Genomic DNA, 276,615 nt, shown 5'->3' on the forward strand with positions numbered 1-276,615 from the left:
CAAGATTTTTAGGATATAAGATATATATATAAAGGCAGGTTGGCTGGTGGATGGGAAGGAGAAAGGGAAGCAGGAAAGGGGAAGAAGCTATGGGGACTTTCAGGGAAGGGCATGAGGAAATAGTGGGGGGCAGGGAAATAAGATTTCCTCTGCAGGTTTTTACAGGTCTCCTGCTTATCAATATATCTGTTTCTCAACAGAGGAACTTCTGTGGCTACTTAATCCAGATTGGAGCCATAAAGAGAGAAGACAGATTTTTCTCCAAACCTGAGAAAAATATCCACGTTTGCAGTAAAATATGAAATCTAGTAATAAATACATTAAGAAGGCTAAAAACCTCTGTAAAGGCTAGAAGTGGTTTAAAACCTCTCAAATTATAGAAACAGCACCTGGAACTTAAGAAATGAATGCTTTCTACAGGGGTCATTGCAGGGGTTGCTATGCAACTACAACAGTATTGCCGCCTTCAAACCTTGGTTTATGTCAGTAAAAGCAGGGGGAGAGGGCAGGGCATTTTCAAGCCTGTTTTGGCCTTTGAAAGGGGACTTATTGGGAACTGGCCTGATAGCAACTACTGGACAACTTGCATGAAGACCTGTGGTGTGTACTGTACACACCAGTGTGGTGTGATTAGAATTTCAGTCTAAGATCTAGGACACCTGGGTTTGAATTCCCACTCTGCCATAGAAGCTCACTGGGTGATCCCAGTAACCTTGGGCCAGTCACGCAGTCTCAGCCTAACATACCTCTCAGGACTGTTGAAAGGACAAAGTGGAGTGTAGAATGATGTAAGTTGCTTTAAGTTCCCAATGCAGAGAAGGAGGAGGTATACATGATGTAAATAATACCTACAGGGTATGGACAAATTACAGGCTAGTGGGTGAGGAGGAGAGACTGAAGCAGGGAAGGTTGAGGGTATGGGGGCTGCCAGGATGAGGGGAAAATAAGAGGAAATAGTGTGGGGAGAGTACAATACAGGGGAGAGTCAGGTGCTGTTTCTAAGTCCTTGTGGCTGCCCTACCACACAACTGGGCCTAGCTCAGTAGCCCATACCCTGCAACTGGGCCATAGTTTTCCCTGGTAGTGGCTGCTAAGGAGGGAAAGCTGAAGTCAGGGGAACAGATGAATGTAGGTTATCTGGTTGGTGGGAAAGATAGAAGGAAATAGGAAAAGGGAGGGTCTACAAGGGCTTTCAGAAAAGGCAAATAGAAAATACTGTGGAAGGGGGGATATGAGATCCCCCCAGCAAATCCCTAGGGATCCCCTGCTTGTAAATAACTAAAATGAAGCTAAAATAGGCCACTGCTTCTCTTGTGTGTGGTCGGGAGAAGCTTATAACAGATGAATCCCTAGGCAAATGCCCAAACTGCCTGCCTGCTAATTTCAACAGGTCAGTGTGACTCTTATAGACAGGTTCCTGCATCATTACTGGTGCTGGTTAGCTCAGACCTCCTACAGACACTAGTTCCAAATGCTTCAATAACATTCCAATAAGCTATTTACAGCATCTTTCCATATTCAAAAATAACAAACCAGAAAATTTGTTTCCCTTCTGTTCTTTTAATAAATCTCTTGCATTAAGACAGTACTAGCAAGGTATTTACAAATTGTCTTTAAAAAAAAAGCAAAAAAAATATGAAGATGAGTATTGGTTGCAGTTCCATCAGCTACCTAAAGGAAAAACAGCAGGTTGAGTTCATCAAAGTCCAAACCATGCAGGAACTCCTGATCGCTTGGGGTCATCTTTCTGCCTCTGTAACTCATTCTCCATGAATTTCTTCTGGATTTCCTCAAAAGAACCAGGCTCAGTGGTTTGTGCTTTCTCCGGAAACAAGTCGGGAAACTGAAAAGTTTGTCCTGAGCCCTAAAGACAGAAAGCAAATGTTTGATTATATGTCCTATCAGTAGCTGCAACACTCTTCAGATAAGCCACAGTATGTTTCAGCTAGTGCATAACTGCCAAATTCTAACAGACTGCAAGCGGTGTCTGTACCTAACTTCTCATATGCTATGTATTACTCAGAAGGTAGGCCCATGCAGAAAACACTATCACTTGTGAAATATGGCACAATGCTCTGGTGTGCAATGAATACACGGTTCAACAGGTAATCCAGTTATCAGGTAAACCAAATCAACTTGACAGGTGTTCCCAAGTACTCTGATCGATTCCACATAGAGAAGATACATTTACAAAAATATATATTTCAATGTATTTCTCATGGATTGCTGCCTTGACGTGGTGAGACTGCTTGAGCGGTTCAGTGAGGCTGCAGACTATGCCATGCAGGGCCACCCAAGATGGACAGGCCACAGCTGAGAACCCAGACAAAATGCGATCCACTGGAGAAGGAAATGGCAAACCACTCCAGCATCCTTGCCAAGAAAACCCCATGGACAGTAACAAAAGGCTAAAAGATATGGCGCTGGAAGATGAGCCCGTCATGTTAGAAGGTGCCCAATATACTACTGGGGAAGAGTGGAGGGCATGTCCAAGTAACCAAAGAAAGAGTGAAGCAGCTGGGCCAAAGTCGAAAGGACGCTCAGCTGTGGATGTGTCTGATGGTGCAAAGAACAGTCCGATGCTGCAAAGAACAATACTGCATTGGAACGTGGAATGTAAGATCTATGAATCAAGGTAAGCTGGATGTAGTCAAACAAGAGATGGCAAGACTGAACATCGATATCTTGGGAATCAGCGAACTAAAATGGACGGGAATGGGTGAATTTAACTCAGAAGATCACTACATCTATTATTGTGGGTAAGAATCTCGTAGAAGAAATTATGTGGCCTTTATAGTTAACAAGAGAGTGAGGAAGGCAGTAATGGGTACAATCTCAAAAATAACAGAATGATCTCGGTCCGTATCCAAGGCAAACCATTCAATATCACAGTAATCCAAGTCTATGCCCCAACCACTGATGCAGAAGAGGCTGAAGTGGACCAGTTCTAGGAAGATCTACAACACCTTCTAGAACTAACATCAAAAAAAGATGTCTTCCTCATCACAGGGGACTGGAATACCAAAATGGGAAGTCAAAAGGTAACCTGAACAACTGACAAGTTTGGCCTTGGAGAACAAAATGAAGCCGGGGAAAAGGCTAACAGAGTTTTGTCAAGAGAACAAGCTGGTCATAGCGAACACCCTCTTCCAACAACCTAAAAGGCGATTCTACACATGGACATCACCTGATGGGCAACACAGAAATCAGATTGATTATATACTCTGCAGTCAAAGATAGAGAAGCTCCTTACAGTCAGCAAAAACAAGACCTGGAGCTGACTGCGGCTCAGATCATGAGCTACACATTGCAAAATTCAGGCTTAAACTGAAGAAAACTGGGGAAGCCATTAGGCCTTTCAGGTTTGACCTTGATCACATCCCTTATGAATATACAGTGGAGGTGAAGAATAGATTTAAGGGACTAGAGTTGATAGACAGAGTGCCTGAAGAACTATGGACGGAGGTTCGTGACATTGTACAGAAGGCAGCAATCAGCACCATCCCAAAGAAAAAGAAATGCAAGGAAGCAAAGTGGCTGTCTGATGAGGCTTTACAAATAGCTGAAGAAAGAAGAAAATCGAAAGGCAAAAGTGAAAACAACTGAATGCAGATTTCCAGAAAACAGCAAGGAGAGATAAGGAGGCCTTCCTGAAGGAACAATGCAAAGCAATAGAGGAAAATAATAGAATGGGAAGGACAAGCGATCTCTTCAAGAAAATTGGAGAAATCAAGGGAACGTTTCATGCAAAGATGGCCATGATAAAGGACAAAACCAGTAGGGACCTAACAGAAGCAGAAGAGATCAGGAAGAGGTGGCAAGAATACACAGAAGAATTATACAAGAAGGATCTCAATGTCCTTGACAACTAAGACAGTGAAATTGCTGATCCTGAGCCAGACATCCTGGAGTGTGAAGTCAAATGGGCCTCAGAAAGCATTACCAACAACAAAGTGAGTGGAGATGATGTTATCCCAATTTAGTTATTCAAAGTCCTAAAAGATGATGCTGTTAAAGTGATGCACACATTATGTCAACAAATTTGGAAAACGCAACAGTGCCCACAGGATTGGAAAAGGTCAGTTTATATTCCATTCCCAAAGAAGGGTAATGACAAGGAATGTTCAAACTATCGCACCATTGCACTCATTTCACAAGCCAGCAGGGACATGTTAAAGATCCTACAAGCTACGCTTCAGCAGTACGTAGATTGGGAACTACCAGAAGTTCAAGCTGGGTTTTGGAGAGGTAAAGGAACTAGAGATCAAATTGCCAACATTCGCTGGATTATGGAGAAAGCACGGGAGTACCAGAAAAATGTCTATTTCTGCTTCATTGACTATGCTAAAGTCTTTGATTGTGTGGATCACAACAAACTGTGGCAAGTCCTTAAAGAGATGGGAGTACCAGACCACCTCACATGTCCCCTAAGAAACCTATATAAGGGTCAAGAAGCAACTGTCAGAACGGGATATAGAACAACTGATTAGTTTAGAATAGGAAAAGGAGTTCAACAAGGATGTATATTGTCACCCTGCTTATTTAATTTATATGCAGAGTACATCATGCGGAATGCTGGCCTGGATGAAGCACAAACTGGAATTAAGATTGCCGGGAAAAACATCCAGAACTTCAGATATGCAGATGATACCACTCTAATGGCAGAAAGTGAGGAGGACCTAAAGAAACTCTTGTTGAGGGTGAAAGAGAGCACAAAAGTAGGCTTGAAACTCAACATCAAAAAAACTAAGATCATGGCATCCAGCCCCATCACACCTTGGCAAATACAAGGGGAAGACATGGAAGTAGTGACAGACTTCACATTTCTGGGGTCCAAGATCACTGCAGATGGTGATTGCAGCCATGAAATTGAAAGACGTTTGCTCCTTGGTAGGACAGCTATGGCGAACCTAGGCAGTATAATAAAAAGTAGAGACATCACCCTGCCAACAAAAGTCCGTATAGTCAAAACGATGGTATTCCCAGTAGTAATGTATGGCTGTGAGAGGTGGGCCGTAAGGAAGGCCGAGCGCAGAAGAATAGATGCTTTTGAGATGTGGTGCTGGAGAAGAATCTTGAGAGTCCCTTGGGCTGCAAGAAGATCCAGTCAGTCCTAAGGGAAATCAACCCAGACTGTTCCCTGGAAGGTCAGATGCTGAAGCTGAAGCTCAAATACTTTGGCCACCAAATGAGAAGGGAGCACTCACTGGAGAAGATCCTGATGCTGGGAAAGACAGAAGGCAAAAGAAGAAGGGGATGGCAAAAGATGAGATGGCTGGATAGCGTTACTGATGTAACAAACATGAATCTGAGCAGACTGCGGAAGACAGGAGGGCCTGGCATGACTTTGTCCATGGGGTCACGAAGTGTTGGACTCAACTGTGCAACTGAAGAAAACAAATGACTGCATGTATCCATCAGAAGGTCTTTGATAGCCTCATAATATTTAGCCCACTCTTTTTTCTTAGCCTAACTCACAAAGTCAAAGAAAATTTAAAGAGTACTGGGCTTCAGATTTACTACGTAGAGAAGACAGCTGGAAGGCAGAACCTGTACAAGTCTGGGATGGGGAGACATTTAGTAGCTTCATGAAGGATAAGGGAGGTGACACAGCAGATTGCAAGGACAAACTATGAGAAGAAACTGTGAGAGAAGGTATTGGCTGGAAAATGTATATGCAAATTTTCAACACCCTAATTAGTCCTCTTCTCCAAGGCAGTTATTAAAAAGCAGGAGAACCACCTTTGAAGTGAGTCAGCTAAAGCAGCCCTCAGTAATCTTAACTCTGTGCCTACCAGATTTAGATCCTGCAACAGTCAAAATAAAGACAGTATTAAATGAAACGCTAACAATGACTCTTCAGTGCCTCAATGTCTGCTGAATAACTGAATGAGGAAACAATATACTAGGCAAATTTGTATCATACAAGTCCAAGTGATCTATGAAATTCATGTCATTCCTGAAATACAGCATTAAATTTACATCAATCGTGTTCCATAATGAAGGCAGTCAGTGCCAACACAGACCACTGCCACAGACTCAACGTCTCCCATTTGGTAAACAATCACCAGATGACCTTTTAGCTTTTATTTAACAGCAGGAATCTATTATTCTAGGATAGCATTCTATTCCGCTGACATTATATCTCTATTTTTCCATATTGTTTGCAGTGTTGACAACCTCATTAAAATCAACCCTGTCTGCCTTCTATTCACTTCAAGTAGAATATAATAAAACTATCAGACAATAACATGGCATAGAAAGATGTTATAAAAATAATGTCTGGAGCTATTTTGAAACTGTTTTCCAAAATACCTTAACAGCTTTAGCCCACCCCTAAAAAGCTTGGCATATTAAAAACAATATAAAACTCCAAAGACATAAGCATCTTTGCTGCTATTCTACAAATCAAATTTTGCTTTACAAGCTAACCTGTGTTTTCCCAGTAACATAAATGCCTGCACCCATGGCACACTGCATTTGACAGTGATCCCATGTGATTGTTTCCAGAGTGTATTATTTATGCAGAATATATCTATGCTGCCTTTTCAGAGTACTGTTTGAGGAAGCTTACAGTTAAAAATCACAGCAAAGAAAACAAGCCATTGGACTTAAGTAGCATAAAAACTGTCCATAAAACAGAGCAGACCATAAAAACATGATAAGAAGGTAAAACCCTTAATTAAAGCTTGGATAAAAAGATATTTAAAAAAAAAAAAAAGAAACAAGTGCCAGGTTAGTCTCAAGGGGGAGGGCATTCCAGAGGTGAGGTACCACCACAGAAAACACCTTGTCTCTAGTCACCACTTGCCTTACCTCACCTGTAGAGGGACACAGAGAGTAGGGACTGAGAGGCAGATCTTATCTGGAAGGCTGGATAATATGGAAGGAGACAGTCCTTCAGACACCCAGACCCCAAGCCATTCATGGCCTTAAAAGTAAGAACCAGCATTTTGAATTCTGTCAGGAAACAGATGGGTGCAGAACTTTCAGCATAGCGGTGACATTATTTATTTATTTATTTATTTATTTTAGTAGATTTATAGTTCGCCCTTCCCTGCAATGGGCTCAGGGCGGATCACAAACACAATAAAACAATATAAAACAGAAACATGTAACAGTAACCAACCCAACAGTAATATGGCCATCAGATTTTGGACCAAATGAAGTTTCCGAATCACCAAAGGTAGCCCCAGGGCTTTTTTTTTTTTTTAAAGCAGGAACGCAGGAATGTGTAACAATGGTGATGGCAGGAGGTGTAGCTTAATATGCAAATAAGTTCCTCCACCAAAGCAGGCTCAGGGCGACTCACAGGCCCAACGGCAAGTTAAAACAATAGAACATGATAAAAACAATAAAACATAGTATGTAAAAACTGTAAAAACTACACCACATGATTAGTATATTAGGGTAACTAGGCAAATTTTCTTGGTCTTCTTCATCGCCACAAGTTGCATCCAAGTAGTCCAGGTGGCATTAGAGTGCAGGTTCATGTCTGCACTCTACATGCTACAAAGGAAACCTGAACAGCCAACTGTAGGCCAAGATCTCGTAGTGCTCCCGAGCTATTAATCTGCCTCTTCATAGGGAGCACAACTTCATCCAGGAAATATTGGCTTTGAAATTCCCAAGCAGTTTCTCCACTGACCAACACCACCTCAGTCTTGTCTGGATTAAGCCTCAGTTTATTGGCCCTCATCCATCCCATTACCCTTCTGGACACCTATTCAGAACTTTCACAGAACCACCTGGCTTCGCTGTCAAGGAGAAATAGGATGTCATCCAGTCTGTGACTGTTTTATGCTTTGTAATTACTGTTAACTTATATTTCTATTAGGTAGGCTTCTCATTTGTTTAGTATATTGCTTAGCGGTCTTGTGATATTTTATAGACATTCTACATTGGGGCTTCTCCGCATTGCTCCTACTGTGAATTAAAATGTCTTATTTACACTGAAGAAAAAGTCGGCATCTTCAAAATGAGTTGATGTCAACCTGGATACCTCATACTGGACCGAACTGTTAGAGATTCAGAGGATATATATCTATATAATTTTGGATCTTGAATTGTAGTTGTAGAGTAGATATTCTGAAACTTCTATTATTAGTAGAGACACACTGGATATTGGACTGAACATATTTTGTATTACTGCATGATCATTTTAGTCTACAGTATTGTTATTGTGATTTGATGCCTTTATGTATTCCTGATAGATTGTACTTTTCTGAAATATTTTGATACATTATTCTTAAGAAAAAATACACCTTTGAATTTGTTAAAACTTCTTTACTGCATATGATTCTTTTTGTGCACTATTTCAGTTGTTTTCCTCATCCACATATTGGGGCACCTTACTCCAAATCCTCAAATGAACTCACCCAGAAGTTTCATGTAGATGTTAAATAGCATGGGAGATACAATGGAACTCTGCAAGACCCCACAGCATAAATCCTATGGAGCTGGACAGCAGTCCCCCAGCACCACCTTCTGGAATGAGTTGGACAAGTAAGAGCAAAACTGGTTGGCAATGGCACCGCAGAGGAAGCTCTGATAGGAAGCTTCTGTCCTGAGAAATTTTCCACTCCAATTTAAATTGCATAATGACAGGATTTATTATAAACTAACCTTTAGAAGTCAGAAAAGCTAGAAAATTCAGAGACTTGATACAACACGAACCAACCTTTAAACACTGAATGTGGAACGCTGAACTAGCTGAACAACCAGAGGCACCAAATGCAATTTAATACTAAACCAATTACCATTGCTAACACCACCAATGGACCCACAAGAAACATTTGATTGTGAAATATGCACTGTGGGACTGGTCAGTCAGATGTGGCTTCAGTAGAAGGACAATGGGAAGGAGAACCTGGTCCAGAGCTCCCTCCATGTTCGTGACTCTTACGTTAAATAAGTTTGGCCACCCCGGTCTAAACTATCTGTCTCCTCTAGGCCCGCCTGTAGCTTTGTAGTTACAATCCACCCAAGTTGCCCAAGAATGGAGTATTAGCCACTGGGCTAATTGTTTTAGGTTATTTGGGTCTAGGGATGCCTTCTTCTCACAGCTGCCTCTTTCAAAGTTGTCAGAACTAACTCCCTCAGAATACTGATCCAGTGCAACAACCCAGCTTGGCAGGATACAATTACCCATGAGGGGCAAGGCTAGATGTAGTGGGCAACACATTTAAAAGCACCTTGTCTGCTTCATCAGGCCTTACAAACTGAAAGTCATCCATACAACCAAGACTAAACTGTGCTCCAACTACAGTTTCCAAGTCATAGTGGATACAAACAATTTTATCTGCAAAATGCACTGCAGAGGAATCACAGTGGGCTTATATTTCTGAGTCAACATCCTGTGGATCTTGAGATAAAAGCCCCTAAACAACCCAGAAATGGTGGCAAAAAAGGGTGGTAATTTGTGCAGCCATCACAGCCACCAAGTAGCCATAATAATGTGCTCTCACCTATGTTTGGTCACATTTGCTTCAAGCTTTTCTCCACTTGTGTTGTAACCATCTGTCCAACTGTTTCATCATCTGAAGCTCCTCAGTAAACCAAGGAGCATACCTGACTCAACAGAAGGAGAGTCAGAACTCAATGATGTCCACATCTATATCAGCTCAATGATGTCCATGGTCTGTCAGCTCAGTATTTCACATGTTAGGGTTGCAATTGAAGCGTCAGTCTTGCTGACTGGAAAATCCCCAAGAGACATCAGGAACCCCTTGAATCCATCAGCCTCCTAATTGTTCCCCCACACTTAAGGATGCTCCAAGTGTCCATGAATCTAAATTTAATTAGATAAGGATCAGTCCATGACAAGGACAAGGACAAAGTAGAAAATTCCTCCATTACCAAAACAAGTACCTTATGCCTACAGAAAGCCAATATGCATAAGTATCAGAATGTTCTGGGATAGCCCCATGGTTGTCCTAATCTACTCCTATTTGGGCAGCCTTGGCATGAATTCTGAAGATCCCAAGGACAACAAACCTCAAAGCCAGGTCCCAGCTGGGAGGGAGACAGGGAGACTGTTGGTCAGTGAGGTTATCAGTACATCAAGTCTATCTCTATTCTGTTCCAAATTTCAGCACCAGGAATCTGTTCCAAATTCAAGCACCACTCAAAATTGGGGCTCTGGCCACTAGCCTTGCATAATGTTTCAGTTATAACTCTCTTCTTTATTTCCTTACACCTATATGAAGAATCCTATGCCATTTTGACCTACTACCTTATGTCAGAGTTATTGGGCCCAATCTAAGAGTAGTACTGGTGTAATCATTCAAATTTCTATATAGTATTGCTTTCTTCACCGAAGGCTCCTTTAAGCAGGCTGCACCAGCAAGCCCTAGAAAGCTGGGTCACTGTGGAGAAGGCTCCCCACCAACCAGCTCTGCTGCATCTTTCTCTCTGATGTAGCCTCTTTAAATGGGCTGTGTCAGCGAGACCCAGATAGCTGGGCTGACATGGAGAAGGCTCTCCCTACTGGCTCAGCTGCCTTTGGCTCCCTGACATAACCCCTTTAAAAGAGCTGCACCAGTGAGCCCAAGACAGCTGGTACTTCATGAAGATCCACTCCCTCCCAGGGGATCCCACACACACTTTCTCCTGGCTGTGGCTCGCTGCAACCAGAAGAAAAGTGGAAGGGAGAGGAAGACAGTCCCGACCCAGGAGATCCCCCCTCCCTTTCCCCTGGCTGTAGCTCTCTGCATCCAGGAGAAAGGTGGAAGGGAGTCCCTTCTTGGAAGATTCCCTCTCCCACTTTCTTCCTCACCCCCACCTTGGGCTGCCTGGCAAAGCCCCTTTAATTAGGCTGCACAATGGAACTTGAGAGTGAAAGCTGAGCCAGCAGGGATAGACTTCTCTGTGCTGGCTAAGCTGTCTTGGCCTCACTTGCATGGCCTGTTTAAAGGAGCTGAGCCAGGCACCCCAAGGCAGCTGAGCTGGCATGGAGAAGTCTCTCCTTGCCAATGGTTGCTTCAGTGTGCCTGGCGCAGTCCCTTTAAATGGGCTGCACAAGGAGGCCCAAGACACCAAGAAGAGCAGAAAAGGGGTGAAGTGGCTTTTTGCTGGCCGCAACCTTTTTGCTGGCCGCAACTCACCACAGCCACCAGATGGGAAGGAATGAAATGCCTTCTAGGAAGCATTTCACCCCCTCCTTCCTGCTGATCGCAGAAGGAGGTGAACTGCCCCTGGGAAACATTTCACCCCATATTTAACCTGTTGGTTTTACTCCTCCCCTCTGCTTCAAAGTGACAGATGGCAGAATCAGAGGGTTTAAATGGTTTGGAGCCTTTAAACTCCTGCTTTCTGCTCCTCTCACTTTTGCAGAAAGCAAGGTTTTAAACTTTAAATGGCCACAAACCTATACAAATGGCTCAATTCAGGACTGGCTTATCAGTCATGAACCACAAACCAAACCAAACAGCAAAAATGTGGTTTGTGCCCATCCCTGATCATTGCCCATCTTCATTCCAAGGGCCAAGTCAGGGCAGAAATCTTTTTAAACCAAACAAGTTCACTAACACAACATACAGAGCTCTGGGATATACACCAAAGGCAGTACTAATCAAGCAACACTTGCAGAGTTGTCTTCTGTCCCTTATTCCTGCATGCACAATGCTGTCATTGAGTAACACTGCTAACATACTGGGACCATACTTACTCTAAGCTGAGAGCTGGAAGGTCTTGTTTATGACAGACAGGACCTTCTGTCCTCAAAGGGTAAGGGTATAGTCTATAGGTTGAGCCAAGGTGCTAGCCTTTACCCTACACGTCTGAGATTTATCACTACACTATTGAAGAAGAGGTTAATAGCTTAAAGAACGGTTGTTCCTACAAAATCCAATACATTTTGCCCCCAGGCCTTTCTAAGAAAAAAAATCCATGAAGGGGCACTAAGGAACACTCAGACAACAATGGAACAAGAGAGGTAGCCTCTCAGCTCTTTATGAAGGTGCTCCCAGTTCCCATTTCTAGGCTGGTCAAAATCAAATATTGAGCAGAAGTCAGGTTGGAACCTTTTAATAAATTTTAAAAAAATCACTGCAGACAAACTGGCTCTTTCCACCTCTTGTTTTGCTGAGAAATACTGATCTTGGCTGGTAGCCAAATAGGATTTGAAACAGCAAATGCATTACATTACACTCTCTGAACTGAAAGCCTTATAAATCCTCAACAACAATATTGTGCAGTAATTCTGCACCGGTCAAATTCTGAGGTGCTGAAAGCTTTATAAAGATGGTTACAGTGCATGTTTAGTAGCTACTAGGGATGGACACGAAATGGGAAAATGGTGGTTTGTAGTTCATTTGATTGCCCGAACTGCAGCTTCGTTTAGTGATTTCTCTGGTTCCACAAACTGGTTCATGGATTATTGGTTTGTTTGGTTCACGAGGTATAAAACTCACCAGAAGTCTTCAGCAGGCTCTCCTACACCCACCCTCCAATTTTGGTGAAGATTGGATTTGGACAGTCTGAGTTACAGCCCCCCCCCCAAAGGAAGTGCCCCCAGGAAAGCTCACCTTCGGCTCTCATGGCAACTCTTAACCACTTCCCATCGGTTATATGTAGCACTGCTCACTGTCTGACAAAGTGTGTTTGCACAAGAAAGCTTACATTCTGAATAAAACTTTGTTAGTCTTAAACATGGGTGGCCAAAACTGTGGCTTGGGAGCCACATGTGGCTCTTTCACACATACTGTGTGACTCTTGAAGCCCCCACCACCCCATTGGCTGGCTAGGAGAATGCATTTAATGTTAAAGTTACTTTCTTCCCACCTCCCCTCCTCCCTCCCTTCATCCATTTGCCTCCCTCCTTCCTTCCCTTTCAGCTCTCAAACATCTGATGTTCATGTCTTGAGGCTCTCAAGCATTTGAAGTTTATTCTATATGGCTCTTACGTTAAGCAGGTTTGGCCACCCCTGGTCTTAAAGGTGCTACTTAGCTCCAACTTTGTTCTTCTCTCTTCATGCTGCAAAGTGAAAGCAGCGGACTCAGGATGTATGCTTCAACAGAGCGGAATGGGAGCTCCATGATTGGCTCCCAGAGCTACCAACCAAGCTAGGGACAACTGGTCATGGGTTTTCTATAGCCCCCAGTGTTGCCTAGGAATTGACTGAACCAACGCCAAGCTGTCTGGAAAAATGTACTGCAAAACTGAACCAAACGAATCACCAAGGAAAAAAGGTGGTTTGTTTTTCAGTTAGGGCATGATGCAAGCAAACAAACCAGATCAAATTAACCACAAGTTGGTCCAATTAATGCACAAATTGTGATTCGTGGATCGGTTTGTGCCCATGTCTAGTAGTTACTTTTCAAAGGAATGTGTCTTCATCATTTTGTAACTTCAACTATACCCAAAGTGATAATTATACATAAAAAGCTAAAAATATCTATACAGGGATCTTGTACTTCTAGTCATCAAAGGTTATAGAGACTTTCCGTGCAGTGTAAGCCAGATGTAAATGACTGCCATACTTAGAACTCTTTAGTTAAAAAAAAGTTCACAAATAAATGCTGTCTCTCAATAATATACACGGACATTGCTACTGATTTCAGCTATGGTATTAGGCAGAGGTCGTTTTGTAGCAAAATAGGTGGTGGAGCTCATCCAGGGATTGTTATGCAGCTGCACATACTATTCAATGGACAAGGAAGTGGAACTCTCAGAAGAAGAAGGTGGAACTCTCAGAAAGGTTCAGGAGTTGTGCTCCTGTGAGCTCCCACTGAATCTGAGGCCTGGTATTAGGACTCATTACATATACTCGTAAGATTTTTTTCTTGACCAGACAAGTTCTGGTTTAATGTGGTCTCATGGACTTGCACTTGTCAGGAGGAGGACTGCTCTGTTCTGTGCCAGGAGATCCTTCTGAACAACCAGAGGCCCAGTACCATTTTGCTATAACCTAGCTTTAAGTTACAAAGGATTGAATGATGAGTATTAGAGGTCTGCGGAGGGGAGAGTCTTAGCCTTCTGACCAAGTGAAATTGTTGACTGGTACTTTTTTCCATCACATCTAGATGTTCAAGTTGAGACAGAAAGAGATAATTATGTTCATGCCTTGAGGGTCTTACAACTGCAAAAAAAATTAGCATAGATTCTTCATAAAATGTAATAGGTTCTACCCAACAACTTAATTCATAGCTGAGCTTTCCATTGGTGATATTTTCTTTCAGCAGGAACACCAAAGCTCCTTTCACCAATAGAGACCTCTGTTATCAAATAAATTGAGTAGTTGGATATAACCCACTGTTACTACAGTAAACTTTTCTTTCCTGATGAGCACAAAGCAGCATTTACTGTCCTGATTTAACTTGAGATTTGTCCTCTCACTTGTTTGACAGTGCAAGATAAGACTCTGTGCAAGAATCATGAGCTAAACTCTCACCCTAAATATAATGAACTTGCAAACGGATGAAAGTCCTTTTGTTTACTTGGAAAGCTGAGATGCTAACTGCTGTTTTTCAGAATTGGGGTTAGAGGGAATAGCTATAATGCCAACAGTAAAAAACAAACAATTGAACTGTTACTGCACAATCTCAGTCCAGTAATGATAAAAGTCAGATCAGTCTAATAACCTAGCAAATTTATCTGAGTGGCCTTCTTGTATTTTAGCCTTACTTAGAATTACCAAGATAAAGGTCACAAACAAGGGAAGCCCTTAAAGCAGGGGTCCCCAAACACTGGACCGTGGACCAGTACCGCTCCATGGCCAGCTAGCAACTGGTCCGCGGACTGAGGCAGAACCAGCCCCAGACTAAAGAAACAGCATGGCCTCGCTCCAAGACTGCCTCCCCTTGCAGAGTCCCGGACCAGTAGAAGGGGCAGCGCTGCTGTGACCTTAGCCTACCCCTAATTTATAGACTCTTTAAATGGGAAGGAGAGGCAGAAATAGCTCCAGTCTTCCACAAGAAAAACTGTCTTTCACAAAACCGGTCCCTGGTGCCAAAAAGGTTGGTGGCCACTGCCTTAAAGCATTGTCATAGCCTTTAGCACTTACTTTTTCAGACCTATGAAAATGTAACAGATGTGAAAAATCAGCATTAAAAAGATCACTGTGGGTTATTCTCAAATACTGCTGAAGTTGAAACAATACTTCACTGAGGGCTAACAAATAGATCTGCTTTTCATGTTAAGTTTGCTTACAGAAAGTCCAGTTAAAATGCAAATAAGATGACAGACACTATGTCATCAATGCTTAAGTCTACTGATTGCAAGAGTACCATCTAGGGATGGGCACAGAATGTGAAAATGGTGGCTCATTTCATTTTGTGGTTCATTGGGGTGCCCAATTTGGTGGTTTGGTTCAGTTAATGTTTTTTAAATTTCCCGAACAATTCGAGGTTTGTTGGTTTGTTCGGTTTGGTAAGGCACAGAATGGCCCCTGACTGGGCTAGAGATGCCAAACTTGCAGTAAATTCTTCAGCAAATTCTTCTTCCTCAACCTGCTCTCCAGGTTTTGTGCAAATTGAATTTTGAGAGGGCCGAGTCAGAGCCCCCCAAAGCAGGTAGCCCCAGTAAACTGCTTTCCTAGGTGTATGTCAAGCTGGGGGGGGGGAAGGGAAGCTGCCCTGTAGCTTCTGGTCCATTTCACCACCAGGAAGCTTGGAAACTGACTAGAAGCTGCAGGGGAAAATGGAGCTGCCACTTCTAGTCAGTTTCACTAGAAACTGACCAGAAGCACAGGGGGCTGGGAAATTATGCCAGCGGCAGGCCATCTGGAAAAATGAAGCAAACATGAACCAAGCAAATGCCAAGAAAAAAGGTCAGTTTGTTTCATGTTCAGCTGCATCAGATGAACCAGTTTGGAATGAACCATGAATCAAGCCATTTTTAGCACAAATTATATTTGTGGTTCCGTTCATGCCCATCCCTAGCACCATCACATAAAAACAGGTTTCCAGTTTCCAGGTTGCATTCAAGGTTCATCACACAAGTGCAATTATCTCAATGCCGACAAAGACAGATAGGCTTCTCCCAAGGGCCCAGTGCATGCTCAAAACCAGCTCAGAGAAAGGGCAATCAATTGTTCCTATGATTAAACAGTGCACAGCAACTTGCTCAGCCATTACTATCTCCAACAGAAAAGGCAAGCTGCAAAATCAGGAAGTGTATCAAGCTCCAGGCAGCATAGAGAACAAGTGTGGTGCAGTTGATTAGGATCTATGAGACCCTGGTTCGAATCCCCACTCTTCCATGGAAGCTTCCTGGGTGATCTTGGGCTAGTGACACAATCACAACCTAACCTACCTCTCAGGGTTTTTGAGAGGATAAAATGAAGGTGAGGAGAATGATGCAAGCAACTTTGGATCCCTCCACTGGGGAGAAAATAAATGAAGCGAATAATTTAAAAAATGCCACACACAGCTAGAACTAAGATGTGTAGGAGCAAGAGAGCTAAGAGATGTGAGGAATTTCCTCCACCCATCATATGATGCTAGCCACTGGGTAATCTTACACACACCATTCAAGTGAAGTGGCAACAGCACAACTGATAAATGCATCCACAGGTCCTTCACATCTGACCAGTGACAGGTGAAATTTTTCAAGGTAGAGAGCAGAAGGGGTTCTGAAAGCACAAAGGTTATTTTCCTATGGATATTCTGGTTCTAGCTTGTGAAGTATAAAAGGCAGGCAGCAGTTCTGTACAGAAAGCAATGTTACAATATGTTTTCTCTTTTTTGGCAGAAGGAGAGCTCACTAAGTACAGCCTGAAACTATGAAGGTGATATTGACCACAAGCATCAATTTGAGGTCACTTGCAATGGAAGACAAATACCACCTGCACTGAAAACGTCATCTGCCAAGTCTGGGCTGGAGAGAAAGACGTCCTCAGTCACTGAGAAGCAGGATATGTAAAGGGGAAAGAAAATATGGTCCTCATACATACAAGTCTATTCTCAGCCACAAAGTTCTGCATTATATGATGTCTAACAGCCTTTTCATCTTCCAACACTGGAATACAATGATTAATGTGTGCATATTAGATTGCATAAGTTGGCCTGGAAAATGGAAGCTGATGACTTCCAGAGTAGGGAAATGTAACTCCTGCTTTCAAGTCAAAACAATTTTTCTGAGATAGGTAAGGAAGCCAGCAAGTGAAGAAAATAATACAGCACAGAATAATGCTGCCACCTACTGACTCTTTAAGGGGGCTACCACAAGTGCCTTCCAAAACAGAGAGCTCTCTCACAGCATTACATGGAAACAAGCAAACTCGTTTAAGCCTTAAGTGTGTTTCAAAGGATGAACCAGAGGCTGCAACAAAGTAAAAGCAAGTAAAAGAACATCTGCCTAATTCAGGAGTTCTTTCTTGTCTATTTCACACTGAAATAATTTCCAGTACCAAAGATAATAGAAGGCAGAACTTTGTGCTAGAACTCCACCCTGTGCTCACCTATTGAAATCAGAATAATCACCTCCAATTCACCACTTCTGAAACTAGCACAGTAGCTTTTGTTATATAAAATCAGTTCAAGCAGCATTTTTCTTCCCACATCAATCATTCATAATTTTATGTAATATTGCATTAAAGATAATTCAGCTAGAAAACATCACAGGAACATTACAAGATTAGCAACTGATTAGCTTTTAAGCAGAAATGGTGTTTTTAATAATGCAGTTATTGATCCAAAGGCTTCCAGTTTGGAGTACTTATAGGTTATGTGTTGCTGAGTACACTAAAACTGCTAAGGTCAGGAGTGCAATCAAGAAACAAAACAGAGAATGCAACCTTGAAACAAACCAATTAAGAATGAATACGAAATTCTGCAGAAGTTTTTGAATCAGTATGTCAGTTATTTCAGAGGTCAGTAAATGATTAAAATGTAGTTCTCAGACACACAGGAATCAAAATGTGAATAACCAAAGTCAAAAGGACCTGCACTTCGTTCTGAGTTAAAAAATAAGTAGGTGAGAGTAATATATGAAGGTAATATAAGTACTAGAAAGCCCAAGATTATTAGGAAAAGTTTACTACTGCAGTAACTCTCAAAATTGGGCCACAGAAACTGAAATCAAATTCAGTGTGTACAAACACTGGCTAGAAAAAAAGCAACAAATAAACAAAAACCTCACTACATTTTTTTTTTCATTTTATGAGCACCCTCTCACCAAACTGCTTTACAAAAATCTTCATGTTATGTGCTCACTTCTGCATGACACAGTAGACATATTACCAAGTTACATCAACTACTCTGCTCCATAGGCAAAAATGCATGATTACAATGAACATATAATACCACAAAAATAAAATTAAGCAAATTGAAGCATCAGTAGAGAGCTCAGCATTTTTTAGCCTTTAAACAAATATATTTAAAGCTCTTCTCAAGCTTACAAAGCAACACCCAGCTGTTTCTGTAGAGGCACTCCTACCATCACTGTATTCTTCCCACAATACCCCCCCTACACAAAGTCCCCCCAAAACCTCACAACTAGTTGTCATGACCTATGACCATATCAATAGAATGATGCAGATACAGAAAAATGATTGCCTGATACAGAAAAATGGAAGATGGATGGGGAGGAAAGCCTAAAATGTGTCTGAAACCTGATATTTTTTTACCGATGTTAAGTCAGCAAATGCACTCACTAGCAACAAGCATAGCTAACCCAGTGAGTAAAAAGTGAGAAATGGGTGGGAAGTCATGTCTGACCTTTTAACCATTAATAGTGAATGGGATCTGGAGGCACATGGAAGTACCAAGACTTCCAAGTGTTTCCAAAGATGGAACATCAGAGGGGAGACCATGCCCTTGACTCATGCTGCATGTAGAGCCAAGACCAGCAGCATCACAACTTTCGGCTGACCACAACTGGCATTCTCATTAGAAAGAATTTTAAAAGGACAAAATAACTAAAGACACTATGAGTCCAATCAAATAATTTCAAGTTCTAGCTCCTGTTTAAAAGGCTTGTACTTCAGTTTTTGCTAAATAAGCAGGAACCCTGTGATGACACTGGGAGAAGCAGCTCACTTCTTGCAAAGCAGGTGAACATCTTAGGAGCTCTTTCACCAAGAGAAGAGCACAATGGAATGGATGTCAGGATATCAGTACCAATCTTGGTTTCTCTGCTGGCTCAGCAAATGCCACTGGCACTATTGTGCAAACTTTGCCTGTCAAAGCCTACATGGTCACTTGCTTGGCTGTTCAACTTCCAGTTCCTTTCAATAGTCCCCAGAACCACAAATACACTGGCAGTGTTTCTCTCTTCCCAAGTACATAAGAAAATATGCAAATCAACATATTCTCAATTTTTAAACAAAAATTTTTAAATCAAAGGATGTAATCCAATAAATCCTTGCAATAAAAATTAAAACAGGGGATCTAGAAAATCCAGGTTCAAATCCTCACTCTGCTATGGCAATTCACTGATTGGTCTGGGGTTGTCACTCTCTGACTAACAAATCTCACAAGGTTGTTGCTGTGAGAGTAAAACAGAGAGGGAGAGAATGGTATTTTAAATCATTTGGGGTCCCCCAGGGAGAAAAACAAGGTATATATACCTAAATAAATTAAACTATCCTCTAATTAGAGATGTACCTTCTAAATTGCATAAACCAAATTATTTATTCAGTTTTGAATCTCCAGTCCCACACATTTGAGTAAACAGAAAATATATCTTGACATTCCTATATAAAAGAGCATTTTAATTATTACAGCACTCCCTAAGAACTTCTGGTTTTGTGAACAGGTGGAAATCTTCCGTCACATGATCTCATGGCACTTTGAAGGGCAGTAAAAACAGCTCAGCTAAACTAGTTTAGCTTATGGGTCTGTCACGAAGCAGACTTCAGAACAGGTATACAACGTGTCCTGCATTGACTAACCCACCCCAGTCAAAACAGTAGCCTCATTCATAATCAAGTGTACTTCCGGGATACCTAACTTACTTTGCATACAAGTATTGGCTCTTACTAGCTTAAACTGGTTGGCCAACTGTGGCTGGTCCAGAAGAAAGATGGCCTGGGGCCACCATCTCACATACCTTGCTAATATTCAGGATGTACTATAACAACTTGTTCCATGTGCCTTTGAAAAAAGTTCAAAATTTCAACTGGTGCAAATACACTGAGACCAGGACAGTGTCTGGCACCAGATGCAAGGAATATATGACTTATGTTTTAGGACCTGAACTGGATCCCAGTTTGTTTTGTGACCAATTCACAGTGAGGTTTTAACCCTGAAAGACCTAAATGGCTTGACTTCAAAGAACCTGAAGGGGTTTTATCCATCTATATGAATCAGCTGAAGATCCAAGGTCAGCAGTTGAGGCCTTGGTGAAAGAACCCTGTAATTGTGAGGTTAGGTTAGCAAAGACCCATGAAAGATTTATCTTCTGTTGGCACCACCTTTATTGGCCTTCTGGAGACAACAGAATGCACATTTATTCCATAGAGACTTTGAATGCTGATTTTTATCTATTCTACTTTAGAAAATGACTGCCATTGCTTTACCCCCACATAATTATTACTAAAACTGAATGTAGGTCTTATTTTTACTATTGCTGGCTTTATGGGAGTTTAACTGCAGTTTTTAAAAAGTATAAATCCTGAGAATAAATGACTAAACAATTCTAGAACACTTCCCAATGAGCCCTCACACCCTGGAATTTGATACTGTAACTAGCAGTAAAGCCTGTTGTAGGAAGACATACAATGGGCCCTATAAAAATATTGGGAGGGTGATGAATGTGTAGGTGGCAGGAAGGAAGGTAGACAAACAGAATGAATGAAAGGAAAGGAAAGGAAAAGAAAAAGACAGAGAAAGAATGGTAGGAAAAAGATGGGGAGAAAAGAGTGAGGGAAAGAGAAATGGAAGGAAGGAAGGTAGACAGAGGCTACAATCACACATTAAATAATGCAGTTTCAATCCAGTTTCAAAGCACTTTCCATCTGGATTTTGCCAGTTCACACAGTAAAATCCAGTTGGAAAGTGCATTGGAAGTGGATTGAAAGTAGAGTTGCCAATCCCCAGTTGGGAGAGGTGTTGCTGTCACACACACACACACACACACACCCAACCACCCCAAATGGGCTTTGCTTTGGGCTTGATTGGAACTGGGCTTTTATTCCAGGAGGGGGAAGGAGAAGTGCGCAGAGCTGCCAACAACCTGGAGCAGAGGAGAGATGCTGCCCCAGGAAAGGACCCCCCCCCCCCACCCTGCTTGGAAGAGAAGAACATGGCCCACTCGGTTGTTCTTGCTTTCAAGGCGAGAGCAACCGGGTGGAGTGCGTTCTCCTCTGAACTCAGCTTCCCTTGCAAGGGAAACTGGGCTCTGTGGAGAACGCTGCTGACATGCCGTCCAGCCACTTTCAGTCGAGATTGGCAGGGAGGGGGCACCCCATAGGCAAGGGAGAAGCCCTGCTCAGAGGAGAGGACACACCAATGCGTCTCTGAGCAGTGCACACAGCAACTTCCTGAATCAGTGCTCTCGCAAGCCAACAATGAAATGTGGAACAGGGCTTTAGGGAGGCATTTGAAAACTTGAAGGGAAAGTTCTACAATTACAACCTTAGATCTGGATGTTCCGGACACCTCCTGTTAAAAAGTACTGTTGTAAAGGGAGGGGCAACTCTGGGTGAAACCATTTTCGATGCCCATTCAACACACTGAGTGTAGAGGACATTGGAAAATGCAAACAAGATAGAAGTGAAGATGATATGCAATGCAGATGATCACTTTAAAACGAACACAGAGAGAAGATCTTCTTCCAAGTGTAAAAACAGACAAAGACAGAGAAAAAATGAGAGGAATGAATAAAGTGAGAGTTATGTAAAAGTTTGGGAGAAAGGAATAAAATAAAGGGAAAGGAAGTAAGGCAGGAGACCCATGTTATGTAACTTCAGAGTAGGGTCTGTGAGACCCAAGTTCAGATCCCCATTTTACTGTGGAAGATCACTCAGTAATTTTTCACCAGTCACATACTTTCAGGCTAACCTACCTAACAGGGTGTTGTGTGGATAAAAAGGAGGAGAGGACAATAACGCAAGCTGCTTTAGTTCCCACTGTAGAAAAAGCTGGGGTAGAAATGAATAAATAATAACTATAGTTGAAAATGGCAGGCAGATAAAAACTGGTGAATGTCTGAGAAGCAAAGAATGAGGCAGGGAAAGGGAAGAGGATATGGGTGTTGCCAGGAGGCGAAAAGAGGAAATAGTATGAAGAGGGAGATACAGGGAAGTGAAACACCCTCACAAGTCCGTGTGGGTCCCTGCCACAGAAGTTGGCTGAGGGGTCAGCACCACACAATTGGGACAGTTTTCTTAAGTAAAGGCTGCTGGGAGGGGGCAGATAAAGGCAAGTTGGCTGTTAGGTGGAAAGGATATAAGGCTGCCAACTCCATGTTAGGAAACTCCTGGAGATTTGGGGGGGAGGAGCCTGGAGAGGGTGGGGTTTGAGGAGGGGAAGGACCTTCAGTGGGATATGCTACACCCTCTACAGCAGGGGTGTCAAATTCATTTGTTATGAGGGCCAGATCTGACATAAATGAGACCTTGCTGGGCCGACCATGTGTGTTATAAAATGTAATGCCAGGCAGCAGAGATATAAACTTTATAAAGGACACAAACACAAAAGATTTTTCAAAAATTTAAAACATGCTTAAAACATTAGCACTTGTTGGTCTTAAAGATGCTTTCTTTGTATCTCTCCTGTGCAATCCAGGCTTCCTCAGTTGCACAGTACAGCTACTGAGCTGAGCCTCTCTCCTATTGGCTGAGGCTCCTCCCACCTCCTGGTCCCCTGGGGAAGGAAGGAAAGAGCCAGAGCTTTCTTTAAAGCAAGCTATCCCTCCCCCTCCCCCTTCCCAAGGAAGGAGTCTCAGCCAATGGAGAAAACAGAGGCTTTCCTCTGCAGCCCCTGTGCAATTGAGCAAGCCTAGCAAAGCAAGCTGTGATGCAGAAGGAAGGAGGGAAGCAAGAAGGAGAAGGAAGCAGACAACAGCCAGTTGCTCAGGGGCCTGATAAGGAGCCCTCTAGGGGCCTCATTTGGTCCCCGGGCCGCATGTTTGACACCCCTGCCTAAAGCATCTATTTCCTTTGGAAGAACTAGGGCTACCAACCTCTTGGTCTCCCAGTAGGGCCTGAAGATCACCCAGAATTACAACTGTTCTCCAGATGACAGAGATCAATTCCCCTGGGAAACAGCTGCTTTAGGGGTGGACTCAGTGGCATTATGCCCTGTTGAGGTCATTTCCCTCTCCACACCTCACTCTCCCAAGAGAGCCTCCAGGAAATTCCCAACTTGGAGCTGGCAGCCCTAAGGGGAACTAATCTCTGTTGTTGGGAGATCCACTGTGATTCCAAGAGATCTCCATGTTGGCAACCCTGGAAGGCGAGAAGGAAGCAAGTGAAGAGCACAGGCTATAAGGGGCTTTCAGGAAAGGGAAAGAGGAAATTATGGGGAAGGGGAAAATTAGATGCCTCCCACAAGTCCCTCGTGTGAATATGCTAACACAGAAAAAGCATCTCCCTAAATAAAATGACACAAACAGAGAAGCAATAGTAGCTAGCCAATCATTTTGGTACATACAGTTACTGAAAATGTTTGTGTCCTGTTATTTCACCTGGCAAAATTGTAATATTTGGCTAAATAACTATCACTGGTTAAATAAATATCCACCATAATACCTTTCCATTCCCAGCATTAACCCAATACATTAACTTACCAACTGTACATATGCAACCTTGTAATCTGGCTTCTTGATACGTCTGTTTCTGTGGTCCCTCTGCTTCTGGGAACCTGTGAAGTAAACAAAGTTTTCCCATGAGCAAACAATTTCCCACTTTCAGTATATCATCTTTCAGAGATCTATAGACTTACATATGGTTTTTAATTAGTTTTGACGGGGAGGGGAAGAGGCCATTACAGAAGAAATATTTGCATGTTGCCTAAAAATAGCCTTATGACTACCCGCTCCACCCCTCACTGGATGTACTGCCAGACCTTTGCCTCAGAGCAAGGATAATTACAACTGGTACGTTAATCACATCATAATATTACTGCTGTTTTCCTCCAATATGTATTTTGCTGCACCAACCACAGGTGTATCAATGCAGATGTAAGAATTCTGTAAATTATCTGTACATACAAGGATTCTACTATAAAGATAAACTTTTACTAAACACTGAGAAACATGTTGTTCTGTTGGATTCACACCAGGTCTGATTCAGATATAGGTATGCACTTCGTTAACTTTCATATATACCAGATTATTTAATACTATTACAAAGTCTCAACTTCCATTTTATTGGATTCTTAATAGAAATAAATCCACAAAACATTATACCACCCATCTATCATTGTTACATAGATAACAAAAGGACAGCAATTACATGAGTCCATAAAAAATTCTTACACCAAAAGTGAGCAGGTCACAGGCCAGGAGCCTCTTCTGAGAAGATGCTCACGATCAGTGTTCCCTCTAAGCTGAGTTAGCATGAGCTAGTTTACAGATTTTTAGCCTCCAGCTCACACATTTTTGTTTTAGCTCAGGAAGGATGACCCCAGAGGACAATAATTTATGCAGTAGCTTACAACTTTCATGTCAGTAGCTCACAACTTTTAATACCAGTAGCTCGCAAAGTAGAATTTTTGCTCGCAAGACTCTGCAGCTTAGAGGGAACATTGCTCATGATCAGTACAACTTCCCATGTTTATAGGATTTTAAAGTCCTAACAACAACTAACTGTCCCACTTGATAAGGCTGCACATTCTTGCTAACTTGTTATTTTATTACTTTGAACACCATACAAAATTATCTATACTTAAAGTAACTTCTTAGGATATATAAAATGTTAGTTTACTCTCACCACTTTTTTATCTTAACAAAGTCTATTTAAAAATAATGACGGCAAGTTTCTTATACATATGAATATCTTCTGGCCCTCAACCAGTACTCCCATCATATATTCACTTCTGTGAAGGTGAACATTCTTGCAATTCTCAGACACTTCTGCACCGGGGCCTCAATGAACTGTATCTGTTGATAACGGGTTAGAATTTTTAGGTGTCAAACTCATTTAATCAAGGGCTGGATCTGACACAAATGTCACTGCCAGTTGGGCCATGTATTAAATAAATAATACTAGCACCAAAACTGTTTTAAATTATTTAATTGTTTTTATTAATTGTCGAAACGCCAATGTTTTTTCATTGTTTTATTGTTTAATCTTGACTGTTGTGAGTTGCCCTGAGCCTGCTTTGGCAGGGAGGGTGGGATATAAATTCAAGGAATAAATAAATTTTATATATATATATATATATATATATATATATATATATATATATATATATATATATATATATATATATATATATATATATAACACTAGGTATCAGAGATATCCCCACTGTAATAAAAGTGCTGTGGGGTGGCCAAATGTAGGTCTCCCACTGACTGAGGGATGTGTATCAACCATTGGCCCATCAACCAGCATTGAAGGTCTGTTGCATTCTATTGGCTGAAGAGAGAAAGAAAGAATTCCCTAGATTGGTTGATGGAGGGAGGAGGGAAATTGCCACAGAAAGCCTTCCCTAAATTAGCTAAGCGCTACTCCCCTTCCTCCTCTGGGGAACCAAATAGCCAGAGAGACGTAGACAAAAAATGGCATCCCTTCCCAGCAGAACAATGAAAGGGGAACAATGAACAATGAAAGTCTAGATACAGAGAAAGAGGGAAAGAGAGAGAGAATGTTTAAGATTGGGCCACTGGGGAAGCTGCCTTTCCTATCCCCCCAGTGCCAGTCATTAAACATTGGAATCCAATTGAAGTGTTATAATTCTAATCAGGGTCTTTTTGAAAGAAAATAAAACCCAAATAGGCAGAAAAAACTAATCTTTTTTTTAAAAAGCTCTTAAAAAAATTTTTTTTTCAGATTGAGCCAAAATAATTTCCTTTTAATTCCCCTTTCCACTTTTCCCAAGGCATCTCTTTTCCTTTCTTTTTTTTTAACCTAATTGCTTATCCCCAAAACATGCAGGTCACAGGCAAGGGGCCCCTCCTGAAAGGAAGCTCATGATCAATACAACTTCTGTATTTACAGGATTTTGAAGTCATCTCCTAATAATAGCTAACTGTCCCATTTGATAAGGGTGCACATTCTTGGCTAGTTCATTATTTTATTACTTCAAACACCATACAAGATTATCTATACTTAAAATAACTTTTTAGGATATATAAAAATGTTAAAGCACTTGGGGCTCTATAGCTTGGAGAAACGTCGACTGAGGGGTGACATGATAGAGGTTTACAATATTATGTATGGGATAGAGAAGGTTGAGAAAGAACTACTTTTCTCCCTTTCTCACAATAGAAAAACTCGTGGACACTCAATGAAATTGCTGGGCTGCTGGGTTAGAACTGCTAAAAGGAAGTACTTCTTCACCCAAAGGGTGATTAACACATGGAATTCAGTGCCACAGGAGGTGGTAGTGAGCTACATGCATAGATGGCTTCAAGAGGGGATTGGATAAACATATGGAGCAGAGGTCCATCAGTGGCTATTAGCCTCAGGGTATAGATGGAACTCTCTGTCTGGAGCAAGTGATGCTCTGTATTCTTGGTGCTGGGGTGGGGGGGCAACAGTGGGAGGGCTTCTAGTGTCCTGGACCCACTAGTGGACCTCCTGGTCTTTTTGGTCACTGTATGACAGAGTGTTGGACTGGATGGGCCATTAGCCTGATCCAATATGGTTCTCTTATGTTATAAATCACAAAGTTTAATGAAAAATCATAGCTGGTAGTAACTGTCCTAATGTATGGCTCTAGGGATGCATGAGGCAAAAGGATAACTAGAGCTAAACCTTTTCTTGCACATGTCTAAGCAACTGAAGAGTACAGCTGCCTGCCCGTTCTCTTAAATAGGCCCAAGAAGAGTTTCCAATAGGCTGTTCTCAAATCCAACTTCAGAGTACTTTGCACACATTGACAAAGTTCAGCTCAACATTTCTCATTTAATTAATGGAGGATGCTTTATCACTCCTTTCCTACTTGCAAATTCATTTACCTCTCTTCTTTTGAATAAATAATATCCTCTTATAGAAATCTAAAGGTTCCCATCTTCTTTAATTTATATAATTTTTAAAAGTCAATCATACTGTATTTAATCTGTATGGCTGACTTGCAAACATACCAGCAATATTTGTATTGGTCATACGCAACAGATTCAAGATTTCCTTGCAAGGAATCTGACTCCTTTTCAATAACATGACTTTGTAATGTTAAATGACAAAAGCTCATCTGGGAAAACTGAGCCAAATACAATTGGAGTCTGCCTTGAGATCTCAGGGCTTTAATACAAAACTAAAAGACAATGTCAAGTTTATATCAAGAAATTCTACAGATATCTATACGCAGATGATAATCCAAATCTAATCCTCCCATGAAGGATAAAGTGAGGAATTGATGGTACCATTAACATAGAAACTGATCGTAAGCATAATCTTTTATGTTAAAGATACAACACCCTCTGCTCAGTACCAAGCTACTGCCTCTTCAAAGATAAACTGAAGGAAAGTTTTGATGAAAAATAAAAGTTAAAAGTAGCTACCAGAAGGCAGCTCAGAATTCAGACTCACCATGCTGTATCCTGGTTCTTATAGCAGCCACAGGCACTTTGTAGATGTTTTCAAGGTAATCTTTTAATTCCAGTCGAGTCATTCTGTGTCACATATTTAGAAAAAAGATCAGAAATATATATCAACATTTCAATACCGTCCTACCAAAAGAATCAGTAGGTATATTCTAAAATGCATTTTGGAGGAAATATATTTTTTTCATTTGGTCAGGACTTTTTTATCAATATAATTGAGGCCCTTGATAGAGATGTAAATTAAACAAAATAAACAAGAGGCTTTTAAATTATTAAGGGGGGGGGGGCTGAGGTGTGTGGGGGGAGAATGGCTGAAATACCTGCAACCACAAGCTGGCTCTGCAGGGGTATCAAATTCATTTGTTATAAGGGCCAGATCTGACATAAATGAGACCTTGTTGGGCTGGGCCATGTGTTTCATAAAATGTAATGCCAGGTAACAGATGTATAAACTTTATAAAGGACAAAAACACAAAGATTTTTTTTTAAAATTAAAATTAAACATGCTTAAAACAGTAACACTCCTTAGTCTTAAAGGTGCTTTTTAAATCTATCTCTCCCATGCGATCCAGGGAACTGGGCAAAGGAAACTCTGGCTCTTTCCTTCCTTCCCCAGGGGACCAGGAGGGCAAGGAGCCTCAGCCAATAGCAGGAAGAGAGGCTTGACTCACTAGCTCAGCAGTGCAATTGAGAGAGCCTGGCAAAGCAAGCTCTCCCCCCCTCTTCCTCCCCAAGGGAGGAGCCTCACTCAATGGAGAAAACAGAGGCTTTGCTCTGGAGCTCGTGTGATTGAGCAAGCCTGGCAAAGCAAGCTATGATGCAGAAGGAAGCAAGAAAGAGGAAGAAGGAAGCAGACAACAGACAGTTGCTTGGGGGCCTGATAGGAGCTCTCCAGGGGTCTGATTTGGCCCCCAGGCCACATGTTTGACACCCCTGCTTTACAGCTTTATTGTGCAGGCAGTGAAGCACTGCTAACCTCTCACCTTGCCCTGATGGGGTTTGCCTCAGAACTTTTGCCATAAAAATTATATATGTATCAATAAGAGTCCACTTGCCAGTGTGAAGTTCTACTTCTGAGTAACATCAAAGGTGTGCCTTAAGGACTGCTGACAAGAAGCCTAGGTCCATTCCTCATTGCATATAATCTTCTTCAGAGTATATCCTCTTCAACAGCACAATCACAATTTGAACTGGAACCAATACTTATACAACAGTTTCTAAATCCCAGCCAATTATGAGCTTCACCAAAAATAACTTCTATCTTCTGTCTTGATGGAGGTGGCTCAAGGTTCTCAAGAGAATTTTTGTATCCCATGGTCACTGGTTTGTGCTGTTTTCTATTATATGTGTTTCATTAGCGTGATTATGAAATTGATTATATTGATGATGTTATTATGAATTATTAAATTGTTTGAAAGTCTACACACACTAAAAATCTTTTTAATAATAAGAATGTATTTGTAATTAATTGATATTGTTAGGAATGGACCCTGGTACCGGATATTGACAATATTTGCCAGAAAATGAGCTGGAGACGGGGCTTGTCCTATTCGTTTTTTTAATGCTTGTAATTTGTAGTCAATGTGTAGTTCTGTTTTTAAGTGCTCACTCAGTTCCTTCCAAATTTCAACAGCATCAGCAATAAAACAGCTATTTTTATGTATTTTGTTTAAAGCTTCAGAAATGGGTTTCAGGATGCTCAGCATATGTTCAACATTTCTCTTAAGCCCAATGTTGAGGATTTTGGCCGTGACAATGCCATCTATTTTATCTTGATTTTGTTCACAAATTGTCATCAGAATAGACCAGTTCTCGATATACTGCTCAAAACAGTCCACCACAGAGTTCCATCTAACATCTTGTGGGAGCGTTAGCTTGGTTCCACCCATTTCAGAGCTGCTGCAGCAAAATGACTGTTACGGAAGTATTCAGCAATATCAACAATCTTAGTCTTTATTTCTGGAACACTGAAGTCTTTGGCTAGGAGGTGCAGCAAATGAGCACTGAAACCATATGTTATTAGCTTTGTATTCCCTTCCTGCTCTTCTAAATTTCTTCTCATCTTGGATAATTTGCAGCATTATCTGTGACCAAACTGCACACTAGACATTTGAATTTTTGTTCACGTTATTATAGCTTTTGCTGCCACTTCTTCTAAGTATTCTGCTGTGTGTGCATTTCCTGACGTATCAATTGTTTGTGCAAGGAAGACTTGTACAAGACCTCCATTAAGTTCTGCGGAAAGGTTTTATTCACAAGGAAACTGGCAAGAATAGGAAGGTTTTTATTTTTTTTATGTTTATGCCTATTGGAGGCATAAACACAGACTCTGTCATTATAACACTGTTTGATCTCTGGATTGTAAATAAAACATGATGATGGTGAGGGGTCTGGAGACCAAGTCCTATGAGAAAAGGCTGAAGGAGTTTGATATGTGAAGTTTGGAGAGAAGATGACTGAGAGGCATCTTCAAGTATTTGATGGGCTGCCACAGCAAGGGTGGAGTGGAGGTGTTTTCTGTTGCTCCAGAAGGATGGATAAGAACCAACAGGTTGAAATTAAACCAAAAGAGTTTTCAGCTAAACATTAAGAAAAATTCCCTGACAGTAAGGCACTTTCAGTGGAACAGGATTCCTCAAGAGGTAGTAGGCCCTCCTTCTTTGGAGTTTTTAAAACAGAGGCTAGATGGCCATCTGACAGCAATACTGTGATACTCACTATGAATTTGGGCAGATCATGAGAGGGAGGGTAGGAAGAGATGAGCCAGTTCTTGGCTCCTGTGACCCTTTCTTATCCTCTCAGGGTACTGGCCATCACCAGTTTTATTTATTTATGGTCTGTCTTCCTCACAATGACTCAAGGCAGATTATATAGTGAACCAGAATAATCACAAAAATGGGACACTCAATAACCAATGCACTAGCATTTTAGAAGTCTGGAAGCATAGTGTAAGTATTCACAGGACGTAAGCAGTACAGACATTAAATAAACAGAATCTCACTTAGGATCCCAGTGTGAATGCCTCCCCCTTCCCTTAATTTTTTTACCGTCCACCTGTCTGTTTATTACTACCAGAAACCTAATCCCAATTGTTTTACAGTTTCTCATATTTTAATTAAAAACATAAAATATTGTTATAAATAAATTTCTCATAATTTCATTCCTGCTTTTAAAAGAGCCATTTAATTTGAGTACAACAGCCAGTGTAGAAAGCAAATGGTTAATGAACTCATGCATCTACTACCATTGAATGGCATTTTAAAAATGACATAAACTGCATGCACATCTGCTTGTCATACAATAAAACATTCTAATGTGAACTGATTTGTGCGTCTACTGAAGGCCACCAAGAAACACCACAATACAATCACTGCTGAAAATGCTACGTGCCTCAATGAAATGTCTATGTTCCAAGGCAACCTGGAATTTGTTAAGCCATGCTGTAACCTAAACTATCTTGACACATGCATCTTTAGCTTTATATGCAAACTCTCTGCTGTGAGGCTCTGCTACTACCAAGAATTGCAGTCTCTGTCTCCCCCATTTCCATCTACCTTTTTTATCCTGCAGCAAGGCAGCTGCTTGTTTCCCTATTGCAGACTCTCTGTACTACAGTCCTTTTTAAAGGTAAGGTGAAAATGTTGATCATAGGGAGGCAGGTGAGGAGGCAGCAGAGTACCACTGGCTTCTAGATCACTCTTACCACAGGAAAGTATGCAGCAACTCACAAGCAAAGGTGGCCCTGCATTTTCCTTTTATGAATACTGCAGTACCCTCTAGATGCAAAAATCTATCCTAAATCTGAATACTGTATGTCTATGCAGAAATCATCATCTCATCCTGTAGATTGTTCTACATAAGACTCTCCAAGGTGCATGATTCTTAGAACATACTTTGAGTTAACAAAAACTTATCTTAAACACATTTCACTCATTCCTAAAGAAAATATTTCAAAGCAGTTTCTTTTCCAATGTTCTTCCCCCAAAAGTTAAGCCTGTAGGGAACAGGGAATTTACCTCCAAGTTTTCTTAAGTTGTTCAGCTGTCTAGTCCCGCAGAGACCCTTCCCATAACAACATGTAATCAGTCAGTAATTACAGCACTAAGCTCCAGACATCTGATCAATATTCAGAGCAATAATTTGACTGCACTGTGATATACAGATTTGATGAGCACCCATGGGCAGAGAAATCATATTGATTAAAACAACACTGAAGGAAATTTACTTTAAATATACTATTCCGACCCACCAATAGCAGTAGGCACTCCAAGAACAGTACAAAAACCCACAACCCTGTATTTCACCATTCACTAAAGCTTACACACACAGCTTGTTTTGCCTGTTATGATAGCCTGTGGAATCTGATGATATTCTCTTTAACATGTTAATCTGATAAATAGATCCTTCCACTGTGTGTACTTACTCCATTGGGATGCGAAATTGTACTGTGTCTTCTGGCTGAGGAACACCAGGCCTCACCAATGTCAAAAAGTAATCGGTCCGGAAAATCCTTATTTGAGGATTACCAAGCTGGTACAGGGGATAACTGTAAACAAAGGAAATAATTATAAAAACCTTGAATTTCTAATAAAAGCTATTTTACATTTGTTTCTTCCTGCTGTGAAAAAAATCATAATCACTTGTATCTGATTCAAAAAGCAGAAATATGACAAGAGACATTCTTAAAAAGAAAATGTTTGTTGCCTGTTAAAATAAGGTACATTTAAAAAAGGTTCCCAGTTTTCCTGAATCATCTCAGAAATAACTGTAGAACCACGTATTCTATCTGAAACAACATATTTCATGGATAATTAGATTTTCCACTCTTTGACAGTGTGTCAAAATAATAAAGCAAAATGACAAAAGACTTTTTATTTGGGCACCAATTAAAGAAGAAAATTCTCTAGCAGTGAAGAAAGGGCATTGGCCTATTTAAACTATCCACAATATGCTTGATGAAGCCATGTGGGCAGGGCAGGGGGACTCTATTTCTTCCCTCTCTCCTTCGGCTAAAGTCACCATATTATAAGGAGTCTGTCCATTGTTCAGCTTTTTAAAAGTCTGCTGGTGAATTAATTTGGATCAGAGAAAAAGTGATTCCTCTGGTCATAATTAATCACACCTCAGCTTGAGACCCTGGAGAGCAGCTGCCAGTCTGAGAAGACAATACTGACTTTGATGGACCGAGGGTCTGATTCAGTATAAGGCAGCTTCATATGTTCATATATGTTCATATGTTCACACAAACCAAGGAGTCACTGAACTGTGATGGGGTATAACCCCTTAAAACGTATAGGTGTCCTGTTATTAGGCAATAAGTGGAGAGAAATTAAGGTTGGGAAATATAATGCTGTGAGGTTCTTACCCCCAGGCCCAACTTGCATGCACCATGAAGGAACGGTTAAAGAACCTATTCCGCCAAACTGTATTTTTTACCATTCAACGAATTTCCGGGCTAGATAAGCCACTACCCTGCTTCACTCTCCTCAGTCCTCGGCTTGCCAGGTCCCCCTTGGCCAGGGACAGGGAGTAGGGTTGCCAGCTCCAGGCAGGAAAACTTCTGGAGATCTGGGGGTGGAGCCTGGGGAGGTGAGGGAGCTCAGTAGGGTACAATGCCACAGAATCCGCCTTCCAAAACATCCATTTTCTCCAGGGGAACTGATCTCTGTAGTCTGGAGATGCTGTAACTCCGGGGGATCCCCAGGCCCCACCTGGAGGCTGGCATCCCTACCACATGGTGCTAGACGAATTTCAGAGCTCAGCCATGTTGCACTCTGAGATTGGACTCCTGGTCATTCCTTCTCCGTGGTTCATCCCAAAGCGTGCATCACTCAAAACGAAGGCGGAAGAGCTGTCCCTTATGCTCAGCAGCCCTTCTGAAATGCATACATTAAAAAGGCGTCTTGGTTTATTTCCCAAACCAGCGCGAGTGCATTCGTATTCAGTAACTCTCCCCTCCCCCTTCTTCTTGCCCGGGAAGCAGCAATGGAAGCCAATTCCACTCGGCTCTTAAAAGAGCAGGATGGAATTGGGGGTGGGGATGCTGTCGCGTGTGGCTTACGAGCTACTCACACTATCCGCCTAGCCATAGCTCCACTCTCGCTTCGTCGCGATCCTCACGGCCCACGGAAGGACACCCTTGCTGAAGGTGAAGAGCCGCTTCTCTATAGACACGCGCCGGAAAAACCCATCACGGTGCCACTACAGAGTTACACTTCAGGTTCCCTATTGAATGTGAGGGGCAGCAAATGCGAAGACCAAAGAGCTAGGGAATAAGGCGCTTCCGTTTGATGCTTATGCCCGGCAAATGGTGATTCAACTGGAAACCGGTAGTGAAGGCGATGTACAACACTTTTCTTTCCCTCTGTTTTAAGGCGCCGTCGCCCCCTGCAGTGCAGAAGGACTTACAGCCCTCACTTGGGACGTTTCCTGCATGCGAAATAGTTGTTCTAAAGCAGGGGTGTCTAATAAGTTCATAACAAATGTTATGAGGGCCGAATCTGACATAAATGACACCTTGTTGGGCCGGGCCCTGTTGAGCCAGGCTGTGTGTGTATCTATTTAAGATTAGGTAGCAAAGATATAAACTTTTTAAAGGACACAAACACAACTGAAGATTTTTTGGGGGAAAAACCCTTAAAATAGAACATGCTTAAAACATTAGCACTTGTTGGTCTTAAAGGTGCTTTCTTTGTATTTCTTCCATAGGATCCAGGGAACTGGGCAAAGGAAGCTCTGCCTCTTCCCCCCCCCCCTCCCCATGAGGGGGAGGAGCCTCAACCAATGAAGGAAATCGAGGTTTTGCTCTTTAGCTCCTGGGCAATTGAGCAAGCCTTGCAAAGCAACCTGAGAAGGAGAAGGAAGCAAGAGAGAGGGAGAAGGAAGCAGACAAGAGACAGTTGCTTGGGAGGCTGATAGGAGCCCTCCAGGGGCCTTATTCGGCCCCTGGGCTGCATGTTTGACACCCCTGTCTAAGCAGATACTTGTTACCCACCTTTTCTTAGCATTATGTGTGTATGTAATTCCTAAGGGCAACCCGTATTAGTCTGTTGCTACAAAATTAATCAGGAGTCCAATAGCACCTTGAAGAGTAACACTGCAATATTAAACAAAGTCCTTATGCCCATCAAAATCAATAGATGTAAAGCTGAAGCTCATTCTAGGATTGCAATGTAAAAGACTTGGCTTAGAGCTGAATTCACCAAGTGAAGTGTATGCTGAAATAAATGCTGCTACTCTTTAAAGTACTGCTGGACTCCTGTTTAATTATGTATGTGAGGACTCCACCAAAAGACTTTACCATCTGAAGTTCACCCTTTCCTAACATTACTTGCTTTACCTCCTACCCCACCCCAAGCTGACAGCACCTCTTGTTCTGCCTTCTTCCATGGCAGTGACTGAACTATTGTGAGGGGGTGCATAGAATTGTGTAAGGCTGCCAGTTCCAGGTTGGGAATTTCCTGGAGAATTTGGGGGTGGAGTCTGCCAAGGGCAAGGTTTGGGGGAGTGAGAGACTTCAGTGGAGTATGATGTCATATAGAGTCCATTTTCCAAAGCAGTAATTTTCAGGGAAGCTGATTTCTGTTATCTGGAAAGCAGTTCTAATCCCATTGCCAGGAGATCTCCAGCCACCACCTGGAGGTTGGCAAGCCCAACTGGAGAGCTTTTTATCCTCCCCCCCCCAAAAAAAAAATCTATTATGGAGACAACTCTCTCAAGCACATAAAGCTGCACAAGGGAGGCCTATGTATCTGGGGGTGGTAAAATTCTAGCACGTTCACAGACTTACTTAATCAGTGTATATGGAAAGTATCCTTTCACCATGCTCTAAAAGCATTCAGCCTGAGAGAGTTTTGAGAGCACTGTGACCCAAGGTCTCTCAGCAGACTTCATATTGAGCTAACCAAATTCCTATCCAGTTTGATTGTACATCTTTCAACTGTCTGGGGAGAGGGAGATTTGCAGTCTCATATGTTGGGGAGATGACACTGAAATGTAAATATAACACATCATCAGAATGGCCAATTCTGACATTTAAAATTGTCTGCCATGATGACAAGGGCATCAAAGAACATCAATAGAAGGTTAGCTGTGTACTCTTCAAGCTTGAACCAGTAGCATTGTACCCTAAATTTAGTACCACATGTGGGGGGAATATAACAAACAAACCGTGATGATAAATCTGACAGGAACAGCCTTCGTCAGCTGATCACACAAATCCAGTTTGGTGACTACGGCATGAAGCTTCATAGAGAGCTTTCATAGAGATCTTTACAATTTTCAGCGCTGGTAGTTGTTCTCCATACCACATAGGCTATTTAAAGTAGGTGCCAGGGGAAGGGAAGCTGTCAGTTGCTAAATAAGTATTTTCCCAAGAGTGCACAACTGTGGTGAGCAATCCCCGTGGTAAGCAGTCATGGGTTAGTGGAGCCACAGGAACAAACCAGAGCCTTAAGTGGCAACGGGGGAATGGAAATTTGGGAAGGTGGGGTGTACTGGCCCTCTTGGTGGGAAATTGCTAAATTGACTAGTTGGTGGCATCCTTCAGAGGGCTGAACAGAGAATCAGGACTGTCACTGGGCACCTAGACATCTTGGAAAACCAAATGGAGCAGTACTTATGTGTCGGGGGGGCCATTCTTCCACATCCCTTATATTAGCAATTTCCTGTATGTGGAAAACAAGCAATCTATATGAAGAACTAGGTTAGATCATATGAAATATTTTCAGACCTGCAGTTTGCGGTGTTTCAGCCCATTCCACCACACATCAGTGTATCATCTCACCCTACTGCATTTGTGGAGTGGGTCTTAGTTAAAACTTAGACATGCAGGAGCAGTGTGAGTGCTCCTCTCGGAACATGTGCAGCCCGTGTCTGTCGCAGGCATAGTCTGATTGCCATAGCACACCTCAACCTGGGGCAGCTTTTTCAAAACCAAGAGGCTGCTGCATCCCTATCTGGTTGCATCCAGTGTCATACTAATTTTCTAATTTCAAGAAGGTTCTTTCCCCCTGAATTTAGAAGGGAGCACTAAAAACATTGATTTCCCCTCACCCCCATTTGTTATGGTAGTTAATTTTACTACCTCAAGATCCTACCACCTCAGCTGCATCTAAGCCCAACACCAATTCCCCATCCTTTTTTACACTGACTAACATGATGTCCTTGGAAGGCTTACAAAGAGGGCATGGAGACCAAGGTCACCCTCCCGCTGCACTCCTATTCAGAGCTGTATTGCCTTTGAAGATGGAGATGTGATTGGGTCATCATCTTCCATGAATTGACCTCTCCTATGTAAACTGACCTCTATTTTTAAAATCATCTAAGTTAGAGGCCATTGTACATCCTGTGGCAGCAAATTTCACATTACTTACTTGATGACAGAAGTTTTTCCTTTAGTCTGTCCTGAAGCTACTGCCCTGTCCTGAGGCTACCGTCCTGAGGCTACTGCCCATCAGACAAAGTTACTATGTATCCATCCACAGAGTTGCTGTGAGGGTGAAATAGGATGTGTGCCGTTACCAACTTGGTGGTTTAGTAAGGACAACAGGCCAGGCAGAGTGGTAGGCTTCCCAAGCCTCCTGCCCTGGCGGGGGACCCCAGGATTTCCACTCTCTTCCCCCGCTCCCCCAAAAAATGGAAGCGGGGGGAGGGGGTGGAAACGGCGCCGGGGAGCAAGGCCAGCCGCCGCATCCCGGAGCCGGCGAGGCCGCCGCGCCGCACTGCTGCTGCCCCCTCCCCTCCCACCTCAGCTGCTCCTCCGAGATGAGCCCAGGCTGAGCCCATCTCAGAGGAGCAGCCAAGAGGCGGCAGCAGCGCAGGGGAGGGTGAGGCAGGCCAGGAGCATGGCGAGCCGCGAATCCGGGCCCTTCTAGGACCCGGACTCGCGGCTCGCCACGCCCCCGGCCCGCCTCCACCCCCTCTCCGCTTCCACCCCAGAGGCGGAGCGGGCGAGGCGGCAGCGGCGGCCTCTTCTCTGCTCGGCGTGGCTGCTCCTCCGAGATGGGCTCAGGCTGAGCCCATCTCGGAGGAGCAGCCACAGCGAGCGGAGAAGAGGCCGCCACGCCGCTGCCGCCTCTTCTCCGCTCGCCGTGGCTGCTCCTCTGAGATGGGCTCAGCCTGAGCCCATCTCGGAGGAGCAGCCACGCCGAGCAGAGAAGAGGCGTCAGCTGCGCAGCGGCGTCGCACGCTCCGAGACGGGGCGGCTTGCCGTTTCCCCCCCCTCCCCCCTAGCTCCACCCCAGTGTCTCCTGGCTCCACTCCCAAAGTCTCCTGGCTCCACCCCCAAAGTCCCCAGATATTTTGGGGGTTGGACTTGGGAACCCTACAGAGTGGTATTCTAGGAAATCTTCATCAGCCCTGTGACTCCATTGGCCACAGTTCAATGAGCACATTTTTGAAACATTGGATGCTTCTGGTGAGGGAGAAAATAATCAGATATCTATGACTCTGGCAAATTACTGCTCATGGGGATAGCAGCAGAAAGCAGATTTTCACACTACAGTTTGAGACTATTCACTGTAGAGGAGCAATTCTATTGTTGTAGAATTTCAACAACAGTCCCCTTAAAGATCCAAGTGGGCAGACATGTTGGTCTGAAGCAATAGAACAAAGTTAGAGTCCAGTGGTACCTTTAAAACCAACCAAGTTTTATTCAAGGTATGAACTTTTGTCTGCACACATACCTCCACAGATACATAGAAATGGAAGAAAACTATTCAAACTTATAGACGAAGCCTGAACAGCAAATTAGCATGGAACATGATAAAGATATTTTAAGATATGTGGAGACAAAATAACAATTTACAGGATCAACAGCTGTTTGGACTTAACTAAAGGAAAAATTGTTTTCTTCTATTTCTATGCGTCTAAGGAAGTGTGCGTGCAAACGAAAACTCATACCTTCAATAAAACTTTGTTGGTCTTAAACGTTCCACTGGACTCAAACTTTATTCTAGTACCCTTAAAGGTTCACAGCCATTCTTGGTTAAATTTAAAAAATAACAACAACAACCACTCTAAGGGTGAATTCTATTTAACTGTTTGACCTATTACCCTTACAGAAAGTGGGATGGTTGTTCTGAACTGGTGTTATGCTGGAACGGGGTGGGGAGCACGCAAAGAATTACTGAACTAGTTGTCATGAGCCCTGACGAGGAGGAGCTGGAAGGGTTAACAGACCTGGAAGAGTTGCCAGCCAGTTCCTCAGCTGAACAAACAGCAGCTGGCCCATCAATCACTCTCCAGGCACCAGTGCCAGCTGCTGACGATCATTCTCCTCCAAGCTCTCCTCCTCCCATCTCAAGAGTTCGAAGCAGGCTCCGGAAAGAACTTCCAGAGCGAGGACATGAGGCACGCCAATGCTTCAGCTCTCTCAGCCCTGAGTTCTAGCAGAGTCACTGCCAGGGACAGGCTGATTGAGACTCCCATATAGCTCCCACCCAGGACCTGATAACCTTGTGGAAGCAACAAGTCTATTCTCTAACTTGCATCCACGCTCTTTCCTGATCCTGACCTGCTTGATTTCCTTGGCACCCTGACCTTCTGGCTTTTGGACATTGACTTCTGATTCCAGTTTGTGATTCTGCATTGGTGACTTGGCTCCTGCTTGACTTCCTGGACTTTGGCCTTGGACTGGCTTTGGACTCCTGCCTGCCTGCACCCTGAGAATGTGACGCTAGGAGTGGAAATGACAAACATAGCTAAGGGATCCTATAGGTAAAATTCAATGTTGTATAACTCTTTTTTTAAAACTTTAACTATGTTGTATAATTCTTGGATTTTTCAAAGACAGAAATAGAGATTTCATGGGTTCACCTTTCTAAAGGGTCCAGTTACAGGTCTGAAGACTTCCTTTTTGTCTGCTCAAGTAGTCCTGGGGTGGGGACAACCAGATGATACTAATTTGTTTTAGGGGCCCAAGGAGAGGGCTTGAAAAGATTTTTCAGGACAGATAGCAGATAGGTGTTTTAGAGACCTACAGGTATCATCTTTCTTGACTCAATCATTTTTTCTGGCATAAGTGATTGTAAGGTTGCAATCATATGCATATGAACATGAACATATGAAGCTGCCTTATACTGAATCAGACCTTTGGTCCATCAAAGTCACTATTGTCTTCTCAGACTGGCAGCGGCTCGCCAGGGTCTCAAGCTGAGGTTTTTTCACACCTATTTGCCTGGACCCTTTTTTGGAGATGCTGGGGATTGAACCTAGGACCTTCTGCTTCCCAAGCAGATGCTCTACCACTGAGCCACCGTCCCTCCCCTCCCCCATAATGACCCTATGCACACTCAAGATGCTGAGACTGACTCATGAGTAAATGTGCATATTATTAGGCTGTGATATTTTAATATTGTGTTGTTTTGCCTAGGTGCGATACATGTATTTACTTGAGTGGTCTTTTGCAACTTTCTGTCAGGTATTTGGGGGCAACTATAAGTCAATTATAAAAGAAGAAGAACGATTAGTCATGAGCTGTATAGCTGAATTATTATATTATAGGTCACACTTTATTTACAAAACCAAGAGATGCATACACTGCAATCTACAGGGCAGCGTAGGGCTGGTATCAGGGAAATGAAGGACACACTCAGCAGGTGGTAAGAGGTATCAGCAAGGAGTCATCTCCATCCCAGAACAGCTGGCTCCCTTTTGATTCTGGAAGAAGTGGGAGCTCTTGAAATAAGCAATAGGCAATCCAGGCTGATGTTGAAGCTATGGTTTTGCTCAGGCAAGGGAACGGAATTCAATTTTTAGAGAAGGAAAGGGAGGCCAGCAATGTTTAGCCATGCCACCGCTGATGATTCTGCCTGCAGACGCCTTTGGGATCTCTATTTCCAGCGCCCTCCAACTTTGCCCTTGGCTCCAGCCTTCTTGCTGCTGTAATATGGAAAGGAGAAAAATGTCAGTGTGGACTGCTGCAGTTACAACTTTTTCCAATCCTTGCCCTCTTTTTGTGTGAGAGAGAACTTCTACATTGGAGGTGACAGTCACTAGAACAGGCAAAACTGTGTCCCTTTGACTGGGTGTATCATCATTAGAATGGATAAAACATAGTGCAAAGGAATATTTTTCAGTTACAGCTTTCATTTAAACTAGTGGCCAACTAACACTCTGTGGGTCAAATCTGGCCCTTGAAGCAATAGTATGTCACCCCAAGAGGCCCTACAAAATATGTGGCAGTCTCCTTGTGATAATATTTTTGCCCACAATTTCATTGTTCTATAAAATATATAGTTGTAAGAATTAAATATTCCATACTTTAATTTTATCTCTCTCTTTTAGGTAGATTCTTGGCCATCTCCGGGTACATGCACTCCACATCTGAAAAGCCCTTGTAGCTGGGTAGTGCCATTTTTTTTAAAAAAAAATACTGACATTTATTGTGCAACAAAACATTCCACTCTGTAGAGAGCTGAGTAGCCCCCAAGAATATAGAATCCATCCTTCATTTTAACCACAAAGGGCAACAATGCACAGAAATTCATCTAAATTTTCTGATGTTATGCTAGGTTCGTCTCTAATGAGCCATGGTTTTTCACAAAGCATTCTCAGAACTCCAAGTAACACATTTAATCTTAACTGGTCACAATCTCTGAGTTTTCTAAGGATGAGAGGAACAATTCCTCATATAGTCCTGCAGAAATCAATGATCTCAAACGATTTCCAAATAATTTAATTTTGCATGCATGAAGCAACACTCAAAATGTGCATGGTACGTACCTTCCTGCTGAGAACTAGGTGCACAGGTGAGTTCCAGGTAAGTAAGTTAGTCTGGTATTAGAGACTTTGAACTGTGGCAGTAAGAGATTCTTCCTGCAATGCCTGTGCATTGCTCATTCCTAACCTTTCCATTTCAAGCACGTCCTGATAAAACCTGTTCTTGACATAACTAAACTATTTACTCTCAGTTTAACCCTGGATGGTACTACAAGTAGCCCAATAAGCTAACCTGGAGTAATAGCCAGGGTTTTTATGGTTTGGGAGTTAGCATCTATGCTCCTTAGGAAGCTTCTGGAGAAATACAGATTCACTAAGGGAGATGTATGTATGCAACAGTACAAGAAATATCTTTATGCAACAGTACAAGAAATATCTTTAATGCTTACATGGTTGCCAGTGGATTTGTTCAGCAGTATGTGAGGATCTGCCATAGTGAAACTCTCACACACATACACACACACAGAACACATACTTTACCTGTTGGTTAACTCAAAAAGATATTCTGTTCTGAAAACAAACCTTATACATGAGAGACAAGCACTTCTAATCTCACCCCCCCCCCCCGTAACAGACTCCTAGTACCTCAATCAGAGATATCAGTGCTGCCAGGTGTCCATGCAGTGCCTACATAGCAAACACATTTTATTATGATAATGCAATGATGTAGAAGTCAAATTAGGATAGGTACCCTGCATGAGCACTTCTTTGCAAGCAAAGCAAAGACTAGGGCCAAGGCACTTTCCTGTGGATTGAAAGCCACAGTGTCACTGTAGCTGCCAGTGTAGTGCAGCAATGCAGGGCTTAAGGTGGCAGCTTTACCTCCATTTCCCCACCTCCAGTTCCTATGGTGGTCACTCCAGCCCCCACACAATGGGAAGGGGGAGTCCAAGATATAGCAAAACGCTGCAACACAGCTGGTTTGTGAAAGACAGCAGAAGTACTGGGTAATCACTGCAATGCTGTGGGAAAGCAGGGTGGGGGGACTTCCCAACAGCATTAAACCCAAGGCAAAGCACCCATACAGAAACAGCAAGGTGGCATGTTATTCATAGAATGTTCTATTGCAGGAAAAACAAAAGTATTATTTGCCCTTGCTTTTCAAGGTATAAATTCATAGATTCCCTACTCTAGAACCTCTGAATAAGTCAATATAGACTTGCACAGGAAGGACAATACAGCTCCTCCAAACTTCCATTCCTCCCACAAACCCACCAACTACATGTGCTTCTTATCTGACTACTTTGGCTTTTGTCTCTGATGTATAGAGTTTTCTTAATGAACACATGCGGACAGTAAAGACATACAACAAAACAAGCGGGAAAGAATTTGAATGAGATAGAGAGGGGGGATGGGAGTGAAATAAAAGGTCATATGGCCAGCTGAAAAGAACCCATTAGCCCTGACCACATGGGGTGCATGTGATAGTGGCAAACCTGGGTGTTAGTGTTAATACATCCTGTTCCTTAGAATCTCAGAAACTGCACAAAGGAAATTCTTGGATTCAAAAACACAAGCCAGGACAAAGAGCAGTACGGCCACAGGGTAGCCTTGCAGAGATTGTTGGAAGAGGAGTGGGTTCTTTTGCACTATAGTTATGGATTCACTTCAGTTTCATTAATGTTTTCTAAAAGGAAAGGAGTGGGGTGGAATTTGCCCTGCCTTTTGCCTCTTGTCTTTCCAAGAAGAAAACACTGATAACAACACTGAAGTGGCTGCTTCCATCACCTGAGCAGACTTTCCAGACTTATGGGCTGGGAAAAGGGTACAAGTACTCACTGTTTCTGGGCCTGATCAATCCGGTTCCTGAGAGTGGTGATCTGCAAACAACACACATGACTACAGTTTTTAAAGTGATCTAGTTTCCCATGATGGCGGGAAAGTTTTTACCTGGTAGGAGTGCTGCTTCATGCAGCTGAGAGAGAATCATAAAGTTGTCCTTGGGGGAAAAAATTAGAGACAAACACATTGCTAACTGGTAGGACACTTACCAGAAAATTTGTTCTTTTCATGAACAACACAATGAAAGAAATCAGGAAAATGCTGTCTACTGCCTTGTTAAAGTGTTTCTGTTGGATAGTTTCATGGGACTTTGTATATTAGAGGTATGCAGTTAAATTGTGGGCAGAATCAGGACTGGGAAATGTAAACTGACCTTTGTGATAACTCTAGCTCACTGCTTTATGATTTTAAACTGGATCTATTAACAGCCCTGTTCTTAGAATCAGCTGCCTATGCCCATGCCTTCATAATCTAATGATTTCCCATTCCTAATCTTTGCTAGAGATAGGGTTGCCAGCTCCGGTTTAGGAAACACCTGGCGATTTGGGGATGGAGCCTGGGAAGGACAGGGATCTCAGTGAGGTACAATGCCATAGAGTCCGCTCTCCAAAGCATCCATTTCCTCCAGGAGAACTGATCTCTGTAGTCTGAAGATGAGCTGTAATTCTTCCAATTACTCCATGGTGGTGCATGAAAACCAGAACCATGTGGATTAGGCAGTGGTATGTATCCTTCCTGCCTGATTGTCATCTGTTTGGGATGACTGGGTGGGAAGGAAGGACCAAAATGACAGGCCCTACCATTGTGGTGCCTTACAGCATGGGAAGAAACCACAGTGAAGCAAGTCCCTTAATCCTTTGGTCCCACCAGAATGTACAAAGAATTTGCTCTTTTGATCAGATGCACTACTTTTTGTTACCAGGGATAATCTTGGAGTCATCTTTCAATAAAGTATTTAACTAGTCAACGTTAAGAGTTCCCAAAGGGCAAATGAAGATAACATTACAAAATATACACCATATTGCAGCCATACAAGATTAGGCTGTCCTAATGGGAGTTTTTATATCATGACCTTTTATGTATTTTTATAATTATTGCTTTATTCATAATGTTCTTATTGTGTTTTTGTAATGGTTTTATCATATATGTCATAAGCCACCTTGCCTTCCTAATGTTTTAAATAAATAAATAGAGACATTACAGGAATTCCAAATCAGTTCTCCATTTTGCTCGATCATATACATGGATTTCTCATTTTTTTAATGAGGGAGTGCTAGGTTTTCAATTGTGGTAATGAAAAGTGAATCTCATGCTCATGGAAGTCAAGAATGACAGAACTTAAGTTATAGTTTTAATTATTTCATTGCTTAGAATACCTTTTCTAATTGTTCCAGTTTCTTAGGTCACCATACCAGTTATGCTTTCCAGGTCCTAAGAAATATATTTCTCTCCTGTAATACTGATCCGTTCACTTCAAATTGGTTCTTGGTGACCCTGTTGAATTTGAGTCTGTTTTTCCAGAACTGAACAGACTCCGCCCCTGCCTCAACACTGCCAAACAGTGTGATGAAAAGTCTTTTAAAATCCTGTTCACAGTATGGTTGCTTGTACTTTGAAATACAAAGAAAGTACCATTTGCACCATTTCAATCCTGTCTGCCCTCTTGAATTTGCAGGGCCTAGCTTCTTCCATGGCAAGCAAAAACAAAAGAGACTCTGATACTGGAGGCAACAGGACAACATGAAAAACAAACCTTAGCTACCTGATATACTTACTTGTGAAAATTTGAAATGTGCCTTGAAGAAGTGAGTACTGGCAAGTTTAATTTTGCTAATCAGCTTAAACTCAGTGACTGAAACTTACCTTCACTGCTAAACCTGCAGCGCGTTGCAAACAACAGGCATGGCACTCACTCTCCTGAGTCTCAAAGGTAGAGAAGAAAGAGGCAAGCACTGAAGAGCATCACCGCTTTCAAATTTGGTTTCATAACAATTATTTTAATTTTCTTAAAACAACTTCGTATGAATTTTGCCCTGCTGCCTTTCTCATTTCATTTTCATGATATACTTCCTTACCTGCATGGCCTTCATGTCAACAGCAATTTACATTTTTACCACTGTAACTCTATACAGATAACATAGATATGTAAGAATTGCTTTGCCTTTGCCTTTTGGAAATAGCGCTGTTGAAAGAAATATTATTTTTCTGTGTCAGTGCTGTCACTAATTCCAGGAAGCAGGTTCCCAAGAAAACAGCCTGTTGTATAGGCCACAATCAATTACTCTTATCTATGGATTATGGATTCCAGTCTATGTTTCCTGGCTTTGCTACTACCATCCAGCTAACCTGTATCAAAGATTCCCAACATTATGTCCAAGGGTTTCCTAGAGCCCATTTTGTGGTGGTGCCCATTTCCAAAATTTTAAACGTATCCGCTGGCAATACATCCAGAACTGGTCTAGAAACATAGCAGGTATATTCTTCAGTGAGTGCCTCAGACTGCTCTGAATGTATAGGAGATAGAAGGGGCACAAGTTCTTGCTCTTTGTGCCAGTAACTGAGTGCCAGCTTGCTGTACATCTGCTTGAACCTGAAGAACCTGGAGTCTCAGCATGCAAGAGGCCCATGCAGATAAACAGCCTTTGCAACTTTCGTCATTTGGGTGAAGCCTTTGTACTTACAACTTGGATATTGCCTCCACCCTGCAACGTAGGGATAAAATCTAAGAGAGATCGAGATAATTATATTGGCTTTGGGATATTTCTCCGCTGCAGATGTTTAGAATTTGTTGTCAGATAAACAGCCCCAAATATTTTAAATCAGTCAAGGCTCTAACCTATCTTGACTCATGAGTGAATTTCAGAGAATTATACTAACATTAATACATTAACCAGGCAAATACTGTAAGGCAGAGTTCATTTACATTTGCTGTATTGCCATGTCCCTTTAAAACACAAAGTCCATGGGCGGGCAGGATAATGGAATTTGCACATCCCCACTCTACTCTGCCCCCAGGTGTAGCTTACCTACATGCATGGTGTATAACATGTGTAGCACAAAAATGTGTGACGAGATTGTACATTTCAGACAGTATGCAGAGTGACTGCTCTCTTATCCTGTGGTAGAAGGGTAGGGGTAATGCTCTCTGTTTGAAGATAAATGTAGAATACTTTTCCCCTGAGATCAACTACACCATCTTTATCATAGCAGATATCACTTGGGATTAGGAGGATAGCCAAATAGATGCTGCTACCCTCTGTCTATATGAGTATAGCTGAGGGAGCGATCATGGAGGCAGGGGATATCACAATAGAATTTAGTGCTGGATCCCTAGTTATTTCATTCCAGTGCTGATCTTCTTGAATTCTGAGCTGGAAAATAAAACTGTGAAATTAGACATCTTGTGAGTGAAGGCACTCTATAATTAGACAGAAAATTAAATATCTGAATTTTTGTGTTCTCCCATCAGTCATATCATGAGGAAATAAATTTTCTTCTCTTGTTGGAAAGAACTGAATACTTAAATACTACTGATAAGTAGACCAAATGGTAATAGGGCTTCTGTGGTCCTGAGAACATTCCATCCACAGAAGGATGAAAAGCCATTTTACCTGGGGAATGCTGTTAAGAAGAATTGTAACTAAAATCTCATTTTCTACTCACATCATATTTTTGTCTTTTCATCTTCTCTAAATACTCATACTTCTCAGTTTCCAGATGACATAACCAGTCCCACATTTCCTTGGCCTTTTCCCTGTGTAATAGTGAAGAAGAAGAAGAAAGATGGGAGAATAATTGAAACACCACACAACATCCATTCTGTAGACATCGTAGCATTAGTAACTTTATTGCCGAGGCTGCATATAAGTTTCCACATATACCCAAAATACCTTTGAGGCCATCTAGAACATGTTGTTATTTAACAAGCAGTTTGTATAAACTAAGATATATAACCATGATAAGGGTCTGTTTGAGAAGCAATGTGAATATTGGAAGTTGTTGTTTGCAAGTGGGAGCTACAATACTCACCGTAGGGATCTCTTCTCCCCCTCATTTTCTCACAAAGCACAGTATGGCCCCAGTCTCCCTTGCAGCTGCTGGATCCACCACCTCCCCCACCCCTGTTCATAGTGGCTCATCTGGAGCTATTCCAGACAGGCTCACCAAGACTTCCCCCCTCCCCAGCTCTCAGCGGCTCACCTGCGGCTGTTCATTGTGGGTTTGACCTACAATCTCATGTCCGATTGGTCAAGGAGGTGCTAAAAACTTTGTATGAGCATAAACTTTTTAAAAAAAACCTGTCAAAATGTGAGTTTCACAAAACTGAACTTGAATTTCTGAGATATCAGGTGTCTGGAGAGGGGTTGACAATGGACCCTGATAAAATCCAGATGGTAATCGACTGGAAAGCCCCCTCCCCCCTCCGTACACAAAAACAACTGCAAAGCTTCTTGGGCTTCACCAATTTCTATGAGTCGTTCATAAAAGACTTTGCCCAAGTGGCCTTGCCCCTTGCCAAACTCTTAAAAATGAAAGAAAAGGGGCTGGAGGCACAAAAGCAAGGGGCATGCCTGGATTGGACTTCCAAGTGCCAGTTAGTCTGACAAATTGAAAAAGCTGTTAAATTCCAAGCCCATTCTCTAACACCCAAAAGAAGAAAAAAAAATCATAATCCAGTGTGATGCCAGTGACGTTGCTATGGGCTGGGAGGGGATGGGCTGCTCTGACCCTATGCTTATATTTTAAAAAAAAAATTAGCACAGCTGAGCGGAATTGATCTGTATGGGACAAGGAGGTGGCTGCCATCAAGTTTGCCTTAGCAGGTTGCATTTGAAATCTGGACTGATCACAAAAATTTAGAAGCATTAAAAACCCACCAATAGCTCATTACCAAACAGATCCGATAGGTAGAGTTTTTCCTCTAAATTCAACTTCACATTGCACCACCTCCCTGAGAAATGTAATTTTCTGGCCAACACCCTTTCCCGCCTACCACAGCATGAAAGAAAATGGGAGGAGGTCATTGAAACTATGTTCACACCCTCTCAGCTGGGAGGGGCAGTGATGATGTGAAGCCAAAAGTACCACCTTAATGACTTGACAGCACAAATACAGGGGGGGGGGGACTTTGGGCTGAAGCTGAGGCAAAAGGGGAGGGAGGTCGGCCACCAGAAGTGACATTGGGTGAACTGAACTTTTGGTACAAAGACAACAAACTGTATGTTTCCAAAAGCTTATGCAAGGATATTTTGCAGCACTGCCATGATAGCGAGTTGTTACACCTGATGCAAAGACAATTTTGGTGGCCACACATGAAAGAAGACATTTCTGAATAAGTGACCACTTATCCCATTTGCATCATAGCCAAGAAATGGGGAGGAAAGACCCCCAGCTGTTACAACCATTAGAGACCGCTTTTTGCCCCTGGTCTGTGGTTACCATGGATTTCATTACTGACCTTCCCATGAGAAAAGGAAAAACTGTAATCCTGGTGGTGGTTGACACATTTTCGAAACAAGCTCATTTTATACCGTTCACAACTGCCATCAGCAAAAAGTCTGGCACACCTTTTTTTTCAGCATGTGGTTAGGCTCCATTCATTCTCTGACAAGGTGATCACGGAGCAGGGCCTGCAATTTGTTGCAGCATTCTGTAGAGCTTTCTGCGTGCCAAGGAACCATCCCTGGGCAGGGAGAGACGGGGGGTCTTGGTAGTTGGTGATTCGATCCTTAGGCAAGTAGACAGTTGGGTGGCAAAACCGTGTACTGACCGTATGGTGATTTGCCTGCCTGGTGTAAAGGTAGTGGACATTACACATGTTGTACATAGGCTGATAGCCAATGCTGGGGAGGAGCCAGTGGTCGTGGTGCATGTTGGCACCAATGATATGCGGAAATGCAGTTGGGAGGTTCTAGAGGAAAAATTTAGGCTGCTAGGCAGGAGACTTAAGGCCAAGACCTCCAAGGTAGCCTTCTCAAAAGTGCTACCTATTCCACGTGCAGGGCTGGGGAGACAGGCACAAATTAGAAGCCTCAATGTGTGGATGAGACAATGGTGTAGGGAGGAAGGGTTTAAGTTTGTTAGGCACTGGGATGCTTTCTGGAACAAGCGGGAGCTGTACAAAAGAGACGGTCTCCACTTGTCCCCAGATGGAACCAGGCTGCTGGCGCTTAAAATCAAAAAGGTGGCAGAGCAGTTTTTAGATGAAGGGTTAGCTGTTACTTTTCTACTGGGTAATGGATTAGGGTTGTCCACTGAGATGGTGAAAAACAGTATGGAGTGCCTGCCAAAGTCTCAAGGCAACAGGAGGAAGGCTACGGGCCTAACTTGCCTGGGAAATTATAGATGTTTGTATACAAAAACTAGAAGTGTTCAAAGTAAAATTGGTAAATTGGATTGTTTAGTGTTGGGGGGAAACATAGACATTGTGGGAATTTCAGAAACTTGGTGGAATGAGGAGAATCAGTGGGACACAGTAATTCCTGGATATAAGTTATATCGGAAGGATAGGGAGGGAAGGGTTGGAGGTGGGATGGCTCTGTATGTCAGAGAGGGTATACAGTCCAGTAAGACAGTCCAGTAAGATTCCCTTCTAGCAATGCTTTGGGTCGAAATAGAGGGCCCAAAAGGAAATTTAACTATGGGAGTTTATCATCCACCAAATCAAAAGATAGAGGACGATTATAATATGATGGAAGGATTAACGATAGTGGCTAAACGTAAAAACTGTGTCATAATAGGTGATTTTAACTACTCGCAGATTGATTGGGTCAATATGTGTTCAGGTCGAGAGAAAGAGATTGAGTTTCTAGATGCTCTCAATGACTGTGCTATGGAGCAGATGGTCACAGAACCTACCAGGGGTGGAGCGATCCTGGATTTGGTCCTAAGTAATGCCCAAGACTTGGTAAGAGATGTAAAAGTGATTGCACCGCTTGGGAGCAGAGACCATAATGTTATTGATTTCACCATTTCTATAAATAGGGAGTTGTCCCAAAAGACCAGCACAACCACGTTTAACTTTAAAAGGGATAAATTCTCTGAGATGAGGAGGCATGTGAAGGGGCAACTGAAAGGAAAGGTAAATACAGTTGAAACCCTTGGGGAAGCTTGGAGTAGGCGTCAATGTGGCAGATGAGGTTCAATGTGGCCAAGTGCAAAGTAATGCACATTGGGGCCAAGAATCCCAGCTACAAATACAAGTTGATGGGTTGTGAACTGACAGAGACTGACCAAGAGAGAGATCTCTTGGTAGATAACTCACTAAAAATGTCAAGACAGTGTGCGATTGCAATAAAAAAGGCCAACGCCATGCTGGGAATTATTAGGAAGGGAACTGAAAACAAATCAGCCAGTATCATAATGCCCCTGTATAAATCGATGGTGCTGTCTCATTTGGAATACTGTGTGCAATTCTGGTCACTGCACCTCAAAAAGGATATTATAGCATTGAAAATAGTCCAGAAAAGGGCAACTAGAGTGATTAAAAGTTTGGAACACTTTCCTTATGAAGAAAAGTTAAAAAGCTTGGGGCTCTTTAACTTGGAGAAACATCGGCTGCGGGGTGACATGATAGAGGTTTACAAGATTATGCATGGGATGGAGAAAGTAGAGAAAGAAGTACTTTTCTCCCTTTCTCACAATACAAGAACTCGTGGGCATTCAATGAAATTGCTAAGCAGTCAGGTTAAAATGGATAAAAGGAAGTACTTCTTCACCCAAAGGGTGATTAACATGTGGAATTCACTGCCACAGGAGGTGGTGGCGGCTGCAGACCCTGGCTGGAGGTTCAGGAGCTGTGCTCCTGCTGAATTCAAGCCCTGGGGATCAGACTCATCATGAAGTTGAAGAAATTTTAGACTCTAGAATAAAAAGGGGGACTTTGCATTATTTTATTAAATGGCTCCATTTTCCTCCCTTGTATAATGAATGGGTTGACAACAAACATGTCCACACCCCACGCTTAATTTAAAAATTCCATACCAAATACCTGGACAAACCTGGGGGGGGCGTTAAGAGGGGCAGTAAGGACCCTTGCCATATTTCACTCATGTGTGCTGAATTGTTATATGGTGCATCTTTGCTTTGAGAATTTGGGGGGAGTGTGGATTGTACCTGCTTTGCTGTTTCTCTGCAACGTTCATAAGTATCCTGTTCTGCCCTGTGAAGGAGACTGGAGCCGGCATCTCAAGGCCACCTTATCACCTTCCAAAGCCAGCTTGAACTGCTCATTGTCTGGGAGCGGGGGAGAGTTTGGTGCGAACTAATGAGTATTGCTTTGTGCAGGCTTTTTACTGTTACATTTGGCAGACGCCCTATGAAGGTATAAAGATCTCATCACTCGCCAGGTGCACTAGATCTGGCACAGAATTGTCCTGCTACTGTTTCCTATCTATCAATAAAGTCAACCTTCCTTGAACCCTGAAGGTCTGCTTGAATGAAGATAGTCCCAGAGCTGACACAACCTTCTTAACTATTTTGCTTTGTATCTCTAATTCAAAATCTAATTTCTGCCTTTTATGAAGCTAATTTGGGGAAATTGGAAGGGCAAAGGTAGGAAAACCAAAAACCTAATACTTACGCTGTGGAACAAACACCTCGTCACTGCCATAATGAAACATCATTAGTTTCTAGATGGTAGTCAAAAAGCTGTCTCTCATGGGTGAGCATGCATACAACTCTAACAATTAAACACTATTATGTTCCACTGATCTCAACAAGAAAGAGTTGGTAGTGAAAAATGCCATCAAGTCACAGCTGACTTATGGCAACCCCATAGGGTTTTCAAGGCAAGAGGCTAACAGAGCCGCCTTACCATTGCCTGCCTCTGAATAGCAAGTCTGGACTTCCCTGGCAGTCTCCCATCCAAGTACTAACCAGGTCTGACCTTAACAAGATTGGGCTAACCTGGGCCATCCAACTCTGGGAAGGAGAGTTAAGCCACTGAAATGATCACAAGATAAAATGCTTTGGATAGACTGTGCCCCTAAATTTAAAACTGCCGAGCAAATCTATCTGTGTAGCCATAGACTGGAGATTCTTGGCCTGTCCACGTCAATCTTGCATTCTGCAGTATCCTGACTGTGCAGTGCAGTTAAAAGCGGATGTTTGGCACAGCACAATAAGCAACTAATGTCCTTCATCTGCACTGACCTGGATGGCCTAGGCTAGTCCAATCTCATTAGATCCCTGAAACTAAGGAAGTCCAGGATCACAAAGCAGAGGTAGGCAATGGCAAGCCACTTTGGAACATTTCTTACCTTAAAAACTATATGGGGTCACCATAAGTCATCTGTGACTTGACAGCAAAAGGAGGGGGGGGGAATCCTTCATCTCTGCATCTTAGCCAAAAGCAGAACATGATCTTTCCTAAATATGATCTTATAAGAAATCTCCCCTTAAGAAAGAACTCAAGGCAGGAAGAGTGAACTGCTTTTTCTGGGATTAGTGTTCAATTCTGGAGCCCAATTTTTTCTTCTCATATTACCTGAGCATATTAGGCCACTACCCTCTGATGTACCCAGTCCTCCTGGAGCTTACTGTAGGCCCTATACTAAGAGCCCTCTAAGCTCTTGGAGGATTAGCTACATCAGGGGGCATGGCCTAATATGCAGAGGAGCTCCTGCTAGAAAAAGAGCCTTGACTGAAACAAGTATCTGATTTCAAAATGGGAGAAATGGCATTTTACCTCAGTTTATCTTCACTAAGGTGGTCAACATTTAGGGGTTTGCGTCTTTCTGCCAGCACTTTCTTCTTCAACTCCCTAGCGGTTTGTTTCTTTCCTCTCTTCTGATCAGCCTGTAAAGAAAAAGTATTTTCAGAATATCACACCTCTGTATAAATGCATTGAAGAAAACATAACTGTCCCAAGGAAGAGAAAGCTGAAATTTGGTATGTCCCAAATTAACAGTTCTCATCCAGTGAGGGAGGCATTTTACCTCAGTTTAGGGAGAAGCAAGCAACAGGTAAGCAAAGCACCTGTTCTTTCTTGACATTTCCCATTGTATTTCTTGATTGACAACCCACTCACATTTCCCCCTTTGTACCTCATTGTAGGAAAGACTTTGCCTGTACTTTTAAAAATTATCTGTTATTACTGAAGCATTACTGAAGCAAGGTTTTGGGAGACTGTATCGGTATCTTGCTTCCATAGAATCTCTCCCAGTAGGACTGCTTGACCTGACTCCTTTCTTTTCCTGAACTTTTTCTTCCCAAGCGCAGTAGATGCTTCGTAATCAACAAGAATACAAAGTTACACTCTTGAAGTCAAAAGGCATAGAAGGGTGTAACTCTGTTTAGGAGGTTTTTGTCAATCAGGACGGCTAAACCATTTGCTTCCTTAAATGTTCACAATAGCACAACTGTCATAGCACATTATAAGAGGATATGTGACAGTATGTTGGAAAACTGTGGGTAATTGTCCGCAAAACTTAACCAACTTGCTGATGCCTATCCAAGAAAAAACCCAAACCCAATAAATGTTCTTTGAAACTAAAGTTTCTTCCTTGGCTGCTTCTTGAGAGCTGAAGACCCTTCTAGTTCTATGTGGTAATATGTTTCATAAACATTTAGGGAACTACAACTAAGGGGATTTTCATATGAGTTCACTGACCACATTCATGTTTCCTCATTCCACCTGTATGTTTATTTACCTTAGCCAAATAGCTGCTGTAGGAAGCACCCATGGAAGAGAGAGCCTTCTTCTTCTTCATGTCATCTTCAGCCTTTCTCTTGGCATCTTCTTCCTCCCTTCTTGCCTTCTCCTCCTGTGAAATGGACAAGAGAAATTGGCCAGCATTAGGTTTGGGAATAACCTGCATAGAATAAGAAAATCTCCAACCAGAATAGGGTTGCCAAGTGCAATTCAAGAAATATCTGGGGACTTTGGGGGGTGGAGCCAGGAGACATTGGGGCAGTGCCAGGAACAAGGGTGTGACAAGCATAATTGAACTCCAAGGGAGTTCAGGCCATCACATTTAAAGGGACAGCACACTTTTTAAATGTCTTCCTTCCATAGGAAATAATGAAGGATAGGGGCACCTTCTTTTGGGGCTCATAGAATTGGACCCCATGGTCCAATCGTTTTGAAACTTGGGGGGTACTTTGGGGAGAGGCACTAGATACTATACTGAAAGTTTGGTGCCTCTACCTCAAAAAACAGATCTCCCAGAGCCCCCGAAACCTCCAGATCAATTCCCCATTATACCCTATGAGAATCGATCTCCATATAGGGAATAATGAAGTGCTCAGCAGAGGTTTCCCCCCCCCGCCTCCCCATTTCTGGTGACTTTGAAGCGAGGGATTGGCCTCTCTACTCACGAGTTGCTGCCAACTTCTTCAAAGTAACACACATACACCATCCCAAGAGGAAACCTTTCAATCGGAGACTGAAGCCTCCTGAGGTGGAAAGGCACATGGTCCTCTGGGGGCGGGGCTTACCCCCGCCAGCCAACTAACTGGGGGCGGGAAGGAGCCTGGGAAAGCGGAAGAACCCCTGCTGAGGATTGGCAAGCCTAAACCAGAAAGAATTTTTTTTGGGGGGTGGGGTGGACTGTAGAGTAGGGGAAAGCATTAGAAAAATAGCCTAAAGCATTCTGCATAGCTGAATGATGCAACCTGCTCTTACATGGCATTGTGGTGTCATAATGTGGACAGACTTACAGCAAGTCTGGCCTGGCGCTCTTTTTCCTTCTCAGCACGGATTCTTTGCTGGTCAGCCCTTTCAGTTCTGCGCTTCTCCTATCCATTGAACATGGAGGGGGGAAAAGGTTCCTGTATTATGTCTTATTCAAGCTGATAGAACAAAAATGTTTTAAATAATCCCTGTCTGATCATCTGATAGAAGAAATTACCATTGACACAGCACAGTCCAATTCACAAATCAGTTAATGAGTCTGAACCAATGACCAATTTTTCATGAAGTGAGCTATCTTACCTGGGTTAGCTTGGTCATTTGTAGCATCTTGCAAGAGATAGGAAGATGCCACTTTTACCCTGCATTAGATGTGGGGTAATAAATTTTTTCGTATTTGTTCAGGAGCACTTGCAAAATTCATTTCTACTCAGCTGGGATGAAGACCATTACTTTAAAACTAATTCAAGAATCAAATCCCACCCCCACCCCCGGCTATCCAAAACAGCAGTGCTTGAAACACTGTTGCATGATATTCATTCAAAATTATGACAATAACCCACTCTTAAAAATTCTCTTTTCAACCTCTTTTTGTCAAAGAGAAGGGGTAATGCATTTAAATTTAGTTCTGAAATGACATATTATCCTTCTGGAGAAAACACTGCTGTGGAGATCACATTACTGAGACTTACGATTCTCTCTTTGAGGGCTAACAGCTCCTCCTCTTCTTTCTTCCTTCCTTCAAAGTGACTGTCAATCAAGGCTTGGAGCTCAATCAAGTCTTTGTTCTGCCTCTTCTTTTGAATGTCCTGGAGAAAGAAGAAAAATATGTTATGATGACAGCAATGATAACGATAATAACCACTTGGCTATATAGATCCTTTAATATAACCTTTTATTAAAAATCCCAAATGCTTATTTCCTTGTGCGATGCTTGATTAGGGAATGTGCAGAGGTGGGATTCTAGTATTTTAAACTGCTTAGCTGAAGTATTTTGAAAGTTTAGAGAAGTCTTGTAATCATATATATTTGATAGGAGCAAGTTATACTCACATCAAAGTCTACTTTCTCACCCTCTGGGATTTTAGGTGCAGTCAGCCTAAGTGTGTGAGAGAAAGAGAAATGCATAAAAACTCCAGTGTTAAGTGTTCTCAGAATTGCTGTTGATAAGAAAGCATAACTCGCATATCATCATGACAACAACAGGTATTTTACTTACGTTGGTACTCTGGGCTTCTTTTCTACATATGAGAATGCAGGAAGAAACAGAAGACAAGGAGAGAAGAGAAAGAAAATGTTTAGAAAACCAGAAAATAAATCTCAGTCTGGTTTGCTAAAACAGAAAATGAACACTAAGACCATTTGGTTATACCCCTGGACATCATAAAGGTACAGTCTGCCACAGACCAGTACTACTTCGCAGTTAAAATGAAATATGGAATGAGCTTTCATATATATTTCAACACAGCACCTGGAAGGTAGCAATGTCCTATTAGTTCTAATTTTCAAATCCTGGGGTCTTTGGTAACCAAATGCTAAGCATGAATTTAAAGGATTCTCTCATAAAATGTTTTCTTTCTCTGCTGGGGGAGGGGGAGGGTTGCAGTAAGATTTCAATAATAAAAAACACCCTAACCTGGATAGCCCAGGATAGCCTGATCTTGTCAGATCTCAGAAGCAGGGTCATCCCTAACTAGTAGTTGGATGGGCGACCTCTAAGAAATACCTGGTTAATTATGTGGAGGCAGGCAATGGAAAACCACCTCTGAAATGTCTCTTGCTTAAACAAGTTCAGCTTGGCACCTAGTGGTGTTAACTAAAAGAGCTAGAACTTCTGGCTGCCAGACAATCTTAGGATCTCCTGGCTATACTACACACACTGCCACACAATTATTATTAGTAGTAATAAAAATACTCATAGCCTATTGGACAGAGTATTGTGCGCCTTTTTCCATTTTAGGCCCTGTTGAATCTCCTGTTCCAAATTCACAAGGCAATTCACTAATTTGACAATCAGGTTGAAAAACTATGCCACTTTTTTCAATCCAGTACCATTTGTTTTTGCAGTGGTAATAATGTTCTGTGCAAGTGGTAGTTTTGTGGTGATTTTTCAGTAATAATAATGTTCTGGACAAGATTTTGCCTCTGCCCACCATAATCCTCAAAGGAAGATTTCAAATACAAAGCCTTAAAATAAAAAGATCTCTAGCCGTGCTCCCCCACCCCCTTTAAAAAAAAAGTCTAGTTCAGTGAAGTGTTTTAGAGAACCTAGTAAATTAATCTCTGTTTTATTATGTTTTTGGTTGGTCCTAAAAAAAAAAATCTTATGGGGCTTTTGCTTTTTAAGGCTATGCAACTGAATAGAAGTTGGCCTGAAAAGTTCTAAAGAAAAATAACAACTTTGAGAATGACTGAATTAGTGTGATCAACAGATTTATTCTGAGGTCAGCACTGGGGCTATCTAAAAGAATGCCACATTAGAGGGAAAGGAGAAAGATAGCAAAATAATGTCAAAATATGACAAGGGAAAAGGATGGGTTGATAGGTGATGTTAGATGCATGTATTTGCTCTTTTGACTCAGCTCTTTTGTGCTAGATGGCAACAACTGACATTCTTGCCTTTTCTCTTTATCCAGTCATCTCCCATGGTCTTTTTCTATTTCCCTCCATTTTAGCATTGTGTTAGAATGATTTCTTTGAATGATTTATATGATTTTTCTTTTTTTGCTTGCTTCAAGTCTACCTTAACCACACTTCTTTAAAATTATCTAAATCTGACAGGATTTTACTTGAGATTCTAGTACAAAATAGCAGTATCACTGCACTGTCTGTGGAACTCAGTTAGTGATTTGTGTTGCTACATTAATCTGAACAAGTGCTTATTCTCTATTAATTTAAATGTGTATCGTTATTTCCTTAATATATTGTGACAACAACAACAACAACAAAAATTCTCACTCATTAAGCCACAAGCTTTTTCACCAAATTACCTTGAGAAATACAGGGGATGAAAACACAACTCACACCAAGCATTATTTCATTTCAGATATACACAATGTTCTCTTCCTCTCAGTCCTTTACATCTAGGAATAATTTATTGCTATTTACCACAAATGTCAGATTAGTATAATATCAGTCCAGTCCCAAGGAGAATTACACCTATCTAAGACCACTGAGTCTAACTTCAATGGACTCAAAAAGATGTAGGTCTGTTTAGGACTGAACAGCAAAGCACTATAGAGAACATTTTTTAAAATAGTGTTTTTATTAGATTTACTATTTAGTTCACATTTGGTTCTACAATTTAACAAACATATACTGTTGGACAACATCAGGAATTCAGGTTTGTTTTTGTTTTTTTGTATTCATTTAATGTTACCCTGGAGTAAGAGAGCACAAAGTTAGGTTTCTGATCCTGGAATAAAAAGCTATAATTACATACTGGAAGGATTTGTTATGGGGATTTTTTTCATTAAAAAAAGATATTCAAGTGGATCACAACACAAGAAGTAGCTTATGAAGAGGGAAATATCCAAATTTAGGACTTATTTAAGTTGTTTCTATTACCAAGGAACTAAGAAAAAATAGGATCACCATAGCAAAATTATTTATTGTGATGCACCTTACTATATCTCATTCCACCACCACCGTTCTAGGTTTTATATAGCATTTCTGTAAAGCATAATCCCACAATGATATTGCCAAAAGAAGTAATCCTCCAGTGCTTTGTCTAAAATAAGAGGGGAAAGATGGAATTAAGGATAAGTTTTTAAAAGGAAAAGGTGTTGGCGATCTCATGTCCAGCAGTCTTAAAGTCTCCCTTTAGAATCTGAAATTTAGAGAACTTAAAAAGTCATCAGTAAGAAAAGCTGCTATTCTACCCAATAGTAGTCTCCACTGGAAAATCTCAGAGCTCTGAGAAGATTGATGATGTGAATGATTTTATTAATTTATATCTTCAAGGTGTTACTTCAGATATTTGAGCTGCTATGTGGGGGAGAAAGGTCTGGTAATTTGAAAACCTGTATGGCTGAAGCAAAGAAAAGAAGCTGTAGGCATGGTGGCACAACAGGGTTTCTCATTTGCAAACATGATTGTTTGGTCCAGTTTCCTAGCATTGCATTACATAAGAATTAGATGTGGGTGGGTGTTTGAACTGAGGATCTCTTCAAATGACACCAAAATCACAATATGCTCTTTCTCCAGCTGCAGGTGAAAATCAAAGGAAAGAAGCCCAGACAATGTGCTACCAATATTTGTCAACCATTTGACCCAGTGTCCTATTTCTCTTTTTCTCTCCCCAGCTTCCCCTCTTCTAGTAATTAAAATCATCCATTTCAATGCTGTAAAAACAAAGAATAATAACAGGGCAAAATGATTGGTCATACATAGGTTTCCAATGATCCCATCTGAAACAGGTTTGCAGGCTTTGTACCACAAGACAACTAAGACTGCTTGAATGGAGTAAAAACACCCCACCCCAAATTGTATAAATTTTCCCTCAGACATTATTCCATTGTGAGATGTGAGGGAATACTGGCTGGTAATTAAGATATTGGGAGTCTGAAGATCCTGGATAATTATTAGTTTTAATTAGTGAACTTATTACAGTGATGGTCACTTTAGGCTGCTTTATACTGTCAGCCTGTTGGCCTTTCAAGGTCATTGCAATCTACTCTGATTGGCAGTGGCTATCTAGAGTCTCAGGCAGCAGTCTTTTGCATTATGTACTACCTGCTTCTTTTAACTGGCAATGCCAGGAAATGAACCCTAAACTTCCTATATTTCAAAGCAGGTGCTTTATTATTCCAGCCACAAATATCTCCTGGTGGATAGATATGGATTGCTGAACTACCAGACTGAATAGAGGTTGAATGGATAGAAAACCACCAGGAGATCTGTAAATTTCTGTTCTTTGCCTGGGGCTAAAAATGGGGAAGGGGGTTATCCAATACTTGGCAGGCCATAGATGGTCTGCAGATGATCTGCTTTCATCCAATACTCACAAGTTTTAGAGACCTGTCTGAGGCAATATTTTGTTTTGCTGATTATTTTGCTATTGCTTGTGAACTGGATAGAGATAGCAAAGGGAATATCATGCTATTGGGGGGGGGGTGTTATAAAAGCAGAAAGGATTATAGAATCAGGGGTGTATGTTATCAGTCAGGATAATTCAGCATAGCTTGACTGATAGCAAGAAACAATATGCTTTTAAACCATATATGACAGACAGCAAAATAATGATGCTCAAAGAATGTTAAGTTGTCATTGTTTGCTCCCTCACATTTGCCAGTTTCACCTGAGACAATTCTATTAAAATTTGTTTATGGCTGGACACAGCTAGTATAATTCTTTTTTTTTAACTTTATTTCTATGTCAAGTCAGATAATCAGCTGATTTTGCCCTCAGTTTCAAAAACTGATTGCCACATGGCCTGGAAGGAAAGGGTATTGACTAAGAAATACAAGGTCAAAGAGGTTAGATGCATGGTTCTTTGTACTGTTTTAGCAGTGCAGTCCTATACATGATGGCTGATTCCACTCTCACCGGGACAGGCTTCGGTTTCTGTGCAAAATGCCACCATTTTGTGTGGGGGCAAACCTACAATTTGCCGTGTTGCAGTGTAAACCTAAAAAAACAGGTTTACAATGCGGTGTGGCAAATCATGGGTTTGCCCCACGCAAAATGGCAGCGTGGAGCAACTGGTGCAAAATCGTCAGCTTGCTCCACACAGAAATGGAAGCCTGCTCCAGAGCAAGGTGAGTGCAAAATCAGCCATAGTTATGCTAATTAAAACAAATGTTTTATACTTGAGTAGCCCTGCATAAGGTTGCACCGTAAATTACCTAACATGCCTTTGAGTATATCCAAACAGGTACCCTTCATGCCTAGAGTGAAAGTCAAAACCTTCTCACTTAGTTTGTGCCCTCTTTTGTTTTTTGTTTTTCTCTTTCCACTTCATAATCCTTTTAGCCCTCCTCGAAATTTTTACTGCTAACACAAAGCCTGAATAAATATGCCCTCTGGAAATAACAATGTATCTGAAAGCATTCAGCAGTCATATAAAAACAACAAAAATTCCTTTTCAAAAATCTGCAGCCACTTTCTTCAGTTTAAATTTCAATTGATCCTTTTTCATATTTGTTTTAGGCACACAGTCTTGACTTGTGTGCATCCATCCAGAACTATGCAAATAGAAACTCCTATTCTAAAGTTGCCTGATTCCTCAAATATTTTTCAGCATTATTTTTCCTGCTGTGGGAAAGAAAGGAAGGAAAAGGTTCTGCAGGCTCACAGCACATACCTTCTTCACGGGTTTCTTCCAGGAGTGACATAGAGGAGAGAATAAAAGAAAAAAAGAATATATGTGTAACCATTTTCAATCTAATGGGTAGACAAGGAATGAGTGAAGGAAAAATAATAGAGACACCAGTTTTAAAGAAAAGAACAAGTATACTGCAGCATAGGCCCCTGAAGAAACTGTAAGGATGTGAAAAAAATAGCATTGGGTTAAAGCAGCTGTGAGTATGAAACATTCAAAGAAAACAAGCTGTTAAGTTATAGTTTATTAATAGGAAATGTTTATCTTGTTTCTTCTCTTCCAACATCCAATTCATGCACTCATGTATTCTCTGCACACATGTCAGAGGTAATATGAGAATTTTGGAAGTTGTGTCACATACCTGGTTCAGGAGCTTCATCAGGTGAGAAGTATCATGGAACAAGATGTAGTGGACAGCAAGAGAATGAAAACAAGATGTAGTGGACAGCAAAAGAATGAAAACAAGAGGGACATGTTAATTACAAGTTCTTGAACACTTCTTTGTGAGCCTGGAAAGTGGGAGGAGAGGAAAGAGGGTAGTAGGGCATATCGGTAGCCAGTGGGAAAGAAAATAAAATTTTAAGGGACATGTACATGCAGCCAGATGGGAAGGATATGAATGGCTTTCACCAGGGTACATAGATGAATGGTGTATATGATATACCATCTTGGCAAAAACCAAGAGGATTAATGGCTATTATGATTTAAATATAGATCCTGAAAAAGATTAAACAGGATTTCATTCATCTAGAGTACAGCAATAGTAAAGGCAGTGCTCAGGAAAGGACCATCTTCAAGGAACCAAGAACTTCAGAAATGATTACATCTCTTTCTGTCTCTTTTTCCCTGTGTAGATGGTGTCACTAGTGCATTTTATGATCAGTGTGCAGTATGAAATGTAAAGCTAAATGTATTTATGCTGTTTTTCATGGGGTAGGGTTTAATGTTTTGAACAAAGAGAGGTAGAAATGTTCACAGATCTGCATGGTTAATTTCAGGGTATCTACTGCCCTAATTTTAATATTTTAGTATTCAGGCATGCAAATAAGCTAGTAAAAATGTCATAGTTATGCAGCAGGTTTTAATTTATTCTAATAACAAGAATAAATATGATTTGTTATATTGCAGTATTCTTTTCACATCAGTAGATCAAATTTCACCACAATTATGTCAATCATATTGGCTTGAAAGACTTGATCCTGAATCTATATATGCCAGAATAAAATGAGGATATAACTGTGGATAGTTTTTAACTTTTCTAAAAACCACCTTTTTAAAAATCACACTACTGCATTTTCATTTATGAATCTAGTAGCTGTTCCATAAAGTGGCTCCCAACCCTTTTGGCACCAGGGACTAGTTTTGTGGAAGACAATTTTTTCATAGACCGGTGTGTGGGGGGGTGTGCTGGGGTTTTTGTCACCCCAGGCTGCCCCCCACCCCTTTCCCCCATGGGTTTTTTTAAATGAGGGGTAGGTGAAGGTCGCTTTGGAGCGAGGCTGCATTGCCTCTTTTTTCCACCTGGATCCCAGGTGGGCAGAAGGGGTGGTGGGGCTGCTCTGCCTCGCTATGAGGCTGCTTCCCCTCCCTTGCCTCCCCCAGGCAGGCGGGCAAAAGGGGAGGTGCAGCACCTCTGCATCACTCCACGGCCCGGTTGTTAACAGGCCACGGACTGGTATTGATCCACGGCCCGGGGGTTGGGGACCCCTGCCATAAAGCACAAGTAAATTTATTTTATACATTGAAGCCATCTATCAGGATCTGCTTAGTCCAGATCTTTCCTGATTCTGCAAAACTCCTCCACTAGGACTCACTTAAGAAAACTGTGTTTTTCCTTCATCTGTACTGCAGACACCTCTGTACTATATATTTTATCCCACTCCCAATTCTTAAACATAAAGGATGTTAAATCACGTTATTTTCAAATAAGGAAGGTTATAGGACTACAATTAAAAATCAAGCAGGCGTTAAGAGTTATTGTTATCTCCTGTTTTCCTTGCTCCACCTTTGAATTCCTGCGCACACACCACCCCTTAAGAAAATTAGAGGAATTCAGAAGTCATGTCACATACCTGGTTCATGAACTTCATGAGGTGGGAAGTGTCAATAAGGGAAAAGGAAGACAAGACAATTAAAGAAATAGAGGATTGTTACAACCTTGAACTTTGTCAAGTTAAGGTTGAAATAGATAATTTATAAATAGGTTAAGAGGGAAAGTAAATTAATAAATGGTTTAAAATAAAAAGAAGGGGACTGAGAAGAGACAGCATGCATATATGAAGCAACAGAAGACTAAGGAACATGCAAACAAATACTGTATATGTTGAACAATATTGTACTAAGTATCACATTGTCACTTGTGATACTTTATCATTATTCATGCTTTTCTGAATTATATAGAGTCAGTGCACATATTACCTATCTCAGCAAGGACATAATAATAATATATTTAATAAATAATATAGTAAAGCTAAATCATCTTCTTATAGAGATATGAAAGCATAATCATAATCATTTAGCACTTCTAGAAGTGTAACTGGGCACTGAGAATGAAGTAACATAAAAGATTCCAGTCCATAAATTCACAGTCTAATGAGCTTGATATACATTTTGCATTATAAAAATATATCGGCGGTATCGGCCGGTATCAAACCTTCCCTTTTTGGGTAAGGTTATAGAGCAGGCGGTGGCAACTCAGCTACAGGGATTCCTGGATGACACTTCCGCACTGGATCCATTCCAGTCCAGCTTTCAACCAGGTCATGGGATGGAGACGGTTCTGGTCACCCTCATAGATGACCTCATGTGAAATCTGGATCAAGGTGGCTCAGCAGAACTGTTATTATTAGATCTGTCAGCCACATTTGATACGGTTGACCATCAGCTACTGACTAGCCGCCTTGTTGACGTGGGGATTCAGGGGTCTGCCTTACATTGGTTGTCCTCTTTTCTCCAAGGTCGGGGACAAAGGGTGGTGATAGGGGAGGAATCATCCCGAAGGCACCCATTTATATGTGGTGTGCCACAGGGTGCGGCTCTGTCCCCAATGTTATTCAACATCTATATGCGCCCCCTTGCCCAGATTGTCAGGAGGTATGGGCTGGGATGTCACCAATATGCAGACGACACCCAGCTATATACTTTACTTTACTTTATTCGATTTATCTATTGATGGGTGGTCAGTCCGACTGTACCCCGGAAAATCTAGACCTGGCTCTTCAAGCCGTAGCATCTTGGCTCGAGGCCCAAGTAGCACCCACTACTAGATCCGCCATTTTTCATCTTCGGTTGGTGTGGCAGTTGGCCCCTAGCCTGGAGCACGATGACTTAGCAATGGTGATCCATGCTACTGTCACCTCAAAAATAGATCACTGTAATGCTCTCTACATGGGGTTACCCTTAGCACTGACTCGGAAACTACAGCTAGTGCAGAATGCTGCGGCACGGCTGTTAATGGGGCTCCCCCGGTGGGAGCACATTCAACCAGTGCTGAGATTGCTGCACTGGCTACCTATTGTGTTCTGAGTCAATTTCAAGGTGTTGGTATTGACCTTTAAAGCCCTCTATGGTCAGGGGCCTTCTATCTGTGGGACTGCCTTTCTCCACATGTTCCCCAGAGAGCACTGCGTTCAGGGACAAAAAAATCTATTGTCCATCCCTGGACCAAAGGAAGCTAGGTTGCAGCTGATATGAGCTAGGGCCTTCTCGGTGGCAGCACCAGAATTGTGGAATGCTCTCCCGGAGACCATAAGGGCCCCGCGGGATCTCTCTACTTTCCACAGGGCCTGTAAGACTGAACTGTTTCGACAGGCCTTTGAGATCTAACCGGGGGGAGAGCTGCCACCCTACATCATTATAGAGTACTATGTGATCACCACTTATATTATATTGTAGTAATACAGCACCATGAAATGAAATGTTTTTAAAAAAATTTAAATTCGAATTATCTTTTATTGGTTTTAATCTGTAAAAATGAATGTTGTTAGCTGCCCTGAGTCCGCTTGCAGAGAGGGCGGGATAGAAATTTAAAGTAATAAATAAATAAGAAGAAGAAGAAGAAGATGAGCTATGAATATTGTATTCAAGGATCATATATAAATTTTATCAAGAAAGAGTACATGTTACATTAAATGCACAGGATAACTTACATTCATAAGAATCTGTTACTGTATACTAACTTTCTGTGAATGCCAAGGAGTGGTTATTCAGCAGAAAACTAGGCCTAATTCTGTTCTCATTATATCTTTCTGCAAATCTATCAACTACTGGCACCCTTTGACTGCAAGGGAAAAGGGAAAAGAAAGGATGGCTTCATGAGGGAAGGACCTTCAAGGGAAAAATACCTCATGGCAAAGGCAGCTGCAGTGAGGAAGATAAACTGGATAGAACTGCCCCCTCCATGTTGCATTAGCAGAGATTTGCTCCACTTAGATTCCTCAGCTAGTGCAAGAAAGTGTCCTTTTTGTTGGTGCTCCAGAGTAACTTGTTGGCATTATATAAAAGAGAGGATGCTGGACTAGATGTACCACTGATCTGATCCCGCAGGGCTCTTCTTATGTTCCTATGAGTGATTACCTCCTCCTTACTGCATCTCCTCAGGTCATGGGACATTTTGCATATAAGGTCCTGTAAACGTTGGCATCAGGTTTTTTTTTTTTTTCGGGGGGGGGTGTCACAGCATGTTGCTGGGAGAAGGGGAAGATGTTCCGGCTGTCCATAGGGTTGGCCCTGGTTAGTACTTGGATGGGAGACCATCAAGGAAGTCCAGGGTTGCCACACAGAAGCAATGGCAAATGAAAATCCTATGGAATTGTAAGGTGACTGAGACTTGACAGCAGTTTCCTCCCCCAGTAATATACAGCTGGTTTGCCTTGAGACCTAGGCATAGGGCAGACAATGTCTATATAAATAAAATTCTCCTGTATTTTTTTCAACAAAGATGTAGATACACAGATTAAAATATCCTTGCTGTTTAATCAAAAGGCCAATAAGTTTTAAGTTGGCATCAGCTGGTCTGTAATTCTGCATCTTTCTTCAGCAACTGAGTATGTATGTCAGGATTGAGCATATGAAAGAAACCAGTTTCCTCCAAAACACACACACAGACACACACAACGTTGATGACTATGTAATATTCTTAACAACCCCTTCTTCAGTCATGTGAACAACGGATATATTAATGTGGAAGAGGAATATATAGATTTTAACGTATGACCCAAAAGAAAATCAGAAAGGTAATGTAATTGGAGCAGGAATTTCTATGAATAAGTATGCTGAATTTACTGAGCTCAACAGAACATTGTCCACAGCAAATTCTCAGCTTGATAACATCTATAAAGACACTGAAGTCAATAAATAAGTTCTAGCTGACATATGCTAAGCATCTGACCTTATATAGGAGAAGGCTTTACTGTGTTCATGCATGATAATTATCACCCTTTGTTAATCCAAAAAACAAGCAAGCGAAAAGGGTATATCAATGAAAGCAAATCTAAGTGTTAAGGTAATGTGTTGCTCTCCTGTTCTTTTCCATCACCCTTGAATTGCTGCACATACTCATGAGATGGAAAAAGAAGAATCCAGAAGTCAAGTCACATACCTGGTTCATGAACTTCACCAGGTGGGAAGTATCATAGAACAAGATTAAGGCAATAGAAAACAATTATGTTAGAGGCAAAAGGGCAAGAAATCTACAACAATGTGAAATTAATTCAAGTCAGCATTGAGAAAAAAGTTAGTTCATTACAGAAAAGCCAATTAATGTATTTAAATAAAGGGCATGGAGTGATGAAATGTGTTCAGGCAAATACAGAACTTTGTATAGTAAAGAGATAGATGGGTGCAGAGCATGCAAACACAGAGAAGAAAATGTAAAGCTTTCAAAATGTGCAGATTATTTGAAAACTACAAACTGCTAAAGGCTTTGTTTGCAAAGCTGTTGCATTCTTTCTAGGGCATGTCTGTACATATTAGGATCCAGGAGCCCACTAAATATATCCAGTTCCCATAATACAGACATGCCAGAGATACAATACATCTTCCACCTAATCCTACAAATGGCACAAAGTGCCACACAACTTGGTACATGGATGTCCCGGGGAAAAACTGCTTCTTCAATAATTCCCCTTCCCCATTTTTTGGGGTGAATGCTACTATCCATATCCACATGAAAGGACATTAAATATATCCCTATGGGACCTAGATGAGCCCTTGAATTTCAGCAAATTTATTTGTACCATGTTTTTAATAACTGGCAGATAGTAGATGAGGTATGCACAGGTCTCTCTCATTCACTGATCAATATCAGTTCTCATTTGTTGTTCTGCTTCCAACTCTAACTTCTACTGAATTTCTACTTTTCATGAGTCTTCATGAGTTTACCTCACATCTGTGTCTGTTACATGGTAAAGTCCTCTTTCATGGTTGTCATACTGGTACAGAACATATATTTGTTGCAAGGTGAGAGAGTAATCTGGTAATGTATATGGCTTCACATTCATATGCTCAAAATATGGGTTCTGCTTTGCAAAAGCTTGTGCAGGTTCCCATAAAATAGCTAATCCTATATCCCATGTCACTCATCATGTAATTCATACATGAATGCATGTGGAAACTGTCACACTGAAAGGAAAAATAATTGTAGACTCTTCCTTCTGATGGGATGTTTTCAGTTTTTATCAGATTTTATCAGCTTCCTTTTTTTGTATGCACTGCTTATTAATGACTATTAATGACAGTGATGGTGGCCACACTTTCCCTTTCACGTCCTTAAGAGATGTAACATGCCATTAACTCTTCCAATTGAGCAATCAGAACTGAGAGGCCTTGAGAAACACATACCTTCTTCTTGAACTTCTTCAGGCAGGAAGCATTGCAGAAATGAGGAGGAGGGAAGAAGGAAACATTAACAAAAATTAAACAAGGAATATGAAGGCAGAAGCCTCAAATTGTTGGATGCGAGGTTGCAAGAAGAAAATTAGGAATTATGGGATTACAGTAAATTGGATAAAATTAATAACATATACATAGAATGGAAACTACACTGATTGACCAGAAATGTTAGGATGAGCATGACCAGATAAAAAGGCATGCATGTGCACTAACAGAGTTCGGTAAAGTTTCTTAAAATCTCATGCTTTGTTAGAATTAGGGATTGGATGCCATGGATCTCTTCCATTAGTGGCACCACTTTCCCTTGGAAGGTTCTTTGTGACAGAGGATAGTTCTACTGTTAGTGGAACAGAGCCACAGGATCTAATTCAGTATATTAGACTAGCTTTGAAATTTCAAGATAAGTGGACCCTGTAACAGAAATAGTTTTGTTTTAGAAATATCAATGTTCAGAAAACTTGAACAAGTTCTGTTATTTAACATTAATATTTCATGGGGTTTTTAAATATAAGATCAGTCTTTTAACACATCAACATATAGCAAATAAAAGGAGATTGGGGCAGGAGGAATGCACAAAGTATTTATAACTGAGATAGCAGCAACTCAATATCAGCAGTAGAAATGTTTTCTTTCATGTTAGTGCTATTGGATCAAGTCTTTGGAGTTAATATTTCATGTTCTCTTGTTCCTTTTCTTCTGACAGTTTAGGATTCCGTTATGCAAGGCACCTTCTGTGAAAAGGAAGAGAGAGAAATCCAAAGACATCACATACCTTCTTCTACTTCTTCTGGTCGGAAACATCATGGAACAAGAAGCAAAGACAAACAAGACAATAACATTGAGATACTTGTTAGAACCTTCAAAACTTTAAAAATTAAGGCTGGGAAGAAGAAGTGGTTAAAAAGAGCACGTAGAACAGAAATCAGCCACCTTGGAACAGATATGGGCCAGACAAACATGTGAATCCAGAAATCAGAAGGACATAAAACAAAACACACTCAGCTGACACAGAGCATGCAAATGTAAAAGATGAAGAAAAGCACCTAGCCTAGTTATTGGAATTACTGTTTTCCATTCAACAGAAATAAATAAATAAAGTTAGATAAGAAGTGAAGAAGGGGAATGAATATTTCTTTACTGGGATAGGTTGCCTGTATTAGGTTAGCACCCTTGGTTATCTCTTTGTAAGCTTGACAAGTGGCTGAAGATGGAGTTTGAAAAGTGTCTCTACTCACAGCAACCCTTTACAAGGCATTGGATTTTTCTTGACTGCTTTTCAGGGACAACACTGACTCAAAAACTGTTTAGAGGTCTAGGAAAGGCAGTTATTTAAAAAGGAAATTCAAATATATAAGCATTTAACTCTTATAGCATGTTATACTTGGCTATTTGCCCACAGTTTTCCATCAGTAGTATTCTTTAGTTCTCACAGTAGCTGTGTTAGGATATCCATATCTTCAAAGGCTGTGTGGCATTTTTAAATACCATGGCATTCCTGTCCCAATAATATCAGTCTTGCACTATTACTAGTAGTACTAACAAATGGGTTTGTTTGGCAACAGATAATAAAACACAACGCCTGTATGAGTGGCAGTATTTTTCACATAGCTTTGGAGGGCTAAAATCTTGATAAGCCAAAGCCTGTCAGGAAGTGGCAGTAGTGCTTGTAGCTTTCACTGTATGAGACAGTGATGCAGCCCATGACAAGACTGACTAACATCACTAACCTAAGGGAGTTCACCCCTGTCTTTCAGGAAGCTGGATGAAAATGATCTGTGAATAATTTGGTTTCCACATTGTCTAGTTAATACTGTCTTTTCTAGGAATTTTTCTGAGCACAACAAATCAAAGCTTAGAGGAAATTAACTTATTTTGCAGCATTCCATTACTTCAGAATACAGGCAACTAATATGTAATATAACATGAAATCTTGTTGGACATTCTGATTCTGTAAGTTTCACTGAAAATTCTACGTACAGCAAACGCATACAGATTTATGAATCTGTATGGAAGCGTATTTTCTAAACTCCATCTTTTTAATGCTCCTGTACTGATATTCAGCAGCTTGTCAAGTAGTTACTAGTCAGCTCAAGATGATACACATTTGACTATCTTGTAGTATCAATTTGTACATTTAACTTATGCCACTGACAGCTTGTTTAGTCCTGAGAAAAGTATTGGGAGTTTTTGCCATCACAAATCCAGGTCAAATGCTGTAATGATGAGGACTAAACAGTTAATTCAGCCAGCAATCAGGTGGTCATATGGCTTTAATATAAATTTAATCTTCAGCACCACATAGAAATCAGCTTTTTGATGCTAAACTGAGATGCTGAATTTTCATGTAGAATTTCATGGCATCTTTAGCAGACTGTAACAGAGAGATGGGTGAATGACAGGAAGTGATAGAGTTGAAGATCAGGGGATCAGAGAAAGAGAAGGTACATTCCAGGTGAGTTTTTGTTACCTTCTTCTTCATATTCTTCTGCAATGAGATAAAAAGCAGCATAATCAACATCAACAACACATAGCAAGTGTCATAGAAGGACCACAAGGACTGACACAAAAGATAAAAACTCACTGTCTCTATAAAAACAGTCATCCCATTGCCTTCTGAGAAATCTTATTTAAGAAAATGGATGCAACAAGTTAAAAAAAATTAACCTCTAACAGTGCAATCAGAATTATACCCTCTGAAATCAATAGGCTCAGAATGATATGATTCTGCTGAGGATTGCACCATAAAAAACATGTTTAGGCTGCAATCTATTAAGACATGACTATACATACAAGAGCAAACATCAAATTCTGCTAAAACTACGTTTATTTTCATATTTGGTGACAATGCAACACAGTCGATGACAAAAGCATGTTCGTTTGTAGCAATGGCTATGCTATGAACACAAAGAAACACAGAGAAAGCAAAAAATACAATGCTCAGTTCATATCCTTTTGAAACAACTGATGTGTTTATATCTATTCTGTAAAATGTAAATGTCCTTTCTCATATATATATATGAGAAAGGAAAAACACATTAGAATGAAAAGTTTGGAGGCATCTAAAAACCATAAAAAGGAAAAAAAGGATTACTTTAAGCCAACCTGGCTAATGAATGACAAGACTCAACAAGGCAACAAAAAAAAAAACAAGCAAAGCTTGAAATGTATAATACAAGGGGAAATTGACACATTTCTTGGTCTCCAGAACTGTAAAATGTATCACTAGCAGATGGCAGCATCCACAATAGTAAAACAGTACCAAGAAAGGAAAGCTGGAATACGGTTTTTGGATGGTCTGCAAACATAGATAAAATAAGGGTACAGAACCAACAGTGTGAAACAGTGGATGGGCTTCGTGGCAAGGTCAATATGAGTAAGGATTTTATAAGCAAAGGAAACTTCATAAAAATTCTTCTAAAAGTCTGTCACAGACTGTTGAAGATAGCATCAGGATTCCCAGTGCCTGGGTCTAAGAGAACCTCTGTGTCTCTAGCTCACAGTGTCCTTATGTAACACAGCAATGTGGTGTAAGATTCTTTTCAATATATGGAGTAGGTGGAGAAACAGCATTGGCCGTCTAAAGCTCACAGAGCAGGATCTCTGCTTCTAATATGTAGCATCATGCCACTGGGGATTTACAGTTCACATTTGAGACAGTTATCCATCTCCTCAGTCTCAGTGGGATCATCAAATGGAATATGAAGATACTCAGCATGAGAAAAATGGCCAAAACAAGATAAGCAAAATCCTTGTTTAACATGAATCATTAAAACTTAACAGAATAACAAAGATGGATATCACCTGAAGACGTTACCCTTGGAGTTGAGTAAATTCCGAAAAATAATATGCATCAGAAAAGTAAACAGAAAAAAATAGACTTTGAAACACTGGTATATAATTAGAAAGGGATGTTCATACTCACCCTCTACTTGCTCACTGTTGGAAGAAAAAACACAAAGGAGATAAAGGCATGCTCAGATTCATTAGATGTTACTTAACTTACATCAGTTGATGAATTGCTATGTGTAATTCTAACGCATACATGCTTCCTTGTGCCAGCTTTCACCCCTCCGCTCTTAGTTGTTGTCAGAATAAATGATGGGATTACTTCACAAATCAAGCCCAGAAGCTGCCCATTGCACGATACTCCTCATGCCAAAAAATGCAGTCCCCATTCCGTTAAAACACTGGTCTTCGTTTCAGATCTCCCCATGAGACCCAACATGTTAACATTTTAAGCAATCTTTCACTGTCAGTAACATTTTAACACCCATTATTCTTCCACTGCCACCTGATTCTTCAGTTCTATCTTGGGGCCATTAAAAAAAAAAAGTCAACCTTGTTGTCATCAGTATAGCATTCAATCTCCCATAATATTTCTATGGTACCTGTTCTCACAGATAAATCTGTGTCTGGGCTGGACTGCTAAATACAGGATAACAAAAATGGCTTATCACCTGAAGACTTCACATTTGGAGCTGAGTAAATTTCGAAAATTAATAGGCGTCAGAAAAGTAAACAAAAAATAGACTTTGAAACAGGAAGGAACTCACAACAGAATGCTCAACAAAGCATTCTTTCCACATAGAGGAGGAGGCTTCTAGGTTAGCCTTCCTGCTGACATCTAGTCTTCTGTGTGGAGGAAATGTTTTGTATGGGGGAGCACTGAAAGCAATGAGTCCCATCTGTAATCTGAAGCAATACAGGCCAGCAGATAGAGATTTATCAACTAGACCTATATTGCTGACTACCTTTGAAACTACTGCAAGAATGCAAAACAGATATAGCAGCATGTATATGAAACTCCATTCTAAAGAAACTGCCCTTTCTCTAGTAAGACTCTATATTTAGATGACAGGCAGAGCCATCCTAAGCAGAGTTAACACCCTTGATTCAGGAGTGTACTGTAACAACAGCATCCTAAATGAGTAGGAGCCCCAGTGAGTAGACTTGCTGGAGATTGTTGAAGGGTTTGTTTGACCATGAACTTCAATGTTTAATGTTTTCTTCAATTTTTAATGTTTTCTTTGAGCTACATCAAACTGCATTTTCTATGATTTACCAGCTGAAGCAATTGCTTCACAGTTGGCAGCTACAGGAAACTGAGTGTGATCAGCTGGCCAGCAGGAACAGGAGGAAGGCAATGTGGCAATGTCACTTCTGGCATCTACTCGAAGAAATGGCATCATCATGCCAGCGATGTTGTGGCGATGCTCTGGTATTTGGGCAAAAACTGTATGGTAAAAGCCATTTTTAGAATTTTTTGCCCCCAAACCAAAGCATTGCCACAACACCACTGGCATGATGATGTCCCTTCAGGTACACACCAGAAGTGACATCACCACATCACCAGCAATGTAGACTGGGCTTCCCTCCCACTCCAGGCAAGTCCTCCATCTCCCAGCAGTTGCCAGGAGGGACCTGGCAATCCTAGATATGAGTGGGGCTTTGTCATCACTGGCTGTAGGGAGGGGTGTCAACTAATTTGACATTACCTAGACAGCCTACAGAAATTATCAATCACACAGATCTGTTTCAACTTACACTTCCTCGGTGTCAGACATGTTGGCAGTAGGTTTCTAGACAAAAGAACAAAATGAAGGACAGGAGTAAGTGTCATAGAATCATAGAGTTGGAAGGGACCTCCAGAGGCCACTAATCCAATCCTCTGGACAGTGAAGGAAATTTACAAATACCATTTCCCCCACACACACACACACCCCCAGTGACCCCTGCTCCTTGCCCAGAAGATAGCAAAAAAAAAAAAAAAAAACCTTCCAGGATCCTTTGCCAAACTTGTCTGGAAAAAAAACCTGCTGATGAACCCCAAAGTGGTGATCAGCATTTCCCTGGGTGTGTAAGAAGGGGACACGAGAACTAAGCACTGATGCAACCCTTCCTGCCCTCCCTATCATGATCTGCCTAATTCACAGAATCAGCATTGCTATCAGATCTGTTTAGAAACCTCCAAAGAAGGAGCATCTTACACATGCTCATGTGCATATCAGCAACAGTTGGACTGAGTTTCAATCCTGAAAAAAAATGACATCTGATCCTTTTTGTAGAAGTGCAAAACCCCCCACAACACTTCTACTTGCAGAGAAATGGCAAGAAAATCATTTTAACAGTATGATTCATATATTCTTTTTTTTAAAAAAACAATATTTTAATAGGATACTAGTTTATCATTTGTCAGTGACTTTCAATAGAGATTAGATACCTGAGGCTGTGGTCCTCAGGGCCACCAAGGTACACTTGTAGAGCAAACCTGAAGCCGCGTTGAAGACTGTGGACTTAGAAGGGTGTCACTCCACTTGGGATTGTGCTGTTACACAACCAATATCTGCCCTAGATGGAATCAAATCAGGGCTACATCATGACATAAGCGTATTTGAGCAATGAGGTCCCCTAAACCACTGAAGGAATTATCCTGACTTGCCAACAATTCAATCCTTTCCATGTATTAATTCTACTGTTTATGCATCCATTTTTCAAGTACACAGTGCTTTATAATTACGGTATTTTGACATTTGTTCTCAGAAAAACTCTTGCAAGCAGGAAAACTGAGGATGGGAGCGGTGGCCTGCTTACATAAGATGGGACTGATGCTTTAGCTTAAATGGCCCATTGGGTGTCACTGCCCTCTTGCTGCACGGAAAGTAAATGCATATGGCAAGCATTAACTGCTAATGTTATAACTGACCTTGTATTTATGTAAAAGAAAATAAAAGAAGATAGCCACAGATCAGCAGCAAATTCACTCATAAGGTGAAATATGGAAAAACATCAGCAATCAGAACATTATTTGCACAAAGGTATCTGGTTAGCTATTCCATTTACCTATATTTACCTATAGATTTAATACCCCCAAGTAAGTACTTGAAAAGGTTGGGGACATGAAGGGCTTCCTGTTGTTCTCCCTTCAAAGCTATGGTTTCCCCAGCCCTCAATAGCTGTGAAAGGCATTGCTCCATTGTAAACAGTAGGGACAGGCTGAAACCACAGAGCTGACACCACTGACCAGTGGTCCCATGTTCCTGTCTTTAATCACAAAGCAGAATTGTGTGTATTGAAGAATGCAGATCTTCCCCTCCCTCCCAAAAAGGAGCAGCGGTTCTAGCAGACCTCTTTGGGGAGTCTGAGCAATGCCTTTGCAAAACTATTTTTAAAGAGTCAGAAAACCCAAGGAGGTCAGATAAACTCTGCAGAAGAAGTTTCATCCAGCCTCCACCCAGTCCATGATAGATGAAGCTTAAATTAGAAAACAAGGCTCCTCCCCAGGAAACCCAAGCCTTGACTTGACTTCATTACTCAGCTGATATATGAGAGGAGTCTTGAAGGAACAAGTAGATGGATGTGCATCCTAAAGGAACATCTGCAGCTCACAAGGTTTCTATTTCAGAATGGTATATTAATCCCAGAGGCAACAGTCCTGCCATATAAGGAATCCTACCCAGCAACCCATAGCAACACTTAATGATATCATGTAAACACCAAGAAGGGTGTGTGCTTACAAAGCCTATACCATTATGCTGTGAGGCTCTATGTGTTCCAGTCATAAAACCCTAACAACAGGCAGGCAGACAATATTTTTTGGTCTCTGGGATGGGGTGATACAGCTGCTCTGCGGGGAGAGAAAAGCAATAAAACCCACTAAGGTTCTTTCCAAACTAATTATTCCCACAAGGGTTCCTATGGGCCTGTTGACCACTACACTCTCTTTACTCTGTGAGTAGTTCCTACATATGGAGTGAGTCTTCCTAGTAAACAAAAGAACAATAGAGCAAAGTTGTTTGTTTGTTTGTTTGTTTGTTTATGCTACTGGTGTAATTCTGTGGAAGCCAAAGGCCATTTTAAGTGCATGTGTAGCTGCGGAGTGCTGCTGGCTCCAACTTTCTTCCTCGCTGGCAGGACTGGCCAGAGCATTGCCTATCAACTCTTCCGTTGTTGGACAAAAAGTCTGGAAAAAAAGATCTATGTATATGTGGGAAGGGAAGAGACTCTATTCCTGAAACTTGCTGATAATCAGAAAGATGAATAGCTTAAAAGTTCATGCATTTTAATAGGACCAGTAGATTAGACTGCATTGATTTGGATTCAATGGATCAGTTCTGTTAATGGCAGAGCTTTAGTCCAGCACAAGGAGGAGCCTCCCTTGCTGCTGCAAGATGCAAAATTCCATATGCTGGAGGATAACTTTACTGTTAGCCAAATGGATCCATAGTGACCCATTTACTTTTATCAATTAGAAATAAATATTTTATAGTCATCATTTATAACACAGCAAATGCAAGGTTTCATTCAGTTGCTTCTTGTTTTCTTTTTCTATTGGCACCATGCCTAAATAAATAAATAATAAATAAATAAACATTATGACAGGCGGCACTGAACAAAGAGTCTGAAATGGTGGGCCATGAGAGCCAGTTGAGAGGGCTGGGAATAGAACAGAACAAAGGCTGTTTCACTTTTAGGTTAGGAACTGAAAAAAACAAGGAATTTTATAAAGTGACAAAATAGACTGGGTTTAGGAGCAATACTTGTTAGTGAAGTGCTTTGTTATCTGGATAGATGCTGCAGAAATCACCTATGAATGTGCCCATGGATTAGGTTTGCCAATCCCCAGGTCCCAGCAGGGGTTCTCCCACTCTCCCAGGCTCCTTCCCACTCCCAGCCAGCTGGCCAATGGGGGGAAGCCCCACCCCTACAGCCACCATGTGCCTTTCTGCCTCAGGAGGCTTCAGACTCCACTTAGAAAGGCTTCTTCTTGGGATGGTGTGTCTGTGTCTTTAAGGCTGAATGGGGGCGGGAGCAGACACAACATGGTTGCTCCCAGTGGCTGTAAAAGCAGCCCAGACCTTCCGTTGGTTGCACAATCTTTTCAGAGGTCGTTTGCATAGGAAAGGTATACTCGAACCTTTGGTTGCTCTGTGTTACTTTGAAGAAGTTGGAAGTTCAGCAACTCATGAGTAGAGATGCCAATCCCCAGATGGGAGCAGGCCCTCCCCCGCTTCAGAGTCATCAGAAACGGGGGGGGGGGGAATGTCTGCTGGGCACTTCATTATTCCCTATGGAGATCGATTCCCATAGGGTATAATGGAAAATTGATCTGGGGGTATCTGGGGCTCTGGAGGGGCTGTTTTTTTGAGGTAGAGGCACCAAATTTTCAACATAGCATCTAATGACTCTCCTCAAAATGCTCTGCAGAGAACAAGATATCAAACTGAAATATCATCGAAAAGTCAACTGCAAACAATCCCAGTTTCTCACCACAGTATGAAAGCATTCACATGAATTTGGAATGAAATTGGACAATTGATCCTCACATGTAAACTGGGTTAAAATGAGGAAGTGAAAGGCTGCATGTCTAAATATGAGTTTGCACATTTTATTCTGGCCTCTTTTGTTATTGATGTAATAGCACTGCAGCAGCACTGAGTTTTAGTGTCAGAAAGCATCCAAACTGACAGTAAACGTTAGGATTAAAAATATAGTGAGGCTCACTGATCCCTTGATACTCACAGATGACTTTTCCTAAAACTGTTTGCACGAAAAAGTAATTTCCCCATAGGAGATTGTGCACTGGTGACAAAGCAGGGTCTAACTATATGCCACACTGTTTTCAGATCTACTCCATGTCCTGTCAGGCAGACATGCCCAGTAAAAATTAGATTATTGGGTGGATAGGAGGCTGAGGACCATGGTACATGGGGAGAGAGAGGTTAAAACTTCCTCCCACTTCATTTTTCACTCCTGGCAAGCTGATATTTCTGTTAATGGAGAAATCTATGTGTATTCAGGGGCTACATGTAAGTTTCCCCAACAGGTCAAAAAAGGCAAGCCTTGTTTCCTTCATATCATTGTTTGGAAACAACTATTAGCTTAAGTGCTGCCTAAATTTTCATGAGCACAAGGGGAGTGATTTTCAGACCGCTGATGCTGTCTAAGACAGGGGTGTCAAACATGTGGCCCGGGGGCCAAACCAGGCCCCCGGAGGGCTCCTATCATGTCACTGAGCAACAGGCTGTCATCTGCTTCCTTCTTCCTCTCTCTTGCTTCCTTCTGCATCACAGCTTCCTTTGCCAGGCTTGCTCATTCACACAGGAGCTACAGAGCAAGACCTCTATTTTCTCCATTAGTTGAGGCTCCTCCCTTTCGGAGAAAGCGGGGAGGCACAGCTTGCTTTTCCAGGCTCTCTCAATCCCACAGCAGAGTTACTGAGCAGGGTTGCTAAGTCTCCTGCAGCCTCCAGTGGGGGACTGTTTTCAAGTGACATCATCGCACCGGCAACATTGCATGCCAGCCGCTCTAGGAGCTTCTGGGAAAACTCTATAGTTTTCCCACACGCTCTACCAATTTGGGAGGGAAAACTCTACGGTACCATAGAGTTTTTCCAGAAGCTCCTAGAGTGGCTGGCATGAGATGTTGCTGGCACGATGACATCAAGTGACATCATCATGCCAGCAACATCAAGGGTGGAAACCCTCCCCCCCTGCCGGCCCAATGTGAACCGGTGGGTTGGGACACTCCAGAACGGGGGAAAACCCACCCATGCCGGGAATTTGGCAGCCCTACTACTGAACCAAGTCTTTCTTCCTTCTATTCGGCAGCCAGGGCTGCGCGAATTGCACTGGCTGCCGATTGTATACCGGGTCCAGTACAAAGTGCTGGTGATTACCTTTAAAGCCCTATATGGCCGAGGACCGACCTACCTGAGGGACCGTCTCTCCCCGTATGAGCCCCAGAGAGCACTGAGGTCAGTAGGTAAAAACAGATTGACCACCCCTGGGCCAAAAGAAGTTAAACTTCGGACTACCTATGCACGGGCCTTCTCTACCGCGGCCCCTTCCTTGTGGAATCAACTCCCAGAGGAGGTGCGGGCCCTGCGGAACCTTGATCAGTTCCGCAGGGCCTGCAAGACCACCCTTTTCAAACAGGCATTCATGAACAGCTGACCAAGTCCACAAAGAAACATCAAAATGGTCCAGTCTGGAGATCCGCCATCATTCACAAACTGACAGGCATAGTGTCGATTAATAACGGTACTGTCAGATCTAACTTAATGTTTTTAGACTTAGTAACTGTTTTAACTAATGTATTAATCGGTTTGGGGTTAATTTAATGTTTTGTTAAATGTATTGTTGTTTTGCTGTTGTTAGCCGCCCTGAGCCTGCTTGGCGGGGGAGGGCGGGATATAAATAAAATTTTACTTTTTACTTACTATTGGCTGAGGCTCCTTCCCCTCCTGGTCCCCTGGGGAAGGAAGGAAAGAGCCAGAGCTTCCTTTGCCCATTTCCCTGGATTCCATGGGAGAAATTCAAAGAAAGCACCTTTAAGACCAATGAGTGCTAATGTTTTAAGCATATTTTGAGGGGTTTTTTTAAATGTTTAATTGCATTTGTCCGTGTCCTTTATAAAGTTTATATCTCTGCTACCTAACCTTAAATAAGTACACACATGGCCCAGCCTGACATGGCTCAACAAGGTCTCACTTATGTCAGATCCAGCCCTCATAACAAATGAGTTCGACACCCCTGTAAGCTATTCCTAGGAGTTCCCATCCCCAAGGAACAGCACTTCAGGGGGAGTTTGGGCCTACTGTGGGAGAGAACTAGCAACAATTTAGACAGGATCCAAGCCAATGGCCCATTACGCATGTACACCTTACTGCAGATTTTTAGAGCAGTAAGTCTTTAATCTTGAGTTCAGATTCTGTGCCCACCTTATGTACCATTTCCCACCCCCCACCCCCTCCAGTGTACTTTTCTAAATTGGAGTGGAACATCATTTGTGACTTGTGAGGATGGTGTAAAAAAATTTACACATTGCCCTATCGTAGCTGTGCAGTAGCATCCAGCAAATGCCTTCTGTTTAAATCCTTGTCGTTCAGGTTTTGCGCATGCATGTTAGCATTAGTTCATTGAATGAAAAGGAACACAGGCAAAGGAGAGAAAAAAACCCTGATGTTGAAAGTGACAAGGCTTTTAAAAATAACTGACAAGCAGCTGTGAAGCCCCATTTTCCATATTGCTGAGCACCAGGGGGTTCTCTGCTGTGTTATTGACCACTGTGAAAAAAGGGGAAAGAGTCAAATGATCTCATATGGTAATATGAGGGAACATGTTGAGTGTACAGAACGCATGGTTGTTATCTGTTTGTTTATTGTTATTGCAGTTCTTAGACTAGACATACAAAAGGAAAATATGAACATACAAATTTTCCAGGGATTTAAAATATTTAAAGTATTAAAAATAGTTAAAAATTTTATCTAAAATCTGCTGTGATCATTGGTAACATGTGTGTGTGTTCGTGTGCCTGTGCAATGTCAGCTGCTACTCCATAACATTTTGAACAGGGCTGTAATTTCTATGGAGTCGTCGTCCTCGAGCAGAAGCTCTGGAAAGCTTTTTTAGTCTTGTGCCATTAAACTGAAAAAATGGGAAGGGCATTTTAACTGATGCTCTAGCACAGCTGTATAGTAATGCTAATTTCCTGCCCTTCCTTGCACATTTGCTTGGTTTTCTCTTTGTGATTGTCTAATTTGATCCTGCACACTGGTTGTGACCTTGGCAGTTTTTTAACTGTCTGTCCTGTACAGATCCTCCAAATGGATCAATTCCAAGCAATTCTTAAGTTTAGTGGTTTGCAGAAGGCCCATGTGCCTTAACATGGCCCATGTGCCTTAACATAAAATGTTTTTTAAATGTTTTAACTGTATTTACTGTTTGAAACTTTGAAGTTTTGAATTGTTTAATTGTATCTATTGTTTGGTGTAGTGGTTAAGTGTGTGGACTCTTATCTGGGAGAACCGGGTTTGATTCCCCACTCCTCCACTTGCACCTGCTGGAATGGCCTTGGGCCAGCCATAGCTCTGGCAGAAGTTGTCCTTGAAAGGGCAGCTGCTGTGAGAGCCCTCTCCAGCCCCACCCACCTCACAGGGTGTTTGTTGTGGGGGAGGAAGGTAAAGGAGATTGTGAGCCGCTCTGAGACTCTTCGGAGTGGAGGGCGGGATATAAATCCAATATCTTCTTCTTCTTCTTCTTCTTTGAAGTTTTGAACTGATTGTTAGCCACCCTGAGTCCACTTGCGAAGAGGGCAGGATATAAATTAAAGATGATGATGATGTGGTTCAGCTGCCATTTTAATGTTAGGCTCCCAGAGATTGTCAAAATGGTGCCCCCCCCTTCACTAAAGCATGAAAAGAAAAAATGGCTTCCCATCCCATCCCCACCCCCCTCTTTCTCGTGTCAATTTCATTCATTCCACACACACACACACACCCTTATTTTGTTTGCATTCAGGACTGAAATCCTTTTCTTTTTTCTTTTGCACTAGGGACACTGCCATTTGCCTCCTCTCTGATCCCCCTTTCGAGTCAATACCAGTAAGAAACTAATTCTTGTGCAGCTCCTTTTAAAATTTCCCCTGTCGTTTAAATTTTTTAATTCAGCAATCCAAGAATTTATTCAGTGATTGCTAGACTCAAGCTACTTGTAAAAAATTTTTTAAACATTTTAAACAAGAAGGAAGTCTACATTGATGAAGGGGGGAGGACAGCAGAAGGTGCAGAATGGGCAGGATGACCTTGATGTAGGCAGGGGAGTGACCTTCAAGGATCAGCAAAAGGGCAAGGGGGGGAATCCAAGGGAACAGGCCCATAGTCATAAAATTTTGGGTGGAGGGACCCCCAAGGTAAGAATTCTGGTGGGGGGGTTGCGGGGCCACATGGCCCCATTTGCACGGAGGGCTTCTCTTGAGGAGCCCTTCATGCAAACTCCACCAGTTTGCCCCCTGTGCCTCCTCCTCCCTCCATTCCCCACCCCGTGTGAATTTCCAATCCGGAACCGGCTCTAGCACCGCATTCTGGCTATCTAAAGCGCTCCCCTCCGCAGATGGCTGGAGCAGTGGGTAAAATCGCACCATGGGTCCGCTCTCACAGTCTGTCAGGACCAGAGTCCTGAAAGCGCAGCCTTGCTGTCGCTGACTCCTTTTCCATCCAGGAAGTGGGGAGAAGAGGAGTCAGCAACAGCGAGGCTGTGCTGTCAGGACTCTGGTCCTGACAGACTGTGAGAGCAGCCCTGCGGTGCGGTTTTACCCACCGCTCCAGCCATCCGCGGGGGGGGGGGTGCTTTAGATAGCCAGAATGTGGCACTAAAGCTGGTTCCAGCTTGGAAATCCACACGGGGTGGGGAATGGAGGGAGAGAGGAGGAGGAGGCGCGGCGGGGAGGTGCGGGGGGGAGGCAATGGGAAGGGATGGGGAAGGAGGAGCGGGCGGCAGTAGCGGCCGTGGCGAGCCACCAGAGGAGGCACAGGCTGCCACGGTGGGCGAGCGGGCGGCATGCTGGGGGGGTGTGCAAAGGAAAGGGGTGGGCGGTAGCGGGCCGGCGGAGAAGGCACAGGCCATGGTGGGCAACACGATGTGGGGGGGGGGTTGCAATGGGAAGGGGTGGGCGGCAGTGGAGGCACTGGATGGAGGGGCCCTTCAGGGGGAAGGGGGGTTGAATGGAGGGGCTGTGCCCCCAGGCTCCCCCGTGGCTACCTCCCTGTAAGGAAATTCATATGGTTTTGAATTACTTCAGCTTGGAAGTGAAACAAGAGAGAAATTAGCACAAAAGCACTCTCAGAAAGCCCAGAGAGACAGCGAACAGAAAGCGAACTGAGTAGTGAAGGGAGGAAAATCATGCAAAATGGCAAAGAAAACCCAACAGACATCCTTGATGAAAGCAAGGGGAAATGCCCATGCATAATAGGCCAACATTTTGAAAACAGGAATTCTTAACATGGGGCTCACCCAAAATATGAGGTTGCACTTGATTAGCATTTTCCTCTCTGAAAAACATGACCCCTCACCTTTACGGTTATGAGTGTGTTTGAAAGGGGACAAAAGTATCCATGCAGGCACATGACACAAGTTCACATGTCTCCCACCAAGTCCTTCTGGTACCAGGCAAACAAGGAACACATCTTCAGACACTGCAGCCCCAATTAGCTGCACCATTTTGTATTTCTTCCTAGTAACGGCAATATAGTCATGTTGCCAATCAGATCTTGCTGCATGATTACACCACTGAAGGCAAAGCTAATTTAAACACTATACATTTCTGTGTTAGAGTGCGATCATGCTCTGCCCCCTGTTTAAGCACATTAAAGCCCGTGTTGGTGCAGAGCCTACACATGTAGAAGAAGAGGAGTTGGTTTTTATACCCTAAGGAGTCTCAAAGCAGCTTTCAATCGCTTTCCCCTCCTCTCCCCATAACCGTCACTATGTGATGTAGGTGGGGCTGAGAGAGTGTTGAGAGAACAGTGACTAGCCCAAGGTCACCCAGCAGGCTTCATGTGGAACAATGGAAAGTCAACCCTGGTTCTCCAGACTATGGTCTGCTGCTCTTAATCACTATACCACACTGTACAAAGTACAACCATGAATGCTGCTTTTCAGTGGTTCTTGATTGTGGGTATAGTTTGTGCACACAAAAGGTCCCATGCTGGTTTAAATCTTGCAAGTGCAGATAGAGCTAGTGGACATGATCCCACCCCTGTTCCACATACTTATGCGGCTTCAAAGCGAGGTCATTGTCATCACTTGGAATTAGCTTTGTTTGCTCTCAGCAGCAGCATCATGCAGCCAAATTGATTAACTTAATTATGGCATTGCTGTTGCTAGGAAGGAAGAGGAGGAATACTTTCAAAGAAATTAAACGAAATCTATGTGCCCTACATTTTAATCTCCCTTCATCCAAGGATTTCAGGATGGTGTATATGGTTCCTCCCTCTGTCTTTTTGTGCTCACAATAATCTTGTTAGACACTAAGCTGAAATCAGCCAACAAACTGTGATAATTTCAACCTGTATCAAGCACTGAAATGTGTTGCTATTCAAGGCTGAAAACAGCAATGAAGCAGGACAAAAAATACAAGTTTTGGGGTTCTTTTAGAAATGTTTTCTGGTTTGAGAGCCTCTGTTTGTACTGAAAATTCCTCTCTTCTAAACATTCAGCTCAACCCTACCTGGGCAGAGCATCTCTGTTTAGATGTCATCAGCTGCTTTCACTGAATACATATTTCATGGAAGTGGTAGAAAATACACTTCCTTCTGATTTTTTAAAACTGCTTTCAGATATAGAATACATCTTCCTTAGAATACAGACCTCATTATGTTTGGTAAATGATCTACGAACATGGCCTTATTGTGAGGGAAGCTTAAAGGGGTCAGAAACTGTACAACAATATGACATCACAACTCCAGTTAGCAATGTAATCTTCCAAAGGCAGGGATTTGTCTTTTTATGTGCTGTAAAGCACCATGCACATTGATGGCACCATATGAATGCTTTGTTAATAATAACAATAATAGCTACTCAACAGAAATATGCTATAACCATAATGATCCAAATGGCCCGAAGATATTCAAGTGATACAGGTCATCATCATCAGTTCAACTAAAGTAATTTCCATTGACAAGGAAGGAGTACAATATACTCAAAAGTTTCATATTTGAATTGAAAAGCAGTAAGAGAGGTAAATGGCTGTTCATTAACACACTTAATGATGCTACATTAAGAAAATCTAACAATAATCTTAAAGGATGGAGATATTAAAAAAAATTAAAGATATATGGATCCCTTTTTATATAACCTCTATGTATACAAAGAATGGAACTTATAGTTTATATGAAACGTCACAACTAGCAGAATATTTTAATGTATTTTAATGTTCACAGAATTTTGCTATTTTTATATATATAATTTTGCTATTTTTATATATGGACTAGATAGGTTTGACTGTATATGTTAGCTGAGTTACTATCTGTAAAATTTTAATTTCCCCCCTTTTCTATGTTCCCTTTTCCCTTTCCTCTTTTCTTTTCTGTTCCCAACATGTTAGGAAACTTAATAAAACTTGTAAAAAAAAGGAAAAGAAAATCTTATATTCTAAAATGATATTTCCAAAACATTTCCAAGCTGGTAACCACTTTTGACTCCTGCATGAACTGTGGGCATGCTTGCTTGCTATAGAAATCACCCTTTAAACAGTGTCTTCTGGTACATTAGGAAAATGGGAGGTGCAAGTGTTCTGTTTCCTTTGGAAGTTTTACTGCTTTACTCCAATTATTGGGGATCAAGTTAGCCCGTGGTGAAGTGTGAATGCTTACAGGAACTCTGTGGAACTTAACATTATTTTTTCAAACATGCCACTGGTGAATTGTAGCACTCAAAACTGGTTACGAGGATATGCCTTCTGCGTTATACATTTACATCCCTTCCAAACTTGCTCAGCTACCATAATTTCTACTTAAGAATTGCGAAAACTGTCAGTATGTGATGGGGCTAGGAGTATCCAGTAAAGCATCTCCAATCAAGGCAGGCTCAGCTGCACGAACCAACCAAAAGAATGCATATTTTTAAAGGAATGTCAATAAAACAACACACAACCTTAGAGATACACTTGGTACTGTTGCAGAAGATGCACTTTGTACATTCTGCATGTCTTTGCACAATCTGTGAGGGTCAGTGTAATACAGACACCAGGGGCAATGAAATGTCTTGAGGCAGACTCTCTGTTCATTCCCAGGACTCATTGGGGGAGAACATGATAAAAAAAAACTCAGCTTCAAACTAGTTTCAGAGTCTATTCCTTGGTTCAAATTAAGTTCAGCTTTTTTGGGCAATCTGAGGCAGGGAATTCTTTGGAACTCATTGCACACCCTGCTCTATCAAATGTCTCAGTTTGCTGATCTCCAAGAAACAGTAGAAGACTTACCCTTTAAAAATAGTTCATGGCAGAAGTCAACTTCATGTCACTTTAAAACATAATTTCCTTGTGCTTGCTGACTATGATTAAATTTTAAACTACTGGGTGTTTGTTACATTTTAGGGTGCTCCCCTTTCACACATGCTGAAGAACTCAGTTTCAATCCATCTCAGCAACTGTTTACAAGTGGGTTTTGCCATTTCACACAATAAAATACAGTTGCGAAGTGCATTGAAAGTGGATTGAAAGTGTGTTATTTAGTGTGTATAGCAACTGTACCAATGGAATAACAGCTATTAAGCAGTTGCACTTTATTTGCAATTCAAACAACTCTCCTAAAATTCAGATAAATCCATTTCTTTTATGCCCTCTATGAAGAGAAGAAATTACAAGTAAATGTTCAATACTGAGCCAAATTGAAGCAGACGGAGTGGATCATGATTCTGTCACATAAATCCTTCAACATTGTCTCTCTTTCCACTCTAAACCATAATGTTCCTTTTTGCCCCAAATCTATTCCAAATTTTGGCTTAAAAAGCATAGTCCCCATCTCCTTGGGAGCTTCTTAACAGCTGAGAATGTACCCAACTTCCTCTGGATAGATTGAATTCACTCCCTCACACCTCAGAGACCATTTATGAAAATAGCCTTCCACCTATCAATCATTCCCTCTCCTTGGCCATACAAGGGAGGTCAGACGGCAGCAGTAGGAGAGGAAGACACAGAAAGAAAATGGACATGAATCGAAGAGCAGGTCTATAAGTACAGCTAGCAATCTGAGGGTGGGGTGAACAAGTGTTAAAGCACCCATATATCACTTGGCAGATGGATCCATTCCCTTGACTGGATCTGTAGCCAATCTGAAATATCTAACAACATCTAGTATATAGTTCTTTATACTTATTCAATCTTCTTTCTCTCCCAGACTTTGTGAAATTCTTTGTTAACCATTTAGCTGGGCTGAAATGTGATTCTGTATCTGGGATCAAGAAACCAACAGCTGGAGGGTTTTTGTTGTTGTTGTTTTAAAGCCAAGCTGCTCCTTTCTAATCCCATCCATTTGGGCCCCTGGCTTCTGATGCTCTGCTTGTCTCACAACACAGAATTTCCTATGAAGAAAGAGGCCTTGAAAACCAAGTCTATCTTCTTCCTCTTTCACACAGCCACACCTTTTGCTGGAATGCCTGATGACGTTTCTGTTAAGATTTTGGCTGGAAAGGAGTGCTGAAGAGCAGTATTAAAATCTCTGTGCATATAGATAAATACATCAGGAGAACAATTTGTCTATGGGTATAATATAGCCACCATATTTTATAACAAAGTGTTCAGTGTAAGGCCTTGTAAAGCATTGGTTTAGAGAATGAATAAGAATGGCATCAAGAACAGTTCTCTACTTCACGGAAGCACACTTCCCTGAGAGACTGTCCAGGATATCTGGTGGTATAAGAGAAGAGATGCTCTCACTGTAGTTTGTAGGATAAAAAATATCACACATACAATGCCTTCTTCCACAGGCCACAGGGAGAGTGCTGCTCTCCTTAAAAATCACCAGTTCATGTGACCTAAGAGAATATTCTTCACAGTCCCAAACATGCTGATCACAGTTAATTTGATCTCTGAAACTTCAAAGTTTGTAGGGGAGGAGATGCTGTCACTTACAATGCCCACTTTGTAATGATGGGTGCTGTAGTGGAGCATTTCATACCGTCAATGCTATTAGTGCAGTAAGAGAAGGTTTCTAGTTAAGATGGTGCACAAATCATAGCTGCCACTTGGTGGCAGCAGCTCTCACGTATGATTGTCTTCATACTGTCACAAGCATCCAAAAAAGGTCTGCAGTGGTATTGATTGAGAAAGTTACCCAGTCCACACAGTGAGCTGCTTGCACAAACTATTTGCCATATGGGGGCAGCTGTCATGCAGAATGATTTAAATGGTCTGTGCATAGAAGTTGCAGTCAGTCCTTAATATTGTGTGATGTCCCTGGCTATGTTCAAGTATCATTGTCACTAACCAACATCACAACTCAGCGTAGGGAAAGTAGCATTTTGGATATAAAGAGCATTCTCCCCTACACTTTTTAGAAACCACAATAAGGACATATAATGGTATGCAACTATCTCTTTGTCTATTGATCTGCGTGACTTCAGCATTTGTGAAGACTCCAGACAGACAGGCAGACCCAGTCAGATTCATCAAACAAGCCTGAAGGTTCTATTTTTAAAAAGGCCACATGTTTGTCCTAGCAGGGTTTTTAAAAAAACTATTATTTAGGCCTGTTCCCTACCACAAAAAACTTTTCTATGCCCACTAACATGCCACAATTTTCATGACAGCCACTACAACAACCAATACAATAACTGCTTAAATGTAAAAAAAATGCTATTCAGTACCTTGCCATCCCCATTAGTTCTGATCCGCCTTTCAAACCTGGGCAAACCCCCCACACAAACCAAGAGGTTACTCCAACACATCCTAATCATATCAAACAGTTCTAAGAACTGATTCACATTCACATTTTCTAGTATTTGCAGCATGCTTCTCTATAAACCACATGTCTGATGTTCTTAGCATCCAGCAATGAACATAAAATTTGTAGGGAAGCAAATTACAGTTATTGTACAGTCACAAATTGCCTTTTCCAGTATGCATACTTAGGAATGATTCCTAAATGAACCATGCTAGGTACAACTGTACTTTAGCAGCATCCAAGCCAGAAAGAGCTCAGAAATAACACCGCAGGCCACTGAGTTCAATTCACTGGCTGAGAGTGCTGAATCCACAAGCAGAAACGATCCCATCCAAAATCAGGTGACCATAGGTTTAACTTGATTTACATTGAATTCAATGTCAACTGTGCACAGGATTGTAAACTTCACAAATTCACCATAGTATGACTTCAGTTCCCCTCTGGCAGCTACTCTCATTGCCAAGGGATGCCCCATTTGACATAAAAGGATTTCTTTTCCAGTACTTTTGCACTAAGTTCTGTCATCCATTTCTAACTGAATTCAGGCCCTCCTCACAATCTGGAACAGTATTCCCACCTCTGACATCATCACAGATTTTGAGTGTATTTTCCGTATGTGAGACATTTTTTCTTGACAACCTCAGCAGCCATGAAAGACTGTATGTATTTCTCACTTGCTTTGGGTACAAATGTTTCCTGAAATGGACCTTTGGAATAGGTAAGGAAAAGGGCAGGCAAAACAGAAAATGAATGGGTGCTGCTGCAACTCTGAAAACTTATTCTAGGTCCATGAACTCCTGCCCCTCACAGCCTTGCCTACTGTCTGAACGTGTTCTGTCTTCCCCGGTCTCTTTACCAATACATCCCTTGCCTGAATCTCCTTCTTACCTGAGAGGGGGAAGCTCAGAGAAGCGAGGAGCTCTATGCTGAATGGGACAGGCTTCCCAGGGTCTGCAAAATTCACCAGGCGACGAAGTCCTCATGTTATAGTGACACTTGATCTTCCAGAGAAGCCCATTGGCCATCAGGCTCACAACAGTAGGGAGGGAAAGAGCAAGGAAAGGGAGAGAGATTGAAAGGGGGTGGGTGGGAAAAGGTCATACCAAGTATAGGAGCAGCTGAAGGAATTGCACCAGGCTAAGATGGGAGGGACATGTTTGGGAGGGGGGGCTTATGGCTTAGGTTTCTATATTTATATAACCCAAACAGGCAAGCAAAATTTAAAGAGAGATGATGAGTGCAAAAGAGCTGGAACCCTCTCATGGAATCAAGTAAGAGTGGAGTCCAGCACAATTTGGATTTTTAAAATCTCATGTTGGTTTCAGCCTCAATAGCATTACTTGTGGAACACGTCCTTTGCTTTTTGAAAATGGTTTGGCAGCAGGATGGTGCTGGGATTCAGGAAGGGTGCATACACATTTTCAGCTGCTGTAAAATCCCAAGCCTCAGGGTTTGAACTGTAACAAAGCAAGGCTGTGCTGTGAAATCACACCGCTTTAGCAACTAGAAGAAACCATAAGGTTCTGTCGCAATCTTTTATGTGCAATACAGGGGAAATGTTGCTGGGCTTTCCGTATCAAAAATTCAAAAAACATTGATGCTCTGAGTTTGGTGTCTGATAGAAAAGGTCTCTGTTACACCTGGTGAGTGCTGTGAAGTAGGGGTCATATAGGGGAACCATCCAGGGAAAGTGTCCACATATGCATTTTAGTTTTTAGGAATTCTGACTAACAAGAATATGCAAAACAGCTTTAAAACATACAAACCCTCAACAAATATGTGCACAGAGGGGCTGAGATAGGATAGGAAATATCTCTTTGACAAACATTTCATGGTTCCTCAGCTGCGTTCAGTTTTAAAAGGGGAACAAGTCTCCAACACAATTATGAATTTGTCAGGTCACAATGAAATTGGAGAGGCTGAGTTCTAACTTCTAGCTGTATTGGAGCATGAATTCACGAGGGGCAAAGGGAATATAGGAGAGAGAGAGACAGAATTACCAGCAGTTTACAGCAGAGTGGCCACGTTAATCTGCCGCAGCAAATAAGCAGGAGTTTGGGGGTGTCTTAAAGACTAAAGAATTGAACATAACTTTTAATTTTGATGATTATAATAATTTCAGCAAGCGTTTTCGAGGACAGGAGTTGGGACACTAATGCAGTGGCGTTTCTCTGCCCCTAGGGGGCCATCGCTACCAAGAGAACGGCCATTGAGATACAACTTCGTTTCACTGCACTAAAACCTACTTCCAGGTTGCCTACTCTTTCGCAGTTTGTTCCCCTACCCCTCCTCTCCCCCAAGATCTCTTTGGCAGGGATTCTTTGCAGCGTAACCCCATGCCATCCAGAGGGGTCGACACCTGTGCGCAAGCAGCCTGTGAGAACAGAGGCCTTGCAGCAGGAGCTGTGGGGCATGTTTTATTTTGGGCAGGAAGCTGTCTCCCCCCCCCCCCTCCCAGGAAGGGAAGAGTCCAGGCAAGGATGCACCGACAGGGTTTTAAAAACGCGGAGCTGGGAGCAGCAAGCTGCAGCCTTTAACCATCCAGCAGCATTCGCCAGGTAACTAAGCAAAAGCCCCCTTCCACCCCCTCTATTTTTCTGTATAGCGCGTCTCTAGCTGTAGCCTTCCCTTTTAGGATAAGCGAACATACAAGAAACCAGACTTTAATTGCTAATAACTAGCTTGATTGGAGAGGAAAGAAAACGTTTTTTAAAAAAGTTTATCCATTTCCAATGGTATATGTCGGTGTGTGTGATCCTGGAAAGAACCTATTTACTGCTTAGATTTGGTTTGCAATACTGTGTTATTGAGGCGTTATTTAAGAGCAAATCTGCAGTTTTCTGTGATACATTCTCCTTTGCGCGTGGGAATACATTTGCGACGCATGGTCCGCACTTCCTGGTCTCTAAAATTCCTTGAACTGGCAATTTCCAAAGCTACTTTCGCTCAGAAGGAAATCAAAAGCATGAATAAGCCTCTAGTGTACTTTGTTGCTTTTTAAATTTAAGTTGCACACTCTGATTCGCGGTGGTTGAAAGAAAGAAAAAATATTCCCCAGTCACATTGACTCTGCTGTCAGTAATAGACAGCCTTGCGTGCTGAGATGGCAGCAGCTCTGTACAGTACAAGAAAGGGCTGGAGCAGTGAGGTCTGTGCATTGGCAGAGGTGAGTACAGGAGAAACTCACACCCAGCCATTCCCAGACAGATCAGCTGGTCTCCTGTTTGGGCTGTAGAGGTTTTTAAAAACCAGGGGAAATAACACTTAAAACGCTTTTAAAAGCATAATAAAAAGAATAGCTGTTGCAGCTTGTTTACTCAAATATGCCGTTGCCTGCCAAAATGGGTGGCCTTCATCTCATAAGCTTTAGGTGCAACTTTTCCCACCACAGTTCACACCAGAAGGTTCTGGATCAGAAATGTTTGGTTTTATTTCAGCTGTTGATGGCTTCTGTTGGATATTTAGAGTCGTTTGATGAACATTTCTTGGCTGCTTCAGGGACAGTTATCTCCACTTGCTTTCAGACTGGAGTGTGTGTTTGTGGAGCACTCCCAATGATGTTGTCCTCTAACGGTCCACTTTCCCAATTTTCCTGTCCTCAGCACATTCTTTCACATTCTCAAACCTGCTTTACTACGGCATTATTTGGAAAGAATACAGTCCAAACATGTGACAATGCTGTCTGGATAGGAAGGCATGCATTTTCAGAGGTCCCAGCCACACTGGCACTGTTGCCCTTCTATCAGACCCTTGAATCTCGCATTTCCCTCACCCTGCCATCAGAGGGCTTTTTGAGTTGTTGTTTTTTTATACAGCAATTACTGTTGTTGTTGTTTTTAAAGCCCTCTGGTGGTACTGTAGGGCAAAATATACAGGGGAAATAGTAGGTAATGGAAGAATGTGCGTAGAAAATTGCATATAGCAATGCACAGTGGAGAACTCTCACCATGTGAATGTAGCCCTTGTTGCGCAGCACAGCCTTAAGCATACCTGCTCAGAATTACAGTAGGTCCCACTGAGCTCAGTAGGGCTTACTCCCTGATAAGTCTGCTATTTCCCCTGGCTGTGATCCTTTTGGGTCTTTTCAAAAATTTCTCTGCAACCCTGAGGACTAGACACTTGCTCTTTTTTAAATGGAAAGGCAATGTATGTGGAAATCTTAATGTCTTTTCAGATTCTATATTAGGTAAACCATGGGCCGCAGTTTCTGAAAGGCAGAGCTCTTAGCTGCCTGCATCTGCTAAGGTGGCCATACAAGTGTGTATATTTTTTCTCTGCTCATCAAGTCACAGAAGATCTACCCTATTTGTTCTATGTGATTTGATTTTAGCTATTTGTATAGGTTATGTTCAGATGTCATGCTTTAAGTGGGCATCGTGCATGAACTCAGTTTGTCGCTTATCCTTCATGTGGGCATTGTTCCTGCCTCCTCTGCCCTCCCTTTAAGCACAGAGTGAGATGGAGTCCTCCCTTAAAACATACTTCAGTTACATATGAATGCAGGTGTTTCTTTTTGGTTTTTCTCTTGCAAATGGGGATCCTGAATTAAAGCATGGTTGGGAACTTAGGATTCTGACTGGCGGAGGATCATGCTGGTGTCTTCATTTGCACTCTGCAAGCAATCAAAATTTGTTTAAAACTGGGATTTCTGAAAGTGAAAAGGGGAGGAAAGGAGGCCCAAGCAAGGTGTGTGTAGCCCTGGAAACAAGCCAAGTTTGTTCACAGTATCAGCTTAACATTGGCTTAGCTTGACATCTAAATGCAGCCCAAACATTAAGTTACAATAGTAGGCATTCAGCCATGTCACCTGCAGCTTATGCCCATATGGTGAAAAGAATGGCACTGTCTCTCGGATTCCACATGTTTCTGATTAGGAACATGATAGATGTCTTCTGCTTCTTCTTCTCCTTCCGCCTCTTCCTGTACTTCCGAGCCTTCTTCTCTCCCGGACCACACATGGTTATTCCTTAAGAGTCGAGCACCTACATATCTGGCCAACGAACTAGTTCTGTACAATGATCTTTTACAAGCGAGTGCCCCAGTATACTAATACCTGCCCCTGGTAAATATTTATTTTGCCTTTTGGAGAATACTTTTAGTAAAATCTGCTAGTATGAACAGAAGTTACCATTTTTCAGGCTGCATAGCATCTCTGCATAATTTAAATTTTGGAGTGAAATCAGATACATCTTGAAGGTAGTGCATATCTATGTTGAATCGTGGTTGGACACTAAGGCAGGAGTGTCAAATTCGTTATGATGACCAGATTTGACATAAATGAGACCTTTTCAGGCCAGGCCACATGTGTCATAAAATGTAATGTTATGCAGCAGAGATATACATTTTATAAAGGACTCAGACAAACACAATTAAAGATTTTTTTAAAACTTAAAATAACATGCTCAAAACATTAGCATTCTTGCAATGTTTGGTGTAGTGGTTAAGTGTGCGGACTCTTATCTGGGAGAACCAGTTTGGTGTAGTGGTTAAGTGTGCAGTCTCTTATCTGGGAGATCCAGGTTTGATTCCCCACTCCTTCACTTGCACCTGCTGGAATGGCCTTGGGTCTGCCATAGCTCTGGCAGAGGTTGTCCTTGAAAGGGCAGCTGCTGTGAGAGCCCTCTCCAGCCCCACCCACCTCACAGGGTGTTTGTTGTGGGGGAGGAAGGTAAAGGAGATTGTGAGCCGCTCTGAGACTCTTCGGAGTGGAGGGCGGGATATAAATCCAATATCTTCTTCTTCAATATTTTGTTTATTTAATAGTCTCTGATAACTGACACCTCTTGCTCTGAATTATTGCATCTGGAGACAATGTCTGAGCTATAACAATCTTGAGTATGCTGTTCAGGTGTTGTTCAGGTGTGTATCTGTAAGTTGCAAGCCTACTTTTGATTCCCTGACATACATTCAGTACAGAAATCTCATGGTCAATGCTTTAAGCCTGAGATCCAGATTAAAATATTAAATGGCTGGGCATTGTGAGCTTTTGTACATAAACTGCTTCATGTGCTGGTCAAGAACATGTGAGGGCACCATGACACAGACTGAGGGCTATGTGTTCATCTTGAGGAGCCTCAACCAAATGAGAAAATAGAGGCTTTGTAGCGTCTGACAAAGCAAACTGATGCAGAAGGAAGCAAGAGAGAATGAAAAGGAAGCAGAGCTGCTTGTGGGCCTGATAGGAGCCCTCTGGGGGCCTGACACCCTTGCACTAAGGTATCATGTGCACACTCTGCCACTTTGCGCACTGTCGTTTTTTGGGTTTGCCATAAACTTCAGTAAGATAACATGATGGAGGACAATTATGTCACATATGTCTGTAACCAAACCTAGACTGATGCTCAGTTGATTCCTTCTTGGGGTTTTTTTATGCCTACCAAACAGAAAATGTTATTGAATGTATTTGAATGGCAGCCCTGGTACAGCAGTTATAACTTAATATATTGAAACAGTAAATATTCTTCAGAGGTTTTTTAAATTTGCTTCAGAAACAAATGCAGGACAGGAAGGGTGGGCTTGGGAGGCCCTACACCTTCCCTTGGCCTCTTGATGGAGGGAAGTCTGCCCCAGGAAAGTTACTTGCGTTGTGCAGGATGCAGCTTGGCTGCAGTACCATTACTGGGCTGGTTGGCCTGGGGGGCAAGTTGGCCACTGCTGTGCAGCTCACCCTGGCTAGGCAGACAAGATGGTCTTTGGCAACAACTTGCCTGGATAGCAGCATACCAAGTGGCATGGGCTCCTTCTGGCTATAATGACCAACTCATAATAACTGAGGTTATTGCAGAGAAAATTAATGGAGCATCATGAAGCGCACAGAGGTGACTTCCGCAATAGCTAAAGACAGGGCCTGAAATTGTATAAGGCTGAGGAATGTCCATCCCGAGGGACATTTACAGCCCTAAAAATCACTTGGTGTGGCCCTTGGGGATTGCTGGACCAAGCTGAGCCACGTGGCAGCCTCCCTGGGGCCTGGCTGGCCAGCAAGGATCGTGAGGCCCAGCCGCACTGTGCAGCGGCCTCCCCGGGTCCCGGCAGGAATCACAGGGCCCAGCTACACTGTGCAGCAGCCTCCCTGGGGCCTTGCTGGCCAGCCAGGATTGCTGTGGGGCCTGGAAAAGTTACTGTCACAGTTCAGGTAAGTTTTCCCCTCATTTCTGTATTTCCCTTTCTTTTCATCCCCCCCCCCCCCATTTCTTTCTTTCCATTTCTTCCCTCATTTCTTTATTTTCCTTTCTTCTCCCCTTTCTTTCCATTTCTTCCCCCCTTATTTACTTTTATTCCCTTCTTCCTCCCATTTAATTTCCCTTTATTTTCTTCTCCCCATTTCTTTATTTCCATTTATTTCCCTTTCTTCTCCCCATTTCTTTATTTTTCTTTATTACCCTTTCTTCTCTCCATTTCATTTCCCTCCCTCCCTCCCTTCCTTCCTTCCTTCCTTCCTTCCTTCCTTCCTTCCTTCCTTCCTTCCTTCCTTCCTTCCTTCCTTCCTTCCTTCCTTCCTTCTTCCCTCCCTCTCTCTCTCTTTCTCTGTGGAGCCTGTGTAGTGGGCATTGTGAAGAACTGCTGGGGTATGTGGGTGCCTTTAAAGGTCTGCTGGGAGCAGGTGCAGTTTCTGCAAGAAGGGAGGGGTGGCAGGGGTGGGGGATGGGAACCAGCTACTACCAGTTCAAGTTGCACTTGATTATCCCAGATGGTCTGGCAAAATATGCTAATGTGTGTGAACTAATATGCTAATATTAGGGGATGTGGTCTAATATGTTAATGAGTTCCTGATGGGTTCCTGATGCATTTGTTAATGAGTTCCTGATGGGACCTATGCATTTGACTAGGGCGGTGGGCTGGGGGTTTGTGCGCCGGATTAGGCTCTGCCCATGTGACTTCAAATAGAAAAACAATTATTTGCATTAATTTTGTCACCCTGAATCGTTCTCTTTTGGTGGAGCACTGTTTTTTAAGTTGGTAATTTTGTATGGCCCGCGAATGATGTTATAAGAACATAAAAGGAGCCATGTTGGATTAGGCCAATGGCCAATCCAGTCCAATACGCTGTGTCACACAGTGGCCAAAAAAATCCAAACCCAAGTGCCATCAGGAAGTTCACAATTGGGGCTAGAAGCCCTTCCACTTTTCCCCCCCTCCCCCCGCAAGCACAAAGAATACAGAGCATCACTGCCCCAGACAGTTCCAACAATACACTGTGGCTAATAGCCACTGATGGAATTCTGCTCCATATGTTTATCCAATCACCTCTTGAAGCTGGCTATGCTTGTAGCCGCCGCAACCTCCTGTGACAGTGAATTCCACATGTTAATCACCCTTTGGGTGAAGAAGTACTTCCTTGTATTCATTCTAACCTGACTGCTCAGCAATTTCATTGAATGCCCATGTGTTCTTGTATTGTGAGAAAGGGAGAAAAGTACTTCTTTCTCTACTTTCTCCATCCCATGCATAATCTTGTAAAACTCTATCATGTCACCCCACAGTCAACGTTTCTCCAAGCTAAAGAGCCCCAAGCGTCTTAACCTTTCTTCATAGGGAAAGTGTTCCAAACCTTTAATCATTCTAGTTGCCCTTTTCTGCACTTTTTCCAATGCTATAATATCCTTTTTGAGGTGCGGTGACCAGAATTGTACACAGTATTCCAAATGAGACTGCACCATTGATTTATACAGGGGCATTATGATACTGGCTGATTTGTTTTCAATTCCCTTCCTAATAATTCCCAGATTGGCGTTGGCCTTTTTTATTGCAATCGCACACTGTCTTGACATTTTCAGTGAGTTATCTACCATCATTCCAAGATCTCTCCCTTGGTCAGTCTCTGCCAGTTCACACCCCATCAACTTGTATTTGTAGCTGGGATTCTTGGCCCCAATGTGCATTACTTTGCACTTGGTCACATTGAACCTCATCTGCCACATTGACTCCCACTCCAAGCTTCCCCAAGGGTTTTGACTGTATTTACCTTTCCTTTCAGTTGCCCCTTCACATGCCTCCTCATCTCAGAGAATTTACCCCCTTTAAAGTTAAAAGTGGTTGTGCTGGTCTTTTGGGGCAACTCCCTATTTATACAAATGGTGAAATCAATAATGTTATGCTCACTGCTCCCTAGTGGTGCAATCACTTTTGCATCTCTCGTCAGGTCTTGGGCATTACTTAGGACCAAATCCAGGATCGTCCCACCCCTGGTAGGTTCTGTGACCATCTACTCCATAGCACAGTCATTGAGAGCATCTAGAAACTCAATCTCTTTCTCCTGACCAGAACACATAGTGACCCAATCAACCTGCGGGTAATTAAAATCACCAATTATGACACAGTTTTTGCGTTTAGCCACTATCTTTAATCCTTCCATCATATTATAGTCCTCTATCTTTTGATTTGGTAAATATCCATATGGCCCTTGATTTGATAATATCCATATGGCTCTTGGCAGAAAAAAGGTTCCCTACCCCTGGTATAAGGAAATGTTTTAAAGTTTATGCCTATAGTTACCTTTTGAAAGTTGGAAGAGGTGCTATGCATGCCAAAACTGCAGAGCATTGAGGTTCCTATTGCTTTAAAAAAACTGAGTGTCTGATCTCTGCTCATAAGAAAGCTTTAATAGTTATGATGGTGTATTAAAGGTAACCATAACATAACACTTTGCAATCTAATCTTGAATGCATCTAAAAGTACTGTGGAATGTTACTGTGACTCTTCCTTCTATCCACTGAAACTCTCTTGCTCTGAAACTATAGGCCAGTGCAGACTTAACACGTGGAATCTCTTAAATGCAGGACTAGGTGTCAGGACATGTGCTTCGGCTCTTGTCACCTGTTTTTCCCTTCTATGGAGTAAGCAGCTCTTACTCTGCTGGCTTTAAGTAGCATTAACTGCTACACTAAATGAGCTCCTTCTTAATCAGGAGCTGCCAACCAACTTCATACCCTCATTTTACATCCTGATTAAAATAGATTAGCATTAACCATAATTAACATCAGTGTTGTTGCTTTGCATAATCATGGTTAAAGTGGCAAGTAAACCAAAAGGGACTGTGCAGTTCCACAGCTCACTTCCAGTCTCTTAATCACTTTTGATCCTCAGTTCTATAGCTACACCAACTCTGTGTGCTTTGCCTTTAATAGCAGGAATCACTAGGCCCAGAATTAATGTAAGCCAAAAAAATGCATGAGTTACAGTTGTGTCATGCCTATAATGGGATAAAATATTCTTTTGTCTTTAAGGCTACATGACCAAACTTTATTAATCTTTCAAGGAAACAGTATTTATCCCATAGGTGTCCTATTATGGCACACACTAATTTTTAGTAGTGTTTTACATCTGAACTAAATCACATGGTACAACCCTTCCTGAAGTGCAATCCCTCTGAGTACAGATTGGGAGCATAGTAAAACTCTGTCTTTTATTATGTGGGTTTAAACTGCAGATGCTGTTTAATCTAAAGGTCTGTCCACAGTAGTTGTTTCACTTAACCTACTAATACCATCTGCTCTGGACCCCATGATGAATTTGTGCTTGCATTTTATATCCTTAGGAGCTTTTTTCCCCATGCAAAATCTTATTTCTTTTAAAAGATTTAAACTTTTGCACAGTTTGTCTGGATCCCAAATGTATATAGTTTCATTGTCTGGTCATTGTCCTACTTTTATTAGGAACTCTGACTTTTTGCTCTGATTTACAGCATTTCAATTGAGTTCACTTAGGACCAAACCAGACAAGACACTGGAAGAGCCATGACTGTTCTCCAGTGTGTGTGCACATGAAAGCTCATAACTTGAATAAAACTTTGTTGATCTTAAAGGTCTCAAACTTTGTTCTACTGCTTCAGACCAACACATCTTTCTGCCTGGATCTGTTCTCAAACATACTTGTGTATGTGCGCGCATGCATGTGTGCACATAAATAGCAGCCACAAAGGCTGTTGTTTGGATCAGGACCAGGTTGTTCCCTCCTCCCAATGCTGTTTTTCTAGTCTGGATGCTTGTATGAAGCTTGTCTGTTTCCTCTAAAAGGGCAAGTATCACCTCCAGGGGAGAGGGACAGTTGAGGTCAGGAAAATAGTACAGGGGAAAAGAGTTAATCTCATCCCAGCCCAGCACCATCACCCTGGCTGGAATATGGCATCTCAGAGATGCTATATGCATTTTTTTTTAAGTGCTGGGGAATCCCTCCCTTGTCAGTACGTTGCATCAAAAGTATGGAGTTGGGCATGGCTCCACAAGCAAATTCATTATTTATTAGAGATATCAGAATCTCTGTTCCTTCTAAGTTAGTGTGAGTCAGCTCACAATTTTTTTGCCTTCGGCTCACACATTTTTGTCTTGGCTCAGGAAAAATGGCCCCAGAGCAAGCTTATTTATGCAGTACTCACAGCTTTAATGCCAGTAGCTCACAAAGTAGAATGTTTGCTCACAAGACTCCATTGCTTAGAGGGAGTATTGATCAGAATATATCTTCCAGGTTTGCTTGTTCCAGGAGAAGGAAGCACGTAAGTATAAAAAGGTTTCAAGACAGCACAAGAGAAAAGGACAGTGAAATGTGACATGATTATTGGTACAGGTATGCATTAAAGGAGGACCTATCAGAGGTCCTCTTCCCTCTATTCTTTGGGAAAAGGAGAATGACAGCATTGGCTGAGCTGTTCAGGGTGTGAGTTTGCAATGCAAACATTTCATATTTTATATTATCCATATTTCTTGCATCATATCTATAATATCATCCAGATTAGTTGACCATAATCTTGCTCAAACCTTCATTCCAGTTATTCATCGTCTTACAGAAAGTATCTGTGAATTCAAGAAATAATCAGAGTCTGAGACAGATTTGCAGGTTGTATAAAGAAAACTGTTTCAAACTAGTGCAGGGGGGTTAATGGAACCTGGTGGAATTCTGCACAAAGGGGCATTATTGATATACTAGGAATAAGACGCGTTGTGGGGAAAAATGCAGTGGGCTTTAGAAAATGGCTCTGGGCAAGTGCCCCCAACTTCTTACTCCCTTTCCAACTAACACCCACTATCACCACCTCTTCCTCTCGACTACCCCTGCACCCTTGGCACTTCCCCCACCCATGACATTCACTCACCTTCCACCCTTGCTGTCTTCCTCCCACCCCCAACCTTTGGCATTCACTCACCTCCCCATACACTCTCAGACTCTTCCCATCTGCCCTGCAGTTGAAACAGATGCCAGCTTCCTGCTGTCCCCCACATGAGTGTGTGTGTGTATGTCCCCATGGCTGTGGTGACTCAAAGCCCTGAAATAGGCCCAGAATGGAGAGAAGGAAGAATAATTATGGGGTTGAAGGGGCATGACTAAAGTCACACAGACACTGAAGCTGATCATTCCTTTTGTTTGCAGTGCATTGTTGCCACCTTTTCCTGTCATATTCAGTCTTTCGGTGTTTAGTATAAGCATGTGCTTGTGGTGTGATCAGCTTGTGTTTTTTTGGCTTGGCATGGTTGTGTTATGGTATACCATAGAGTACGTGCTTCAAGGTAGCGATTTTCAGTAGGGGAAAGATCTGACTTCAGCTTTCCATCTCCTCCACCCTCCCTGCAGCCTCTACCTAGGAAAAGTAGTCTTCCTCCTCAGTGGGTGCCAAAGCAGGAAGGAAGCATCCTCAGCAGGGTATAATGAGACAGAGTCTACCCTGCAAAACAGCCATTTTCTCCAGGGGTGGTGAACTCTGACAGGCTTCAGTGTAAATGATAATGGAAACAAAGTTCACTGAATAACGGTGTTAACATATACACTTTATATGTACTATATAAGGCAATACAATGTTAACAAAATAACCAGAGGTGGAATTCTAGCAGGAGCTCCTTTGCATATTAGGCCACACACCCCTGATGTAGCCAATCCTCCAAGAGCTTACAGTAGACCCTGGAATAAGAGCCCTGTAAGTTCTTGGAGGATTGGCTACATCAGCGGGGTGGCCTAATATGCAAAGCATCTCCTGCTAGAATTCCACCCCTCAATATAACATTGTTAACAATATAACAGCTCTTGAAAAGCCATGTGCAGAGACCATGAAGAATGTGTGTTGATCCATGCAAGAGAAGTGTACTCTGTGGCTCCATTTGGAATGGTTGTTTTCTTATGAGGGATTGAGCAGATGAAGGACATCAAAACTATCTTGACATTCCAGAAAGGACAAGTTCTCTTTTTTTTCTCAGTTTTGGTCTTCTGTGAAATTTTCCCTAAATACACAGCTCTGGAACATCTGCATGTTACTTTTGCGGACTTTGAACAGTTTATATTGAAGTGGGATATAGCTGCAGTAAAGAGCTTTGCAGCTTGTGAATTCAAAGAGACATTGCTTAAACAGAGTCCTGGAAATCTGGCTATTGTGATTTATGTCTGATTGTGTTTGAATATTACAAGGTGAATTTATATTGTTAACATTGTATTGCCTTATATAGCACATATAAAGTGTATGTGTTACTTTGTTCTTCGATAAACTTTGTTTCCATTTTCTCTGGCGGGCTGACCCCTGCCATCTGGAGAGCGGTTGTAATTCTGAGTGATCTCCAGCCCTCACCTCGAGATTGAAAACAAGAAAATGCTGTGACGTAATAACGAAACCACTAATAGCAATATATTCAAAATTTTACAAAATTTATCAGCTCTGAATAAATTGATATCAACACATTATATATCTAGTAATTAAACATAGGGTAAGAATTTCATGCAACAGTTTTCAAAATGTACATATTGTTATTAGTGGTTTCATTATTACGTCATGGTATTTTCTTGTTTTCAACCTCTCCGTGACTCTCCCCTTGTTTGATTCTGTCCTCACCTAGAGATTAAGGCAACCAACAAGAGAAATGCGGAAAAATGGAGCAGGAAAAAGGTAAGAACCTCTGTGAGTAACCAGCCTCAAAACAGCAAAAGCTTAAAAAAAGAATGAATATATTACAGACAAAAAACAGCATGAAGTGAAACTAATCACAATTTATGAAAGCCACACCCACACCACAATTTCAAAAAGGCAAAAAAGCATCCATAAATACGATGCAGAAGTCCGGGTTCTGGCAGAGGAGTAATTTTCAACAGAGTCTAAAGCTCCAAATCTTCTTCACAACAACTTAGTGGAAAAGTCCTGCGCAGCGAGGCACAAAAGCAACGCGACAGGGTTGTACTAAATTCCCTGTTTCACAATAAGAGCTTCAACAAGCTTCATAATTCCATTATGCGGCACATACATCAAATAAATCTGAAATAAAGCGCAATGCTAGACCCAAAACTAATTTTTTTAAAAAAGTGTTCCAAACTTTGGGATGGACACAAAGCTACCTAATACTGAATCAGATCATCAGTCCATCAAGGTCAGCACTGTCTGTTCAAACTGGCAGTGGCTCTTTAGGGTCTCAGAGTTCTTTCACATCTCTGGCTGTCTGGTCCTATGAATCGAAGGTGCCAGGGATTGAGCCTGGAACCTTTTACATGCAAAGCAGAAGCTCTTCCACTGAGCCACAGCCCTTCTCTCAAGCACTTTGTAATGGGCAAACCTGATACAGCACATGCCTACCGTATAGAAGGTCCCAAATATCATATAGAAGGTCCTGGTATAGCCATTAAAAATCTCAGATGCTGAGAAAGACCTTTCTTTGTCTGGTTCTGGAGATACTGAAGAGCTGCATCCATGCAAAACAGACACTGCTGGAATACATAGACCAATGATCTGGCAGTTTATATGTTCTAGCTTGACATTCTTTTTTGTTATTTCTCCCATTACCTGCATAAAGGGCACCAACTAAACTTGTCCAGCTTGGTGACTCTAACGCAATTATTAGAGATACAGCAACCTGCCCTATGTAAGTTCTTGGCCTGTAGAGCTTGGTGTTCCTCAACTGTGTCTTATTTTTAGATCCATATTTCACCTGCCAGAGAATAACTGGACAGACAGGACAGCTAAGGGACTGGTATTAGGATACAGAGCTTTATAGCAGGCAGACTAGGTCAGAAGAGGCCAAAAGCTCTTACCATGTATGTGAATATTTAATCATCATGTTTGGGATGCTCTGGAGGTTTCTGTGTGCTGTTTCTAGCAAACATGAATACACCTGGCCCCACTGGTGGACCTCCTAATGGCACCTAGTTTTTTGGCTGCTGTGTGACACAGAGTGTTGGACTGGATGGGCCATTGGCCTTATCCAACATGGCTTCTCTTATGTTCTAGGAGAATTAGTATAATCTATTTTGTTTTCTTAACATAGAGCTAAAGAATACAAGAATGAGAAATCAAGTAACCTCTAACAACAAGAGGCAGTGCTTTGAATTTATACTAGACCGAGAAACAGTGGGCCAGGTCATAGAGTCATGTTGGCATTCAGCAGTTGTGATGAAAAATTGACTTCCAATTCAGCGCATGCCAAGCTGGTTGCATACATGTATTGCCCATATTTGGCTTCCAGCCTGTCACCATTAATCTGCTATCCTGATGTAACAAGCTGGATCCATTACATCTGAAGTATCCATCTTGTGGTGGGACACGTGGTATGCTGCCTCTGTCTTCATTGGAAGTCAGGATGCAGGCCTTTCCCACATTTATAGGCCACCTTTTTCAAACTATGACTCAAGGTGACTCACAGTTTCAGCTTTAAAATATCTGATATTTTAAAGCTGGAAAACTCAACTAATTGAAACCAATTCAGTAACAATTCTCAACCCATATGTGTGTTTTTTTAAAAGCCACAAGCTCAGTTTTACATAACTTTCTAACACGCATGTCCTGAAATAGTTGTAAGAAATTGACCCTGGAGAATAATATTGATGAGAAAAACAAATACTTCCTATGTCCTATCTCTGCTGTTTCCTAGCTGATTTTACCAACACAAAACCTTCTGTTAAAGAAAACAAGTAAGCTATTGCAGGCCTAAGACTTATTAGGGGGAGGACATATGGACAAGAACACACAGACAACAATTTTATGGAATGAAAAGGCCACAGCTTTTATTGATTACAGCCCAAGGAGCATTGACACAGCATGGGGACAGCTGCAAGTATTGTTACCTACCTGCTGCCCAATAAGCCACTCCCCGTGCTTGCCTGCTGGGGAATAAACTAAGGAGTGGCAATTTTGTGGTTACCATGAGGGCAACTGCTGGGTGGTTCTGTTTGCCAGTTGGTGGTGAGCCCACCAAACAGCCCCCAAGCTGGGCATGCCACATAGTGGTTGAACCCCCCCAAGACCCCTTAATTATCGATACACTAGAACAGAGTAGGAGTCAAGCAACAGCTTTAAGACCAACAAAGTTTTATTCAGAATGTAAGCTTTTGTATGCATGCCAACTTCTTCAGATGAGGGGATGGGGTACAGTGAGCTGAAATATATATAGCTGGTGGGTTAAGAGTGTAAACTGATACAAAGTTAGGATCAGATGGCAAAATAGTGTAATAAATTTGAAAACCATTTGGTCCGTATAGCATTTGTGTGGGAAACCAATAAAAGGTAATAAAAGCTGCCTGTTAATTGTTTGAAGTTTTTTTTTTTCAGTAGAACAGCTACTTTGAGGTCACCCATTGAATGCTCATGATACTTAAAGTAGCTGTTTTACTGCAAAGGAATGTCGAAAACAGAACGGAAAGAGAAATTGCTGAATTGCAAATTATTATGAAACTTGGAACAAACACACCTCCCCAGAACTGAACAGGGATAGGGTTTTTTTATCTTATTATATATGCTAAACTCACTCTCACTGAGGGTGAATCTGCACTCACAGTTCGGGGTGGGCTTCCGTTTTGGGGCGGAGCAAGCTGGCGATTTCGCACCAGTTGCTCCACGCCGGCATTTTGCGCGGGGCAAACCCTATTTGCCCCGCGACAGTGCAAACCTGAAAAAACAGGTTTACAATGTGGCGAGGCAAATCGCGGGTTTGCCCCACACAAAATGCCTGTGCGGAGCAACTGGTGCGAAATTGTCAGCTTGCTCCACCCCAAAACGGAAGCCCACCACGGACCAACGTGAGTGTGGAATCACCATGAGTATAACTATATAGCCATAGTATTCCAATGTATTTCTCTTTTAGAATAGTGTATCAGAATAATATTTTTTTGTATTTACATACTCAAGTAAGGAATATTGGCTGTTTATCTCGTTACATTAGGGTTGCCAAGTCCAATTCAAGAAATATCTGGGGACTTTGGGGGTGGAGCCAGGAGACTTTGGGGATGGAGCCAAGATCAAGGCTGTGACAAGCATAATTGAACTCCAAAGGGAGTTCTGGCCATCACATTTAAAGGGACGGCACACCTTTTCAATTCATTCCATAGGAAATAATGAAGGATAGGGGCACCTTCTTTTGGGGCTCATAGAATTGGACCCCCTGGTCCAATCTTTTTTAAACTTGGAGGGGTATTTTGGGGAGAGGCACTAGATGCTATGCTGAAAATTTGGTGCCTCTAATAAAAAAAAAAACAGCCCCCCCCCCCAGAGCCCCATATACCCGCAGATCAATTCTCTGTGATTTTCTATGGGAATAAATCTCCAAAGGGAATAACAGAGTTCCCAGCAGACATTCCCCTCCCCTCCCCCCGCTTTCTGATGACCCTGAAGCGGGGGAGGGCCTCCAAACCGGGGGATCCCCTACCCCCACCTGGGGATTGGCAACCCTACGTTACATATACTTAGCCCATTTTCACTATATTTTAATTATTCTTTTTTTTTCTAATGGCAAACTAGAATGATGTTTATAATATATAGAATGAGGTTTAAAAGTAAATTAGGTGGACAAGAACATCACTAGGAAATACATGTCCTTTGGTTTTACCTAGACTTGTAGCAAAAGCAATTAACAGACAACTTTTATTAACTTTTATTGGTTTCCCACACACTGTACCCCATCCCCTCATCTGAAGAAGAATGCATGCATACAAAAACTTACATCTGAATAAAACTTTGTTGGTCTTAAAGGTGCTACTTGACTCCTACTATGTTCTAATGCTTCAAATCAACACGGCTACCCACTTGGATTTGGGCCACACAGAAGTTAAATACATTTTTCAGCAAACCTGGAGCATTTCCCAGGTTTGCAGAAAAATCTGATTTATTTTTTTTTTAAAATACACAGAGGATTTACATCCCCTGAAAGATAAAATAGCATTCTCTGTGAAAGCATAAGAGGATGCACTTACGGTACCTCAAAAGGTCAACAGCAGGACAAGGAAGCCTTGCTTGGGCCCAGTGGCAGTGGCCATGCAGCCTGAGAGCACTGCTGGGACCAGTGACTTCCATGCAGCCTGTGAGTCACACTGGGCTGAGCACAAAGTGGGGGGAGGGAACCCCCCACCCCAATGAGTATCATGAGCCCACACTGTCACAGTGGCTTCTGTCAGATAGGGTGGGTACCCAGGAGTACTGAGATGGCCCAGCCATGCCAAGCCAGACTGTCCCCTGCCAAGGGAGGATGCAGGAGGTGCATCACTGTGGGAGGAAGGAAGGGGCCTAGAGAGGCTCATCCACTTGGAAAGCTGCAAAGTATTGCAGGTGTGCCTTTTCCCCTCATTGCTGATGCATGTCAAGGGAAGGAGGAGGAGGACATAGATTTATACCCCGCCCTTCTCTGAATCAGAACAGCTTACAATCTTCTTTATCTTCTTCCCCCACAACAGACAACCTGTGAGGTAGGTGGGCCTGAGAGAGCTCTCCAAGAAGGTGCCCTTTCAAGGACAGCTCTGTGATTCCAGCAGTTGCAAGTGGAGGAGTGGGAGATCAAATTCAGTTCTCCCAGATAGGAGTCTGCACACCTAACCATTACACCAAACTGGCTATGCACCAGTTGCTCTATATTATATGTGTCTGGGCTCAAGCCATCATTGGCGGCATCACATCCGCTTTGGACTTTTCTACCTATGATCAGTGATCAATGGGGGATGGACAGGATCTAGCTGTGTGGGGAGGTGTATGTGTGCAAAGTGCTGAATTTTTGGGGTGTCTAGAAGTTCTATGAGCAAGTAATACTTTGTTTACTTCTGTGTATGCCCAACACTGTACAGAGCTTTTTAACTCATAGGAATGTAGAAAAGTAGGCTGCACATAATCAGATCTACCCAAAAACTGATCTGAACATAAAAAGCAGGATGCATTCTTTCAGTATGTTTTCAAAAATATAAAGTATTACAAAATGGGGATTGTGGATTGATCTGGGTTCAGCAATGATATATAGGCCAATCAGTCACATAATGGGTTCCTTAAATAATTTTCTCTGATTTGGTACAGTTCTGTTATTTTCCTGGTCTGATAATTTATGTTTGTGTATTTGGCATAACCTGCTAAAAGTAGTTTATGACTTTGAAAAAGTAAATGATATAGGAAAAGAATTACAAAATCTTATCCATTTACTTTAGCAGAGAGTTTTAAAGAAGAAATATTTACAGAGAAACACTGTTTATTGCATAGTTGAAAGATGAAGTCAGTAAAGTTTGAAAGGGAAGTAAAGTTTCAGTTTTTAAATAATAAAGTTAATGGAACACTGAAAAGCTATATCGAGCAAAGTAATGTATACAGTCCAAGTATTCTTCCATAAGGTAGTGTATTAGTTACAGAGCAACCACCATGTGTCATAAATCAAGTCTTATCATGCCAGTTTTGGCCTTGTTCGGTTCTACAAACCACATTTTTAAATAACATAGGCCTGTGCTCCTCAGAATCCAAATGATCTCTTCACACATTTTCATTTTTAAGAATATATTGAAAGTCTGAATGTGCCAAAAAAAAAGGCATAACACATTACATGGGTATGCTCAAAGTTGGGACTGGCTACAGTCAGCTAGTCTGATTAATGAATTAATGTGAATCAGTGGCATTTCCTTGCAAGAAGATATGTTGAAAGAACAGTACAAAGCCATGACACTTTTAATGGAACCATACTAACAAATCCAAGAATGACAGCAAAAATTGTATGAAGATGATCTAATAAGGAATTTAACTACATAGGAGTGAAAGGCGCTTCAAAGCCAACTACCTTCACTGAGCCAGGTTCTTTCATAACCCTATTTCATGACTGGATGTGCTACAAGGAGAGCAGAAGTACACAAGGTGGAAATTAATTGATCATCTCCAGAATAAAACACATACCAGTTGGTTCAGTTCAGCTTACTACTTCATAAGATTCAGAAGGTCTGTTGCTACAAGTCCTATCAGATCCTTAAATATATATGGTATATATCTGTCTGTGTGCCACAGTCTCTATCAGTTCCTTAAATATATATGGTAGCATGTGTGTAAAGTAGTTCTGCACTTAGCAGATTCCTCTGTTGCTATACTCCAAGTTGATCCAAACAACTGATTGCTAAGAGGCAGCATAGTGAGGAGGTTACTATAAAGGTGGAGAAGAGAGATAGTTGGCCCTTGTAGGAAACAGGATGCTAATTGCTCAATCTTTGGTTTATGCAAAACTAGTTGCACAATACAGGATCATGGCCATTCCAAGCGTTTTTTTTTTTTTTTACTCTCCTCGCTATCTCGTTTTTAAAACAGGGTTATTGAAAACTAAAAACCTTAAGTTTTCACCAGGATATGCTAAAGCTTTTCCTCCCTAAGAATTCCATGAAAGAAACCAGGTTTTTTCTCACTCTTCTTCCCAGTTCAGTCTTCCTTTATTGGAATATTTGTCAGGCATCCATCAGTTATGTGCATACATTCAGTGGTATACACAATCCCCTCTCAAATATTCATTGAACGCAGCCAGTGGTGCTGCCTCTTCAGAAGAATACCTGCATGGAGCCCGATTCACTTAGGTGCTGTGATCAAGGTGAATTTATGCTTGGTGAATTTATGAAGGGCTTCATATAGACCTTTCTTAACGCTTGTGCTGTCTCCAGAGGCCTTGGCTACAACCCCACTGTACACCAGCTCATTTCCCTGTTAATGTGTTCAGTATATGCATGATTGAATATTTGCACAGAAATATAATTGGCACAAAAAGACCAGGACAATTATTGGTACTGACTCTCTTCTTTGCCCTTCGCTATTCAATAGGAATTTGGAACATACCTTCATTTTTTAAAATAGTTCTTTCCACAGTTGAGATTATAAGAGCATTGCTGGAGACTTTAGGGTCAAGTAACAATACTGGAGCCAAGCATTTACATTCCTCAGAATTTTTATTAAATGCTTACAAAACAATTCCAGGTCACACAAAAAGCTAACAGGTGAAAGAAAATGGGGGGGGGGGAGACCCTCTCGGGAAGCAAATTTCTATGATTAAGAGCTTCAAAGCTGGATATGGTGGCCTCCTGCTTTTTTTGTATGAAGGACAAGCAAGTAAGAGTTTTAACTGGCAGGAATTTGGGATGTATTTATTCTGTAAAGCATGGAACTATCACTGTCAAGCCTGATAAACACTGCCAAAGGAAATTTCAGTGTTCCAATGAAACTCTGCTTAAACTTTTGCCTTAGAGAGTGAAACATTTGTCTGAATAGGAGGGGGAAACTTCAGGATTTGTTTACATTAACCAGTTGTAGTTAGCACCACACTGTCATTCAGACAGGCACTTGTGTGTATGTGGGGGGGGGGGGAGATATCCTGAAATAGTTAAGCATGCAGAAACAGTTAATCTGACAGAAAAGATGAGAGATGTATCACAGGGACAAGGGTGTGATAAGTATATCGTGAGGAAGATACCAAGAGAGAAGACTGTGGGTAGATTCAAATACATGAATAGGATGAGACCTTTAAGGTCAAATTAACATGTCAAACATTTGTTTTAGTTTCCTGTTCCCAAATTAACAAATTAGTAACTACTATGTAGATGTCCCTCCTGGGTTACCAAAATAATCCTGCAAATTTGACTATGAAAAAAATAGGCAGACCTTTCACTTTACCAAGCTAAGAAAACTAGAATGGCATCGAAGAGCATACAACAAATGATTTTTCAAAAACAGAAGTCAAAGGACTTAGAGAGGGGCCTTATTGGTTGTGTTGATGCTGCTGGGTGTCCAAAAGAAATCAGTTTGGAACTCTGAAGTGATGCTTCTCTCTGTAAAGAAATTAGCAGCTGGTTTTGTAGCGGGTTGCATATTTGAGACAGGAAGACATCCTTTTGTTGAGATCCTTATCAGGAGAGGAAGGTTCAGGGTTGCACAGAAGTATTGCCACAAGTGTCCAAACCAGGATCAAGCCGAGCTGTAAGAACACAACACGTACAGTTATAGGATCTCTTTTGTAGGTAGAAAGATTTGCCAGACAAGGTGTCCAGTCTAGTCTCTGCACACAGGAAGCATCTGCCAGATGGAAAAAAAATGTGACAGTTGTGCAGATGTATAAACACCCTGAATCAAGAGTGTAATGCATTCAGAACATCAGTCATGAGAAAATAGAAACAAAGTTAAATACTGAGGTTTAAGAGACTTTCAAAGCAGGAAATTCCTGTTACATTAGCACAAGACAGATTTCCACTTCACTTGTCTGCTTTTGAATTCTGTACTTCTGATAATCAATGCTCCCTCTAAGCTGTGGAGTCTTGGGAGCAAAAATTCTACTTTGTGAGCTACTGGCATTAAAGTTGTGAGCAAGTGATTTGACCTGCATAAATTAATTTGCTCTGGTGCCATCCTTCCTGAGCTTAACAGGAACACTGCTGACAATGTGTAAGCTAGGTGTTTATTGTTCCTTAAATAACACTGATATGTTAACTTAACCTACAACATCTTCATTTCCTGGTGCACTCCAATATTAGGGGGTTTTGGCAACAAGCCTGTAGATTTCCCCCCAATATCTTATATTCAAGCAGATAAGAGTGGATAACCATGTATGCATACATGAATGTGGTAGGAGCCCTCCGCTTTCTTGTGCAATAAAATATTCCCATGAACTTTGTTAGGAAAGCAAAGAACAACACCATGGACCCTGTATCCAGGAGGGTGCCTTTGAAATCAAGTTTTACTTCCTGAAGACAGGCAAGTTCCCATCAGAACTTCACATGTTTCCCCTTCCCCAAAGTACAGATCCAGACAGGAAAATTAAGAGGAAAAATGAAATCCAGTCCTATATTCCACAGCCATATCTCTGTCATTTTGCATGTGTAAGGCACTAGCCTTAGTTCTCTGAGTTGGGAGCACAGCGAAGCCAAGTCACCCATGTTATGGCTGAGAGTTCCTGTTGGGTGCGCCCTGCTCTTTATCACTAATTCTATTCTTGCCTCTTGCTACCCACTGCTGAACAAGCAGCACACAGGTGGAACCTCAGAACAGCTATTTTCTGCTCACACAGCTGTTAGTGGCGCCTGGTCTTTGGATACAGCAAGTTCTCTCTGTTGGAGAGTTCCAAAGTCTCCACTGGAGTCCAGACTCACACCCAGTTAGGGCAATTTTTACAGTCTCCTCTTTTAACTTTTCCCCCCACTGTCTAAACAGATTCATTTTCTGTCATCAGATATTTTTTTGAAAGCATCACTCAATAACAGAGATTAGCACAGACAGTCCTTCAAACTGTAGTCCAAATAAGGAATGTGCATCCTCAAGGAGAAACAGCGAGGGATCCAGGTGCTCTAAAAGAGGTTGTTGTATGCTTTATTGTATTACCAAGTTTACTACTTTACTGGGCAATGAGAGAACAATGATTAAACCCCGCAAAACTTTCTTTCTTCCTCAGCTGCCACAACAATTGAAATAACAATAACTGGGTCTATTTAAATGAAAACAAAGCAGCTTATTCAATTATGGTTAATGTGCAAAACCAGAATTTAGCTCAGACTGTCATTCAAATGCTGGTTTCCCTTGCTGCTGAGTTCTTCATCATCATGCTTTCTCTCTCTCCTCCTACCCACAACCTCTTTGTGCCAAGGCTAGTGTGGGGAAACAAGCCGAAGATACCTGGATTGTTATTTCATGTGAAACCCAAGTTTAGTATAACTGTGGTTAGTAACCTAGTTTCAGAATCATGGTGTCAGATCCTGGTCTGACGTAACTCTGACAATCCAGAGTGACCTGAATTTGAACAACCATGCCAACCATAATGAAATCAAGCTGAGCCATTGACAACCCTCAGGGAGGAATGGGGGGGGGGGCGGGGCGAAGTGTGCCAGCACACCACTTCTGGCAAAAACTGGAACTGATGTAATGACATCCCTTCCTAGATAATCCTAGAGCAGCACCACTGGTATCACCGTGCCACTTGCATTTTTTTTTTTTTGCCAGAAATAACATTGTGTACACAGTGACACACACACACATGCCCATTTTTATATTGCCAACCTTGAAGCACTGGTGAAGAACCTGGGTGTTAGTGGTATGAATAGAGGCATTAAAGCCTCTTCTTTTGCTAATTACATGAGGAAAGCTCATGATAGAGTACCTATATTCCTTTATGCCTACTGTGCAGTTAAGCACTTCCCTTATTGCCCCCTCCCTTTCTTCTTTTTAGCCAAGGTGTAGAGGGAGAAGGTTGGTTGTGTAATTCCCCACCTTGCAAGAGGAAAGAAACTACAGCATTCCGTTAGCAGATCAGCAGCAGTACCATAAGTGTCAGATTTCCTCACATCTCACTCTTCTCTCCAAGCAGAACAAACAGCTGGTACTGCATTTGAGTCACGGACTGCAAATTACTTTTCCATCTAGCAACCTATACTTTCTCCTACACTGGGATTCTGTTCTCCTGAAACTGGAGGGGTACAGTTCACAAGACATAAATATAGACTGATATACACAGTAGAATAGCAGTGCTCCAGGCAGCAAAGGGATTTGGCATAAAAGCTGAAAGGAAATGCTGGATAATCCAAGGCTTTTGCACAAATTCTCTTTTCAGCTAGGGACACTTTCAAACTGTCTGGGATCTCTGAACAGTTACTCTGCTCTGTGTAACCAAATTCAGGTATGGAAAGTGACTGCACTCAATAAAGCCACATAAAATACCAGTGAGTCCTTAATACTTAGTGCTAAGCATGCTTGAAGAATTCTAGTCTGGCAGAGGAGGGAAAGGGCAGTGGACCACACAGACCATCCAGGCATGTCACACTATCTGGAAGAGAGGTTAATGAGCACTTCTACTAACCCTGGCCCTGAAAATGAAAAATGATATTAAGCAGAAGTTTGGAGCTGAAAAACAAACACACTGTCATACAGATTTACAATTTTTCCAGGCTGGAAATAGGAAGTGTAACATATACAGAATGACTACAGCAAGGATTTTATAGACTGAAGTCTTGTCTAGATGCGGACTTTTTGCTTGACAGAGAATAGCCCAAGGTTTTAACTATTACCTATTAAAAAAAAAAGTTTCCCCCAGAGAAGCAATTATTTTGCAAATGTAGTGGAAGCAAAAGAGATGATTTGGAGAAATTTCCCTTCCTGGATCATCTTATATTTGTGGATGTAATTAAAGCAAATCTGCATTCACATGCTTTTTAATTATTTTTTTTTTTACTGATAGCCATCCGTTTTTGCATTCAACTACATAGTAATAGAAGCATATTGGCCTCCAGTCCAACCACTGCATGAGAGGCACAGTCTTCTGTCCCTTTAAAGTAACTGCCTACTGCACAAGTTCTCTGCTCATAGCACAAAACACTAGCAAACTAGGTTTAAATTGGTCAGAGGTGATAATAGGATCTACTACTGAGCACTCATAGGCTCATCATTGCAGATGGATGAGATTTTGAAGATCTCGAAAGTTAGCTAACAGGAAGGAAAAAGTGAACCACACTTTCTGCTTTCACTCTTCACCTGTAAGACTGGAAAAGGCTCATTCCTCAACCTGAGAGATGCATGCTGTTCTGAACTGAGAAAACCTTCGGGGGGGGGGGGACCTTCTTTTTAGTGTTACTAAGGCAAGGAAAGGAAAAGGTAAGGTCCCCTGTGCAAGCACCAGTTGTTTCCGACTCTGGGGTGACGTTGCTTTCACAGACTTTTTATGGGGTGGTTTGCCATTGCCTCCCTCAGTCTTTTACACTTTTCCCCCAGCAAGCTGTGTACTCATTTTACCGACCTCGGAAGGATGGAAGGCTGAGTCAACCTTGGGCCGGCTACCTGAATCCAGCTTCTGCCAGAATTGAACGCAGGTCGTGAGCAGAGAGTTCAGACCACAGTACTGCTGCTTTACCACTCTGTGTCACGGGGCCGCTTAGTGTTATTAAAGCAAATGTTAAAATGTGTTTGGCACTTCAAAAAATGTGCATTTTTTTTAAACCCAGTTCTTCCTCTACTGGTTATTTGTGGCTGTACAGTTATTTGTGGTGAAAATGAAGTCTGTTTCAGCCATGAATCTACTCACATATGCAATCAGTGGTCTAGTAGCAGCTTGAATGTCCAGCAGGATGGAGGCTGGTTTGTGTGGCAAACTATTCATGTGAAGTAGATGGCCATGTGGTGCATGCAGTTGTGACTGGCCATCACAATTTTTGGGGGACATGTGAAGCTATAGTCAAATTGCTGGAAAGCAAAAGAACAGTAGCACACACAAGTTTCATGCTACACAAGCATTGTCCAGCCATGAGTTTTCAAGCAACTATTCATGCCACTGATGGCACGAGGAAAAACCAGTGAGATTTGGAATCATAACCCTACAGAAGGTATTCCAAGGTCTCTCTGCTAAGGCTCTAAAGCCAGAGGATTAATTAGCTTGTGTTGAAAGACAAACTGCAACCCAGGCAAATGCCGCTCAGGTCACTTGTGTGTGCTCAAGTGGAAACATCTGTTCTACATACCAGAACTTCAGGATATTACTAAGCAAGTCAAGCTCGTCTTTCTGTGGAGGCTTTCTGCTTTGCTGCTCCCAAGAGGAGAGGCCCTGCTATCAGATGAGCAATGGGCTTTGGCCAGCAGGCCACAGCAACTGAAATAAGCATACAAATCACCAAGGAGAAGCACTGTGGACTCAATAGCTCTAGTGAACTTTGACAAAGTAAAGTGTAGATGACTGGGGAAGGCAATGGCAAACCACCCTGTAAAAAGTCTGCCCAGAAAACGTCGTGATGTGACATCACCCCATAAGTCGGTAATGACTCGGTGCTTGCACAGGGGACTACCTTTACCTTTTTTATGCCCTTACTCATGTAAAAAGTGATGGTTACGGATAGCAAGGAACAGCCATTGCAAAACCAGTAGGCCACAACCAGATCAATGCATTTAGATCAGTAGTGTACACAATAGCTGTCTGCTTATATGCAGCCTAATATGCAAATAAGTTCCCGCTGGACTTTTCTACAACAAAAGCCCTGCTAACATGGACTCAATATGGGGTAGTTATATTAGTATACTACTTGGTTTCTGCTCAGCACATAAGCTTGCTCCTAATGTTAATCTTAATAGTTGTGTTAGCTATTCAGATTTCATGGTATCTCTCATTAGTCTGATGCACATGGTTCACATTGAAACAGGATTATTGTGTTATTGTGACTTCTTTGCGTATCTTGAATATCATTTCACAAGGGCTCTGTAATTAATACTACAATCACATATTTTTAAAAATTGCATATAAAGAGAGAGATCAAGAGCATATATATAAATTGGCTTGAACTACAAGGAAAGGCATGGTATAAGCACTTTAATAAATAAATGATGCATTTGATGCAATTGTGCTACTTCACTATTTGTCTTCTTCTAAAAAGTGGTGGTGGCAGTAGAGGACATTTAGGAGGAGAAAGTTGGAAATGCTGAATGGTAACCCATCCACTGCTTTCCTTCCACAGTTCTTTTCCCACAAACATTTTTCTCCCATTCAAGGCAGACTTAGAAGGGTATGTCCTAGAAAGACAGGCTGCAGGAGTAAGAGGGTGAAGGGCTCAACAATCCTCATATCCTCCCCAATGTTACATGTGAATTACTCCCCAATGTTACATGAGGATTAGGCAGAACTAAGTTGTAGTTTATTACAGTCTTGATTAGGCAGAACTTGTATTTAAATATACAGTTTTACTATCTGCTAGCTTGGACCAAGGATCGTCTTTAAGGATAGGATGTACTTCTAAAGTCATCTTAAGGCAAGAAACAGGCCTCCCCAGAGTACAGTTAAAAATATGGGAATACATGATTTACTTCTGGTTAAGGATACATTTAAATCTGAAGGGTTTAATACCCTTTTCTCTAGCCTCAGAACTCTATCCCATTTAGTCTGCAAAGATAATTGATAAACAATTGGTTTGAATCCAGAAGAGCTTTTTGACATGGGTTTGAATAAAGCAAAGGCCCTGGTATTACAAAGATTGAGTGATATTGAATCTCAAAATCATGAAATGATGCTCCCTATGAACTACAGTCGTTTGAAAACATGGCCGAATTATGCATCTACCCCATATCTCTCGAATATCATCTATGAGAGAGATAGATGGGCTTTTTCGAGAGCATGCTTCAATGCATTTCCTTCCGCAGTTCTATCTGGCAGTTTTCACAGTTACCATTGCAGAAGTGATATTATTCCTGTTCTGAAAAAGCAGTTGAATCTGCCACACAAACCCTCTTGCATTGTGAATTTTGTCAAGAAGAAAGATCACAATTAATCATTCCACTCCTCTCTAAATTTATACCACTGAAGCATTATATGAAGTTTAGGACTGAAGTACTCTGGAAATATCTCTTAGAAAATATTCTGAAATCTGTTATTTATGTGGTAGCAAAATTCTGTGCTGCAGTACTTAGAGAGTGCAACAGGCTGGAATGCAGAGCTCTAAGTTTTATGAAATTAAGATGGTTTTATGTGATGCTGTAACTTTTAGGCTGGTCTTTGACTGTAATAAATATTGACTGACTAGATACTGAGCTGAATGCCAGGTGGTGTGTGAATATAAACAGGTACTGATGATCCATCAAGTCTGTAAGGGTTTCAGCCAGACAGTAGATTTCATATATTATTTTCTAATATTTTTATTCTTCAATAGAGTTAAAGGCTGGCTCACATATGCATGTGTACATTACTTGATTTCTCAGCTCTGAAGTCTACTATCAGACTATGAAGTCTACTATATGTGATCTGACTTAATTAGAAAACATTTTTTGTGGGATGCAAGGTAGTTTAATAGCTCTGGTGTGTTTTTTAAGCAGCTGTACTCCACTCTGAGCCCGCAGTGGGGGAATGGGTGGAATATAAATAAACTAATAATCATCATCATCATCTATCAACAGTCTGGTCTTCATGTTAACTTTACCTCACAAGTATGAAGTCTTTAAAAGAGGTGTTGGCTCATGAATGTAGGCATCATACAAGAATCTACACTGCCCAAATATTAATCTTTAAAAACTAATACAAATTTCATTATGTTTCAGGGGATTAAAATGCTGATTACTGTGACACCACCCCATGAGCCAGCCTCCCTTCATCCACAGGCACCACCCCCTCCCATTCTACCAAAGCCTGGAAAAGACAATCTTAAGCTTCAGAGACTCTTGAAAAAAGCAGCAAAGAAGAAAGCAACCTTATCAGCACAGCAAGCCACATCATTCCGATCCAGTCTGTCCCCTGTGAGTGAAGCCAGCCCCGACTTAGAGCACAATGAACGCTCCTCTCCCCTAAAGCCTACAGAAACTACAACACATCTTGCCATCAACCTCCCGCCCCGCTTTTCCATCAAACCTGTTATCCACCATGTTTCTTCTCCTTTTCCCAAAGGAAAGCCCTTTGCATTCAGTGTTACAGAGCAGAGAAGCCTTTCAGAGCATCTCAAAATCACTTCCTCCCCTTCCCCATCATCGCTCCAGAGACCAAGCATTGCTGAACCCTCATGGCCACTCAGAGGGCAGCCACAGTCAGACGTGCACACGCAGTTGTACCCGTTAAGTGCTCTGCAGTCTGTGCTTGTTTCTCCTGAACCTCCTGTGGAGACCTCAGTGGTAGTTTCTCACATTGCTGAAACCCATACTGCCATTCATAGTATGCAACCGCCAAGCCCCCTGTCACAACTGACACCTAAATATCCTAGTAGTGAAGACAGACCCCCGGCTGTTCATCTGCAGGTACACCAAAAATATCCACCACCAGACCAGATACCAACTGCACACTTCTCAAGCCAGGCAAGACCAATTGCTCCTACGTTTGAAACTGCTTCTGCCCTTGAACCTCCTACTAGAACAGTTGCAATCCTGCATGTTCCTGGACAGCAAGTTGTAGTTGGATCCCCAGCTCCTAGTAGGCTTGTGATGCCTGGAAGTGACAGAGGCCCTGAACCACACATTGAGACCCAGAAATATGCAGGTCCTACTGGACCTCAAAAACACATGATAGAGACAGCCATGCCAGCTCCATCAACAATCAGTACTCATGTTCCTTTGCCAGAAGCTAGGTGTGAACAGAGTCTACCACCACCCGTTACTCCCCAAGATACCTTACCAAAGCCTAAGCCAGCTGTGCCACCCAAAAGTAAGCTTAGTGGCTGGTCTCGTCTTAAGAAGCACTTGATAATAGAATCTGAAGAGCCCCAGTTTCCAGTTCCAGAACCCAAGTCAACCAAGCCTGAAGAGGAGGGAATAAAGGTAGTGCAAGGCTCCCAAGCTGAAACTGGTCAGGACAAGAGGATAAGCAAGTCACGAGCCATCAAGATGTGGGATGCCATCTTATACCAAATGACAACCAGCAAAGCAAAAAAACAGCAAGGAGGTGAAAAGGAAATCAGGAGACAGGGAACATTCCCATTTCGGCGTCGCTTACCCCTTCTACTTCATAGGCCTCGCTTTGATGCACGGAAGCTTAAAGAACTGGCATCCAAACCCATGACAAAGATTACTACTCTGTTTGAGGTACGCCGAATCCCGTGCAAAGCACCTGAGGAATTGCCATTGCATTAGCAGGACGGCATCTGAAAGAAAGTGATGAACCCTTCCTCCTATATGGTTTCTTTTCAGAAGATCTAAGATAGCTACAAGATTTACTACAACAGAATCATTTTCAAGGAAAAAATAAAACCCTTCAAGGGATCTTTTTGTGTACCTAGAAATGTATATGTATGATTTAAGTGAGAGATCCCTGAGGGAAAAGATGTTCACTTCAGTTTTGCTTTACTGCTTCTCAAGTTGCAGCCTATTTAACAATTGAAGCCAACAAACAGGTATAGCATTTTAAGCCAGCCAGCCATTTCAAGCCTCTGAATTGTTAGTGTTTTTCTTACTAAGGAGACACCCATTTAGGTGTACTGCACTAAGCCAATCTAGAGGCACATTCTTTCAGAGCTGCTTTCTTTTCTGTAATAGACTATTCTTGGCTTCTTTGCCATTTCCTACATACGGACTGGCATTTTTCCCTGTCTTTATTGGGTACAGGCAGTGTTTTGCAGAATTGCCACTATCCTCTCATGATTTACAAACCACCTATAATATAGGTGCTCAGAAATTGCAGTGTTCAGTTTCTCACACACTATTATCTTTGACCAGATTTTCCACGTTTCAATAGAATAACATGGGGAAAATGTATTCCGTTTTCATACCACAATCAAGTCTCTGAAAAATGATTCTATGTACATAGTCTCTGTTTAATACCTAGTATTTCAGACAAGATAGAATTCAAAGAAGCCAACCCCATGGTAATGTAAGTTTGGGGAGAAAGGGATGAAAATATCAGTGGGGTTACACTGGGAATTTGGTGTGGTGGTATCCCGGCTTTGATGCATGCTGCCACAATCACACAGCCCTCACCCTGCTGCTGGGAGCCACACGGGCCACACACACCCAAGTGGAGTATTCAGACTGCTCCTGTGTGTACAGGGTGCACGCACCTTGCTCCCTGGCCATTCAGATAGCCAGGAAATGCACCCTGCATGCGCTTTAGAGATTTGCTACCAGGAAGTTCCTGGTAGCTATTTAATGTGGTCCCAGCCCGTCCTAAAACGAGGTAAGGACGGGCAGGGCTTGGAGAGCAGATTTACATGTTGAATCCAGAGATGAGGCATAGCTAGGTCGGGCCAGATCTCTCATATGATTGCACCTGATAACACTACCTTGACTTAAAGCCCCTATTTAAGAGTTTCATCTAATGTTTTTATGTAAATTATGGCAAAATTAAAATTAACAAGTCTGAAATATGAGATTCAAATCACAGCAGAAACCAAGACAAAAAATAACATTAAAACTAACTTCTTGAACCTAAAGCCTGGAAGTGTGGGAGGAGGGAATCTGCCTGACAAAACTTCGGAGTGTGATGTTGTCTGGCTGGCTTATCTGGAGACATCATCATAACAAAAGTTAAAAACCATCATGCTCTGCACACATAGAAATGTAACCTCCTGTAGGTGTGGAATCTGGTACACAGCCTTAACTACATATCTTAAGCAGACTGGCTGCTTCATACAGATAAAGTAGCCTAAGATCCAGGTTGCTTAAAAATAATGAATTTGAGTGAATACCATGACACAGGTGACCATAACAAGACCTTATCCTTTAGAAATGGCATGGTACAATACCACAGAAAAATCCTAATCATCTGGTCAGTTCACTCTGATAAGACAAACAAGGCAGCTAGGGTAGAAATTTATGTGAAAGTTGGCTCTTTTAAGCCACAAATGACAAAGCTAGACAGCTAGGCTAATTAAATTACGGCTTCTACCTCATTTGAAAGATTGCCCTAAGCATGCTCAAAGAACCACCATTGATACATCTGCCCTGTCACTTTCTCCATCGTTGAATAATGCTACCAATTACTTGATATGAAAAAGGTTGTCTCACTTTAGGACTGTGTCTATAAGTATTCCTTTGGGGTGGGCATGCCCAGGGCTGCAGCTAGAAAACAGCAGAGGATTCCTTGTCACTGTGGAACAGAGATGGCAGCATTTTTGCACAGCTTCCTGGGAACATGTCCCCATAGCACATGCATATCCTGCATTACCAGCATAGACAAGGTGCAGGTCTACAGCCATTTTTTACTTATGATACTTCTGTAAAAGGGTATGTTCAAAACAAAAGCATGGGAAAATCAGAAGCAACCTTGAGCAGACAGTAGGTAAGAGTTTCCCAAAGTCCAGGTGTGCTACTGCTGACTCATACTCACTGAGTGAAGCAGGATACTGGACAGACCACTGGCCTGATCCAGCAGGATTCTTGTGTTCTTAGATAGTTCAAGTAGTTTTTACTTTTTTTCCTGCAGTTTTAGAACATTTTACAATACTTGAATCATGGGGATGCCAGCCTTCAGGTGGAGCCTGGAGAGTTCCCAGAATTACAAGTGATCTCCAGACTACAAAGATCAGTTCTTTTAGGAGAAAATGGCAGCTTTGGAGGATGCCTTCTACAGCATTATACCCATGGAGGTCTCTTTCTTCCGCAAACCCCCAAATTTTCAGGAACAACCCAGAGCTGGCACCCCCAGTCCTCATACAAAAAGGGAATTACCAAGATTTTTGTATGGATCTTCATACTGCTTTGTGTAAATAGTGTTATTAAGTAAGACAGTGCTGCCCTAGAAATAAGCAAATTTACTGCAGCAGCATCAATTCAGAACAGACGAACAGGGTATTGTTCCCTGCTGTAATGTAGCTAGGGAACAATACCTAGGGAGGGACGGTGGCTCCGTGGTAGAGCATCTGCTTGGGAAGCAGAAGGTCTCAGGTTCAATCCCCGGCATCTCCAAAAAAGGGTCCAGGCAAATATAGGTGTGAAAAACCTCAGCTTGAGACCCTGGAGAGCCGCTGCCAGTCTGAGAAGACAATACTGACTTTGATGGACCGAGGGTCTGATTCAGTATAAGGCAGCTTCATATGGTCCTATGGTCATACATTAGACCAAAACTGTAAAAGGAACAGAAAGAAGAACTACCTGGATACTCTTAAGATTTCAGAGAAGCTATGTGGCTCAGCTTTATCCAGATGTGCATTAACCTCAGATTTGGAAATCAAGCTGACTGGGTATGAGTTTTGATTCCATTTGATACTATGTAGTTGTACTTAAAGCTTTTATCCCTACATTGATGTTTTGAGAAGTGTAGCTTCCGAATTGTGTTGAAGGATGAGTAGCCATTGTGTTATGCCATGGAATACTGTGCTGCTATGCAGAAACCTTCAAATTCATATTTAGGTCATCAGCAACAATGGTTAAGGGCCAAACAGTGTGCAGCAATTGCAAGACGACTACCTGGACTAGTTTTATCAAATGGAGCAGCAGTTAAAGTAAATGACCATTTGGGAGGAATGCCTTGACCCTTTCCCAATACGCATTTACTCCAAGTTGCTTTTCATTCCATAAAGTAGCTCTGAGGGGAAGGAATTGTCAAGGGTGGGGAATGGGAAGGAGGCCAAGTTCTTCCTTACCACATTGGTCTACTTTAGATTGTTATTTCCACAGCTGCATTTCACACAAGAAACAAGCCTCTTGTCTAATTTGTCTCCCTCATTACCTGAGATTCCAAAAAAAGATTAGCCCATTCATTCCTGGCTTAAAACAAGATTATTAATAGGGTTCCAAGTATACTTTCACAATACCTGCATTGATCTAAAGGGGACACATCTAAGACCAAGAGTGAATATTTAAGATACTGTAGCAACAGTAGAAACATGTCTAGCCACCATTCTTTTGAAGTAGCCTTCTGTGCCTTGTTACACATGGAATGTTACAACTACAGAAGTATCCAACTGGCAGCTAGAGATGTTTGCTGGTGTGTTCGGTATAGGATACAAAAAACATTGTTCGTAATGCAGTAAAAGAACACTTGGCAAGCGATTGCATTTAAGTACCGTAATATGTTAGTCACCTATATCATAAAAGGCTAAAAACCATATAGATGTTAATATTGTATAGCTCCATTTAACACATCCACTCTTTCAACGCCAAGGAGGAAAATACGCATAAGTGAGTCAAGGTGTGTCCTCCTATGGGGTGTGGGGGAGGTTTCACTATTCAAGTTACTCAAAGTGGTTGTTTCAGACCACATTTGACAAGGACAGAAATGCAGGAGCAATGTGCACTACAGATCTGTCCCAAAAATGCAAGATGAGTTCCAGTGTTTCTGAAGCTCATTTTCCAGATGGCTGTTATGACAAACCCCTCCACTTTCTCTCCTCCAAAAGCAAGATTCTCCCTCTGTTTCTCTTTGTCTTGCTGACTGAGCAGCCCTAGTGGTCTGTTTTCTTCTTTCCTGAAAAATTGGCTGTCCCACTCTGTGTCGGTATGATATTTTACTGCTGGCTAAGCCTAGGAAATTGAGGGAAGGGTCAGGATTACGCTTTAACTTAAACAGCAGTCAAGGCATTTTGAAATTCAAAATCAATAAAATATTTTATTTAACATAGACAGGAGAGGTCAGGTGAAACTGGGGGTAAAATTTCTGTGGTATCTCAATATAGATAACACTGAGGTAAAATCAGTACATGCACATACTTTAGCTCTTACGTTTCAGGTTAATGAGAGTTTCTTAAGCTACTCAGTTACTTAAAATCTTTATGTTGACAGCTTCTTGTTCCAGTGTTTTTTAGACACTCCAGCACACTGAGTATTCTGACTTTTTTAGTTTTCAGAAGGCTGGGACATTTTCCAGTACCCACTTCCCTTCTCTGGAAACACCAGTACTCATCTTGATTTTTAAACTGACTCTTGCTAAAGGCAGTTTCTGACCACACCAGATCAGGGATCTTTCCAGTCTTCGCAGCTCACTCCCTGTTTGACTGGGTAGGGAATTTTCTCCCTCAAGAAGATTTATTCTATTTCTTCGGCTTAAATGGGAGTCTCCATCTAACTACCCACTGGTCCTTGCCAGGTCCTCCCACAGTTCATCTGTCTACATTAAACTGCTCAGTCAGGGCTGAATTCTGAATGAATTCTCCTCCTCAGCACACACCTCACAAGACTTTCTACTCAGCTGATGCTAACCAATCAGACTGCTTGCAGCGGCCTTCACTCAAGGCTCTCTGTTTCTATGAAGAATTAACCCATTATTATAGTCTTTTAGCGGTTTGTATAGCACTTCTAAGTGCAGTCCATCACAAGTGTATGAAAGTGACAGGCATGGCTTAGTCATTACTTCCCAGTCCTGCATTACAGCTGCTACCCATACTTGGGACAGTGAAATACCTTGAGCTGGCTGTTGTCCAGTAGCCATATCAAGGTATGCATTCCCTCGCAACTGGTGCATTTTGTACTAGCAATGAAGGGGAGGGAAATGTGTTCCTTGGTAAATGGACTAGCAGTCTCCTTCTGATAATTAAAACTAAACCTATATGTATTTTGAGAGGAGAGATTTTTACTGATTTCTAAGGCAGCACCAACGTTATTTGAAGAGAACAAGAGTTCTTGACATATGCACTGATGCTGCTTTCAAAAACCATTCTGTCACACGCTGGAATGTGTTTGAAAAACTTAATGCCTTTCAGGAATGCTTATGAACTGTGTGGTGGGGGTAGTTACAGTATCTCTAGCTATATTTTGTGAAATGGCTGGAAAAGATGGGGGGGGGGGTATAAGTTCTTTGTGCTGTGGAACTGAATAATGATTTGGAATCACTTTAACAATTCAAAGTACATTTAAGTCAAGTATGTGCCACTTTTAATAATTAAGAGTTTGTAGAGAAGGTTTACAGACATCCTGAAGAAGAGACAATGGGGTGTTCCTGCAGAAAGATAGCTTTGGTCCTGCCATGAATGTGTGCAACAGCAGAGGGTTCTTAACACCTTCTGCTTTACAACAGTGGCATAAGGAGAGGACTCAAAGGCAGAGTTCTGCAGCAAGCTTTCCTACCTGCCCAGCTGCACAAGCCAGAATCCATCCGCTGGAGAGATACATATTTTCCTCCAGTTGGTGTGTATACTTTGAGCCTTGTTCACACCAGCAGCACGGAAAGAAAATGTGTCCCTTTTCTGGACACAAAGATTCACTGGTAGAAATCTCCTTAACTTTAATATCTTCACTGATTATGAGCCCCAAGCTCCTTACTACCACCTAAGAGGAGGTAAACTTGGAATGATAAGGAAAGGAAAGGATCTGAAGGCACCACGGATGGCATTACAAACTTGGGAAGTAAGCCCAGTTTGTTTGGGTTTTTTAAACTTATGATCTTTAAATACTGGATTGCACACATGAGATGTAGGTCATGAGCTGGCTTTCACTATTGATTCTGTTTTTCTTTTTTAAAGGATACGCAAAGTAAGGCTTAGGTTTCATAGAAACCTTTTATCCAATGATAGGTCAGATGTGTGGGAAGTCTCAATTAATAATGAGTATATAGCCAAGTTAAGACTTCAGATGACAGGTAAAGAAATAGAAACTCACTATTTAGAGGTAATGTTGAAAGGAAAATGTGTTAAGTGCTAGAGATGCAGTCATGGTTGAAAACTGAGAAGTGAGAGGCAGGATGTAGTAAGAAAGGAAGAAGTGAGTTGGCACCTTTGTGATTCTGGTTAACAGGCACTAGATTATTCTTCATCAACCATTGGGGATTTCCTTCCATAGCCACATATGGTCTGTACTCTAGATGCCATTTCCATAACTCCCAGCCACCAGATTCAAGATAAGAGGAATTAACATTGTGTATATTGTGTATATAGATTAAATAAAGTGTTCCCAGGGGAGGGGGAGAGATCTGTCTTTCATGTGTGTCAGACATCACTGGCAGAAAGTTGACAAATTTCCCTGTTGTACTCACAGCATATTATGTGATTGCTGTTTAAAGTTAGATCAATATAGACATTTTAAGTCATAAGAAGCAATTGCCTACTTTTAGAAAGTTCAGTCAAATAAAGTTATGGCATGGTACATTTGAGACAGTCCAAATGTAGTAATGATTAAAGGTGCACACTCTGTGCTTGAAGTCATTGTCCGCTGTACCTACCCACACATTTGTGGCCCAAGCAAGCTATTTTTCTGCGGCCTCATCATCTATCAGCACCCTCTTATATTGGCCATGTCCAGTTGCCACATACTTGTACTTCTTGCCTGGAAGTTTTACCTAAGTAGGAGAAAATAAATAGGAGAACTTTCAGAAGAAAATGACTACCTCCCATTTCAACACTTTTATGTGCTTTGCATACTGGCCATGCTATTTTATTCTAAAGTTTTAGCTTTCAGTATTGTAAAGTGATATAACTTTGGTATAGTTATTGCATTAGATATGTCTAGATCAAGGGTGGCCAATGGTAGCTCTCCAGAGGATAGTTCAGTGAAAATGTCAACCAGTGTGCTGCAGTGGTGAAAAAGGCAAACTGTGTTAGAGGTTATTAGGAAGTAAAATGGCCAAATTGCAATGCCCCTTTATACATCTGTGGTGTGGCCTCATTTGGAATTCTGTGTACAGTTCTGGTCACTGTATCTCCAAAAGGACATTGCTGAGCTGTAAAAAGTACCATTGAGGACAAGCAAGGGGATTGGACCATCTTCCCTATGAGGAAAGCTGAAGAGCCTGGGCCTTTTCAGTTTAGAAAAGAGATGTTTAAGGGGGACATGATTTAGAGGTTTATAAAATTATACATGGAGTGGAGTTAACAAAACCCTTTTTCTCCTTCTCCCTACATACTAGAACTTGAGGGCATCCAGTGAAGCTGGTGGGCTGTAGGTTTAGAGCAGACAAAAGGAAATACTACTTTACACAGAGTGATTAAAATTTGGAATTTGTTGCCAGAGGATATAGTGATAAGCTGGCCACAGGAATAAACAGCTTTAAAATGGGCTTAGATAGATTCATGGAAGATGAGTCTATCAATGGCCACAAGCCATGACAACTGTGGGAAACCTCCACATTCAGAGGCACTAATCCTCTGAATCCCAGAGCCAGGAGGCAACATCAGGAGAAAGCCTTGGCCTCTTTGCCCAGCTGTTGGCCATCGAAAGGATCTGAGCAGCTGCTGTATGAGACAGAATACTGAACTATTAGTCTGATCCAGCAGGGCTGTTCTTACATTCTTAATATAAATCTAGCAAAATTACTTGGAAAAGAGCGACTACTCTATATGCTAAACCATTTCTTATTAAACTAGTGAATTTCAAAGGGTCAATGCTGGGTTACATTCTGCAAATATAAACTATTGAGAAAGCATTTTAGGAGATTCATCAAGTGGGGTAGCACGGTACAATTCCCTGTCCTGTTTGGCAAGACCAACTCACATGACCACTTGATTTCCTATTCCTGCAACTTTTTCACTGCAGGTTAAACTAGATATGCATACAGCAGTCCAGTCATGTCAACTGGACACATGAGCAGTTTGCACACTATGAGAAGAAAACCACTTCAAGCCACAGAAAGGCATCTTTGGTTGCTAGTCTTCAAGGAAGATTTCCTTCAGCTGTTTGTATGCTCTCCCTCCCCCCACCCAATAGTAAACACAACAACTCACCTTAGCATTGCCATCTGCATTTGTGGTCTCCTTCTGCTCCCAAATGCTTCTCTTACTCACAATGTCTCCAGCCACAATATCCTGTGAATAGGGGCACAGTTATGGCCTTCACCTCAAAAGCAAAAACTTCTCCTTTACATACAAATATCCTTCTAACATTTGCAACAGCCTCAATGCAAGATATATATATTAAAGGCCACAGACATTTGTATCGACCAATAACCAATGTTGTTAACTGTCCCACTTGACTTGAGTGTTTTCACAAAAATAGGGTAGAAGCAGTTTCCTTTCTGCAACAAAACTTCTTTTCTGCAATTGCATCCATTCCTTCATGTAGATTTAGCATTTCCTTAACAGTGCAAACTCACTTAACCCTAAGCTCAAAGTCCTACCTTACAGGGTGTTGTCCTCACAGGGGAGTGAACTGAAACATCCCCAGTCTCCCAAAGACTTTTTGTGCTGGCCACTACTGCACTGTTGGCAGGCAGGTCAATTGAAAGCTGACGGGCTGGTTTTGGAATCTTGCTAGAAGTCTGGAAAATATAGAGGTAAGAGTGAGAGAGGGCTGCCTTTACCCATTCAGATCTTACTAAGGAAAATGTGCACCAGTGTTCCCTCTAAGCTGAGTTAGTGTGTGCTAGCTCACAGTTTTTTAGACTCTGGCTCACACATTTTTGTCTTAGCTCAGGAAAAAATGGCCCCAGAGCAAAGTAATGTATGCAGTAGCCAAATCATTTGCTCACAACTTTAATGCCAGTAGCTCACAAAATAGAATTTTTGCTCACAAGACTACAAAGCTTAGAGGAAACATTGCTGTGCACCAATGATTTTATGATCACATCCAGTTTACTCTTGGGCTGCAATCACACACACTAAATAATGCACTGTCAATCAACTTTCAGTGCATTTTCCAACTTGATTGTACTGTGTGAACTGGCAAAATCCAGCTTGAAAGTGGATTGAGAGTGTATTATTTAGTGTGGGTGATAGCAGCCTTTATCTTCCAATCAGACAGTGTTCTGCACCACTGTGTTCTTGCTTCAGCTCAAACGGGAAGGAGGGTTATTGACTTTAAGGCAGGAATTTTGGCATATAACAACTTTGTGCTAATACTTCTTGTCAATCACAATGCAAGTTGACATGGTACAGTCTGGAACACATCCAATGTAAAGACTAACTTTATTTCAGATGTACATGGCAGTAATGGTGAACTGGACATTAAGACCACTGGGGAAAATCCTGGTGAGCTGATGGGTGGGAGCTCCCAACCTTGTGCAAAGCAGATGGAAGCTAGTGCACCCAGCCACACAAGACAAAAACCTGCATTCTGTTCAAGACAGGCAGATGTAGCTAGTGGCCTTTTCTTTGCACACAGTATGCAGGCACAAGTTCTTCATTCCTCTCTGCCCTCAAGCAGTTAGGGCCAAGATCTTTTTCCAAGGCTGTTTTGGCCTCCCAGGCTGCTCCTTCAGGAGTGAATCAGTAACAGCAGGTTAGCTTGAGAGCCAGTTTGGTGTAGTGATTAAGTGCATGGGCTCTTATCTGGGAGAACCGGGTCTGATTACCCACTCTTCCACTTGCAGCTGCTGGAATGGCCTTGAGTCAGCCATAGCTCTCCTAGAGTTGTCCTTGAAAGGGCAGCTGCTGTAAGAGCTCTCTCAGCCCCACCTACCTCACAGGGTGTCTGTTGGGGGGAAGAAAGGTAAAGGAGATTATGAGCTTTAGGAGATTTAAAGCCCTATATGGCCTGGGACCTGCCTACCTGAGGGACCGTCTCTCCCCACACGTTCCCCAGAGAGTACTGAGGTCTGGGACTCAAAATCTTCTCACCATCCCCGGGCCCAAGGAAGTGCGCCTCAAAATAACTAGGGACAGGGCCTTTTCCACAACGGCCCCTATGTGGTGGAACCAGCTACCGGAAGAGGTGAGGGCCCTGCGGGATCTTACTCAGTTCCGCAGGGCCTGTAAGACGACCCTCTTCCGGTTAGCCTACGCCTGACTAGACAAATGTAGCTTTCTAGATCTTAGATCTTTGTGATTATACTGCACAGTTTTAATGTAAATTGTAAAATTTTAAGGTTTTTAGGTTTTAAATGTTTGAATTTAAATGTATTAATTTGTTCCGATTTTATTGTTTTATTATTTGTTGTAAGCCGTCCTGAGCCACTTGTGGGAAGGGCGGGATATAAGTTACGGAATAAATAAATAAATAAATGAGCTGCTCTGAGACTCTTGAGATTCAGAGTGGAAGGCAGGATATAAATTCAATATAATCTTTTTCTTCTAAATGAAGAAGTAAGCAGGGCTAATAGGGTTTGACAGAGGAGGCAGCTTAATGCCATAGCTTGAGGTTCAACAGAATTTGTCTATACCACTGGGCATAGGATAGCAATGGCATCTGCACATATTGGTTCCTCAGCCCATGGCGAGCTTATTAGGTACAGCTGCAGTATCATACATAGGATTCCACTTATGGAATAGTACCTCCCATACCGAGTACAATATTTGCAGAGTAATACCAGCTGCTGGATCCAATGTGTAGGCAACAGATTTACTCTACCATCTTTGCACAGCCAAGGAGCCAGTACCGGCTGAAGCTTTTGAAAGTTCATCATTGAAATAAATATTAGTCTTTTAAATGCCACTGGACTTCTGTTGGATTTTCAAAGCCTCTGACATGTAAAGCAAAAATCTGGTCAGGGGACAAGGAAAGGAGTGCACACAAAAAACAATTTTGGAAATTGCAAAAATGAGCATTATTAACAAAGCCAAATGTTTCCACTTCACCTCAATGGCATGAGTATACTGCTCAAGTTTGTCATCAATCTTGGAAACTGGGAGAGGTATCTGTGTCTTCTTCACACTATTACTGGAAAGAGAACAGAAGATTAGTGGAAAGATGACATAAAGTTGGAGACTGCAGACCCAACTCAGCTATCATTTGCTCTGCGATTCCTTTTCTGTCAAATTCACACTGGCCAATTCACCATTAAAAATAAATGTTACTGCATACACACAGCACTACGGCCATACTTATCTTGTAGAACAGATAAGTAGCATAGATGTCGAAGGACCAGTTTGGCGCAGTGGTTAAGTGTGTGGACTCCAGTCTGGGAGAACTGGGTTTGATTCCCCACTCTACCTGCACCTGCTGGTATGACCTTGGGTCAGTCATAACTCTCTGAGCTGTTCCTCTCAAGAGCAGTTCTTGGAGAGCTCTCTTAGCCCCACCTACCTCACAGGGTGTCTGTTGTGGAGAGGGGGAAAGGAAAGGAAATTGTAAGTCACACTGAGACTCCAAGTGAAGGGTGGGGTATAAATCCTATCTATTCCTCTTTTACCCATAATTTAGCATGACAAACCAAGTCCTACCCCTTTTCCAGCATATACTAGGAGAGACCAACAAAGTCAGCTTACCACCTCATAGACAAGAGAGACCAGGAAAATTGCCATAACCATGGTTTGCTCACTGCAGCTATAATACTTAGCCCTAGTTAAAACAAAGCATGGTTTCACATCCTTGCTTGTGGCAAATCAATAACCACTGTATTCAGACAATGTTTTAGCATGTGTAAGGAAAAACCAAACTATGATTGTATGTTATATTATTATAGGACCAGAAAGAAAAGAGTCCAGTTCCTTGCTCCAAGTGTTTTCAGTATAGCCGCTTTTAACCAATGGAAACACTAAGTTCACACAGCAATAAGGTAGAAGTTACCTTCTCTCTATGGAGCGGTTCAGTGATTCAGTTCTCTCAGTTATCTAAAGAACAGACAGAGAAGCAGTTAGCAGTTCAGTCAGTGGTCTACAGATCAGATAAAACTGGCATATTTCCTACCAATTCAGAAATGTCAAGCTAAGGCTGGAGGAGGGGAAAAGAAGAGATGGATCCTGTACCTTCCTCCACCTTGATTTATACACAGATGTTTTTGTTTCATTTTATAAACCATCCTGGTATTACAAAAAGCTTATATTTGTAGAAGCATACCTTTATGGTAGGACTCATAGGAGGCTGACACTCTTCCTCCAGGCTGGAAATGCTTGGAGATCTCTGGCGCTTTCCAGGTACATTATCCTCTTCATTCCTCCTTCTCTTCTTCTCCTGAAGATAAAGTGATTGACAAAGTCAACAAAGCACTGTTTGCACATGAGAGCTACACATTTGTAGACTACCTGTATGCTTGCAATCAGCATGGTGTGGTGATGGGGATAGAGACCAAATCCTATGAGGAAAGGTTGAAGGAGCTGGGCATGTTTAACCTGGAGAGAAGGTGGCTGAGAGATGATATGATCACCATCTTCAAGTACTTGAGGGGCTGTCATATAGAGGATGGTGTGGAATTGTTTTCAGTGGCCATAAAAGATAGGACCAGAACCAGTGGGTTGAAATTAAATCAAAAGAGTTTCCAGCTCAACATTAGGAAGAAATTCCTGACAGTCAGAGCAGTTCCTCAGTGGAACAAGCTTTCTTGGGAGGTGGTGGACTCTCCTTCCCTGGAGGTTTTTAAACAGAGACTGATTTTGCACTGATGCTTACTCCATGGTCACTTTCCTCTTCTCTGTACAGCATCCGTTGAATTTCCCACTATCTGCGCCGGAGTTACAGGAAGTATTGTTGCTTTCATGCAGCAAATAAAAACCGCTAAAACCCAGTTTCCATTTGCTGCACGAAAGCCACAACACTTCCTATAACTCCAGCACAGATAGTGGGAAATCCGACGGATGCTGCGCAGAGAAGAGGAATGTGACCGTGGGGTAAGCTGAGTGCGAAATCGGTCAGAGATTAGATGGCCATCTGACAGTAATGTGGATTCTGAGGAATTTAGGGGGAGATATTTGTGAATTCCCTGCATTGTGCAGGGGATTGGACTAGATGACCCTTGAGGTCCCTTCCAACTCTATGATTCTATGGTAATTCAAGCTGACCAATCCTGATGCTTTGTGTAATCAATAAAGCAGGAAAAGAGAAAGTAAGCTTGAATTGCAATTGCCCAGGGTAATGTTAGCTTTTAGAACTTACCCTACTGGGCCAGATGAGAAACAAAAACACCCAGGTTCATTCTGTCTTTTCAATAAAGAGTTGGAAACCTCCAGAACCAGCAGCACAAGATTTTTCTTCAGACTTTCAACCTCCTTATAACCATCTATTGCCTATTTCCACATGGTCCAATTGCCTTTTTAGCTTAGCCTACCTGTTCCAACTTCCAAGACTATAAGAAGAGCAAGTCATCACCAACTTAGTTACCAACTTAGTTAGCAGCACATGGAAAATTGGTTTGTGAATGGAGTATAGAAAATTTACTAGGATCAAGCCTTAGAACACTTGTTCAGACCTACAGCATTAGTTTAATTGACATCAGGAGCATACAAATGCAATTGGGCTAGGGTGGAGGGATGGGGTTTTTGCTCTTACCTCCAGCTTTTCTTTCTCCTCTTCTTCATGCTCATTCTCTTGTGTGACACTCTGGTTCTCCTCTCCAACTCCAGAATACTGGTTCTCCTCTCTAACATCAACCGCTTCACTGACCTTTTGCTGCCCCTCCAGTTCTGCTTCTGTTTCGCTCTGATCGAATGAAGGAGAAGCAGGAATGAATTTCAGAAACCTTGAAGGCCCACATCCAAACCGGATGATTGCTGGAGAATCTGGCTCCTGATCCAGATGGACCTGTTCTAGCTTGACTTCTGCTTCCCTTAGGTTGCTCTCTTCTTCTGAACAGGAATGCCTCAGGGACCTAGAATGCAGGGAGAAAGGACAGCCTTTGAATACACAAAAGGTATTATGTTTAAAGTACCAGGAGCTTTCAAGGTATGGGAGAGAAGCCACTTGAAGAAGCTGGGGGTTCCTTTGGAGCTGAGAATATTCTAGAGTACTCAAGACAAGAATGTATACTTCCTAGTACATTAAGGCAATTTGAAAAATACTGTGTCAGTCAATGACAGAACATGTACATCAGAAACAATCAACAAAATTTAATCCAGAGCGGCTCTTTTGGGTAAAATTGTCTACACCCTGTGCTGCATGTAGGGGCAGAAGGAACAACTGCGCCTTTGAACATCATCTACCTTGAAATGATAATTCACCTATTGATAAGTTGCCTTATCGACCAATGAAACTCAAGTCACTGACAAGTAACAGCTTGTCTTCTGTGTACAATAGTACACTAATGGAAGACCAGAGCAGTTCTCTCCTTACTCAGGTGTAGGAATTAGATTTCACTGCCCAGCAGCATTCCATCCCCCCTTGCTGACAGCCATAGGCAGAATAATATACACTTGCTATCTTGTATAGTTAGCAGATTCTGTCCCAACCCACTCTTCCATTGCCCTTGATTTTCTTGATAGAGCACAGGTAAGAGGTCTTATACTCAAGATATTGGAACAGATTCATGAATAACAGAACCATCAGCTGATACAGCAAGGCCTGTAAGAGTCCTATAACAGTTCTACTATTCGGGAAAGAAGGAATCCCATCTCTTACTTGACTTCTACTGGCACTGAACTGGATAGAAAGTCCTAGACAGTGCAGCTTTACTGAAAAGGAAATCAGAGTTGAATATTATTTATTCTTAAGTAAATGTGTATAGGATTGCAGCCCAAGCTTATAACATCTAATACAGGAATTCTTATGTATAATTATTATGAGAGTGACCCTGAAGAAATTGGATAATTTGCTACATTTCTGATGGGTGCTAGAAGACAACAACAGAGACTCCTTTCCGTCAGTCCTTAATTACAGACTGCTGTCCAATGCAAGTCTCAAGGTTTATCTTGAGAAATTTCCCACTTAGCACCAGAAACTGCTTCTGGGTCTAGACAGAAACTGTAGTACACTTTCCTCTTCCTCTTTTACCTCAGAATATTCTCACTTTTAGGTTGGAGAGAACAAACTCTTTTGGAAGAAAAAGAAAAGCACATCAATATCTGGAAGAACCACTAACACTTCCACCATATCTCTGTCAACTTTCAAGAATGCTAAATGCTTCCATCATTTAGGTAGCTTGGTAACACTCCTCCCCTTCATCTGCCCTACAGGTGTTCTCTGTTTCCCCAGCTCTTAGTCAACCAGACCTCCCCCCCCCCCCCTTTAAAAGCAAGAAGCCCATCATACATGTGATCACAGTTATACTTTTGAGTAGAGTCATCTTTACTTGAGGAATTTAAATACATCAACTTTTCTTCTTACTCACAAATATGCTAACTGGCCTGGTCTGTCTGCTCATATCGATGTTCACCATATGTGGTCTAGAAAGGGGGGGGGGGGGGGAATGATCACATTCATTTACTATTTCTATCCACTTTCCTACTTTGTCATGTGAGAACAATATAGGTAACCAAGCAAGCTGTTATTTATCAGCCTGAAATGCATAGTTGGAGTTAGGGTTACATCCTGTGCAAACTTATTTGGGAGTAAACTCAACTAGACACAGCATAAATATTACAAGTGTCACAGTATCACAGGGATAACAATATTCCATTTTCATATAGTTCATATATATATATGCAGCCGTGCTTTAGAGATCTATCAGTTACATACCTCAGATCCCTTTTCTGGCCCACACTTTGGACCAGTCACACTCTCTCAGCCTAGCCTACCTTACAGGGTTGTTCTGAGGATAAAATGAAGGAGAAGAGAACAACATAAGCTGGGACCCTACTGGGGAGGAAAGTGATGAATGAATGAATGAATGAATGAATGAATGAATGAAAATGCCTACACTGGAAAAGGAACCTTAAAAGTTAAAACAGAAGTGATTCGCACTATACTTGGTGATTTGGGCCTGAGCTATGACACTAGGCACACATACCAGGGAATAAATCCCATTGAATTCAGGACTTACTGAATTCAGGTACACATGCATAGGATTGTTGCTTAGGGTTGCCAGTGGGCCTGGAGAGAAATCTCCTGTCCCTTTAATGGAGCCTAATGTGTAGACATGGATCCTTTCCCTGCATGGAGGTAAATAATATCACCTGGTAAATTACAGGGTCTTATTGCCCCTCTATTAAAGGGGCCATTCATTTTTGCCCAGGCCTGTTTGCAACAATAAGGATACCAGCCTCCAGGCAGGACCTAGGGAACCCCTGGAATTATAGTTTATCTCCAGACTACAGAGATCAGTTCTCCTGGAGAAAGCAGATGCTTTGGAGGGTGAACTCTATGACATTGTACTTCACTGAGGTCCTTGTCCTCCCCAGGCTTCAGTCCCAATTTGCCAACAGTTTCCAAACTACACCTCTATCCTTCATCGGTGGCCAGGAGGGATCTGGCAACCCTGTTACTGCATTTCTTCCAGGGTGCCTGATCTATGCTCAGTGCATTGCCATCTTCTTTAGAGATGCCTTTCTGTGCTGTACCTTTCTTCCCTCTGAGCAGGGGCTGCCTGATGGGCTTCTCTCCACTGGCATATTCGTTCTCCTTCTTGCGCTCCTTCTGCCGCCCATCTCTGCTTGCGCTGCTCAAGTTTCTGGGACCAGTCACTAAAGCCTTCATCCTCTTCTAATTCTGAAGTCCCAGAAGGTTTGCCATCAAACCTGAGATATGAGGCAGGGAAATTAGCACCATGTAAGGTCAGAATAACACAGTCAGCATTCTGGTCAGCATGCCTGGATCAACAATTATTGCAGATCCTGAGCTTGCACCTTGCAGACAAATTCAAATATTTCTGATCTTGACTGAATGCTGGACATTATTGCAGTCAGGTTATTTATATCAAAGAAGTATTATGATTTGGGTTGGATCATGACTACTTACTACCTGAATGAACATCCCTAAATTCTGATGTTGCCAGAGCTTATTGGTTAATACTTAAAGACTATGCAGTTTTAGAACCCAGGATGACCTATGTATTGTGGGACAAAATGCACATGACTTCAGTTCCTGAATCATTCCCATTGCTAAAACCACTCTGGAGGAAAAAGGCAGTTCAGTTCTTTAAATTGTACTAGATTGCTACAGAGGAAGAGGATCTTTCATTAAAGCAGTGGCATCCAAGATGGTGAAAGAAATCCAAATCCCAGAAAATAATGAAAGACACTCCAAAGCAATGCCCCCCCCCCCCCATCTTAATTGAATGTACTGATTTGCCTTTTTGTTAACTGTGGTCAAGAAACTTGTGTATTTTTGGATTAAAGTTCAGCCATTGTGTTTGATCATAGCTTTGGAATGCAGTCTGTATACTCTGAAGGCCAAATGACGGACTCTTGCCAGTTGGGTATAAATGCTTCTCTCTTTCATTATTAATGAATAGGAGACAGCACTCTCCTCTTCTGCCCTGCCTTTCTGTACACTTCAGAGCCTAGGAAATACCTGAAGTTTAGCTTTGTTTTCCCCTTGCCCTATCACACAGGGCCCTTTAATTATTCCAAAATGTATACTGGGTGTGAAGTGCTCAGCAGTTACTAGTGGGTGGGGCAGTTAGAAATTTTCCTGTCAGCAAAGGATCACTTTCACAATATTATTTGAATGAATCTCAAGCACATGATTCTGTTTCATATTTATTACTGGATGCGGATGTGATATTCTTCTCACCCTGAAGCCAACAGAAAATCCAGTTTTTTTCTGCCACTTGACTCAGATTTAGTCAATTTGCTGATACCCCATATTGTATTTGCTGACCTACTGCCATCTCACTGTTATTCCAGCACCTCACTGTTTCCTAAAAAATAACAGGAGGTGAAGGAGAAAGATTAATACAGGAGGTAATGCTTGTTAAGGGCATTGTCTATCCTCTACCAAACAGGATCATAGCCGTTTCTGTGCTCAGCATTTCCTCTTCGCACTGTTAGGATCCTCAATGGCTTTGTGACAACTATCTCGGTCTATTCAAGAATAGGTCTGGGCCTGGGCCTGGGCCTGCTAAACAGGGACAAAGACTTGCTTTCAGATTCTGGCAACCAGGCAGGGCAGATTGAAGCAAAACAGAGGCACACTACAATTTGCCAGTTCTTCTACAGACTGGAGGGGGGAACAGAAGCCGCTTCCCCAGAAACCACACATACATATATAGAATAAAATAAGAAGTAAAATACTTTAACTTATTCAGGATATGAGTTTCTCTCAATTTTTAAAATTTCATCATGTAATATACACATATAATTTGCATATAGTTGGGAAGAATGTTGTCATTGCATCAGTCTGGATGCCAATGTGAGTGACAGTGTCCAGTTTTGAGTCACCATGGTGAGACAGCACCAACCAGATAGCATGCTTTTAAAACAACCTGTCTGATTCTACTGTACACAGGAGTTTTCAGCCTTCCTGTTTTTGCTTTTTTAATTCAGTTCTGGGAAGGAGGAGGAGGCGAAGAAGAAGAGGAGATTGGTTTTATATTCTGTCCTCTACTCTGAATCTCAGAGTAGCTCACAACCTCCTTTATCTTCCTCCCCCACAACAAACACCCTGTGAGGTAGGTGGGGCTGAGAGGGCTTTCATAGAAGCTGCCCTTTCAAGGACAAGCTCTGTGAGAACTATGGCTGATCCAAGGCCATTCCAGCAGCTGCAAGTGGAGGAGTGGGGAATCAAACCCGGTTCTCCCAGATAAGAGCCCATGCACTAATCACTACGCCAAACTATGCCCCCCCCCTTTTCCCTTTGGGATAAAAGGTAAGACAAGTGATCCCTTAAAGCAGAAAGGTAATTCCATAACCATTTTTCTTTACTGCCCTAAGAAAATCCTAAATTCTTCAAGTGGAAATGGGGTACGCTATGCAAAGTAGGAAAAATTACACAAATTGCCTTCATTGTTTTTATTCACATGAAAGTTTTGGGATTATTGTGGGACTGCTATTGTTTTCAGGAATCAGAATGACAGAAGGATTGAGGCTCTGGAACTCTGTTTCACGGGTAAGTGACCAGCAGCATTTGCACATATATACTGGAGCTATTGAAATGGTAGATCAAAATCTGAAAATATTTTTAAAAGAATAAAACAGATACCTAGTATGTATTCTCAGCAGGACTTCATTAGAACTCAGAAGCAAGAATACAAAATTCCTATCTTGGCTAATATTCTCTCAGTTTATATACAGACACACTCACTTGAAGTTGTGCAAATAAGTGTATAAGGCAAGAAGTAAGCAGGGTATACTAGGAGCCCCATGGCACAGAGTGGAAAAGCTGCAGTACTGCAGTTTGAGCTCTCTGCTCACAACCTGAGTTCGATCCCAGCAGAAGCAGAGTTCAGGTAGCCGGCTCCAGGTTGACTCAGCCTTCCATCCTTCCAAGGTCGGTAAAATGAGTCCCCAGCTTGCTGGGGGGAAAGTGTAGATGACTGGGGAAAGCAATGGCAAACCACCCCTAAAAAGTCTGCTGCGAAAATATCGTGATGCGACGTCACCCCAGAGTCGTAAAACAACTGGTTGCTTGCACTACCTTTTTTTTAAGCAGGGCATGGTGGGGACGGCTCCATCTACAGTTAATAATGGGCATCTGTTACTTTAGAACTGTACAGCCTCAAAACATGGAGAGATGCTCTTTATGTTTGGTGGGGATCTAATGCTCTAGAATAAAGGAAATCTGTCAAACCTAATCTGAACCTACAGGCAAGTTATACAGGTATTCTTTGAAACTTCATTAAACCCTTTATTTTACTGGAATGATTGGATATTTGAACTGACATAGCTTATAAGAAGAGAACAAAGAGTAGTCCTAGCCAACTACTGCCCAGTGTCAAACCTTCCTGGGTAAGGTAGTTGAGAGAGTCATGACTGAACAGCTCCAAGTGTTCTTGGGGGGGACTCTATCTATTTCACTCTGGCTTTCACCCTGGCCATGGGATGGAGACTGTGCTGGTAGCCCTGACATGACCTGTGAAGATATTGAGGCAGGCCAGCATTGCTGTTGCTTCTCAATCTGACAGTGACAATCAACACGGTTAAGCACAACCTTTTGATCCACTGCCTCATCAATGCAGGGATTCAGGCAACTGCTTTACAGTGGAAAATTGACGAACAATATTAAAGATAAATTTATAAATGTTAGTTATTCAAAAAGAGTTTTCTCCAGGGCTAGTGCTACATGAAGTGTTTTGTGATGTTGTGATTAGTGGGATACGTCTCTTTGACAAAGGTTTATTCGGAAACAGTAATATAGGCGGCTTTACTGTCAGAGGCTGTTGGCAACCCACTTTTCTAAGAAGTTTCAAAATGATGAAGCCTTGAGTATGGCAATATTTGAAAAAGAAAGAAATATCTACAAAAAAATTGGAACTGACTGCACATGGAATATTCCTGGTACTGGCAATTTAATTTACACACGGATGCGGGTGAATGGTCTATAAGCGTATGAAGTCAGTAATTGACACAATGAATGGGAAATAATTTTAGAACTTTATTCTTCGCACATTGGATTTTGGAACATGTGATGTTTTGTACTTTGCTAAGTGACATGTAGTTTGTGAAAAGTGTTTTTGAATAACTAACATTTATAAATTTATCTTTAATATTGTTGGTCAATTTTCCACAGTTTTTTGGGTGTTATACAAATTGATCTGTACTGCGGTACTCTAGGATTTGCTGCAACTGCCTTACAGTGGCTGTCCTCATTTCTCCATGGTTGGGGACAGAGGGTGGCACTTGGGGAGAGAGTTTCACCACATTACCATGTTGTATGTGGCATTCTGCAAGGGGCAGTTCTCTCCCCAGTGTTATTTAACATCTACATGCACCCCTTCATCCAGTCAATCTTGGGGGCGCGGGGTTGGGCTGAGTTGTCTTCAGTATGCTGATGATACCCAGCTATATCTGTTAATAAACAGCAGGCCAGATTGTGGAAAATCTGGTCAGGGCTTTGGAGGCTGTGTTTGACTGGTTAAAACAGCTGGCTGAAACTTAATCCACTGAAGATGGAAGTCCTACTCTTGAGTCGTGGGTGGGTGGGATCAGGAATCCAACTCCCAGCCTTTGGCAGGGTGCCACTGATGCCTGTGCCAGCAGTGAGGAATCTGGGACTGATTCTGGATGCCTCCCTCTCTATGGAGGCTCAGATCACCACTGTTGCCAGATCAGCCTTTTATCATCTAAGGCTGGTTTGGCAACTGGTTCCCTATCTCTCCTCACATGACTTGGCATGGGTGATCCATGCAATGGTCACTTCCAGGACTGATTACTGTAATATGTTCCATGAAAGCCTATACATGAATCTGATTCAGAAACTCCAGCTGGTACAAAATGTGGTGGCATGCCAGCTGTCTGGGACATCTCCATGGGTGAACATTTAGCCAGTGTTACATCAGCTGCATTGGTTACCAGTCAAATACTGGACCAGATTCAAGGTTATGATGTTAACCTTTAAGGCCCTTTGTGGTCGGAGGCCAACATGCCTGTGGGACCATCTCTCCCCATATATGTCCTGCAGGACATTGTGCTCTGCTGACCAGCACCAGCTGTCAGTCCCCAGCCCAAGGAACATCTGTCTAGCCTCAACCAGAGCCAGGGCTTTTTCAGCTCTGGCCCAAGCCTGGTGGAACATGCTCCCAACTTAGATCAGGGCCCTGTGGGATTTGTTACAATTCCATAGGGCCTGTAAAATGAAGCTGTTCTGCCAGGCCTTTGGTTGAAGCAGCGGAGGTCCAATGACATGGGCCTCCCTTGCATTGGCTATCCATGGCACTCCCATATTAACCACCATTGGGAGTGGCCAATTTGATTCCATCTTGACTTATTCTTTGTCCCAGCACTTAGTTGGTCATTATCTTCTGAATTGTTGTGATCTTGCTTAATGTTTTATCTATTTAATATTTTACTTTGTTGTTTTTAATGTCTTAAATTTCTGCTGTCCTGACATGTTGTGAGACGCCCTGAACCCACTTGGGGGGTAGGGTGGGATATAAGACACAATAAACAAGGAAAGAACTTTTCTAAAATAACTCTGTGTATAATAATAGCCATGTTCCTTTGCATTTGTATCTATCCCATTAAAAAAAAAAACTGCTATCAAAATCCTTATCAGATAGTATCAGTGGTAGAATGAACTCAAGTGGTCATAGTGACAGGATTGCTCTCCAGTCTACACACACCAATTTGAACGTTGATTGAAAGAAGGGTCCCAATATGTTTAGCAAACAGGGCATTCAGGGGAAGGGCCCTGAACCACGACCATAGCCACAGAAGGGCCTCCTGGGGCCCTGCCCCCAACTTACACCTAAGACACCTCAGTCTCCCATCCATCTCAGGCACCCCAACTTCCAAATCAGTTTTTTGTCACTGCTGCTGCCCTTGCCACTCTCTCACTCACCCTCTCACTCACCCTCTGTCACTCACTCTCTCTCTCACTCCTACCTCCAATCATACTGTTTTGGCTCGGCTCAGCATTTTAACATTGCTGCCACCACCCCTTCAAATGCCACTGCATGAGCCATGGTGGGCAGGCAGCTGACTGAGGGAGGAAGAGGCATGCATGGCAGCGACGGCAGCTGGTGGTTCCCAGGCCCAGCCTGACTGCTGCTGCCACTGTGGGTGGCAGGCAGGTGCTGGGGTACCAGGGAGGAGCGGGGCTCCAAGGCCAGCAATGAGGGCAGCTGCTCTTCTTCACCTCCTACTCCTCCTCTTCGACCACCTTGGGAGTTGGGGCAGTGAGAGGGCCAGCAGCAGCAGAGAGGAGGCCCCCACATGGGCCATGGTGGGCAAGCGGCTGGCCAGGGGAGGACAAGGCATGCTGCTTCTACTTGGGGAGGGGGTGTACAACTGGCTGGCGGACCAGCTGGCAGCAGGTGACTTACAGTGGCCCACCTGCAAACCTCCTGGGAGGCAACAAGGCACATACAATAGCAGCAGTGGCTGCTCCTTCCCAAGCCCAGACTGTTGCTGCTGCCACAAGGGCAGGCAGATGCTGGGGCCAGGGAGAAGCGAGACTCCAAGGCCAGTGATGGGGGTGGTTCCCACCTTCCCTTCCCCCCTTGCCATCCTGCTGCCACGCTCATCAGGCCAGCCTTGCAAAGCTAGAGGCTGGCGGCCACTGCCTCCTGCAACCCAGCACCCTTGACAGCTCTGACTGCCAGCTGGTCCACGACAGGGGGAGGGGATCGCAGAGGGGACAGGAACAGATGGCTGTGTCAATGTAGCCAGGGCTGGATTAACAATTAGGCCAAGTAAGCACTGGCTTATGGGCCCCCAAGCCTTTAGGGGCCCCAGGTTGCCCCCCACCCCAGTTTTCCCCCTTCTTGCAGCCCTCCCAGCCTGCACATGCAGTGAGTAACTGAGCTGCTCTATGCCTGACTTGCCTGGTGCAGCTGATGTGGGCATCATCGCAAAGTTTGCCTCTCTCTCCCTCTCCCCCACAGCTTTGTCAAAGGGGCTTTTGAGAAGGTGCCTGCAGGCTGCAGTGGGGGCCATGGGTGGTGGGGCAGACACTCTGAGATAATTTGTGAGGGGGCCCCCAAGTTTTTGACTGCCTAGGGGCCTCCACAGGGTTTAATCCGGCACTGAGCGCAGCACTCCCCACTCCCAAATCACAGCCCCTTGCCTGATGGAGTAATTTAATTAATTATGATTAAATTAAGTGTCCTCCTAGAAATTTAAATGCCCCCCAACATTTGAAATCCTGGCTACAGGTCTGCCCTGAACCCTCCTCCTTCCACAGCTTCTCCCTGGAGCCTTCCTCCCAAGTGCTTCACTTCAAGTGAGGATACTTCTGGTACTAGAAAAGCATGTTTGGTGAGAAGCTGCAGAGAGGTGAGTTGGGGGAAAGATGACAACCTTTTACTCAGCACATGCAGCCTTTTTCCTGTCCTCACCACTCTTGTACCACAACTGGGACACTTCTGTGTTTAATTTCAGGAAGTGCCATAGTCACATCAAGCTTTATCTTCATCCCAGTCCTCCTGCTGGAAGGTCCAGCATTACATCTCTTTTGATGATACCCCATCTCAGATTTTGCTTAGCTGCTGAAAGATGATAAATTCACAGTTGAAGTATTGGAGTACAAGAAGAAAACTCTTGGTTCCAGACAGACAGCAGATGACCAAACATGGATGGTGGGCTTTAGTCAGCTTGGTGGGTTACAAGATGCACACGGCACTGTGTGACTAAAGTGCAGAACAGCTGACCACATGTATCCTACCCGTTGCATGGAGAATCTCAGGCAATCACCAGCAGTTGCCCATGACTTCCTTCAGTGCCATATAAACTCTCTTGGTGATACAAGTGATCCAACTGGCACATTTTATCCCCAGTTTGGAGAAATCTACCTCATGGAAGTTGGTTCATTCATCCTCTGCGCAGCTAGCATAATGTACAGATCAGCCTCAATGTTTTAATTACTGTTGTATTGTTTTCCTGTCTAAGAATGCTGTAAATGAATACAATACCATTTTTATTACACTAATGTCCATTAGTATAAGAACATGCTAACTTTTGAGTTACACTGAGTTATTCATCAGGCAGCTGAGAAGTACGCAACATGATTTTTAAAGAGTGGTTTAGAACAAATAGATGTATTGTTTTGTGCTCAGTCTCTACTTACTGATTTTCTTGTACTGACTCTCCATTTTCTGAAGTTGTGCCAGTGTTATTAAGTCCTTCTTCTGCCTGGGATCTCAGTTGCCTCTCACGTTCTCTTCGGCGCCTCTCTCTAGCTGCCTCTTCCTCGTCTTCCACACTCCACTGTGCTGTAAGCCTGGCAATCACAAAGAAAATGTAGGCATGCTGGATGAAGGTGTGACTAAAAGAAAATAATTTTAAACCTAAAGAACATATAGGGCACTCAGGCTATGCTACAGCAAGGAAGTGATTGTGTTCCTCGCCTAATTTAATCTTCATTCTTTTAGAAATTTATTATTTAGAAAATGTATAAGCTGCCTCTCCAGAGATATGCTCACAATGTAATAAAACAATACAGTAAACTCATATGAAGAACATGCAAACCCATCTCTAAACAGTATGTAGAACTAATTCACAAGAGCTAAGCATGACTGTGCCAGGAGGTACCTACCCATAGCACAGTGGTATTCAAACTCTCCACCTTCAAGGGAGCATTTCCCCCTTTGACCTGCCATGATACTTTGCAGAAGATCCAGGGGGTACTCACAGTTCCATTGGGGCACTGCCGAGATTGGTTGAGCTTCACACCCGTGAATTAAGTGTGCACTCTAAAACACATTGTAACAACCTCCTCCAGCAGCGTGTTATAGCAGAAGCCATACAGCGGATGGACAAGGTATGTTTCAAGAAAGCTTCATCACGTTCTTTTCAAGGACATCTTGAAAACACAATTTGAAAAGCACAGCTCTGTGGTTTCTGACACATGATGTATCCACAAAGAGAGAGACCTCAAGATAAGATAATTAGTAGCTATGTTTGGGAACCATGCATTAGGAAAGTTCCTGCAACCAGGCAAAAAAAAAATTAGAAGGAAGAATGTGAGACATTGCTCCATCCTTTGCGCAAGTTAGTATGAAAACCTGAAGAATAGCTATTGTGTGTGTTGTTTATTGACTGTCCTGGTTCACCAAACTCAGCCTCTTAGTAAGAGTCTGTTCACTTTCCAGGTGCAGTTGAGTTTGGTTCTTGCTAGCAGCTACTTCAGTTCAAGTATTCCTTTTGATGTATATTTGTGGTTACAATAAAATAATCTGTTTGTTCTGTATTTTCTATTGCCTCATCTTCCTGATCCTTGCTAGTGTCCATAGAAGAAAACATACGGAATGTAAGAAGCCCTGCAGACTGTGGCACCACAGATTAGCAAGCTATGTGAAAAATGCTTGGTGGAGACATGGCCTAAGTAACAGCCCTTGGAATGTATATGAACATGGTGCTGTATGTAAGCACTATGGTTGTTAATGCTATGCCTTAGACTGGAGTAGGGACAAAGGAAGTTAAATAAATAAAGGGAAATCAAGAATACTATAAAAATATATAGTCTGACTCTGAGAGGCTAAGAAATCAGACAAGAATCCTGGACCTCCCCATTCAATCTCTGTGACAGAGAATACTGAAAGTGAAAAGATCTTGACATGTTTTCTTAGAAACATTATATTTTCATCAGAATTCCTGAGCCAAGCTGTGGCTACCAGCCAGCAGAGAATGTCAGAGGAGGGTACTAAGTACTATCATTCTACAGACATTCCCAGCCATTTCTGCTTCCTGCTGTTTTCCTTCCTCATCCAACAACTAAAATTTTGATGTGGCTCCTCTCAGAATGTCCTAACCACCAGAGAATTAGTCTCTTATCACCAAAACTACCTCTCAGATCCCTGAGGAAAGGAAAGGGTTTCTATAACATTGCAATCTGGTAACATGAATTTTAGGTCCAAGACTAGATCTTTCTACAAACCTGTGAAAAGCTCCAGGTTTGCAGGGAATTATGAAACTTAGACAAATAAATAAATAACCTGCTCACTTGTTGACCAGTCACACACTCTCAGCCTAACCTACCTCACAGGTTTGTTGTGAGGATAAAATGGAGGAGAGAATGATATAAGCTGCTTTGTGTCTCCACTGTGGAGAGAGAGAGAGAATATAAATGAAGTAAATAAATAATAAAAATAGATGAAGATGGGGGCAGAGATAAAAGGTGGTTGGTTGGTTGTAGGGATGCCAGCCTCCAGGTGGGACCTAGGGACCCCCCAGAATTACAGCTCATCTCCAGATGACAGAGATAAGTTTCCCCAGAGAAAATGGATGCTTTGGAGGAGGAGACTGGATTTATATCCCACCCTTCACTATCTGAAGAAGACTCAGAGAGGCTTACAATCTCCTTTCCCTCCCCACAACAGACACCCTGTGAGGTAGGTGGGGCTGAAAGAGCTTTCTAAGAACTGCTCTTGAGCAGAACAGCTCTGCTAGAGTTATGACTGACCCAAGATAATACTGGCAGGTGCATGTGGAGGAATGGGGAATCAAAGCCAGTTCTCCCAGTCCATGCACCTAACCACTACACCAAATTGGCTCTCATGAGGGTGGACTCTATAGCATTGTATCCCATTGAGGCCCCTGTCCTCAAATCTCCAGGAGTTTCCCAATATGAAGACGGCAGCCCTACACCAACCTCCACCCCCTGCCCAGCTGCTGGGCAGGAGGGGCCTGGCAACTCTAGTTGGTTGGTGGGTGGGTGCGTTCATGAAAAAGAGAAAAGGAAATAAGGACCAGTAAGTATTATGAGGGCTGCCAGAAGGAGGAAAAGAGGAGATAGTGTGTGGAGGGGGTTCTGGGGAAAGTGAGGTGCCCCCTGGAAATCTATGCAACTAGGCCTGACCCAGCCCAGCTGCCAAAACTGTCTAGAGGTTTCCCAGAAAGAGGCTAGAAGAGAAAGCTGAGGACTGAGGCATCCATAAAGGTAGGTTGGCTGATGGATGAGAAGGAGAGAAGGGAGCAAGGAATAGGGAGGCCCATGGGGGCTTTCAAGAAGGGGAAACAGGAAATAGCAGAAGAAAAAATGAGATGCCCTAAGCTGCAGAGTCTTGTGAAAAAAAATTCTACTTTGCGAGCTTCTGGCATTAAAGTTGTGAGCTACTGCAAAAATTAGTGTGCCCCAGGATCATCCTTCCTGTGCTAAGACAAAAATGTGTGAGCTGGAGGCTAAAAATGTGTGAGCTAGTTCACACTAATTCAGCTTAGAGGGAATACTGCCCCTCAGCAAGTCTTGTAGATTTCCCACTTAGGCAACCAGGAGAGTCACCTTCCGAAATGGGACTAAGGGTTGCCAGCCTCCAGGTAGGGCTTGGAGATCTCCCACTTTTACAACTGATCTCAAATCTGTTTTATGCCAATAAAGGCTTGCTGTTTGCTGTTTGCTGACTTACAACTGATCTCCAGCTGGCAGAAATCAGCTCCCCTGGAGAAAAATGGGTCAACTCTATGGCATTGTGTCATGCTGAGGCCTCTGCCGTCCCCAAACCCCACCCTCTCCTGGATCCACCTCCAAAGTCTCTAGGTATTTTCCAACACAGACCTAGCAACCCTAGTTGCCAACTTCCAGGTGGCACTTGGAGTTCTCCCACTATCACATTGATCTCTAGATGACCAAGATCAATTCCCCTGGAGAAAATGGCTGCTTTGGAGGGTGGATTCTATGGGCTGAGGTCCCGACCCTCCCCAAACCTCAAACTCTACCCCCACAATCTCCAGGTATTTCCTGTCCCAGAGCTGGCAACCCTAGTGGGACTTCATGGACGATGAGCTGAAGTCACTTTGCAACCAGAATTGACATCCATGCATTGCCAGAAATGCTGTGGCATCAGCCAGAACTATATGGTTTAACCATAGGGTTTTGATTATTGCTACAGCATCATGAGTGCTATGCTGACGTCGCTTCAGGATGCGCCAGAAGTGAAGTCAGCACATTGGGACTCTGGCATCCACCTCCTAATTTCTCCCACTGTTCAGCTGAGCTGCAGTGGGAAAGGCCTGGAAGGAAGTTTCTCACATCTGTAGGGTTATCAACCTCCAGCAGGCCTGGTGATCTCCAGTTTTTACAAATGATCATCAGACTACAGAAAACAGTTCCCCTGGAGAACAAGGCTGCTTTGGAGGGTTGACTCTATGGAATCGTATCATGCTGAAGTCTCTCTCCAAAACCTGCCCTCTCTAGGCTCCATCACATACACACAACCCAAATTTTAAGGTATTTCTCAACCCAGAGCTGCCAACTCTACCCATCCCAGCAGGCATATGGCCACCCTAACTTTTGCTTTTATATTTATGATATATGCCAGGGGTGGCCAACGGTAGCTCTCCAGATGTTTTTTGCCTACAACTCCCATCAGCCCCAGCCATTGGCCATGCTGGCTGGGGCTGATGGGAGTTGTAGGCAAAAACATCTGGAGAGCTACCGTTGACCACCCCTGGCGTATGCAAACAATACACAGATCTCGGAAATATATGCAGTGAGCTATCAGCCAGCTACTTAATATATGATGTAATTTGCAGTATGCCACTTTAAGGACCTATGATATGTGGAAGAAACCTGAAATCAGGATATGATGACTGGTGAATCTTGAGAGTCCCTTGGACTGCAAGAAGATCAAATCAGTCCTAAGGGAAATCAACCCTGACTGTTCCCTGGAAGGTCAGATGCTGAAGGTGAAGCTCAAATACTTTGGCCACCAAATGAAGGCAAAAGAAGAAGGGGACGGCAAAAGATGAGATGGCTGGACAGCATTACTGATGTAACACGAATTTGAGCAAACTTCATAGGATGGTGGTAGACAGGAGCTTGGCGTGACTTGATCCATGAGGTCACAAATAATCAGAATTGACTGTGCGACTGAACAACAACTCTTCTCTATCAGCTGTTGGAAGGGATTAGAACTGGGGGAAATGGCTGCCTAAAATTCTTGAATGCCCCTAATTTGGCCCCAAAATTATGAATGGCCCCCCATAAACTGTAGGGAAAGCAAAATGTCTAAATGAACAACCACATCAGAGAAATCCGCAGTGGAATTATAATAACACTAGGCCCATTGTGGAGAAAATACAATGAGCCCTGGAAAGAGGCTCTGGGTGAGTGCCCCCCACCTTTGTTGTCTTCCCAACCACTCACCCTAGTGAAGGCATTCACTCCCCCAACACATCTCAAGAGGAGCTGATCTCTGTCATCTGAAGAGCAGTTGTAATTCTGAGCGATTTCCACCTGGAGATTGGCAACAGTGGCTCCCCAAGAGGAAATGGCATTGTACCCACCCTTTCTCAAACCCCACCCTCTTCAGGCCCCACCCCTTAAATATTCAGGAATTTCATAACCTGGAGTTCGCAACCCTATCTCCTTCCCTTTATCTGCCCCTAACTTCAGCTTTCCATTGCCTTCCCCCTCCCTGCAGCCTCTACATAGGAAAAGGGCTATCTTTCTCCATAGTGAGGGGGAGCTGAAGCCGTTGGTCTTGATTGACAGTTTGATGGGCCAAAGGCTAATGCACCACAGTCCCATCCAGTCCCAACCAAAAGGGGAATTATATATACAAGATACCCTTGGGAATCAAGCTAGACATTATGTCCGATTGTGTTATTTTTAAAGACAAATGTAAGATTGCTAATGTTCAGGTGGGGCCTGGAAATCTTCTGGAATGACAACTGATCTCCAGACTACAAATATCATTTCCCCTAGAGAAAATGGTTACTTTGGAGGGTGGCAGTATACCCTAATGAAGTCCTTTCCCAAACCATACCCTCCCCTGGCTCCAGGAATTTCCCAGCTGGGTAATAACAACCCTAAACAAATATGACTCTGGGGAACCAAGACTTAGGAAGGTATAACATTATCTAGGGTTTAACTGTTACTGATCCTTTCATTGTGCCTCTTCCTAAACCTCCTGAATTAGACCCCACAAACACCATTACTGCATCAATATGACTGCAGTTCAGATACAAAGGGGAAATGGCTTTGTAGAAAAGGGATTCATATTATGTGTACATTTTTAAATTATTTGTTTATTTCAATACATCTATTGTGACCAATATCTTTGTGCTTTTTCAAAGATACAGACTGTTGCAAGATTGGCTAAACCGCTTTGTAATTTAATTTTGTGTTTATAGTTCATTAGAAAAAGATGGGACACACTAGGAGCTACATTTTGTGGAAGGCAAGATCTCTTTCCACATTTTCATCATTTCCAAAGAAGCCAATATATCTGAAACTCAGACCTCTCTTGGGGAGTCTACAAAGCCTAACTAGGTCTGTAGTAAAGCTGGAAAAGATGAAGTTCAAAAGTGCATAGATGGTGGGGTTTTTTTTAGCAAAGTCATGCATTTTTCTCTCACCATGGAGCTTATCAAGGAAATGAATGTCACTGCCAAAATGAAAATCTTTCACACACGCACATATATAGACACACACACACTGGCACACTCTCCCTCCATTTCCTGATTTCAGCCCATCCATTAAAGCATAGTGGTACACACGAACAAAGACTATGTAGCTATGAAAAATGAGACTGAGAGATCTCTTTATTTGTTCCTTACTTATATTTACTGTTTTCTTGATAGTCCCCATGAAAAGGGTTGTCTGGGCCCTGGCAAAGCTTTTTGCTTTTTTTTTTTTTAAATCTCAATGAAGTCATTCACTGGACTCCATCATGACCTCTGTTCAATATGTATGTGACAACAGTAGATAAAAGGTCAGATTCAGAAATGTTCATAACTCAAAAATTTCCAACTAACCTCTTAACAGGAGAATAAAAAGTTACATTTTCATTAGAATTTCATATTGTTTTCAAAAGAAAGCACTATTCCCTCCACCCCCCCCCCCAAAAAAAAAATTAAGATGTTATGGTGGGAACAACAACTTTTCTCTGTCTAGTTTGCATCCCTGTCCTAGGATTGCTCTGCTGGAAGGAATGCTGGGACAGGCCTGTGTATTGCCGTAGTAGTCCCCCTTAACCACTCCCTTTTTTTACTTAGCTGAACTGACTAATTTCTCCCCATGACCTCACAAACTCACAATCTGTTGCTCTCTTTTTTTGTCCTGGCAGCACTGAATACAATCGAAGGACAGTAACTTCAAGAGTAACAAAAGCATAGCGAGGAAGTGCTGGCATCCCGGCAGAAGGTTCTTGCCTATAGTCACATGTCATTTCTTCAACAGGCCTAACCAGTCTTTTTTTAAGTAGTTGACCATTTTCTTGTTAGGAAAAGAAAGATGTTCTCATCTGCTTATACAAACTGATATGCACTATGAACCATTTCAGTGATGTTCTTTGGTAAAGTGTACATTTTGTTCTCCCCAACAACCCAACTGTACCACAATACAGCTTGTGACATCCTTCCTTCAAAATATCAAAACAGGAGAGGCATTTGTGAGTGGGTGATGCTGCTCAAGGTCTTAAACTGAAATGTCTTGCGGGGGGAACTAAATGAAAGAAATAATCCCCTATTTATTTTTTCCCTTCATTTTGCACATTTCTTATATCATAGCATTCAAGGTGGCACACACCAGATACCAAGTGAGTCTCCCCTCCTGGTATTGACCAGACTTAAATCTTGTTTAACATGAGCAAGGCTGATACATCATGCGCCTTCAGACAATCCCCTGGTTTCTTGTTTCCATTCTAGATAGGATGATTCACAGTGAATCATTACATACTATAGCTGAGCAGGAAATTAGTTTTTCCCTGTAGAATACTGTTCTAAAAGTTTTTAGTCTTCAATTTAAAAAATGTTTCACTGAAATGAAAGCCTCTTCCTTTTATATTGTACATCATCTACAATATACGTTTGGTGTTGGGCAGACAGGGGATTGGGCAGACAGACATCTCAGGTGTTGGGCAGACAGACATCTCAGGTGTTGGGCAGACAGACATCTCAGGTTTTCACCCCACATGGGGGTTTTTTTGTTTTGTTTGGGGTTTTTTGCTTTATAGTAACTGATGTGTCTTCCCAGTTTTCTTGTTGTTGGGGTGGCTTCAGATAAAGCATATCACCACCGGGGCTGCCATATGGCAGTTTTCTGTACCCCAATTACCACCACCACCACCCCCCACACACACACAGCAGTTGCCACCCTCCTCCCATAGGCAACCATGGCTTTTGATTTTTTTTTTTTAAATGGCACTAGAATATAATTTATATACTATTGGAACTATAGGTTTAGTTCTTTGAATCACCAGCTTTAATTTTTAAAAAGTAAATCTAGCCCCTTTCGTTGCAAAGATATGCCTTTTTTCTTATATTTCTAAAAGGAAAGAGCCCAACGCCTTATTTTTAAAAAAAACTAACCAAGAATCCAGAGAACCTACTACACCTATTGTTACAATGTTATATTAATATAACAATACTGTGGTGCTGATTTTAAAAAGAAAACCTTCTGGTGGTAAGGGGGGGAAATGGCTGCAGTGGGAACAGGGTCAAGGAAAATGGTTGCCATGTAGGTTGGAAATAGGTTGTCAGTCCCCAGTTGGAGCCCCTCCTCTCTTTCAGGGCTCTCAGGAAGTGGGGGGAAAGAACACCAGACCCCCACCCCAGCCAGAACTAAATGCGACTTACCAGAAGCAGGGAGGGAAGAAGCAGGAAGTAAATGCACAGTGCCTAAATCACCCAGAAGTGATGTAGGCACACAGGTGACAGCAGGTGGAGGAACACTGTTTTTTGGACAAAACTCTGTGGTTTGAAGCCATTTTCCCATAGAGTTTTGTCCCAAAATCAAAGTGTTGCTCCCAACATCCCCTGCATGCCTACGTCACTTCTAGGTGATTTAGGCATGGCACATTTCCTAGCCAGAAAATCCAAATTTTCCCAACTGCACAGCAGCCTTCCGGGATTTATTGAGATCTTCCCCAAACCTTTAGAGAAAACTAGGTTTTAAAAAGATGGGTAAACTCCCAGAGGTGCACGAATGTACCACAATGCTATGTGGAAGTAGGAAAAAGCCCACTTCCAAAAAATGTTGGTCCTGGGGCAGAAGTATATGTACAGAACTGACTGGCGCATCGAGCCCGAACCTCATATTGGATGTGCCTCTTTTTTAAATCTCCACTAAGGTTGCCAGATGTTGAGTTTTAAACTAGTCAGTGTAGTATTTCCCCTTTCCCTGTCCAGTAAATAAATTTTCTAATTAAATAAGCCTGCAACCACTGCAGCCAAGTTCCATGTATGTTGGCTGCAAGGGTAGGGTTGCCAAGTCCAATTCAAGAAAAATCTGGGGACTTTGGGGGTGGAGCCAGGAGCAAGGTTGTGACAAGCATAATTGAACTCCAAAGAGAGTTCTGGCCATCACATTTAAAGGGACTGCACACCTTTTAAATGCCTTCCTTCCATAGGAAATAATGGATAGGGGTACCTTCTTTTGGGGCTCATAAAATTGGACCCCCTGGTCCAATCTTTTTGAAACTTGGTGGGTATTTTGGAGAGAGGTACCAGATGCTATACTGAAAATTTGGTGCCTCTAGCTCAAAAAACAGCCTCCCCCCAGAGCCCCAGATACCCACGGATCAATTCTCCATTATTTCCTGTGGGAATAAGTCTCCATTGGAAATAATAGAGTTCCCAGCAGACATTTCCTTCCCCTCCCCCCGCTTTCTGATAACCCTGAAGCGGGGAGAGGGTCTCCAATCCGGGGGATCCCCTGCCCCCACCTGGGGATTGGCAACCCTATACAATGGAGAACAACCTGATGGATATCACTGCTTTATCAAGCCACAGAAGAAAGCATTACCACATGCATGGAGCTTGATCATAGTGGTTCCAGACTTACTTAATTAGAAAATGGTAAACATTTATACTCCAGTATTTTCTCAGTTAATTTACTGGACTGACTGGTTAAAAATACCGACACCTGGCTACCCTAGCAAAGGAAAAGTTTCCGTACACAAGCACTGCAAATCTGTAATATTTTTGCAAGGTGCCATTTTGTGACTGGCTCCACAAACTAAAACCAAGACTCTTGAAAAAAAAATAGCTCTTAGAAACATCTTGCCTGTTGGTGGTTCAAACAACAGAATAAATTTGAGGATGCATTGGATTCAGACTATTGAGCTAATAAACTAAGAAGAAAAGTGAAGGGAGATGGAAAAAAGATCAAGAATGGTGTTTGCTTTAGAAGTTTTAAGTTAAAAGGTTTCAAACTAACATACTGACACCATGGCATGGCTAAGGGATTCAGATAAGGCAGACCAGGGGGCAATCAGACATAAACCTGACAGAAGCTGACACATATGAACATATGAAGCTGCCTTATACTGAATCAGACCCTTGGTCCATCAAAGTCAGTATTGTCTTCTCAGACTGGCAGCGGCTCTCCAGGGTCTCAAGCTGAGGTTTTTCACACCCATTTGCCTGGACCCTTTTTTTGGAGATGCCAGGGATTGAACCTGAGACCTTCTGCTTCCCAAGCAGATGCTGTACCACTGAGCCACCATCCCTCCCCTGAGCCACCATCCCTCCCCTATCATAATTGGAACCTGTCAGAAACTGATTGGGAAGCGTCTGGTGACCAGAAGGGGGTTAAACTAGAGGGTTAGTGGCTTTTTGTAGCTTATTCCTAATTATATGTTAGAAGTCAGTATTACAAACCTGTAAAATAACAAACTGTTGACAACTTGATCTCTGTGGGTCACAATGCTGGCTTCCCCATTTGGACACAGTAGGTTAAATGTCTCATTTCAATATCAAAGGGAGAAGGAGAGGAATTCTTTACCAGATTTCTTTACCAGATGATCTCCAGCTCCTAGTAAAACTCTTAGAAACTGAACTCTTAAAGAGACTTCTCAACTGAAAGATGTTGATCTTTCACAAACCAGCCAAGGCCAGTGTTCCCTTTAAACTGAATTAGCTTGATATAGGTAGCTCACAGATTTTTAGCCTCCAGCTCACACATTTTTGTCTTAGCTCAGGAAGGATGACCCCAGAGCACAATAATTTATGCAGTAGCTCACAACTTTAATGCCAGTAGCTCACAAAGTAGAATTTTTGCTCACAAGACTGCAGCTTAGAGGGAACATTGGCCATGGCACTATATTTTTCATTTTCCCCTTTTAGCCACTGCAGTGGGTACCAATCAATCATTCACCTCTTCTATAGCTGAGTTTCCAGCACTGGCCACCTGCCAAACTGCAGTGTGTTTGTTGCCTACAGAAAACAGGATCCATGATGCAACTTTTGTCTATGCAGAATAAGGGTTCACACAACCTGGAAACTATAGTATCCCAACCTTTTCATTTCCCCTACTAGCTGATGAGCAGAATAGAGCTAAACATAATTTCATATAAGGAATTTGGAGATATGAGACTAGTAATATGGAATCCCAACACATGCTATTTAGAAAACTGAAATCTGAGAAAAGACAATTATGTTGTTCCAAACAGATTTATAAAGAAAAGAAAAACCCAGACAATCAAGGAAATATTGCCAAGTTGTTCAATCCTTCCAGAAAGAGAAGCTGTCACTTGGCAAAGTGATAAGCGATGACAACATGAAACAAATAATTTGTAAGTTCCACAAGCATGCAATGCAAGAGGAGACATATTTCAGAATGTGAAATATGATGAATGCAGGCTCAGAAGAAAGCACTCTGGAGAAAGAGCTCTCAGACTAACAGGCTTCCTGTTTTAACAGGGCATATGCTAGTGGAACACTTTGAGCGTCAAAGTCCAGTGGTTCCTGACTTTTATATACATTCTGTGGAGAGACTGAAGGCTGAAAATGTCATTTGGCCAAGTCCTATACTGTGCAGTTGCCTAGCTGTGGTGCATTTAGAAAGATATGGATGAACTTGCCCAAAGGCTACTAGGAGAGGGAGGGGAAAACCCTCCCACTTGGGAGCAAACATCAAATACGTCCAGCTGGCAGAATTTCCAGATTCCAGAGTTCAGTGACCAAGGCTGCACCTGCAGACAGTGAACTTTAGTGGAACACTGATTGTAGCCACAGTGCCACTGGGTGACAGCCAACTGTGTTGCAGCAAATCAGCAACACATACATTCTAGAGAGACTCAAGGCAATGCCTAAGGAGGAACCAGTTGTTACTCTTGGCATGGCTTCACAAGTCAGGTCCAAATCTTGACACTGCCATGTCCCCAGAAATAATATAAATATCTGGACTTTGTGAGAAGGTCTGCCGTCTTGCATTCTGAACAACCTATCTGTGCCTTGAAGAGTACTTATTCACTAGGAGAAGAGGTTGTCATTTTGCCACTTACTCCATTTCTTTCCATCATTCCCCTTCCTCCCCCATCTGCTGTGGGGCACCCTAACTAGCCTGCTTAGTTCAACAGTCAGGGAATAAAAAAGAGGAACATGATCTTGGAAAGAACAAGGCAAAAGGCACAATGGCAGATGCCTCCTCATGTGCACCAGTACTATTAAAGGTCCAAGTAGGCTGCCTGATTTTTGGTTTGTGAACACATAATTGGAATCTCCCTTTCTGCTTAGTGGGTAATGACAATATTTATAGCCTGTTTTTCCCCCAGTGATTTTGTTTGGTGGTAATGATATGCTCAACTAAAGTTGGAAGATAGTGGCTTATCAAAGGTCACAAAGAGAGTTACAGCTGCAGGCAAAATCATACACTTCAGAGCAGGCATTTTGCCATCTATACACTGGTGATTTACAGCTTCCATGCATGCACTCTGAAGATGTCCTATGGACATCTTCAAACACTTTGGAACACATGGCAGTCATATACTTGGGAACTGCAATTGGCTGCAGCTTCTTGGCAGAGATCCTCTGCCTGTGTAAGACACACATTTTCCCCTTCACAGCTTATATACATGGGCAGTGAAATATAACTGGTATAAAGTGTGGATCTGGAATAGAAATCTCAATACATGCAGCAGATTGGGGTTGAAATAAGGTGGCAAAATGGGATGCAAGTAGGAGGTGCCATTTTAAAACATTCCCATGCAAATGTGAATCTATGACAGCAGGCAGCAGGCTAGTAGAATCTTTTTCCTTGAGCTGCTAATTTTTTACTTGCAGGAAGGTGATAGAGTGGAGGAGCATCTAATATCTGGCTTCACTCATCTGCCATCTGAAACCAAACAGTCCATTCTAAACCTCATTGTGCTGCTTAGACCTATATTTGCCAGATCCACTGTGCAATTACATACCTTTCCATTGTACCACACAGTGACTTTCATACTGGATTTGAGCTCCACCCTAGCACTCAGGGCCAGTCTCACTGTGGCAAAAAGTCCCATCAAGGCCCTAATCAGCTTGCACCAGTTAGAGATCAGGTAGGCAACAGAAATTGTCCTACTGCAGTTCATTAGCAGCAGACATTCCATAAACAGCCCTTGTGCATAGCTAGAGTGATATACAGCTAACAGCCACATACAAGGCAGCTGCTCTGCTTGCAATCTGTCAGCCTGCAGAGTTTGGAAATTCTGAGAATGAGAGTAGTCAGGGAGGAGCTCATATTTTTACAATGAGAAGGGGAGAATTAGCCATAACGCTTCTGAGGGACAGGTGGGCATCAAGAGTGGAATGAGGGTATCTAATGAATGCTCAGTTGGAGAAGAATGAGCTTAGCTGAGCTAAGCTTGGCTCAGGGTGTTTTCCAGCCCACATCTCCAGAGCTGGGCAGCATAGTTGTCTTTGACTGCAGGAGTTGTCCCCATTCTTAAATGTGTCTGTCTCTTCATGCTGCTGACCAGTGATTCATCTAGTCCAGCATCCTGTCTGAAACAGCAGCCAACCACTTACCGGTACTATGGAGGGGCAACAACAGATTACAGAGGCTGAGACTTTCCCTTGTTGTTGCTTCCTGCCAATGATATTCAGAGATTTACTGCCACTGAATGTAGCGGTTCCATCTTGTTACTACAGCCAGTAACCACTGATAGACCCATCTTCCACATCCCCCTTAGTTGTTGTTGTTTGTTTGTTGGTGGAAACCAAGAAGTCCCAGACTATTTCAACCCTTCCTTATAGGAAAAGCGCTGCAACCCCTTAATCATCTTGGTTGTCTTCTTTTGTACTTTTTTCATCTCTGCATTGTCTTTTTTGAGATACACTGACCAGAACAGCACAAATGAGGCTGCACCACATCTGTACTGGGCATTATACTTTATTTTCAATTCCTTTTGAAATAATCTCCAGCATAAAGCCTTTTTCACTGCTGTGGCACACTGAGCTGACATTTCCATTGAGGTATTCAGTACAAACCCAAGGTCTCTTTTCCTCTCAGTGTCAGCAAGTTCAGACTCTGTTAGCCGATATTTGAAGTTTGGGGGGGTGGTATTGTTCCACTGTTAACACTTACCTATGTTGAACTTCATTTAACACATTGCTGCCCTGTCAGCCGATTTGTGGAAATACTTATAGAGCTCATAACTATCAGCCTTAGTGTTTACCATCCTGAGTAGTTTGGTATCATTTGCAAACTTTAATTCATTTTTTTAATTACTAAGAAGACCCATTCTCTTATCCCATCAAATTCTTCATGATGAGCTTAATCATTCTTTATGCTTTCAGCAGGGTTGAAACTGAGGTGCCAGTCATGCCCACCACCTGCCTGCAGTTCCAGCCACTAAAGTGCACAGACTAGTTTGTTGGACTAAGACCAGGAAGAATGGATTGAAAATCACCTCTTAGACACAAAAAATATTAAGTACCCTTGGGCTGAGCACCATCTCTCAGCAAAGGCTATCTCCTAAGTTTGTTGTGAGAATTAAATGGAGCTGAGGAGAACCTGGAACTGCAGGCAGGTGGTGGGCTTTGACTGGCACCTCAGTTTCAATTAAGCTCATAATGAAGAATTTGATGGGATAAGAAGATAGGTCTTCTTTTTGATAAAAAAAATATATGAATTAAAGGTTGCAAATTATACAAAACTACTCAGAATGTTCTGAGCTCCTTAAAAGACAGGCAGAATTAAAATGTGATAGTCAAATGGATTGAATTTTGGCATTACTTTGGGGTTACAAAATACAAGGTATTCTCATGTAAATCTAGTTGGTTTAATGGTCAACAGTTCAATAAAGTTGTATTGCATCCTACACATCATCGGCTGGAGTGGCCAAACCTGCTTAATGTAAGAGCCACATAGAATAAATGTCAGATGTTTGAGAGCTACAAAACATGAACAAATTTTAAGCACATGGTTTTTTTGGGGGGGGAAAAACTCTTTGCACAGAAAGATAAAATACATACGTATGCACTTTATAATATGACCATGCCAGAAGGACACTTTTTTAAAAAAACAAAAGCTGGGAATAACATTCTCCATAAAACCAGCATAGGGAAAGTTAGGGGATTAGTTTTTGGCACTGGTGAGAGAAAGAAATACACATGCACCTTATAAATCAGTGACCACCATTTGCATCTCTCTTTGCCTTGACACCAAAGTTAGTAAAAGCAGTTCCTACAATAGCTATGAAACTAAGGGGGAACCCTGCACTGCCCTCTTTAATTCCTTCCTTCCTTCCACTGGGACAGCCTAACTCAAGGAGGGGGAGAGGAATCTAAGGAAAGGTGTTATCACAGGAGTAGGGTGGCCAGACCGTCCCGGTCTCCCGGGACATTCCCGGATCTGGCCACCCAATCCCGGATCCCGGGCTCCCTATACCGGGACCATTAAAGGTCCCGGTTTAGGCAGCCCAGGAGCCGGTGGGCCGCGGGCGCGGGCGGGGAAGGCGGGGAGTGAGGGAGGGAGCGTCCCTGCGCCTGCGCAGGGCCCCTGCGCACGCGCAGGGACGCTCCCTCCCTCACTCCCCGCCTTCCCCGCCCGCGCGCAGGGCCGGCAGCGGTGGGGGAGGCCTCTCCGCGGCCTCCGCTGGTCGCTGGGGGCCTTCCAGAGTGTCTGGAAGGCCCCCAGCGACCAGCGGAGGCCGCGGGGAGGCCGCGGAGCACCCGGCGCTGGTCCGGGAAGGCCTTCCAGAGCCTCTGGAAGGCCTTCCCGGACCAGCGCCGGCCAGCGAAGGCCTCCCCGCGGCCTCCGCTGGTCGCTGGGGGCCTTCCAGAGTGTCTGGAAGGCCCCCAGCGACCAGCGGAGGCCGCGGGGAGGCCGCGGAGCACCCGGCGCTGGTCCGGGAAGGCCTTCCAGAGCCTCTGGAAGGCCTTCCCGGGCCAGCGCCGGCCAGCGAAGGCCTCCCCGCGGCCTCCGCTGGTCGCTGGGGGCCTTCCAGAGTGTCTGGAAGGCCCCCAGCGACCAGCGGAGGCCGCGGGGAGGCCGCGGAGCACCCGGCGCTGGTCCGGGAAGGCCTTCCAGAGCCTCTGGAAGGCCTTCCCGGACCAGCGCCGGCCAGCGAAGGCCTCCCCGCGGCCTCCGCTGGTCGCTGGGGGCCTTCCAGAGTGTCTGGAAGGCCCCCAGCGACCAGCGGAGGCCGCGGGGAGGCCGCGGAGCACCCGGCGCTGGTCCGGGAAGGCCTTCCAGAGCCTCTGGAAGGCCTTCCCGGGCCAGCGCCGGCCAGCGAAGGCCTCCCCGCGGCCTCCGCTGGTCGCTGGGGGCCTTCCAGAGTGTCTGGAAGGCCCCCAGCGACCAGCGGAGGCCGCGGGGAGGCCGCGGAGCACCCGGCGCTGGTCCGGGAAGGCCTTCCAGAGCCTCTGGAAGGCCTTCCCGGGCCAGCGCCGGCCAAGGAAGGCCTCTCCGACGCCTCCCTGGTCTCGCCGCCGCCCCCGCCGCTGGACTCGCCGCCGCCGCTGGACTCGCCGCCGCCGCCCGACCCGCCGCCGCCGCCCGACTCGCCGCCGACCGCCACCGCAGGTAAGGGGGCCGAAAGCGGGGGGGGGGCGGCCTTCCTTTCTTCCCTCCCTCTTCCCTTCTTTCCTTTCTTCCTCCCTTCCTTCCCTCCCTCCCTTCCCTTCCTTCCTTCCCTCCCTCCTCCCTTCCTTCCTTTCTTTCTTCCTTCCCTCCCTCCCTTCCTTCCTTCCTTCCTTCCTTCCTTCCTTCCTTCCTTCCTTCCTTCCTTCCTTCCTTCCTTCCTCCCTTCCCTTCCCTTCCCTTCCCTTCCCTCCTCCCTTCCCTCCTCCCTTCCCTTCCCTTCCCTCCTCCCTTCCCTCCTCCCTTCCTTCCCTCCCTCCTCCCCTCCCTCCTCCCTCCCTTCCTTTCTTTCTTCCTTCCCTCCCTTCCCTTCCTTCCTTCCTTCCTTCCTTCCTTCCTTCCTTCCTTCCTTCCTTCCTTCCTTCCTTCCTTCCTTCCTTCCTTCCTCCCTTCCCTTCCCTTCCCTTCCCTTCCCTTCCATTCCCTCCTCCCTTCCCTCCTCCCTTCCTTCCCTCCTTATGTTCTTATGTGGCGCAAAGTGTTGGACTGGAGGGGCCACTGGCCTGATGCAACAGGGCTTCTCTTATGTGACACAGAGTGTTGGACTGGATGGGCCACTGGCCTGATCCAACAGGGCTTCTCTTATGTTCTTATGTGACGCAGAGTGTTGGACTGGATGGGCCACTGGCCTGATCCAACAGGGCTTCTGTTATGTTCTTATGTGACGCAGAGTGTTGGACTGGATGGGCCACTGGCCTGATCCAACAGGGCTTCTCTTATGTTCTTATGTGACGCAGAGTGTTGGACTGGATGGGCCACTGGCCTGATCCAACAGGGCTTCTCTTATGTTCTTATGTGACGCAGAGTGTTGGACTGGATGGGCCACTGGCCTGATCCAACAGGGCTTCTCTTATGTTCTTATGTGACAATACTGACTTTGGTGGACCCAAGCACTGATTCAGTGTAAGGGAGCTTTGTGTTTGTGACTGGAGTGGACAATACTGACTTTGGTGGACCCAAGCACTGATTCAGTGTAAGGGAGCTTTGTGTTTGTGTCTTCTGGTGCAATTTTGTTCTCAGATCCTGTATTTACTTCATCAGTATATGGGATAAGGCACTTTCTCAACTGTGCTGCATAATGCAGCCTATTTATTTTGTCCTGTTGGCTCTGTTGGCTCTATCTGCGCCACCTTCATCACTTTCGGGGTGTGGATCCCCCAGTGGGGTGGGCTCCCGACTCCCTCTGCCGGCTGTTTCTGATAGCCCTGCGCCCCCTCTTTCATTTGATATGTGTCCCGTGCGGGTGCCACCCTCCTGCCGGGAGATGCCGCAAAATGAGCCCCCTTGAGGCTTATGGCGGCAGGGCTCGGGGGAAGCAAGCTAGACTGCTGTTCTTTTGAGGGGTTATAGAGTGTTTCGAGCCCCTCCCTGTGGCATCGGTCCCATCGTTGTGGGACCCAGGGGGCCGGCGCAGCGGCCCGCTGAAGCAGCCTGTCAGTCACTTCCGCATCTCGACCTGTGTTATTAGTGACAGGCTGCTTCGGCAGGCTGCTGCGCCGGCCCCCTGGGTCCCACGACGATGGGACCAATGCCACAGGGAGGGGCTCGAAACACTCTATAACCCCTCAAAAGAACAGCAGTCTAGCTTGCTTCCCCCGAGCCCTGCCGCCATAAGCCTCAAGGGGGCTCATTTTGCGGCATCTCCCGGCAGGAGGGTGGCACCCGCACGGGACACATATCAAATGAAAGAGGGGGCGCAGGGCTATCAGAAACAGCCGGCGGAGGGAGTCGGGAGCCCACCCCACTGGGGGATCCACACCCCGAAAGTGATGAAGGTGGCGCAGATAGAGCCAACAGAGCCAACAGGACAAAATAAATAGGCTGCATTATGCAGCACAGTTGAGAAAGTGCCTTATCCCATATACTGATGAAGTATATACAGGATTTGAGAACAAAATTGTTTCCGGCGGTGATATTTGGGGGATTTTTGGGGACGTCACAGGAAGTGCTGTGAAGTCACTTCCTGTTTCCGGCAGTGGCATTTGGGGGAAATGATGCCATTTGGGGGAAATGATGTCACAGGAAGTGATGTCACTTCCTGCTTCCGGCAGGTGGCGCGGGGGAAATGATGTCACAGGAAGTGATGTCACTTCCCGTTTCCGGCAGGTGGCGCGGGGGAAATGATGTCACAGGAAGTGATGTCACTTCCTGTTTCCGGCGGTGGTATGACGTCGCCGGAAGTGACGTCACTTCCTGTTTCCGGCGGCGCACGCGCTTCGCGCGCGCACACTCCTGCCTTCCCCCCCCCCAAGGTGTCCCTGGCTGGCCTTCAGACATTATGGCCACCCTACACAGGAGAACCAAAGGACACTACAACTTTACCACCATTTTTGCAGCTGCCTGGAACCTGGCAACAGACTAGTTAACCTGCTTATTTCGAAAACCCAGTGCAGGAGGGAGATGCAACAGTTCCCCTATGCTCAGCAGGCCTACAAACCTGCTAGGGGACAATGGCACTCAGCCGGCCACAGCCCCCAGCTACTAAGACTGCACAGGCTGGCTGGCCAAAGGTGGGAGACAAGCCTCTTCTATCAGTGCCACAGCTTGCTCAGCTAGGCTGCTGGGCCTGCCATTGGCCATCCCGGTGCACCTCACAAAGGACAGGTGAGGGCAACTGTTACCCTCCCCCCAGACTTGCCACTGTCATTGCTCACTGGACAAAGGGCTGCTTGCCCTCTCATATTCCTTCCCTCACTCACTGCTCTCTACCTTGTTGCTCTTCTTGGTGGTGGCTGCATTCAGGTCTCTCTGTCCATCCAGCAGGGAAGGGCAGGAATCATGATTGCATGTCCAGTTGGACTTGGTGCTGTGGCTGGCAGTTCCCTCTCCTACACACTCGCTTTTCTCCCTTGACTCTTGTACTCTTTTCACATTCTAAGTCTCCAGGTGACCTCTGTGATGGTGAAAAGCTTGCAAGCCTATTTTTCCCTCCCCCCCCCCTTCACACATGTAGAGTTGCCAAGTCCAATTCAAGAAAAATCTGAGGACTTTTGGGGTGAAGCCAGGAGACTTTGGGGGTGGAGCCAGCAGCAAGGATATGACAAGCATAATTGAACTCCAAAGGGAGTGCTGGCCATCACATTTAAAGAGACCAGTTCCATGAAAAAAGCCCACAGGAAAAAAGCTCACACTATGCATGCTTACTTGAGAGTAAGCCTACATTAAGTTCCTGCTCAGCCTCTGGGAGCCACACAATGTGTGTGAAAGAGCTACATGTGGTTCTCAAGCCACAGTTTGGCCACCCCTGTCATAGGCTGTTAAAACTATCAGGTAGGTTTTCCAGCTCTGGGCTGGGAAATACCTGGAGATTTTGGGAGCAGAGCCTGAGGAGGGTGGGGTTTGTGGAGGGGAGGAACTTCTTTGGGGTAGAATGCCAGAAGGTCCACCTTCCAAAGCACCCATTTACTCCAGGTGAATCGATCTGTCACCCACAGATCAGTCATAATAGCAGAAGATTTCCAACCATCACTTGGAGGCTAGCAACCCTACTATAAGGACCTGAGCCCAGCATGTATCATGAACCTGAGAGCTGAGGAGATACCAAGTAAAGATACAACATTTGTGGCATCAGTGCTGGCTGAGCTAGGACATCAGTGCTGGCTGAGCTAAGAGAGAGTTCCTGAGCTTCCAGCTCAAGCTTGTTTATGGGTTGGTAAATAAATCTGTTGCTATCTGCAGATTGCTTTCACTTTTATTTTGGTTGTGCCTCACCTTATTCTACCTCCATCTTGACAGTAGGTGGACACAAGAAGTAAATTTACTCCTGCAGGCCAAATCTAATACCTTTTTTGTTAAAATCATGACTGATTTCTGAGGTGACCATAAACATTGTAGAAGGAAGGTACATGTCTCTAAACATTTGGAAAAATATGTGCATATATGTGCATATCTCCTGTATTATTATTTATTGCAACATACACCTTTGGAACATTGCTGTAACTCTGGAACTGTTGTTTAAGTGTCAGACAAAGAATTTTAATTTTTTTTGTTGAACCTTTCCGTTTAGTTTTCTTAATTTTGTCTTTTCTTTGACTGTAACTATAATCTGTGATTATTTTGTTGTTATTGGGGGGGTTTTTGTTAAAAATTCCTTTGGCTATTTATTGTAATTTATTTTAGTGATTTTATTATATATTCCCATTCTGTTGTGATCCACTTTGTACAATGAATTTGGAAAATCAGGGTATCCATATTAATATCTAAATAAAAGATAAAGTGTGAAGTGGTACTAAAATTGAATCAAAGGTGAGCTTTGTTCACTTTGCCTCCTTTCTGACCCTTGGAAAAAGGCAACAAGCTTTACATGAAAACATCTACCAGTTCCATTTGCATGTGAAAACCCTGGCATTTGGGAAGTGCCCATCAGACTAAGAACAAGGCTTGCCATTTCTGGGAGACCTTATTGCCAGCAACTGTGTAATTAACTAGAAATAACACTGGGAAAGAATGGACAATTACCATCTTATCTAACTCTCGCTTTCCCTTCCAATGTCTGCCCAGGGTTGTGAAACAGAGTCTTTGTTTGATAGTGAATTGCTGCAAGTTGCTTTATTCTAGTTTATAATAAGTAAACAATGGCAACAATGCCTGGTACTTCTGGGAGATTTCATACCACTGAATTACTGTCCAAGGCTTCCCTTTAGCCTCTCCGTTCGTATGTTGAAATCAACTAACTCACCCTCATGTTACATTTTTACTAAGTGAAATAATTCCATTTATGCATTCCTCAGCAGTGCCATTAGTTCACCCTCCCATATATCTTCCTGTATTAGCCCATCAAAGTAGGTGCCTACTTTAAATATATTCCAGAACAGTTCCAATAGTGAAGAGTCTTGTCTGTCTCTCTAGTACTGCTCATACAGCTATAGCCTTAAGCAGAAGTGTGAAGAGTTTAAGGCAGGGGTAGGGAACCTTTTTTCTGCTAAGGGCCATATGGATATTCGCGGGCCATAAAAAATTATCAACTTAAAAAACAGTGCTCCACTGAGGGAGAATGATTCAGGTCAGCAAAATTAATGCAAATAACTGTTTTTCTATTTGAAGTCATGTGGGGAGAGCCTAATCTGGTACACACACACACAAACCCAGCCCGCCACCCTAGGCAAATGCCTAGGTCCAGGGCTTTTTTGTAGAAAAAGCTCAGCAGGAACTCAGTAGCATATTAGACCACATCCCCTAATATTAGCATATTAGGTCACACACTCATTAACATATTAGGCCACACCATCCTGGGATAATCAAGTGCAAACTGAACTGTGACAGTGACTTTTCCAGGCCCTGCAGCAATTCTGGCCAGCCAGCCAGGCCCCAGGGAGACTGCCACACAGTATATCTGGGTCTTGTGATCCCTGCCTGGCCCTGGGAAGGCTGCTGCACAGCGTGGCTGGGCCCCATGATCCTCGCTGGCCAGCCAGACCCCAGGGAGGCTGCCACATGGCTTGGTTCGGTCCAGTAATCCCTGAGGGCCACACCAAGTGACCTTGAGAAAAGTATATGGCCCTCGGGATGGAGGTTCCCCACTCCAGGTCTAAGGTAAAGAGTTTCAAGCCCAACTTTAGAGTAAGAGGTCCAGGGCTTTTCCCCTCCTCTAAATTATTGCATAGCTATTTAAAAAGGATTTGTTTTGGAGTGAACCTTTAAAAAAATGGGTATCTTCTCTTCTGTTTATCATACTGCAGCATTATCTATCCATGCTCAGATCTGTGTTCACTTCATTCATTGAGTTTTATGACAAAACCGAATGGTTCATTTAGCCTACACAACAAGGTCATCATGAATATGTGCCTTACATTCCCCTAAAAAAAAAACTGGGCCTTTTCTTCATTTCTTTTTATCAAACCCATTACAGATTATTTTTAGGACATATTTATGAGTAGTCTCATGATGGCTTTTTTTTTTAAGCTTGAAAGGTGTCACTTTTGCATTTTGCCAATGTGAGATAGAAGATGGATAAAAGCCATTTTAGAAACAATGTATATTTTAGTAAAAACAACAGAAATGCATCTGACAGTGACTCACAAAAGTTTATGCCTCAGTACATTTGCTGGTGTTTAATAATAATGCCTAGTTGCAGGGGTAGAACAGCTAGATTGGAGTCCAGGAGCACCTTAGAGACCAACAAAAGCTTCAGGGTGTCAGCTTTTGAGAGTCAGAGCTCCCTTCATCAGACACAGTAGAACAGAAGTGGAGATCTGAGTCCTTTAATCACAATCAAAAGGTGGGCATGGTGTTGTAGAGAATGCGAAGGTAAAGTGTATCTTTTAATCAGCTTGATTAGAGCAAAGGAGAATTGCTTGGGGTAGAAAATTAGCATCTGCCATGAGATAAAAATCCTCTGTCCCTAATCAGCCCCCACACCCCGGAGGGAGGGTCCATTGTTTTGGACTTGTGAAATAACTTCAGTTCAGCAATTTCACACTGAAATTTCCCATTGAAATTTCTTTGCTTGAGGACTACAACTCTTAGGTCAGCAAATGCATAAAGTAGTGCCTAGAAAGCGCATTTATTGTGTGGAGTGGTCTAGTGAAATTTCTCTAGTGCTTCTTTCCCATGTCTCCTTATCTACTCTGACAACACGATAACTGGACCTAACAACACCTGCCACACCATCTCAGGTTCATTCACTTGTTCATCTTCCAGTGTATGCCATCAAGTGTCAGCAATACTCTTTTCACTCTTCACATCAGACAAATTCTTTGCTACACAAAAGAATAAATGGACATAAATCTGACTTCAAAAAATGGCAACACTCAAAAACAGTGAGAGAAAATTTTAATCTTCCAGATCATTCCATTGCTGATCCAAGAGTGGCAGTCCTCAACGAAATTTCAAAGGGAAATTACAATGTGAACAATGGGCCCCTTAGGGCTGAATAGGGACACCAGATTCTTATCTCAGTACAGAAGCTAATTTTCTACGTCCAAGCATTTCCCCTCTGCTCTAATCAAGCTGATTACAATATACATTGTATCTTTGCTATGGTTGTCAGTTCCTCCTTGGCTACCAGTGAGGAATGGGGGGTAGGGCTGACACATCCAGGTTGGGAAATTCCTCCTGGAGATTTGGGGATGGAGCCTAGGGAGGACTGGGAACTCAGTGGGATACAATGCCACAGAGTCCACCCTCCAAAGCACCCATTTTCTCCAGGGGAACTGATTGGAGGTGAAGTTGTAATTCTGGGGATCCCTAGGTCCCAACTGGAAGCAGGCATCCCTAAATCCGTTACAACACCCCTCCTGCCTTCTGACTAGGAGAAGAGAACTAATCTCCACTTCTGTTCTGCTCTGTCCGGCAAACAGCTTCAACTCTCAACATCTTATACCCTGAAACTTGTTGGTCTCTAAGATGCTACTGGACTCAAGTCTAATAATACTTAGTTGTTTGTGCTGCAGCTAGTCAGCTGGACTTTGATTCTAGCTAAAATAGGTTTTATGTTACAAGTTCAGTTCTGAGCCAAAAGCATTACACATCCTAAGAACAGTTATATTCCTCTAAGTCCATTGACTTCAGTGGCCTCAGAAGGGTGTAACAATGATTAGGATTGCACCGTTGAGCATCTATTGTGATGGAGAACTGATTGTGTGCCAGTTTCTTTAGCTGTTTTGTTAGAAGTCAAGGATGTGCAGTTTTGCTCCAGAGTCAGAACTCTTTTTAAAATGTTTTGACTGTATTTATATTAGCTGATCAACTGATTAGTTGGATTACTGAATTTTTCTTTGCCTGTGGTGGCTCTGAGTGCTGGATAAGCAGATTTAATTTCTCCACTTTGTCCTCTGTACAACTCTGTCTCACACCTCATGATTTGAGCTATGCCTTTTTTAACCTTGTGAATAATGAGCAGCCATATGACTACTGGAAAAGGAGATTTATTTGTTTGCTTTTTAGTTGATCCCATTTTTTAAAAACCCTGCAATGTTAATTCTACTCAAGACTCTCATAGTGCCATGCAAAATTAATACAGAAGTCATAGATATAAAAATGGTACTTTTAAGATGACAAAGTTATGTTTTTTATGTTTCCAGTGGCTCAAAAGTATAGCACGGAAAGGATAATATGTCTGCGATGTAGAAGAGCAGTACATTTAGCGACAGTTCAGAACTCATACAAAAATCTGCACCTTCCTTAGGAAATAAATTTATGCTATATTTCATGCAAGATATTTGTATGCATCTTAAAATATACATGTGGGCATCTGCTTCTTTAAAAAGTTACATCAGAATAATCTCATTGTCCACTTTCCAGAAAAGGAAATGTACCAACTTTCACTTTACAAAAGTTATGCTCCGATTTCTAAGCCCTTAAGGTTGCATCGGACTCTGAAAACAAAGTTCGGTAGGAAGATAAATCATGCTACAATTGTTTAGCTCCCTAAGGATTAAGGAAAAAGCCTCCCAGTTCTCCTTCCATCTTTCAGATCTGCAATAAGGACATAACAGAAGACCTGCTGAACCAGTAGTCCATCCAGTCCAGCATCCTGCTTAACACAGTGGCCAACAGGCTAGCCAAGAAACAAGGCATGGAGGTCAAGGCCTTTTGCTGATGTTGCCTCCTAGCACTCCACTTAGTCACTAGGACTAGTAGCCACTGATGGACCTATCCTCCATGAATCTGCCTAACCCCCTGTTATGGGACCAAACTCAAATGATGACAAAAGGTAAGGGTTTTAGAATTTTAATGTTCGTTTTACCCTTCACAGTGTCTTCTCTAGTTCTCCCTTCACCATGGCAACAGCCCCTCAGTAGGAACCAAGACTTCAGGTGGCTAGTAGGGACCAGCCAGCCCATCCACTCCAATCAGGGCTGGCAAGCTCACAGTATGTGCCCCCTCGCCTGCTGCAACTGTTCCTTGCTGTACTCCTTCCCCATGTGCCCAGCCTCATGCCTCATTGCCACCAACTTCCCCATCACGCTGTCCCATCTCCCTTAAATCACTCACCAGTGCTGCCTTACAACACCCCCCCCCCCAGAGTCCAGCTGTTCTCAATCACCCTAAACTCATCATGCCACCTTAAAAGCCACCCATGTCCTCTGGCAGAGCATTTCAAAATTTACAGTGCAATCCTCAGAACACTTTCTTGGGAATAAGCCCTATTGAATAGGACTGAGTAGATTCTGAGCAGACCTCCTTGGGATTGCTCTCTCAATTAGTCACTGAGTAAAGAAGTAGTACTTTCTTTTGCCAGTCCTCAGTGCTGGATTAAACCCTATGGAGGCCCCTAGGCAATCAAAATCTTGGAGCCCCCTTGAAAATTATCTCCTAATATCTCCTGCAGACACCCCCTTGAAACGCCTGTTTGATAATGCTGTGGGGGAAGAGGCAGAGAGAGGCAAACCAGCCTGGGCAGGGGTGGACCAAGACGATCTGGCACCCTGAGCAACCCAAACTTCTGGTGCGCACACACACTCACACATACAACCAATTTTCAAAAACAGATGAATTGTGGGGAAAATGAGAAGCACAAAACTCAAAATTGCTCCCTGACCTGGATAGCCCAGGCAAGCCTGATCTTGCCAGATTTCAGAAGCTAAGCTGGACCAGCTCTGGCAAGTACTTGGATGGGAGACCCCCTTGAAATAACAAAATTGGGAGGGCACAGGCAGACTCTATTCGGCTCCCTCTCTGAATATCCTCCAGGCCCCCCATAGAGGTCAGTCACTAGAGGTTGACATGACTTCCAGGTGCTCACACACACACACATACACACACACAAAGTCAAAGAAGCAAACTTGAAATTGCTATTTTTTAAAATAATTGTGAGAAGAAGTAATACAGCAATCCTTCATTTTCTTTCTCAAACAGAAAACAATTTTAGCACACAAATCACTTTGAATAATCTGGCAGCTAAGAAAATTAATCTAAATTCACTGAGAAACAAACATCTGTTATGTGTTGTCTTGGTTCTCTCCCTGGGACTGAATAATTTCACAAAATCTTGGCCATTTTGTTATATTCTTGTCTCCCCCAGTTAAAGGTTATAATTTGAGGCTTGATATGCCTTCATTTGTGACCAGCATAAATAATTAAGAACCAGTGTGTAACGTTAGAGAATCACATTAAGATCTCAGACACCAAGAGTCCAATTTTCTACTTTGCCAGGGAAGCTTGCTGGGTGCTGGGGACCAATCACATGCTCTCCGACTAACCTACCTCATAAGGTTGCTGTGAGCATGAAAGCTTACCAAAGAACTGAGTGCCTTGGCTGTGACATTATGAAGCAATTAAAAATGTCAACTGCATGAATGTTGGTTGGCTTTAGTTTAATTAATTCATCCCACCTAAGAGTAAAATGGAACCCACTAGTGAACTGTCAAGGACCATTTCCCTTCCCAAAAAAGCCACCTGTGAATACTGAGAGGTGGCTGGCCACACACAGATTGGCACAATGAGACCCAAAGAATGCTGGGAATCCCACACTCTAGTACTACTGAGATGTGGAAAACAGGACAACCTGCATTTTCTCAAGCCAACACAAAACCACGATTCAGCTTTCAGTTAAGCATGTCCTCCAGGGATTGTGTGGAGCAGAAACTTTAAGGAATGAGACAGAATGACAAAGACGTCAGTTTTATCCATTACTTTGAACATCACAAGCTACATTGGAATAGCTCATTGCGCTTACCTGAGAATTAGTAGTCAGTATCACTTCACAATTTCTTGTGAAGTGATGCTGACTTTGTATACACTGGTTTAAAATTGTAGATATGGAAAAATTATATATAATGATTTAAGCATAGTTATTGTTTTCAGCGATATTCTGCTTGCTTGTCTTCATGCTGAAACCCATTCTTCTGTGGCACTGAGAATGTCAGCAGGCACAGATGGAAGAAACAAAAAATAAGCTACTAGGTTTTTTTTGCGGGGGGGGGGGATTTTATGATCACACACAAAAAAGGAAGACTTTGTGGAATGAATATGTTAGAAAGCAAGCAGAATTACAGAAGGAGATTAAAGGAGATGAAGATTGAAAGTCACCATGAAAAAATTGAAAAAACTGATGTTGTTTTGAATCGAGGACATGAGTGAAACTGGAGAATGGTGGCAGGATCAAACAGTAAAGAATGAGAAAATGAACAGAGACAGAAAGATACAGTGGGGAGAAAACAGCAGAGCAGAGGAAAGAGGAGAGAACATCAGACACCTCGAGTCCTTACCAGAGTCCCTAGTTGGAACTAGTGGTCATAATCCTTGGCAACCATTCACATGCTAGGTTAGCTCCTCCTACCGGTTTCTGTTTCCGGAGAGGAAACATGAAATCCAGGAGGAGAGAGCTACCTTCTTCAAAGGAAGAGAGGATTTAGGCTCCAGGTCCAGCAGTCAAGACAGAAAAAATGAAATTCAAGTCCCCAAATCAAAATTTTTGATTGCCAAAAAAAGAAATCCCACAGTAAAAATCAGAGAGAACATAAAACTAAGAAACTCGGGGTGGGGGAAGGATGAAAAAACCCGAAGACCTCCTTCCCAAGTAATCATTTTAAAGGGGAGGGCACCAATCCAAATTTGACAGAAACTTTTCCTAGCAGAAGAGGGAGGAAATATCAATATAAGGCCGGGGGGGGGGGCAAGGAAAGGGGAAGAAAAAAGGGGAACGTTCCCTGTAGACCTTCCCCCAACAGCTAATTCCCCCACAGGGGTGACCTTTAAAGTTCCGCCAAGAAAGTGAGGAGCCAAGCGGGAATGGAGAGGAAGGTCGCCCATTGCAAAGGAAGGGGGTGGGGTGGGGGATGCGGCAGAAGAGCCGAGCAGGAAGCACTGGAGGGACGGAAGCAGACAGGGCGGAAGGTGGGGAAAAGAGGAATGCAACGAGCACTTTGGTGCTCGTGTGGGTCTTGGGACAAATGCGGCTGCCCGGCTTCCCTCTTGTCCTCTCTGCCACTTTCCCTGCCGGACGCTGGCCTGGGATCAGATGAGCACAAGATACAGGAGGGCAGACTCGGCAGAGAGGCAAGCAGGCGAGGCGAGTCAGGCGACGCCAGCAGCCGCCGCACAGGCAGGAGGCTCCTGCTGCGCCTGCGTAGGCTCGGGCCAGCGCGGGCTGAGTGAGGGCGGCGGGAGTGGGCAGTACATGCGTCAGTGTGGCCGCCCCTTGCCAGCACCTTCTCTGGCAGTGCAACAGACAAGAGGGGAGAGCAGCCAGATCCGCCTCCAGGGATCCGCCGCAGCAGATCACCCGCGAAACTGCATTCGCAGTCACGTAGGTGGTGGCCAATTTGGCGCCCCGGGGCCCAGAGGCAAGTGCCTACTCCGCCTATTGGTTAATCCGGCTCTGCCAGTCTCTGATTTTCCCATCAGTTTCATTTGGCCCTCTGAGTTCTAACATTATAAGGGGGAGAGAGAAAATTGTCACTATCAGCTGCCTAATACATATGTCACCTCTCTCAAGGCAGAATCCTTTCAGTTCCTCTTTTTGTTTTGTTCTTTAGCCCATAACTCAGGGCTGTCCTTTCCTTTGGTGTATGGCTGACAGAAGAGTCAGTAAACCAAGTGAGGCAGAGGGATGATTACAATGTCCATATGGCATTTGTTTGGAATAGGTGCAAGATTAGGGGATTGTGCAGGCCTGGCCTGACATGCCAAACCCATTTATCACACAGCCAGTGATTAGCAGAGAAGGAGGAGAAAATCAACCCCTCTCTCCTGGGCATCTCTAAAATTGTTCTACCCATGATGGGGCACTAATTGAAAAATTAGTAGATTTGGCTAAGGACTGGTTCACACATACCAGCTGAGTACTCCACACTTGCTGACTTGCAGCTTCATGTGTGAACTGCCTCCATTGAAAGGCAGTGAGGTTTGGGTAGTTTCCTGTGATGGCTCATTCATGCATACATGATAGCATTTCATGCTGCATTCATCAAGTGATGGATATTCACATGTGAATCAGTACTGAGGGGGATCTCAAACTGTTTCTCTCCCTGTGTCTCAGCACAACCAAAAGACCCAATTTAAAATTTTGCCAGGCGTTTCTTTAAAAGGTGTGTGTGGAGTTACAAGTCTCACACATAAATTAAGCCTAGGTCCTTAGTGTGCAGTGGCAGCATGCCAGGAATCTGCGGCTGCAGGTATAAAGTGTTGACATGTTCATGTTGCATAGGCGTCAACATCCCACTTTAATTGTGACACTAATAATTTATTTTTTAAATATTTCCATCCTTTCTTATATTTTCAGACTCAAGACGGCTAACAGAACAGCAATCAAGTTGCAAGCATTCAAACGATAAAAGTCGTTAACAAAACAGAAATTCAAATACACAAATTACAAATTTAAAAGCAATCAGAATTTAGACTACACAAACAAACAGGAGTAGAATGAGCACAGCCAAATCAGCTAAAACAAATCACTGTCTCTATCCAGCACACTTTGGAAGAAGACTGTCCTACATGTCTTCCTAAATGCAGCCAGTGAGAGAGCCTTCCTTAACAACCCAGGTAGATCATTTCAGAGGATTAAGCCCACCACAGAAAAAACCCATGGTCTGAGTGAATAGTCCATATGGATAGTCCTAAGGGAAGGTATCTTGAGGTGATTGGTACAGTAAATGTAGTCTGATAATCACTTGGAATTTTGTACAGGTAAGTTGTTGTTGTTGCTGTTGTTGTTTTTTTGGGGGGGAGGGTTAAGCACACTCAGCATCATATTTAAGCTAGGCCTGAGAATGCACATTAAACAAACCACTGGAAGTCTGCAAATGGCAACATCTTGTTGCTTCAAGCAACAGTGAATAAATCCAGCATTGCAGTTCCTACTCCCCATTTTTGGCACACTATAACTGGCTGTGGCCCATTGTTAGGGATGCTGGAGACACAAGAATGTGCTATTTGCTGAACAGGATGATCTTCGGACTCCTTCACATCTCATGATTTGTCATTGACTTGCAAAGAGCTTTTAGCATTATGCTCCACAGAGAGAGATGCTTCTGTTCAGCTTTACATTTGGGGAAAAATTCAGCTAGTTTTATCTTGCTACTCAGTTTCCTGAGCCTAGTGCTCTGTATTCAAAAAGGGTTGGAATTGTATGTGACATGGTCCTATGACACTTGTAAGGTATTCACACATCCCAGACCAACTGCAAGTGCTGTTATTCCGAAATGAAATTCCCAGCAATATAGCAGCTTCATGTGTGCCATGCCAAAGAAAGGGCTTCTCTTTCCTTTATCAAATTTCTTTAACTCTCCACCATTAAAAAAAAAATCCTCTCTTTTAAAAATGTATAGCTCAGGCATGTTGAACTCATTTGTTATGAGGGCCAGATCTGACATAAATGAAACCTTGTTGGGCCAGGCCATGTGTGTCATAAAATGTAATGTCAGGTAGCAAAGATATAAACATTATAAAGGACATAAACACAGTTAAAGATTTTTTTAAAAAACTTAAAACATGCTTAAAATATCAGCACTCTTGCAACATTTCGTTTATTTAACTGTCACTGATAACTGACGCCTCTTGCTCTGGATTATTGCATTGAAATCTGGAGACAATGTCTGTGTTCTAGCAATCGAGTATGCTGTTCAGGTGTTGTTCAGGTGTGCATCTGTAAGTTGCAAACCTACTTTTGATTTATTGACATTCATTGCAGAAATCTTGTGGTCAATGCTTTGAACCCAAGACCAAGGGGAAAACATGAAATGGCTTGGCATTGCAAGCTTTTGTACTAAAGTTGCTTCATGTGCTAGCCAATGGAGAAAACAGGCTTTGCTTTGTTGCTTGATTGAGCAAGCCTGGCAAAGCTGTGATGCAGAAAGAAGCAAGAGAGGGAGAAGGAAGCAGGCAACAGTGAGTTGCTCATGGGCCTGAAAGGAGCCCTCCAAGGGCCTGATCTGGCCCCCAGGCCACATGTTTGACACCTCTGGTATAGTTGAATGCTATCCAGAGAAAGTTATGTATGAGGAAATCCCAATCAGTAACAGTAGCTGAAGGATTTCGACCTATCTGTCTCATTATATCTTTCACTGTTAAAACATTAACACTCCTGAAAATCAAAGAAGAACTCAGCTCTTTCTAACAACAAAAAAGATTGAATGGGTGACAGGCCAGATGTTAATATAACATTAATTTACAGTTGGACACTGAGTCTACTCTTGAGAAAAGGATGTATATAGAATGGATCAAGGATAGGCTACACAAGGCTGATAGCTTTGTTCTATACTTACAAAGGCAGAAGTCCTTGTATTATCTTTGGACACAAGGCATTACTGTAGGTAGGAAAGGAAATTTTAACAGGAATGCATTGTCCAGGGCTTTAAGTACCCACGCCCTTTTACCAGAAGCAGCTTCACTAAGACTACTTAAGAATTTGGGCTATAAAGACTGCATCTTTGTACAGAATACTAGCCCCTGCATTCTATAGTATCAAGTACCAAGACCATTTGTAAGGCACAACAAAGATTTAAGAATGTATATTTTCTGGAATAATTATATCAGATTTTCACTTCTGTAGTGATTGTTGTGGTTATTTGTCTACAGATTTGCTCACAGCTTTAGTCCAGTGCCATTTCTCCTGACTTGCACAAATATGCTTTATCTGTTCTTTAACTCTTGCAACTGTTTGACATTTGTCCGTTGAATCACCATTGTAAACAACACTGTATGGGGGTTTATTGATTGTCCATATTCTACACATAAGGGAGGAGGAAATGTCTGTTTTCTTACTCAGTAACAACTTGGCGGCCTTCATGGCCGTGGAGAAGTTGGTCACTTGTGGGAGGTGAGGTGAGTGACATGGCTTGTCATATGATGAAAGCTTGCTGACAATATTAAGCTAAGAGCCGCCACTGGAACATTTTTAAGCAGCAACCATGCTGTATGATGTAATAATTTCTTTCATGCCTATAGAGTGTATGCTTTAAGAGAGTAGGGGGCAGAGTAACAGTGATGGAAGTTGTTCTTCTCCATTCCAGAACCATTCAAACCAACATAATAATATGATTATCCACTGCACTATTTAGAACTACTGCTTGGCCTTAATCAGCCAATGGAGAATGTGTGTTTTCTCTTAGGTGCAGCCACATCATATGGACATTCTTTCAGATCTCGCCAACCACACCTTGATATGTCCACTAGATGTGCCATCTAACTGGTTTCTTAAGCCATTCTTAGGTGTAGATGGTGGAACATTTTAATAGTTTGCATAGAAACTCACAAATTAATATAAGGAAGCTAATACTGTCCGGGGGGGGGGGTCTGTGTGGTGGTCATCAGTTCCATTTGTAGTTTGTTTGACAATATTATACCCTCCAAGGGTCCAATATTTTGGATTTAGCCTTAGGATAATTAGTTATAAATATTTTAAGGTACAGCTCTTTACCAAGGCAAGTGAGTCCCCCAATTCCATTCACCTTTTTATTGACAAAAAAGAAAATAATCAATTTCTTTGTACAGAAAGGATTTCGAGAAATCAGTTTCTGTGTACAGAAGTTACTCATCATGCTAGTTAATGATCTATCCCTATAATGGGACTTCCCAGATTCATTTATTAAATCAATTTAACTATACTCCAATTTACACTCTTTATCCACCTTTTCCCCCTCTCAAAAATCCTTTTAAAAAATTGGAACCGGTCGAGCTTCTTTCTCCGATCAAGATGTTCACACCAATGCCAGGCGATAAGCCCCCAAAAGGTTTCGGGAGAGTGTTAAGGTGCGTCCTGCCATTCAATATTGAGTCAGGATTTTCATTTGTGCTTCTGGAAAAACCATTCATAAATTCAGACCCCTCCCCCATCCGCCAAATTCCTACTCGCCCTCCCAGAATGAATGTCTTCGCAACCTGAAATTCCCAGCCTGCAGAAGGATGTAGCTGCTTTCTTTATCCAAGTCTAGATAACACGTATATATCGGCTTCTCTCGAGTACAAAACCTCGTTTAGCTAGAGCAAAAAGAACCTTTGCTATGAGGGATTCGCCTCATCGGTGGGCTGAGCTCCGTGTAAACAAAGAAATAGCTTTGGGTGTCTTCCTTTCTCCCCCGCGGACAGGTAAAGACTTACCTTATGAGATTCTGCAAACCCTGTTTACTAGAATTCCGTCTCAAGATCGCACTGGTCATGGCTGAGTGGAAACGAACCAGGGTAGGCTCAGAATTCCCGCTGCCAAACCTCCCTTTTCTGTTCCTTTCTCGCCCTGCTTTTTTAGATAATCTCGTTAGCTGTTAGTGCTCGCTGGCTCGTTCTCTCCCTCTCTCTGTCTCACTCTTTTCTTTCCCTGTCCAGGAAGTTCTGCAGCTGGTTTCCTTTTGTTTCTCTAAGCCCCCTATCCCACTCCCACTCAGCCCCCCCCCCCTTCACCTCTGCCTTCTGCTCAGCCTAGTGGAAATGTAAGGGAAAAGAATCTTTCAGAGAGCCTGGAGAGGGTTCCTCCCTGCTCCCATCTGATTGCTGAATGAACTCAGGGTGAAGTTGAAAGCCCGTCTTCTCTGTCCAGAATGCATTCCCTTCCATAGGTGCCCTTCTCTCATTTATAAGCGCATTCTCTCTCTCTCTCTCACACACACACACAAGATTTCCATCTGTTTCTCACCACCCTGCCTTCCGCTTTGTCTCTCCTTCCCTTTTTAATCTTTTCATTCCTTGTCCCGTTACATAGAAAGGAACTAAAAGACCACTAAAGAAGCTAAAACTAGTCTCACAATGCCATCCAAAGAGGAGTTACAGCTCATGGATTTAGAAGCCTGTAATTCTGCTTAGGATGGCGTTGTAAGGACATTACTAACAAGAGTCAAGCAAACATCTGAAGACAAAATTAGAGTGTAACCTATGGAGCTTTTGACAAATGTGAGCCAAAAGACGCCATGCTGGGAATTATTAGGAAGGGAATTGAAAACAAATCAGCCAGTATCATAATGCCCCTGTATAAATCGATGGTGCGGTCTCATTTGGAGTACTGTGTGCAGTTCTGGTCACCGCACCTCAAAAAGGATATTATAGCATTGGAGAAAGTCCAGAGAAGGGCAACTAGAATGATTAAAGGGCTGGAGCACTTTCCCTATGAAGAAATGTTGAAACGCTTGGGACTCTTTAGCTTGGAGAAACGTCGACTGCGGGGTGACATGATAGAGGTTTACAAGATAATGCATGGGATGGAGAAAGTAGAGAAAGAAGTACTTTTCTCCCTTTCTCACAATACAAGAACTCGTGGGCATTCGATGAAATTGCTGAGCAGACAGGTTAAAACGGATAAAAGGAAGTACTTCTTCACCCAAAGGGTGATTAACATGTGGAATTCACTGCCACAGGAGGTGGTGGCGGCCACAAGTATAGCCACCTTCAAGAAGGGTTGAGATAAAAATATGGAGCACAGGTCCATCAGTGGCTATTAGCCACAGTGTATGTGTGTATATAAATTTTTTTGCCACTGTGTGACACAGAGTGCTGGACTTGATGGGCCGTTGGCCTGATCCAACATGGCTTCACTTATGTTCTTATCCAGTGAATCACCCTTGAGATCAGAGACACCAGATTTTACCAAATTCCAATTCACATAGTGATGATAGCATGTTGTTTGCTCCATGTCCTCCTAGTATACTTGTGCTCAGTATACTTGTACTTACTGTTAATCATGGCTTTCTAGTGTGCATACACATACATGAAAAACTCAGTGGTGTGATTGTAACAACAACCAACAAGAAAACTGTGAGACGGGACAGTTTGCACAGAGGTTGTTGCATTGCTAAGTAATTAAAACTTGATATATAATTTTAAACAAAATATTATTTCCGGTAGGATCAGTTTCATGACAGAAAACTGGGTTATCAGAAATCTTTGCTGCATCCTGGGAACCAAAGAAGCTCTTTCCCATCTGCACACAGACCACAATAAAAAAAACGGCCAAGTCTGATGGGGCAACCAACACTTCTGCCATTCATTGTTCAAAGTCAGCCTTATACTAAGTACTTAATTCACATCTAAGTGCAAGAGGATGCATTCCATCCAGTGCACCATCATTTCCCAATCAGTATTGACATTCAAAGCCTTACACGGCCTGGGACTGGCATACCTGCCTCTCCGCATATAAGCCCCGAAGGATGTTGCAATCGGCCAACCAACACCTTTTGCTAAGGATGTCCAGCTTGCCTCGACTAGGGCCTGGGCCAAAAGGGCCCTGGCCCCAACAGGCCCTGGACCCAACCTGGTGAAATCAGCTCCTGGTGGAGGTGCGGGCCCTGCCGGATTTGTTACCATTCCGCAGGGCCTGCAAGACGGAGCCAGGCATTTAGTTGAGGCAGGTGGGCGTCCTTTACTCTGTTGCCTATATCATCGGCTCCCTACCCCCACACACAGTGATCTACCACAGCAATCTATCATCTGAATCTTTATATTTGGGCCACTGAAAGATTACACCTAAAGTTGCACTATGTGCCGGGCACCCCTGCTATTTAATGTTGTTGTAATGCTATTGTTTTAAATGTGTTTATTGGCTTTATTGATTTTATTGCAGGTGATTGGTTTTTTATCTGAATGTGACCCGCCCTGAGCCCTTCTGGGAAAGGGCGGAATACAAGTGAACCAAATAAATAAATAAATAAATGATGAAACCATGGAGTATCACATGGGGAGGGCCATTACGTTTATGCCTCCTTTAAGCTTCCTGAAAGCATCTAGTTGATCTTTGTTAGAAAACAAACTAGTGAGGCCCTCGGTCTGTTCACAGAGGGCTCTTCTTACATTCTTACGTTCACGCTTTAGGAGTTTTTCAGGAACCAGAAAATCTTAACCTGTTTTTGTCCCATCATCACCTGCTGAAGCTGTAGGCAGAAGATCAGGAGCAATGAAAACTGCACAGCTGCCACCTGACTGTTTTGTGTCACATAGTCCCTTCACCATTGAAAAATGTCTTCCACCTTCCTGGCCTGTCACTAAAGAGTCATCCTGAAGTGTCCAGCTTCAGAATGAGAACCCTTCCCCCACCAATATGAGAGGCACTCTTAAATTAGTTCACATGGTAACCAAGGGGACCTATATGCAGCCTCTCACTTCATGTTTCACTTAAGAGGAGGAGCATTCTAGATTCAAAGAACTAGAGACAAAAGAAAGGGAAAAGAGGCAATTATACAATTCTAGTGAGAAAATGGTGTAGGTGCTGATTCCCAGTTTCTTCTTTAATAAGCTGTGTGGAAGTTCTTGAGCATGACCTTTACCCTGTGGGAGTCCTCAGGCTCCTTTAAAAAAAAAGTAAGAAAGTTCAGTTTCTGAGTACAGAGAAACTATGTGGTGTGTGGCAATGCTAGGAATGGAAAATAGAGGGTACTTCCCATTCCCCATGCACTTCACCCACTTCTGCAGGAAACCCCATCATGCAAGGCACTTGGCAGTATTTATTTAATTGTATTAATTTGTTTCATATATACCCTGCCTGTCTCAGCAATGGGGATCCAAAACAGCTTACATCATTCTCCTCTCCCCGGTTTCATCTTCTTAACAGCCCTGTGAGGTAGGTTAGGCTGAGAGTGTATGGCTGCCCCAAGGTCACCCAGTAAGCTTCCATGGCAGAATGGGGATTTGAACCTGGGTCTCCCAGATCCTAGCACAACATTTTAACCACCATAAGATACTGGCTTTCTTGGCATGAGCTACATAGATGAAAATAGCAGGCCGGACCAAAGGCTAACTTCAGTGACAAGGGAAATTCTGGAAGCAAGGTGTTGTCATCAAGGACAGGGTAAGCAGCGATGGGTGAGTGTATCAAGGTAAGTGTGGCCATACAGGAGTCGTAAGGAATGAGAGGGAAAGTGCAAGAGTGACTAATTTTAATTATATTAAAGCAGGAGATACCCAAGCCTTTTCAGCCTGTGGATATCTTTGTAATTCTAATACAGTGGGGGGGAGGCACAGGCATAAAATGGCTGCAACAGTTTGCTTTCAGTCACACAGTGAAGATCTTTGTGCTGTGGTGACAGCTGCTGCCAAAGCAACATTTTTTAAAAAAAAAAACCTGCACAGCCAATTAAATCTCCATTGGCCAATCAGAAGCCTTATACGGCAAAAATCTCTCCTGGCCCCTCCCACTTTCTAAAAACATTTGGCAGGCATTAGGAAAGGTGTTGGTGAGTGCCATGGTGCCCACAGGCACCATGTTGGGAACCCCTGTATTAAAGTAGCTGTGGCTTCCAATTCAAGGCAATTTTTTACCGGATGGTACTGTCCAGTTTTGACTTCAGAGCGTTCTGTCTTTTGCATCCAGGCATGAACAGAGACAAAAAGATCCAGGACAGAACAGTTTTAGAAGGCATTCTCTCACTCTCCTCTGGGAGCTGGAGTTCTCTACGGGGGCTAGGGGAACTCTAAAAGAAATCTCAGCACACTCCTCAAACTAGCATTCTAATGATTTGCAAACTTGTGTTTAGATACTGTATACTATACGTCTCCATTCTCTTCAAACAATATTTCTGGCTTTAAAAGAATGAATCTACAGGCAGCAATTTAAAAGGCTGAGGTCCATGAGTTGTGGCATCACTAGCAGTGACTGGAACGAAATGAGACCGTGGCCCAGCAGTCCCCATGCTCTTAATATAGCCTGGTATGCAGCACAAATCTATAGCAAGCTGAGGAAGGGCAGAAAGGAATGTAAAAGTCTGGCTTTGGTGACAAGGGGGAGTTTAGAAACATGTGGTTGACAATGAAGGCAAAAGTAGTGGACAAGGGCAACCCAGTAGATGTTGTTTACCTAGATGTCCAGAAAGACTTTGATAAAGTTCCTCATCAAAGGCTTCTAAGTAAACTTAGTAGACATGGGATAAGAGGACAAGTCCTCTTGTGGATTAAAAACTGGTTAATTAACAGGAAACAGAGCAAGTATGAATGGGCAGTTTCACAGTGGAAGGTGGTAAGCAGTGGGATACCACAGGGCTTGGTACTAGGTCCGGTGCTTAACTATAAATACATGTCGATGGGGTCCAAACTAGCAGAGACCAGCCAGGAGAGAGGACTTGGTAGATAACTCACTAAAATGTTAACTCAATATGCAACAGCAGTAAAAAAAGGCAAATGTTATGCTGGGGATTATTGGGAAGGGAACTGAAAACAAATAAACCAGTATCATAATGCCCCTGTGGTTATAGTGTGGCCTCATTTGGAATAATGTTTACAGTTCTGGTCACTGCACCTCAAAATCTTTTATTATAGCATTGGGAAAGGTGCAAAAAAAAGCAACTAAAATGATTAAGGGAATAGAACACTTTCCCTGTGAAGAAAGGTTAAAGAGGTTAGGGCTCTTTAGCTTGGAGAAACAACAACTGAGGGTTGATATGATAGAAGTTTATAAAATTATGCATGGGATACAGAAGGTATAGAAAGAAGTACTTTTCTCCCTTTCTCACAAGACAAGAACTTATGGGAACTCGACATTAATGAGCATAAGGCTCAAAACAGATAAAAGGAAATACCGTATTTTTCACACCATAAGGCGCTCCGGACGATAGGACGCACCTTCCTCCTGGGGGGCAATCCGCTGCCTCCGATCCCGGCGCTTCCTCCGTGTCTGCCTGCCTGGCTCCAGCTCTGATGCTTACAGCAAGCGCCGGGATCGGAGGGCAGAGGGAGCGATCCTGGCGCTTGCTGTAAGCGTCAGAGCTGAAGTCAGGCAGGCAGGCAGGGAGGAAGCATGCTGCCCTCTCCACAGCCGGCGCTCGCAAAGCGCTGGGTTTACGGAGGGGGCGGTTGCTTTCTCCGTGCCTTTCTGCCTGGCTTCAGCTCTGATGCTTACAGCAAGCGCCGGGATCGGAGGGCAGAGGGAGTGATCCTGGCGCTTGCTGTAAGTGTCAGAGCTGAAGCCAGGCAGGCAGGCACGAAGGAAGCACCGGGATCAGAGGCAGCTGATCGCCCCCCCCCCCCGAAAAGGTAGGTACCGGTACCTTCGCTCCATAAGACGCACACACTTCCCCCCCACACTTTTTTTTGGGGGGGGGGGGGAAGTGAGTCTTATGGTGCGAAAAATACGGTACTTCTTCACCCAAAGAGTAATTAACACATGGAATTCACTGCCAAAGGAATATAGCTATAAGTTTAGACAGCTTCAAGAGAGAATTAGATAAACATATGGAGCAGAGGTCCATCAGTGACTATTGGCCACAAGTTATAGATGGAACTCTATGGGTGCACTTACACTAAACTAAATAATGTTTTGCAACTGGATTTTTACTGCATAAGAATGGCAAAAATCCAGTTGGAAAACACATTATTTAGTGTAATGTGAATGCACCCTATGTCTGTGGCAGTGATGCTCTGTATTCTTGGTGCTTGGGGGGGGCAACAGTGGGAGGGCTTCTGGAGTTCTGACCCTGCTGGTGGACCTCCTGATGGCACCCGGGTTTTGCCCATTGTGTGACACAGAGTGTTGCACTGGATGGGTCATTGGCCTGATCCAACATGGCTTCTCATGTTCTTATGTAGTGAGGGGTAGAAAATGACTAATCAGCTCAGTGGTCTTCACTGAAGGGACTACTGCCAATAGCCATACACAGTTGTCTTCACTAGTTGAGTTGACAGAAGTAATGAGTGGGATGGAAGGCATGCTATAATCCTTCTTCATATGGACTGAACAGTCTAGATGTGCTGTGAATAGGCTCTTGCTCAAGGCAGTTTACAGTTAAAACCATGTTACAATATTAAAAACAGACCAATTAAAACAATTTATTATGTTTCTCTGTGACCCCTCCCCCCAAACACCCACCCACATTACACTGTGTCTTCAGAGAGTACACAAGACTAAATATTTAATGACATTTAGATGCTCACTGGGTAACAGATTTCCAAGCTAACAGGCCTTTAAGATCTAGGGAAATTAGTGATCTTTATGGGGGAAGGGTGAATTAAAGGTGAAGGAGAAACAATACAGTCTTTTTGGAATGAATAAAGTTCTGTTCACAACTGCAAACTGTACAAACTCAATGCATAGAGGTGTGCCTCTGTCACAACATACATAGGAAGGTGTGAGCAGGATCCTGCACACATACTCTAAATACAGCTTTTCCATGCAATTGGAAATCTTGCAAAAAGCAAGGTTCTCAACTGTACCCCCTGCCATCAGGAAACAAGGGTACTTTAGTTCTACTACAGTAAAATACTTCACTGTGAAACAGTTGGAGAAAGAAAGAAAGTTGCTCCTCCATTAAAGACCAGAGAGTGAGCAGGGAGGTGGTGAAGAGCCCCTACTCTGACCTCACCCCCCTCCATACGCAAACCCACCAGCCATCATGTGCTGTCCACCAGGAAAAAGCAATCCTCATAACCTTATCTAGGCTGCTTCCTCAAAATAATACAAAATTTTCCCTGCATTCACTTTCTCAATAATGGGATGGGACTATCAGAACAAATGCTGTGCCGCTGCTTCATATTTTAACTGCAAGGTGGTTGTGAGGATGTAGTGATTAAACTTTTGTTAGATACATGTCAGCTACCTATAGATTTGTAATAATAATTACCTGATTTATTACTTATGAGACTGTAATTGATGCTATTATTTTTATTTACCCACTTCACTACTGACTTCTCTATCAATTGATCACGTAAGGTCAAATATTGTTGAATGTATGGTGTGACTGTTTTGTTCCCCTTCCTTGTGTACTTTGAACATTCTAAAAAACATAAAATTAAAATAAAATGTTGGTTTTTTTTAACCACAAGGCAAATGAGATATCCACCATGCCCCTTATTTGTGGCTGAGAGGTGGCATCCCAGTGTACTTTCACTGAGAGCAGGACAAGCAGTAATGACAGAGGAGGGTTAACTGTAGCAAGTGCTTGCCTATCATAAGTTCCCCAAAGTAAAGAATGCCTGTTGCAATTGCTGCAGGAAATTCCCTCAGTAGTATAAAATCCATAGTCCATAGTTTACTGGGAGACAGACATATGCAAATAAACCCCAATGTAGGGGCACTTCCTACAGTAAATCCTGCTGTGGCAAATCAGCCAAATAGAGAAAAAAACATCAGGGCAGTCTGTCTTCAACTAGGGTTGTCAGCTGTCTGGAGAAAAATGTCTTGTCTCTTTGTTATTTAACAAGTGATGCTAGTTACTAGTGTCATGATAAGCACTAGTTGCCATTTCCCCTCCTTAAGACTCTGTTAAAGGAAGTGGCCATTTTTCTCCAAGCCTCCAGGCAACTTTATCTCAGCTCATAGCAAAAGAGAAAGAGTATAAAGGTGAGTAAAACGTCAAGGGAAAAGGTGAATCAGCCTTTGTGGTGGGAGGAAGAGGGAGTTCCAGAGTGAGAAAGACACACCAGCCTTCAGCAACTACCCAGTCCATTTGTTACGTGGTAATGGTTGCAAAATCCTTAGAAAGCTAAAATATATTTGGCAAAAAGGACTAAAGGCTCCAGCAAAAACTAATGTAAGCTAAGTTTTTAAAGGGATAGTGTTAGCATTTGTGAGTCCCAGAGGTTATTTGATTGCATTGTCTTAAGCACTATGTAATCTGCCTTGAGCCTCAGCAAGAAAGGCAAGTGATAAATAAAGTAAATAGACAGACAGATAGTGAAGCAACCTGGTGGCCAAATCTCCATCACATAGGAAATCCACATTCAGTCCCTGAGCAAAACCCTGGGAAGACCCCCATCTCTTTCATCTCCCCAGGCACTGAACAGGGAGGCTACCCAGAGAGAAAGTACTGCTTTTGCCTGGGGAAGGCAAGATTTAAAAAAAAAAAAAAAGACCCTAAGCTCCAATGAAATTTGCTCTCCCCTTTCTCTCTACGTATACCAAATTATCGCTTTGGGAACATTGCCACTTAAAACACTTTAACCATTCTTTTTCTTACTTAGAATCAGGGCCCAGACAATACATTTTTGGCAGAGGCAGATATTGACCATTCTTTTTCTTACTTAGAATCAGGGCCCAAACAATACATTTTTGGCAGAGGCAGATATTGACATGGTGACTTCCATATGGTTGTGTGGAGAAGCTGCCACTTGGATTTCACTTGCAGGGACTCCCACATGGTGGCTGGGAATGCACATTGGTCTTCAGTGTGGTTAGTCAATGAGTACCATGATGGATTTCCCTCACTTTTTTATTTCAGTTGTTGGAGGAGCGATAATTATAATCATCACAATTGGGGACCCACAAGAAACCTACAGAAAGTTTGCTTCCTTCCCTCTTCCCCCTTCTCTAACAATCTTCTTCCTCTTTCTCCCCCTCCTCTTCTCTGTCAACCTACCCCCATCTCTGTTGCCCCATCCCTTCTCCATTAATCTATTCCTCCCCTTCTCTGTCAACCTACCCCTTTCCCCCCTTATCAACTTACCCCATCTCTTGTGCCCCCTATCTTTTTCTCCATCAATCTACCCCACCCTTACTGCTCTCCCAATTTATCTCCCCAGCCTTGGTATTTCAATCACTCCCACATTTGCAGCTCTCCCTATCTACCCCCCCTTACTGCTCTCCCCACCTATGCCCCACCCTTAGTACTCCACCCAGTATTTGAAAAAAAAAAAACCCAATATTTTAATGTCAGATTTTTCTGCAAACTTGGGGATTCCCAAGGGTGTTCTTCAGCCTCCACAGAGTTTCATTATTTGAAACTTTGATTCCCTGCTTTGTTAGCATTTTAAAAGGAAATGTTAGCATTTGTCTAAGATTTGCCACCCATCTCTTGTAGCATGGCTTAATTGGCTTCCAGCTGCCCCAAGACTGCTGAGCTGGTCCCTGCTCCAGTTAGTCAGGAGCATGGAGTCCAGCAATGCATGCTGAATCACCAAATTGCTGGTAGGAACTGTGGGCTAGGTGGGTGGGTCATATGTGGTCCCTGGGCTGTATACTATGCATCCAAGTGTTGTACATTAATTAGCTCTATCCCTATACCCAGTGCTTTGCAGAATAGCACAAATGAAAAATTAATAGGTTGTTCCAAGCAGTTTATCTTATGAATTTTCACAGTGAGAAGGGGGAAGCAAAGGTGATGATTGTGAGCAAACATTTGACTGTGCTTCCAACTATGAGAGCCAGTGTGGTGGAGTGATTAGAGTTTCAGATTAAGATATAGGAAACCTGGGTTCAAATCCCCACTGTGCCATGGAAGCTAGCAGGTTAACCTTGGGCCCGACACACCCTCGCAGCTGAACCTACCTCACAGGGTTATTGTGAGGATAAAATGGAGGTTTAGATGGAAGTTAATAAATAAGTAGATATGGTTAGTTTCAAAAGATATTTGCTGCTTTGAAGAAAATGTTATTAGCAGTTTTGATATGCTTCACAAAAGAAACTCACAGCATCTTGCAAGAACTGAACACGTTTGGAAGTTAACTATGAAAGCGACTTTGCAAGTCAGCTATAAACGTGACTTAAAGTACGCAGCAAAAAGTGTACTTAACTTGCTTAAGATATGGCAAAATGTTCTTGCTGAATAGTTTTGCTCTTAAAATATATTTAGGAACATGTTCAAAATGCTGACAAAAATGGCCGTTTTGCTACAAGAATTAAAATCTAGCGAATGGTTTTATTACTTTTCTTCCATCCTGTCCTCTGTTAGAAGGATACAGCAGCTCAGTGATCAAGCACGTGTTTGGCATGATGAAAGCCCCAGGATCGGTCTCTGGCACTGAAGATGCCAGGAAAAATCTTTGTCTGATTTGATATATGGTGGCTTTATGTACCTATATCCCTCCCCATATTGCAGGAAAAAAATCTGAGTGTACGATAAAGCATGGGAGAGGGGCAAGCAGCATTGCACAGACAGGAGGAATGAGTGTTTCCTGGACCAATGGTCAATGTAAAAGTCTTTGGAGTGCAATTCTGGCTATTCATTTTCCTTCTAAAAGGCATTAGTTACTACAGTTCATTCACTGGGAAATTCAAAATCTTCACAGTGACACATATGGCATGACTGGCAGGTTCCCCCATCCACTTATCCAGTAAAACTGTGCACATTCCAGCTTCAACATTCCTAGGGAAATGTGGTTGAATTTGAATTTGTGGGGATTATATATTGTCCTAAATGAAACTGGACATGATATTTAGGGTCTAAGTCTAATGGAGATGTGGTGAACTCATAAAGATAAATTCAGATGGGTAGTTACGCAGTAGAAGAGCAACATTCAAGTTGCCAATGTCAAAGCTCCCTTTATCAGATACATAACTAAGGTGGTTTTGACTCTTGAAAACTTATACCATAAAAATCTTCTTGGCCTTTAATGGGCTACTGGACTTAAATCTTACTACTGTCATGAACTCAAGTTTGCCCTGTTCTAAGCGGCAAAACAAAGATTTGCCAGTTATGTATCTGTTGTCCAAAGGAGGGATCCCATTTGATACAATCCCCTTCATCTAACAAGGGTTTCAGGTTAAATGGCTGAGCCATTTAAAGATAGTCACCACGAAACTGAAACTTTAAAAAGGAAAGAACCATGCTCTGTTGTCCTTCCTCTAGTAGCATTTATTTTCAAATATTGTTGTAATTCCAGATTAGGACAGCTCAGCACCAGAGCATATATTTGAAATGGTTACTAACCAAGGTCATAATCATACAAACAAATCCACAGTCCTAGAACTGTTAAAAAAAGAGGACGTTCCATTAATGCAATGTTCTACAGTGTGATACGATTCTTGATACTCAACAGTTGTAACAAGATTAGTTTGTATCTGCAGTTACAAAACAAACTTAAGTGCATTATGTTTTACATATAACAAGCTTAGCAAAACAAATCCTGCCATCATGTCATTTCACACGTATGGGAAAGGAAAGTCACAGAGATGAACAAGGCATGGGACACTAGATGTGCTTGCAGTAAGTGTCTTGTGCAACTAATCTATGAGACAGTTCATATACATGGGCGATCTCAAGCAATGTTACACAACCAAGCCTTTTTTGTGGCAGTACTCACTGATACCGAATACCAGCACCTTTAGGGGTGGGGTGGGGTGAAGTGGGGCACTCACATGTCCTGATGGGGGAACTGGTATGAATCACCACAAACTTATATATGAGTAGAGGTAGAGGTAGTCCCCTGTGCAAGCACCAGTCATTTCCAACTCTGGGGTGACGTTGCTTTCACAACATTTTCACGGCAGACTTTTTACGGGATGGTTTGTCATTGCCATCCCCAGTCATCTACACTTTCCCCCCAGCAACTGGGTACTCATTTTACCGACCTCGGAAGGATGGAAGGCCGAGTCAACCTGAGCCAGCTACCGGAAACCAGCTTCCGCCGGGATCAAACTTAGGTTGTGAACAGAGTTCAGACTGCAGTACTGCAGCTTTACCACTCTGTGCCACAGGGCTCTTTATATATGAGTACCAGCACTTAAAAATAAAACAGTACTGTACTCATCTAATATCCCAAACAATCTTCTTCCTAGGGAGAAGCATCTTAGTGGCTTAAATTTGTAACACATACAAAAGGTGGGGATGTGCACTAAGTGAAAGAGCAAGATTTTGTAGCTTGCAGCTTAGAGCCCTGAATTTATTTGTGTTTTGTAGATAATAAGAACAAAGTCACTGAAGCTCTCAGTTTCTAGCTTCCTTCAGCTAATGAAAACACTATTTACCTGCTCATGTTTCAGTGTTTATGAAGCTTATGAGGGTGATCAACAGTGTTTGTAAAACCACAGAGGGATCATTATGTGGAAGTTGCTATCAAGTTGCGAATAACTGATGATTATCAAAGAGAGTGAGCAGCCTCTATGGAATGCCAAGGAGTTCACCAGAACAGAGTATATTACTACAGCATACTGTAGTATGGAGATAAAGGGATAGCTAAATAAAGCAATACCTTTTTAAAACTTTGTCTGCAAGGCCTACAGGTTTCAAGTTGCCCTGCAGTTATTTATTTATTTAGAATATTTCTATATTGTTTAGGGTTGCCAGCTCCAGGTTAAGAAATACTGGAGACTTTGGGGGTGGATCCAGGAGAGGGTGGGGTTTGGGGAGTGGAGGGGCCTCAGCATGGTACAGTGCCATAGAGCCCACCCTTCAAAGCAGCCATTTTCTCTAGGGGATCTGTTATCTGCCTGCTGGAGATCAGTTGTAAAAGCGGGAGTTCTCCAGGCCCCACCTGGAGGCTGGTAACCCTAGGTATAATGCCACCTTCCAAAGCAGCTATTTTCTCCCGGAGACCTGATCTCTGTCACCTGGAGATCAGTTGTAATCCCAGGAAATCTCCAACCACCAACTGGAGGTTAGTAACTATAATGCTCCCTCTTCAGAGTCCTACTTGGGGGAACTTATAATTAAAATCTATAGTATAACAAACTCAAGCTATTAAAAAAACAAGCCATTGAACATAAGCAGAAAAAAACCCTGTCTGTAAAACAAAGATAATAAGACAAGACCCCTAATGAAAAGTCTGGGTGAAAAGATGTATTTTAGCCTGGCATCTTAAAAAAAAGGGGGGGGGGGGTAGGTTCCAGGTAAGCCTCAAGAGGGACGGCATTCCAAAGGAAAAGTGCCACCACACAAAAAATGCTTTATCTCAAACCCTGTCCTGTCACCACCCACCATACCTCTGAAGACAGGGGCACACAGAGTAGGCCTTAAGAGGCAGACCTTATCTGATGGACTGAGTAGTATGGGAAGAAATGGTGCTTCAGGTACCCTGGCTGCAAGCTGTTCAGGACCTTGCGCAAACTGCTGAAGAGGAAGCATGAGAAACTCTTCTTTTCAAAAGCAGGAAGTATATTGTGGTATAATGGAGTATGCTTTACACATTGTGCTGAGACCATTTATAAAAGAATTTGGATCAGGAATGGATTTTTTTTTTAACAGCACCAAGAGAACCAGAGGTGTGGGGGAGAGGATATAACAGATAGATTGCAATGACTGTAGATAATTGAGGAAAGACCATTCTCTGCCTAAGACCTTGGAGAGCTATTTCTGGTTGGAGTAGTCAGTACTAAGCTAAATGGACCAATGGTCTGACTCAGTAAAAAGCAGATTCATTTATCTGGCATCATCTAAGTTTTGTTCTCTTTTTTGGTGGGGAGAGCACTGTAGATTTATGGAATTTGGGTAGCATTTGCTTTATTTACAAATGTATAAGTAAAGCACAGGTGGAAGTAAAGATGCACTCCTACAGGGCAACAGATTCGCCATCTCGCATCAGATCTCCAGAGAATGAGAAAGAATGTACATCCCCAAGGTGCTTCAGCCAGCTCACAGCAGTGTCTGAATGCTTATCTGTCTCTTCCAACATCTAAACTGAAGTTTCTTTTATCACAGAGGCCAATTCCCCACTAGTCTTGTCCCAGTCTCATGCTCCTCTTCTCTGCAGGGCTTCCGTTGCATTTTGCACAAGCTGCCCCAGGACTGCAACTCACTCTGCCTCTTTTGCGTGGCAAGCAGAAACTGGTTTTTAGAGGACCTTGCTTGCCGTGTGAAAGAGGCGGAGTGAGTTGCAGCCCCAGGGCAGCTTGTGTGAAATAAGAAGGAAGCCCCATGGAGAAGAGGAGCTTGAGACCAGGACAAGGCTAGTGGGGAAATCGGTCATTGTCTCCCTTCAGCTCAAACAGGATCTCAGATCAGAGCCATTAAATATGTTTACAAAGCAAGTAAAGGATTTGTATTTGCTGACTCTACTGTTGCCCCTCTCATTGAGAAAGTAATGCCATTTTTATGCATATGCCATGATGGACCCCATACTCCTATGTGGAAAAATATGGCTGTGCATGGATTTATATGCATGATATTAAAACTGTGGAGTGCCAGTATGGGGCAGCAAACAGGACAACAGAGGGCAGAAGGTGGCTCTTGGGCACTGGATATCAATCATAGGCTTGTCTCCTACAGAGTGTTCTGTGTTCAACAATTAGGTTAGACCCAGTTCTAAAAAAGAATACTGGAGAAAACTGACAGAAACAGCAGAAGGTAAGGGAGGAAAGGCTTACAAAGCTCTGGAAGTACACAGGCATACAGAAGCAAACATTTAAAAGTAAAAACTCTTTGAAAGCTCTTATAGATTAAGTTACTGCAAGTGAATTTGGTTTGGGTCTGTGTCTGTGACAAATTGAAGAAAAGAAAAATGCATATTTGTGGCCACTGCCTGGCTAGTCAGGAAAACTCAATGTAAATATTTTCATAGCAAGCCTGAATAGTTTTATGGGACCGGGAGGTTGAGAATTGATTTGTTTCTCTGCTCTCCTATAGAAACAGAGTTGAGACATGTGATTACAGGGCATATATTCCTTATTCCATAGACACATCTGTCCTTTTGTCTACTATCTTCTGCCTGCCATCCGCAGACCAGCTGCCCATCCATCTTTGCAACTCTGGTGAAAAGTGAACTCCTGGTGTTTTGTGAACCCAAACTCTCCTCTCCCACCCTCTGAGGCATGTTTAGTTTATGTCAAGTTCTTTTTAATTATGTAAGTTATTTAAAAAAGAAAAACCCTCTCATGGGAGGAAGTTGACTTTGGAGAGTGAACACGGACGTAAAACACTTTCAAAAGACAAAAGTGAGAGTGTGGTTACATTACAGCAGGGCCGCTGCTGTAATGTAAAATCCTTCTGTTCCTCTCACCTTTAACCTTTTCTTCAAGCTCACATTTTCAACTAGCTGATCTGCTAATGTCTGAAAATGGGCATCAGGAAGGGAAGATCAAAGTGGTCAACTTTAGGTAATTGTTCCTGTCTCCACATCCAAATAATCATCACCCTTTTACCTCTTCAGTATTGCTAAGGTTCAACCTATCCTGTTTTATCTGTTATTAATCTTTCTTTCATGCTTGGGCTATCTTTTTCAAGCTCCTGGATGACAAAGCTGTGGTATGGATGCTTATTGCATGCCTGGATGGCAACACAATGAGAGCCAACAAACAATGGGCCTAGCTAGGCAAAAAGCCAGCTCTGTACCCTTGCTTACTTCAGCATGCAACTCTTCATATGTACTTATTTATTAGAGCAGAAGCAAAACCACATACCAAGACCGATACTTCACTGTGTATTAAAACTATCATACATATTGTTGAACAGCACTATCTCATACATATTGTTGTGGGGCATGCCACCACTGAGACCCATGTTGTTTGTACCCCAAGATCCATTAAACTGCAGATTCCAGAGATGCAAGGAAATGTATTTATCAAAAGAAGGCCTCTCAGTTAAGAACATAAGAAGAGCCCTGCTGGATGAGACCAGTTGTCCAGCATTCTGTCTCACACAGTGACCAATCAGTTCCCCTAGAGGACCAACAATGGGGCAAAGATCTTCCCCTGATATTGTCTTCTGGCTCTGGGATTCAGAGGTTTAGTAACTATAAACAGGGAGTTTCCCTTCAGTCACCATGGCTAGTAATCATTGGTAGATTTGTCCTCCAATAATCTATGGATAATCCAATAATAATCACCCCCTTAAAGTTATTTCTGTGGCCATCACCACATCCTCTGGCAGCAAATTCCACATTTTAATCAGGCAGGGGTTTGTCAAGCATGCTATTTCTGTGTATAAGATCAATACCATTATTGGAATCCAATTCCTCTCTTTCTGTTCTAAAATCTCCTCTTTCCCAGAGTTGCATTTCAAAGCAACTCCCCCCCCTCACTTTTTCTCGCCTTTCTTTTCCTTTCGCACCTCTGGGTAGAAAATGTAGGAATGCAAGTAACTTTGATGATAGAAAGAAAGGAGGCGCCTCCCCGAATCGTTCCCATTCATGCTGCTTATCAAGAGAGGCAGGAATGTATGGGAACCAGGGAAGTTGTAACCGCATGATAGCAGCTGGTAGTATTTCTGAATATCTATAGCAAGTCACATATGTATGTTATGACTTGAAGCTATCTTTTCTATTGCCTTTGAAGTATCCCTTAAAACACTATGCTGTGTGAAACTCTATCACTCTCAAGGTATCCTACCTTAAGGTAACAACGGATTATCAATAAAATGTGTCTTTTTATCCAACAACTGCTTGTTTATTCGAAATACCAATGGTTGACATTTTGAGAGTGATCCTTTTGGAATTCAACTGAACTGGCAACTTTCTGACCGAATGGCGGATAGAGCTCCAGATAACAGTGAACTTCCGAACCTTCTGGAGAAAGGACAAGGCGAGAGCAGAGAAGATGAGATCAAGGTGCGGAACGCCCCCCCCCCCCCCCCCCGTGGTACATACTAGACGCTCGATGGGCCACGGGGAGAGGATCCCCTCTGCATGTGCAGCAACTTCCCGTCACACCCCAAAATTGGGAACCGTGAACTTCCACTGCCTTGATGGAGGAGGCACCAGCTCAGAGGAAGGCTATCCTGGCGTGACATTCCCAAAGAGTAAGAGTAATGATCGGGGAGAGTGGCCAGGAAAGCACTCGAGAAAGTGCTTGACCAGTTGTCAGTGGGGAGCGAGAAGAACCTCAACCTGATGAGGGAGAGGAAGGTGAAAATCCAGAGCAACCTTGCCCTGACAAAGAGGGGGAAGAGGTCGAACTCGATAATCGAGGAATACTCCAGACGGTGAGAAATGAGATGGCCGACATGGTGAGGGACTTGAGGGATGAGATTCAAGTCAATGTCACCTTCATGGTGCAAGAAATTAGAGGGCAGTTTGACCCGCCAACCCAAGGGGAGCACCAATACCCCCCTTGTGAGACAGCCAGCTGCACCACCACTGCTGACTCCGATTCCACCACCGATGGCGCCGCCGCAGGTCCCTAGAGACTATGGTCAGGGGCAAGAGCGAGACACGACATTTGACGGGGACCCTGAAGAAGTGGAATACTTCTCTATCCAAGCCAATAGTTACTTGCACTATTGGGGGAATACATTTCCAGATGAATTCAGTGGAGTTGACTACCTGGGGTTGAAGCTGAAAGGGGCTGCCAAATGATGGTACGTGAGTCTGTACGAGACCAGAAGCCCCGAATTAGATAAAGTGGCCGCCTTCCTCCAAGCTTTACTCACGCAGTATAAAGACCCACTCCAGGAAACTTAAGCACTAACAGCACTACGAGACATGCAACAAGGGTCGAAATCGGTGCGTGAGTATGCGGCCGGGTTTCGTGCAAACATGGCCAAAGTCCGGGGTTGGAATGAACTGATGAAAATAGAGCAGTTCCAGAAGGGCCTGAATGCTAGCTGGATAGAGCTCTACAACAAGCTTGCCCCACCATTCTGGTGGGATGGGTGCAATTAGCAGGCGAAGTAGAAACCAACATGAAAAGAGTGGCCCTGCAATGTCAACAGCAGCAAGGGGGAAAGGGGGGACAACCCAAAGGGAAGAAAGTGAATCCCCCAGGGGGAATCAACAAGCTGGCTACCCCACGACGTTGTTTCCGGTGTGGGGATCTAAACCATCTGGCTGCTAACTGCCCGGAATTACCTCGAGGCCCCCCCTTACCCCGAAGCCCAGCGCATCAGCACCAAAGAAGACTACCAATCGTCCTAAAGAATCAGCGAAAAGGAGCACCATGGCCGCCATTTCCCTGGATGAAGAAACCATCATCATCAATGAGCTGAGCGAGATGTCCTGGGAGGACGAGCCAGCGGGAAACAGGAACGACTTGCACTGAGAGGTGCCGAGCAGCAGGTCGTGGAACTAACGGCACCATTAAGGGTGAGAATAACCAGATCTTTATTTTTTGTCCCATTGACTTTACTGAACTCGAAGCTAAAGAGATTTGTACATGTACGGGCCCTGATTGATTCGGGATGCACCAGAGAAATAATTACGCCCAAGTTAGTGGAAGCTTTGGGTCTTCCCAAGATCGCCTTATCACAACCCATACAATTTGAGCAGATGGATGGGACAGTAATGAAAGGGGAACCATGCGTTGATCAAACTCAAGCAGTGCCAGTGGGCCTAGAAAACCACTGGGATACCGAACTCTTTGTAATAGCCCCTTCCGCATCTTTCAACGTAGTATTAGGGGTGGGTTGGTTGGTGAAGCACAAACCAGACATTAAATGGGGAGACCAGATTATAGACTTTACCGATAGTAAATGCAAATGCCACCAATGGGACAAGACTTTGGGCATAGAGCCATCCCCCAGAAATGAAAGACTATGTCTAACAGTAGAAAAAGTGCGCTCCACCCCCAAGGAGTATAAGGATTTTAAAAGGGTGTTTAGCGAAGAGGAAGCAAACGAACTTCCTCCCCACCAGAATACTGGCTGTGCTATAGAACTGATTCCGGGGCAAGAACTCCCTAAGGCTAAACTATATTCCATGGGGTGGGCAGAGAAGGTCGAATTACAGAAGTTTTTAGATAAAAATCTAAAGAGGGGTTTCATCAGACCTGCGACCTCCCCACACGCTGCCCCAGTATTATTTAGAAAGAAGAAGGATGGGGGGCTTAGACTTTGCACAGATTTTCAAGGGATCAATGGGATTTCTACCTCGAATGCCTACCCCATACCTCTGATTAAGGAACTATTAAGCACAATATCTGAAGGGAAAATCTTTACCAAATTAGATTTGCGAGATGCTTACTTTATAGTGTGCATAAAAGAAGGAGATGAATGGAAAACTGCATTCAATGCTCCCATGGGACAGTTTGAGTACTTAGTAATGCCATTTGGATTACAAGGGACTCCCGGAGTTTTTATGAATTTCATAAATGAAGTACTGAGGGAATACTTGTATAAAGAAGGTCATAGTGTACCTGGATGACATAATTATTTATTCCAAAGACTTACAACCTCATGTGAAGTTAGTACGGAAAGTACTCAACACCCTGTACGAACGTAAACTATACGCCAAATTGTCTAAGTGTGAGTTCCACAAAACAGAACCGGATTACTTGAGGTACAGAGTGTCCGGGAAGGGATTAGCAATGGACCCCACCAAGATACAAGCAGTACTAAATTGGGAACCCCCGAGGACACATAGACAGCTCCAATCGTTCCTCGGTTTTGTGATTTTTTACCGTAATTTCATTCAGGGATTTGCACACACCATGTTACCATTGACGGACCTCCTTAAGACAAAAGGGAAGGGCCCAGAAGCAAAAAGACCAGGTGCGAAACTAGAATGGACAGCCAAATGTCAGGAGGCATTTAATAAACTAAAAAGGCTATTCACCAGTGAACCCATTCTTAGTCACCCCGATGAGCTACGGCCCTTTGTGGTCCAATGCGATGCCTCCGATGTCGCCATAGGAGCCATTTTAATGCAATCAGATGATGAAGGGAGGCTAAGGCCTTGTGCATACATTTCTAAAAAAATTTCCCAGGAGCAGTGGAATTGGTCCATGTGGGATAAGGAGGCATTTGCAGTGACATTTGTGTTAAAAACCTGGAGGTCTTGGCTAGAGGGAGCCCAAGTCCCGTTTGAAATTTGGACAGATCATAAAAACTTAGAGGCATTCACGGGACATCGGAAACTGACTGAAAAACAAATTCGGTGGGCGGGATTTTTTGCCAAATTTGATTTTCCCTTAAAACATATTCCAGGATCCAAAAACTTTTTAGCGGATGCTTTGTCTCAACTCCCTCAACACAACAGTCAAAGGGAAGAAGTCATTGACTCTATTATATCGCCCAATCATCTAGTGGGGGCAGTCACTACTAGATCTAAAGCAAAAAAAGGAAATATAGAAGAGAAGTGGGGAGGAGAAAGACTGATCGTCGAGGTGGAAATAGAGTGAGATAATAAACCGGATGGGGTTATCAAGGGAGAAGGAGGATTCTGGTACCAAGAAGGGAAACTCTATGTACCGGAGAGCCTCCAGAAAGAAGTGCTACAATTTTGTCACAGTAGTAAACTTTCAGGGCACTTTGGTTATGTGAAAACTTTACATTTGGTAAACCGACAGTTTTGGTGGCCACATATGAAAAAATATCTCGAGTTATGTAGTATGGTTGTAGTTATGTAGTATAGTCTAAATTCACCACAAAAAAAGAAGGGCAACCTTTCATTGGATTGGGAAACAAAAATGTAATATAATCTGCCTGCAAGAAGTACATATTAAGCAAATGGATTACAAATTTTTATGGAACAAACAACTTGGTATGGAATTTTGTTCATTGGCCAAGGAGAAAAAAAGGGGCAATTTTTTAATATCAAACAAGAATTAGACCCAAAATTGATTTTTAAAGACGATAATGACAGATATATTGCAGTGGAAGTTACGTTGAATTACAAAAGAACTTTGTTATTGGGAGTGTATGCCCCAAATGGAGCAAAAGGCTTTTTCTTTAAAGACATTATACAACAATTAGACCAAGTGGTGTATGAGCAAATTATGATAATGGGAGACTTTAATGGAACAGTTAAAAATATTTTGGACAGGTCTGGAAAAAAAAATAAGGGAAACTACCAAAGTCATTTTTTGATTTGGTAAAACATTTGGAGGGAATTTAACCCCCAAGAACGTGACTATACTTTCTTTTCAGCAAGGCATAATTCTTTCTCGAGAATTGATATGTTATGGATTACAGAAGATCTTGGACTATTAACAAGGAAAATAGAGATACTTCCTAAAATAGGGGCAGACCACAATCCAATAATGTGGGTCTGCAAAATCAGCGAAAAAGACCCTAAGATGGCAAATAAATGAAGATTTGCTACAGAAGCAGGAGGTAGTGGTGTCTCTGGAAAAGGAGACTAAATTCTTCTTTCAAATAAATGAAAAAGAGGACATTCAATTTCAAATTGTGTGGGATGCCTATAAAGTGGTAATGAGGGGCATTTTAATTACATTGAATAATAAAGATAAAAGAGCCAAAAATAAGCAAATGATGGCCATTCAGAAAGAAATTGGAAAAAAGGAAAAGGAGCTTAAAAAGTGACCTGGGAAAAGAAAATTATAAGAGAGATTACAATATTACAAAGCCAATTGAGACATTTGTTGAATAAAGAAGGGGAATGGAACTTAAAAAGACTTCAACAGAAATCTTTTGAAGGAGCGAATAAACCTGGAAAATACTTGGCTTGGCAAATGAAAAAAAGGGAGAATAAAGTCATTAATAAAATTGTATCGGGAGGAAAGGACATTGTTGATCAGGAAGGAATTAAAAGAGAATTTTATAAATACTATGCCAAACTATTTAAAAGTCAAAACGTGGATAGAAAAAAAATGATGCGTATCTACAGAAAATTAAGGTAAATCCCTTAAGAGAAAATATGGAGAAGGTATTGAATGAACAAATTGAAAAAGGAGAAATAGAGGCGGCGATTAATCCAATGAAGTTAGGTAAAGATGGTTTTACAGCAAAATTTTATAAAGTCCTCGCGGAGGCACTATTACCAAAACTTCAGAAATTGATGAATATTATAAGAATAGATGGGAAAATCCCTAACACATGGAAAGAAGCAGTAATTTCGTTGCTACCAAAAGAAGACAGAGATGCTACGAATGTAAAAAACTATAGACCAATTTCATTACTTAACAATGATTATAAAATATATGCCAGAATTTTAGCAGAACGCCTTAAACAGCATTTGAACAAATTGTTAAAGAAGAGCAAGCAGGATTTCTTCCTAGGAGGCAAATTAGAGATAATATCAGAACAGTTATAGACATTATTGAATATTATGAGAAACATCTTGAAAAAGAAGTAGCATTATTTTTTGCAGACACAGAGAAAGCATTTGACAATGTGCATTGGGACTTTATGTTTGCAGTGATGGAGAAACTGAGATTGGGAGAAGATTTTGGGAGAAGATTTTATAAGAATGGGAGAAGATTTTATAAGAATGGTGAAGGTGATATATACTGAACAACAAGCAAGGCTCTGTGTAAATGCAGATTTGACAGAAAAAATGATAATTAGTAAAGGAACAAGACAAGGTTGCCCTCTATCTCCATTGATATTTATAATGACTTTAGAGGTTTTCCTAGTGCAAATTCAAGAAGATAAAGAGATAGAGGGACTGCAATTGAAAGGTTTTTCTTATAGGGACCCTGTATATAATTGGGTTAAAAGCAGAGGTTTTGATATAGAGTAACTATATCAAGCAAAAGTAACAATGGAGCAATGATTCTTGTTTTATTATATGCTTAATCCTCTCCTTCTCCCAGGGTGGGGTGATTGGGTATTTGTAGTAGTTGTTTATTGTAGTAGATGTTGTTAGTTGGGTTTTGTTCTGTTTTATGTGATTTGTTTTTTTTCTTGTGTATCTTGTGTATTTTTCTTTTCTCTAATAAAACCTTAAAACTTGAAAAAAAAATGAAAGGTTTTTCTTATAAATACAGAGCGTTTGCAGATGATGTAATGTTTATAAATGAAAATCCCACTCATGTAACACCATTGTTGCTCCGTAAGATACAAGAATATGGAGAATTGGCAAGCTATAATATAAATAAAGAAAAATCAAAAATTTTGTGCAAAAATATGTCAAAAAGTAAGCAGGAAGAACTACAGAGGTTAACAGAGTGTGAAGTTACTTCCAAAGTAAAATATTTAGGTGTGGAAGTAACAACAAAAAATCTGGACTTGTACAAAAATAATTATGAGAAGCTTTGGCATAAGATCGATGGAGATTTGATAAAATGGAATACGTTGAATTTGTCTATGCCGGGCAGAATTTCTGCAATCAAGATGAATGTCTTACCGAGAATTATGTTCCTGTTTCAAACAATTCCAATAGTGAAAGATAACAAACAATTTAATAAGTGGCAAAGGAAACTTTCAGAATTTGTATGGACCGGGAAAAAATCAAGAATTAAAATGAAAATCTTGACTGATGTGAAAGAATGGGGAGGATTTCAACTGCCTAATTTAAAGTTGTATCATGATGCCGTATGCCTGGTGTGGATTAAGGAATGGATGACATTACTAAACAGAAAATTACTAGCATTAGAAGGTCATGGAAAAGTTTTTGGTTGGCTGCTTACATGTATTATGGGAAAAATAAGATGGGTATTTTTTTTTAGCATCATTATATAAGAAGCAATCTGCTAAATACTTGGTCAAAATATAAAAGATATGGGGATGAGAGGAAACCGCTTTGGATTGTGCCAACAGAAGTAATAAAATTATATTCAGAAACTAAAGAAGAGAAGTGGTTATCATATAAACAGCTTTAAAAATATATGGAGGAAAGGTGAAATTAAAATCAGCTGAAGAATTACAATATAAATATAATTGGTTTCAATTGCAACAAATTAAGAGTTTGCTTGAACAGGACATTAAGAATGATGGAATAAGACAAGAACAAACAGGAAGAGGTGACAAGAATATGCAGAAGAATTATACAAGAAGGATGTCAATGTCCTTGACAACCATGATGGTGATATCGTTGATCTTGAGTCAGACATCCTGGAGTGTGAAGTCAAATGGGCCTCAGAAAGCATTACTAACAACAAAGTGAGCGGAGATGATGGTATCCCAATTGAGCGATTCAAAATCCTAAAAGATGATGCTGTTAAAGTGATGCACACATTATGTCAACAAATTTGGAAAACACAACAGTGGCCACAGGATTGGAAAAGGCCAGTTTATATTCCAATCCCAAAGAAGGGTAATGCCAAGGAATGTTCAAACTATTGCACCATTGTGCTTATTTCACATGCCAGCAAAGTCATGTTAAAGATCCTACAAGCTATGCTTCAACAGTACGTAGATTGGGAACTACCAGAAGTTCAAGCTGGGTTTCGAAGAGGTAGAGGAACTAGAGATCAAATTGCCAGCATTTGCTGGATTATCAGAAAAACATCTATTTTTGCTTCATTGACTATGCTAAAGCCTTTGATTGAGTGGATCACAATAAACTGTGGCAAGTTCTTAAAGAGATGGGAGTACCAGACCACCTCACATGTCTCCTGAGAAACCTGTATAAGGATCAAGAAGCAACTGTCAGAATGGGATATTGAACAACTGATTGGTTTAGAATAGGAAAAGGAGTTTGACAAGGATGTATATTGTCACCCTGCTTATTTAATTTATATGCAGAGTACATCAAGCGGAATGCTGGCCTGGATGAAGCATAAACCGGAATTAAGATTGCTGGGGAAAAAACATCAACAACCTCAGATATGCAGATGATACCACTCTAATGGCAGAAAGTGAGGAGGACCTAGAGAATCTTGTTGAGGGTGAAAGAGGAGAGCACAAAAGTAGGCTTGAAACTCAACATCAAAAAAACTAAGATCATGGCATCCGGCCCCATCACATCTTGGCAAATAGAAGGGGAAGATGTGAAAGTAGTGACAGATTTCACATTCCTGGGATCCATCTGCAGACGGTGACTGTAGCCATGAAATTAAAAGACATTTGCTCCTTGGGAGGACAGCTATGGCAAAACTGGGCAGTATAATAAAAAGTAGAGACATCATCCTGCCAACAAAAGTCCGTATAGTCAAAGCAATGGTATTCCCGGTAGTAATATATGGCTGTGAGAGTTGGCCCATTAGGAAGGCCAAGCACAGAAGAATAGATGCTTTTGAGCTGTGGTACTGGAGAAGAGTCCCTTGGACTACAAGAAGATCAAATCAGTCAGTCCTAAGGGAAATCAATCCTGACTGTTCCCTGGAAGGTCAGATGCTGAAGCTGAAGCTGAAATACTTTGGCCACCAAATGAGAAGGGAGCACTCCCTGGAGAAGATCCTGATGCTGGGAAAGACAGAAGGCAAAAGAAGAAGGGGACGGCAAAAGATGAGATGGCTGGACATTGTTATTGATGTAACAAACACGAATTTGAGCAGACTTCGGAGGATGGTGGAAGACAGGAGGGGCTTGGTATGGCTTTTTCCACGGGGTCGCAAAGAGTCGGATTCGATTGTGCGACTGAACAACAAATCCCACCTGTCTCCCCAGTGGGGACTCACAAAGAATTACATCATTCTCCTCTCTTCCATTTTATAGTCACAAGAACCCTATGAGGTAGGTTAAGCTGAGAAGGGGAGTGTGACTGGCCCAGCTTCAGTGGCACCAGCAGGAATTTGAACCTGGGTTTCCCAGATCCTAGTCCAGTACTCTTAACCTCCATGCCTATAAAGGATCCTATTTTGTCCCAGAAGTCATGTTTTAGATTTTCACATGTAGGGAATGCTCTTGACATGACAGACCTACCATTGGACTTGTCCATGAAGGTTGCTACCACTGACACAGGTCAGTTCTGCACTGAGGCTGTCTTTGCAAAGCAGTCCATGCTGTTCTGACATGAACAACATATAAAGTTGGACCAAAAGATCTGCACATCAGTAGATGTTGTGCTAATGACATCATCCATCTCTCAGATTTTCCCATCCATACAGAGGGGTAGCATGTTCTAACACTGACTCCTCTATTGCCTGTGTTTACCAGCAATAACACAAATATGCTGCCATGGCTTTTTAAAAAACATGTGAGCCAATCTGCTCTGTTACTTATGGCACCATACCACTGTTTCCTCACCTTCACACTGCTATTAAGCAACCAGTCTGCTAGCCTGACATCCAACTTTTGCAGTTTCCCAAATCTTCACTCCTGCTTCAGCTAACTCTAACTAGAAACTCCAGGCTCTGTCTCTCAAATTTAAACATTTCCATCAGAAACTATACACTGAGAAATGGGGCTAATTAATAATGTTACAAGCAGGGACTCATGAGACTCATGGAGGGGGGCGGGATCCCATCCTCCTTCCTTCCCTATTTGCCCACTGGACCATCCATTTGTGGGCTACCTGCAGTGCCACTGCTGCTCCTACTCCTCCTTTGCCTGGCCACCTGGCTGGCTCACAGAGTGAAGGGATGTCAGCAGCTTCTCCACCCTTGCCCACCCACCTACAGAACAGAGGTGGCAGTGGTGGAGCTGGTGACCTCAGCAGCCAAGGGAGTGAGCAGCAATGACTTCTACTCCTCTTCCCCTGCCTGCCTTCAGCGCTGCTGCCTCAGCAACTAAGGGGGGCAACAGGGGGCATGGTAGCTCCTGCTTGTCTTCCCCTACCTGCAGAGAAGAGTTGGCAGTGGTTGGACTGGCCTTGGCCATGAAGAGGAGCAGTGGTGGTTCCCACTCTTTGTCCCCTGCCTTCCTACCTGCCTTCAGGGAAGAGGCATCTGCAATGCTGGGACAGGCAATAGCAGTGGGTTCTCCAGTGACTCTGGTTGCCTGTTACCCATCCTGCTGACAGTAGGTTGCAAGCCCAGACAGGGGTCATTTTGTGGAAAAATAGGTGGTGGAGCTCATTAGCATAACTCATTAGCATATGCCACCCCCCCACCCCCACCAGCCAAAAGCAACCAAGCACAAGCTGGCCTTGCTCACCTGGGGCTCTCCTTGGCCTCTCCCCTCCAGTCAAAAGGCCAGCAAGCCATCCACTGCCCAGAAACACATAAGAAGTGGAGAAAGGGTGGCACAGACTTCTCCAGGAGTTAATGAGGGCTGCTGGGGGCGTGGCAAAGCTTCTGGTGGCTGGCTGGCTTCCTGCTCTCCTAATCCAGGGATTGTTGTATAGCTGCACCTACTATTCAATGGACAACATAAGTAGGTGGGGAGGAGGGGGGCATCAGAAAGGTTCAGGAGCTGTGCTCCTGTGAGCTCCTGCTGAAGTCAAGGCCTGGTTATGACAAATTAGCTCCTGGGAAAATCAAATGTGAAAGAGAAAGAACATTCTCTGGAGCCACCATTATCAATGATTATGTGATTGATATCAGTTGTACCACAATTGACTAGCATGGAACCCACCAATAGGTTTCTGCAGCCTTCTCTTTGCCAGCTTTGTCTACAATGTATTTCTGATCAAGCTGCTGTTTCAATAGATGCATTCAGGATTCTTTGCCCTTAAGAAGATTTGGAGATCTTTAAAATAAAAATACATCTGGCAATTTATACATATCAGTGAATTCTGGCACACTAGTATGAGACTTTACTTGTATTTTTACTCTCTTCACATCACTCTTTGCTTAGTCATCTCTTCTTCAGATATTTCAGAGGGGTTCTGCCAGAGATGAGTTTTTCCCTCACCTGCATATCATAAACAAATGAATCTTATGGCACATGCAGGGCTGGCCCGATGCCCTGGGGCACCCTAGGCAGACTTGCTGCCTGGCGCCTTCCCCAAAGCGCCCCCCATGGCTCTGCGCCCCTCCCTTCCCCCCCCACGCGGTGTCCCCCCCTGCCCCCCCGGTGCTCTGTTTGCCTGCCTGCTGCTGTTTTTAGCGGCAGCGCTCTGCTCACTCCCTTCCCCTCCCCCTGGGGCTCGCCGGCTAAAAGTAAGCTTAGCCGGTGAGCAGCTTGTGCCTGCGCGTTTTGAGACAAAACGGGCAGGTGCGAGCTGCTCACCGGCTAAGCTTACCTTTAGCCGGCGAGCCCCAGGGGGAGGGAACAAGCGGAGCGGCGGTGGGCAGAAAAGCAGAGCGCCGGGGGGCAGGCAGGATGCCATGCCGGGGGGGTGGCGGCGGCCCAGAGGGGGCTAGCAGTGGCAGGGATGGGGGAGGGAGGCAAGCTAAGCGCTTGCCTGGGGCACCAGAAGGGAGACAAGAGCCCAATTTTCCGCCCCCACCTCTTGGCGCCCTAGGCAACCGCCTACTTTACTTAGTGGGAGGGCTGGCCCTGGGCACATGAAAAGACTAACAGATTTATTGTCACATGAACATTCATGGACTAGGACTGAATAGATGGACGATAAATCTGTTTGTCTTGAAGTTAATACCTGACTGTTCTTTTTGTAGCAACAGACTAACATAGCTACCCATACTCATCATAATCTCTAATATCATGCAACTCTATTTCTTTTACTTTCCTACACGTACAGATTTAAGTATACTAGACAACACAATTGCATACCCCCACATTCTCCCATTCCTCTGTAACTATGCTAGGGGGATCAGTGTATTTATACCATACAATGCAAATGATATTAGTACAAATGCAGGCAGCAAAGTGGACTTGGAAAATGGGCACTGCAACTAGAATCAGCCTGCATTAAAGAGCTTGGGACTGCACATTTTGGTGATCTACCAAGCCTATCATGCATTGTGCAGTCCCACATAACGGAATGTTTACTATGCTTCTAGATCTGGCATAGTTGGCTTACAGCCTGTGTTTGTCTTGCTAGGTAAAGGCAAATAGCTTCAATGTGAATAATTGGATGGAGGGGGGAACAAAGCCTCAATTCACTCACCTAGGCTTCGTGATGAGTAGGCATAAGAGTTAAAGCATGCCTTATATTTCTAAAAACCTGGACCTTAAACTGCCCGAGTGGATGAACATAACCTGCAAGGAACACCCACATATAGAGTTGTCGATCCGCAGTTGAGAGCAAGGAATTCCCTTGTCTGGAGCCCTCCCCTAATTCAGGGTTATCAGAAGCGGCGGGGGGGGGGAGGGTTGAATTTCCTCTGGACAGTCCATTATACCCTATGGAGACTGGTCCCCATAGAGTATAATGGAGAATTTATCCATGGGGTTCAGGGTGCTGTGTTTTGAGGAAGAGGCACCAATTTTCCACATAGCATCTGTTGCCTCTCCTTAACGCCCCCCCCTCTCCAAGTTTAAAAAATATTGGACCAGGGGGTCAAATTCTATGAGCCTCATCCCCCAATATTTCCAATTGAGGAGAGGCATTTTAAAGGAGCTTTGTCCCTTTGCATGTGAAGGCCAGAACCCCCTTCGGAGTTCAATTGTGCTTGCCACAGCCTTGCTCCTAGCTCCACCCCCACAGATATTTTCTGTGTCAGACCTGGCAACTCTGCCCACAGACTCAGCACAGACTCTACTTATTTGTAGAGACCCAAGGCAGATTACAAATTTTACAATACTTTACTAGACACATTGCAAACAATAAGGAAATAAAACAAACATCTGAACAAAACATAATACAAGAAAAACAATCGCCTGCTCCATGTGGAGGCCATCTAGGTTAAATGCTAAATGAAGCTAAACCCTCTCAATCAAGTGCAGAAGTCCTGCAGCTTTGGATTAAAAACTGAGAGAAAGTGAAAGGAAAGGAGACAACAACATAAGGAACAGAGTTGAAAAGAGGTGAAGGCACTGTTGATAAGACAGGAAAGGCTGATGGGAAAGAAGAGAAAGGCTACTGTACTGAATAAGAAACAAAGAAGTCTTATCATGAAAACAACAGGTTTTTTGTTGAGGGACAAAAGGTATCCTCCTCTGCTCTTCCTATAACCTTTTCATTTATCAGAGGCGGACCTCCTGTTCAGAGTAAAAGTGACCAACTTCTTTGGATTAAATTTGCAATTACCAAATTTATTGTCCAGTTATTTTCTTTGTTCCTTAAACACATGACTAAAATCTTCCAAGAAAACATTCTTCTTTGTCCATCACATTTTCATTAACAAACGGTCTTAATTATCCATTACCCAAAACTCATCAACACGGGCAAGTGTATGCAAGGCCATAAACTTTAATATATAACCACCTTACAATTACACTTTAGAATTTTACCTGTTCTTCACCTTCATAATACCTATATACACAGATAAGATATGCTGCTTCTGTCTTCCTATAACTAAGATGACAATGTATAGATTTCAGTGGTCATTGAGAACTTCTTTAAGCAACCAAGAGCAATTCTGAAAGCATGACATCTACAAATGAATTCCAGCTCAGTAACTTCCCACTGGAGTTTTCCTTTGAAACTCTTCCTGAAGTACTGCCAGGGCTTTTTTTGAGCAGAAACGCACAGGAAGTTCTGGCTGATATGGCATCAGGGGGTGTGCCCTAATATGCAAATGAGTTTCTGCTGGTCTTTTTCTACAGAAAAGCCCGGGGTTATATAATGGTGACATCAGGGACTGTGGCCTAATATGCAACTGAGTTCCTGCTGGGCTTTTTCTACAAAAAATGTCCTGAGTACTGCAATATTTAATTCTATTAATTAATTTCCAGAAAGCTGCTAACCAGTTTCTGAATGTTTTGTTTTTTAAAGTCTTATTTGTGTCTATGTGTTCCCTTGCAGAGTGTAAATGGCAGACATTGCTGCCACATTAGAGGATGTTAGATTTACCAGCACTTCCCTGGTGTTTGCCTGAAACATTCAACAATTACTATTAGAATAATGCATGACCTCACCCTCTGAGATTCTGTAGTTGGCTCCACCTCTTGTGGCTGCCATGTTGTGGTTGACTCTGCCTGTTGTGGCTGCCATCTACTGTCAGAATTCCAAAGGTGCCTTCAAGCTCAAAAAAGTAGGAGGCTATTTTCTAGCCACTATTTTCCAAGGATGGGGAATTTAAAGGCTTGATGATGCTGGATCCCAAGATAATATCACTTACTTTGGAATGCAGTTTCCGGATGTTTTCTCTTATTTCTGCCTTCCTGCTCCCTGTCATGAGCCCTGACGAGGAGGAGCTGGAAGGGTTACCAGACCTGGAAGAGTTGCCAGCCAGTTCCTCAGCTGAACAAACAGCAGCTGGCCCATCAATCACTTTCCAGGCACCAGTGTCATCTGTTGACAATCAGTCTCCTCCAAGCTCTCCTCCTCCCATCTCAAGAGTTCAAAGCAGGTTCCGGAAAGAACTTTCAGAGTGAAGACATGAGGCAAGCCGATGCTTCAGATCTCTCAGCCCTGAGTTCTAACAGAGTCACTGCCACCCAGGGAGCAGGCTGATTGAGACTCCCATACAGCTTCCACCCAGGACCTGGTAACCTTGTGGAAACAACGTCTATTCTCTGGCTTGCATCCACATTCCTTCCTGATTCCTGATCCTGACCTGCTTGATTTCCTTGGCACCCTGACCTTTTGGCTTTTGGACATTGACTTCTGGTTCCAGTTTGTGATTCTGCATTGGTGACTTGGCTCCTGCTTGACTTCCTGGACTTTGACCTTGGACTGGCTTTGGACTCCTGCCTGCCTGTACCTTGAGAACATGACACTCCCAATCCATTATTACTCATGTGCAGAACTATTTCCTTAATAATGTACCAGAAACTTTCCTTTGTTATTTAAACATTCTTGAATATCAACCAAAACATTGCTGTTTATGGTTGAGCTTCTCCTCTATTGCATGCCTCCAGTATCAATTACCCTTTTTGTCTGCCAAATTTATTTTCTTCACCTAGCTGTTCCAATAATTCTTCTCTACCCACACCTCCCTATGGCTAAATTAAGTTACGGATGTCAGGAATATTAGTATTTTTGCAAATAAAGTAAGCCACATAATGGTACAAAACTGATCCCACACAGGTGGTTAAAGGAATGGTGAACTACTAAATTAATAGAAAGAGTAATGCATGTTTAGTATATGCCAGGAATCTGGTGATGTTAGTCTAGTGAACTCCATTTATTATAATATTTAAATTCTGACAAAATATATAGGATAAGCTGTCATGAACTGAAGTATGCATACAATGAGGTATATCCAGCCATCCTCCAAGTACCCTTCCTCAAGCTGAAGTGTCTTGTACTCCAATCAAATTCTGAGAAGTCTGTTCAGGTTAGAGGAAGACATCAAACGAGCCACAAAAAAGGTGAGATGTAAGCATTTTAATAAACTATTCAATGGAGTGGTAGGATGACAGTATGATCCACCCTACTGCCATCTTAAACAGTTACACCCTTTTAAGCCCATGGACTTAGCCCAATAAAGTGGTAAAATAAATGAGCATAGAGAGAAGTGCTATTCATCTAACCATGCAATTTTAAGCAGAATTTAAGTCCATCAATCCAGTTTGACAGATACTGCTCCACAGTGGAAAAAGCTGGGCTCCCTCTGCTCTTATAAAGGAAATTTCAAGGAATGGAGTCTTTGTCAGAACTTTCCGGAAAAACTAAACTGAAGACTGATTTCATGCATGGGAGATTCATCCTCTCTTACTCTTCAGCTATCCTGACAGCACCAAATGGTGCTTGAAAAGCAATAAAAGTAATCTAATCAACATTAAATGAGCTTGCCAATAGGTCTTCAGCTGTACAGATGATATGTGAACAAGCCTTATGTGGAAACTTTGATACTCTGCTGTACAAGAACAATATGGATGATAGGTTACTTTTTTTAAAAGTCAGAAACCACTTGCTAGCATATAAAGCACTGCAGCCCCAAACAGTGTTTTCTGGCATGAAGAGTCTCCTTTCCAAGCAGATCAGTGCAGGCTGCGGTGGGTTTGTTAGTAAACAATTAATGATCTGTAGAGATTCAGAACTATCACCACACCAACACTCCTTATTATGTCTACAACACCACAGACTTTCTGAGGAAAATACAATCTTTGAACAATCTTCCAGAGACTACTATTTTAACCACCATGGACATGGAATCTCTATATACCAACATGACACACAAAGATGGATTACAAGAAATAAAGACTTTGATTTCTGACAACACTACAGCTAACTTTGCCACCAAACCATGCCATTTCCCCATAACCACTTCATATTTGGTAACAACTTGTTCCTCCAGATCAATGGTACAGCCATGTGCACCCACATGGCCCCACAGTAAGCTAAAATCTTTATGCTGACTTGGAGCGATGCTTCCTAAACTCCCACTCACTCATACCTCTCTTATATCTGTGTTACATTGATGACATTTTTATTGTCTGGATACATGGTAAAGACACTCTGGATATATTCTATCAAAGCATTCAACAACTTTCACCCTTCCATCAACCTGATAATGAACCAATCTATGCAAGAAATACATTTGCTAGACATTACTGTAAAAATACACAATGGACACGTAGACACCACCTTATACTAGAAACCTACTGACCAGCAAACATATCTACATGCCTTCAGCTACCATCCAAAGCACACCAAACAATCCACTGTATACAGCCAGGCTCTACACTACAGCTTCATCTGCTCCAATCCTATAGACAGAGATTCTCACCTGAAGGATCTACAACAAACCTTTTTGGAACTAAAATATCTACCTGATGAAGTCAGAAAACAGATTAAGAAAGCCAGAATGGCATCCAGAGAAAATCTGTTGCAAGATAGGTCCCAAAGAGACAATAACAAAACACCACTAGCAATCACATACAACTCTCAACTCAAAACAGTTCAACGCATCATCAACAACTTACAATCTCTGCTGGATCATGACACTTCTCCTTCACAGGTACTGGGGAGCAAACTTTTTCTTGCACATAGAAAGCCCCCCAATCTCAAACAGCTCCTCACCCACGATAATGCAACATCTAATCTGAACATGGACACTGGTACCAGAGTCTGTAATAAACCCAGATACCAACTTTGCTGCCACATACATCCAGACAACACAATCACTGAACCCAACAACATCAACTATAACATCTCAGGTTTATTCACTTGCTCATCTTCTAACATTGTATATGCCATTAACAGGGATATTGATGTCTTATCTCACCACATATGCTAAACTCATCTAGTCCTTACATCTCTAGTCTCACCAAGAAGGGCTATACATCCTCTTTATTTTAGTGTATTTCTTATTTGGAATAGCAGATTAGAATAGTGATTGTAATATAATGAATATTAGAATGTGTTGCCATTTAGAATGGTGTATTGGAATGGATTTCTCTGATTTGGTAACAGAGAAGACATAACACTGCACTACAATTCACCCCACCTCAAAGAAATGATGCTGCTAGTTACCTCCATGCTTGAGAGGAGACAGATAGAGCATAACAACAGGATCTCACTTAATTACTCCTAACACTCTACAATTAAGAAGGATACATCAATCCACTGCTGATTTTCCAGGTTGGTCAAGTCTGCAGTGTCTTTCATCTAAACCACGCACTTCAAGCAAATAGCTACTCTAAGAATGAAATCAGAAGAGCAATTAAACCAAGGATTAAACAAACAACTGAAGAAAAACAGTCTCCCACAAAAAGGGTGTTTTTGCCATATATCAAAGGAATCACTGATCAGATGGGAAAACTTATGAAGAATCATAACCTACAAACAGTGTTCAGACCCACCAGAAAAATACATCAGATGTTACAATTTGCAAAAGACAGAAGAGACCCCCTTATTTCTGCAGGAGTATACTGCATACCCTGCAGTTGTGGACAAGTTTACATTGGGACCACACAACGTAGCATCCAGAAAAGAATAAAAGAACATGAAAGACAGTGTAAACTTGGCCAACCTGAAAAATCAGCAGTGGCTGAACATAGCCTAACTCAAACAGGACACAGTATCTTATCCCAATACACTGTAATGCTGGATAACACATCCAATTACCATGTCAGATTACACAGAGAATCCATTGAAATCCAGAAAAAAAATACAATTTCAACAGGAAGGAAGTTTAAAAAAATGAATAGGGCATGGCTTTGTGAAAAACACAAAATTTCCTACATCTCACAACACCACTACAAATAAGATTAGAATTTCTATAGCCAATCCATGTACAAAAGAACCCCCTCAGGTAAGCTCCTCCGTTAGCATGTCACAGCCCAGGAAGCTCCCACAAGATAATGACTCAGCCCTACCCCACCTGCCTGAGTAGATATAAATTACCTGCCTACCAACTTCTTCTCAATTTGACCCAGAGAGAACTCCAGTTTTCTGAGTTACACCTCTGAGGATGCCAGTCACAGTTGCTGGCAAAATGTCAGGTCTCACAATGCCAAGACCACGGCCACACAGCCCAGAAAATCTACAACAACCATCTGGGAATTGTTTTTAAGATTATACTAAATTATTTTTCTGTAATTTAATAATGTTTATGTTGTATTTTATTTATTGTTGTACATCATCTGGAGGCCTGTGAACTCAAGGATTGGGTGATCCAAAGATTTAATTTATAAATATAAATAAATAAATAATGTTGTATGCTAATTTGCTGTCCAACCTCTACCTATATGTAATAAATAAATATGGACTGGTAACTTCTGTTTCAATGTCTCTGAAGAAGTGTGAATGCACCCAAAAACTAATTCCTTGAATGCAACTTTGTTGGTCTTAAAGGTACCACAGGACTCAAACTTTGTTCCATCACATCCTCTGTAATGGAAACTCCATCTTTGTGACACAAACTGTCTTCTCTCACCCCATGCATGAAAATTGGAAACATCGTATTTTCCATGCTGTGCAGAGTGTGATTGGTAAAAGGAAACACACACACATGGTGTTTAGCTGCAGGCCAAAAAAAAAAATGAATTACAAGTTTATGAGCCACAGCAAATTTTATGGACAACAGGGGTGTAGCTGTTGTTTGAGCCTACTTTTTGCAATACTGAAAGAGAACCCAGGATGATTCAGGTTTGCTTCTGAGGGGCCTTTTGTTAAAATCTATGGGATAACACTACAACCTGGAAATAATCTGAGAGGATGCCAAAACCCCTCAGCTAGTCACTCTGGTTTCTGGAGGCAGTGAGCAGATTTAGCTGCTACTTCAATCAGTTCCTGAGGACACCTCTTTAACTTCTCTCGTACAACAAAAGAATGTGCCATTAACTCCTATGGGTAAATAATAGCTGTGCTCAGCAGAACTGTTGGGTCCCCCCCCCCCAGGTTATTTGCCTTGGACTTGAGGCTGTTGGGAAGTTTCCCCATAGCCAGGGCCGGCTCGAGCCCTTCTGGCGCCCAAGGCAGCACAGCTCTGACCCTGAGTTCCTGGGCATGCTGCTTACTCGTAAGTAGACCCATGGCGGTCGCCTACTTGCGAGTGGACCCGCCACTGCAGCCTACGTCTGAGTAGACCCACAGCCGCACCTACTCAAGAGTAGACCCATGACTCAGCGAGGAAGAGGCAGGACAGGCAAGTGAAGGATGGGGAGGAGGTAGAATGGGTGGGAGGACAAAGGGAATCGGTAAGGAGGAGGTGGAGCAGGCAAGCAGAGGATGAGAAGGGACAGGGAGGAGGTGGGGCAGGTGGGAGGATGAAGAGAATCAGCGGGAAGGAGGCAGGGCGAGCAAGTGGAGGATGAGAAGGGATGGGTGAGAGGACAAAGGGAATCGGCAGGGAGGAGGCAGGGTGATCGAGTGAAGGATGAGAAGAGGCAAGCAAGGAGGAAGGGAACAGGCAGATGGGTGGAGGAAAAGGCAAACTAGCGTTTTGTCTATGGCATAGGGAAAGCCAAATTCGGCACCCCCACCCTGCTAGCACCCTAGGCAACCACCTAGTTTGCCTAATGGAAGGGCCAGCCTATCATAGTATTGCTGTGCATTCATCAGAGGCAGTCCAAAGGTATCCAGTCCTCCATTAAGCCTACAGAAGTACCTAATGCTTTTGCCTTTGTCCACGGGAATGCAACTATTAAGGGTTATTTTTTTTAAAAAAAAATCAACAGTCCCAAAGGACCTTCCCATACCCCAAATACACATGCATGTTATACCTTATATGTTACATGCTGAGTTTTCACATCTTCCCTTAATGTTGAAAGAGGATTTGATATTTTCCAAAAGTTGTCCCTTGGAACTTTCACAGAAAATTCATCTGTTCATTGCTATTATGATTTCTATATGGTATCAGGTTGTTCCTTTCTCTCAGTCTTCTGATGAATATTATTTGTGTGGTAATGAATGAGGAGAACTATAACACTCTCCTTATCTCTGCTCACACCATTTTGAGAATCTGCCTATTTGCCTGTTATGCCATTTATGAGCAATCTAAGGCTTGAATTAAAGCTGCTGTCTAGATGTGGTGCTCAGTGCTGAACATGCCCATCCACCCCACCACTGCCACTGCTAGCTCATGAATATGTGCTGAACACTGGTGTATTTTCTGTGCCCTTATACTGGTACCTTACATTCAAAAACAATGATACTGTGAACTCAGTTCCTCGTAGTTGGCCATTATGGTAAGCAGAAGATGGAAGAGTTTCCCCTTCGCTTTTAGTAGCCTGAGGTCTGAGCAGCCTTTTCCTATGTGGGAAGAGAGGTCAGGTAGGGGAGTATTTGTTTATCACTCTGCCCCCTACTTTTCACTGCATCTAATCTCTAGAGAGTCTCCAGCAGTCCAACCTCTTGTGAGAAAAGACTACTATAACTACTGAAGCCAAGGATTAAGATGCTCAGACAACTGCCTTGCACATCTGGTGTGTATTAAAATGGATACACTGGCAAAGAAAATATACCCCAATCTTAGGCAAGAAAGGGGGTTAACCCCTTCATTTCAGAATCAGGAACATCATGCAACAATTGACTCCTTGCAGTGAAGGTATTAGAATGAGAATGGAGAAGCCAGAGTTCAGAGCTGTACTGCTGGTTTGTCAGTCAAAATCTACAGTTGAAAACAGTAGTGAACAAAAGGGATTTTTCATGGATATGAGCATGTGCATGTAGTTCAAAACTGCATTAATTTCACTAAAAGTATATATAACTTTACTTTCAGCTGCTGTGCAGTTTGTGTGAAATTTATGGTGAGTTTTTATGGATTGTATTTGCTGCTTTACTGATTGTGATAAGCCACCATGGATTCCCTGTTGGGAGAAAAGTAGCATATAATGAATAATCCTAAACTCTCAGTGATCAAAATTCATGAAGGGCTATTTCCTAAGTTACTAAAAGATGGCTCCTTTTGTTTCCACCAGTTGATTTTCTGGGATATATGGGAGTGGATCCAGCACAAACTTTCCATTTTATGCTAGAGTCCTTGAGCAAGTAGAAATGCAAGAAAAAGACTGTGGTAGCCACTTGCACTAAGTCAGACTCTCCACTTGTGTTTCCTGGCGCAAGATCTTGCGCAACCAATCAATTACAGGGAGGACAAAGCTAGGCATTGCATAAGGACAAGTGGAACTGCACTTAGTCCATTTATGTTTCCTCTTGCACATTGTTGGATCCAAACCTTATCATGTTTGTCCCAGAAAAGATGCAGATGACCCATAACTGAGATGCTAGAATTTGAGGGTTTTTTGCTATAAAATGTGAAGGTCCTGAGTCAGGCATATTATCTGATACCAAGTGGCAGGACCTGACTATTTTATGCTGCCTTGTTTTGTCTCTGGGGTTCTGGTGTTTTATTTAATAGGATTTTTACAAAGAGTCTTTCTGTTTGATGTGTGAAACATCCCTAAGGCCAAAATCACATACACTTTGTAAAGTACAGGAATGTTAAAATGTAACTGTAAATCAATCTATTTGTAGGGCCATCAGTTGGTTCAGAAACCTGATTCAAGCTGATTTAAAACTGCATTTCTCTTTTTTCATATGTGCATACCAACAGCAGGAGAATATTTGAAAAAGCTTTAATTTATCTGAGAGCTCGCTGTCAAGAGACTTGGCTTCAAAACTTTACTCAGTCAGGGGGCAAAGGATGGTCCCTTGTTCAGTGAAATGACATCTACTTTGCATGCAAAAAAAATCCCTGGTTCAGTTTTTGAGCTCTCCAGTTAAAAAGATCATGAGCAGCATGTAATCATGGAAAACTGCCACTGACAGAAGTCAAGATCTTGATTGACGATGGTTTGCTTCCTATGTTCATATCTATTCAGATTTTGAAACTCCACCCATACTATTAAACAGCAGCGTGACAATCAGGAGCAGTAAGAGTCATTTTAAGTACTGTAAGAGCTAAAATCTTGACAAATATGAGCACATACACAAAATATGCACCAGGCCAAAATAGCAAAAAAATGACAATGCATGATGACTTCACCGGGTTAAGAATGGCCACGTGAATCAGACACTTTCTATAGCTTCATGTAAGTTATATGTGAATATTAAGAATACATATTGTTTAGACTACAATTTCCTGGGAAAGAAAGGTACTTGTTCTATGAATCTATGTTTATTTTTAATTTCACAAAATTAAACAGCTGCTATCATACGTCAATGTGCTGCCATCAGGATATTAACATTATAGACAACCTCCCCCCCCCCCCCCCTTGTGCAATGTTAATGTCAGTTCTACACAAAACTCTGCATGCCTTCCAGAGTGGTGTTAGAGCAGGAGAGCCACTATGATCCTGTCTCAGTAGAGTAGATTGGATCACAGGACCTTCATAATCTATAATAAGGATTCTCTCCAGGAAATTAAAACTGACAAGGCAGACTCCATTTCTGCAACTTTATGACAAAGTAGAAAATTACAAAGTAGAGCCTGCCTCCTTGAGGGCAAATAAGCAAATGCATCTGATTTTGGACTGCTTTCCACTATTTCCGGACCAGAAATACAGTCTCTTAAAGATTCTGATTTCTTTGATACAGAACTCAGCTAAACAATCCTACCAATAACCATTTGATATCTTTGGAAACGGGAAAATGCAGCTGGAACAAGAGCTAGACTTTTAGATCATTACTATATTATTATTTTTAAAAAATGGTTCCTGTCTGTGCCAAACTTCATCAAAGCAGTGCTGATCTTTCCACCATAGCGTTTTTAATGTAACCCCAGTGTAATGGTAACAATCTATTATTAATGATGCTATTACCAAACTAATACAGTTACTAAAAGAAAAGATGCATTGGAAAACAGATGAACAGGGTGAATATGTTAAGTTTATTCTACCAGTCCATCAGAACATTAGTCCATCAATCTCAGTACTGTCAACTAAGACTAACAACAGCTCTTTAGAGTTTTAGGCAAAGAAAGATCTTTCCCAGCACCAAGTACCTGAAGTACTTTTAACTGGAGATGCTGTAGACTGGACTTGAAACTTTTGGCAATGGCATGCAAAGGATGTGCAAAATGTTATACTTTAGATTCAAAATGTAAAACCTACTCTCTGCACATGTTGCCTCGAAACTTACTATTTGCCAGGAGATGAAGTTAAGATCTAAATATAGAGAGGAAAGCACTTCCATTTATTGATTGATTGACTGACTGATTGATTGATTGATCAGTACTCCACTTTAGTTCCCAGTAAGGGATCCAAGGTGACTTGAAACACTGTTTTCCTCTTCTGCATTTTATCCTCACAGTAACAAGCTGGTGTGCGACTCTGTGGTATGGGGGTTGGAGTGTGTTGGACTAGGAACTGGGAGGCCCAGTTTCAAGTCCCTACTTCGGGTTGCCTTGGGCCAGTCACAACAGTGCTTTTGTGAGGGTGAAATGAAAGAGATGAGAGCAATGTAAGCTGCTTTGGGTCCCCATTTGGAAGAAAGGTAGGGTATAAATGAAGTAGGCAATTGGTGAGGTAGGCTAGGCTGAGTGAGAGCACACAGTGTTGTTCTACAGCCTATGTAATAGAACTTTTTGATGGTTCTGACAAATGTACAGCAGGCTCATTCAGGAGTATGGCCATCCAGTGGTGGAAGTAGTTGAAAACTGTTAACAAAACATCCAAAGCCACTGTTTAGTTGATTTCCTTTCGACATATAGAATGTGTCTCATTGGAGTGGACATTCATCCATCTGCTTCAATAAAGGCAGACAAGGAATGCTTACTGCTTATCCTGCTTCCTGCTGAATTAAAGGTGGGAAGGAACCATCAGACACAAATCTCTCCATATTCCTTCAAAAGTGTTTCAGAAGCTCCATATTAACCAATGTGCACTTTTCTGAGGCACTTGCAGTTACTCTGAGCAGGATACAGTTTCTGTTAAGTTGAATGTCCATGCTAATTTTCATATATTCTTCTGGCCCATATGTTCAGAGCAAGTTGTCTTGACTGGATTTATTTTGAATGGTTGGCTATTTACACTTGTTCTGTTATGTTGCATGTGTACTCCCATGTTTCAAGCATACTTCTTTTATTTTGTTTCCTCTCTCCAGTAATGTAGAACAAACCACATGCATTTAGAAAGCTGGTGTATCCTGGGTCTCCCAGACTTTCAGAATGTCTTGGCATAATCTACATGTCTGTTATCCTCTCATATCAGGTGTATGTCTCCCCACAACTTATTCCTGGTAGTGAATGATCCTGACAATGTCTTGCAAAGCACATTTGGTTCCTTTTCTGAAGTCGTGAAGGGTAACTATTGTTGCTCAACGGAATTGTTCTCATATCCCTCAAACTGACAACGGATGTTTTTCTTGAACAAATACTTGTGCATAGGTTGACATCAATCAGATATCCATCAAAGATGTTGCTTAAAGTGATGTTGTGAATTTTGCATGTTTCAAAGGTGAACATAATGTGTTTGAAAGCCATAATCACCAGGGAGTCAAACCACCCATCTCTTTGCCTGTGTATTTAAATTGCTGTTGAACAGATTTACAGTTGTGCTATCACTGTAGTGATGAAGTTTCATTTCTTTGGGCTGTGGGGGAGTTTGTATACATACAGTAGGAGATATGGTTCTACCCAAGGTCATGGATAATTGCATAAGGTAAGACATAGTGCAATCCTAAATAGTGTTATGCTCTTCTAAACCTCTTGACTTCTACTAATTTAGAAGAATGTAATGCTTTCTTGGATTGCTCTGTAAATTACATGAAAGAAAACCACTTCCCATCAGGCTGTATGAAAATGCACGTGCACAAAATAAAGTTGGTGAATACATTAAAAGTAATCCTATGAACAGACTTAAACTGCACACAAAAAGCCAAAATGATTGAGGAAAAAAAATAATTTCCCTGTTCACAACCAGCAAACAGAAATGAGCAAAACTGGGGGGTATTCAAACTTCCCTTATTCCCTGTAGTTTTGTGCCCCTCATGAGTTTCACAAGAGAAATTTTCAAGGTACAGAAAACAGTAAAATCCTAAATACAGTTAAGGTCTTCTAAGCCTGTAGAGGCCAATGGGTCAAGAAGGTTATTAGGATTGCATTGCCAGTGAATCAAGAGGCAGATATCCAGAATTCACATTCTCATTGCTTGTTATTATCACAGAATCAAGTTCAGTATACTGATATATTGCAATTCCAGGAAACACACCAACCTGCATACAACAAAATTTAACTAGGAAAGTACATATAGAGGTACATACTCAAAGATATATCAAACTGACCAAATCTTTTAATGAATGTAATTGAATAAATTTCACAAAAAATTACTTTACAAGAGTTGCAACTTTCAGTTGTTTGGTACTTCCAAGATCACCATCATTGTGATTTTCATCCTAGACATAACTAGAATGAAAGAACATTTAAAAGGTCCAAATATTTCAGAGATCTAAACCAAACAAAGGGTCGTCAGTCATTTCCCCCCTTTTGTAGACTTGTTTTTTAAATTAACTGATAGTTTCCTTGTAACCTTTCCTCAGAAATTATATCTAGAGTCAAGACATATTCCAGCTCTTTCTTCTATCCACTCAAGCAGAATATGTTGCTTTTTTGCAAGTATTTTTATACAACAGTTCACACTTGAGTTAAACATAGAGCAGAAACTCTTCTGCTCCATCCCCTGGAATGCAGTTCCAAGGAGTCCAGGGATACCTCACTAGATATCAACTTCCCCAGACAATCTCCTTCCAGCTCTGGATATTCTTAGCAACTGCTGTAATCTTACTTAGGTCTCTCCAAGTCTCCTCTAAGGGATCTAGAGAATTCAGGACAGCTGAAGATGAACGTGGCATAGGATGGGATGGGACCTTGCTGGCACAGCAAAGCCAGTCTTAATCAATGACCATACATGGGCAGCCCTGGAGCTTTGTGGCGCATTGGAAACAAGAACCCAGAATGGGAAGCCAACCTTGAAGGTTGTGCAAGGATAGTTGATTGTGTTTGTAAGGAGCTATTTTCTGGTTGAATACCTCATATGTTAACAACAAATGGAGCGTTATCCTTCCTGAAAAAATATTTCCCTGTACATATGGCCCATTATTCATGCACATATTGCAGATTTTTAGAGCAGTAAGCCTTTAATCTTGACTTTTGGATTCTGTGCCTGCCTTAAACACACAGTGTGTTTATTCAGCATCTACAGTAAAACACATTTATAAATCAGGGTGGAACTTCACTTGAGATGTGTCGGGGTTAGTTTCTAAAGTTTGTTTTAAATTACGCAATTGCCCTATTGCTGCTGTGCAGTAGTGTCCAGCAAGCACATTCCATTTAAATCCTTGTGGTTCAGGTTTTGCACATACATTTTAGCATTAGTTCATTGAATGAAAGGGAACAGAAAGGAACACAGGCAAAGGGGGAAAACTTGATGTTGAAACTGATCAGACTTTTATTTGAAACTGATAAGCAGCTGAAAAGCCCCGTTTTCCATATGGTTGAGCACTAGGGGAGTCTCTGATGTTATTGGCCACTGTGAAAAAATGGGAGTCACACAATCTCATAATACAGGATAACATGTTGAGCGTACAGAATGCATGGTAGAACTCACTGACACTAACATCATTGGCAACTGTATGTGCATGCATGTGCCTGAACCTGTGCAAATTTGGCTGCAACTCCACCACACTTTGCAGAGCTTTTTTTTGTAGCAGGAACTCCTTTGCATATTAGGCTAGCTCCCCCCCCCCTCCCGCCTCGATGTAGCCAATCCTCCAAGAGCTACAGGGCCTACTGATCATAACAGGCTAAAATGAGGCACTTACCCTAACAAAACTGTATAAAATAGCAGAAAAGTTAGAAAGGGAAGGGGACCAACACCTACCAACTTCATTAATTTTGGGGGAAATATAGTCTCGAGATCTGACCTCAAGAAAGAAAAGTCTAGGATCATGTAATGCCAATTTCAACCAAAAAATTCCATGCTTGAGTTTTTAAAATGTGTTACTGATGAAAAATTAACTGTCTTTGTATTATGAGAATGATTGACTGTGGGCCTGTGTCGCATACCCTGCAAGGCTCTTTTCTCAGAGTCAGCATTGAACATATCTATGTTCCGTAAGGATACTTGTGTCCAATCCCCTGCACTGGTTTTCAAAATGTCGTTTGGTGAACATGTGCATTTAACACTGGAAGCAATATAAGTTAAAATAACATCCTTTAAAGCAGTTGATCTTGGGGGAGTGGTACAGCATGAAATGTTGTATCAATATTGTGACATCTGTAGTGTAGAATTACAAAACACATAAAGACACTGACATTTTCATAATTTTGTTCTTGCAGCATTTAAAAACACATAGCCACTTTTTTTCTTGAGGTTGTTCTCAACATAACATTGATCCATTTTGCATGTCTTCACCACTATTTGTTCAAACAATAAATGCCTTTAGAATGCTAGTAAAAGTATGTTTTCTACTATTTTGATGCATATTTATAGAGCATGCTTACAATTCTGTCTCACTTCAAATGAATCAAGTCAGTAAAGTCTAATTTTATCTAAAATATGCAGAGGGATTTAAGCAACATTTTATTATTTTAATTGTTATTTTATTGTTTTAAATTGTAATCTTAAAATTGTTTTAAATTGTTAGCCGCCCTGAGTCCGCTTGCAGAGAGGGCAAGATAAAAATCTAAACAAATACATAAATATTGGGAGATGACCACCTGTTAATTACTGGTTTAAAAAGTTTGATTTTGGTGAATTATAGTTCGTGTCTGCCATAAAGAGCTCAAGCTATCAGTACGGCAAGGGCATACCAAAGTCAAGGTTGCTGGAAAATGCCAGCTGGTGTCAAGAATTACACAAATGGGTTTCAGTTTGCATACAATGATTTTAAGTCTTTAACTCTTGTTTAGCACTCCTTGGCTTGGAGGACTGGAGAAATAATATTTTCAGCACAGACTCAAATCCACTTGCTGAGATTCCTGTGTAGTATGGATCAAATCAAACAAATGCATTTTCAAAGTTCCTAAGGTGCTACTCAATTAATTCATTCCTTATTTATAGGAGGAAAAACAGCCTAATTCTTAATTTGAGGCCAACTAAACTTGGAAAATCATATTTATTTTGGCTTTAATAAAAGCCACAGCCAAGCTGCTGCCACCCCCCCCCCCCTCCCAGCAGACAACATCAGGTTCTGCATAGAAATATCTGTTCTACTGAAGTAATGAAACCACGAATTGCCATGAAACATTTGGGAAAGAAGATGCATGGCCACGTTACTTGGCCCTCGTTGAAACACGGCTGTGAGCATCATGGCCATACTTCTTCCCATGACTATATTGTTGAAATACATGTGGCAGCTCTGGCTGTTGAAACTCAGCTCTGCCACAGTGGTGTAGAAAGTGGGGGCCTAAATGAAGGAGGAAAAGGATATGTGGGCAATCACTGTGCAACTTTCCTGAAATCAACCACTTCCTTCTCTTCTAGTCCATCTCTCTAAGCTGTTGTCTCCCGAACAGGCTGATTTCTGATATAAGAACTCAATGCTATTAGGGAGAAGGTAATATGCAGAAACTAGGGTTGTCAACCTCCAGAGGTGACTGGATATATCCTGGAATTACAACCAGTGTTCCCTCTAAACTGAGTTAGCATTCACTAGCTCATAGATTTTTAGCCTCCAGCTCACACATTTTTGTCTTAGCTCAGGAAGCATAATAATTTATGCAGTAGCTCACAACTTTAATACCAGTAGCTCACAAAGTAAATTTTTGCACACAAGATTCTGCAGCTTAGAGGGGACATTGATTACAACTAATCTTTATGCAACAGAGATCAGTTGATCTGGAGAAAATGGTCACTTTGGAAAGTGGGCTCTATGGCATTATACCCCACTGAAGTTCCTCCCCTCCCAAAACACTGCCCTCCTCAGGCTCCACCCCCAAAATCTCCAGGTATTTTCCAAACTGGAGTTGGCAACCCTAGCAGAAAGAGGGAAGAATTCTGCATTCCACTTCATGTTTGATTTGCTCCCTATACTGGACTCCAGCTGCGCCTTACTTTCCAACACACATATCTGCTATCATCATAGTATGTATGTTGTGCTATGGAACGTTCAAGGCATTTCATATATTATTTTAATAATCCTTGTAACTCCACCACAATATATCTCTGTTATCTTAATGTAAGTAGTAAGGGGGTACTAACAGATGGTGACTTGTCTAAGACTATTCCATGAATTCAAGATTGAAGGAAGGTTTGAATGGGTTCCCATCTCAGACTTTTACCTACTATACTAAAAGTAAGTTTAACATCATTGGCAATGGCTGAATACCACATCTGTGAGAGAGTCTACAAATGGTCCCGTGGGATTACAAGAACAGCTTCCAGATGTCTCTTTCTATCCAGTCCTATTTTTTATTTCCCCCCTTTAAACTGGAAAGCTGGTTTTGGAGCATCAGACACCAAAATGTATAATCAAGCTGAACCACTCACCTTTGTATCTCCTCTGGGGCACCTTCCTCTACCCCAGTGTCACTCTCAAGATCTCTCAGACATTCCTCTGAATCAGCCATTTTCTTTGCTTGGTAAGAAAGTGGTCCAGTCAATTGAATTTGCAATTGCAAACTGTTTTGTAAGAACAGTAAGTGTGCTCTCTCCCCACTCTTCCTGTATTGACTCTAAGGCAAGCAGCACCGGAAACCATGTGGGGCTGAGGGTGTGGGTTTGTTTTTTAGTCAAAAAGACATGGATGCACGCACACACACAAATCTTCAAAGTAAAACTAACCTGCCCCTCCCCCACCCAAATCAGGAAGTAGCAGTGCAGGCCACAAGGGATGCAATGAATAAAAGCAGCTCACAGAGACTCTTTGTCCCAAGTCAAGCTGTATCTCACCAATGTTGCATCAATAGCCTCAGATCTCACATGTATAGTTACCTCACTTTTTGGTTTCTAGACTTATCTATATTTTGTCTATGTCAGGAGCCTTAAGGCAAATAACAGGGCTTGAAGGCTGGGCAGTTGCAACACAGCTTAAGCAAGTATGTACAAGCAAGATAACTGAAAAGATGGAAAGAAGTGCAAAGTTCATAGCCACACAAAAAGGACTCTAGAAATAAAAACAAGGACTCAATGGCACTTTATACAGTAACAATATCTATTCTAAGGACAAAGTTGGAGTCCTGTGGCACCTTTAAGACCAACAAGGTTTTATTCTTCTATAAGCTTTTGTGTATCTGCACACTTTGTCAAACACTCTAGTATAAGCTTTTGTGAGACAGAGCTGACTTTATATTTGTTCATCCACAGCAGATATCTGCTATTCATAGATGAGACAAATAGATAAAGGAACTTATGGCTGTCTAGCCCTAACTAGCCTGATCTTGTCAGAGCTTGGAAGCTAAATAAGGTTGCCATGGTTAATACTTGGATGAAAGGCCACCAAGGAAGACTGGACTCACTACATGGATGAACACACATGAACACATGAAGCTGTCTTATACTGAATCAGACCTTTGGTCCATCAAAGTCAGTATTGTCTACTCAGACTGGCAGCGGCTCTCCAGAGTCTCAAGCTGAGGTTTTTCACACCTATTTGCCTGGACCCTTTTTAGTTGGAGATGCCAGGGATTGAAGCTGGGACCTTTTGCTTACCAAGCAGATGCTCTACCACTGAGCCACCGTCCCTCCCTAAAGGTAAAGGTAGTCCCCTGTGCAAGCACCAGTCATTTCCGACTCTGGGGTGATGTTGCTTTCACAACGATTTCACAGCAGACTTTTTACGGGGTGAACAAAGCAGAAGTCAAGTAGCACCTTTAAGACCAACCAAGTTTTATTCAGCTTTTATGTGCTCTCTAAGCACACTTCATCAGACAAGGGGATCAGGTATTGTGGACTGAAATACAAGCAATTTGTTGATTTATGCAGACTGATCACATGGTAAACCAGTGTGGCTTGACCATTTGACCTGGCCTAATTAGGTGGACTACAACTAGGAAATACATGTCCTTTTGTGATTCACCTAGATTTACAGAAACACCAATTGGCAGAGGACTTTATTACCCTTTACGGCTATCCAGACCAAATGGCCAAGCCACATTGGTTTACGATGTGATCAGCCTGCATACTTAATCAACAAACTGCTTGTATTTCAGCCCACAATACCTGATCCCCTCATCTGATGAAGTGTGCTCAGAGAGCACACAAAAGCTTACATTCTGAATAAAACTTGGTTGGTCTTAAAGGTGCAACTTGACTCCTGCTTTGTTCAACTACTTCAGACTAACACGGCTGCCCACTTGGATCTTTATACGGGGTGGTTTGCCATTTCCTTCCCCAGTCATCTACACTTTCCCCTCAGCAAGATGAGTACTCATTTTACCGACCTCAGAAGGATGGAAGACTGAGTCAACCTTGAGCCGTCTACCTGAACCCAACTTCCGCCAGGATCGAACTCAGGTCATGGGCAGAGAGTTCTGACTGCAGTACTGCAGCTTTACCACTTCTGCTCATCTCTTGCCTTCAAAATTCCTTGAGGGGTTGCCATAAGCTGGTTGTGATTTGACAGCACTTAACAAAAAGAAAGGGCATATATATCATGCACCTCATAAAGAGAGCACCAACTCACAGCAGCTTATGCTAGAACCAATTTTGTTAGTCTGTAAAGTGTAAAGGTAGTCCCATGGTGCAGAGTGGTAAAGCTGCAGTACTGCAGTCCTAAGCTCTGCTCACGACCTGAGTTCAACCCTGGTGGAAGCTGGGTGAGTAAAATGAGTACCCAGCTTGCTGGATGGAAAGTGTAGTTGACTGGGGAAGGCAATGGCAAACCACCCTGTTAAAAAGTCTGCCATGAAAACATCATGACGCGACGTCACCCCAGAGTCGGTAATGACTGGTGTTTGCACAGGGGACTACCTTTACCTTTTAAAAAGCCATCGGACTTTTGTTTTTCTGCTCAGATATAACACAGCTGCTCATATGGAATTGTCTTAAAACTGTATCTGAGAAACAGCACGACCATGGATCCTAATAACTATAAAAAGATCATAGCCTCTCTGTCTGAGTGTTGCAGAGTAAGACTGCAAGAAACACTCATAGACGGGAAGAGTCAGTGACACCAGTGAAAGCAGCACATCTAGAGAGACATGTTGCTTCCTCCATGATGATAGTAGAATAGATGAGCGGATGGACCAATAGGAATCACAGTCATTTACTTCTGCCTTTTGTTGGGACTGTCCCTTCCTGTACTGCAGCTACTTTTTCATCCTCCGGAGACCGACTGCATCTTTGCATGTCTCTGTACAGACATGATCTGGTCCCTGAGGATGAGGACTAACTTGATCCTCAGAAGCCTCCCTGAGCCTGCTTCGGCGGGGAGGGTGGGATATAAATTCAATAAAATAAATAAATAAATTTATAAATAAATAAATAAGGTTCTGCAATGGCTGTCACAATTCAGAAAATTTAAGGAGGCAGGAAATCTGCTCCGATCAAGTGATAACACTTCTGAGGCTCGTCTTTAGTTTCAATGGGCCATGTAGGCCTTGGGCAAAACATCAGTATGATCCACCCCAAGAGGAGGAAGTGAAATAGCTGTTGTCATTTTGAGCAAGGGTAGTAATTCTTTCAGCCTCAGCACATTTCAACAATGCTGTTGTAAGTGAAAATCTGGTGTTCTTCTGTGCCAGACTGCAGTATACTGATGAGTATCAAACTAGTTATTAAGGAAGAAAATGCAATACCCAAATGGAAAATTCTGGAACAATCTGTAAAGGACAGTTAGAATTGTAGAATCATAGAGTTGGAAGGAACCTCCAGGGTCATCTAGTCCAACCCCTTGCACAATACAGGAAATTCACAGATACCACCCTGGCACACACCCAGTGACCCCTGCTCCATGCTTAGCAAATGGCAAAAACTCTCCAGGATCCTTGGCCAAACTGGCCTGGAGAAAAATTGTTTCTTGACTCCAAAGTGGCAATCAGCATTTCACTGGACATGTAAGAGAACAGAGAACATTGCTGGATACAGATCAGAGCAGGAATGATATCTTATAATGTTATTTGATATCATTCCTGCTCTGACCTGGTCAAATAACAAAGAATGTTATTTGATCTGATGCCCCAGTTATACCTGACTGGTTTTCCAGGGGAGAGTTCTTTGCCCTGAGATTTTTAAAAAGATGTTGTGCACTTTCCTCTATGGCATAAGGAATTGCCAGTAGCAGAGACAAGATGATGGATGGAGCAGACTTGATTGCAATATATTTCCTTGGAGGAGCCTGGTGGACAGGTTTTGTTCATGCTATGCTATATTTGGAACTGGAAAGGAATTTTCGACCAGGTCACATTGGCTAATGAATTGCAGACTAATCTGAATTATTATCTGCATGTCTTTGTAGCCCCCTTACAGGGATTTCACTCAGAACTTGGGCTACAGAGTGCAGGGGGACAGAGGTAGCTTATGAAGTGTCTTCCTACAATGTGTGTATGGATTGGCTTCTATTGTGGAAGATGAAATGAGAATGCTGGTAGAGCAACTGCAGTTCACACCCACTTCCTGATGCTCTTTTCCTTTGTGTTAATTCCTTAATAATATTTCTTTTCTTTTTTAAAACAAATTTTATTTAATGTTTGCAATTACAACCATGGCATGTCCGTACAGTTCACATAGACAAGATCAATCTAAAGTTGAAAACAAAGTGCAAGGTCTAAAAGTCAGTTGTGCAGAATATGCAAAATAACTCCAAATCAAAAATAAATTAGTTTTCTGTAAAATGAATTCTTAGGTACAATATCATGTTCCATTAAATGTGATATTAAAGGAAATCAAATAGAAACAACACATCCTGCTCTAAATTCAATTCGAATTAGTTGCAAGCTACCTTATTGATTACAAATGGTTCCCATAATTTCTGAAACCAATATTCTAGTAATGGGCCTGCCCTACCAATAGGCATCGTAGGCAATTGCCTAAAGTGCCGGCCTTTTGGGGTGCCAAATTAGGCACCCCCCATGTGACTCAGTGATGTTATCAGTGTGTGTGGGGGGGAAGAGAAGTTAGCCTTGCCTAGGGTGTCAAACAATCTACGGCTGGCCCTATTTCTGAACTCATGCATGAAGCACTGCCTTGGAAACTCTTTAACCCACAAGGCTTATATTTGATAGTGCCTCAGGAGCACAAGGATCTCTAATGGAATGGAAGCAGCATTGATGGAAGGGTAGTAGAAGGTGATGGGTATTATATCAAAGGACCTGAGATTACTGAAATAATGGCTCAGTTCAAAACATAACGTACCTTTTAGTTATGATTAGTTTGTGAAATTAGGGTTTTGGTGGGTAAATGTGCAAATTCACATCTCCTCTTTCATTGGAAAGTCCATAGGATCCAACCACTGTCATCATTCATCTCCTGACTTCCCTTGACAAATGCTGGTTTCTTCCGTTTCACTCTTTCCTTTGCCTTGTCCACAGAGACCCAAACTGATATCCTCATCTGCACTCCAGGAGGGTGATGTTGGGGAACAAACCAGGACACTGCTTTATACTTTAATTATAATATAGCTATCTTGGAAAAATAAAATTAGTCTTTCTTGCAGCTACTCTTTCTAATATATTTTTATTTGCTTGTTTTAAGATTTTGATTTGTTCACTTGCAGCAGTCTCTGATACCAAAGTAAGTTACCGTATGCCAAAGTAGTCATAAAAGCAGGTCCTTATAACACCAGCTCAGCTAGTCAGTACCTAGGGTTGCTAAGTCCCCAGCTTCCTGTAATGGGGGACTTTCGCGCAAGCAAAAGTTTTATGAAACTTATTGTTTTATGAAACTGTTTGAATGTTTTATACACCAACTCAAGCATCTGTTAATTGAAAGGAAACTTTGGTTTTATAAATAACTAACTAGATGGCCTATTCTCCCACATGACATTGGTCCCATTGCCCTGCACAGTACATATGGGGAAAGAGGATCAAAAAGAGAAAGTCAATATTATCTGATTGTCCAGCCAAGATATATACAACATTCTAGAGCAAATTCAAGAGATGAAGGAATGTGATTAACCAGGGAGAATATTGCACTTCTACTACCTCTTATGTCTATATATAGGGTGACTTTCTACTTTGAGGGTCTTACAAGTAAAATTTCTTTTTCCTCTCAAGTTGTGACTTTTTCACCATTGGTTTTGGCTTCCCATGACCCAATTCCAGAAAATAACACCCCTGGGGCCATTATGGGTTGGGAAAATGGAGGGCCACAGATGCCAGTCTATCAAGGTCAGGATGTTGCAGTTACAACAGATTTAACAGTTTTAACAACAGTAGCCCTATTCACATGTTACAGTGAATACATGTACTTCTTGCATGTACATGTTTTTGTAAAGAGCTAGCGCACATTCACAAATGAAATTGGGGAACAGTAACTGGATAAATGCTGTACATGCACTGAATGTAATGTGAGAATTCCTCAACACATGTATATAGAAAAATCACATGTACATAGTACACAGTTTGTACATGTGTTCACTGTAACTTGTGAACAAGGCTAGTAATTTCTGCATTGAGAGAGAGAAACAAAATGCAAAGGAAAAAGGCTGCCTGGTGAGAAAAAAGGCCGTTGAGGAATTACTGTATTACATGCCCAGTAGAATTCCCACAAGATCAAATTTTAATTAAAATTATGCAAACCAAACAGTTTGGTTTAAAAGAAAATATTCAAATAGCAATTTTCCAGGCGCATGTTGGTATTTTCTTAACACAGAACTGATTTTTCTGTGTGTGGTAAACATGTGAACATGCAAAAAGAATTACTGGAAAATGACTGTAGGTATTATATTTGAAGTCTTGGGAGCAGATTCTGCTTTAGACTTAAGTATGTTACATGGCAAACCCTTGGCTCAAGAGGTGGCTAAAATGTGTTAATTGCAAGGATGGTGTTAGCCAATTAATGGAAAGCAAAACATGTTCCAAATCAGATAGAATAGCTTAAGAGTGGTAAAGCTAGTTAGACTGTTGAAAAATAAAAATTAAAAAAGATTAAAGAATGGGAAATTTACTGGATTCTGATATTATGCTATGTCAAAAATGAAATTTCTAATTAAGGGTTAGTATACATTTAGATATTAACCGTAGTAATTATTACTGTGGTTTGGTTGATTATTAACTTTTAAATGTTTTTATGGATGTGTGTGTTGAAGGCTGTTCTTGACCAAGGTGGGGGGGAAGGGGTGGGGTTTGCTGCAGCCAGTGGGGAGAGATGCACTGCCTAGCATTATGCTGCATGCCTTTTGCCTGTAGTGGAAGGGAAGGCAGGGTGAAAGAGGGCCATACAGGGACTGAAGTTCTCCTTCACCTCCCTGTGTGATCCATGGAAGAAGGAGGCAGAAGGCTCCAGCATGCAATAGACAGGCCAGTTGCCATACGGAGATAAGTAAAGGGGTGGGGGGATTTACTACTGGGTTCCAATCACCCCACTGGTCAGCTCAGTGCTACCTGGCCACAGACTGGAATAGGAACCTGATATTTAGATATTGGAAGGCAGTAGTTTCCTTCCATCCTTCTGATGTTCTCATGTGCACCAGGATTTCCTTTACCTGCATAGATTATCAGCCTTGTCAACTGTGACAGAACTAGTCACCTGCTGCAAGGAGAGGAGGGAGAAAGCAGTGTCTGAATTTAGTTGTCCACACCCCAAACAAGCCATTAGGGTTGGAAGAACTGTATAACTGTTTGAAGTGTGGTGTAGAAATATGATACACCTTCTCCTTAGTTTTTGATATGGTGCAGCACATAAAAAGTTCCTGCACACACAGAGAGAGGGATTCATGAGTGCTTATTTCTATATAGAGAAGAGAGAAGAAGAGAAGAGATTCAGTTTATACCCCACCTTTCACTCAAAGTCTCAGAGCAGCTTACGATCCCCTTTCCCTTCCTCTCACCACAAAGGACGCCCTTTAAGGTAGGTAGGGCAGAGAGAGCTCGTTCAAGAACTGCTCTTGAGAAAACAGCTCTGAGAGAACTGTGACTGACCCAAGGTCACACCAGCAGCTGCATATGGAGGAGTGGGGAATTAAACCTGGTTCTCCCAGATAAGAGTCCGCACACTTAGCCACTACACCAAACTACTACACCAAAATATGAGTGGAACTGGCAAAATATTTCCATGGCCAGGCTATCATTCTCGAATAGAGCACATATTTCTAAAAGGATATATAATTGTTGAAAGTATGATCTCTCTACAGACTAGTCGTAAAACAGGTAAATGTTTCAAATTATTATTTGCCTGTTTCCTAGTTCCATTCTCATTCTGGGGAAGGGAGGGTTATATCACCATGCCAACAAATGTACTCTTCCTGACCTGCTCCTCACCACAGTTTGAGAAGCTTACAAAGAGTGTCTTAGCCTCAGGGGGTTTAGGGTAGGTGACCTTGGGGGTTTTTTTTGGTCTGGTGTTTTCAGTTCTTCTAGATCTCTGAACATGTGAAGCTTTTGCCTTGATTGTTATGCATCTCTGGATATCCCCCCCCCCCCCCAGATGGCAGCTTTGATGCTGTCAGGGATGGGTTGTAAAGAACTCAGCTGTGAAAATGTTTATTTCATAGGGTAGTAAATGATCCATCTCTGAGAAGAGAAAGTTCCTCTGAGACCTGCTACTTCCATGAGCCTTCATTTACAGCAGCTTCTGTTTCTCATTGTGCCATTTCACATCAAAAAGTTGATGCAATGCAGCAATTCCCAGCTTCTGTGTCTCGTTTTATGTTATATAAAGTATGGCAAAACAAGTGACTGATACTGTGACTGGGATTGTGAAAATACTATGTATAAAGGTGCCACTTTGCCCCAAGTTTATTAATCTACGCTTGATTTTAGCCAAAAGGCTGAGAAGCGATAAGTTTATTAAACAATAAATTCCAATAAATAAACTAATCAATAAACTCCAGTGCCAGAACTTACCATGCCCTATTTTGTCTGTTAGTGGCTGTCTCTTCTTTCTCCTCCCTCCTGCTTTCTTGTTGTACACTTCTTCTAGAACAAATGTTGAGCCTGATGGCACTTTTAAAATCAACATAAGTTTATTAAAGGCATGTGCTTTTATGTGCAGACATGCTTCCTTAGATACACAGAAATGGAAGTTTAATCTGTGTGTGTGAGAGAGAGAGAGAGACAGAGAGAGTTTTTGTGTTGATTTGATTCCACTTCTCTTTGCTTATCAGAATAAAATGTTCTACTAAGCACAATGTTACCTTGAAGTAGGGATGGCTAGGAAGTAGCACAAAGGATGGATCCAGACTACAAAACTTCTATATATGTTTCTCAAATGATTTTGATAGACCAAGCTAGCATAAATGATTTTTTAAAAAATTCAAAGTGTATATAACAAAGAACAGGAGAAGTGCCCTGCTAAAGCAGACCAGTGGTCCATTCAGTCGAGCTACCTGTTTCAGTGGGCAACTATTTGCACCTTAAGGCTAACAAACAGGTAGGGTTGCCAAGTCCAATTCAAGAAATATCTGGGGACTTTGGGGGTGGAGCCAGGAGACTTTGGGGGTGGAGCCAGGTGCAAGGGTGTGACAAGCATAACTGAACTCCAAGCGAGTTCTGGCCATCACATTGAAAGGGGCAGCACACCTTTTTAAATGCCTTTCTTCCATAGGAAATAATGATGGATAGGGGCGCCTTATTTGGGGGGTTATAGAATTGGACCCCCTGGTCCAATCCTTTTGAAACTTGGGAGGTATTTTGGGGAGAGGCACTAGATGCTATACTGAAAATTTGGCGCCTCTACCTCAAAAAACAGGCCCCCCAGAGTCCCCCCCCCCCATACCTGCAGATCAATTCCTCATCATTCCCTATGGGAATGGTTCCTGGAGGTGCATAATGGCTGTGGGGTGGGGCTTCCCCCGCTGGCCAGCTGGCTGGGGGAGGGGGGAAGCCTGTAAAACCGGGGGATCCCCTGCTGGGACCTGGGGATTGGGAAGCCTACAAACAGGGCATAGTGGCCAATGCCTCCCCTGATGCTCCTCCTAGCACTGGTTACTGCCTGTGAAGGTGGAGTAGGGGTGTCAGGTTGCCCATCACAATGGGCAATCTCCCACCTCCATGCTCCCACTGCTGTCCAGTGGAGCAGCAGGAGCTAAAATACAGAGAGGGGATATCAATGTGTGATACCGTGGTCTAGGGTTGCCAGCCTCCAGGTGGTATACGAGAGTCCTACAAAACTACTGGTTATGCAAATACTGATAATAAATGTACTGAACTCTTCACTCTTCACTCTCCAAATATCAAAACTGGTATAAGCATAAACTGCAAATAATTCTCACTATTCACCAAATACAATTTCTACAGTCTTTCCATACAGTACTCCATGTGTACTCCAGAAAAACGTTCTTAATACAGATGCTAACATAGGTCTGTAACAAAGGTCCATGTTCCAACAGTAGCAGTACCCAATGGATTGCCAGTCCTGATTACTCAATTCAGGGCTTTTTTTGTTGCAGGAATTCCTTTGCATATTAGGCCACACACCCCTGATGTAACCAATCCTCCAAGAATTTACAGGGCTCTTATTACAGGTACAATCTTGGCTACATCAGCGGTGTTTGGTGTAATATGCAAAGGAGTTCCTGCTACAAAAAGAAAGGGGGAAAAAAAGAAAGAGCCTTGACTCCATTTTAGATCAAAATCTTTGTCCAGGGTCTATTTTATGATAATCTTATCAATGCAGTATCCTGTTGGTGCATGCAGTTTTTTTATATGTTGTTATGCCTGTACTGCTATATGTCTCCTATTGCATGGAATATTCAATTGCATCCTCTCACCTAGGAGTCAACAAGGGCAGCTTCTGCAAGAGCTCTCTCAGCCTCACAGGGTGTTTGTTGTGGGGGGAGGGAGGAAGGTAAAGGAGGTAGATTATAAACCACTCAGATTCAGAGTGAAGGACAGGATATAAATCCAATATCTTCTTCTTCTTCCACACCACCTACTGGGGTTTACTCAGCTATAGACATACAAAGCCAGGGTTAGATCCAAGTGGGCAGCTGTGTTGGTCTGAAGTAGTTGAACAAAGCAGGAGTCAAGTTGCACCTTTAAGACCAAGTTTTATTCAGAACGTAAGCTTTTGTGTGCTCTCTAAGCCAGGGTTGTAAACCTGAGCACCTGACAATGCAATTATATGCATGTTTACTCTGAAGTAAGCATCATTTTATTCAATGGGGCTTTCTTCCAGGTGAGTGTTTTTAGGATTGCATCCAAAATGACTTCAAAAATCGGATTATAGATGCAGAGCACAATCATAAATAGAATTATACTCTTCAATGGACTTAAAAAGGTATAACTCTCTTTGGGAATGCCTTGTAAATCTCCTCATTAGTGAGGTCAGGAAAGCACATCTTCAGGATTTCTAAATTAAATAGCTGTCATTGTTAAGAGGGATTGCCAGATTAGTCTGATGCCTGGCACAGCAGATGGGCAGAGAACTCATCAGATAGGACAGCACAGATTCTGTTTGTGTGTGTGTTATGTGCAGAGTACTCCCCCCACGATGATCTCAGAATCAATAATGATAAAAATGCCTCAAAAAAGTGCCCTGGCAGTGAAAATACTGAACTAGTTGAAGGCAAATTAATCCTCAGCTTCGTGGTATCTCACAGCTCATGGTATTTAGCTGGCACCAAAGCGCTGAGGTCCCTGTAGCAGCGCCAAAGCAATATATTTTCCTTTGACTTGAGGACAGTGTTCTGACATACTTAGAGTGAGGTCCGGGGAACAGCAGCTTTTGTGAATATTTGAAAAGAATATATATTCTTAATCTACAATATTCACCCATGTAGCTGTTCCCTCATTCATCAATAGCTGTGGCCATTCTTGCAGTCGTAGCAGCATTTCCTCAAAATGATTCCTAGTGCTCCAGAAATAGGTGATAATTAGTTAAAACTCGATTCTGCACATTTGATTGTATTCAGCTTTTGGCAGGTTTCCAAATGGCACAACTAATTTCATGGAAAGAAAAATGAAGATGCACGCAATGAATCCTCTCTGTATGCAAAATCAACACAATAATTGAATAATCTTGTATCTGTAGGATATTTAAATTCAGTTCTCATAGCAGGAAATAAACCACCATATCACACTTTCATACCTTGGCCCCCCAAAGTTTAAAAATTCAACCATACTTTCAAAGCTTTATTTACATCATTCAGTTTTCTTTGCAACAACAGAACCTACATGATTATGAGATTTAAGAATGACTGAATACTTCAAGCTCATGCCACTACCATTGCTGCAAAGTGTTTTCAAGATATTTTGCAGTTTCAAATGGTTGTCTTCCCAGCAATAATAGGGGTTGAGCTGCAGGCGGGTTCTGTAGGGTGTATTGTTCTATGAAATACAATCATGGCCTGAGGAAAGTCATCATAAAAACAGCGCTGTGAAAATTAGGTGGCAGGACAGGTGGAAGAGGAGCACTGGAACTGGACAGGTATGGAGACTGGATGAACAGCTGCATGTTTCTTACTCGCCTTCAAACATCTTCTTCCTGCCCTCCATTCCAGACTTCTCCTCAATGTTCTTCCTCCAGTCACCCACATCACGCAGATCCTTCTCCTGTGAGGGAGAAGAACAGGAACATTTGAGCTTGTACCACACAGACACTCACATTTGTTTGGCTAACTGCACACAGCCTTGTTTGACAAACTGCTACAAGACTCCTGACTGAAGAGTGTGCTGGTTTCAAACACTGTTCTTCAGAAACTCTCAGACAGACAGCTGTATGTTTATCAGCAAATTCCAAAATGCCATCGTGTTCTACAAAAAGCATATATAAAACGGATTAAATGTTTAGGAACCTTCCAGAAATGTTTAGGGACCATCCAGACTTCCACTTGAAGCCTAATATTTTATAATCACCAAGTATTTGGTTAAAATAAGTGCCTTCTCTGGTTCCCATCACTTTTTTAAAAATACATTTTTAAAGATTTTAATAGGGATACAGAAAAAAGAACTAGGAGAATAAGGGAAAGGGGGAAAACATTGACAATTACCGTAAGTTCCCATCACTTTCTGATTAACATACGATGCCATTTTTAACTCACCAATATCTATTAAATTCAACATCATTTTAGTTGTGGCTTTTTATGCCCAATGTTATCAAAATATAGTAGTGCTTCCCCTGTGGAGTGCCCTCACTCACAAATTCCAGAGGAGTGAGTTCGTAGGTGACTTCCAGAAGCAAACTGATTTTTCCCCATTCTGTAAGGTGGGAGAGGGATACAAAATGTGGGGGATTTTAAATAGCTGTCAGTTCTACTCTATGCTGTTTGGTTTTGCCTGTTTTCATGCTTAACATTTCATCCTGATAGTTTTTTATTGTTGTGTTGAGCTACGATGAAGTCCCACTGGGTAGAAAGATAGGTCAAAAAGTGAAGAATGATTAGCAGTAGTTTAAATATTATATAAGACATTAAATTGATTTGGAAGCCCTGTCATGTCCTGTATTCATCCACAGATGATATACATATGCTATTAGCCATACAATATGCCTTGCAGAACTAGATAAACTTAACACTCAGTGGCCTCTTAGAACTCTAATATTTGCCAATTAGCATAGAACTGACTTTTATAGGAAGCATCCTAGATTTTCTTTGAATGGGCTTCTTTAGGCACTTACTAGCTGGAGCAAAAGAAAGAATCTGAGGTTAGCTGATCATGACAGAGGGAAGTAGAAAGGATTGTTTGCAGTAAGGGGATAAAGCTATTCATTGCTAGATGGGCCAACTGAGCATTGAGTGTAGACATATGAGACAGCAGATACCAGACTGTAAGCACTGTATGGCCAAGATCCAAGAAAGATCTTGGTCGATTGAAGTACATAGCCAATTCCTAGAATGTGTTTTGTGTTAACTTGCCAAGTACCTTTTCAGTGTCCTCTTTCTTGACTTGCTTCAGGTTAGCTCTCAGATCCATGCAGACTTTGTGCTTGGAGCCCAGAAGAGCACGCAGCATAGCATCAGCTGACATGCGGACTCTCTTCAAGGGTGGCCTCTTGAATTTCCCCCTCAGGTCAAACAGTTTCTGGCCCAAATCTTCAAGCTATGAGAAAGAGATGTGAGGAAATAAATGGTAAGAGAGGCCCTTACAAGAATGGGAAAGGTGGCAAAAATTAGATGGTGTGTATATGTGGAGGCAGATTGTTAAATCCAACTGATTTATAATAGAAGATGAAGTACAGGACTATGGAAATGATGTATTGTGAACAGGAGTTTGCAGACATGAAGGAAAAGCTGCACTAGGATTATAGTGCAGGGATGTGGAAAGTAAGCCTACATCAACAGTTTTCTGCACAACATCCTTGGTAGAATGCCTGATTCTAATCAGTGCTCTGCTTCTGGATTTCTTTTCCTTCTGAAGTGAAATGAGCCTTCTCATGACTAATCTGAACATTACAGACCACTTGAGGGGTATTTTTGGCATTCTTTCTTCCACGTTTTTATTTCTTATAACCTGGAATAATATCTACCTACTGAAGCTGCCATACAACAGACACCAAATGTGTGTGGGGGGGGGGGGGTAGTTGTTTTCAGCCTTCCAATGTTCTGGGTGCTTTCTTTCTTTTCCTCTGATGACAATTTACTTTGCAAACTAAGTCTGTGTAATCTGAACTAAGAGCAACTACTCAATTGTTTATTTTGCTCCTTGGGTTTGTTTCTTGGTTTTCCATTTTAAAGGTGGGATTTTGGAGTGCCTTTTGTCCTACTGTAAGTTGCCTTGGGCTAACTAGGAAAGGCAGGATAAAAATATGTTAAAGTAAATAAACACCATAGTTATCCCACTGCGGACTACTTTTGTGCAGTATTTCAGAGGCTTATCTAAGTTCTATATCTAACACTATCTAAGTTCTATATCTATCTAACACTGAAGGATAAAATATGCTGCAGATGCTCAGTTTGGCACAATTTTGGGTTCCTCAGCAAAGATTACCTCCTTGGTAGTTTTCTGTAGTTTCATCTCTGTGTCATATCTTTCCTCATCCACTTCCTCTATCTTAGCATGAAGCTTTTTGCATAGTTCCTGTTGAGAAACAAGAAGAGATTATAAAAGAGAATTGCTCAAGCCATCCAGCATTTCCTACCCAGTCTCTGTAGCCCTCCGTAGAGAAATCTGAACTTGATGAAGGGATGTATAATTTCATAAATCTGCACATTATATTTTAGTACAGTTAATTTTTTGGAATCTAATGGTCTAAAAGTCTCTTAGAACTCCATTGTAAGCCCTGCTTTTTAATAATTTAAACAATAACCTATCTGTATCCTGGAGATTTTCTGGTTCTAAATTGCAGCAGCATTGTGCTAAACCAGTGTTACTCCTTAGTCCTGCCAGCATGAATAGAATAAGCATTGGGTGTGTCAGGGTGGTACAGGATTTAGCTGGTATATTAGCCTCTTCAGCCCCTCTCATGACCCCAGCACTGGCACATTACACCAGCAATTACCCTTATATATCTCTTCAAGCCCTATACAATACATAAAGAGTGACAATATAAGATCCTCAACACCTACTTCCTAATCCCCAAGACCCAGCCCAGGAAACTAAGGAGCAATCCTAAACAAGAAGTCCAATTAGACTGAACCAAGCTTAGTCCCAGGAAAGTGGGAGGAAATAATCTATTAACTAAACTGAGCATATTACAATATGGCATTTGCCAGGCCAGCTCAACTACTCATGTGTAATTTCTCTAAGCAATACTATAAAGTCCATCAAAAAAGATCTACACAGTGATCTGTTCTGCATATAGTCTGGTAAAATGAATTTAGGTATATGTAAACAACTTCTGAGCCAAAAAGTATCACTTCTGCTTCTCATGAATGAGCTGAAAGAAGATGTTACTACAGGCATGCTTCATGGAGCAGATCATTCAGGATGGGCTATGGATTGAGACCAGAGTACTGAACAAAATCATGTGCTAGGACTGGCATCAAATGTTGCTGCTTTTGTGTGACAGTGAAGGGAGGGGATGAAGTCTTTACCTGCAGTTCTTGCATGGAGCCTGGGAGCTGCAGAGGTGGACAGTGCTCTGCCAGATAGGCGGCTTTTTCTTGTTCTTTAGCTTGTTGCTCTTTTTCAAGTTCAGTAGCAGCAACCTGGAGCATAACACTCTGGAGGATACAATTGGGAGAAGTACAATAACTGGTACAGCAGAAGAATTTTCAGAAGGCAGGGAGGGAAAAGTCACAGAAAGAAAGTGGCCGCAGGTGCATCATGGAATATACAAGTGTACCCTGAAGAGCTAACAGCTAGACCAGAGAAGCAGTGCAAAGAAGCAGAATGGTCCAGAGGTGCAGAACCATGCTTGGGATTCATGACCTTTTTCTGCCATAAATTCAATGGATGTGCTTGGGCAAGTCTTAGTCTTAGAAGTTGCAAATATGAAATGAGAACCAAATTTGCTGAACTCAAGCAACAGTTTCAGAAACAAAATTTCCCCAATGACATACCCAAAGTTGGGTAGGCCAATGTGGCTAGTGTGCCAGATGGGCCACGGATATCAGAGTTCTAACACACACTCAGACATGAAGCTGAGTGATCTTGGGCCACTCACTCCCTTTCTCAGCAAAATCTCCCTCACAGGAAAGGGAATGGTGCACACTTTCTTGTGTCCCTAACATAAGGGAAGTATGCAAATGTATTCTGACTGTAACAGCAAAAGAGCATATCAGTGAGACCACCAGTCTGTGGCTTACTTCCAAGCTGCTTTCCCACAAGGAGTGATTTTCTCTTCAGCTGAGTTTCAACCAAATGTTACCTCAGCTAGGAGAAAAGCATTTAGAGAGAGGGACCAACTGGAGGTAAATGGTGGATGCTGGGAAAGTTCAGCAGCACTAGCCTGCACGGCTTTTTTGCTGTAACAACTGGACATGCATGACTGGGGCAGGTCTATGTCCATACACAAAGAAATGTCATTATCATGCTGAAGCTGGTTCCATTGTTGTATTAGAAACATATGGTGCTGGAACATCAGAACTGCTTTAAAACTGAACAGCAAGCTAGTAGTAAATAGTAGATGAGAAATTGTGTGAAATACTTAAATTAATTCTGGGTGGAGGCTCATGTAGATAACCACACATTTTGGAAGTGGCACCACCATCCCAGTAAGAGAATGCTGTGTAGTACAGACATGTTACCATATCAGAGGTGAACACAACAGTAAAGAATCATGCCCATCCTTATGAACCATCAGAAACCATTAAGTACCTTGAGATGCTGCCGGCGGGCAGTGATTGCCCTCTTCTTTTTCTAGAATTGGAAGAAGTAAAAAGAAGGTCACTATATGTACTTAGAGCATCCTCAGATAAGTACATCTTACCATGCATCCTTGCCAAGTTTACAAACAAGTAAAAGCCAATGAGTATCAAGGAAAGGGCATCTACACAAGACAGCCTGTTAAAGAATTCCAGAAAGTTGGTGCACTGGATTGTATTAAGTTACCTAGTCTTTACAAAATGCTTTTATTTTGGGGTACTGCTGACATATATATCCTGTTTATCTGTCCTATTTTGGCCCTTCCCCCACCCCAAAGAGGAGTGGTTAGTTCCACATCTCCAAGGAATGAATGACTTTGTAGCAACATAAATATCAATCACTGGGATGCAGAAGAATCTAGTGCTGTTACTGCCCATGTTTCTGTAGCTTTCAGGGCCAAGAGGTCTTCAGGAAGCAACCACTAGTTCTTTCTACCAACCGGTTTTATGAGGCCAGTTTACACAAGGACTTATTGGGGCAAGGGGAAGAGAGAAGTTACATGCTCCCAGCTCCCTTTTACTGCAAATTGTCCATGTCCCCATTTACTAATCCATTCAAACTCCAGCCATAAGTTCTGCCCTGGTTGTAATAGTCAAGGGCCAGCAAATGAATGACAAGGAGCATGGAGTTAAGTTTAACAGTATATTCATCTTTGTCAGAAAATAGCAAGCACCAGTAGGGTTGCCAGTTTCTGGTTGGGAAATATCTGGAGATTGTGGAGGTAGAGCCTGAGGAGGATGGAGTTTGGGGAGAGGAGGGACTTCAGTGGGGTATAATGCCATCAAGTCTACCTTTCAAAGCTGCCATTTTCTCTAGATGAACTGATCTCTGTCACCTGGAGATCGGTTGTAATAGCAGATCTCCAGCCACCATCTGGAGGTTGTCAGCTCTAAAACAGTTCAAAACTTTTCTTTGGCAGTCCTTGGTCACTAGATGCAGAACACTCCCTTGGGGACAAGCAGCCATAACTTGTTTCCACACTTTGGTTGTCTTTAGTAGATTGTGGCATATATTGATTATGCTCTGAATTTAGCTAGAATGACCATGTGATACTTGGAAAGACTTTGTTGTAGCAGCATGGATTTCACCAAGAAAATCCTTCTTCTTCAGATGCATCAAATACTTGTCAAAAATAGGAGTTCCATACTTTGAAAGGGTAGCTGCTATAAAAGCACTCTCAGCCCCACCTACCTCACAGGGTGTTTGTTCGGTGGGGGGGGGGGGAAGGTAGAGGAGATTGTGACCGCTCTGAGACTCTGAGATTCAGAGTATAGGGCGGGATACAAATCCAAAATCTTCTTCTTCTCTTCCCTAGTAGGTCATAGATTTTCCCCCAGGAACATCAGTCTGTTATGGGTAGGACAGGAGGGCAAATATATTGTCAGCTACATATGGCAAATAAACTCTTGGTACCATGTGGAAGTTTGGATCAGAAACACAGTAGGCAGAGAAGGGGTTAAGTGAGGGTTTTGTATTTACATTATGCAGCATGTTTTCAGGCTTTTCAACCTAATTTTACAATCTGTCCTTATTGACATTTATCTGAGTCTTTACTGGTGTGCTTTGCTTCTTTTGAATGACTCTGCAGTACAGACATCTTCCATGGGCATTGCTTCAGTGGGAACAACTTAAGTCATTCACATTTTGAATACAATATACAAATCTGCACTACATTCAGGGAAAAAGTTTGGTTCATCTGGCTCAGTTGTCTACTCTGACCAGTGGTGACCCCCAGGGTCTCAGCAGGGAAAGATCTTTTCCAAAGCAGGTACCTGAAATCATTTTTAATTGGAGGTGACAAGGATTGAATAGAATGACCTTTGCTGTACTTTCATTTAAGGGCCTTCCATCTAAGTCATGACTGTTTAAGAAATCTGATAAGGTCATACAGTATGGGGGCAGAAGGGCCAGAATTTGCCCTTTAAGAGTGTCTTCTAAAAGCAATGGACAAAAGCCTGGCTCAACTACAGTAGGCTTTGATTAATCTTTCCTAATGTTCTTGTGCTTCTTATGACATAGTCCTTCTAGAAACCCATAGTACTAAAATAGTATGTGTGTGCAATTTATCTCAGGGGAGGGGGGGGAGGAGAGAGAGAATCAAGTCCAGTGCATATGGGGTTTGAAAAAAGGCAGGCAGACTTTGTTTCCAAGTGGTTAGAAAAGAAACCAAAAAGGTCAACATGAAGGATCTTTTCCTATCTCTGTTTCAGACAGAATCACATGATACTCCCTGTAGATCTGGCTAAGATCAACAGATGGAGCCCTAACTGCCCTAGATTTCTGAGTCCCGGAATGTGATTACAAGAATGCCTTTCCTGCGATATCTCCTTAACTCAGGATTCCCTTTCCAAGAAAGCCCATCTTCCTGAATATTTGGGAGACTTTTAAAAGAAAGAGCCTTTTGAGGGGGGTGGCTATTTGCTGATATTGTAAACTTGATATCTGCTATCCTATTTTGTTGGATTTGATTTATATTAGGTGTTTAACAAGGTGTTTTAATGGGATTATTTTAATGTTTTTAATTGGTCTGATTACCAATTGCTACTTTATGTAAGCCACATTTGTAAGTTCTGTGCATCAAAAGGCGGGGAAGAGAAAAATATACAAATAACAAATATGCGATAGGCTAAATAAACTCCCTTCACTCAGTAAGATCCATGGTACAATAGACAACACTGGAGAAGACAGTACACTGGAATTCTTCAAAGATGACTCAGATAACAAAGATAGGCCTGGTCAGGTGACTAGAGAGAGCATACTATGTACTAAATAGAATTTTTACTGGAGATTGCCAGAACACAGACTTGCAGTATTCCAGCAGGTTCTGAGCCTCAGTCTGCATGGTTGCAAGCTTCTGGCAAGGCAAGAGGTCAGAGATAATGTTGACCCTGTGTTATACTACAGGCCTCTGCATTTGTGAGGCAAAATTTGGTGTAGTCCAGGAAAATCCATGCAGGGCCCTTTCACTATCCAAGTGACTCAAGTGGCTACTTGAGGTGCCAAAACTTGTGGGGGTGCTGACATGAGAGAAGATGGCAGATATGTCTTCCACCTGCTGTTACTTAACATCTAAGGTAGGTTTAACAGGCCCTTCTTTTGCTCTTTGCCTTGGATGCTGCTAAAGTGGCACAGCAGGATGTGTGGACTTTTTCCCATGTCACTGACATGTCATATTAACCAAGAGGCAGCATGAACAAGTGCTTGGGAGTTGTTGGCTAGTTTAAGCTGGCCCTATGCCCCTGTTCCTTTATATTAATGTAAATAATGGTAACCAAAACAGAATATATATATATATATATATATATATATATATATATATATATATATATATATATATATATTCTCTTCTTGCTTGAACTGCCAGTTGCTCTGCAGGCAGGGATACACTGCATTTCTTACCGAATCTCTAACATTAAGGACCAGGGAGTAGAAACAATTTTTCTCAGGGCAGTCATGTTCCTGAGCATTACTTTCCTCACAGGAGTGAATGGCTACCTTTCATGTATGTGAGAGAAAATAAAGGAAAGCTCTTGATGACACCATTGGGGGAAATCTAAAATGACAGCCTTTACCTGTGCCCCCAGCTATTGGGAATCAGCCCTGCTCCTATCTACAAAGCAATGCCATCAGTCCAATTTGCTGTTTGGTGTTTTTTTTTTTTATGATATCTCTTTAAACTGATCATTTTCACTATTCTGAGGCATTCTGATGAGTCCCATGACTGAATAGTGGGATGTTTAAAATTAATTAATTTGCCCTGCCTGTTATTTTGTGCAGCCCCATTCTCTGTCCCTCTAGAAGGGGGAGGATGTTGGAAACTAGCTGTTATCTAGACTAGTAAAGAGGTGAGTTCTGAATGAAAGTTCATCTCTCTCTAAACTCTCTCCAAGATGAAGCACGGGGAGATAAAATGGAAGCATCACATAACAAAGCCATTTTGAATCAGGAATTATATCCATGTTTTAAAAAAGAATGAAAAACTTACGTCCTCTCTGTTGAAGAAGAAAGAGAAAGTCACAAAAAGAAAGGAGAGAAGAAAAGATAATTAGTATTAAGGCAAACCCCCCCCCCCCCGATATCTTGAGTCATACAAGTAGGCAAAGGCCTTGGCTATGCAAGTTAAAATCATGCTGATCAGCTGGTTGACAGAGAAAGAGATGAAACCTAATCCATCTGAGTGGCATAATTTTAGCTTTTTGAAAGGGCTCCATGTGTGCAGGCCTCAGCTGTTGGATGAGATAGGGTGTCCCATGGATAAGCATGCAATGTCCTATCCAGGTGGGATATGTGCACAGAGGTCGCTTCTGTATATCTAGTATATCCAGGTGCAGAAATTTGTTTTCTTATTAATGCGATAGGTTTCAAGAACAATATTTTTAAAGCTCTATACTACTTTTTAAAAAATGTTTTCCAGGTGAAGCACAATGGAAACTTACTCAGAAGACATCTTGGTTTGATCAGCACCTGCAATACACAGAGATGGACATCATATATACACATGGAACTTAATTGTTTCAATTAAACGTAATTGGGCATGTAAGTTTCATCAGAAAATGGATAACATTTGTATGCATACATTTCCCAGCTGTATAGCTTCCTTTGAATGGGAAACTGTTATCAGACTCAAGCAGAGTTGTCAAATATAATGAAGAAATTTCTGTGGTTCAGGGGACTTCTGAGTTTTAACAGTGATAGAAATAATGTACTGGGCACTTTTGTTATGAGCTAAAACAGAAGACAAAAAGCATGCTTTGGAATGGAGTGCTTAGCTTACTTTTTATTACGATCAGGGATCCAGTATATGCATATAGTACTGATTGGTGTTTTTATAGCAATCCTTAACTTCACAAGGTTCCATTTGACTGATGTCTTGAGATCAATATTGTGGTGTTTTGTTGCATTATTTTAAAATTGTAACAACAAAAATTCATTCCTTTAAGAGCTTATGATATTCAGATAATCCCCTCTTTTAAGTAGTCTTGCGTATCTTGTTTTCAACTGTGTTTAAGAATTATAAGCCATTTTGGACATAAACACTGCAAACCTAAGCAGAGTTCTAAGTCCTTTAAAGCCAATGGACAGAAGGCTGTAGGCAGGGCTTTTTTCTCTGGAAAAAGAGGTGCTGAAACTCTCAAGAGGGAAATGAAGAAGAAACACATGAGTGCCTCTCATGAGGTTTTAAACACTTTTTGAGAATACTGTTTCCCAAGGGTCATTTTGTAGAAAAATAGGTGGCGGAGCTCATCCAGGGATTGTTATGCAGCTGCACCTACTATTCAGTGAACAAGGTGGGAAGGAGGAGGTGGAACTCTCAGAAAGGTTCAGGAGCTGTGCTCCTGTGAGCTCCCACTGAATCTGAGGCCTGCTGTTTCCACAGAGGGGTTCCGGAACTCCATTCTGCCATGCTCCCCCAGGAAAAAAGCCGTGGTTGTAACTCAGCTTAGGATACCACTGTAATATTTGAAAACCAGGGTAGAAATGCTTGAAATAAATAAAAAATGTGAGCTCTTTCTCCTCTCATTTATTGCTATGCTAACTACTTTCCGCTTACTTGCCTCAGAACACTGCAGCGGGGTGGGGTGGGGGAAGAGTTAAAAGATTTCCAGAAAGGAGATCTTGAAAGCAATGAATAGCCACCTCCCAAAGGAAATCTTATCCTGAAAAATGTGTAGGGCCTATCTTATTACGGAGAAGAAAGTGCTTCTAAAAATGGCTCTCAAGGAACTGCAGCTGTCTCCTTGGGTTGCAGGCTTTTCCAGCCCAACAATTCAGGCCAGCAAAGGAGTCACTGTGGTGAACACAGGTGGCAAAGGTAGAAATAGGAGAGGGCTTGATGTACAAGAAATGTGTGCACAACACTTGTGAGAGCATCACTTGGAATGCACAAACAAAATGCTTCCCCTTTTTTTGTTGCCAACAAATGCAAAAACCCCCTAAGTGCTTATTTATATCTTCCCCTTTCTCTTCAACACAAAATATTTGTATTTGCTCCCAACAGTCAAAAATTGCTTGTGGACAGAGAACATGCTGGGGGGGGGGGAGGGGGGGTTAGAAGCTTTTGAGTTGGGTAAATTGTAGCAGCTCGTTTCACTTCCTGAATTTGCACCCGCCTTCCAGGCTCTTTAACATATGGAACTAGGTCCGATCAGAATGAATATGAGCATCTGAGCTTCCGAATTCTGAGAACCAAAGCCCTTCTATTTGAAGGAAAAAAGCAGCCCAGCAAGAAACAGGGAGGGACAATGTCCAATGAAACTCTTCAGACATGCCGAAGAGAAAAGACAGAGAGGTGGTGGGAGTATCATTTTTCTTTCAACAATGAGGTCTAGGACCTCCCCCTCCCTCCAAACATTATTAATCTAAAAGCTATGGCATTTCTGTTCCTTTTATCCCCTTAAACAGCAAGTGAGGTCAGTAAGAGACATGCAAAGGGCTCACCGAAGTCCCAAGAAGAAAAACAGACTGCACCGGTGGGAGGACAGGAGCAACTGGCAAGCCACAGGCAGCTGGCTCACTGAGGAGGTATAAATGTGTTTCTTAAACAGCTCAGCAAAAAAACCCATTCTCTCTTTTTGGGCATGGAGGCCTCCTTAGACCAATAGTGTGCAAGAGTCCAGAAATACAAACCACCTCCCTTGACTAATGCAATCAATTTGGGAAACATTAAAGGAGTCTTGGAGGAGACAAACACCACTGTATGTCAAAGAATAATCAGAGAGGGAGAGAGGAAGTGTTCATGAGATTCCCACCATTTATTTTGTAAGTGTGGGGGGGAGTAATTGAGATTAATGGCATGGTTATTAGGCCTGTAAAAACAACACATATGCTCAGAGTCAGAACTTCTGTTGAACGTTTACAGCAGCACTCTCCCCAGTTCTTTCTGGACACCCAATGCAAATTTTCCTGCATTCATCTATCCTGTTTGTATCTCAGTCTTTCTCCAAGAATACATGGAGTTATCATATTTCATCCTCACAACAGCCCTCTGAGATAGGCTAGGATAAGATGGCCAGGTGTTTACACAGCACTAATACATTCAAAGTGCATCACTTACATTATCTCAGCAATCCTTACAGATCCCTCTAAGGTAGGGCTGCATCTTTTGCAATAGCAAAGGTGATCTGAGACCATGAACCTTGCCTAATGCTACTCAGCATATTAATGACGGGGATGAGATTTAAATCCAAGATTTCCCAATAGGTACTGAACAGCAGTGGCCTACTCTAGGCCATCTAGCAAGCTTCATGAATTTGAATCCAAAGAGCCAAAAGCTGGAGTCAGCTTTTCCACATTTCACCACTTTTTTTCCCTTCTGCACCACATTCAGAGGGCACATTTAAAGACATCAAGAGAAAAGCAATTATAACATCCATCTGTTGCAACTTTAAGCCATACTATCCTTTAAAGCTGATTATTCAGGCCTCTATAACAAGGTTGATTTTAAGGCAGCTCAGCAATTTGACAGATTATGGATGCTCTTCCCTCTCTTTTTAAATGCTTCCTACAGTCAGAATGCCATTTTTGAACTGCTGTGCAGGTAAGAACCTAAGTTCAAAGAGACACCAGAACAGGATTATGATACCTAAGGCAATACTGCAGTATAATTTATCCATGCAGCTTCCAGAAAAACACATTCAAGTACCAGCAGATTTTTACAAGAAGTTAGATAGTGGAAGAGCTTCCTTAAATGTGCCAGAAGACTGACAGAGATCACCATGCTTCTTGGAAACATGGTATAAATACAGCTGAAATGCTCATTTCTCATTCAATCCTCAAGCGACATTCCAGACAGCAAAAATGAGGTTGAGCAGTATTTTGCAGTTTCAGCACTGGTATTCGTGGTAATATATGGTCAGCAAGGGTCAAGATCCTGAGGTCATATGCACTTGGAAGCAACACATGTCTTGAGCCTATGGAAGTATGCAGCATTTACTTAATTTTCACTTTCCTTCTTCTTCTTCTTCCCAGTGCTCTGCTGCCCCATGTGGTGAACTGCCCAAGACTGAAGTTTGGAAGGGCCTCAGACTATGATACCAGGGACCAGGGTGACTTCATTTACCCATAAAGCCCACTACAACCCCCAACCAACCCCCAACCTAGTAGTGGGATAAAGTTTTCTTGACTGGGCAAGTTATCCTCCACTGGATCAGCCTGGACAGCAGCCAACTGCTGACTTCATTCCCTGAGGGCCAATTTTATGCAATATGCATCCACAGGGGGCAAGAGTTACCCCCCATTAAGGATCTGTACACAGGTTGTTACAGAAATTTTTGCAGGAGGTGAAAGGGATTTTTGCAGGGGAGGGGGAGAATATGAGATATGTTATTCATGTTGCATTCATAGCAAGCTTACTTTGACTGGAAGGGTTGCCAACCTCCAGATGGTGGCTGGAGATCTCCTAGTATTACAACTGATCTCCAGGCAACAGAGATCAGTTCACCTGGAGAAAATGACCACTTTGGAAGGTGGACTCTGTGGCATTGTACCCAATTGAAGTTCCTCCCCTCCTCAATCCCCACCTTCCTCAAGCTCTACCACTCCAAATTACCAGGTATTTCCCAATCTGGAGCTGGCAACTCTTGCTGGATGAGAACTGAAATTACTGTCCAGCGAAGAGATTCACAGGGTGCACGTGGTTCCTGTTAAGCAGTTCTAAAATAAGGGGCATATTGTCTATAGGGCTGGGCTCTATAATAAAATAGTGGCCTTGCAGCAAGGTTACTATTACTCCAATGTGGCATCCATTCCAGTATCGAGTGCTTCCTCTAGTAGTTCAACAGGTTCACTGGATTTTAATGACAGATATGAAGTCCCCTCAGGTTTCTTGGTGAATCAGTAACTACCCCATTAGCTGCAAAAAGTTTGAGGTCTGCATCAGACTTCCTGCTCTAGCGCCTGGGCAACCACAGGAAGTGTTGCCTGAATTGTCATGGAGAGTTGCCAAGAGACCACAGTGTGATGAGAAGGAAACAGGAGGTACATTTGAGTGAGCAAATGTGTTCACCTAGTGAGAAAATGTGTATATTTCGTATCAGCAACTTGAAAGCCAGACACTCAGCTTCGAAGTAGCCGGTCATACAGGGGAACAGAATTTTCTTTTGCCACCTGCTGGTAGAACTGCAGCCAAAGCAACAGCAAAAGAACTCAACACAGAAAGTCAATGACAGGGAAGGAACAGGGCTTTTATTTCCATGGGCCTGCCAGTGCAACCCCCTCCAGAGTTACACCTTTCTAAGCCCACTGACTTCAGTGGACTTAGAAAAGTGTAACTCTGCTTAGGACTGTACTATCAGACAGCAATCCTTCACTAAGAGGAAGTACATTGAACACAGTGGGAAAAGAACTTCCTGTACTACAGCTGGGAGCACCCACCAAAAGGCCTTTGAGCATAGCTGCAAGGTAATTATTTGGTTTCAATACAGCTTCTACCCTTAACAGAGTTCACTCAAGACACACAGGGCTCTTAATTCCTGAATAACCATTATTAACAATTTCCCCCTAGTATGTCATGTTCAAGAACACTAGTCTCCTTTTGCTGTGCCTTTTGGTATCACTTGTTTGTGAGTGAACATGCATAGGATCAGGCTGTGTATCATTGCTTGCATTTTCTAGATCCTGCCCATCCTTTCTGACTGTCTGCTTGGGACAGTTCAAACAACTCCAGTAAAGACCATTCTTCAGCAGGTCACAACATGTTTTAAACCCAAGCTAGATCAAAAAGATTTATTAACCACCAAGTACTCTAGCATCACTAGGAGCCCCATGGCGCAAAGTGGTAAGCTGCAGTACTGCAGTCCAAGCTCTGCTCACGACCTGAGTTCAATCCCCGCGGAAGCTGGGTTCAGGTAGCCGGCTCCAGGTTGACTCAGTCTTCTATCCTTCCAAGGCTGTTAAAATGAGTACCCAGTTTGCTGGGGGGAAGGTGTAATGACTGGGAAAGGCAATGGCAAACCACCCCGTAAAAGGTCTGCCATGAAAACATCATGATGTGATGTCATCCCATAGGTTGGAAACGACTGGTGTTTGCACCTTTACCTTTTTACTCTAGCATCATCTAGGTAATAATGTGCCATGTAAAACCACCAGCTTTTTGAATGCTAACTGATATAATTAATAGTAGCTTTGTTTCTGGCCTGTTCCCAGGGCTTTTTTTTTCTTTTTAAAAAGCCCAGCAGGAGCTCCAGGAAGCATGGCTTGGCCAGCGAACCAGGCTCCAGGAAGCTGCTGCCATATTGCGGATTGGCCCCATGAGTCCAGCTGGCAAGCCAGGCTCCAGGAAGCTGCTGTTACTGCTTTGGGAGGAGGGTGGGAGCTCTAGCCATCCCAAGCAGAGCTGTGCTTCAGTGGACTCCAGCTAAAAAAAGAAAAGCCCTGCCTGTTCCTAATACACAGAAGACCTAAGGTTTGCTCCAAATCTGGGTGGTGGGCAGGGTAGGAATACCAGTAGTCAGCAGGATGCAACAGGCCAGGACAAAAATGTGCAATAATTCACAAAGCAATTTCTGATGTATTTCACTGTCACTAAGGGAATTTGTTCAGTGGTTAACTTGACACACTGCATTTGGTAAGGCATGTACAGGGGACTTGTAAAACAAGACTGGATTTACAGATAATCCCTGAAATCCTGGTTTGCCTTGACAGATGCTGGTTTCCTTACCTCCTTCACTCAGGCTGCCAGGTGGCTCTGTATAATATCAATTAGATAAATGACCCATTAACTGACTGCCAGTCCAGTCCTACACACAATACTGAGAAGCATATTCTGGCTTTCTAAGTTTCCACTCTGCTGCACCTTGCCTTTTGCAGCTTTGTTTGATTTTCTAGCCCGGTTTATTGAAGAGTATATAAACATTGAAACCTCAAAACATCCCCCGCCCTGCATTGCTGAGCCCCATTTCAAAAAGCAAGGAACTGAAATTCTGTCTATGCTCAGAGGGATGGAGGTGGAGACAGGGAAAAGGAAGGGTTCTGTTTTCATTGCAACTTGTCTCATGTCAGGAAATTGTGCCAAATGGAGGTGGGGAAAGGGTGAGAACCCAAACCTTTCCTTTGTTCCTACTACCATTTTCCTGCTGCTTCCATTGCAATAGAACTGTCCTTTTGCCTAGGAATGGCACTAACCTGCTGTTGGGAAGAGTCAAAAATAAAGAGGGAGTTTTTTTAGTGGTGTACACCAAGGCTCAAGACCCAGATCCCACTCCCTCCCTCATCACCAAGTTCATGCAAACATTCCCCCACCTTCCTCTGGGAGCATACATATAGCAACCAGTGTTCCCTCTAAGCTAAGTTAGCATGAGCCACCTCACAGATTTTTAGCCTCCAGCTCACACATTTTTGTCTTAGCTCAGGAAGGATGACCCCAGAGCATGCTAATTTATGCAGTAGCTCACAACTTTAATGCCAGTAGCTCACAAAGTAGAATTTTTGCTCACAAGGCTCTGCAGCTTAGATGGAACATTGATAGCAACATAATCATTTTCATCAACCTTCAACAAACATAAATGGCCAGTGTTCCCAACAAAATTCTTCAAAATCTGCAACAGGAAAAGTTACGGCCAGATATACATTAAATTTATGCCAATCACAGAACCTGAGAATTATAAGCACCAAAATTAAATTTCAGTGGCAACATATATCCTCTGTGATGCCCATCCATCCCTGACCTGCAGAGACACAAATGTTAGGATTTTACAACGTACACCTTGGTGTAACTGAAATCAGTATTCCTTTTATCATTGTAGTTTAGTGCTGAAATGACAAGAGTCCCCTGACAAATGAACGAGACAAGCGCCCAGCATGCCTCATTTAAGAGAGGGCTGAATAACCATGTTTACAAAGATACAAAAATAGACATAGCTACCAAAGAGAGCTAATTTCCTGGTGAAACTAGAACTTATTCATAGCCAGCATTGTGTGGAGAGGCCATAGCCATGGTTTTGCCAGAATTTTAAAAAGCCACAATGTGTGCAATTCAGCTTTCTAGGAATCTCTCCTTTTATGTAAAACTGCGAACTTTCTAGCCCTTGTATCTGACAGTGCATGCACAATGCTCAGCGAATTTGAGAACTGGCGAGTGAGACTTCCAGTGGTTGCAGGGCACAGCATTAGTGCCCTGTACTGTTCCTTACCCGCCCCCCCACCCCAAAAGGAAAAAATATGCAGAAGAGTTTAAAATGCAGAATAAATTATGAACAATAAGAAGCCCAACTAATTTGTTCAATTTTTTGGAAGGGCTAGCCTTACATCTATTATTGTTATGCCTACTTTAGCAGAGTACCCACAGATCTGGCCGCAGTTGTGTCAAAGCAGACATGTTGTATGTGGAAGACCATTCCTTGGCACATCTGGTTGCAGGGCTGGGGAGGACTGGACTAGGATGGGCCAGTGGCCAGGCAGCTGCTTGTATAGGAGACATCAAGCAGGCAGTAGAAATGCTCGGCCTTCTAGAGCCAGCTCCAGTGGTGCTTCAGCCTCCACAGGGAACCTTCAAATATGCTGTTTCTTATTCTATCCTAACAGCTGAACGGATGTGATAGTAGCAGTTCCACATTTTAAGATGTGGATCTTCCCATGTCATGTAAAAAGAAGGGATGGAAGCCCCACTTTAAAACAAAAGGGGTACAGAGGTGAACAGAACAGAATCCTTTCCCTGCCTGTGTGTTGCTTTCCTATAATCTCTCTGGACAAGTGCAAGGATTTTTTTCCCCCTCACCAGAGTTCCAGAACTATAAATGTGCTCTTCTGGGAGAAAGGGGAGGAAATGGCTGCAGGGAGACAACCCACACGCAGGGGGGAAGGTTCTGCACTCCTCCCCCTTGCTCCCCTTTTGCTTTTAAAATTAGATCCCTTTGTATGTCATTGGTTTAATCCCATGTAAAAAGCAATAAAACTGCCATCACCATGCCTAGTTTGCCCCTAAGTCCATGCCATCTTCCTTGACAAGACCTGTTTTAAGCACTCTGCATCGCCTTCTTCGGGCCAAAGAGATCTCTCCAGACCCACCAGCAGGTCTTGGTGGCATTCCTTGATATTAAGTGGGTATCTGGCCCTGACAAAGTCATAGGCAGGCAGCAGCCTCATGTTGTGCTTCACCATCAGGTACTGAATGACACAGGTAGGAGCCAGAGAGTAGCCATCCCTGCAGTGAATCAGAACCCGCTTCCTTTTCTCCAGAGAGGCTTCAAGGCACTCATTGATGTCCCAGAAGCAAGGCTGTTGCAGAGAAATGCATTCCTCCTTCGAGTGCCCCTGCATATGCACCCTGAGGCGGGACCAGCTATGTTTCGGCCCTTGGCTGCAGGTACAGGGGATGAAACTTGGGCTACAGTCCCTGGGCAAACTGCTCATGTCAATAATGCTGTTAATGTTGTTCTTGCACAGCACCTGCCCACTGTAAGCTGCATGTAGGTTTCCCACATAGATGCAGTCCATTACCCTGGTGATGACTGGTTCTGAGAAGTTCTGCAGTTCCTCTAGCTTTGGGTCACTGGCTGCTACAGATCTGAGACACTTACGGAGGCACCCCTTGGAGCCAGAAATAGGCAGGGGACTGGAATCCAGGTCAACGTCATTAGTCCGCATCAAGGGAGAAAACAAGGAGAATCGGAAGAAAGACTTAGGCTTGGCTGGAGAATCCACTGCTGTGGACATGATGGATTTGGAAGAAGACTCAGAGGAGCAGAACGCCCTTTCCAGGGATCCTGTGCTGCTGGCTGCTCGACCACTGTGGGCTTGCTTCATCTATGAAAAGAATGAACACAGCAGGCTGTCACATACAAAGTCCTTCATGGCCTTGGGTCTTCAGCTCTGCGAGACTGTCTCTCCTCCCCTTATGCTCCACGATTTCACCTTCAGTCATTTGACCAGGGCCTTCTAGAGGTGCCAACCAGCAAATCTCCTAACGTACCACCTTGGCGCTTGGTGAGAAGGTTTCCTTGCATTTTCCACTTGAGAGTGGGATGCTGCAGTGAGTGATTCTCTCACCAATGTTGTTCAATATCTACATGCGCCCCCTTGCTGAGCTGGTCTGGAAATTTGGACTGGTTTGTCACCCCAACAGAACGTTAAGATCAGGTTTGAAAAATTTTCTGGTGGTCCCCAGCCTGAGAGAGATCCAGCTGTCCACGACCAGGGCCAAGGACTTTTCGGCCCTGGCCCCTGCCTGGTGGAACTCTGCCAGAGAACGTCCATGCCCTGCAGGATCTCTTATCCTTCTGCAGGACCTGTAAGGCAGAGATGTTCTGCCAGGCCTTTGGCTGAGGACTGCGATAGGATAATGACTATCTGCTGCTCTCAGGTTCTCCAGCACACCTTGCCTATCTTCAGAAGTCGGGACATTTCATTTATCGCCATCTGAATTGTTTTAATTAGCATAAGGTATTTTAATGCTATTTTTCTATTGACTCGGACTGTATGTTGTTTTAGCGTTGCCAGGTGTGTCTTTTATGATTCAGCAGATCAGGCAGCTGGTGCCCTATCTCTCCCCTGGGACTTGGCTACAGTGACCCATGCAATGGTCACTTCCAGTCTTGATAACTGTCACTTGCTTTATGTGGGCTTGCCGTTGCAGCTGATCCAGAAACTCCAGCAGGTGCAAAATGCAGTTGCACACCTGCTGACTGCATCACCTATGCAAGCACACATTTGGCTGGTGCTACATCAATTGCACTAACTACCAATTAAGTTCAGGATCTGTTTCATGGTGTTGGTACTGACCTTCAAAGCTCTGCACGACCTGAGACCAACATACCTGAGGTACCACCTCTCCCCATATGTGCCCCACAGAGCCTTATGCTCTGTGGACCAATATTTGCTGGTTGTCCCCAGCCCAAAGGACATCCATCTAGCCTCGACCAGAGTCACAGCTTTTTCTGACCTGGTCGTGGCCTGGTGGAACATGCTCCCACTAGAGATCATGGCCCTGTGGGACTTACTGCCATTCTGCCAGGCCTGTAAAACAGAGTTGTTCCACCAGACTGAAGCGATGGTCATCCAATAAAATATCCATCCTCCCCTGCTGAAGTTGCAGTTACTATCTTACAAAGTCCAGATAAGATGGTCCTAGAGGCCTTGTAACACCAACTGGAAGCCATGACTGATTTCGCACTATGGCTTGTTCCGAGTGGAGAGCCCTTTTGCCCCCGGCGCTTCTCTCCGTTTTCGCACAAGCTGCCCCGGAGTTCAGAGTTGGTGTGCGACTTTCCCACTGCAAGCAGAAACTGCTTGTAATAGGATCTTGCTTGCTGCGGAAAAGTGGTGGGCCAACTCGCAGTTCCCGGGCAGCTTGTGTGAAAATGGAGAGAAGTGCTAGGAGCAAAAGGGCTCTCCACCTGGAACAAGCCTAGTGCGAAATCAGTCGATATGTATGGTTACACATATGATCAGTTTTATGCTGTTTTAATTGTTCTTACTTATTTGTAATTTATCTAATGTTTTAAATTTGCTGTAATCCACCCTGAGCCTGCTTGGAGGGAGGGTGGGATATAAATTGAAATAATAAATAAATAAAATCAACAACTGCCCATACACATGTCTTCTGTGTTGTGCCCCCCACCTTGTGGAACGGTTTGCCTGAAGAGGTCAGAAAGGCTCCCATTCTCCTGGCTTTCCACAAAATATGCAAAACTGAATTATTCAAGAGGGCTTTTCTGCACAGATAACAGGGTTGCACTGCACAAAATGGTTCACAGAATTACTTGAATAAATTATTAGGGACTACTACTGTGTATGCCCCGTGGCGCAGAGCGGTAAAGCTGCAGTACTGCAGTCAGAGCCCTCTGCTCATGACCTGAGTTTGATCCCAGCGGAAGCTGATTCAGGTAGCCAGCTCCAGGTTGACTCAGCCTTCCATCCTTCCGAGGTCGGTAAAATGAGTACTCAGTTTGCTGGGGGGAAAGTGTAGATGACTGGGGAAGGCAATGCCAAACCACCGCATAAAAAGTCTGCCGTGAAAATGTTGTGAAAGCAACGTCATCCCAGAGTCGGAAACGACTGGCACTTGCACAGGGGACTACCTTTACCTTTACTGTGTATAGTTTGCTGTAATCTGGATCCTACTGTGTAACTATGCTTCATTTAATGCATAATGCTCACAATTTGCTTTGCTTCAGTTCTGTTTTTATATTTTATATAACCCAAATCGTATTTCATTGTTTACTGAGCATTCCATTCTACTGATTTTATTGACTCACGTTGAGTCCCAGTGAGAAAAAGGCAGACTATAAATAACATAAATAAATAAATAATAAAGTTTAGACTCTGATGCCCTGCTGGATCCACAATCTGGCCTTGCGGCTGACAGCCAACATGGCCTCTCTCATGCATTGTCAGCCCTAGTACCTGCGGTAGCAGCTGACAACATGTGCACTCAACTATCGCTCACCTGAGCATCAAGATTCTCCTGAGAAACCAGGCTGTTGAACTGCCTGGCACCATCTGATGAGAGGGATAAACGCAGCGGCCAATGAGTCTTCATGGCTGACTGGGACCTAGAGGAAGTTGCTCTTCCAGGCTTTTGCTCTTGTGCTTCATTCCTATTTATCATCAAATTTGGGCAAGAACCTACAAGAGTAGAACAAACCCATCAGGAAAGGGTATGCATGACTCTCCCTTTCATAGATATATATTATTGTCTGAATGATAAATGAACTCTTCTTAATAACAATGAACAGCCAGTCCAGAGCCATTACCACTCCTCTTATATTGTGTTTGGCCATAAACTCACATGTACCTAGCTGTAAACCAGGGGTGCGGAATGATTATGGCCCTCGAGATCACTTGGTCTGGCCCTTGGAGATTGCTGGGCCAAGCTGAGCCATATGATGGCCTCCCTGGGACCAGGCTAGCTAGCTAGGATCGTGGAGCCCAGCCGCACTGTGCGGAGGCCTCCCTGCGGCCCAGCTGGCGGGCCAGGATTGCTGCAGGGCCTGGAAAAGTAACTGTCACAGTTCAGGTAAGTTTCCCCCTCATTTCTTTATTTCCCTTTTGTTATGTACTGGACTTTATGCTTGGCAGGATGCTTTTGTGTGCCTGGGCAATTGCAGGAATGCTAGAGACTCTGGGATATACTCTGAGATCAGGACTCTTAAAAAGGGAACCAATGAGCAGCTCTGGTGCGAAGCTTGACTGCCGTGATTTGGTATGGGAATCTGGGGGGGTGGTTCTGGGACATGCATATAAGCGGGGTTGCGGCCCCACCATCTTGTCTTGTATGTAGTTTCTTTTTTTCCCCTCCCTTCCTTCCTTCCTTCCTTCCTTCCTTCCTTCCTTCCTTCCTTCCTTCCTTCCTTCCTTCCTTCCTTCCTTCCTTCCTTCCTTCCTTCCTTCCTTCCTTCCTCTCTCTCTTTCTGTCTGTGGAGCCTGAGTGGTGAGCATTGTGAAGGACTGCTGCTGGGATATGTGGGTGCCTTTAAAGGTCTGCTGGGAACAGCTGCAGTTTCCGCATGAAGGGAGGGGTGGGAGGTAGGAGCCAGCTACCACCAGTTCAGTTCGCACTTGATTATCCCAGATGGTGTGGCCTAATATGCTAATGATTGTGTGACCTAATATGCTAATATTAGGGGGTGTGGTCCAATATGCTAATGAGTTCCTGCTTGGCTTTTTCTACAAAAAAAGCTCTGGACCTAGGCATTTGCCTAGGATGGCGAGCCGGGGGGGGGGGGGTTGCGCCAAATTAGGCTCTCTCCACATGACTTCAAATAGAAAAACACTGCATTAATTTTCTCGGCCTGAATTGTTCTCCCTCAGCAGAGCACTGTTTTTTAAGTTGATAATTTTGTATGGCCCGCGAATGATGTTATAAATATCCAAATGGCCCTTGGCAAAAAAAAGGTTCCGCACCTCTGCTGTAAACAGTACCCTTCACCAGCAAGCAAGGGAATCTAAAACCAGCTGTGGTCAGCGCACTTAACACAGCAGTCATATCTGATTCTGTGCTTCCCTTTTATTTATAGCAAATCATATGATTGGAGAGAAGGCTATTAATGTTCTGTCCTTGCAAAAGCAAAATTAAAATGACTCAGTAGCTCCCTAATATGTAAGTATTTAAAGATGCGCACAGAAAATCAACATTTGCTTACATCCACATCCAATAGTTCAGTGCAGCTGCAAAAGAATGCTGGGCTAAAGCAGGCCACTATTATTGTCCTCACACTGCAGATGAGCAACTACACCTGACGGAGACAATGGTTTGCGTAAGGCTATCTTGTGAATTCTGCGGCAAAGGTGATATTTGAACTGGGGACTTCTCCAAGCAGGTAGCTAAACAGCCCACCTGAGAAAAGAGCAGCAGGGATGTCACACACACACACAATGCCTGCCAGTTCACAAATATGCCTGCCACTGCTGAGAAAAAGAACAACTGGCCACTGAAGAGTGCCCATAATAAATGCCACATTATTTGGTTTTTTTAATTTACAAAATTTATATCCAACTTTTTTGTCCTTTCAAGGTATTCCAAGGCAGCTAACAATTTAAAATGCAATAAAATTACATTATAAAATCATTAAAATCAACCCCACTCACAAACATGTATCATTAAAGCAATTTTTAAAAGAGTTTAAAAACAGTTAAAATAATACAAAACAGTTAAAGTGCATACAAAACATACAAGATAGCTACAGAAGGGAACAGATGAACCTCCCTGGGGAGAGAGTTCCAGAGCTTTGGTGCCAAGACCAAGAAGGCCCTCTCCAGGATTTCATAAGGTGGGGCATCTGAAGCAGGGCCCGAAAAGACAAGCATGACGGTTGGGTGGATTCATAAGGGAGTAGGTGGTTCTTCAGGAATGCTGGCACCAAACCATACATAGCTTTAAAATTCAAGACCAGTACCTTGAATTGTACCCATAAGCAAACTGGAAACCAGTGTAGCTGGGCCAAGACTGGAATGATATGACCCATACCAGTCAATATCCTGGCTAGAGTATTCTGTATTAGGGATGGGCATGAACCGAACCACGAATCACAATTCATGTTAAAAATGGCCAATTTGTGGTTTGTTCTGAACTGGTTCATCTGATCCATCTGGTTGTTTGGTTTGTGTTTGTTTCATTTTTCCAGACAGCCTTGCGCCAGCATGATTCCTCAGCTCCTGTGCTTCTGGTCAGTTTCCACCGCTCTCCCCAATCCCCTGTGCTTCTGGTCAGTTTCCAGGAGCTAATTGCCTACAGCTATCTCAATTACCTTACCCAGAAATGAAAGATTCAAAACTGGGTGGTAATTTGAAGAATCTGTAGAGGCAGCTTTTTCAAGAGTGGTATCACCACAGCCTCTTCTAATCACTCTGGGTAGACCCCCAAATCCAGCAACTAAGCCATTTTTGTCATTCAGTTTCAATTGGCTTTTCTTGTTCATTTTTCCACAATGCTTTGTAGTCTAGCTAAAGGGTTTTTTCCCCCCAAACAAATGCTGATGCATTCTGCCTTAGAGAACAGTTTACATGGTTAACATTCCTAGAGTCCATTCTAATAGCCTCAAGTCTAAACATCTAGATTACTAGGGTGTATGGTTCCATGGTTCCTCCTTCAAACAGAGGGTGTCTGGAGCCTCTTGACCTCACAATAATAAACTAACTTGAAACAAGGGTCAAATTTCCATTGTATGAGAGGCTGGGACTTGTCAAGTTGTTACAGCTGGCTGAAGGTATATACTGTGGGTGTTTTCTTTGTCTGGGGTTGCATGTCAGCATCCCTTTGTGTGGGTCTTGGCAGGCAGACAGGAATATGTTCTTCCTTGAATTCTATACAGAACACTATTTCAGGTATTGGGTTTTCTGTAGGGACTCTACACATGGACATCACCTGACGGACAACACAGAAATCAGATTGATTATATACTCTGCAGTCAAAGATGGAGAAGCTCCTTACAGTCAGCAAAAACAAGACCTGGTGCTGACTGCGGCTCAGATCATGAGCTACTCATTGCAAAAGTCAGGCTTAAACTGAAGAAAACTGGGGAAGCCATTGGGCCATCCATGTTTGACTTGATCACATCCCTTATGAATATACAGTGAAGGTGAAGAATAAGTTTAAGGAACTAGAGTTGATAGAGTGCCTGAAGAACTATGAACGGAGGTTCGTGACATTGTACAGAAGGCAGCAATAGCACCATCCCAAAGAAAAAGAAAAGCAAGAAAGCAAAGTGGCTGTCTGATGAGACTTTACAAATAGTTGAGGAAAGAAGGAAAGCGAAAGGCAAAGGTGAAAAGGAAAGATTCAAGCAACTGAATGCAGATTTCCAGCAAACAGCAAGGAGAGATAAGGAGGCCTTCCTGAAGGAACAATGCAAAGCAATACAGGAAAATAACAGAATTGGAAGGACAAGAGATCTTTTCAAGAAAATTGGAAATCAAGGGAACATTTTGTGCAAAGATGGCCATGATAAAGGACAAAAATGGTAGGGACCTAACAGAAGCAGAAGAGATCAGGAAGAGGTGGCAAGAATACACAGAAGAATTATACAAGAAGAATCTTAATGTCCTTGACAACCATGACAGTGAAATCGCTGACCTTGAGCCAGACATCCTGAAGTGTGAAGTCAAATGGGGCTTAGAAAGCATTACAAAGCGAGCGGAGATGACAGTATCCCTGTTGGGCTATTCAAAGTCCTAAAAGATAATGCTGTTAAAGTGATACACACATTATGTCAACAAATTTGGAAAACGCAACAGTGTCCACAGGATTGGAAAAGGTCAGTTTATATTCCAATCCCAAAGAAGGGTAATTCCAAAGAATGTTCAAAGTATCGTACCATTGCACTCATTTCACATGCCAGCAAGGTCATGTCAAAGATCCTACAAGCTACACTTCAGCAGTATGTAGATCAGGAACTACCAGAAGTTCAAGCTGGGTTTCGGAGAGGTAGAGGAACTACAGATCAGACTGCCAACATTCGATGGATTATGGAGAAAGCACGGGAGTATCAGAAAAACATCTATTTCTGCTTCATTGACTATGCTAAAGCCTTTGATTGCGTGGATCACAACAAACTGTGGCAAGTCCTTAAAGAGATGGGAGTACCAGACCACTTCACATGTCTCCTGAAAAGCCTGTATAAAGGTCAAGAAGCAACGGTCAGAATGGGATATGGAACAACTGATTGGTTTAGAATAGGAAAAGGAGTTCGACAAGGATGTATATTGTCATCCTGCTTATTTAATTTATATGCAGAGTACATCATGCGGTATGCTGGCCTGGATGAAGCACAAACCGGAATTAAGACTGCCGGGAAAAACATCAACATCCTCAGATATGCAGATGATACCACTCTAATGGCAGAAAGTGAGGACCTAAAGAACCTCTTGTTGAGGGTGAAAGTGGAGAGCTCAAAAGTAGGCTTGAAACTCAACATTAAAAAAACTAAGATCATGGCATCCGGCCCCATCACATCTTGGCAAATAGAAGGGGAAGACATGGAAGTAGTGACAGACTTCACATTTCTGGGATCCAAGATCACTGTAGATGGTGACTGTAGCCATGAAGAAGAAGATATTGGATTTATATCCCGCCCTCCACTCCAAAGAGTCTCAGAGCGGCTCACAATCTCCTTTACCTTCCTCCCCCACAACAGACACCCTGTGAGGTGGGTGGGGCTGGAGAGGGCTCTCACAGCAGTTGCCCTTTCAAGGACAACTTCTGCCAGAGCTATGGCTGACCCAAGGCCATGCTAGCAGGTGCAAGTGGAGGAGTGGGGAATCAAACCTGGTTCTCCCAGATAAGAGTCGGCACACTTAACCACTACACCAAACTGAAATTAAAAGACGTTTGCTCCTTCGGAGGACAGCTATGGCAAACCTGGGCAGTATAATAAAAAGTCCGTATAGTCAAAGCGATGGTATTCCCAGTAGTAATGTATGGCTGTGAGAGCTGGACCATAAGGAAGGCCGAGGGCAGAAGAATAGATGCTTTTGAGCTGTGGTACTGGAGAAGAATCTTGAGAATCTCTTGGATTGCAAGAAGATCAAATCAGTCAGTCCTAAGGGAAATCAACCCAGACTGTTCCCTGGAAGGTCAGATGCTGAAGCTGAAGCTCAAATACTTTGACCACCAAATGAGAAGGGAGCACTCACTGGAGAAGATCCTGATGCTGGGAAAGACAGAAGGCAAAAGAAGAAGGGGACAGCAAAAGATGAGATGGCTGGACAGCGTTACTGATGTAACAGTCTTGTCAGATAACATCTGGATCTAGAACCAGTGTTTGTAAATGAGTGTGGCTTAGATATTTAGCTTTATTATTTTACCCTCATTGCTCTTATATTGTATGTCCTTTCTTTTAATAAATTCTTTTAATAAATCATTTTAATTATATCTTGTGGTGTTCTTGGAAATGGTGCTTCAATCTGAATCCAGTGCTTTAGCCCAGATTGGCTAGAATAACTGTTTGCCTCAACTCACCTTGTAAGGGTCCCATCTTGCAGGGCTGACTTCTTTGATCTTAGACGCAGGAGTGCTAGAGGCTTACTCCCTTGGGGACTGGTGGTAGCATAATCCTAGGGTAGTGTGGCAACCACTTTGTGGTTTTGCCTTGTACCTGTCTAGTGGGAGCTTAGGTGACTAGAGCAAGTTTGGTGACCATCTTGTGATGAAGTCGCAAGAACAACCTTAGGATATTTATGAAATTCTATGAGAGGGCGGTGAAGACTACTAAAAGGGAATTTTTTACATCCTCCATCACATCCACTAGTTGTTGCCCAGCACAATGATTAGGTCAATTAGGTAATATGGTCAATAATTTCCCTTACAAGCTTTTTTGTGGACTCTGTCATGACCTGCCTGCCAACATTGGTACAGTGCAGGAACTAAAAGCCCCTTGGCCATCTTTGGATTCAGCACTGGACAACTTCAGCCAATTCTCCCCAGCTGATGCTGACAGGATCCTGGTTGTTGTTAAGCCTATCACTTGCCTCTTAGACCTGTGTCCACCATGGCTGGTGAAAGTCAGTGGTGAAAGAATATGGGGGCCCCTGGCAGACATTATAAATCCAGGGCTTTTTTTGTAGTAGGAACTCCTTTTCATATTAGGCCATGCACCCCTGATGTAGCCAATCCTCCTGGAGCTTACAGTAGGCCCTATACTAAGAGCCCTGTAAGCACTTGGAGGACTGGCTATATCAGGGGTGTGTAGCCTAATATGCAAAGGAGTTCCTGCTACAGAAAAACCCTACATAAATCTGTCCCTAAGTTCAGGGGTCTACCCTGGGGGAATTAAAGGAAGCGGTTGTAGCACTGCTGTTAAAGAAACCATCTCTAGATCCATCCAATTACCTGTCAGGGGCTCTGCCTAGGGGCCTGTCCAGAAAGAACCAACAGGGTTAACAGACGCAGACCCAGAAGAGTCAAGAGCAGGACCCTCTTACTGCATAATTGATTTATTGCTGCCAGCCGGCAATTCAGCTGATGTTCACTGTGTCTGGACCCCGTCAGGCAAAAACTTAGAGATGATTCCTGATCCTGACCTACTTGAATTCCTTGGCACCCTAATCCTTTGGCTTTTGGACACTGACTTCTGATTCCAGTTTGTGATTTTGCTTTGATGACTGGGCTGCTGCTTGATTTCCTGGACTTTGACCTTGGACTGGCTTTGGACTCCCGCCTGCCTGCGCCCAGAGAACATGATATTACCACCCAGTATAGAACCTTTCATTTCTGGGTAAGGTAACTGAGACAGCGGTGGCAGAACAGCTCCAGACCTTCCTGAAGCACACATTGGCTCTAGACCCATTCCAGTCGAATTTCTGCCCTTGCTATATAGGACAGAGACATTGCTGATTGCCCTTATGGATGATCTTCATAGGTAGCTGGATTGAGGTGAGTCAGCATTGCTGTTATTGGTCGATCTGACAGCTGCATTTGACGTGGTCGACCATGATTTGTTGACCCACTGCCTTGCTGCCATGGAATTCATGAGGCAGTCTTGAAGTGGCTTGCCTCATTTCTCGAAGGTCGGGATAGAGGGTGGCAATAGAATAGAGAGTTTCACCACAATATCTTTTGGTATGTGGGGTCCCACAAGGGGCAATTCTCTCTCCAATTGTATTCAACATCTATATGCACCACCTTGCTCAGCTGTATCTGTTGATGGGCTGCTGGCCAGATACCACCCCAGCTATTTTGGCTGAGGGGCTAAAGGCTGTGGTTGGATGGTTGAAACAGAGCTGTCTGAGACTGAATCTATCTAAGATGGAGGTTCTGAGGCTTGACAGGGATGAATCATGGTTTGGGTGCCAACTTCTGGCTGTTGACAGTATGCCTTTAACATCAGTGCCGACCATCAAGAGCCTGGGTGTGTTTCTGGATGCCTCCTCATCAATGGAGACCCAGATCACAAACGCTGCTAGACTGGCATTTCTTCATCTATGCCAGATTAGGCAGCTGGTTCCCTTCCTGTCTCACCCTGACCTATCCATAATGATCCATACAACCATCACCTCCAGGCTAGATTACTGTAACTTGCTCTATGCATGACTACCCTTGAGAATGACTGGTCCAGGTTGCAGCAGGGCAGGTTCTTACAGGAACTCTATTGACAGCCCACATTCAACTGACACTCCACCAGCTACACTGGCTCCAGGTTTAATACCAGATCAGGTTTGAGGTTTTAGTATTGACCTTTAAGGCCCTAAACGGTCTGGGACCAGCGTATCTGTGGGATAGCCTTTCCTGGTATATTCCCCAAAAAGCATTATGTTCAGGGTAGAAGAACTTACTGGTGATCCCTACCCCCAAAAAATCTCTGGCTGTCCTCAACCAGAGCCAGGGCTTTCTTTGGCCCTGGTGTGACTTGGTGGAACTCTCTGCTTTACAATATACATGCCCTGTGGGACTTATGCAGTTCCTCAGGGCCTATAAGACAGAGATGTTCTGCCAGGCCTATAGCTGAGGATATGAACAGTTTCCCATCTAACCTGGCTCCTTCCATCCTTCCTTCTCCCTCATCTTATGTGCCATCTGTAAACTGTTAGTTGAATTATTCAGGTTGTTTGTGAATGTTGTTATTTGGAATGGCTGTCCCCTACTCTGAGCCTTGTTGCACAGAGGAGGGCGGGCTATAAAGAAAATAAAATAAATAAATAGTACCAACATGTTACCCTTAAGGACCTCTAATAATTGAACAAATATTAATCTCACAACCTTTCTGGTTGGAACATCTGCCCTCTCTCTCACACACAAAGCCTATAAAGCTAGCAGATACACTACATGGGTCCAGATAAGGAGGCATTTACTACCACTTGCAAAACATATTTTATAAATAGTTATTGCTTCTTTAAGGAAAGGAAGATCTTCAAGGAGCTATCAGTTCAAGGTTTCTGAACAAGCCGTATATGCCAGATTTGGAAAACATGATGTCATTCAAGACTGACTTCCATACAATCTGGGTTCAGTTTCAGTATATTCACAGGCTGGATACAAAAAGCACGTATGTGATTCTGAACATCTCACCTGCCCTCACCTACCTGTACAGTAATGGGAAAGAGTCCCGGAGGAAGAAAGATGCAAGGCCTTCCAAAGGCGCTTTGTAAGCAAGCCTGGAAATTGAGTGAGTGAGAGGGAGACACAAACATTAGGAAGTGGCAGTAAATCAGATGCAACACAAGCAAAAGGACACACACAGTTTAAAATAAGGTGCAAGCAACAAGTAGGCAATAGATCCCTTTCCTCATCAGTGCAACACCTGCGATCTAGAGCAAGAACCTCTACAGTGAAAAAGAAGGCTGGCCACTCCACACAGATGCTCCTAAATGGCTTCCGGGAAAAGTGTAAACAAACAGTAAAAGGCATTAAGAATGAAGCAATGATTTAAACACGCATATACCACAAGCATCCTCTGAGCATTACAAAAAAATGCAAGACTTCCCCCTCGCCCCAAACAGGCAGATTCAAAGATTTGCATATTTCAGTCAGGAACTTAAATCTCAGGCTATGTTTCTACCAGAATTTTAGCTGCATGAAACTGAGTCAAAGAGGCCAGTCCTATGTCAGTTGCACAAGCCCAGAAGTGGAGAATCAATCAACCCCAAGGATGTTTCACCAAAGCAATGTAATGAGTCACAGTGTTGCATTAGTGCAGCCCAGGATGTTGCAGCAAGGAAGGAACCCACATGAGTGCCATTGCACCATACAATACTTTCAGCAACTAGACACGTGAAGAGGGGCATAACAGAGGATGGTGTTAAGGATGATGTCCTCTGGGTCAACAGGAACAGAGATTCTCTGCATTGCACTTGCACAATATATCACTTACAGAGAATACTAACCCAGAACATGTAAGCCAAGTGTATGCTTCCCCACCCAACAATCAAACAATACACTGACCTGATTAGACACTACCCAGTTCACCAACACTGCCCTAAGAACATATGTAGCACTTTGCTAGACTACTCCAAATGTCCATCTAGTTTAGCACCAGTGTTCCCTTGAAGCTGAGTTAGTATGAGCAAGCTCACAGATTTTTAGCCTCTGGCTCACACATTTTTGTCTTAGCTCAGGAAAAATGGCCCCCCCGGAGAAAGCTAATTTATGCAGTCACTCACAACTTTAATGCCAGTAGCTCACAAAGTAGAATGTTTGCTCACAAGACTCCACAGCTTACAGGAAGTATTGTTTCGCACCCATTTCCTTTAGAAGCCCACCAAAAACTGCTTATTTTTAAACTGAAAATTATACTGGCGCATCAAGTTGAGAAATACAGTTATAAAAAAAGAAAATCTACAGAAAACTGGGCTTATTTGTCAAAATAGCAGCATTCATTAAAAAAAACTGAAGTTTTTTCAGTTCATAGCTACTGGTCTCCTTAGGTTCAAAAGAGACATATGGAAATCAATAATATCGATAATATTTAACTTTTACAGTACGCATATAAAAACGTATTTAACTATAACAATAATAATATCCAAGGACTTTTGAGAAATGGGAAGTCTTGTATTTGTTGGAAAACTATCTGCCTAACAAGTAAAGGACTATCACTTACTATTAAATGCCACTGGCTTAATTACCATAATTTGGCAGGTAATTTCTTTCCATTAATTTGATACTCCAATCCCTTTTCTGCCAATACTTTATATTTGCGGGATCAAGGCTTTCCAGTGTTGAAATTTGGTATTTGCTCTCAGCTGCTAGGACATTGTATGCGCAGTTGTGGAAGCAAGAAAAAATACCAGAGAAATGGGACTGGATTGTGAAAGTTTTATCGTGGAGTGAGATGGACAAGCTAACAAGAACTTTAAGAGACTATGATTTGTATCTGTTTAAAAAGGAGTGGAAGAAATTTAGAGAATACATAGAGCAAGAGTGGAATGCAAAAAAACATTGGACAATTTTTTAATGTGAATGGGAGAAAAGAAAGACATTGATTTTTGATTGGTTAGGGGTGCCTCTTTAATTGAACTTAAGTATATAACTTCGGCAAAAGTCTAGTAATGGAGGGGGGGATTGAAAATATCATATGGGTTAGAGATAGCAAGGACATAATTAAATATTGTAACCATATGTTATTAATAAAATTGTTTAAAACTAAAAAGGCTTTCCAGTGTTGTAAAATCTCTATTCTTGCTGCCAGAGTCACATTGATGCCAGACTGTTTGACTGTAATTACCAAGGAGTGCAACATTTTGATCCAGAGTAATTACTTGGTTATCTTCCCAATTATTGTTTCACACACCCATCACACATGCAGGAAGAAGCCCTTCTTCATGCAACTTCTACAACAAAGCAAGGAGCATGGTACAGTTTGATTGGTGTGAACTCTAATCTGTATACAAAGTTCAGGACAATCTCTCTCACTGTGACAGAAATGGAAGCGAGGCGCCAAATGTGTCTGAAAGACTATCAGCACAGCATGAGTCTATGGGCACCATGAGAAAAGGACAGAGAGGAAAAAAGGAAGAGGAAAAAAATGAGGGGAAAGGTTCACACAGAAAACAGATCAAAGGAACCTGTCCACAAAACAGGGTCTACAACCCTGATAACCCTGTCCTTGAAGGCAGTGCTTGTGATGAATCAAGCTTTCCAATAATATTCTCTTCTCTCTTACCTGAAATGCCATTTTTCTGAGACTCACAATGTTCATTTATGAGTGTGCCTGCCTCTGAATCCGTGGTATCCATGTCTGAAATATAGAAATTCAAATAGTTTAAACATCAAGTTGCTTCCAACATAGAATCATATACTCATAGAGTTGGAAAGTGCAACCCCCTGCACAATGCAAGAAATTCACCAATACCTCCCCCACACACATATGTCCCCTAAATGACCTCTACCCATGCCCAGAAGACGGCAAAAACCTTCAGGTTCCCTTGACAAACTGGCCTGGAGGAAAACTCCTGACTGACCCCCAAGTGGTGATCAGCATTTGCCTGGACATGTAAGAAGGGGCCACAAGAACTAATCACTGGTGCAGCCCTTCCTGCCCTCCTTCTCATGATCTGCCTAATTCATAGAATCAGCATTGTTGTCAGATGGCCATCAAGCCTCTGCTTCAAAACCTCCAAGGAAGGATAGCTCACCACTTCCTGAGGAAGCCTGTTCCACTGAGGAACTGCTCTGTCAGGAAGTTCTTTCTCATGTTCAGCCAAAAACTCCTTTGGTTTAATTTCATCTCACTGGTTTTGGACCGATCTTCTGTGGCAACAGAGAACAATTCTGCACCATCCTCTGGATGACAGCCCTTCAAGTACTTGAAGATGGTGATCATATCATTTCTCAGTCATCTCCTCCCCAGGCTAAACATTCCCGGCTCCTTCAATTTTTCCTTGTAGGGCTTGGTCTCCAGACTCCTCACCATCTTCATTACCCTCCTCTGGACTTGTTCCAATTTGCCTATATCCTTCTTAAATTGTGATGCCCAAAATTGAACACAATACTCTAGGTGAGCAGAGTAAAGCGATACTACCACTTCACATGATCTGGACACTATATTTCTGTTGTTGATACAGCCCAAATTTGAATTTGCCTTTTTAGCTATCACATCACACTGCTGACTCATGTTCAGTGTACAGTTCACTAAGACCCCTACATCCTTTTCACACATTCTACTGCCAAGTCTCCCCCATCCTATAATTATGCAATAGATTTTTCCTACCTAAATGCAGAACTTTATGTTCATCCCTGTTAAAATTCATTTTATTGGTTTTAGCCCAGTTTTCCAATGTCAAGATCATCCTGTATCCTTTTTCTATCTTCTAGTGTATTTGTGACCCATCTGCAAATTTAATAAGGATTCCCTCTATTCCTTCATCCAAATCATTTATAAAGATGTTGAACAAAACAGGTCCCAGGACAAATCCTTTAAGCATTCCACTTTTTACTCCTCTCCAAGAGGGTGAGGAACCATTCACAAGCACTCTTGGGGTGCGATCTGTCAACCAGTTACAGTTAACAGTAACAGAATCCAAAATACATTTTACCAACATGTAAACAAGAATAGCATGTGGAACCTTATCAAAAGCTTTACTGAAATCAAGATAAACTATGTCTTGTTATCCTTAGATGATCTATAAAGGTGGTTAAAACAAGTTTTTTCACCTTTGTTCTTTGCTTCTTCTTTTTTTTAAAAGAGAAAGAAATTTTAAAGGGGTGGGGGAGGGAAGGTCATCTCCTGTGTGAAAGTACCCATAGGCATCTGAGTGGCCAGACCCTAACAGAAGTTGCTACACTGCTCAGTTTAATCCAGCAAAGTAATATACCTGGAATAGAAAGTGGTTGCTATCATACAGATGTACTTCCCAAACTGCCCCCCCCCCAAGTAGTAGGAATAGTGTTACTAGGAGAAAAGTGAGGGGAGGTTAGAGGTCACAAAGTAATGGCAAAGGTAGTGCCCACCTCCATGAGTTCAAACATGATAAGGGGCGGGCACATAATAACGGCAATGGAGTGAGTAGTGAGACAGAGAAAACAGAGAGTTTAGAGGAAAAGAAAAGGATTATGTAGACTTAAAATACTTTTTAAAAAACCCGAAAAGATTGTTGCAAGTTCTTGACCTAATATCCAGAGTCAATATAAAGAGAACCCTTCAGACAGATAGAAGAATTCAGTCCCTTGGCCCAGGGAGTGAGTTTTTGCGCACAAATTCAGCCCCACCTCCCGCTCTCATTCGCCCATTTCCCTACAGCTACACTCACACACCTCCAAGTCCGGGCTGGACTTTGCCTTCTCTGCTTTGCCCGGTATGTACGATGGGAAGCCGGAGGGACATGCCCCGCTCCTCCGCGGAACTCAGAATAGTTTCAGCTGAAGTTCCTGCTGCACTCTTCAGGGATCGCCTAGGGCTACACCTGCCGGCATGAAAGGCTGTGATTCCCACTGGAATGGCACCGCTTTCGAAGTATCTCCGCCTGGAAAGACGATCCATTGGGAGGGAAAGGAAGGGGGGAAGTTCAGGAGGACTGTGCAAGGGGAGATTGGGAAATGTAGTCTTAGAGATATGGGTGGTTCTCTCCTTTGTATCACGTTTGCTCAGCGGCCCTGAGTCTGCTTCCCTTCCCCCTGGCAAGGCAGACTGTATTTGTGCAGAATCTGTGTGGATTGTGCGCAATATCTTTAATACGTAGAAAGCCAGCAAGGCGGGTGCATGTCATTCCTCTTTTCTTAACTGTGACCCCTCCTCCCCCGAATTAGAAACCAAGTAGAACGGGGATGCTGATCTGTCATTCTCATGAAGTGTGCCTGAATGCTTCAATCTCAGCGTCTTTGAGAGACGGAGGGTGGGGGCAGGATGCATCAGAAGGAAGCGAAAGGTAAAGAATAAGTTATAGTAACTATTTATATGCCCTTGTAGGGAAAATAAAACCTGTTCTTGCTTAAATGTTGTCTTCCGCCACATCTGCTCAGAAACTTGAGTAGTGTCATCCTACCAACCCTTTCCTGAGAGTTATTCAATATAAACAGCGTTGGATAGCTCTCTAAGGCCCTTTCTGTACTCACAATTTACTGCAGAGTTTCCAAGCACTCAAACCTTTAAATTTGACTTCGGATTTATATGTCTGCACCAGTCTTGCACCATCTGGCATATTTATTCTGCAGCTACAATTTTAAAACTGCACTTTTAAAAATCAGAGTGGAATGTCACTTGTGATGTAAAGGGTGGGTTGGGTGTCCCAGATTTTTTTTTTAAAGTTAGGAAATTGCTGTGCAGTAGTGTCCCCCACCAAATTCCAACCCTCCACAATACCAAAACAAATTGATATTTGTTCTTTACAGCTAACTAATGACCAATGGGATTCTATATGGTCCACTTCTTTCACTGTGTTAAAAGCAACTAATGCTAGATTAACAACTTTTAAATTCATTATGCATTGGTATCGTACCCCACTTCAACTGAATCATATTGATACTTCCAAAACCTCACTGCGTTGGAAACAGTGTATACAGGTTCTTACTTGCATTGCTGGTGGGCTTGTATCCACACTGCTAAAATCTGGTGTATGGTTACATACACAATTTGCTCAATCGGAGGGTATTCAATCACAATGATTCCTGAGTGAATACTCCTAAATGTTGTTAGCCGCCCTGAGCCTGCCGTGGTGGGGGAGGGCGGGATATAAATGAAAAATAAATAAATAAAGGATATAAATGAAAATAAAAATAAATCTGTGTGGGAGGACCAGAATTCATGGGTTTAAGAATAACTGATAATCATTTTACTCACAGCATCCAAATTATCAATAGCTATGCAATGGAAAGAAGGGATGGCCCCCACAAAAAAACCCTACAGCTTGATAAAAATTTGGGGTTGCTTTGTTATGGAATGCTTATCACACACATTATTACAATTGGAACTTGATAATTACTGTTCCACATTTGTTGAATAGTGGTCCCCATTCTTAGATTATATGGCACGAACAGGTCTTCGTGCCTTACAATACTATACTAGGTTTTAATGCTCACTTATTTTATACCTATTGGATATATGTAGAACAGTAAGTTTCACTCAACTTCTCCTAACATAAAACTTGTTTGCTTGTGTGCTTAGGTGTGTTTTGGTTACAGTCAGTTATTTTGATGAATATTCATCAGATGTCAATGGTATTGTATTGTATTTTAATTGTTAAAATTAATAAAAATTATAAATTCTTAACATCATCAGCTGCCCATGCTGGGTCTGTCTTTGGTCTTGGTTTCCTGACTTTCTATTCCCCCCTTCCAGTGCTAGATATCCCCCGTCTTTGCACATTAGACTGTCAAAGAGCAGCTTTCCCTCTTGTGCTAATTTTAGTGGGGGGGGGGGGGGGACAAGGGAATGGGGGGGGGGTGGGGAGAGCTTCACTTTTTACTGAGCTCTCAAATGGCTCTAAGAAGCCTGTCTACCTCAGGGAGGAGAGACAAAAAAAAATCACCACCTATTATTTAACTGCAGCTAAACTATTAAAGCATTCCCTGCTAATGGTTTCTTTTTCCATGGATCAAAGATTAGTGATCAACATATCATATCACTAGACTCAAAAGGCTTGTTAAAAATGAAATTTAAAAGATAGGAAACCTTCATAATACTGGAGCAGAAGCAGGGAGGAAGGCTGAAGGTGCAGAGTGGGAGGAACAACAAACCTCAATCTCGGTGGTGAGCTTGACAAAAAGGAGGGGCAGGGAAAGGGTGGGGTTGAAAGATCAAGGAAATGTGTATGCTTCTGAATTGCCTTCAGCTTGGAAGCGTGGCAAGTGAAAAGTCTACTACAAAACCACTTTCAGGAAAGCTGGGGATAGAGCAGAAGGGAAATGAACTGAGAACTGAATGGGAGAAAAGCAATGCAGAATGACAAAGAGAACCAATGGACATGCAAGGTGAAAGTGGGAGGAAATGCAGAACAAAATTTTAAAAGTGATGGAAATGTGCAGATAAAGTAAGATAAACGACTGGTGCAGAATGCGCCCCTGAACAAGATAGAAACTGTTCTGCATTTGTGACCTGTTTTGTAATTAAAACTGTTTAAAACAATGTAGCTAGATGTACATGATTATACTACAGCTGCGATCAATCTGTGTTAGCCCCGAGTCATTTTGCCCCACAGATCAAATGAATGGCCAGCAATATCCATGCTAAATACCCGGAATCAGGAGTTCTATCCTAAAAGAACTTTCCTGGGAGTAAGCCCCGTTGAATAATTTACTTCTATGGTTACTCTCTAAATAGGCAAATAGACTATTTTATAGGTGAAAGATGATGTTGCTCACTCTGTATTCAGATTGCAAGAGTATCCTCAATTTTTACTGAAGCTTCCTGGACAGTCATATCAATAACACCTCCTAATTTGGAAACATGATTTTACAACTTTGCCAGTGGGCCTTGCAGAACTTTGTGATTCTGAATGTGGCATTAATATGTGAAAAGTTGGGAAATATATAGAAGTGAAAATATACTTTCTGGGTTGCTCTCATTTTATACTTTTTTGCACTGATAACTGACTTGTATGACTGTCTTGTGTCAGGTGACAGCATAGAGTAGGAGAGGTCTGCTGCAATCCAGCCCAGACTGACCTCATGACTTTAGTAGGACAAGTAGGACTTTAGTAGGACAACCTTGGCTAGATTGAATCCACAGTCTCCTGAATCTTGCTTTAGTGAAAATGGCGATAGACAAATCTTGAAGTTCTGAGAACCAGCCCAAACATTCTGTTTTATCCTTGGATATACTTCTTCCCCATGCTCCCCACCACACAGTCTAGTACTAATCTGGAAACATCTAAATAAGGAAATCACAGAAATTTCTTACTTAAAATCTGCCAGATGGTCTCCAGGGCTCCATGCAAGAACTGCTGATGCAGGAAATGATGTAGAATCATACTTACTCTGTTTAATAAGCAGCGGTGTCCATCACCACTCAACTGTTTTTTACTTGGCTTCCTTGACTTTGCTCTGTTGCTAACATTTAGTAGTTCACTGTTAGTGCTGGGTTAATTGAATAAATCAAACAGACAGGCAGCCTCAGTCATTTATGAAATGTCTGCTCCACAGAACTGGTTTGTGATTGGCTGGCCACTGCTTACTTTGGGTCTCCAAGATACTGCTTTCTATATGATGCCATACGTCACTGCCTGAGATTCAGAGAGAGAACTATAGACACAAAGAGGGTGTTTCAAATCAATTTGTGGACAATAAATCCTGCAGGGATAGCTGAGACATAGATGAAAGGAAGCATCTTGGAGCTAAGCAACAATTGACTTCTAAATGTCCCAAACCTCTCCCTTACTTATTACAATAATGCAATCTAGACATAGTTGTAGCCAGCGGTCATTTTGTAGAAAAATAGGTGGTGGAGCTCATCCAGTGATTGTCATGCAGCTGCACATCCTATTCAATGGACAAGAAGGTGGAACTCTCAGAAAGGTTCAGGAGTTGTGCTCCTGTGAGCTCCCACTGAATCTGAGGCCTTGTTGTAGCAGTGTGAGCTATCAAAGAGGAAAAATAAAAAATATAATAAAAGACCCTTCCATCTGTGCTGTAATGCAATTGTTCATTGCTAGTTGCAAAGAGAATACATTTTTCAGAGAGATGACTGTCTCTCCCTCCCTGCTTGCTCTTACATAAATTTGTCTATGTGTCCGGCTTGTCACAAAATCACACATGTGTCCCAGGGTAATTATGTAGAACTGTCTGTGTCTATTGTATACATGGATCCCTTTCTAAAACAATACCCTTGGCAAAATGTCAGACAAACAGAATCTCAAATAAGAAATTTTTTTTACCCCTAACGAAATGCTAGAAAAATGAAATGCAAGCGAAACAAAACCATAAATTGTTTCCACATAGCAACACCATCCTAGCAATGCTACCTTGGGTTATTGCTTAATCAGGGTACAAATGGGGAAAGAAAGAGGGGAAGAAAATCATACACTGCTTATCCTGAAGATCTGAGACAAAAGAAGAAAAAGCTGGACTACGGCAAAGGAAGGGAAATCTCACCCAACCCCGAAACCAACTATGAAGTTAGGGATCCAAGTGAGGGACAGTGGTCCAAGAGCATAAGGAAGGGATTCAGTCATTCAGCCAGCCAACTGCAAAACCAGGAAAGGAGGTCTGGATGCAGAACCAATGACAAGGTTGGGGTCATGTAAGGTACCCTCTTACAGGTTTGGGAGGATAAGGTGCAGAAGAATGCATGTCTGGGTGGAAACAGAAGTCCCAATCAGTACAATTTTGACAGAGTGATTGGGTTTCCAGGGCAGTGGAGTGGCTTGGGCTGGTCTGACAAAGGCTGAGGAGAGGTGTGATGATATTGCTGGAGTAGGCTGTATAGTGAGGGGGGTTCTCAGATTATTGTCCAGCAAACTTGATCCAATTATTCCTGGATGTGAGGCCGCTTCTGGAGACTAAGGACAAATAGGCCTTTAATCAGTGTGCTCTTTGGAGCAGAGTATCCACTGCTGTGTGAAAGCATCCAGGAAAAATTCCTGCTAGTTCAGGAGCTCCTAGTTCAATATTATACTGGATTATTTTATCCAAACCTATGGTAGCTAAGGTCTTTGGAGTGTGCTAATATAGGGGCCCTGAGGAGAGGTGGCCCAGTTTGCAACATTGCCTTCCAATCTTGGGATAATGCCATATCTTGGATCATTCACACTGTTTCAGTGTTTCTAGTCTCTATTATTCAAGGAACTGCAGCCTACCTGTCCTCATGGTTAGGGCTGGCGCATGGGAGTCGTCGATGTAGGCAATTGCCTAGGGTGCCAGCTACTAGCAGG

The 276,615-nt window shown here is 42.6% G+C and overlaps 5 protein-coding genes and 2 long non-coding RNA genes across 9 annotated transcripts; 1 reads left to right on the forward strand and 6 right to left on the reverse strand.

Annotated features, from left to right (window-relative positions):
- Window positions 1-1,540: 1,540 nt before the first annotated feature.
- MRPL23 (mitochondrial ribosomal protein L23) lies at window positions 1,541-32,141 on the reverse strand. Its single transcript, XM_060261936.1, has 4 exons — window positions 32,022-32,141; window positions 27,585-27,667; window positions 23,675-23,748; window positions 1,541-1,864 (listed from the first exon to the last, which is right to left on the reverse strand). Exons 1-4 carry the CDS (start codon window positions 32,024-32,026, stop codon window positions 1,700-1,702), a joined length of 327 nt encoding a protein of 108 aa, XP_060117919.1. The 5' UTR covers window positions 32,027-32,141; the 3' UTR covers window positions 1,541-1,699.
- An 8,209-nt stretch (window positions 32,142-40,350) lies between these two features.
- Window positions 40,351-71,707, reverse strand: TNNT3 (troponin T3, fast skeletal type). The gene is made up of 14 exons (XM_060262394.1): window positions 71,656-71,707; window positions 70,415-70,432; window positions 67,897-67,911; window positions 61,418-61,429; window positions 61,039-61,053; window positions 55,954-55,975; window positions 55,788-55,833; window positions 55,427-55,543; window positions 54,764-54,841; window positions 53,755-53,868; window positions 52,791-52,900; window positions 46,766-46,856; window positions 43,100-43,140; window positions 40,351-40,480 (listed from the first exon to the last, which is right to left on the reverse strand). Exons 1-14 carry the CDS (start codon window positions 71,705-71,707, stop codon window positions 40,432-40,434), a joined length of 780 nt encoding a protein of 259 aa, XP_060118377.1. The 3' UTR covers window positions 40,351-40,431.
- Window positions 71,708-71,759: 52 nt separating this feature from the next.
- On the reverse strand, window positions 71,760-89,313 carry LOC132589952 (uncharacterized). The gene is made up of 3 exons (XR_009556635.1): window positions 89,054-89,313; window positions 73,492-73,526; window positions 71,760-71,883 (listed from the first exon to the last, which is right to left on the reverse strand). It is a non-coding gene; the product is annotated as an uncharacterized LOC132589952 (long non-coding RNA).
- Window positions 89,314-90,479: 1,166 nt separating this feature from the next.
- Window positions 90,480-119,035, forward strand: PRR33 (proline rich 33). Its single transcript, XM_060261201.1, has 2 exons — window positions 90,480-90,723; window positions 117,372-119,035. The coding sequence occupies exon 2, from the start codon at window positions 117,381-117,383 to the stop codon at window positions 118,884-118,886; it is 1,506 nt and encodes a 501-aa protein (XP_060117184.1). The 5' UTR covers window positions 90,480-90,723; window positions 117,372-117,380; the 3' UTR covers window positions 118,887-119,035.
- Window positions 109,261-224,391, reverse strand: LSP1 (lymphocyte specific protein 1). Of its 3 annotated transcripts, none has more exons than XM_060261203.1 (11): window positions 224,159-224,391; window positions 143,799-143,951; window positions 135,695-135,871; window positions 132,753-133,062; window positions 131,328-131,441; window positions 131,058-131,101; window positions 130,127-130,208; window positions 127,732-127,872; window positions 127,340-127,420; window positions 125,842-125,958; window positions 109,261-110,301 (listed from the first exon to the last, which is right to left on the reverse strand). In XM_060261203.1, exons 1-10 carry the CDS (start codon window positions 224,236-224,238, stop codon window positions 125,866-125,868), a joined length of 1,275 nt encoding a protein of 424 aa, XP_060117186.1. In that variant the 5' UTR covers window positions 224,239-224,391; the 3' UTR covers window positions 109,261-110,301; window positions 125,842-125,865. The 3 variants fall into 3 exon arrangements, with proteins under 3 accessions (XP_060117186.1, XP_060117185.1, XP_060117187.1); XM_060261202.1 differs by having other exon boundaries at window positions 132,753-133,071; window positions 224,159-224,389; XM_060261204.1 differs by lacking the exon at window positions 224,159-224,391 and adding an exon at window positions 177,441-177,935 and having other exon boundaries at window positions 132,753-133,071.
- Window positions 224,392-236,162: 11,771 nt separating this feature from the next.
- TNNI2 (troponin I2, fast skeletal type) lies at window positions 236,163-240,998 on the reverse strand. Its single transcript, XM_060262806.1, has 5 exons — window positions 240,904-240,998; window positions 239,679-239,807; window positions 238,633-238,722; window positions 237,568-237,744; window positions 236,163-236,259 (listed from the first exon to the last, which is right to left on the reverse strand). Exons 2-5 carry the CDS (start codon window positions 239,799-239,801, stop codon window positions 236,167-236,169), a joined length of 483 nt encoding a protein of 160 aa, XP_060118789.1. The 5' UTR covers window positions 239,802-239,807; window positions 240,904-240,998; the 3' UTR covers window positions 236,163-236,166.
- A 13,625-nt stretch (window positions 240,999-254,623) lies between these two features.
- On the reverse strand, window positions 254,624-266,478 carry LOC132589379 (uncharacterized). The gene is made up of 3 exons (XR_009556594.1): window positions 266,387-266,478; window positions 257,333-257,511; window positions 254,624-254,691 (listed from the first exon to the last, which is right to left on the reverse strand). It is a non-coding gene; the product is annotated as an uncharacterized LOC132589379 (long non-coding RNA).
- Between the last annotated feature and the right edge of the window lie 10,137 nt (window positions 266,479-276,615).

This window comes from Heteronotia binoei, chromosome 21 (assembly GCF_032191835.1).
Source record: "Heteronotia binoei isolate CCM8104 ecotype False Entrance Well chromosome 21, APGP_CSIRO_Hbin_v1, whole genome shotgun sequence".
NCBI lineage: Eukaryota > Metazoa > Chordata > Lepidosauria > Squamata > Gekkonidae > Heteronotia > Heteronotia binoei.

What these genes read in the sequence shown, in the direction of transcription:
- MRPL23 (XM_060261936.1), bottom strand. An exon ending in AAGAACCAGGATACAGCATG is followed by an intron (nt 23,749 to 27,584) that starts GTGAGTCTGAAT and finishes TTTACTTCACAG; the next exon opens with GTTCCCAGAAGCAGAGGGAC. An exon ending in AGGTTGCATATGTACAGTTG is followed by an intron (nt 1,865 to 23,674) that starts GTAAGTTAATGT and finishes TTCTGTCTTTAG; the next exon opens with GGCTCAGGACAAACTTTTCA.
- TNNT3 (XM_060262394.1), bottom strand. Translation starts at nt 71,707, where the DNA reads ATGTTAAACAAGGATTTTGCTTATCTTGTTTTGGCCATTTTTCTCATG. An exon ending in GTGAGAAAGTAGACTTTGAT is followed by an intron (nt 55,544 to 55,787) that starts GTGAGTATAACT and finishes TTCTTTCTCCAG; the next exon opens with GACATTCAAAAGAAGAGGCA. An exon ending in TAGCCCTCAAAGAGAGAATC is followed by an intron (nt 54,842 to 55,426) that starts GTAAGTCTCAGT and finishes TTCAATGGATAG; the next exon opens with GAGAAGCGCAGAACTGAAAG.
- PRR33 (XM_060261201.1), top strand. Translation starts at nt 117,381, where the DNA reads ATGCTGATTACTGTGACACCACCCCATGAGCCAGCCTCCCTTCATCCA.
- LSP1 (XM_060261202.1), bottom strand. Translation starts at nt 224,238, where the DNA reads ATGGCTGATTCAGAGGAATGTCTGAGAGATCTTGAGAGTGACACTGGG. An exon ending in CCTGCTCAGAGGGAAGAAAG is followed by an intron (nt 133,072 to 135,694) that starts GTACAGCACAGA and finishes CCTGCATTCTAG; the next exon opens with GTCCCTGAGGCATTCCTGTT. An exon ending in AACCGCTCCATAGAGAGAAG is followed by an intron (nt 130,209 to 131,057) that starts GTAACTTCTACC and finishes TTCTCTTTCCAG; the next exon opens with TAATAGTGTGAAGAAGACAC.
- TNNI2 (XM_060262806.1), bottom strand. Translation starts at nt 239,801, where the DNA reads ATGCTCCAGGTTGCTGCTACTGAACTTGAAAAAGAGCAACAAGCTAAA. An exon ending in GCTCCATGCAAGAACTGCAG is followed by an intron (nt 238,723 to 239,678) that starts GTAAAGACTTCA and finishes GTTTCTCAACAG; the next exon opens with GAACTATGCAAAAAGCTTCA. An exon ending in AGAAAGAGGACACTGAAAAG is followed by an intron (nt 236,260 to 237,567) that starts GTACTTGGCAAG and finishes TCTCCCTCACAG; the next exon opens with GAGAAGGATCTGCGTGATGT.